This window comes from Pinus tabuliformis, chromosome 5_1 (genome assembly GCF_031772625.1).
Source record: "Pinus tabuliformis cultivar Carrire ecotype Pingquan chromosome 5_1, CPIR1, whole genome shotgun sequence".
Classification (NCBI taxonomy): domain Eukaryota; kingdom Viridiplantae; phylum Streptophyta; class Pinopsida; order Pinales; family Pinaceae; genus Pinus; species Pinus tabuliformis.
Genome location: NC_142305.1, coordinates 50,320,263 through 50,608,620, shown reverse-complemented (window position 1 = coordinate 50,608,620; position 288,358 = coordinate 50,320,263). Strand labels below are relative to the sequence as shown.

At 39.9% G+C, this 288,358-nt stretch overlaps 1 protein-coding gene across 3 annotated transcripts; it reads right to left on the bottom strand.

Annotated features, from left to right (window-relative positions):
* Nucleotides 1-121,112: 121,112 nt before the first annotated feature.
* LOC149163405 (transcription factor-like protein DPB) lies at nucleotides 121,113-267,063 on the bottom strand. 3 transcript variants are annotated; one of them, XM_089431693.1, is made up of 14 exons: nucleotides 266,981-267,063; nucleotides 266,816-266,886; nucleotides 266,478-266,625; nucleotides 266,040-266,266; nucleotides 264,680-264,945; nucleotides 264,409-264,488; nucleotides 264,035-264,078; nucleotides 222,438-222,500; nucleotides 222,133-222,279; nucleotides 221,887-221,955; nucleotides 221,455-221,553; nucleotides 122,384-122,454; nucleotides 122,117-122,190; nucleotides 121,113-122,002 (listed from the first exon to the last, which is right to left on the bottom strand). In XM_089431693.1, the coding sequence occupies exons 3-14, from the start codon at nucleotides 266,488-266,490 to the stop codon at nucleotides 121,911-121,913; spliced, it is 1,245 nt and encodes a 414-aa protein (XP_089287819.1). In that variant the 5' UTR covers nucleotides 266,491-266,625; nucleotides 266,816-266,886; nucleotides 266,981-267,063; the 3' UTR covers nucleotides 121,113-121,910. The 3 variants fall into 3 exon arrangements, with proteins under 3 accessions (XP_089287819.1, XP_089287817.1, XP_089287818.1); XM_089431691.1 differs by having other exon boundaries at nucleotides 121,113-122,190; nucleotides 266,981-267,061; XM_089431692.1 differs by lacking the exons at nucleotides 266,816-266,886; nucleotides 266,981-267,063 and having other exon boundaries at nucleotides 121,113-122,190; nucleotides 266,478-266,735.
* Nucleotides 267,064-288,358: the final 21,295 nt, after the last annotated feature.

Here is a 288,358-nt window from a genome sequence, read left to right as displayed (position 1 = left end):
CTACTAAAGGATCGCACTACACCAAGTCGGTGTGCGATTATGAAAGTAACGACGATTTGGACTACATCTACAAGATAACCGCATGAGATCAAGACTAGGTAAATCCCTCCGCGGATGGACGAATCTCATGGGAGTGCGAAAGCTCCTGTACTTCGAATTCGGATGAAGGGATAGAGCGATCGCAGAACTAGTTACACAAGGTAATCATGCTAAACTATAATATGATGACAAGATTGTTGCGTTGCATATCGAAAAAAGTGAGGGATCTGCCTACTTATGACGGGTTAATTGAGGTAGATACTTTCCTAGACAAGTTTGAAAGGGAGGTGTCGGAAAAGCAATGTTTCCAGGCCCTAAATTGGGTACTGCACGCTATGACCACAAGGTGATGGGGTACGCACCAAGGAAGCTTTGAGGACTAGCGCGAATGCAGGAGAATGATGCACTTTGGGAAGCCTAAAATGAGACTAACAAACAAGTATGACGAATGGGATGATCTGCGTACGCACCTGGCCAAGTGGACAAAGGTCTATGGAGAAGAGCCACAATCTGAGTGGGTGCACCTGTTCTATCATACCCTAGATGTTATACCCATGAACTGGTATATAGAGACAGAGCTCCACCATGGGATGGGTGAATGGGATATCCTGCGTGAAGGGTTCCTGTTAACCTTCACTTTTGAGGATCGCTAGTGGGACATTGTTGATGACGCGCTACAAGAGGTAAAAGAAGCTATCTTTAGGATACCACAGGAGTCGATAAAATCGATTCAGCCTGAATGGGCTACTCAGCTGAGTTGCACGCTAGAATGTTATAATGTAAATGTTGAAGAAGACGACGAGGATCCACGAAACATTGACATTCCTGAAACAGAAGGCCATCGTAAGGTTCAAGGACCACAGATTAAGGACCCTGACACAACCACGTTGGTAAAGACAAAGTAGGTGAACATTGGTACATAGGCTAACCCTAAGTATGCAACGCTCGGTGACTACTAGGATGATGCAACGGAGGATAAAGTCGTTGAGTTACTTCACGAGTACCATGACTTATTCCTGACCAAGTTCATGGATTTAAAAGGAATAATCAAAGATTTAGGAATGATGAGGATCACATTAAAGCCCCATGAAAAGCCAGTTAAGCACGAGCCCTACGGCTTAAATCTCAAATACAAGGAGAAGGTCCACGTAGAACTAAACAAAATGCTCGCAGCAAGAATTATTGAGCTGATGGAAGAATCTGATTGGGTAAGACCTATGGTGGTGCAGGAAAAAAAGCAGAAGGGCGAGATAAGAATATGCGTGGATCTCAAGAAACTAAATGACGCATGTGTGCATGATCCATTCCCAACTCCATTCACAGATGAAGTATTGGAAAATGTAGGTGGGAAGGAAGCATATTCTTTCACTGACAGGTTCTCAGGGTACCACTAGATCAAAATCACGTAGGAAGATGTTGTGGCCACCAACAACCCCCCTATTTGTCTAGTATTAGCGATAACACCAAGCAAATGGGGACCCTTAATAAAAAATCCAAAAAACATTTTATCAAAATTTTTGTATTTCAACTCCCTAAAACTGTATCGCATCATGAGAAGAGAGTGAAACGTTTTCATATGCGCATAATAAGCTGCGAAGAAGCAACGCGAAATTCATCGCATCGCATACATTATGAAGCACTCTTAAATGAAAAAACTTAAGGAATCTCCGACGGCCGATATGCGACGTCGCATATCGCAACATCGCGTAAGCAGCACACAATGATTGGATGACTAAGCGCGATCTGCGATTTGCGATCTGCGATTTTCGATCTGCGATGTTGCGATCTGCGATGAATGCGATTTGCGATAAATGCGATCATCAATTTCTGCGATGACACATCTTGACGACGCGATCCTCGATGCTGCGATGCGAGTCACAGAAATCGCCCATCGCAAAATTTCCTCGGCGCAGTATTCAAGGAAAGTTGTCTGTAGACCAAAATTGGGCGCGCGCCTTAAAAGAAATTAATGATTGTACGCCAAAGTATTCAAGAAGGATAGTGTTGTGTTTTTCGAAGAGTCAGTTCGTTATGAGTGTCATGATTATGCATTCATTAGAGCTTAAAGCTTTCATGTCAATCTTTATCATCATTACTCTTTTCCTTTGCGTAAACTGTAAGACAGGAAATAACATAAAGCAATGTGCAGGAAACATCTAAGGAAAAGGGGAAAGCGTCAATGCTCGGAGAACAAAGAAGAGATGCCTTCACAAATGGATGCCGCATGCAACAGGACCACAGATTCTAGAGTATCACTCAACAGATGCTAATGTCAATAGGCCATCCAAAACTCAGAATCAAAGGCGCACAAAAGCAGCATGTTTGCAAAAGATCCTGAAGCTTATGCTCGGTAAAGCAAAAAGAAAAAAGGCGCTAAAGAAGGAAAACGCACCAGAAAAGCCCGGAACAAAGAACGAAGGCAGTTTTCAATACAGAAAATTGTTCAGAGAGCAAAGTCCCTAACTTATTCAGTCATTTGCAAGGCCGGAAACCGAAATAGCAAAAGCAGAATCAGTTTGAGAGGAATTTGGGTTATTACCAAGTATACACGCAGTGAATACACCCAGCCAGAGGAAGATTCTCGAAAATATCTTCTAGTTTACCAGAAAGTGGTGCCAGCGCTTGTTATTCCTATTTTCGTAGCTCAAACGAAAGGAGAAGACGACCAGCCGACTCTTCCCAGGCAAATGTTGCATGCTTGCAGCACTAAGGAGCAAATACAGAAACGGTTAGGAATTAGATTCAATTTTTAGAAATAATTTTGCTTTAGCAGAAGGGCGGTCATTTAAAAACCGTATCCTAAATTTATGTAATTAAGTTAATTAGTTAGCAATATTTAAACCCTTCTCAGGCATTTGGAGAAGGGTCCAGAAATTTGTCAAAAACCTTGTCCTCGGAACATGCACTTTTGCACCCTCGCAGGGGGTTTTTGATGAATGGTTGGATCGAGATTTATTAATGTTTGCATTTGATATCTGCTACTGATGTTGCACTTTTGTACTCTTAGTAGATGTTAGAGCAAGGAGAGATAAATCATTGTTGCTTGAAGCTTATGAGTGGAACCAGTCATAAATGGTACTTTTATCTCTTGACCATTTCTGCTCATATTCTTAAAGTGATATACAGTTTTCAGTTGTTTATATGTTACTGTATGAATGTGTGAGTTACCATTTGGCACTTTTGTACGGTGGAGTCATTCATTTATGTTTGATATATGAATAACTTATTATGCGATATGTTGTTCACAACTGTTTTGCTTAACTTTTTATGCAAAGTGGTTTATCTTAATTGATTTCTATTCTTATGATAGTTGAATGATCTTTATTACCAGTTATTGTTTGAAATCTCTTTAGATCGCATAATAGAAGAAATGCATCCTGGGTTAGCGTAGATTAGATGTGTTGTTTCTCATTATATTACAATAGCATAGAGTTATTTTAGAATTTTGAATTAAATTAGCTTTAAGTACTCTTAGATCAGCATCATCTAACTCTACACACACACACACCCTTAAATTGGGAAACTGGTCCCATTATCCCCAGTCGGACCCGCTATACCAAACGGATAAGGAGCTGCCAACCAAGGTCCGGACCGGGTGGGTATCCCCCTTGTTGTCGACCCGATTTTCGGGGCTTCAACAAAAGATAGGAGCAAGACTACCTTCACGACTCAGTGGAGTTGCTTTCAATACACTATTATTCCATTTGGGTTGAAGAACGTGTCAGCCATCTTTTCGTGTGTGGTTGTTGCAGCATTCAAGGAATATATCCACAAGTTCTTGGAGGTTTATTTTGATGATTGGACTATATTTGGGCTGGTTAAGCACCATGTAGCGAGCTTATGCTTGATGTTGGATGCCTGCCAAAGATACCAAATTTCTTTTAAACTCAAGAAGTGTACGTTCCTCATTCCTTTTGGGAACCTGTTGGGACACGTGGTTTGCCGACAGGGACTGATGGTAGATCCCGTGAAGATTGTGATGATTCTAAATTTGGAAGTGTCGCGAAGTGTGAAACAACTGTGCACTACCCTGGGACATACAGGGTACTACAGGAAGTTCATCAAAAGCTATGCCCAGATCACCACGCCGATGGAGAAGTTGTTGAAAAAATGTCACGTTCTATTGGAACGATGACTGTAAGAAAATCCTGGATGTACTAAAAGAAAATATGGCCTCTGCGCCGATCCTAGTCTTCCCGAAATGGGACGAGGAGTTTCATGTCCATGTTGACGCATCGTGTATAGCGCTGGGAGCGGTACTAACACAGGATGGTGGAGAGGGCTTGGATCACCCTATCGTGTTCGCAAGTCGCAAATTGTCTAAAGCAGAAAAGAACTATTCCACTACTGAATGCGAGGGATTGGCTATGGTATACACACTCCAGAAATATCGGCACTATTTGCTAGGGGGACACTTCAAGATGTATACAGATCATTCCGCGCTGAAATACTTGGTCAATAAGCCTGTGTTGGGGGGGCGCATATGCAGGTGGCTTTTATTGTTCCAAGAATATGATTTTGAAGTTGTTGTGAAGCTTGGACGACTGAACGTGGGACCGGATCACCTGTTGCGCATTGAGACAAGAGAGGAACCTACTAGTCTGGAGGAAGGATTACCTGACGCACAGCTCTTTGTTGTGTGCATAGTGGATGGACACTTTGAAGATATAATCCACTTTCTCATGACTAGAACTGCGCCAAAAGAGTACTCTGTCCAGTAAAAGAAGGAACTTGAGATGCGCGTAGTAGATTTTTCTATCATTGTGGGGCACCTATATAAGATGGGTAATGATGAGATACTGCGAAGGTATGTACCTAAATTTGAATGAAGCCATATCCTCGCGGATGTGCATGGGGGTGCTGCGGGAGGACACTATGAAGGGAGAGCGACCGTGCAGAAGATTCTCTGCGCAAGGTTGTGGTGGCCAACCCTTCATCAGGATTCAAAAGCACATTGCAAGGCTTGTGATGTATGTCAAAGAACAATAAAACCATCGCGAAGGGACGAGATGCCTTTGAATCCACAAATGACATTGCAAGCCTTTGAAAAGTGGGCGATCGACTTCGTAGGACCTATCAAACCTCAAGGAAAAATGGGCATGAGATATATTATCATTGCAACAAAGTACCTGACTCATTGGGCAAAAGCACAGCTGGTAAAAGATTGCACGACTGCCACAACCATGAAGGTTCTGTTTGAACACGTATTGACGCAATTTGGATGTCCGAAGATCTTGATGAGTGATCATGGTACACATTTCCTAAATGAAATAATCAACGCACCGACAGAGGAGTTTCAGGTGTATCATCAAAAAAGTACACCGTATCACCCACAAGCCAATGGGATAGTAGAAGCATTTAACAAAATACTAGAGATTTCACTCACCAAAATATGCAATGTGCAGTGAAGTGATTGGGACCTTCGCGTACCTGCAGTATTATGGGCTTATAGGATGACATGCAAGAAACTGACGGGATAGACACCTTTTCAGTTGCTCTATGGAGTGGAAGCCATAATCCCAATGGAGTATATCGTGCCTAGTCTATGCATAGTAGTGCTCACAGGTATGATAGAGTGCAGAGCCCTGGAGGAGAGGCTCGCACAGTTGGAGGAACAGTTTTTGGCTAGATTCCATTAGCAGGTACAAAAGCAGCGCAAAAAGGCCCGGCACGATCGACATATTAAGTTGCGGACCTTCAAGGTGAACAATTTGGTGTTACTATATGATAGTAAGTTTGATAAATTCCCGGGAAAATTCAGAATGCTTTGGCTGGGACGGTATGTTATTAAGGAGGTCATAGACGAAGGCGCGGTGCAGTTGGTAAAGCTAAATGGAGAACCTTTCCCAGGCAAAGTGAATGGCAATCGGTTGAAGCCATACACGGGTGGCCCAGCTATTTGACTAGCCGACAGAAGCACATTCTTAGCACTCCAGGCAGCTGAAAGGGGGCGTGGGACTATAAACAAATGCAGGGAACGCAGGAGCAGATACAAGGAAGCAGTTCAGATACAGCGATCTCTGAATACCATGTACAGGAGATACAACAGGCAGCTTCTCAATGCATTGCCGATCTTGTAGCAGTTCAGAGGTCTCCGTGTGAAGATCTCTGCACCAAAAGAGTGACTCAAGGGCAAGTCACGATGTTTGTGTTGGGGGCCTGTTGGGCGCAAGATCCCCCAAGGCAAGTTTTAGGGATTAAAGCCTAGATTTTGACCATATCCGATGTAAAGACTCCGCGTTTTATGGGTGCGAAGCATGATGATTGTAAATGAGTCATAGGGTTGTTCGCCCTCTTTTTTATAATTTAATGTTGGCTTTAGAGATCTACCCATGATCCGGGGACCATGGGATTGTATAAATAGATAGAGGCTTTAAGTTGTAAAGAAGTTATGTAGAAGTTTACCGAAGATCTAACGATTATGAATTGAGTCTTAGTTGAAGCGTCGAGTCGTGTCTTTGGGTTGTAGAGTAGGAGAAGGCTCTGCAGCTAAGTGCACAGAGGCCTAGTAGTCTACAGCTGAGTGCGCAGACCCCTACAGCTGAGTGCGCAGGGCGGGTTGAGTCTGTAATCTTTAGAGAAGTGATAAAGAGAAGTTTTACATAATTTTTGTGTATCTTTTATTGTTTTCTGCATTTAATGTATTGGGTATAATTTCCATTTCTATTGTTTATATGATGCGCAAACTTATATGAATGTGTTGATAAAGCGAATATAAGATAAAGTATATGTTTGCGTGAAGATAACTAATTGTTATAAGAAGATAAGTAAGATTCGTGGTGTAACATGGGGAAATAGCATAGATCGCTGCTTTAGTAGCACAAAAGCACCTTAGCCCCTGGATAGGGCTACGCAAAGGCGATTATAACAAATCGCGAAGGCCTCGCAGGTCAGGAAAGTGCACAAAGTGACCTGCATGAAGGTATTCATAGTTGGACTAAACCGACCACTCGGACATCTTAAGGGTGTGAAAACTTGGTTCCAGCATCCACCCATACTACTTCGGGTGAGACCTCAATCCGCGCTTCGCGGGCTGTTGCTGAAAGGGCCAGTAGTACAGGGATTTGTTTGGCTAAATAACTCCGAACCTGGGTCAGGCCCCATCAAGCCAACAATAGGCCTAAACTATAGACCATGTCCATTCAAACATAAAATACCATGACTAAGGATAAAATTGTTCAAAAGGATGAAATTGAACCTTCAATACAAGACAAAGCCATACAAATTGAATTTAAGGATGACACTTAAGACCAAGTTTCCAAATAGAAGGTTGTGGTTGTATCTTATGAAGAAGGAATAGTATCATCTAAAGAACACCCCTAGGATATAAAAATCCTCGAAGAAATATGGGAAGAACACTGGAGTTCAATGATTCCAAATGGGACCAATGGAAAAATGGGTTAAAGAAATATGCAAAGAGGACCTCTAAATTACAAAAAACTGGAATATCTGGAATTAAAAAGGAGACAACTTAGCCTACTAATGGAATCCATCCTTAGTTGTAGGGCACCTTCATCCATATACGTAATGTTCCTATATGAGAAACACCTTTTTATTTTTTTATTTAAGGCAATTGTTGAGAAGAGATGCCACAAGATGACCTCTCCAACAACCTTTCTATAAGTTTATTATGAGTGCAATAGTGAGGATAAAAATTTCTTGTGTGAATCGTATCAACATAATATACCACTAAAACATGATCCTAAGTGTAACCCCAACCATTATGTTCAACTCAAAGCATTCACTTCTTCCCGAAACAACCATGTCTTGTGGAAAATTGCCCCATTCATCACCTTGAAGAATCAAGATTGTAACCTCCAGGTGAGAGGTGAATTTCATTAACCAAGAGCTACCCTTCAATGGCATCATCACTTGGCCATTTCCCCCTAACATGCAAATTATGTGGCCTCTACGAAAAGAGGGGTAATTGACCCATGCGCTAGGAAAACATATTTTTTGAAGGCAAAAGCCTTTAAAGGACATTAGCAAGCATGGGAGCATGTTATCGAGGATATGAGGGTAGATGCACTTAATTTTATGAACCTAAAATTATCCCTCCAGAGGGTAAATATGTTGTTGGAAATAATACTGAGGGGGGGGGGGGGGGGGGGGGGGGGGTGGGTGGGATGAATCAGTATTTACAAATCAATAACTTTTTTCCATAATCATATTTATATACGCTACTTCAGTGAAGGGAACTCGCGTGTGCACGCAACTATTCTTAAGGCAACCAACATATATCTAGTGAACTTATGATTCAGTTAATTCATCATATGTTGATCTTTAATCAATGCATCAGTACTTTATTAAACATTAAATAGTAATTGTTAGCCTTGCTGGAAAAAGGCAACACAAATGGATCCATATAGGCTCTTAAAGTCTCCAAATTTTCTTAAAATTACGCCAATGGATCCATTAATGCTCTTGAAATCTTCAATTTTTTCTTAAAGATCATCCAATGATCAAAATCAACGCAAGAGGAGAGCCTTTGGAAGGGCAGAAATACACTATCAGGAGGCAAAAACGCTTGAAAACCATGAAAAAACCCACAATCGCAGGCTTAAACAGAGGAATGAACAACAGTCATTAAATCTGGCTGATCAACGACCTAGATCTAAGCGGCTAATCGCAATCGGTCGAGCAGAAGGGACAGTTTAAAGTTGGGTGCATGACACTGCCGATCAGCGATTGCCGATGATCGGACTGACGAGTCGCATCGACGGGGAGCATATGCTATGTTATAAAGGACCCGGGGAGTGAGCGATGCGCAATTGCGATTTATCGCATCGCTAATATCGCATTGGCAATATACCATGGGCAGGGCCTATGCACATACATATGGGCGACCCAATGAGCCAGACCCAACGACATTATAGTTGGGAGTTCATAAATTTTGAAGTCCACACCCAAGCAATTTTTAATGTATTTTTCATGTATTTCGTTATATAACGAAATACAAAGGGAAATAGGGGCAGTTCGATATCGATGGAACCCGGACCCGATGGGTTTCGGGAAGCAAAATATATATGTTTTCAAGTCTGCAAAAGCCCAATTTTCAATGTTTTTCATGTATTTTCATTATATAACGAAAATACGAAGGGAGCATTGGCCAGCAGCGATTGCGATGAGTCCCAGACCCGAAAGGGTCTGAGAAGTGAAATAGATAATATCTGAAGTCTGCCAAACCCATTTTCATGCATTTTTCAGTGTTTTCGCATATTTCATAATATAAGGGAAATACACAGGAGCAGGCCTTTTGCGACTTGCGATGGTGACAAGGTCAGACCCAATAGACAATTAAACCATATTTTAGGACTTTTGAAGTCCGAAATGAATAGTGATGGGCGGGATTTATCAATGTTGCAGCATTGTCGCTATTTATAACAAAAACAATCACTGTTTGCAGTTTAAAGGGAAAAACAAAGGCCTGAAGACCCATTCCACCATATAACAGAGCCCAGGAGACAGTTTGTCGGGAAACAGAGCCCAGAAAGGGAAAGAGAAGGGCCACAACACGCTGCAGCCTGAAACAGAAAGATCAAGGAGCACAGACAGCGCAACAGCCACACCAACAAACATCATGGAGCATCTCTGGCACAGGAGAACTCCCAGACAGCGCAACAAGCTACCAAAAATATCTGAAAGCGGTTACTCTGCTGTCAGAAGCAGAAAACTCTGATCCCATGCTTGCCTAGAGGGCATCAAATCAGTTAACAATGCAGATCAGATAGATTAAGACTCTGAGCCTCTTAGAGCTCAGGAGCATTGTAAACAGGCTATAAATAGCTGAAAGTAAGATGTAATAGAGGTTCAACTTCTGGAGATTATTCCTCCTCTATTCCTTCAAGCTTCTCATCTTCATTCTAGCAATATAAGCTTCTTTTGCCATTATATGTTCAATGTCCATTCTCTTTGATGTTCTATGCTTGCACTTGAATGGTTTGTTCGTGTTTCCTTTTGTGTCTAAGGCTAGATAACTATCATCTTATCTCTGCTTTGATAAATTAGATTTGCAAGCTTCTTTTACTGCTTGTAGTTGGCCATTCATATGTGTTTATGTATGCAATCTGCTGGTACAGTCAGTGTTCTCCATCTATCTATTGAATCTATAAATTATTGAGCATTAGTGGTCTAAAGCCTTGTATTGGTGAGAGTGTTCATGCATGTCTTGAGTGAGAATAGAGTTGAAATGGTTATCTAACTTGATCCAAACCCTCATTTATTCCAATAGTTCAGAGAACAATATTGAAGATTATATGTTACCAGGCATCTCCGAGCTACAACCTAGGAGAGTTTCTTGGAGTGATAACATAATTGGTGCCATTGCCGGGGAGAGGAAACTGAAGCTCAGCTTCCCTGGAAAACGACATAGATCCAACTTTGATGATAGACAAAGTCTGGGCACTTTTTTGGTTGTAATCATCTATCTGACGACTCTACTGGAGGCCGAACCTCTTGGCGACTCCACTTCATAGTTCTGGCTCAATTTGTGAGGCATACTCGGAGAAATCCTCAGAAGCTACAAGCTGACCCAGTACCTGACCCTGAAAAAATCATCAAAGAGAGAAAGGTATTGCAGAAAGGAGCATCAAGTTCAAGTAAACCTAAACAATCTTCTATATCTCTTCAAGAAAAGCTTGTAATAGAACAAATACATGTTGAGAGTATAGCATCTAATACTAGCAGTGAAGAAAAACTCTCAGAGATTCATAAAGCTCCTTATTCTTTAGGTTCTCCTTTTGCTTTAAGCCCAAAGGAAACCTCACCTCCTATCCATCATACTCCTTTAGTCCTGTCAGTCACTCCTCAGCCCTCTATCATTCAGACTGCCAGTACTCTTTTAGCCACCACAGCTATGGCAGGTCCACAAGCACCTACCAAAATGGAAAGAATCATAGCTGCTAGGTATGGACCTCTAATACTTCCCACTCCTTTGAATTCCATGCCTACTGGAGAATATTAGAAATATAGGCCTAAGTTCACTAGGACTGAAGGTGTTACTGCTGAAGAACATCTTGAGTCATTCTATAGCTATGCTAATAATATGGACATTAGTGAAGATGATGTGTGGATGAGAGTCTTTTTCCAAAGCCTAGATGGAGAGGCTAGAAAATGGTTCAGAGAACTAACCCCAAGATCTATAGCAGATATTGAAGCTTTAGATGATGCATTCCTAAAGCATTGGGGGGATAAGAAGGATCTCCTCTACTACCACACTGAGTTTGGGAACTTAAAGAGGGAAAATGGTGAGTTGTTGTCTGATTTTAATAAGAGGTTTAACTGTATGTACATCAAGATACCAGCTGAAAAACCCACTACTACCTCTGCTAAACTCACCTATGCCAGTGCTTTTGATTTTGACTTATGCCTACTGTTGAGAGAGAGGCGATGTGCTACTTTGGCTGACATGTAGGATGCAGCCTTGGAAGTGGAATCAAACATCATGGTTGCAGAGAAGCTCAAGAGAAATGTTGATAGAAGAAGATAGAGGGGCGAGTCATCATCCTCTGATCCTAAGATAGATAAAATGACCAAAATGATCAAGTCATTAGCCTCTGAAATCTCCAAATTGAAGGTTGAGCAGCACCTAGGGAAAGGAAGATTGCCTAATACCTTTGCTCCTAGAAATCCAAATCCAAATCCATATAGAAGAACTAATGAGCAGTTGCAGATTTTGCAAAGAAACAAAGATGCAAATGAAGACCAAAGGGTGAAGGCTCCTTTTCAGAATGCAGTCATGGAAGAAGAGCAATTTGAAGAAGATGATGAGATCCATTATCTGGAAGACAAAGGCAATGCTTCCTTTTTTACCTCAGCTGCCTATGAAAAGTCATTATGCAATGACCAGATCAGCCAAGAATGGGATGGTAAAGCTATTCTACAAACTATAGATCAGCAAAGATATAATTTGAGGTCAAAGATAAATAATTCCAAGGAAACTCTTGTTCAAAGAGCTGTTGTCCCTGCAGTACAACAAGCTAATAAGCAAAAACAACTGGTGGTTGATCCCATCATCCTCTAAGCTCCAGCTCATGAGGTAAGGGGCCTTGATAAGTCTCCTTCTCCTTTCAATTTTCAATCAGAAATTCAGAAGCTAAGAATACCTATGCCTATGATTGAACTAGTGAAGAATGAGTCCTTCAAAAGATCCATCCTCAAGGCCCTTGAGCCTAAAGCCATCCAAGCCTCCAATGACCATGTAAATCTGCAAGATGACAAGCCAGCTGTTATTCTCAGCCCAATGATTGAAAATTGTGAAGACAACTCCCCATCATTTTATGTCTCTCTGACCATTCATGAAAAAATCCTTCACATCTGCCTTTTGGACACTGGAGCCAGCGATAATGTAATGCCCAAGGCTGTCATGGATGAGTTGGGTCTTGACATCACTAAGCCTTATAATGACCATTTTTCTTTTGACTCTAGAAAAATGAAATGTCTAGGATTAATCAAGGACCTAGCCAACACTTTGTCTTAGCTGCCTATGAAAATCATGATGGTGGATATTGTGGTATCTGATGTACCCCCCAAGTTTGGCATGTTACTTTCCAGAGGTTGGATCAAGAGATTAGGTGGATCATTACAAAATGATCTGTCTTATGCTACTGTCCCAGTTTTCGAAGGTGAGAGCAAGACATTATACAGAGAGGTGCAGTTGGCTTATATCATCATCGATGAGAAGAACCCTATGAATCATCCCATCTATGTTGTTAACACTGATTTTGGAGCATGTATTCTTCATATTGAAGAATCCCAGTTGGCCTCGACACAGCTTAAAAAACCAGTTTGCCAAATCATTGAGGAAGAAGGCCCACAGATTTGGGACATGTTCTTTGATGGAGCTTGCTCTAAAGAAGATGCAGGGGTAGGTGTAGTCCTTGTGTCCCCAACATAGGAATACATTCATTTATCTTTCAAATTAACCTTTTAGGTCACAAACAACATAGCAGAGTATGAAGCTTTGATTCTGGGCTTAAGCGCTGCTAAAGAAATGGGTATCAAAGGCCTAAAAGTGTTTGGAGATGCAGACCTCATCATTCAGCAGGTAAATAAAGCGTTCCAAGCAAAGCATCCAAGGCTGAAAGCATACAGAGATGAGGTATGGAGGCTCAAGGATTCTTTTAATGATTTCAGCATTTCTTATATTCCAAGAATGAAGAACCAGCTTGCCAACTCCCTTGTTGTGTCTGCTAGCACGTTTATTCCTCCTTTGCCTCCTAAATTGACATATGAAGTTTAGGTAAAATACAGACCGTCTCTGCCTAACAATGTCAAATATTGGAGAGTTTTTGAAGATGATGAGGAAATTAACAAGTTTTTACAAGTCGTTGAGGAATTTGTTGAAACACACATCAACCAAGAAAATGAAACCATGGAAGAATGTGGCCAGTCCAAGCTAAAAAGTGAGATCGGCCGAGGAAGCATCGTCCAGCTGCCTAGTAATCACATACCAAAAGGATTGGTGCCTCTAGAGAAGCTTTTCGATCATAACGACGTGCCCTATAAGCCGGCCAAAATAGAAAATGAGTCTGTTGTCTGTAAACATAATATAGGGAGCCCAACCCATCCGAAATTCATCAATCTGTCCACTCATTTGTCTTCTACCTAGAATTCTGAGTATTGCACCCTCATGAAGCAATTCACTGATATTTTTGCCTGGGAATACAGTGATCTTAAAACCTATGATACAAACATCATTCAGCACAAGATCCCACTAGAAAAGAACACTACCCCTTTTAAGCAGAAATTAAGACCTATTAGCCCTCTCTTATTGCCTTTGATTGAGAAAGAGATCAAGAAGTTATTGGATGCCAAAATTATAGTTCCCCTAAGGTATTCAAAATGGATAGCTAACCTTGTGGTAGTGAGAAAGAAAAATGGAGAAATCAAGCTTTGTGTTGACTTCAGAAATCTGAACAAGTGCTCTAAAAAAGATAACTACCCCCTGCCTAAGATGGAACACTTGCTGCAAAGAGTTTCAGGGGCCAAAGTCATGTCTTTCCTAGATGGATTTTCAGGTTACAATCAGGTTGTTGTACATCCAGAAGATTGGGAAAAGACCGCCTTCACTACTCCTTGGGGCACTTTCATGTGCTCCAAGATGCCTTTTGGACTAATGAATGTTGGGGCTACTTTTCAGAGGGCCATGGACATATCTTTTGTGGGAGAGAAGGACAAGTTTGTCCTTATTTATCTTGATGACATAACAGTCTTCTCCAGCAGCCACAAAGACCATTTACAGCATTTGAAGAAGGTCTTCCTAAAGTGCAGACAGTTTGGAATTTTAGTGAACCCAAAGAAGTCACAGTTTGCTCTAGAAGAAGGCAAACTTTTGGGACATATTGTTTCTGCTGAAGGTGTGAAGATTGATCCAACAAGGGTTCAAGCCATTCAGACATTGTCCATCCCAAGGTCAAAAAGGGACATTCAATCCTTCCTGGGTAAGATTAACGTCGTAAGGAGGTTCATTCCAAACTTTGCAGAAGTTGTAAAGAACATTACTTCCATGCTGAAGAAAGGATCAGAAATAAAATGGACAGATGCATCAAGAAGCTCTTTTGAAGCCATCAAGCAAGCCATCATGGAAGCTCCCACTCTAATCTTCCTAGATTACACTAAGGAGTTTTGTATCTTCTCTTTTGCCTCTTATGATACACTTGCACTAGTTCTGTTGTAGAAAAATGATGAAGGCATAGAGCACCCCGTGACCTTTTTCAGTAAAACTTTAAGGGATGCTGAACTAAGGTAGGACCTTATTGAAAAACAAGCTTATGCTCTCATAAAATCTTTAAAGGCATTTAGAATTTATATTTTGCTTTCCAAAGTAGTTGCATATGTACCTTCAGCCTCAGTAAAAGATGTCTTAACTCAGCAGGATATTGATGGAAAGAGAGCTAAATGGATTGAAAAATTCATAGAGTTTAACATAGAGGTGAAGCCCACTAAGCTTATCAAAGGCCAGGACTTGGCTAAACTTATGGCTGAAGAAAATTGCAACTTGTTAGACATAAATTCCATGGGTCTGAATTTAGATGATGAGCAGACAGGGAGAGCAACAGAAGAGCATAAGCAGAATCAGTCTTTGGATGAAAATCTAGCCACATGTGAATGGTATTACAGCATAGTTCATTTTTTTCAAAAGCTATAAGTCCCTCCAGGGCCTAGCTCAATTCAATCTCGTGCCATTAAACTCAGATCAGCCAAATTCTACATTAATAAAAATTTGCTTTATTGGAAAGACCCATCAGGAATCCTCTTAAGGTGTCTAGATAAAGAAAAATCTATGGAAGTCACACACCAGTTCCATTCTAGTATCTATGGAGGGCATCATTATTGGAAAACCACAGCTCACAAAATCTTGAGGGCTGGATATTATTGGCCTACTCTGTTCTCTGATGTGTTTTCTTTTGTAAAAGCTTGTGACAAGTGTCAGAGGTTTGCAAGAAGACAACAGCTAAAATCTCTACCCTTGAAGCCAATACATGTCAATGGTCCCTTCCAGTAGTGGGGCTTGGACTTTATAGGTGAGATCAACCCACATTCAAGTGGCCAACACAAATGGATCTTAGTAACCACTGACTATTTCACCAAGTGGATTGAGGCTATACCCACTAAGAATGCCAATCATCAAGTTGTCATAAAGTTCTTGAATGAGAATATTTGCACTAGATTTGGTTGCCCAACCAAACTAGTCACTAATAATGCAACAGCGTTCAAGGCAAAGGAATTGGTGGACCTGACTGAATCCATGGGCATTCAAGTGGTGCATTCTACCTCATATTATCCTCAAGGAAATGGCCTGGCAAAATCATCTAACAAGAGTCTGGTAAGGGTAATCAAAAAACTGTTAGAGGACAACAAAAAGAGCTAGGATTCCAAGTTGAAGTTTGCACTATGGGCTGACAGAGTTACCATCAAAAAGTCCATAGGGAATTCTCCATTCAAACTGGTTTATGGCGCTGATGTTGTTTTCCCCATCCAGCTGATTCTCCCTATGGCTAAGTTCTTGCAAGAAGAACAAGATGAAGAGAATGACATGGTAAGAAGAATGAATAACCTGGTTGAACTATAGCAGATCAGAGAGCAGTTGGTTGAGAAGTCAAAAGCTCATCAGAAGAAAATCAAAGAAACCTTTGACAGGAAGGCAAAAGTGGACAATTTCCAAGTTGGTGATTGGGTGCTTAAATGGGATGCATTTAAGGAAAAGAAAGGTAATCATGGCAAGTTTGTCTCCTTATGGACAAGTCCGTTTGTCCTCACTCAAATTCAACAGAACAATACATTCATTTTGCACAGTCTGGAAGGAGGAGATACTTTTTGTAACCCAATAAATGGGCAGTTCTTGAAACTTTATTTTGTTTAAGGCTTTAAAGCCTTGTCATTGTAAATATGTTTTTCCAATTTTTATTTCATTACAAAATAGACTCCATGCTCAATGGAACACTAGAAGGAAGATTTGACTTTGTTTTTTTAGGAAAGGCATTGATCTGTGATCCTTGAAACCTCACAGGGAGGATTTCATCCCCAGAAGAGCCAGTGTTAGCCTTGCTGGCAAAAGGTAACACAAATGGATCCATATAGGCTCTTAAAGTCTCCAACTTTTCTTAAAATTATGCCAATGGATCCATTAATGCTCTTGAAATCTTCAATTTTTGCTTAAATATCATCCAATGATCAAAATCAGCGCAAGAGGAGAGCCCTTGGAAGGGCGAAAATACACTATCGGGAGGCAAAAACGCTTGAAAACCATGAAAAAACCCACAATCGCAGGCTTAAACAGAGGAATGAACAGGAGTCATTAGATTTGGCCGATCAACAGCCTAGATCTAAGCAACTAATCACAATCGGCTGAGCAGAAGGGACAGTTTAAAGTTTGGTGCATGACACTATCGATCAGCAATCGTCGATGATCAGATCGGTGGGTTGCATTGGCAGGGAGCATATGCTATGTTATATAAAGGACCTAGGGAGTGAGTGACACGCGACTGTGATTTATTGCATCACTGATATTGCATTGGCAATATACCACTGGTGGGGCCTATGCACATACATATGGGCGACCCGATGAGCCGAACCTGACGGCATTATAGTTGGGAGTTCATAAATTTTGAAGTCCGCGCCCAAGCAATTTTTAATGTATTTTCCATGTATTTCATTATATAACGAAATACAAAGGGAAACAGGGGCAGTGCGATAGCGATGGAACCCGGACCTGATGGGTTTCGGGAAGCAAAATATATATGTTTTCAAGTCCACAAAAGCCCAATTTTTAATGTTTTTCATGTATTTTCGTTATATAACGAAAATACGAAGGGAGCATTGGCCAGCAGCGATTGCGATGAGTCCTGGACCCGAAAGGGTTCAGGAAGTGAAATAGATAATATCTGAAGTCTGCCAAACCCATTTTCATGCATTTTTCAGTGTTTTCGCATATTTCATAATATAAGGGAAATACACAGGAGCAGGCCTTTTGCGACTTGCGATGGCGACAAGGCCGGACCCAATAGACAATTAAACCATATTTTAGGACTTTTGAAGTCCGAAATGAACAGTGATGGGTGGGATTTATCAGTGTTGCAGTGTTTTCACTGTTTATAACAGAAACAGTCATTGTTTGCAGTTTAAAGGGAAAAACAAAGGCCCAAAGACCCATTCCACCATATAACAGAGCCCAAGAGACAGTTTGCCAGGAAACAGAGCCCAGAAAGGGAAAGAGAAGGGCCACAGCACGCTGCAGCCCAAAACAGAAAGATCAGGGAGCACAGACAGTGCAACAGCCACACCAACAAACATCATGGAGCATCTCTGGCATAGGAGAACTCCTAGATAGTGCAACAAGCTACCAAAAATATCTGAAAGCGGTTACTCTACTGTCAGAAGCAGAAAACTCTGATCCCATGCTTGCCTAGAGGGCATCAAATCAGTTAATAATGCAGATCAAAGAGATTAACACTCTAAGCCTATTATAGCTCAGGGGCATTGTAAACAGGCTACAAATAGTTGAAAGTAAGATGTAATAGAGGTTCAAATTCTGGAGATTATTCCTCCTCTGTTCCTTCAAGCTTCTCATCTTCATTCTAGCAATATAAGCTTCTTTTGCCATTATATGTTCAATGTCCATTCTCTTTGTTGTTCTATGCTTGCACTTGAACAGTTTGTTCATGTTTTCTTTTGTGTCTAAGGCCAGATAACTTTCATCTTATCTCTGCTTTGATAAATTAGATTTGCAAGCTTCTTTTACTTCCTGTAGTTGGCCATTCATATTTTTTTATGTATGCAATCTGCTGGTACAGTCAGTGTTCTCCATCTATCTATTGAATCTATAAATTATTAAGCATTAGTGGTCTAAATCCTTGTATTAGTGAGAGTGTTCATGCATGTCTTGAGTGAGAATAGAGCTGAAATGGTTATCTAACTTGATCCAAACCCTCATTTATTCCAATAGTTCAGAGAACAATATTGAAGATTATATGTTACCAGGCATCTTCGAGCTACAACCTAGGAGAGTTTCTTGGAGTGATAACAGTAACCATGTGCATTAACAACAGAATAAACCATCACACATAAGCAACACACATGAACACCAAGATTTAAGGTGGAAACCCAATGTGGGTGAAAACCACCTGCTGCTATCATCTCTGTCTTCTTTTAATAATAAGAAAATCTGTTGTACTAGTGTAGACTTATACCAGTGCGTAAGCACCCACCTACAGAAGGCTACAACCTTCTCTCATTCTCCATCTTCTTCTGGAAGGGAGATACAACCCCCTAGGTCTTGTACTAACCGATATATTTACTAGTACATAGGCTCCGCCCTATAGAAGGCTACAACCTTCACTCGTTCTCTAGCTGCTACTAGAAGGGAGCTCCAACCCCCTATTCAAATCACCATCCACTACTGGTAAGAAGCTTCGACTTCCTCACTGAAGGCTCCAACCCTCAGTCTCCTCCAGTTGTTACACAGTATTTTTTCACTGATCCCGCATCCCCTGATCCCAAGTAGAGTCGGTCCCTGAATGGCTCTATGTCATACATCAAAATATGTGTCCACATCTTCCATATCACTCCTAGAAGATTAACCATGCTCATTAATCCTGAATTTGAACCTTTTTACCTATGTTTCAAGATCGTCGCAAGACATCAGTACCTTGCCTGTGACAATGGCCCAGAGTGAGCGAGAACCTCGTGACACTGTCACAAGAGTACATCTATTCTCAGTGACGGTCAGATTTTAGGGATCCTCGCAAGTCATCAGTATCCTACCTGTGACGATAGCCTAGAATACACTAACGCCTTGCGACGTCATCTCTGAGTCTCAATCTTTGACCTACAACGACCCAGATATGGCGAATTAGTTCAAACAGAATACCTCTGGGCGGTTCTAGTGCTGGTTGTTGGGTCAAAGAAGTTCGCCTCTCCTCATTTGAGATGGTGGTTCCACCTTTTGAGTAACCTCCTTTGAAAATAAGCTTCCTCTCCCCTCATTTATGGAGGCTCCTCTTCTTATAAAAGCATCCTCCATGACTATGATCAACTAGTGCTAGTTGAGTTTTTGGTGTGCTAGTTCTTAGCTTGTTAGATTGATAACTTACAGTTTGGGTTGCCTTTCATGTTTTGGATTGAGAGTGTAAGATGGTTTTGTAAGAAGGAAGCCTTGTTGTTATTTCCTTAGTTTCATACTTGTGCTTTTGGGTGAGAGAGAGAGAGTCATCAGTCTTTCTGGGAGACCTTTGAGAGTGAATGCTTATGGAGACATACTGATCGGACCCTTCAAGGAAGCTTGCGACATCAAGGTGTGGTTGTAAGCTTTACTATTGTTTACATTAATACAATCAATGGTTATTCCTATATCATGTATGAAATGTATGTTGATAGCTTATGGTTCCTTGACTCTATAAGTAGATAGTTCGTTGTTGTGCTCTATTATGTGTTTTGTCATTTTCATATGTTGTTTCAGGTAAATCATTCATTACGGAGAAGATAGCAATAGCTAAAGTGACATGAAGAAGACTTCATCAAACACTAGTATAAGGTAGGCCTCTTCAATGATAATTATTTAAGAAATTAGCTATTGTCTTTGTCCTGTTGTGACTAGACCCACTCTAGGGCTAGAGGAGTTGTCTCTATCCGCAGAGGGAACTTTCCTACATCACAAGTTGGCGACTCCACTAGGGAGTCCTTTGTGTGTTGTCTCTTGTTTTGCTCTTGATTTCTTTTTGATTCAATTACATCATGTCTCTTTGTTTTGGGACTAAGCCATCAGTGTTTTGGATCACATGAGTAGATCTGGTAGTCCACCTCACTATCTGAGTGATAAGCCTGGTGTCTTTCAGCTGTCTTTGCCTTGTTTTGCCTTTTAATTAAGATTTTCGTTGTTTAGCTCTTAAAAATTGCGATGAATCACTCCTATCCTCTTTACCCAAGCTGTACATCGCGGATATCCTATCATACATCTGCGATGATTCCTGAAATCAGACCATAGCCGAGAATAGGTGTACCTTTGCGATGATGTTGCTCAGTTGCTACTGTCGTGCTTGTGATGATTTGTTGATCGTCTCATGTTGTTAGTCTTACCCCTGCGACGATTCCTGTAGGGTTTCTTTTTACAGCCCTGCCTCCTGAATAGGCCAGTGTAGCTTGTCCTTTACTGTCTCTTACATCTTATTAAGCTTGTTTTGACTGTGTTTGCTAAGGCATATCCTTCTTGGTTCCGTTTGTATGAGTTTTGGTTTTTTGGGCTGTGTGACCTAAGTCTTTTAGGGTTTCATCAAGAATTCACTTGTTTTGGGTTGCTTGTCCTTCCAAGATTCTAAACTACATCCACAACCATCTTGTTGGTTTGTTTGAAGCTGTTCTCTTGCTACTTGCCCATTTTCCTGGTTGATCCGTAGTGATTGGTCATCAAACTAGCTTGTTGTGTTGATTTGATTTCCATTCATTATTGAAGCATAGATTACATTTGCCTTTTGATCAGTCAAGTTGTGCATTAGCTTGTTTGTTATTTATTCCAAAAATAAAAAACAATTGCACTCATATAGTATACGAAAATGAAAGTATGTTTGCATTAGTAGATTCTTTATTATTAGGAATTGAAAAGTGAAATTTGAATCTTTCATTTTTCATCATAGTAGTTGCGAGATAAGCGTCAATTGATGCATTGTGTTTCCTATTGATTGGATTACCTGCTTGCACTGTTGTTCTTGCGTTAGCTTGTTATTGTCTTCGTTCACTTGGAAATGAACTCCTTACCCTCATTTAGGTAGTTGTTCATCGAAAGGAATGGTTTTTTGCTCATCTAGTTGCATTCTAGGAGTGTTAAAGATACATTCGATAAGGCCTTGAAATCGAGACTTAATTCAAGATTAACTGTTAAAATCTATTGAATGAACTTAAAAATGCATTGGAACCTAACACTCACATATTTAGAGGTCTAGGCTAGAGACGTGTTCCGGCATTGTTAAACCTAGTTCCTATTGTTCTCACTAAGGTTGGGTGATTCCTCCTTTTGTGATACAATAGATGCTAGTACGGATTTGTGCTCCCCATACCGTCGCATATATATTGGGAGACCCCACTAGGTTATCTTCCTATTATTCATAGGAAGCCGAGTCTACCACCTTACGAGTCATAATGCAACAAACATAGCATTCGGGAAGATTGACTGCCGTACGAAAAGTTCTTGGTCATTTCTCTTTCATTTTATTACCAAGGTGTATATGCAGTTTTACGATTTTTCTGGTAAACCTCTTGCCTAGAATTCCAGAGCAATCACTTTTGTTCCTTTTCGACTCTTTAAAAGTAAAAGGATCATATGAGCACTTGTCCTTTCAGGCTCATTAAACTTCGAAGGTGACTAGAGTCATCTTTAGTCTCTTTTCTCGACTCTTTAAACATGAAAAGGAAAAGTTTCGTTCTAGCGTCATAAATATTATTTGCCACGATAACATTTTACCTATTAATCTTGGCCACGTTGTGATTACATATTGATAGATTTTTTGTAACCATATCGATTTTCTCCTAGACCTTTTGAGCTAAGCCATCCTGGTGAACTCACTGATCCCGTCCTCTTTACCAAGCAACAGAAACTCTGCATCTCCTATATCTTCTAAGGTATCGATTGTTGGTGGTACCCTTCCCATTGTTCCAAGTGTTCAGCCTCTTGACTCTCGAGCTCCAGGAGAGGAACCTTTTGATATCGATTGGACTCCTCTCTACGAGTATTTAGATGAGGACCTCCCGTCTACTCCTCCTGGTGTTTCGATTGCAATGTCTACTTCCGACATGGATGAGACAAGTCCCATTAGCGGTGAAGAGAACCTTGTGTCAAGCAGATAAATTCCTCTTCCCCATAAGGTTTCCCTTTTAACACTCCTCTTGGTTTGTCATTACCATTGCACTACCGTGCCTTGTCTAACATCATTAGTTCCACATTTCTAAATCGGAGCTCTGTTTGGTCTCGTACTGTAACCCTAACTTTAGGGCCTTTCATGGCTTTGACTTCCACACCTAAGACTTAGGTCATATCATTCACGTCTGTTGCATCAATACCCACTGTTTGTGTGGCTTCTATAGCTCCTTCCATTAGTGCAGTTACTGCGTCTTCGGTGGTTACTACTGTTACCGGGCCCTCTTTTGGACCCGCTAACAGTGGTCCTTCATCCTTGGCGTCTGGAGTTATTCACCCTACAGGTAATATACCACTTTCTTCCGGTTCCATTCCGGCAGGATGGTCATATGAGAAATACATGTTTTCTCTTCAAAACCCGAATCATAACCCTCTGGGCTCCCAACCGCCTTCCTATCCACATAACCCATTGCACTATTATGATCCTCGAGGGGCTCATATTTATCACACTGGGTCCCTCCCTCCGGAGCCCACAATTGAAGTTTCCATTCTGCTCTCGGTTGCCTGGAATCACACCACTTATCATGGCCCGCAAGGCCAACCTTTACAAGGGCAGCCTTCTGGTTTGCAAGGGCAACCGTTTCAAGGGAAACCTTCAGGCCTACAAGGACAACCCTTTCAGGGACAACCTTTGGCCTCCATAGGTGCCTCTTTTGTTTATTTAGGGCAACCTTCTGGTCAACCAGGTCAGCCTCAATTCCAGCCAGGCCAACCTGTTTCCCAGCAAGGTCAGCCTTCTGGGCAGCTAGGTCAGCCTTTGTTTCAACCAGGCCAACCCATTGCCCAACAAGGTCAACCCTCTAGTCAAGTAGGACAGCCTCAGTTCCAGCAAGGCCAACCTGTTGTCCAGCCAGGTCAACCCTCTGGTCAAATGGGCTAGCCTCAATTTTAGCAAGGTCAACCTATCACCCAACAAGCTCAACCTTCTGGACAAATAGGTCAACCTCAGTACCAACAAGGCCAGCCTTCTAGCTAGTTGGGTCAACCTCAATACCAACAAGGCCAGCCTTCTGGCCAGTTGGGTCAGCCCCAGTTTCAATAAGGACATCATTGCGGTCAAATTAATCCACCTCTCAGTCAACCAGGAAATCAGACACTAGTTGTTTCTCAAGCCCCACCCAGTTTCCAGACTTGGGCTAGACTCCAAACTCAACCTGGTCTCCAAACTCAAGTTGGATTTCAATCCCAACATGTTTATCAAGTGCAGCCTGGGCATCAGGCACAGTTTGGATCTCAGCTGCACTATGGTCTCCAAGTACCTCAGCAACCCCAAGGACAACCTCAGGGTGCTCCGTATCAAAATTATCAGCAACCATAGGTTAATCCTTATCAAAATTTTCAGTAGCCATATGTTGCCCCTATTGGTCAAGCTGGTAACCAATGGTTTGTTTGCTGTCAAAATCTAGGACAACAACTAGGTTATGGCATTAACCCGCCTAGCTATAACCCTTATGGACAAAATCTATGGGGGAAAAAGGGCTCTGGTTGGAACCCTAATGTTGGCCCTTATCAGAGGCCTATGATGTCCTTTAACCCTCAATTACCTTTTCTTGCAACTTTGGAACTGCTCGATGTGTCCAAGCTGAGAAACGACCCTATCCTTCATAATCCTTATTGGCCACCAGTTCCAACCAAAATTCCCAGTGATTGTCCTAAATTCGACGGTAAATCTGTTGAGAACCCCCAAGTGCATTTCATGACTTATCACCTCTGGTGCTCATCTAACTCATGGCTTGATGATTCTATCTGCCTCTGTCTTTTTCAAAGGACTCTCACTGGTTCCGCTGCGAAATGGTATATTGAACTCGCTCGTGGAACTTTCCAAGACTTCAATTCGCTTGTGATGGCATTTCTTACCCATTTTCAGTTCCCGATTCGTTATGAAACGGGAACACATCTCCTTACTTCTCTGAAATAGGACATAGCTACTTACATCTTCGATCATATTCATGAATGGAGAAGGCGGCACCATTTGATTAAGTTCTGGATCCTTGATCAACTTCTAACTAACTGGTTTACAACCTCTTTTGTCAGTCTAATAGCCCGAGATATTGCTATGGGGGAATGTGTTACTAAAGAGCAAGCTATCGCGCGTGCTCAGTATCTTGATTTGGTTTATTCCCAATTTGGCACGCTGTATGATGTCTTGCCTGATGCTCCGTGACCTGGAACTTCTAAAGCTCCATCGACACCTTCCATCGACGGTGTTATTTATTTCGTTGCTGCATCTTCCCGAAAGTATTCCACAACCCTTACGAAGCAAAAACCTACCGCTCCTAGTGAAAATGCTTTTCAATCCACATCTAATACTAGCAAACCTCCGAAGTCAATGCCGTTCAGTCCACCATAGCAAATAAAACTTCAAAAGGTAAGAAGAAGGGGAAGGGTAAAAATAAGGCCTATCCACCGAAACAGGACCCTCCTAAGCCTCCGGCCGATGATGGTGCTAAATGCAAACCTAATTATCCTTGTCTTATCTGTGATGAGGATCACTACACTAAAGATTTTCCTCGATGGTCTGAAGTTAGTCATTTTCTTAAGGGGACTCCAAGAACTCCTGCTGTACTTAAAGAGCCTTTTCCCTCTTAGCAAACTCAAATGGCGGTCGATCAACCTCAATCCTCTTCCACTTTTGGCTCCCAATTTTTTATGGCTAAGACTATCCCTATTCATGTGAATACTCGAGTGAAAGAGTATCCTCCAACTACCGACAAGGAACTTGAAGCTCCTTCAAACGTTCCTTCATCCAGTTCTAGCCCTGTTCATATTGAACGACCTGGCACCAAGTTTGTCATTCGACCTCCTATTAAGGGAGTTCTCTAGAAATATTCTTATAACCCCAATGCTCCTGCCGCGCAACACTATAGTATTATTGAAGACTTAGCCCAAGCTCCTTCGGCTATGTCCACTTTGGAAGTTCTCCAGATTTGTCCCCCCCAATAGAAGTCTTTGCTATCATCCATTGGTGGCATTGACTTGGCCGATTCGGAATTAATTACATTCGATCTTGAGAACCATGTGCCGCGATTGCCTCATCAAATCGTTTTTCTCATTCAAGTCATCATTAACTCGAATAATATTCATTGTACTGTTATTGATGAGGGCGCCTCCACTTGCATCATGTCTATTACTTGTTGGAAGGGCATCGGTTCCCCATCTTTGAGTCAATCTCCTAATACTTTGGAAGCCTTTGATGGAAGAGATTCTCGTCCATTTGGTATTCTCCTGCACTTGCCTATCACCCTGGAAGGGAAGACAATTGATGTCGAATTCGAAGTTTTTGACGCTAATTTGACTTGCAACCTTTTGTTGGGGCGAAGCTGGACGTATGCTATGTGTGTCGTGGCTTCGTCGTTATTTTGTGTACTCTGTTTTCCTCATCAAGGGAAAATTGTCACGGTCAATCAGTTGTCTTTCTTCGCTTCCTCTTCCTCAGATGGCAATGTTCCATTTGTGGAGCATACCAGTATTCCCTATGAGAGTGTGGGCATTGGAATTTTTAAAGATCCTGCCCTTATGGGTGTTTTTTTCACTCCCACCTCCCAATGTTGCCTCTATTAATATGATTTCTGTCAATCGTGATCCTTGGGTGATTCCCCCCATCGATTAGGTAGATTCATGGGGTGAGGTTATGCCGTTGAGCCCTGCTGAGCTCAACTATGTTGAAATCGTTTCAGCTTCAGTTTCATCTTCTGACTCTGCTCCTTTGAGCAGATCTCTCAACACGTATGTGTAATCCCCTTAGCTTGGAGATATTGTTTCTCTAGATCCGTTACAAGAGACATTTCCTTCCAATGAAGCAATTCTTGAGACTCTATCTTTTGAGGACCCTCCTTGGTTCGATCATCATCATTGTTCCTCGTTTATCCCAAGCCATGGGACCATCACTGCCTATCTAGATAAGTTTTCCTCCCGTATTCCTTCTCAGCCGCTTCAGACACCTATCTTGATTCATGAGGTTTTTTCTGAGGGAAATATGGGTAATATTACACAAACCATACCCATTCACATCTATGTTAAACCAGGTATTGTTGAAAATATTTACATTGGAGTTACTTGTTCTCCAGAGGAGATCTAGCTTTACACTGACCTTTTCAACTAGTTCCGTGACGTGTTCGCATGGTCATATGAAGAAATTCCCAGTATTGATCCAAGTATTGTGGTACATGAGATCCCTACATACCCTGGTTCAAAGCTAGTTCAACAACGTTTACGCCCTGTGCACCCGAGAAAAGCTGCGGTCATCAAAGGAGAAGTTGAAAAACTTCTCAAGGTAGGGTTTATTTATCCTATCCCACTGACAAACTGGGTATCTAACATTGTCCCTGTGACCAAAAAGCAGGGCACTATTAGGGTTTGTGTTGATTATCGTGACATCAATCGCGCGTGTTTGAAGGATAACTATACTACTCCCTTTATTGACCAGCTTATCGACGATTGTGTTGGGAGTGAGATATTCTCTTTTATGGATGGTTTTTCTGGTTACAACCATATCAATATTTCGCTTGTCGATCAACACAAAACCACCTTTATCTGCCCATGGGGTACTTTTGCTTATAAAAATCTCCCTTTCGGCTTGAAAACTGCCAATGCCACTTTCCAGCGAGCAATGTCCTATGCTTTTCATGACATCCGTCACACTGTTCAACCGTATCTGGATGATATTTTTGTTCATTCAACTAAACGCTCTGACCATCCGAACCACCTCCTCTATATTTTTCTTCGCTGTAGACATTACCGTATTCGTCTCAATCCGCATAAGTGTGTCTTCTGCGTCGAATCTGGTAGACTCCTTGGGTTTGTCATTTCTAAAGAGGGCATTCATCTCAATCCCCTCAAGGTTGAAGCTATACTGAATCTCCCACCTCCATCTTCTTCAAGGATAATTTTAGGGGCGAATGTTCGCCCTTTGGCGAAATTAAGGGGTTTTAAATTTTTAGTGGGCGAATATTTTATATCATAGTACGTTATTACAAATCACCTCAAATAGCCCACCTTATTTTAAGGGAGAGGGTAAAAAAGGTAAATTAGCCCTTGAAATTAGGAGTTACAACCTTCCATTCGCCCATTTTCAAAAATATGTTTTATTTAAGTGAATCCATTCGCCCATTTTCAAGAATAGGTTTTATTTAAGTGAATCCGATGGGCCAAATACCATATTTATAAAAGAGGTATGGTAAATTAATAAAAATATAAATAAATGAGAGGTATGGTAAATAAATAAAACATTTTTTATATTTACTGCATAAGTCACTTGGTGTAAACAAATAAAAATATAAGTAAAGTGGAGGTATGGTAAATAAATAAAACGTCTTTTTATACTTACTCAAAAGGCATGGTAAATAAATAAAAATATAAATAAACTAGACTTATGGTAAATAAATAAAACCTCTTTTTATATTTAGTCCATAACCCTCGTTCTATTTATGAAGGCTCAAGAAAGAGGTTTTATTTAAGTGAATCCTATGGGCCAAATACCATATTTGTAACAGAGGTATGGTAAATTAATAAAAATATAAATAAACAAGAGGTATGGTAAACAAATAAAACATTTTTTTTATATTTACTCCATAAGTCACCTTATATTTACCTTATATTTACGAACACTCAAAAAATGGGTTATATTTAGGTGAAACCTATGGGCAAAATACTATGGGACAAATACCATGGACTAGATTGTTTTTAATACCATGCAAAAAACCATTATTAACCCTAATATTAGAATTAATAAAAATAAAAATGGCACATGGTATTGACCCATGGTATTCACCAAAATGGCACATGGTATTTACCCATGGTATTCACCTGGAATGTAGCCTATTTAAATGGGGGAATTAAACCAGCATAGATCCATCTCTGGATCTACTAACCCCCGAGGTATCAAATATCGTGATATGCAAACTAGCATAGAGTGAAAAAATATTTGATCCTCTTGGGGCTTGGTCAAGAGTAAAAATGGATGTTGTAATTTAATGTAGGTTAAACATTTTAGCTTGGTTAAAACAAAAAATAAAATAAAAATCAACTATTAATTTTATTAATTTTTATAAATTACTAATAGTAATTTTTAAGCTCCAGGTTTATGATAACCCATGGTATTGACCCATGGTAATACCATGGTATTCATGTGAGCATATACTATTTAAAGGGGAAATTCTATCGTCTTAGATCCATACAAAGTTTTATTATTTAGTGAAAGACTTGCCAAGATCTTACAAGATTTTATAATTGAGTAAAATATTAGCCATGCCTGGTGAGAGATTCGCCAAAAAATTATATATACATATTATATTATTGATAAAATCGCCTTCCATTTTTCCTATATACCATGGAGATTCGCCCATTTATTATATTTATAAATTTAGGGAGGTTCTTAAAATTTTCCCTGATCTTCTTTGCATCAGTTGCAAAGTTCGCAGGGAAAAGCCAATTTCCTACGTCATTTTATCCCTAACTACACCGAGATTGCTAAAGGTTACACGCGTATCCTTAAGCATGACACTCCATTCATTTTGGATGAAATCGCCCAAAGGTCATTCGAGCAACTCAATACACTTCTTGTTTTTGCTCCTTGTTGCGTCCACCCGACTATCATCGTGACTATTCGCTTTATCTAGCTGCTGCTGATAGTACTATTGGTATGGTTTTGGTTCAAGACGATGACAATGGTTCCGAGCACGTTATCTATTATCTTAGCCGCAACCTTCTCGACACTGAGACTCATTATGCTTATGTCGAGAAGCTCGCCTTGGCAGTTGTCCAAGCTGTCCAACACTTTCGTCATTATATTTTGTTGCATACGACGACCGTGATTTCTGATTGCAACCCGATGACATACATTTTGTCACGCCAATTGCTGGGGGGAAAGTACTCGAAATGGATTGTTATCCTTCAAGAGTTTGATTTGGAGTTTACTACTGCCAAGTCTAAGAAGTCACTGGTCTTCGCTGAGTTGATTTTCTCGTTACTGTCTGCTTCCGCTCCCTCTCGGATAGAGGACCGCATTCCGGATGACACACTTTTCTTGATCAGTACCCTCGATCCCTGGTATGGTGACATTATTGTCTACCTCCAGATGTCTTCCTTTCGTCCTGATTTGTCTAAGGATGCTTGGCGACGCATTCGTCACCATTCTCAGCCTTATTGTATTGTTGGAGACACTTTATACCGTCTCAGCGTTGATTCTGTTCTCCGTCGTTGTCTGACTTTCGAGGAAGCTGAAAGAGTCTTGAATGACTACCACTCTGGTGCGTGTGGCAGTCATATGTCTGGTTATGCTACTGCCCAAAAAATCCTTCGTGCTGGTTACTTTTGGCCCTCCATTTTTAAGGATTGCATTCTTGTTGTTCGTTCCTGTCATGCGTGCCAAATTTACCAACGGAAGATGCATGCGCCACCTTCCCTTTTGCATCTTGTCATTATTGTAGGCCCTTTTGCTAAATGGGGCATTGATTTTATGACTTGTAACCCTCACTCGGCCGAGGGGCATGGGTATATCATCATTGTCGTTGATTATTTTACGAAATGGGTCGAAGCGATGCCTACATTGTCTAACGACGGTAAGACAGTTATGCAATTCCTATTCAATAATGTAATTACCCAGTTCAGAGTCCCTCAGGCTATAGTCATTGATCATGGTTCCCATTTCTGTGGTTATATGATGATAGAGTTAACAACCCAGTTAGGCTTGTGTCATGATATTTTGACACCTTATTACCCTCAGGCCAATGGCCAAGTTGAAGTCGTAAACAAGGTGTTGGTTATGATGCTTCAGCGTATTATTGGAATGCACAATTCCAACTGGCATTTAATGTTGTTTTCCACCCTATGGGCCTATCGTACCTCGGTTAAATATGTGACCGAATTCACACCATTTCAACTGGTTTATAGTCTGGAAGATACACTCCTGATTGAATGCGAAATCCCTTCTCTCAAATTAGTTGTCGAATTTCTCCCAAATACTACTCCGGTGGAAGAATGCCTTCTTTATCTAGAACGGTTGGATGAGACTCGTCGCCTTGCTTCTTTAGTCATTGAAGCATAAAAGAAGAGAGTCAAGAATCACTTTTATCAGACAATCAATCCACGTTCCTTCACAAAGGGAGATTTAGTCCCGCTGTATGATCAAGATAATGACAAGCTAGGGGCAGGAAAATTCGAACCCATGTGGCATGGGCCCTATATCGTCAAACAAGTATTGCAAAAAGGGGCTTATGAGCTAATTGATTACGAAGGTAACTCTTTGGGTAAGCCCCAGAATGGGCTTTATCTTAAGAAATACTATGCATGAGTCTTTCGTGCATTGACGTGTACATAAGTGTGTTTTTCATTTTTTATATGTTTGGCTTGGCGTGTAAGCATTTGCCGCTTATTGTGTCCTTCTTACTTCTTATGCAGATGTATGTCACACCTTATATCAGTTTCGCTGATGGTGCATGTCATAGTACCCAGAATCTTTCCTCCACGGCATGGGTTATCTACGATCCTCATGGTGAGTTAGTGGATCTTTAAGGTGTTTGTCTAGGGCGTACCACAAACAATGTCACTGCATATAGCGCTGTCATCGAATCACTGGCTACGGCTATTGACCTCAATATTTGCACATTGATTGTGAATCTAGACTCCCAGCTTGTTGTTCTTCAACTTAACGGGTGTTATTCCATCAGAAATCCTCAAATTTTAAGGTTATATTTACAGGTTCACTTACTGGAAAGGAATTTTGATTATATCACATATCGGCACATTCCTAAAAGGCTAAATATGTTAACTGATGCATTGGCGAACCGAGTATTAGATAGACATTTGCGAAACATATAAAAATCATAAGCAAGCATTCAGACACAATATGTAGATATAGTAAAACATAGATAGATGTATATCGTGTGTTGCGCACCATGGTGCTCAAAATATATATATATATATATATATATATATATGTCCAAAAAATATGTGTGTTCAGTAACATCGTGAGACACATGTCTCTCAAAAATCTGCAGAAAAGAAACCTAGAATTCTAATATGAATGATGCTCTTTGTAGCAAACTATTGCCCAGACCACCCGTCTAAGCCGCCGATGCATCCTATTTGACACACTCGCGGTGTGCGCTAGTACTGTCTAGGAATCTCCTCAAATCCTCTATAGTCTGGGATCCCCTCAGTCAAGCCCTCTAGGTTACGAGCTATCTCCTCCTCAGCATCTCCACCCAGAGGTGGTAAGTCAATCTCTCTATCAGCCCTCTGGGCAGTAGGAGTGAGACCTACTGGTCTCTCAGGTCCAACATCTGCAAAGAATTGAACATAATAATTAGGGCATGTATATTTAAAATCCAAAAACAACAAAAATTACAAAAAATTTGTCAGTCAAACTGAGTATTTTACCTCTCTCGTCCCACTGTTCGCCAGGAGGAAGCAGCATGTCTGGATCACCCCTGAAGTCCATCCCAGCATATGGCCAATCCTCGACTATGACTTGTTGACGGTTCATCCACTCAACAAATTCTGGACCCCATGATATAGGCTGGCCACCACCTCCTCGCGGCATCACGAGAGCCCAATGAGTAATCCATGTCTCTCATGGTCCTGGCCATCCCACTGTTACATCCTGTCTCTGGAGGATTGGTACTCGCTCCAGCATGAGCAGTACCAAGATCGAACCATAACCAAACTGTTTCGTCTCACCCCAATGGCACTTGGTCAGTTGTCTCTTCATATTAAGAGACACGGCCTCTGCCCAGTCAAACATGGTAGGATTTAAACAGTCTAGGGCTAACCATAGTTGAGTCTTGGTCACCTCATGCTGGGCTTGGGAACCAGCTGCTCTGGTAATGGTGGACAACAATACCCATAATGACAAATCATTAACAGTGGCAATCTGTAGCTTTCCACTTGTAGATGATTTCCGTGCTCCTGGGCACACTCTTGCAATAAGTGTGTCCAAAGAGTCTCCAGTAACTCAAGTACCCACCATGCGAGGTCTCTCCCCTCTCCATGACAATCCAGTCAAAAAATTGATATCCGTGGCATCAAACTCAATTTCTTGCCCACGGATTATAAATTTGCCTTCTGTCGGATTCCATGCTCAGATCAAGTACTCTAGCAAATCCAATTGTGCTCTCAGGAGTGGTGTTAAGAAGAATTTTAGCAACCCACAGTTCCATAGGATGTTCAGGCAATGAGGATCGGTCGCTCCCATCACATCATCATTGTCATGAGTATGTTCCTACCATGAGAAAGCCATTTTTATCCCTGCATGCACAAACATCCCTTTGTTAAATGCCATCCAACCATTTTCACCTTTTAAAACTGATTATAAATGAAGATTTTTGGGTTCCGACGCTCATCGTAGTTGTTCTTAAAATAGTTGCGATGGGCCGATTTGCATAGTTCACAAAATTTTGGGTCATCGCAAGTGTACATCACTTTCCTGCAACGATCCCGTTTTTGCCCCGTGTAAATTTCTCGGTTGTCGCAACCCCGAGGGGGAAACTTGCAACGACCGAGGCAGAATTTTTGTCCAAAAAATTCCTTTAAACCCCGGTTTAAAACATGAAATTGCATCTAATTTTGGCATAAAAACAAAGGTAAGGATAGGGCATTTACCTGGAAGAAGCGCGAAAGGCAATGGACCACTGAGCCTCCTAGAATCGATCGCCAAGTTTCACGAGGTACGCAATGTTTGAAGTTTTTACCACAGTCAAAAACACAAGTAAATTGGTTTTTTACCATAGTGTCTCTTTTATAACCTTTTTTTCAAAAATTTAGGGTTTGAAATTAGGGTTTTGGCCTATATACGTGTTTTTTCGAGGCAGATCTTATGCTTGCATTTTCTTGTGTAGCGACAGGTGTTTCGAGCACTAACGATGATCAATGCATGAATTATATAGCCTAGCAATACCGAAAAAATCGTTTCCGAGTCAACTTTAAGCTCTTTTCTGACTCTTCAAACGTGAAAAGATTGTCGAGCCCTTGTCATTTCGAGCTCATTAATGGTTACGGAACATCATGTCCCCTGTAAGTTTTTTACATTTTTGGGTTGGAGGCACTATTTACGAAAAGTACTCCTTGACTGAAATGGTGAAGCAGTTCTCTCCAGTATCGTTTTCTTCCTTTTCGGGCTCGTGAGACACAAACATATGAAAAGGGCCCATATGAAGTTTTCTTTTCCGTGTCTTTTTCAAACTCTCTAAATATGAAAAAGACTTTGAGTTTTACCTATGTCGGACTCGTTAAACCCTGACGACATTGGACTCATAGCCATGATGAGACCCGAGCTTCTCCTCCCTACAACTTGTTCAAATTTCATTGGGTTGGATTTGTCAGAAGGACAAACTTATATTCCAAGCATATGCTATCCCCTTCAAGCTTGTGTTTCAAAAATAATTGGGGTACTCGCTAGCCATGGTGGGGGAAAATTTGGAAATATTCTATTGATTACCTATGGCAGCTTGTCACTCTTGAACATCGACACTTTTGCTTCTCACCGAGTTTAGGATATCCTCACTTCGTCATTGGCCTTCCGGGATTTGGGTTTTTCATTTTGCCTCATTCCATTCGATCCTTGCTATCTCCACATGACCTTCGATCCCTTAGTACCAAAATGTTGCCGCATTCCGAAGTTGTGTCATTGATATGTTCAAGAGCTTAATCCTTCTACAGTTTGCACCCTTACATCCTCCTCTAATTCTTTGTTTCATCCATCTTCATCTTGTTCCTTTGTCTCGCATCGTTGATGTGGGAAACATTATGGCCCTCCTGTGATGGATCGCTTCCTGTCGACATCAACTCATTATCCAAGAAGTTGATCTAGAGACTCCTTTCAGGTACCTTGGAGCTTCCATGCCTCAATGGCAAGTTCTTCGCACTCGACGACATGCTTGCATCATTGGTCTTCGATCGGGTGATTTCATAAGTGTTAAACTCCAAATCATTCTTCACACTTTGTGGATTGTACTAGCAGTACCTTGAGAACCATTGACATTACTGGTGGTCTCTCTCATGCTTGTTAAACGCTTACATCATTGGTCGGTAATCAAGCGATTTTCTAGTATGCTCGACTTCAACACATTTATTCGCATATTAGAAATTGTACGATGGACAGGTCGAGATTCATTGTGGACATAGCTTGTCATTGATTCCAATATGGCCATATAAGAAGAACCAAGAGGAGCTTCAAGAGGAGCCATATCGGAGGAGCGCTACTTGTAATACATGCCCAAGAAGCACCTACAGGAGCGCTGCCTGTAATATATGCCAAAACAGAGCTATCAGAGCCATACTTATAGACCATACATATATGCCAAAGAAGAGGAGAAAACGGAGCAAACAGAGCCATGGAGGATGCAAACAGAGCCATCAGAGAAATGGAGGAAGCAGACAGAGGTTTCGGGAGCAGACAGGGCATATTACACTATCGGGAGCACATATCATATATATGCCACAAACTCATGTATCGGCGGCAAAAACATATATATACGTGCATTCACACTATTGAAGGCAGAAAGACTTGTATATATATGTATTTACCCATCGGCGGCAAAAACCATACATATAAGCGTTTAACACTATCAGAGGCACAAACGGAGGCCAAAGCATATATATAGGAAAATACACTATCGGAGGCAGAAGACTTGGCTGTATGGAAAATACACTATCGGAGGCGGAAAGCAGACTTGAAAACTTTATGCACAGGAGCGTTGAGTCGTATCGGGTCCAGCACATAATATTATATTGCATCGGCACTTCGGGAGCGGGAGTTACAATGTGTCAAGTGGTCCATTGCGATCGCCAATAGTGATTAGCGATGTCGCATCGGACCTCCGCCAAGGGAAACCCCCGATTGCGATACATATACACGCAGACCCGCTGCAACATTGTGATATGGGTTAATAATGTATCGCATCCACCCATCGCAATGCTACACAGAGGGTTGTCCAACTACAAGCACCGATTGTGATTATACTGCGGACCCGATACAATATAGATGCGGGTATAAAATTTCTTGAAGTCTGCCCTTTAGCCGTTTTTGCCTGTTTTGCTCATATTTCCTGTGTAATTGAATGTTTTTCTTGCGCGGCGTTTAGAGGTAGAAATACACTACGGAATTCTCCTGATAGTTCAAGAGGCTAAACTAACGCCGATGGGATTGCGATCAGGACATGGGAGGTCTGTTAAACGAAACAATCTTTGTGTATGCCTGCTATCATGAGAAAATAGGAGCACTGTTACAGTTTTTGGAATATGTGTCCTCTGCGTATGACTCGGTCCTCGCCATTTGAATCAACGTGTCTCAGGAGTGCTGGTGAAGCACGAAGAGACAGAGGAAACCACAGAGACCAAAGAGGAAGCCACAACGACCAAGGAGAGAAGCTGAAAGATCAAGAGAGTCAGAGGAAATGACAACGACCGAGGAGGAAGCCAAAGAGGCGGTGGAAAGCGGAAACGAAGAGTCAGAGGCATCTGAAATACTTAAAAATAGAAAAGCAAGGTGAGATGGGATTGATGCATGTATAATCAGTGAGAGAGGAAGCTGAAGAATAGGCAAGAGGCAGGAGAGGCCAGAGAGGCAAGAGAACAGGAGAAAAGTAGAAGCTCAGCAAGCTTGGGAGCAGAGAACTGAATAGTTTATATCAGGTTTGGGTTGGAGCCCAAGAGGTTGGAGCCTCAAAACTGAACAGTTTTGAAATTCTTGGGAGTTAGTGCTCCTAAGTGTATAACTATTGCAAGACAGAGTTGGTGCTTTGGAGGTTGGAGCCTCACTGAAGTCCAAGTTGGAGCTTGGAAACTAATTGCAACCAATTATATATATTGTATTTATTTCATTGCACTGTTTTGTGTTAATAAAAGCATTAATTCTAGCTATCTATTTCTATGTTCCATATATATATATATATATATATAGATATAGATATATATGTGTGTGTGTGTGCTTTTGGTAACAACAAGAACAACAACAACAAAAAAGAAATATTGATTCAGCCCCCTCAGTATTTCTAACAATTGGTATCAGAGCAGGCTTCTTCATATTAGCCTAATATCTTAAAGAAGGATTCATAGCCATGATGAGGAATCACGAAGCATCAGGAAGACCTCCACTATTCGATGGCACTAATTTTGGTTTCTGGAAAAAGAGAATGACCTACTATTTGATGTCCCTTGGACCTGAAGTCTGGCATTTCGTTCAAAATGAGTACCAAATTCCTCCCACTCTTCCAACAGATCATGACGAGAGGAAAGCCTACATTGCCAAAAGCCTTGAACTCCATCGCTAGTGGAATCACTGATTCCGAGTTTACAAAAGTAATGAATTGTAACTTTGCCAAAGAAATGTGGGATAAGCTAGTTGGATTATACGATGGAGACTCAAAAGTCAAGAAGGCAATTTGAAAGTCTGAAGATGGAAGATGAAGAAGGTATTGCAGCATACCTCCTCCGAGTAGCCGAAGTGGTCAACTCCCTTAAAGGATTGGATGAAAAGATTGAAGAAAGTACCATTGTTCAAAAGATATTAAGATTTCTTCTAGACAGATTCGACTCCAAAATAAGCACCATAGAAGAAGCAAAGGATCTAGATACTCTCAAGATGGATGAACTCCATGGAATCCTCACTGCCTATAAGATGAGGAAAGGTGGCCCAAGCTTCAAATATGCAGCATTCAAAGCTTCAAAATCAAAGAAGGGGAAAGAAAGGAATGACTGTAGTGATGACTCCGATGTGGAATCTGAATTGGCTCAATTTGTACAAAAGTTGAAGAGAGGATCTAAGCTAAAAGGTAAGTACCCTCTTATCTATTTCAAATGTGGAAAAATAGGTCATTATGCTGCAAAATGTCCTCAGAAACATGATAGTGATGATGAAGGAAATTATAAAAGAATGGCACACAAAAAGAAAGGATTCAATAAGAAGAACTTCTTCTCTAAGGAAGATGAGTCTGATGAGGATGAGTTTGTATTCATCAAAAATAAATCAGATGAGGAAAGTGACCATGATGAAATCCAAGAAACATTAATCATGGCTTTCAAAAATGATGATGACTCAGGGCTAGAAGGAAACGTAGATGAACTGTTAATAAGTGCCATTGAAGAAATTGAGAAACTCCGGAATAAAATCATTTCTCTTAAGATAGAAAATGAGGAAACAAGAAGAAGAGAAGATCTCTTGGAAATAAAGCTAAAAGAAACAGAAGAAACTTGTGAAGAACGTGAAGCTGAAATCGTATCTCTGAGGAAGGAATTGGAACAAGTTAAAAAGGGTTGGAAAAGCTCTCAAATACTTGACACTATCCTGAAAAGTCAAAAACCTAAACATGACAAGTCCAGAATAGGCTTTAAAGGAGCATCTTCAAGCACTAAGAATAGTACGAAAAGCTATGTCGATGCACTTTCCAGCAACCCAAAAGAAGAAAAAGTATGTCATCAAAAGCGCATCCCAAATCCAAAGAATGAAGAGAGAATTACTCCAAAGAAGAATGTGGAGTTGAATCAGGGATACTACAGCGAATACAAACCAGTGTTCCACCAAAGCCCCATCTCAAATCCAAAGAATGAGGTGGGAGTAATTCCAAGGAAGGAAATCGACTCAAATCGTGGTTGCTACAACAGGTACAAAACTATCTTTCTTGGACATTGTTTTCACTGTAAAAACTTTGGTCATCAAGCCAGACATTGCATGGCTCGCAGAAGTGAAACACCAAAGCTAAAGGACCAAAGAATCAATTCATATGCCCCCAAAAGGCAGGGACAAATCAAAACCTTCAACTCATTTGATCCCTTGACCAAATTTGATCTGATTTGCTCATTATGCTACAATAATGGACACTTTGAACAAAATTGCCCACTCAAAGGAAGAAAAGCGAGTAGTGAGAAACCCAACATGGATAAATGTGGCCTGGCTCTATATGCTCAAATGATGAAAATCATTGGTTTGTGGATAGTGGGTGCTCCAAGCACAAGACAGGGGACAAAAGGAAGTTTGTCTCATTAAGCAAAAAGGAAGGAAATGTGTCCTTTGGAAATGGATCTGGCAGAATTGCGGGAAAAGGAACTGTTACTCTTATCAATGGAAAAGGAAAAGCTCAAGATGCTCTGCTAGTAGACGGGCTCAAACACAACCTCCTGAGTGTCAACCAAATCTGTGATCAAGGACATAAGGTTGTCTTCAGCACCAAAGACTGTGAAATAAGGAACTCTTCCTCAGGGGAACTTGTGGCAAAAGGGGTTAGAACACCAGAAAACATTTACATTCTGAACAAGATTCAAGAAAATAAATTCTACCTAAGTTAGACAGATGAGATTTTGTTGTGGCACAAGCGACTTGGACATACAAGTTTCAAAAATCTGATCAATATCAGCAAGATTAGAGCTTTATGAGACATCCCAAGGCTATTCAAACCAAATTAAGGAGTACGTGGTCCATGTCAACATGGAAACAAAACCAGAACCAGCCAGAAGACAAAGGAGATCTCTACATCAAAGCCCTTGGAGATCAGAAATGTTGTTTTGTGTGGACCAACTAAAAATCAGACACTCCAAGGAGAAAGGTACTTTGTGTTATTTGTTGATGACTATACTAGAATGATGTGGATATATTTTATAAAATATAAATCTGAAACTTTTGAGTGTTTCAAGAATCTAAAACCTCTTGTAGAAAATGAAAAAGACTCAAAAATTAAGTGCCTCAAAACAGACAAAGGGGGAGAATTCACATCAAAAGAGTTTAATGAGTTTTGTAATTTTCATGGAATTACAAGGGAATTCTCTACTGCCAGAACACCCCAGCAAAATGGGCTAGTTGAAAGAAGAAATAGGAAAGTTCAAGAAATGGCAAGAACAATGTTATTATCAGCAGACTTACAACCAAAATTCTAGAGAGAAGCAGTCGAGACAGCTGTCTATACCCTGAATCGGACTCAATTAAGACCAAATTGTGAAAGAACTCCTTATGAATTATGGAAAGGAGGACCTGCTTCAGTAAGGTACTTCAAGATCTTTGGAAGCAAGTGCTTCATAAAATTCAATGATGGCTCACCAGGAAAGTTTGATTCTCTGGTTGATGAAGGGATATTCCTTGGATACTCTACACGGAGCAAAGCCTACAAGTGCTACAATTTTCAACTAAAGAAAATAGTGGAAAGCATTAATGTAAAGATTGATGAAGACCTTCCAGAAAAAGAAATTGAAGAACGTGAAGATGATCTTCTCATTGAAGAAGAAGAACCTAAAGAAGAAGAAATAGATCAAGAAGAAGAAGAAGAGGAAAAAGAACCACCTCACACCCCTTCAAAGATGAATTTTCTCCAGGAATATCATCCAGAAGAGAAGATTATTGGCAATAGAGATGAAGGGATGCAAACCCAAAGAAGGATGATAATTACACCAAAGAGAAACAATATTTCTCTTCTATCCATGACAGAACCAGAAACATTTGCACAAGCAAGTAAGGATCCTCACTGGGTAAAAGCCATGGAAGAAGAAATGTCCCAAATTGAGAAGAACGAGGCATGGGAGTTGGTACCTTGTCCAAAGGAAAAAAACATAATAGGAAACCAAATGGGTGTTCAAAAATAAAATTAATGAAGAAGGAAAGGTTAAAGAAACAAGGCAAGGCTTGTCTGCAAATGCTATTCACAAATTGAAGGAATCGACTTTGAAGAGACATCTGCACCAGTAGCTCGTATGGAAGCTATCAGGATGTTCTTGGCATTTTCTTGCTCAAAAGGATTCAAAATCTATCAAATGGCCGTAAAATCAGCATTTCTAAATGGGGAACTCAAGGAAGAAGTCTACATGGAGCATCCAGAAGGGTTTGATCTAACAGAAGGAAAGCATTTAGTCTGTAAGTTGAAAAAGGCTTTATATGGGTTAAAACAAGCTCCTAGAGCTTGGTATGCAAGATTGGATCACTATCTACAACAACAAGGCTTCAAAAAGGGAGTCGCTGGAAGTAATATATACATAAAGACAGATGAAGGTAAGTTACTAGTTACTCTTGTTTATGTCGATGATCTAATTTTTTATTAAATGAGCCATGAATATTCTCAAAACATGTCAAAAGAGTTCGAGATGTCAATGATAGGAGAGCTATCTCACTTCCTTGGACTACAAGTATCAGAAACCAGGGCAGGATTGTGTATATCTCAAGCCAAATATCTAAAAGACATGCTCAAAAGATATGGAATGGAGGACTGTACACCCATGAGCACACCTATGACCACAAACTGCAAATTGAGCAAAGATGATGACTCCCCTCCAGTAGATGAAACTCATTACAGGTCAATAATTGGAGCCCTTCTATACTTAACAGCTACAAGACCAGACATAATGTAGGCTGTAGGAATGGTGGGAAGATTTCAATCTGCTCCCAAACAATCCCATTTATTAGTTGTAAAAAGAATTCTCAGATATCTGAAAGGAACTCCTGATTTCGGTCTTTGGTACCCTAAGAGCTCAACACTAACTGTAACTGCATACACCGATGCTGATTGGGCCGGAAGTGTAGATGATCAGAAAAGTACTAGTGGAAATGCGTTCTTCCTAGGAGACTGTTTAGTATCCTGGCTCAGCAAAAAACAGTCATCCATATCATTATCCACAGCCAAAGCCGAGTATATAGCTGCAGCAAACTGCTTTACTCAAATACTATGGATGAAGGAAGCTCTAAAAGATGTCAACATAGGTACAGATCAACCGATTACCATCTATTGTGACAACACAAGTGCTATCAGTCTCAGCAAAAATCCAGTGATGCACTCAAGGACCAAACACATACCAATCAAGTATCATTTCCTCCATGAGCAAGTGGCTGAACAAAACATCGTCCTAGAATATATCAGTACTAAGGAGCAGATAGCTGATATTTTCACAAAACCTCTTCCTCGAGAAGCATTCGAACATCTTCGACAAAAGATGGGGGTTATCTCTTTAGCATCACTCAAGATCATTAATAAAGATGCTGCAGGACAGGGGGAGCAGTTCTACAGGGGAGCAGTTTGACAGGGGGAGTCCGTATGCATTCCTTTGGCATTGATGTCAAAGGGGGAGAGCAGAAGAATATTGCCATCAATAACAAAGGGGGAGATTGTTGACATAGCTTGTCATTGATGCCAATATGGCCATATAAGAAGAACCAAGAGGAGCTGCAAGAGGAGCCATATCGGAGGAGCGTTGCTTGTAATACATGCCCAAGAAGCACCTACAGAAGCACTGCCTGTAATATATGCCAAAACAGAGCTATCAGAGCCATACTTATAGACCATACATATATGCCAAAGAAGAGGAGCAAACGAAGCAAACGGAGCAAACAAAGCCATGGAGGATGCAAACAAAGCCATCAGAATGGAGGAAGTAGACAGAGGTTTCGGGAGCAGACAGGGCATATTACATTATTAGGATCACATATCATATATATGCCATAAACTCATGTATCGGCGGCAAAAACATACATATACGTGCATTCACACTATCAAAGGCAAAAAGACTTGTATATATATGTATTTACCCATCGGCGACAAAAACCATACATATAAGTGTTTAACACTATCGGAGGCGCAAACGGAGGCCAAAGCATATATATAGGTAAATAAACTATCGGAGGTGGAAGACTTGGTTGCATGGAAAATACACTATTGGAGGTGGAAAGCAAACTTGAAAACTTTATGCACAGGAGCATTGAGTCGTATCGGGTCCGGCACACAATATTATATCGCATCGGCACTTCGGGAGCGGGAGTCACAATGTGTCAAGCGGTCCATTGCGATTGCCGATAGCGATTAGCGATGTTGCATCGGACCTCTGCCAAGGGCAACCCCTGATTGTGATACATATACATGCGGACCCGCCGCAACATTATGTTATCACATCCGCCCATCGCAATGCTACATAGAGGGTTGTTCGACTACAAGCGCCGATTGCGATTATACTGCGGACCCAATACAATATTATTAGATGCAGGTATAAATTTTCTTGAAGTCTACCCTTTAGCCGTTTTTGCCTGCTTTTCTCATATTTCCTATGTAATTGAATGTTTGGCTTGCGCGGCATTTATAGGTAGAAATACACTACGAAATTCTCCCAATAAGTTTAGGAGGCTGAACTAACGCCGATGGGATTGCGATCAGGATGTGGCGGGTCCATTTAACGAAAAAATCTCTATGTATGCATGCTATCATGAGAAAACAGGAGCGCTGTTACATTTTTTGGGATATGTGTCCTCTGTGTATGACTCGGTCCTCGCCATTTGAATCAACGTGTCTCAAGAGTGCTGGTGAAGCACAAAGAGATAGAGAAAACCACAGAGACCAAAGAGGAAGCCACATTGACCAAGGAGAGAAGCCGAAAGATCAAGAGAGTCAGAGGAAACGACAGTGATCGAGGAGGAAGCCAAAGAGGCGGTGGAAAGCAGAAACAAAGAGTCAAAGGCATCTGAAATACTTAAAAATAGAAAAGCAAGGTGAGATGGGATTGATGCATGGATAATCAGTGAGAGAGAGGAAGCCGAAGAATAGGCAAGAGGCAGGAGAGGCTAGAGAGGCAAGAGAGCAGGAGAAAAGAAGAAGCTCAGCAGGTTTGGGAGCAGAGAACTGCAGCAGAGCAGTTTATATCAGGTTTGGTTTGGAGCCCAACAGGTTCGAGCCTCAGAACTGAACAAGTTTGAAATCCTTGGGAGTTGGTGCTCCTAAGTACAGAACTATTGCAAGACAGAGTTGGTGCTCTGTAGGTTGGAGCCTCACTAAAGTCCAAGTTGGAGCTTGGAAACTAATTGCAACCAGTTATATATATTGTATTTATTTCATTGCATTGTTTTTTGTTAATAAAAGCATTAATTCCAGCTATCTATTTCTGTGTTCCATATATATGTGTGTGTGTGTGTATGCGTGCACGCACGCTTTTGGTAACAACAAGAACAAATATATATATATATATATATATAGATATATTGATTCACCCCCCCTCTCAGTATTTCCAACATGTCGGACTCGTTAAACCCTGACGACATTGGACTCGTCGCCATGATGAGACCCGAGCTTCTCCTTGCTACAGCTCGTTTAAATTTCACTGGGTTGGATTTTTCCGAAGGACAAACTTATATTGCAAGCATATGCTATCCCCTTCAAGCTTGTGTTTCAAAAACAATTGGGGTCGCCAGCCATGGTGGGGGAAATTTGGAAATATTTTGTTGATTACCTACGGCAGCTTGTCACTCTTGAACATCGACACTTTTTCTTCTCGCCGGGTTTGGGATATCCTCACTTCGTCATTGGCCTTTCGAGATTTGGGTTCTTCATTTTGCCTCATTCCATTCGATCCCTGCTGTCTCCGTATGACCTTCGATCCCTTGGTACCAAAATGCTGCCACATTCCGGAGTCGTGTCGCTGATATGTTCAAGAGCTTAATCCTTCTGCAATTTGCACCCTTACATCCTCCTCTGATTCTTTGTTTCATCCATCTTCATCTTGTTCCTTTGTCTCATGTCATTGATGTGGGAAACATTATGGCCCTCCTGCGATGGATCGCTTCCTATCAACATCAACTCATTATCTAGGAAGTTGATCTAGATTCTCATTTCAGGTACCTTGGAGCTTGCATGCCTCAATGGCAAGTTCTTCGCACTCAAAAATAGGCTTGCATCATTGGTCTTTGATCGGGTGATTTCACAAGTGTTCGACTCCAGATCATTCTTCACACTTTGTGGATTGTACTAGCAGTACCTTGAGAACCATTGACATTACTAGTGGTCTCTCTTGCGCTTGTTAACAGCTTACATCATTGGCTGGTAATCAAGTGATTTTCTAGTATGCTTGACTTCAACACATTTATTCGCATATTAGAAATTGTATGATGGACAGGTCGGGATTCAAGACCCTGGGCTCAGATTACACAAGTCCAGGTTGCGTAGATTATTTATACATGACTTTTTTGATTGGATGGTTGCGACCATACCTGAGTCTTTCTGGATGGCTACAACCATACCTGTATTGTCATATGGTCTTGTCGACTGGATGGCTACGTCCATACCACAGACTAATTCTATTTGTCTTTCGAATGGTTGCGCCCATACCTCAACTACCTGTATTCCTTCCACTATCAGAGATATCAGTTGTACTTGTGTATACAAGGTCTCCGCTATGGTGTTCTGGTTCAGTTATGGTTTTGTAAAGCATTTCACCCCTCCCACTCTCTCCGCCTTCATGCTTTAGGGGGCATCTGTTACACAGTCTTTTGTCACTGACCCCGCATCCCCTGATCCAGGTAGAGTCGGTCCCTGAATGGAATTTGCTCTGTGTCATACATAAAAATATGTGTCTACATCTTCCATATCACTCAAGAAGATTAGCCATGCTCATTAATCCTGAAGTTGACCCTTTTTACCTATGTTTCAAGATCGTCGTAGGACATCAGTATCCTACCTGTGATGATGGCCTAGAGTGAGTGAGAACCTCGCAACGCCGTCAAAAGAGTACATATGTTCTCGACGACGGTTAGATTTTAGGGATTGTTGCAGGTCATCAGTATCCTGCTTGTGACGATAGCCCAAAATGCACTAACGCCTTACGATGTCATCTCTAAGTCTCAGTGTTTTACCTGCAGGTCTCAGTGTTCAAACAAAATACTTTTGGGTGGTTCTAGAGCTGGTTGTTGGGTCAAAGAAGTTCGCCTCTCCTCATTTGAGATGGTGGTTCCGCCTTTTGAGTAACCTCCCTTGAAGATAAGCTTCCTCTCCCCTCATTTATGGGGGCTCCTCCTCTTATAAAAGCATCCTCCATGTCTATGATCAGTTAGTGCTAATTGAGTTTTTGGTGTGTTGGTTCTTAGCTTGTTGGATTGATAGCTTACAGTTTGGATTGCCTTTCATGTTGTGGATTGAGAGTGTAAGATGGTTTTGTAAGAAGGAAGCCTTGTTGTGATTGCCTTAGTTTCATACTTGTGCTTTTGGGTGAGAGAGAGAGTCATCAGTCTTTCTGGGAGACCTTTGAGAGTGAATTCTTATGGAGACATACTGATCGGACCCTTCAAGGAAGCTTGCGACATCAAGGTGTGGTTGTAAGCTTTACTGTTGTTTACATTAATACAATCAATGGTTATTTCCTATATCATGTATGAAATGTATGTTGATAGCTTATGGTTCCTTGACTCTATAAGTAGATAGTTCATTGTTGTGCTCTATTATGTGTTTTGTCATTTTCATATGTTGTTTCAGGTAAATCATTCATTAAGGAGAAGATAGCAATAGCTGAAGCGACGTGATGAAGACTTCATCAAACACTGGTATAAGGTAGGCCTCTTCAACGATAACTATTTAAGGAATTAGCTATTGTCTTTGTCTTGCTGTGACTAGACCCACTCTAGGGCTAGAGGGGTTGTCTTTGTCCACAGAGGAAACTTTTATGCATCACACCAGGGACCACATTTCATAAATTTTCACACTAGATATTCCTGGTACACAATACTACAATATGAGGGCCATGTTTCATCAAATTTTCATACTGGACCCATTAGTAACATTTAAGCTCAAAATCAGTCACCACTACAATACAACCATCAAATACATCTACATCAACCAATCACTAAAACCCAATCAATCTCTGATATAACTGAAACCCAATCATCAATTTCTGATATAACTGAAACAATCAATCACTAAAACCTCTGAACCTCTGACACAACTTAATCAAATAATTATTGAATCTTTGACACAACTGAATCAACCACTCATTCAAACATAATCAAATTCAACCAATCCACTGGAACAGACAAATCACTGTAACCAGTACATAGATATGAACCCAGAACATTGCATCAACAACCAGAACTAACTGTAACCTCAAAAGGCATGTGTCAGAATGTATACGCTCCTTTAATGAAGCAAACCTGCATGTATACACTACTTCCTTTTCCCCAACCTGCGTACACCTCTAAAGATACTGAATCATAAAACCTCTGAACCACAAACTATACCAATCAGTGACATTCTAAATATATATTGTCATATTATAGAATTCTAAACAAATAGCAACAAGGACCACCCTTCTTTCTCAATCAATTAATCAATGAGACACAAACTCTTTATGCATTCAGTTTTACTTTCAGATGTAAGAAGACTTCATTGACAAACAACAGTAAAACAACATCACTGATTTGATAGATCAGTCATCCTTGAACATCAAGATTTTCTTTTGCATACGCAACTTGGAAGAGTCGAACCAGCATGTATACACACTTTCACCAAAGCGAACTAGCGTATAGATCTGCAAATACTTACTTATAACTTCGTTGAAATTCCCGACTTCAGACATACCTAGATCGTCACATATAAAGAATAAAACATGTCTTTGCAATCAAATCTATCCCATCCATTATCAGATCACATAATGATAAGTCATTATGATCCTAATCCATCATTAGATCTCATCCATCATCAAACACTCAGATGCATACTTAGTCTAGATCAAGCAAAGCATCAGAAACCCATAACATGCATATTTTCTTTTGATCTAGCACTTCATAAGATATTCATTACTTCTGCACTTAGCCCTTTGATCTTCTCCTCCTTATATAGTTTTGGCCTTTCTCAATACCTCGGACCAAAACCACTCTTAGGATCTGTGGTATTCTTGGAAGGGATCAAATAGTCGTTACTCTGCTCAATATTGTGGGCTAATACCATGGTATTGACCCTTGGTATTATTTCACCTTAATTTCCTTAATTTTTCATCCCATACGCACTTTTTCTTCTATGAAAGTGTGTGCATACATATACACTCTTTTTGTACATTGAACCTGTGTGTACACGCTATTTTTGTAGTGTGAACCCGCTTATACAACTTAACACACCTGAAAATGTCCTTTTTCTTCAACTTCTTGATTCTGATCTGTAGTCTTTTGTTCCTTTAGCTTATTCTTTTGTACCATTACTTTGTTCCCTCTGAATAGACCTGTTATAATGTGATTTGCCATTGTACATTACTTCTGAACTGATTCCTTTGAACTGCCCTGCATTTTGTCACACATGTAAACACAATTGCCATGCATTTTGTCACATCTGATATCTCTCATGTAGATTCATATATTTACATAAATTCATCTAGTTACCATATACAAGTGAGTTTTTCTGCTACAAGTGGGTTGCCATCAAGTAAAACACATGTATCATAATGCCAACACATGTATGATTAATGTGTAAGGGTAAGCAGAAATAAGTGGATCATACTCAACTTCCATTTTCCCTTGATTTGAATTACTTCAACACAATCCCAGAGTGATTACAACATAGAAGCAAAAAGGGAGGTAATCTCTTGGAAAGGGGTTTTCACGGGGGGGTTCTACACAGAATAATATTGTGGTCATGCCAACTATAGTATTAGCAACCTCCATGCTAGGCACTCCTACTCAGTTTCATATTTGAATTGACTACTTGGTTGCTTGAGGACATGCAACAATTCCAATTGGAAGGAGATGATGGGTGCCTAAAACACCATATTTTCCACATACATTTACCGCCTTTTTTACCATTTTTACTCAACATAGTATTATCCTAGATCCTAACTTTACCAATAATGATATATTTTTCCCAAGGTATGTTTTCTCATGAACTATGTCATTTTAAGATATTATACTAGTGTGTTTAGGGAAGAAATAGTATTTTTATGCTTGCTAACAAGAAGACTTGTGAGATGATGTTGCAAATAAGCTACTACATGGACTATTATAGGCACCAAGTACTATTATAGTTTTTGAACACCCCTCCATGTTATGTTTTTACAACACCCATAAGATACACTACTATAATACTCGCTAGAGCATTGTTATAACACCTCCCAACATGATAGTCACTACAACACTTCTTAACAGTTACTGCAACACCTTTTGTCACGAATGTTGCAACATCTTGTTCTTGTAACACCTATCATCTACAACACTCATCACTATAACACTTGTTCCTACTTTTGATGTCACTATTAACACATATGAAAGCCACTACTATTACACCACCACCACACTATTGTCACTGCAAGTTCTCATTATTTTTAGACCATCGAGATGCTGCACCTAAAGTCAAATATCTAACAAGGGGATGGTACATTGTTCAAAAAGGGACAAGCTCATTAATCTAAGACAGCTTGACCACAACAATTGTCCAAAATCACTCAGAACTTATCTTGTCAATATTTTGACTTGTTGATGTGGATGCCAAATCATCAACTGTCATTACTATCTACCTTTGAAAAACTATTATAACAAGAGTGAGATAACCCAAGAATCATAGATTCTCATGGATGTCCTCAACTTCTCGTGCTAATATAAGGCTTTGAAAGAAGTGTATAAATACCCTACTTGATCCAAGCAATGTGGAAGAGTAATTGCTGATGTAACTATTTCTAATTAATAATGAAAACAGTAGGCTTGTCCTCTTTTATGTTATACAATCAATAAGAATTCAAGAAGTAACCATCTCACTTAGTGTATGAACTCTTTCACTCAACTTGACACATCAAAGGTAGTATTTATTTGAAGTGGTTCACTATTTCTCAAACGTTTGTTTGTATTTTTTATGTTACACATTGATATATCAAATCTATCACTTGTGTTTATTTAACTCCCATATTTCTTTATAATCTAAGGTTTCTAGGCATCGGTCTACTAACATGTTGGTGAAGAAATCTAGATATTGGGATACCTCCTATGTCATTGTAGGAGTTGGCTTAAAGTAAGACTATATTGTTTGAACGAGCTCACAAAAAGATCGAAAGGATAGATCAATGATTTCAAAATCAACCTCTTCGAGGGGGCAACCTTCTTTACATTACACAAATGAACAATTCTTTGATGATACAAATGACTAAACCTCCTTTCTATATATAGGAGTCTAATGGGTCACAATATAATCAAAGTCGAAATAACAATAATAATTTAAGGGCAAAACAATAACAATAGTGGTCTTCTATGGGGCACACTAATAATAATAAGGGGACAATAGGGGCACAATAATAACAATAATGGTTACAATGACAATAGTAATGGGGGAATCACTAGTATTATAGTGACCTAACATGCCCCTCTCCTTCAGAAAAGTGTTGTCCTCAACACTTGAGTAGTTCTGGAAGCCTTTGTATAAAATTCTCATCCTCCCATGTGGAATCTTCAGCGGGTAATTTCTTCCACTTGATGAAATACTCCGAAATTGATCAATTTCGTAGCTGTTGAGTTCTTGTTTCTGTGACTGCTTCAAGTTCCAATATGATTTTTCCTTCCTCGTCAAGTTCTGGAAATATCATTTGAACTGGGATCTTGTCACCTATAACCTTCTTTAAACATGAAGCATGGAAAATTGGGTGCACTCGAGAAGGAGCAGGAAGCTCCAATTTGTATGCCATAGTACTAATATTTTGCAACACCTTGTATGGACCATAATACTTTGGTGATAATTTTTTATCCTTCTTAGCTTGCTTGAGGGGCATTAGTTTATATGTTTGTAGCCGTAGGAATACCCAATCACCTACATCAAAACTTCTTTCGTTGTGATGTTGATCTACCTGTTGTTTCATTCTATTCTACGTCAAAGTGAGGTTATCCTTTAAGAGTTGGAGAACTTGTTGTTGATGCTCAATGTGATATTCCACTGCTTGAACCTTAGAATTTTCTCTTAAATATGATGTGATGGATGGTGGATGATATCCATAAAGTGCCATAAATGGGGTCATTTTTGCTGCAGTGAGGAAGGAAGTGTTATACCGCCATTCATCCAAACGCAACCATTTGACCCATTGTGTCTGTTTATCAAAGACAAAGCAATGAAGATATCCTTCCAAACATTTGTTTACTATCTCATTTTTCCCATCATATTTAGGATGATAAGATGAGCTATGAGCTAACTAAGTATCGAGACAAGACAATAATTATGTCCAAAAATTTCCAGTGAAAATGGGATCTTTGTCGCTTACAATAATCTTTGGGTTTCCATGTAGCTTTTGAATTGTTTCCATAAATGCAGTAGAAACTGTACTAGCTTTAAATGGATGAGATAATGTTCAAAAGTGTGCATACTTGGTAATTTTGTCAACTACCACCATGATGACACTCTTTCCTTAGGACTTGGGTAAACCTGTGATAAAATCCAGTGAAACCTCCTCCCAACATTGCCTTGGAATGGATAAAGGTTGTAATAGACCTGGGGTCTTAATTGTTTCAAATTTATTTTGTTGGAAAACCAAACATTCCGCCACAAACTTTTGAACATCCGATTTAAGGCCATAAATACAGTAGAAACTGTATGGGCTTTAAATTGATGAGATAATGCACAAAAGTGTGCATACTTGGTAAGTCTATCAACTACCACCATGATGACGCTCTTTTCTTTGGACTTGGGTAAACCTGTGATAAAATACATTGAAATCTCCTCCCAATGTTGGCTTGGAATGGATAAAGTTTGTAATAGACCTGGGGTCTTAATTGTTTCAACTTTATTTTGTTGGCAAACCAAAAATTCTGCCACAAACTTTTGAATATATGATTTACGGCCATCCCAAACAAAAATCATTCTTAACCCTGTGGTAAGTTTTTAAAAATCCTGAGTGCCCTCCTAAGGGAGAAGTGCACAATTCCATAAGAATCTTTTGTTTGATTTGGGAATTCTTACATAGGTATAAGTGATCTTTGTACCATAACAAATCATTTTTCCAGCTAAATGTAGTAGATGTACTGGGATCTTGTTGTAACTTTTGAATGAGTTACCACACTTCTTCTTCATTCTTCCATTCATCCCTTGCTTCGTTTATCAAATCTAATTAGATAATAGAAATGGAGCAAAGCAATGCTTCTACATCTTTATCCTTTCTTGAGAGTGCATCTGCCACAACATTTTCTTTCCCTTTTTTGTAGATGATTTCAAAGTCGTAACGCAACATCTTTGTGACCCATTTTTGTTGCTCTTCTGAAGATAATCTTTGTTTTAAAAAGTGTTTAATACTATCATGATCTGTTTTTACCTTGAAGTGTCTTTCCATTAGGTAGGGTCGCCATTTCTTAAGTGCATGTAGTATTTCCAAATTTCCTTCTCATAAATAGCTCTGTGTAAATACTTTCCTTTGATTGGACGAATTTCGAAAGCAATGGGTCTTTCTTCTTGCATTAAAACAACACCAATTCCATTTCCTAAGCCATCACATTCCACAATAAAGGTTTTTGTGAAGTCCAGTGTAGCTAAGACCGGTGCTTGGCACATTGCCTCTTTAAGATGTTCAAAGCCATTTGTTGCTTCTGGAGTCCATGAAAATGCATCTTTCTTAAACAATGTTGTTAGAGGTGCTGATATTCTCCCATTATTCTTAACAAACTTGAAATAATACCATGTCTACCTTAACACCTTCATGAGATACAATATGACCCAGATATTCCACCTCTTGTTCTCCAAGGAAACATTTGGAGCTTTTTCCATATAATTGATTCTCCTCCAATATTTTGAACACCCTATCAACATGTTGAACATGATCATTCCAAAACTTGTTGTAGATTAGAATATCATCAAAAAATACTGTTATGAAACCAACTCAAGAAAAAGATAGAAAAGATAGATCAACGCCTTAGAATTCAGCCTCTTCGAGGGGGCAACCTCCTTTACATTAAATAAATGAACAAAACTTGTTGTAGATTAGAATATCATCAAAAAATATTGTTATGAAACCAGCTCAAGAAAAAGATAGAAAAGATAGATCAACGCCTTAGAATTCAGCCTCTTCGAGGGGGCAACCTCCTTTACATTACATAAATGAACAATTCTTGGATGATTCAAATGACAAAACCTCCTTTCTATATATAGGAGTCTAAGGAGTCACAATATAACCCAGCCGACCTAACAATAATAATATAAAGCCACAAAAATAACAATAGAGGGATTCTATGGGGCACAGTAATAACAATATGGGGGCAATAGGGGCACAACAATATTAATAAGGGTACAACTACAATAGTAATGGGGTAATCACTAGTATTATAGGGACCCAACATGCCCCTCTCCTTCAAAAAAGTGTTGTCCTCAACGCTTGAGTAGTTCTGGATACTTCTGCATAAAATTCTCATCCTCCCATGTGGAATCTTCAGCGGATAAGTTCTTCCACTTGATAAGATACTCTGAAATTGATCGATTTCGTAGCTGTCGAGTTCTTGTTTCTGTGACTGCTTCTGGTTCCAATATAATTTTTCCTTCCTCGTCAAGTTCTGGCAATATTGTTTGAACTGGGAGCTTGTCGCCTATAACCTTCTTTAAACATGAAACATGGAAAACTGGGTGCAATCGAGAAGCTGCAGGAAGCTCCAATTTGTATGCCATAGTACCAATCTTTTGCAACACCTTGTATGGACCATAATACTTTGGTGATAATTTATTATCCTTCTTAGCTTGCTTGAGGGACATTTGCTTATATGGTTGTAGCCGTAGGAATACCCAATCACCTACATCAAAACTTCTTTCACTGCGATGTTGATCTGCCTGTTGTTTCATTCTATTTTGTGCCAACACGAGGTTATCCTTTAAGAGTTGGAGGACTTGTTGTTGATGTTCGATGTGATGTTCCACTGCTTGAACCTTAGAATTTTCTCTTAAATATGATGTGATGGATGGTGGCTTGATCCCATAAAGTGCCATAAATGGGGTCATTTTTGTTGTTGTATGGAAGGAAGTGTTATACCACCATTCAGCCAGAGGCAACCATTTGACCCATTGTGTCTGTTTATCAGATACAAAGCAACGAAGATATCCTTCCAAACATTTGTTTACTATCTCAGTTTTCCCATCAGATTGAGGATGATAAGATGAGCTATGAGCTAACTGAGTACCAAGACAAGAAAATAATTCTGTCCAAAAATTTCCAGTGAAAATGGGATCTCTGTCACTTACAATAATCTTTGGGTTTCCATGTAGCTTTTGAATTGTTTCCATAAATGCAGTAGAAACTGTACTGGCTTTAAATGGATGTGATAATGCACAAAAGTGTGCATACTTGGTAAGTCTACCACCATGATGACACTCTTTCCCTCAGACTTGGGTAAACCTGTGATAAAATCCATTGAAACCTCCTCCCAACGTTGGCTTGGAATGGATAAAGGTTGTAATAGACCCGGTGTCTTAATTGTTTCAACTTTATTTTGTTGGCAAACCAAACATTCCGCCACAAACTTTTGAATATCTGATTTAAGGCCATCCCAAAAAAATTCCTTCTTAACCCTGTGGTAAGTTTTTAAAAATCCTGAGTGCCCTCCTAAGGGAGAAGTGTGCAATTCCATAAGAATCTTTTGTTTTAGCTGGGAATTCTTACAGAGGTATAAGCGATCTTTGTACCATAACGAATCATTTTGCCAGCTAAATGTATCAGATGTACTGGAATCTTGTTGTAACTTTCGAATAAGTGCCCACACTTCTTCGTCATTCTTCCATTCCTCCCTTGCTTCGTTTATCCAATCTGGTTGGATAATAGAAATGGCACACAACAATGCTTCCACATCCTCATCCTTTCTTGAGAGTGCATCTGCCACCACATTTTGCTTCCCTTTTTTGTAGATGATTTCAAAGTCATAACCCAACATCTTTGTGACCCACTTTTGTTGCTCTTCAGAGGATAATCTTTGTTCTAAAAAGTATTTAAGGCTATCATGATCCGTTTTTACCTTGAAGTGTCTTCCCATTAGGTAGGGTCGCCATTTCTTAAGTGCATGGAGTATTGCCAACATTTCCTTCTCATAAATAGCTTTGTGTAAAAACTTTCCCTTGATTGGACGACTTTCAAAAGCAATGGGTCTTTCATCTTGCATTAAAACAGCACCAATTCCATTTCCTGAAGCATCACATTCCACAATAAAGGTTTTTGTGAAGTCCGGTGTAGCTAAGACCGGTGCTTGGCACATTGCCTCTTTAAGATGTTCGAAGGCCTTTGTTGCTTCTGGAGTCCATGAAAATGCATCTTTCTTCAATAATGTTGTTAGAGGTGCTGCTATTCTCCCATAATTCTTAACAAACTTGCGATAATACCCTGTCAACCCGAGAAATCCTCGCAGATGCTTTATGGATGGGGATTTTCCATTCCTTAATGGCTTTAATTTTGCTAGGGTCTACCTTAACTCCTTCATGAGATACAATATGACCCAGATATTCCACCTCTTGTACTCCAAAGAAACATTTGGATCTTTTTGCATATAATTGTTTCTCCTCCAATAGTTGTAGCACCCTGTCAACATGTTCAACATGATCCTTCCAAGACTTGTTGTAGATTAGTATATCATCAAAAAATACTAACACAAATTTTCTAAGGAATGGTTTGAAAATGGAATTCATCAAACCTTGAAATGTTGAAGGTGCATTGGTAAGGCCAAAAGGCATGACCAAAAATTCATAATGACCCTCATGAGTTCTAAATGATGTTTTCAGAATGTCTTCAGTCTTCATTCTGATTTGATGATATCCTGAACGAAGATCCAACTTGGTGAAGTAAATTGATCCATGCAATTCATCCAGTAATTCATCAATGACAGGAATGGGAAACTTATCTTTAATAGTGAGCTTGTTGAGCTCCCTATAATCCGGACACATGCGCCATGATCCATCCTTCTTGTGCACCAATACTACTGGAGCAGAGAAAGAACTTTGACTCGGTTGAATTATACCAGCCTCTAGCATTTCTGCAACCATACGTTCAATTTCACTCTTTTGGGCATAGGGATATCTGTACGGCCTGATGTTTGGAGGAACACTTCCTGGAATCAGATGAATAGCATGATCATGATCACGAATAGGTGGGAGACCTTTGGGAGTCTCAAATACCTTGGAATGATTGTCCAAGACTTTTTGGAGATCTGGAGAAATAGATGATTCCAATGTGGAAACATCTAGCGAACATAATTGTGCAATTACACCTCTTTGTTCCTTTTTTAGAAGCTTTGTCATACCATTAGAGCTGATTATCTTTCCCGGTTTCCCTGCAATACCCCTTAATTCAACTTCCTTTCCTTCCACAGAAAATTTCATGAAAAGTTCTTGAAAATTAAAAGCTATTGTACCCAAGGATTGTAGCCATTGGACTCCTAGTACAACATCAGCACCTCCCATTGGAATGGAAAGCATTGGGCTAGTCAATACATATTCTCCCATGGATAGCTTGATATTATGGCACTTTCCAGAGCAATTTATTGTTCCTCCATTTGCAACCATCACTTGACACTCTGGTGCTGGATATAAGAAGCAATTCAATTCTTTTGCTACCTTACAATGAATAAAATTGTGGGTACTTCCTGAATCAATCAACACTATTACCTTTTTCTTCTTGATTTGTCCTTCTATCTTGATGGTTTGAGGAGTGGTAATTCCCGCCAATGCATTACAAGATATGGTCGGATTCATTTCTTCTTTATCTAGGCTTTGTTCCTGGAGTATATCCTCTTCTTTTGACCTTTCTTGCTCCTTTTCTTCTTCCTCTTCACAATCTATGTAGAATAATTTCTTCTCAGCACACTTATGACCTTTAGTGTATTTGCTATCACAACTGTAACAAAGCCCTTTTGCTCTTTTTTCTTCCAATTGTTGTGGTGTCAACCTTATAGGTTGTGGAAGACTAGGGGAAACAACACTTCCATCTTTATAGTTGTGAGTGGTATGCTTCCTAGTTGCCATAATTTTGCTTTCCATTTTTCTTGCTAACCTGAATGCCTTCTCTAATGAATCAGGTTCCCAAAGGCGAACATCATGTTGGATATTATCCTTTAAAGACCCTATGAACACATCAATCCTATGCTCCTCTGGAATATTTTTTACCCTTATGTTCAATTTTTGGAACTCCTCAATGTGCTCCATTATTGAACCCTTTTGTTTGAGACTTATCAATTGGCTAAAAAAAGTGTTGCTTTTTGTATCCTCATAATGTGCTATCAATTCTTCCGTAAAAATTGCCCAAGTGATAATGTTTTTACGAGAGCAAAGCCATTGATACCATACAAACTGATTTGGTTCCAAATATAAAGTTGCAATACGTACCTTTGTGTGTTTTGCACATTATTGAGATCGAAAAATTGCTCCATCTGTAATATCCATGTTGCGGGATCCTTGCCATCAAACTTCCTCATATCGATTTTTGGAATATGGTGGGTCTTCGATCCAACATTAGAGTCTATGAAATCATGATTAACATTTCTTTTGTTCGCATCATGAGTTTCCTTTACTACCTTTTCACCATTAGTAAGTATTTCTTGTAGAAAATTTGTCAAATCTGTCTTCAAATCTACCATGTCTCTCTTCAAATCTGTCTTCAAATCATCAATCTTAGCTTCCACGCCCTTTATCTTAGATTCCACGCCATTTATCTTAGCTTCTGTTAGCTTTTGTGAGAGTGAAATTTGTTGCACTTGGTCTTGTAATTTTGATATATCATGTAGCATTTCTTCCTCTTCTTCATGAGTCATGCTAGAGCTTTCAGGTTGCTTACTAGGTGTTTGCATTTTCTTTCCTCGGGGCATCAGTTACTAATAATAATGCTCTACTATGCCCTTTGAATTCCTTCAAAATAATTTTTCAAACCAAGCTTAAGCAAAAATTTAAAAAATCTACACACCTTTTTTCACTTTGTAGGAGCTCGATATTGCCTCTGATGTATCTCTGTAATTTTGGATCATCCATTTCTGAAATTTTGATCTGTAGTAGCTCTTTGTGTCCTCTTTCCAATGCCACCAGTCTGATCCCAATTGGATTCTCCAAGGAAGATTTATGTCAATTCTCCCACAGTGACCTCATTATAGACTAGTTCAGTAGAGCAAACTTGTACGACGTGCCACATGTCCCTGTTTTGACCTTTCGCTCGGAAAAAGATATATAAGAAACTACAGTCCATCCTCTTTCTGTAGCTTCTTACGAAATTTCAATCCGATGCTCAGAGAGAAAGTTATGATGATTTTCCCCAGGTCATCTGTTTGGAATGTAATTCAGGAGTCTGCAAAAAGACCAACTTCCTCAGATCATATCTCTGCAAATATAGTGCGAAAAGATCTGAAATTCGGACCTAATATTCAACATGATTTCTTCTAAAATGGTTTTTTTTTTAGCTTCTGAAACGTTGCAGAAAAAAAGTTATAGCGAAAATTCCACGATGACCTGTTTGGAGCAGCAAAACCCTAGAATCCAAAGCTCCGATACCAAATGTTATGAAACCAGCTCAAGAAAAAGATAGAAAAGATAGATCAACGCCTTAGAATTCAGCATCATTGAGGGGGAAACCTCCTTTACATTACATAAATGAACAATTCTTGGATGATTCAAATGACAAAACCTCCTTTCTATATATAGGAATATAAAGAGTCACAATATAACCCAGCCGACCTAACAATAATAATATAAAGCCACAAAAATAACAATAGAGGGATTCTATGGGGCACAGTAATAACAATATGGGGGCAACAAGGGCACAACAATATTAATAAGGGTACAACTACGATAGTAATGGGGTAATCACTAGTATTATAGGGACCCAACAAATACTAACACAATTTTTCTAAGGAAGGGTTTGAAAATGGAATTCATCAAACCTTGAAATGTAGAAGGTGCATTGGTAAGGCCAAAAGGCATGACCAAAAACTCATAATGACCCTTATGAGTTCTAAATTTTGTTTTCAAAATGTCTTCAGTCTTCATTCGGATTTGATGATATCCTGAATGAAGATCCAACTTGGTGAAGTAAATTGATCCATGCAATTCATCCAATAATTCATCAATGACAGGAATGGGAAATTTATCTTTAATATTGAGCTTATTAGTCTCCCTATAATCTGGACACATGTGCCATGATCCATCCTTCTTGTGTACCAATACTACTGGAGTAGAGAAAGAACTTTGACTAGGTTGAATTATACCAACCTCTAGCATTTCTTCAACCATACATTAAATTTCACTCTTTTGGGCATAGGGATATCTATAAGGCCTTATGTTTGGCGGAACACTTCCTGGAATAAAATGAATATCATGATCACCAATAGGTGGGAGGCCTTTGGAAGTCTGAAATAACTTGGAATGATTGTCTAAGACTTTTTGGAGATCTAGAAAAATAGATGATTTCAATGTGGGAACCTCTAGCGAACAAAATTGTGCAATTACACCTCATTATTCTTTCTTTAGAAGCTTTGTCATTCCATTAGAGATAATTATCTTTCCTCATTTTCCTGCGATACTATGACACAGGTAAGTTCCCTCTGCGGACAGAGGCAACCCCTCTAGCCCTAGAGTGGGTCTAGTCACTGCACTGACAATATCAAAGCAAACTTCCTTAGAAAGTTGGTGTTATGAAGACCTACCTTCAATCCGACGTTCAATGAAGTTCTCGTCCTATTGCTCCAGCTCTTCGTTCTTCTATTCGTTCATACCTGAAAACAACATGTAGAGAAACACCACAAATGCAAATAGAAAACAACCAAACAATATACCTGAAGAGTTAAGGAACTTCAAGCTATCGACATATAATTTAACACACAATATAGGAAACAAGCTGTCGATTTGTATTAATATAAATCAAAGTAAACTTACAACCAGGCCTTGATGTCATAAGCCTCATTGAAGGGTCCTATCGATATGTCTCTGTAAGCATTTACTTGAGAACCGTCTCCCAAGGGAACATATGACTCTCTCTTCTGTCCAAAAGGGTTGATACTAGAAAGCTCTCAAGCCAACTCTACTGCAGCATCTCTCAAATCACAACACAAATGACGCTACTTCCACACTCCAATAACACTCTCTACCTCTACTCCTCTCTTAGAAACTTGAAACTATCAAATTACATCTAGCTATTATTTCATTACATCCAAGCTAGCTGATGTTATTCACGGAGGAGATATTTATAGGAGGGATAGGTCCCATAAGAGAAGGAAGGAAGAGCTTATCTCTTAGGGAGGTTGCACAAAAGGTGGAACAACTATCCCAGAGGAGAAAGGTGAGCTCAACTGACCCAACAACCAGCCCTAGGACCACCCATGAAGCAATTTCATCTAGAAGTTTCGACGAGTTGTTGAAAAACTTGCCAAATCTGGCTCGTCGCAGGTGCAACACAGGGACAGAGCGAAGACTTCGCTAGGGTTAGTGTTAACTTGTCAATCTTCATGAGGAGGATAAATTATGACTCGTGTCAACCCAAAAACTTAGGTAAAAGTGGTCTTATTCAGGGATAATGAAATGAGACACTCTTCCTGAGATTGCAAGGAAGGTAATGATACATAGCTGGCAACATGACACAGCACAGATGTCAGTAATATGGATTGGCAATATCTGAGATCAGGGAATGCAAATTTGGTGACAAATTACTGTGTAATAGATGCCCCCTAAAGCATGAAGGCCGAGAGAGTGGGAGGGGTGAAATGTTTTACGAATCCATAACTGAAATAGAACGTCCTTGTAGAGAACCTGTAGATGCAAGTACAACTGATATTTCTATTACATGAGTACATAATGAAAGGAAATACATATGCATTAGGCATGGGTGCAGCCATCCAGAAGATAAACATAAATATTTTGTGGTATGGACGTAGCCATCCAATCAGAAAGACCATAAAAAACGACTCAGGTATGGTCGCAGCCATCCAATCAAAAGAGTCATGTATAAATCAATCCACGCAACCTGGACTTGTGTAATCTGAGCCCAGGGTCTTGAATCCCGACCTGTCCATCGTACAATTTCTAATATGCAAATAGATGTGTTGAAGTCGAGCGCACTAGAAAATCACTTGATTATCGGCCAATGATGTGAACCGTTAACAAGCGCGAGAGAGACCACCAGTAATGTCAATGGTTCTCAAGGTACTGCTAGTACAATTCACAAAGTGTGAAAAAAAGATCCGGAGTCGAACAGTTGTGAAATCACCCGATCGAAGACCAATGATGCAAGCCTGTCATTGAGCGCGAAGAACTTGCCATTGAGGCATGCAAGCTCCAAGATACCAAAAAGGAGTCTCTAGGTCAACTTCTCGGATAATGAGCTAAAGTCGACAAGAAGTGACTGGTCGAAGGAGGGCCATAATGTTTCCCACATCATCGATGTGAGACGAAGGAACAAGACAATGGTGAATGAGACAGATAATCTGAGGGAGGTGTGTAAGGCTACAAAATGTAGAAGGATTAAGCTCTTGGACATATCGGCGACACGACTCCAGAATTTGGCAGCATTTTGGTACCAAGGGATCAAAGGTCATGATGATGCAGCAGGGATCGGATGGAATGTGGAAAAATGAATAACCCAAAAAACCTGAAAGGAAAATGATAAAATGAGGATATCCAAACCCGACACAAAGCAGAAAGAGTGTCGATGTCCAAAAGTGACAAGCTACCTAATAACTAATACGATCAAAAGAATGTTTCCAAAATTTCCCCCACCATTTCTAGGGAGTACCCCAATTAGTTTTGAAACACAAGCTTGAAGGGGATAGCATATGCTTGTAATGTAAGTTCATCCTTCGGATGAATCCGACCTAGTGAATTTTAACGAGACCTAGGAAGGAGAAGCTCGATCTCGTCATGGTGACAAGTCCAATGTCATCAGGGTTTAACGAGTCTGACATAGGTGAAACTCAGAGTCTTTTTCATGTTTAGAGAGTTTGAAGAAGACACAGAAAAGAAAACTTCAAAGGTCCCTTTTCGTAAATTTGTCCCTCGAACCCAAAAAGGTAGAAAATAATATCCAAGGGAACCTATTGACCACGAATGATCAACGTATACCTTTTTCGTAAATAATATGTCCCAACGCAAAAAAGGGGTAAACGTATACTGGGTAGATGACGCTTCACAGCCTTTAACAAGTTCAAAGTGACAAGAGCTTGGTGATCTTTTCATGTTTCGAGAGTCATAAAAGAGCTTAAAGACGACTCCAAGAGGGAATTTTTCGTGTTTTTACCGAGTCCGAAAAAGTATAAAATACAACTCGCAGAGTAGTCACCAGGGTTCGTGAAACCTGTTGCTGCACAAAAACAAGCGTAAGATCCATCTTTGATATAAAAATACGCGAAATAGTCAAAAACCCTAATTTACAAACCCTATTTTGACAAAAAAAGGCTTATAAAAGAGTCATTTGGTAAAAAACAAATTACTTTTCACCATTTTACCTCAGAGCTAAAATTTTACCCTCGTGCATTCGAAATTTCAACAGTCGAGTGGAGAAAGATCAGCAGCCTGTCAGAAAATTCGTCCGGTTCAGGTAAGCTCTAATTGTTTTCCTGCACTTTTTCATAAATAATTTGTCGATTTTGATGGTTTGAGCCACCCTTAAGAAAGATTTTAGGGCTGGCATATGCGCAGCGGTCATCGCAAGTCGCCAACTCGGGACCGCGACGACCCAAAATCTTCTATGGGGAGAAAAGGGGTCTTCGCGACTATACACGAAAAAGTCACGAAGATCCCGATTTTTCTCAACGAGTGATTTCGGGTCGGCGCACCTGTTTGCAAAATAGGCACGCCGAGCACCGATTCTTTTCAATTCTCAAAATTAAAGCCATTTCTTTGGATTTTAAATGCAAACAAAGTATTTACAATCCTTGTTGTGTATGTGTAGGAAGAAAAAATGGTGATTGAGTGGAAAGAACGAGAGCATACCGGTGATGATGAACTGGCCATGGGAGACCAATCTTGTTTGGACGTGCTCCGAAACTCTGGTCTGTTAAAATTCTTTATGGTGCCTAGCCTAAGGGCACAACCAGATTTACTCCAGTATTTGATTGGAGCGTGGAATCCAAATGAGGCTAAGTTCATTATCCGAGGGCAAGAGCTGGATATTGAGGCAGCAGATATCTATTTCTTGATAGGTTTGTCTCGGAGGGGGGAAAGCTTGTTGGCTTGTTAGGGCTTGACCCAGGTTCAGAAGTGATTTAGCCAAACAAATCCCGAAACTATCGGCCTTTCGGCAACAGTCCGCGGTGCGCAGACTGAGGTCTCACCCGAGGTAGAATGGGAGGGTACTGGAACCAGGTTTCCGCACCCTAAGGATGTCTTGATGAAATCTAGGAAGTTCGCAAACCGAACCCATGTGCTTGCATTGCTCCGCGCAGCTGTCTGTCCTTCGCAGCTTGTGCAACTGCTTTCGTGCAGCTCTGTAAAGAGCACGAAGAGGTGTTGTCTAGATCCTTTATCCTCATTGTGCTATTATTATAGATCTTAACTTAATTGTGTGGGCCCAATATTCTCATTAATCATTCAACCTTCATAACAAGTGTGCGCAATCATAAAACTGTAAAGAGATGCATAAGTATAATGGAAGCATAAACACACAATATTTCAAAATCAACTTATTTTTTATTAATTCCCTGTCCAAGTACAATCCCAACTCTGCCCTGTGCACTCAGCTGTAGGGGTCCACACACACAGTTGTGGACTCTACCAGGCCTCTATGCACTCAGCTGCAGAGCCTCTTCCTACTACTACAACCCAAGACTCGGACTTACAGACTCAAAGCTAATTCATCCCCCAAAAACAATCTATCTTACATGTTAGAGCCGCACTCTATTTATACAATCCCATGGTTCGTGAACCATGGGTAGGCCGACATTACAATATATTAATTTATATTTTCAAGGGTGGACAACCCTTTGACTTGATCAATTACTTCGCACTCCGTGTGGGGTCTTTACATTACACTTGACCAAAATTCGGGCTTTAAGCCCCAAAACCCTGCTATGGGGAGATCTGCTGCCCAACGAGCCCCCAACACAATCATCGTGACTCGTCCTGAGTCACTCTACTGGTGCGGCGATCTTTGCACGAAGCCTATCCACTTGTGCCTGTGTGGCGCGAAGGTCCACAATGCACTATGCTGTCGTTGTCTGGATCTGCTCGATTTCTGCTTCTGAATCATCTGTCTTACTTGATTCTCTACTTTGATGTCGGTTTCTAGTACCTATGTTTATAGTCCCGCACCTTTGTCCAACTTGTCGAGTCGCGAAGACTGTGCTTTGGTTTGTTAGTCAGACAACCGGCCCACCCATGTAGGGCTTCAGGCGAGTGCTATTTACTCTTCCTGGGAAGGGTTCTCCATTAAGTTTGACTACCTAGACTGTGCCTTCGTCTGTGACTTCTTTTGCCACATATGGTCCTAACCAATGCATTCTGAACTTCCTAGGAAATTTTTCGAACTTGTTTTCATACAGCAACACTAAATCGTTTACCTTGAATGTGTGCAACTTGATATGGCGATCGTGCCAAGCTTTCTCGCGTTGTTTCTGTACCTGCTGATGGAATCCCGCTAGAAACTGTTCTTCCTCGAGTTCTTCTAATTGCACAAGTCTCTCTTCCAAGGCTGCGCGTCCAACATGCCTATAATTACTGCTATCCACAAACTGGGTATGATGTATTCCATTGGCATGACTGCTTCCGTGCCATAGACTAACCTGAAAGGTGTCTGACCTGTCAATTTTTTGCACGTGGTTCTGTATGCCCATAATACGGTAGGTATGCATAGGTCCCAGTCGTTTCGTTGCACGTTACATACTTTGGTCAGCGCAGTCTCCAGAATTTTGTTGAATGCTTCTACTGTCCCATTAGCTTGCGAATGGTACGGTGTACTTCATTGATGATACACCTAGAATTCCTCAATGAGTGTGCTAATGGTTTCATTCAAGAAGTGCGTCCCGTGGTCACTCATTAAAATTTTCGGGCAACCAAACCGTGTCAACATGTTGTCGAACAAAAATTTCACAGTTGTAGCGGTCGTGCAGTCCTTAACTGGCTGTGCTTCCACCCATCAAGTCAGGTATTCTGTCGCGGTGATGATGTAGTGCACACCCGTCTTCCCCTGAGGTTTGATTGGTCCCACAAAGTCGATTGCCCATTTTTCAAATGGCTGTAGCGTCATCTGTGGATTGAGTGGCATCTCATCCCTTCGTGATGGTTTCCCAGTCCTTTGACATATGTCACAGGCCCGACAGTGTGCTTTCGAATCTTGATGTAGGGTTGGCCACCATAGCCCAGTGCGAAGAATCTTCTGTGTCGTCGCATGTCCCGCATAGTGTCCTCCTGCAGCCCCCCCCCCCCCCCCCCCATGTGCTTCCGCAAGGATCTATCCTCATTCAAATTCAAGTACATATCTTCGCAATGTCTCATAATTTCCCATTTTGTAGAGGGGCCCTGCGATGACAGAAAAGTCTGCCACGTGCACCACCAATTCCTTCTCCTACTGGACTGAATATTCCTTCGGCGCAGTCCCTATGGTTAAAAAGTGGATTATATCTTCGAAGTGGTCATCCGCGAAGTGCACTACAAAGAATTATGCATTAGGTAGTCCTTCCAAATGTGTTGGCTCCTCACCTGTCTCAATTCCTAATAAGTGATCTGGTCCTGCATTTAGGCGTCCCGGATTTACGATGACCTCAAAGTCATATTCTTGAAACAGTAACAGCCATTTGCATATGCACCCCCCCAACACAAGCTTTTTCACCAGGTATTTCAACGTGGAATGATCGGTATACATCTTGAAGTGCCTGCCAAGTAAATAGTGTCGGTATTTCTGGAGCACATATACCATTGCCAACCATTCGCAATCAGTAGTATAGTAGTTTTTTTCGGCTTTGGACATCCGTCAACTCACGAATTTGATCAAGTGATCCACGCCTTCCTGCGTAAGTACAACTCCCAGCGCAATACACGATGCATCCACATGTACATGAAATTCTATGTCCCAGTTTGGGAAGACCGGGATGGGAACGGATGCCATTTTCTCCTTGAGAACATCCAAACTTTTCCTACAGTCATCATTCCAACAATATGTAGCGTCCTTTTTCAATAGTTTTTCCATTGGCGTTTTTATTTGTGCATAGCTCTTGATAAACTTTCTATAGTAACCAGTGTACCCCAATGTAGCGTGTACTTGTTTGACACTTCGCAGTGCTTCTAGAATGAGAATAACAGCAATCTTCGCAGGATCCACCATCAAGCCTTGTTTCCAGACCACATGGCCGAGCAAGTTTCCAAAGGGGATGAGGAAGGTGCACTTTTTAAGATTCAGCACAATCTGGTGTTGTCGGCAAGTATCCAACATCAAACGTAAGCTTCCTATATGGAATCAGATAGTGAAAATCGAGGGGGAAAACACCTCCAGAGCTCCAAAAATCCCAAATTTGAATGAAATGGTAAAAATGAGAGGTAAAAACTACTTTTATGTTACTATTCACGTAGTTCAAGTAAAATATTGTTGTTTAACTCATTTTTCAAGCATGTGTCTACATTTCTAATCAATTTGATGGAGTAATTGAACAGGTAGTACGACCGTCAAAAGAACACAATGTTAATCATGAAATCAACATCTCTGACTATCATCACGAGCAGTTTTACGTGAAGTTCAATCTTGTTAAAAAATAAACCTAGCCACGAGCAATTTTACACGAAGTTCAAGCTCATTAAAAAATAAACCTAGCCACGAGCAGTTTTATGCAAAGTTCAAGCTCGTTAAAAATAAACCTAGCAATGACCAAATTTTCCCCCAGAGTTCAAGCTCATTAAAAAATGAACCCACCTACGGTAAATAACCATTGCGATCGCATAATTATCAGCTTTTGAACCTTGGCCGTGTTCTTTCCCTCACCTCCACTCTTTTTTAGCCAATCATACGCCTCCATTTGATTGTTTACCCTTTTGAGGAACAGTTGTGACGAGTGATTCCATTAGCCACCTTCTTTACACTGTCATGATTGAAAAAGTTCCAAACCTTACCTGGAACCAGTTTCTATCCAAAAACATCACTCATTCCTCAAAAAACAAGTCTCCCTTAAGCTCTTTTCATCTGACTCATAAAATATGAAAATATTGCCAAGCAATTGGCCTCTCCAGCTCGTTAAAGCAATCGGAAGTGCCATCCCTCCTCTAGATTTTAATCTTTTTTGACCTGAGGGATCATTACGCAAAAAGATCAAGCGCTTGTCTTGTTTGGCTCATTAAAACTATCGAAAAGTCATCCCTTTCATATTATTTTATACTTTTTCGGACTTAAGGGATCATATTACGAAAAAGGACTACTGGAGTTGCCTTTACGTCTCTTTTTAGACTCTCTAAAATTGAAAAGGACCGAGTTATCTTTTTCGTTAAGCTCGGTAAAACAATAGCGACAAACTTGTCCATACAGACAAGAGCAAATTTCACTGTCGCTAGACTCGTTAAAACATAGCGACAGGTTTGCCCGAGGGGAAAATTATAGAACAAGCATATGTTATCCTTCGCAAGCTTGACAAAAATAAAAAGGTACTGGTCAGCAATGACTAGGGAAAATGGAAGAAGACTTGAATAACTTCATTGGTAGCAGGTCGCTCTTGAACATGACACTTTCACTCCGTCACCATGATTGAGTCGGGTTGGGTTATTCCGTTCACTTGTCATATCACTATTGGTCCGCCGTACCATCCATTTTGGGGTTAATGCTACCAATCCATTTCAGTGTCGTCGATATGTTCAAGAGAAGTCGCTCAGAGAATTCACCAACCTATCTAATGCCTCATCCGCTGCAATACCTTCACTCTCCATTTTTCATGACCGCCACCTTGAACCTTGTATCATCAGATCGTTTTCACCTCCACAAAATCATTTGCTCCGTTCCGTGTCATAGATGTGGGATTCATTAAGGCCCTCCTACTATGGGTCACTTCTTGTCGACATCATCTCATTATCCAAGAAGTTGACTCAGGAACAACCCTTCCAGTACTTTGAAGCTTGCATGCCTCAATGGTAAGTTTCTCACTTCTGGCAATAGGTTTACATCAATGACCTTCGACCGAAAGATTTTGCGTAGTGTTCGACATCAACTCATGTATTCACACCACGCGAATTGCACTATAGTACCTTGAGGGTCATCATCATTATCGGTGATTCCTCTCGCGCCTGTTAATAGCTTACATCATTGGCTGGTAATCAGGCGATGTCTTTCCATGTTCGACATCAGAACATCTTTTCACATGGATCGACTTGTACTTCGGGAAAAGATTGAATGAATTTGAAGAACCCAGATCTAGTTTCATCCATCCGGGCTGTGATATATTCACGAAAATAAAGACATCAAATGTACATCATAGCTGCACAGATAATCACCCAAACTAAGGGATGATGGCTCTACTAGAATCATCAGTCTGCCACACAGACGACTGTCTGTCTTATGTACAAGAAAATGAATTTATAAAGCTGAGCATGGGAATGCCCACCTCAGCTAGATCATGAAAATATTACGAAGATAATGTATTGTATTGTATCTTATTACAGGTCACCTTCCAGTTCAAAAAACCTTGGATCCTCATTATAAAGCATTTCACCCGACATCAGAAGATTTACGACCTCATGCTTTAGGGGGCAACTGTTATAGACATATTTGGGCACTGCAACCCCAATCACATATGTCCATAAACCAAGGGCTTCTAAACCCCTAAAAGTATTTTTTCATACCCTAAAGGAACAAGGTCAGCTGATTACATCATTTCCCAAAAGTTCTCCCTGAAAAACTGCTCAGAACTAGTCAAAACTGGACCATACAGACTGCTCCATGCTGAGGGTGCGATGCATCTCACCTGTTACACATGGGGGGTGTGATGCATACTGAAAAGCCCTTCTGTAGGTGCGATGAGCGAGAGCAGACAAATGGCAGAAGCAGTTTGCTAGGTGGAAACTCAAAGAATCTTCTAGAAACTGCTCGTATGACACTTGTCTCTCTGAATTCACCCAGGGATGAGTAAGAGATCATGAAATCTCCAAGTGGAACCAAGAACTATCAGTGAAATGATACTAATTAAAATCCCAGAAGCTGACTCACTCTCCTGAAAACATCTATATATGGATCCTCATCCCAGAGATCCAGAGGCTGGAATTTTGTAATTTGCAAGGAAGTGTTGTTGGTTTCTCTTTGAATACATTGTTGGGTGATCTTGCTTTGTACGAGGTGAATAGGGCTTTCATGCTAGGAGGATGATGCTGGATCAAACAACTTGGTTGTAATCCTCTCTTCTACTACTTCTATCAATAAATCTATTTGAGTTTTCCTCCATATGCTTGTATATCTTTGAATCTTGTATTTGTATATGCATCTATATGGTTAATGTACATCTGATCCTACATTGTTTATGGTTATAGATCACTATCATTTGATGGTATTTTGCTACCTTGACTCTACAGGTGTTCTTTGAAGCGGGACAAGTGAGAAAGGAGTGGCGAAAGCTCTATCAAGGGAGAGAGGAAACAAGCAAGGAGACTAGCGAAAGACTGAGGTTGGTACTCTTTGCTTCTCTCTCATCTAGCTCTCATAAAGGAAAACACAAGTAACTTCAGTTTGTTTGTTTCTAAGATAGCTACCTGTCTTAGTGGGACTAGCAGCTCTGAATGGACACTAGTTTTCCCGATAACAAAATGGCGACTCTGCTAGGGAGCGAATAGTTTGTGTTGTGGAGGTAAATCCTCTCTGCGGACAGAGACGATACCTACTAGCCCAGACCGGGTCTAGCAACAATCACACAATGCTATCACGCAAGTTCCTAATTGCAGATAAAAGTGGATGGTGAGAACCTACTTGGATTCCAATGCTAGTGTTCGTAGAAGAGATGTCGCCCTCGTTCCTTTGCCTTGGCCGGTCACGATCCCCACAATCTCCGTGATTGGACACCTGCACATGCAAAGAACAACACGAATACAAGCATAAAATCTAGTAGATGCAATTATATATCAGTCAGAAAGGATATAACTCAACATCAATCATAGGACAATGAGAGTGGAACCATAATGATAGTCATCTATTATTAATAAATAACAAAGAAGAATACAACCATTGTTCTGACGTCAAATCCTCCTTTGGCTGGGTAGTCAGCTACACAAGTCTTGCAAAGCTTGTTGGGATGAGGAACAAGCCTCTCTCTCTTTGGGTGACAAGAATCTCCTTACTTAGATTTGGCCTTATGGGTGCAAAGAAGGCTCTTGCAGCTTCAAACTATTGCACTCCTAGAACTACTGACTATTATGACTGTAACTATTGTCACTCTAACTAGCTTGCTCAAGGCATAGAGGCAAGCTTTTATAGATAGAGAGGAAAGAGATAGGATCAACCACATTATTCATGGGATTGGCTTTATCACTTGGAAACTTCCATGAAAGGTGGCAAACCACTTTCCCTTCTATGGAGATTCGAAGCCAAACCATCCTAGCTCAACATAGATTCAGTTGGTGAATGGGTTGAGGAGAACCTTCAGGAGTTTGGTGGTTGAAAACTTTACTCAATTCGGTTGGCGCGAGTGTGACTCTGAGACAGAGCGCCAATGGCGCGCCCTTTTTAGAGGATTTCCCTCATTGGCGCGGGCAGTGAACTGTGGACCCGCGCTAATGCAAAAAGAGCTGTTTTCATGAGTATTTTGCAGGAGATGTCTTCAGGGCAAATGAAGCTCATACTCAGAGGAATATAATGCAAGTGGTTTCAGGTCATGTCACTTCTCACAGGTCTCGGAAAGAGTCCTCCAGTGTGCGGGTAAGGGGTAACAGGGACGGTGACAAACGGTGACAAATTGCTGTGTAACAGATGCCCCCTAAAGCATGAGGCCCGAGAGAGAGAGGGGCGAAATGCTTTACAAGAACATGCGTAACTGAAAACACTGCCGCCGGAGAACCTGCGTAAATAAGTACAACTGATATCTCAAGTACATGATATATGTGGTATGGGCGCAACCATCCATAACAGAGCACATAATAATCTAGATCCAAGGTATGGACGCAGCCATCCAGTGAGGATCGATAAATAGACTCAGGCATGGTCGCAGCCATCCAGTGAATGAGTCATGTAATGATCATAATAAGCCACAAATCGCAGCCTGGATTCCAACAAACAAAATCCAGGGTCTTGTGCTCCATCTCGACCCGAACAGAGTACAAGTTCAAGCATGTGAATACATGAGTTGGAGTCGAACATGCATGAACATCATCTGATTACCAGTCAATAATGAAAACTGTTAACAGACGCGAGAGGTACCACCAATAATGACAATGGCCCTCAAGGTACTATAGGTACAATCTACGGCGTGTGAATCAATGAGCTGGCATCGAACACCCGTAGAATCATTCGATCGGAGGCCAATGATGAAAACCTCTCGTCGAACACAAAGAACCTGCCATTGAGGCATGCAGGCTCCAAGGCATCGGAAGGGAGTCTCTAGATCAGCTTCCTGGATAATGAGCTGAAGTCGACAGGAAGTGACCTTGATCAAAGGTGGGCCATAGTGTTTCCCACATCAGTGACATGAGACAGAGGAAGAATGTTGTGGTGAATCAAAATTATGTGAGGTATCAGAGGAGGTTGTACTGCTGCAGAGGTCAACTTCTCTTGAACATATCGGTGGCACGACAGTGGACTTGGCAGTATTTGACATCAAATGAGCAGAGGTCATGGTGACAAGGTAGTGAGCAGATGAGAGGTCAAATAGGATAACCCAAACCCACGGAGGCTAGTGTAAAACAAGATGAGATGTTCCCACCCAGACACGAATGCAGACAAGTGCCATGTTCAAGAGCGACATACTGCCGACACGACAATAATTATGGGTCTGTTTTCCCCACCATTTCTGGCGAGTACCCCAGTTATTTTTAACAAGCTTGACGAGGATAGCATATGCTTGTGAGGCGTCGTTGCGACGGAACCCGATGTCATTAAGTTTTAACGAGTCTGACAAAGGAAGAACTCAGCGTCTTTTCCTGTTTAGAGAGTCTGAAAAGACGGTAGAAAAGAAAACTCCAGGGGGGTCCTTTTTCGTAAAGTTGTGTCTCCCGAGCCCGAAAAAGTATAAAACAATGCTCGAAAGAACTGCCCGACCATTACGATCGAGGAGTACTTTTCATTTATAGTGACATCGATCTGAAAAAATAAAAAAGCGATCAACATCACGTCGTTTTGTAACCGTTAACGAACCTAAAATGACAAGGGTCCGACGATCTTTTTGTTTTTACATGGTCGGAAAAGGGTTTAAAGACGACCGCCTCTTATTTACGTTTAACGAGTCAAGAGGGAAAACTCGGCAATCTTTTCGTCTTTAAACGGTCGGAAAAGAGCTGAAAGTAGACCTCCATTTTTATTCTCTTTAACGAGTCAAAAAGGGAAAATACTCGACAATCTTTTCATATTTTATGAGTCAGAAAAGAGCTTAAAGGTGACTCATCCTAGAGGAACGAGTGGTATAAAGGGTAGCAACTGGTTCCGACAATGGTGGAACTACTCAAAACATGTAATGGTCAAGAGGCTAGCTAAGAAAACCACTCATTTCTGCGGTTCCTCGGGAAAGGAAAAACAACCAAGTGAAAGCATATGATCGGCCAAAGAGATGGTGGCAATGGAATGAAACAACCAAGGCTCATTTAGCAGAATTCAGCGGATAAAAATGGCAATCACGATATGTAAATCGGGTATGGGTTCATTTTTACACAAGCTTGAACCATGGAGAACTTTGCTTGGATTCTGTTTCATGTTTACACAAGCTTGAAACGAAAAACTATGTTTGTTATAAGTTCGCATGCCCCCAGCATAATGACGCAAAACGAGGTACATGCCCCCCAAGCTTCATTGCATTCAACACAGTGGATGGAATGAAGGTTCACTTTCAAGATCTTGGAAAGACTCGACTTGGATTTTAGGAGATCTTAATCAAAGACGCGATTGGGAAAAGGGGTTGTTTCATTTTTTAATGAGGTTGACACAGTAAAAGAACTATCCTCATAACCCTTGTTTAATTTTTTAACGAGCTTGACACAAGATCAGGAACTATGCTCCGACCAAGCCTAGTTTCATTTTTTAAGGAGCTTGACATAGGAAAGGAACTATGCTCCGCCCGAACTTCATCATAATGAATAGAAAGTTGGGGCTTCCAAGATTGCCACTCTCGGTGGAAGGGAAACATCTTGGAAGTCAGGGCCCAATGCCCCCAAGACACTATGCACGATGGCAGCATCACTGGATCTAGGCATGGGATAGGTGGCCACGTAGTTGATCTGTGGTGGGGTAGATGCAACTGGTGGATGAAAACTAGGAGGGGACGACAACGGCGCAGGAGGCATTGGGGGACTAATGAATGACACTTGATCGAGAGTCACAATTCGTCCATCGTGCGGAAAGCAAACCACACGGAAAAGTGAAGAAACGAGGGCCCCCATGGCGTAAACATAGTCGCGACCAAGGAGAAGATTAAAGTCTAAAACACCTTGGGTAACCAAGATGTCTATATAGACGGTTTTACCTCCCAAAGTAATAGGGAACTTCGGGAGAACTCCTAGAGATGGACAGGCTCCTCCGTCGAAGGCCAACAGATTCTGAGTGACTGGCCCAAGCTGTGGGGAACCTAAAGCTTGCCAAGTAGTGTACGACATAAGACTGACAGATGCCCCTTCATCCAAAACAGTGCCAGGTACTGCCTTAGCACAGGCATGTACTGTGATCTGGAAAGGCATATGGGATGGAAGGCGACCGGTGATCAGGCGATTCCAATCAAAGGAAGCGACCAGACTACTTGGTGGGGGAATCGTATGATTGCCCCCATGTGCTAAAGGAACCGAAGGAGAACCTTCGGGAGCAGCTGGGTTAGGAGAGTCATTTCGGGACTCAAGAGAATCTGAAGAGACGAGAAGAACATGGGCGTGATTCTCTTCTGAAACAGAGTGAGCGAGCGGCGGACTCGAGTCAACACTCTTTCCGACCAATGGTTGGTCTGGAACAGGCTGGGGACAGCCGGGTTCGGGAAGAGGGGCCTGGACAAGAGAAGAATTTGAAGCAATCTCTTTGTCAGCAGGGGGACGATCTGTAGCTGCAGAGAGACGTTGATAACCAACGGGAAGTTGGGGTGAAGGAGCTGTAAGACTTTCCAAGACAACGGAGGCTTTATCCATGAGTGAACAAAGGTGAAGGGGATGATTGCCTTCACAAAGTCTACAGGGGATTCGAATCTTCCCTTTCTCCTCACCTTTGTGAGTCGATAGAGGAACATCGCCGTGAGCCTCAGTGGACGATGAGGGGCGGGCCGGATCACGAGACCATACTTCTAGTACCCTAGGAATGCCAGGACAATCGCTAAGAAGATGGTCCTCCTTGCATAATCGACAAGGAAACTTGACCTTCCGTGGAGGAGCGGAAGGGGGCCCGACTTCAGGTATACTTGAGGGGGTAGCTGCACTTGTAACCTCTCCCTTAGGAGCCTTCTTCTTCTTCGTCTTCTTCTTCTTCCTCTTAGCCACCTGGTTACTCGAATCGAGACTTTCACCAGGTGAAGTGGAAGATGAGGATGTAGAAGTGGGCGTAGAAGGGGAGAGATCCACCTTAGAATCAACATGATGTTGTTCAGGTGGAGGGACGGATTGACTAGACGGTGAGACGGCAGGGACCAAAGAGGTTGAGAACAACCAAACCGGCAACCCAACAGTTAAACCTGGGAGGGACAACGTTGCCATATAAGGAGCACCAACATTTCCAAAAGGAGCGAAATGACCAGGGTTCCCGTCAGAGGGGATCCCTAGGTTGGTGAACCCCGGAAAAGTTGCCATCGAGAACGAAAAGAAGCCTACTCAAGCTAACACAAATAAGATCTAACCGGGTAAATGTGAATGCGGCCGAATAAATTTTAAGACAAAGGAACTGAACTTGACCTTTTCATGTTTTAAGAGTCGAGAAAAGGACAAAAAGATGACTCTAGTCTCCTTCAAATGTTTAGTGAGCCCGAAGTGACAAATGCTCAGATGAGCCTTTTCGTTTAAGGAGTCTGAAAAGGATCAAAAGTGACTACTCTGGAGAGCTAGGCAAAAAGGTTTACCAAACAAATCCGTAAAACTGCATATACACCTTGGCAGTCATATGAAAGCCAAGGACTTCCCGTATGGCAGTCAATCTTCCCGAATGCTGTGTTCGGTGCGTTACGGCTTGTAAGGCGGAAGACACGGCTTCCTGTGGATAAAGGATGATAACCTATTGGAGTCTCCCCTATATACGCGACGGTACGTGGGAGCTCAAGTCCGTGCTAGACCACTATCGAGTCACAAAAGGAGGAATCACCCAACCGTAGTGTGAAACAACAGTGACTAGGTTTAACGACGCCGGAGCACGTCTCTAGCCTAGACCTCTAATTAGTGAGCGTTATGTTCCAATGCGTTTTTAAGTTCATTCAGTTCATTTTATGGTTGATCTTTAGTTAATGTTTCAATTTCCAGGTCCTACCGTATGTAATCTCTCACAATTCCCTAAATGCAAGCTATATGCCAAAGAATATCATTTCGTTCGATGAATACTAACTACGAGAGAGTTGAGGATTTTTCAAACAAAATGACCACAAACAATCAAGAAGCACTCTAATGCAGCTAATGACAAATAAACGAAACTTTTCTTTGTTTTAAATCACTTAATCAATGAAAAGCTTCTAATTTCAATTAACTAATGCAATGCAAAAGAGATTATTCGTTTTTCTTTTCAATGGCAAAGCGCACTAAACAAATTTTGAGAGACAGTAACACCGAGCAAAAGATCAATTTCACTCAATGAGAACACAATCGAATCCCCAAAACACCAAAACAGTCCTTCAAACCAAGAAGAAAGTACAAAGACCTCTATGAGCTATGTGATCCAAGCCCAAACGAAGCCAAGTGAAACCCAAGCGAAAAAGAAGCAAATCACTTGAATAACAAGAAAAAAACTTTGACAACTACTGAGCGAATGCAAAAGGATAATCACAATGTTGACCGGATGATCAAAGAACACAAAACACCTACAGGAGGCTCGACGCACAAAGCCACTAGATGCCCTAGGGCTAAAATGTGAAATCGATAGAAAAAGGCAGACACCCGAAAGATGAAGGTCTAAAACCAGTCAAACCAGGATCAAACACACTCCAGTAATTGAAAAAGACACAGCAAGACACAAATCCAAGCTCAGAGGGCTTAAGGACAAGCAAACTGAAAAGTTGACAGGCCTGGCGCGACTATCAGGCTGCAACTCGCGCTTTTATAGGATTGGCGCGGGTTGTCTTTGAGCAACTTGCGCCAATAGCGCGACTGTAAGGCTAAAAAACGCGCTAATCAAGTTTGCTAAATCAAAAACAAAAGCAAGCAACTCAGGGCTTGAGAACAGTATCTAGGCAAACCAAAAAGCAAGAAACAGCAAGAAATCCAACCCAGAAAGCTATCTAAGCAATCAAAGCAAGAAAAACCAAAGAGACAAGACAAACTCCAAGTTGTTTAGTCCGTAAACCAAACCGGAGATTGACTGAAGTGGCGTTGATCTACTTCGCTAATGCAAAGCAATAGTGTTTCGAAGGCTACCTGGCCGTACTTCAGGCTCCGTCTAAAGTTTACAAATCAAACAACAAGATGTCCCTAGTGGAGTCGCCAAATTGTTGTGGAGGTAAATCCTCTCTGCGGACAGAGACGATCCCTACTAGCCCAGACCGGGTCTAGCAACAATCACACAATGCTATCACGCAAGTTCCTAATTGCAAATAAAAGTGGATGGTGAGAACCTACTTGGATTCCAACGCTAGTGTTCATAGAAGAGATGTCGCCCTCGTTCCTTTGCCTTGGCCAGTCATGATCCCCACGATCTCCGTGATTAGACACCTGCACATGCAAAGAACAACACGAATACAAGCATAAAATCTAGTAGATGCAATTATATATCAGTCAGAAAGGATATAACTCAACATCAATCATAGGACAATGAGAGTGGAACCATAATGATAGTCATCTATTATTAATAAATAACAAAGAAGAATACAACCATTGTTCTGACGTCAAATCCTCCTTTGGCTGGGTAGTCAACTACACAAGTCTTGCAAAGCTTGTTGGGATGAGGAACAAGCCTCTCTCTCTTTGGGTGACAAGAATCTCCTTACTTAGATTTGGCCTTATGGGTGCAAAGAAGGCTCTTGCAGCTTCAAACTATTGCACTCCTGGAACTACTGACTATTATGACTGTAACTATTGTCACTCTAACTAGCTTGCTCAAGGCATAGAGGCAAGCTTTTATAGATAAAGAGGAAAGAGATGGGATCAACCACATTATTCATGGAATTGGCTTTATCACTTGGAAACTTCCATGAAAGGTGGCAAACCACTTTCCCTTCTATGGAGATTCGAAGCCAAACCATCCTAGCTCAACATAGATTCAGTTGGTGAATGGGTTGAGGAGAACCTTTGGGAGTTTGGTGGTTGAAAACTTTACTCAATTCGGTTGGCGCGAGTGCGACTCTGAGACAGAGCGCCAATGGCATGCCCTTTTTAGAGGATTTCCCTCATTGGCACGGGCAGTGAACTGTGGACCCGCACTAATGCAAAAAGAGCTATTTTCATGAGTATTTTGTAGGAGATGTCTTCAGGGAAAATGAAGCTCATACTTAGAGGAATATAATGCAAGTGGTTTCAGGTCATGTCACTTCTCACAGGTCTCGGAAAGAGTCCTCCAGTGTGCGGGTAAGGGGTAACAGGGACGGTGAAAAACGATGACAAATTGCTGTCTAACAGTTTGTTTTTTTTGTTACTGTTGTTTTCTTTATAAACCACAGACGGAGCCTGAAGTTAAGCCAGCTAGCCTTCGAACTGCTTTTGCTATGCAATTGCAAAGTAGATCAATGTTGTGTCAGTCAATCTCTGGGTTGGTTTATGAACTAAACATCTGACTTGCAAACATCCTAAGTGCCCTGGTGGTAGCTCAAATAACCTCATTAAATCAGCCCCTATACTTTGTGTTTACTGAAAATCATTAGCTCAGCCTAAATCCCTGAACTTAGCTGCAAACTGTGAGTGAAAACCAAGCTCAGTCTCGTCCTTGGACCATCACACTATCTCTTCTTGGAAATCTGGATGCATCGCACCTCCCGTGTGTTGCAGGTGAGATGCATCCCTCTTTCCCTGTGTTACAAGTGCGATGATTGACTAAGACTGTTTCTGCCTCCAAATTTTGGTTTTTTCTTCATTCTCTTTAGCTTTACTCAGTAGTTTTGTTGTCTATGATCAGTATACCACTGTTGAAACCATCTTCCTTTGCATTATTTCAGCCTCCATCAGAAGGAATTGTGAATGTTTTTTATGTATTTTTAATCATTTACAGTTCTACTTTGCAAATAGTAGCTTAATCGAACTGTCGTATTTTGATTTGAAAGTGTCGCAAGTGTCGTTTTCAGTCAAGAAAAACAGTGTCATAAAGCATTCCTCTTTTAGATAGTCGATTACACTTTTGCCATCATATTTGATTTGAATTAATAGTATTTCAAGTGTCGAAAACAGTTTTAAATTCGAAATCACAAAGAGTCGTCTTAGCCTTCCATTTGTTTTTTGAAGAGAAAATTGTTGGTACTATCGCTTTAAAAGAAGATAATTCAGATCTATACTTAGTTTTATTTTTGACATTCTCACATTAAGGAAACTGAAAAACAATACATGCATGTGCATTCGCATTTAGACTGCATGCTGAAATTGGTTTAGGAAAAGTGCATCTAGTGTGTGCTCTATGCTCTATGTTGAAAGAATTTCATTTCTCTTTCCTTAGTAGCTAGGATTTTCATTGCAAAAAGGAAGCAAACGATTGTTTATCATCTTAGATTGCACATTTAGGAATTGTATATCTACATCACGTGGTGAACCTTAAAGGCAAACTTCTTAAGAAAGATCAACTATAAAATAAATGAACATAAAAATGCTTTGGAACCTAACGCACAACATTTAGTAGTCTAGGCTAGAGACGTATTCCGACATCGTAAAGCCTGGTAATTATCGCTTTCATCGTAGGTTGGGTGATTCCTCCTCTTTGAGACGACAAGTGCCAGTACGAACTTGTGCTCCCATGTACTGTCGAGTATATATTGGGAGACCACAATAGGCTACATCGTTTATCCGTAGGAAGTCGTGTCTGTCGCCCTATTGATCGCAATGTACTGAACACAGCATTTAGGAAGATTGATTGTCATACCATAAAAAGTATTTTGCAGTTTTGCGATTGGTTTGGTAATCCCTCTGTCTAGATTTCTAGAGTAGTCACTTTCATTCCTTTTTAGACTCCTTAAAAGAAAAGGTCCATCTGAGCACTTGTCACTTCAGGCTCATTAAAAATCGAAGGCGACTAGAGTCATCTTTAGCTTTTTCTCGACTCTTAAAAATTGAAAAAGCAAGTTGTGTCAAAGCGTCATAAAATTCATTTAATTTGGAATAACATTTTCCCCTTTTTATTTTGAGTTGATCAAGTAATCCGCAATCGTGGAAGAAAGTCAATCAAAACCCCGTCATTCGCGGAGACTAATGAGTCAACCATCTTTGACTCCAGAAACAAAACCATTCCGGGCCAAGTGATCTCGTTTAACTGGGTCAAAGTCCCCTGGTTTGTTTGAAACTTGTGTTTCAACATCCTCAAAGACTCCAGTTACTCCAACTATTTCTGGTATCCCTGCCTCTACAGAAGAAGTTCCACAGTTACAAGAGGCCACTATAACTGATCCTAGTGTAACAGTAAACACTTATATTGTTGAACTAGCTCCATCTAGGACTGATTCGAAAGATGTCACCCCTCCAACATCTGTCGCTGCAGAGTGTGTACCTTATTCGGCACCAAAAATATTTTACGGCCCTGATGGTCTGTCTCTTCCACCTGGACTGATTGTGATATAAGAGATTGTGGAGGATCTTCCATCCAGTACCCCATTGCATTTTGGAACTAGGATCCCCCTATATCATTCTAATTCAGAAGTTTGTCACCCTTCATCGCAAGTTCCTATAGAATCGCCAAGAAGTCTTTTGGATAGACTCAATATGTCTGAACAGCCATCGACATCTAGGACTGTGTCATCCAATACAGCAGCAGCAAAACCTCCTGCCACTACTCCGACAATGTTCGCTAGTATACCATCTATCCCAACTAGCTCTCAACCGCTAGATGAATTCCACCCAAGGACTGTTTCGACAGTATGGTCTGTTCCCATTTTTTCGTCCGGAATAATATCTGGAATTTCTTATGTTGAGTCTCAGCAAATTGATCCTTCACAACAGTATCAATTTGGGCAACCCAGTCTACAAAGACCAATTTTCCCTTTGAACACTGGATTGCCGCCATATGGGGGGCAGTATGCCTTTTCATTGTTCCCTCCAGGAGAACAACCATATGAGAGTTCACAATAGAATTCAGGTCAAGCTGGAATTACATCCAGTGGTTGGGTGCCAATACTGCCTCAACAGCCAAGAGTTGTATATTCAATGCAACCAAATCTACCTGTGTCGAATATTCCCACTACACCAGCTATTCAAGTACAAACGATGTCTGTTGTATGTCAACCTCAAGTCTCTCAGGTCATAATACAACAGCCTCTTGTCTCCACGACACAACCACAATCGTTGATTAGTGGCTCCTTAACTGAAGCGACTCAGGCTCAAACGGGTACTATCACCCCTCATCTTGGTCAAACATCTAGTATTGGACAACAACAAATGGCTTCACAACCATGGCTGGTGAAATATCAACAATTGCAATTCCAACAAGCTTATCGAGGACCTGAGCAACAAAGATTTGTGATTAATGGGCAGCCATATATTCAAAATGGTCACCATTAATCATATCATAATGGTTATGCCCATCAACCTTATCAAAGTTATCAGCATCAAATACATTATGCTGGTATGCAAAGACCCACTGCTCAGGCGATCCCATCTTATCCTGGGTATGCTTCGCCAAACCTGAATCAACAGTTTCCTTTCGTCGCAACGTTGGAATTACCAGATCTGAATCGGCTAACAAATGATCCAATTGCTTACGCCCCTTGGTGGCCGGCAATTCCTCATAAACTTCCGTCAGATATTCCTAAATTCAATGGAAATCCGGGTGAATATCCGTCGAATCATGTGATGACCTTTCATCTGTGGTGTTCGTCCAACACTCTCAATGATGATTCGATTAGGCTTCGCCTTTTTCAGCAAACGTTAACTGGTCCGGCAGTAAAATGGTACATCGAATTGCCTAGAGCTTCATTCGATAACTTCATAGCCCTTGCCACCACCTTTTTAACCCATTTTCAGTTACCAATAAGGTACGAAACAGGAATGGAACTTCTTACCAATTTGAAGCAGATGTTGAAAATGAAACAAGATGATGGAGCTTAGTGAAAAGAAGTCGCCTTCACTAAGTGGGCCCGCAGGCTATTTTTTGCGCAAAGTCTATTTTTAGACATATGGATCATGGTCTATGAGTTGCAGGATGCTATTTATGGATGATTGGTCATGTTGGTAAAAATAGATGGACTTCTATTTTTAGACATATGGGTGGAGTCTATTTTTAGACTGCCAGTCTAAAAATAGAATAGTCGAATATTGTTAGCTCTTAATAATATTTGGACTATAAACATTATCTTATCCTCTTGCAGCACTTCAGTTCGAGCTACGGATGTGGCACATGCAACTGTCAGAAGGAAATACACTTTTCTTATGGGTTAGTTGAGCTATTGCATGATGGACTTCAGTTAGAACTCAAGTGATTGAGTTTGGTGGAGTTGATTGAGGAGTTGATGGAGTTGTGTTCATTTTGACTTAGTTGAACTAGTTGTATTTAGTCTAACTACCAAATACACTAGTGATGAGTGATGTGAATTAATTATTAATTAATTCACTAATTATTAACTCATAAATCAACTAAAGAATACATCAGTTAACTCAGTGCATGGACAGTTCAGTGGAGACAGGTGTTAGAGGTGGAGATTACTATTAGTTGTGACTATAGCTGTGCATGAGATTTTCACAATCAATGATTGAGATTTCCAATGAGGATTGCGTAGTACAAGATAAGGAAAAAATGTGCTTGGATCATTCCTATTCTCACATTGGATTGCGCAGTAGAGGCAGGCAAACAGTGGAGGAGATTCGCACCTGTGACTTGATTCAGATCTGAGCTAGTTTGTGTGTAGCAAGTGGAGATAGTACTAAGTACTTGTGAGGAGTATTGTACTATGTATTGTTACATGTTCTCTATCATTATAATATACAGATAGTTCGGGGTTTTTAGCTGTATGCTTTCCCCATTACATATTGTGTTAATGTTCGCATGCGATTGATGTTTCATTGTTTTTAATTCCGCAAAATTGATGATCAATGTAGAGGAGGTTATGTATTATGCATGAATTCCGCAAACAGTGTATAATCAAGATAATCTCTATGAATAAGTGTTATATTATTCAAAATTTCTATAGCAGATGACAGCCACTCACATATCTGATCACATTCATGAGTGGCAATGTCGTCGACGAATGGTAAAAACATATGTTCCTGATCAGCTGCTAGCTGAATGGTTTATTAAGTCATTATTACCTTCTATTACAGAAGATGTGGCTAAGGGGGGGGGGTTGTCACTGAAGAGCAAGTCATTTCTCGTGAAAAATATCTAGACTTGATCTATACTAAATCAGGCATGCTCTATGAAAAAATTCCTGATGCTCCTAGACCATAGTTTTCCGTTCCTCCTCCTCCTAAATCAAACAAAGACTCTCATTCTGGCAATGGCGTGATAGGTACAACCAACACGAAAACCGCAAAGGCTACATCTAAGAAAGCTCGTACGGTTTCTGGCCAAAATGCAAATGAAGAACTTCTTGCCTCGGAGGTTAATGTTGTGTCAACCGACAAAGGCAAAGAACTAAAACAACCAAGGGGCAAGAAGAAAGGGAAAAGAAAAAAGCAGAAACAGGATGATTCGTCTCCTGAAAAATCTTCTGCAAACCCTTCTGGGCAAAAGAAACCTAATAAGCCATGTCTCATATGCGATGAAGACCATTGGATGAGAGATTGTCCATATAAAGTTGAGGTTAAGAAGTTTTTCAAAAGTTCAAAAACCTCAGCAGTATTGACTAATCCGTTTCCAAACCTAGAAACCAATCTAGTTGCTAGCAACAATGCTTCCCCATCCCAAGTGCTTATGTTGTCCATTTCAAAATAGAAAAATGATGCTTTGATATCGACAATGAATAAAGATTACGGGAATCCACAGCTGTCAAACAACAAGGCTGCAGATCAACCTAGTAGTTCGACAACAACTTCAACTGAAGTTGTGCCACCCATCGTTCCTGAGCTAACGATAAAGCCACCAAAGGGAGTAGTACACAAATTGACATTTAATACTCATCCCGAGCAGCACAGAATTATAATACAGTAGAGGATCTGGCCCAACCATCGTCCGCTATGTCGACACTTGAAGTACTGCAAAATTGCCCCTCCCAAAAGCAGGCTCTATTATCAGCAATAGGTGGGATTGACCCAGCAGATTCCGATCTTGTGGCCTTTAATCATAAAGGATATGAACCTCAGTTACCAGCTCAACTCACTATCCTCATACAAGTGAAATCCCTCAACAAAACTGTTCATTGAACAATTATTTATGAGGGGGGCATCGACCTGCATTATGTCAATGAGTTACTAGAAAACATTAGGCTCACCACCCTTGTCAAGATCATCAATGACATTAAAAGCATTCGATGGATGAACATACACCCCATATGGGATTTTAAGTAACTTGCAAGTTGAAATAGGGGGCAAGACAGTAGAAATTGATGTCAAAGTTATCGATGGAAACCTCGATTACAATATCCTACTAGGAAGGCCCTGGATTTATGCTATGGTTGTTGTTGTATCAACTTACTTTAGAAAGATTGCATTTCCTTTTCAAGGAGGAATTACAATCGTTGATCAACAAACCTTTCTCCCCAACAGTTCACAAGTTACAAGAAGCATTCTAATGATCCATGGAAGCTCTCATTCGCTTCAAAATGTCAGAGTAGGCCTACTAAAAGACCCTGCCTTAATGGGTACTTTTGCCCTACCGCCTCCAAGTAATCTGGCGGAAGTGGCCACTGTAGAAACCTGCAATATGATATCTTCCATTCAGAAGATTTCCGAACATTTTATTAGCATGGATCATCAACAGGTATTGCCTCCAAGCCCAATAGAAATTTTGTAGCAATCAATTTTCTTAGCCTGGGTGGCAAACCCAAATCAACGCTCATCGAGTGTTTGGGTAGATAGGTCAAAGGAATATGGCACCTCTTCAGATCCTTGGTCACATGTACATTCTACAGATGAAGGAATTATTCAGTCGATGATGATAGGAGAGGCACCATGGGAAGATTACCACCATCATTCCCATCTTCCGGATTACAATGAAGATTATTCCAATGACCTTGATCATCCTTCAGTTTTTTATTTTCTATCAAATACTGTAAATACAGTGGATTCTGAGTGAAATCTGTCCAATATTGAAGAAACTATCGCCATAAATATCTCGACCAAACTTGATGTTGTAGAGAATATTCATGTCGGCAAATCTTGTTCTTCTTCAGAACTAGAAATATATTACGCTCTCTTTCGCGAATTCAGAGATGTCTTTGCATGGTCATATGAAGAAATTCCAGGCATTGACTCGAGCATAGTTGAACATGAAATCAAGATGTATCCAGATGTCAAACCAGTACGACAAAGGCTTCGGCAGTGCACCCAAAGAAAGTCGTTGCCATCAAGGCAGAAGTTTGAAAAACTTTTACATGCTAGTTTCATTTACCTGGTTCCTCTAACTGATTGGGTATCGAATATTGTTCCTGTGATGAAAAAGCAAGGAACGATTAGAGTGTGCATTGACTACAGGGATGTAAATCAAGCTTGTCCAAAGGAAAAATATCCTACACCCTTCATCGACCAGATAATTGATGAATGCGCCAGATGTGAAATCTTTTCATTTATGGATGGATTTTCTGGGTATAATCAAATAAATATCCGCCCATAGGACCAGTCAAAGACTGCATTTATATGTCTGTGGAGCACATTCACGTACCGCAAATTACCTTTCTGTTTAAAGAACGTAGGGGCAACCTTTCAGAGGGCTATGAATTATGCCTTCCATGACATCAAGAACATTGTTCAACCATATCTCGATGATCTTCCGGCTCATTCACGAAAGCGGACTGATCATCCGCAGCATTTAAGAGCTATATTTCTACGTTGCTGACACTACAAGATACAACTCAATCCGCACAAGTGTGTGTTTTGTGTCAGTTCTAGTCGTTTACATGGCTTCGTGGTTTCTAAGGACGGAATTCGACTCAACCCATGTAAGGTTTAGGCAATCATCGATATTCCTCCACCTTCAAATTTGCTTCAGATTCAGAAACTCCAAGGGAAAGTGAACTTTCTAAGGAGGTTCATTCCAAATTATGCCGAACTTGCTAAAGGTTATACACGTCTTTTGAAAAAAGAAGTACCCTTCAACTGGGATCAGGTTGTGCAAGCTTCCTTTGATGCTCTAAAGGAATCCCTAATAAAAGCATCATTAATGTACGCTCTTGATTATCAAAAGGACTTTAACATGTATCTAGCTACAGCAGATACAACCATCGCAATGGTTTTAGTTCAAGAAGAAAATGGAATCGAACATCTTGTTTATTATTTAAGTCGAAACCTAAATGATACAGAAAGAAAGTATTCCTATGTTGAAAAGATGGCTCTTGCAGCTGTTCAAGAAGTACAGAGATTTCGACACTATATCCTCTTTCGCAAAACTACCATTTTGTCAGATTGCAACCCTATGACTTACATTCTATCACGTCAGTTACTTGGGGGCAAATATTCGAAATGGATAGCTATTTTGCAAGAGTTTGATCTGGAATTCGTAAAATCCAAATAAAAGAAATTTTGGTTTTCACAAAGTTACTATGCGACTTCCCATTGTCCTCCAATGATTCAACATCCAAAGCATCAATCATGGATGAATCTTTGTTTCTGATATCATCGAGCAATCCGTGGTATGGAGATATAATCATCTATCTCCAAACCCAAACATATAGGCCTAATACCTCTCGCTCAGAACAACGACGTACTCGATACCAAGCAAAAGACTACATGATCGTCGGTGATACACTTTACCGTCGCGGTATAGATACAGTTATACGAAGGTGCCTCACCCATGAGGAGGCCAAAAAAGTCCTGAATGATTGCCATTCAGGCACGTGTGGGGGGCATAAATCTGGTTACGCTATGGCACAAAAGATTTTAAGAGCAGGTTACTTCTGGCCAACAATGTTCAAAGATTTCATAACCGCAGTCAGAAGTTGTGATGCTTGTCAAATCTTCGACCGCAAAACCAGAATACCACCCGCACCTCTGCATCCAGTAGTTGTTGTTGGTCCATTCGCCAAATGGGGCATAGATTTCATGACACGTAACCCCACCTTCGTCGTGGGGCATGGTTATATCATAGTCGTGGTTAACTATTTTAGGAAATGGGCCGAGGCAATGCCTACATTAAACAACAACGGCAAAACGGCTGCTCTTTTTTTTCAATCATGTAGTCTCTAGGTTCGGTGTTCCACAAGCTATAGTCACAAATCATGGATCGCACTTCCGCAATCACATGATGGTCGAATTGGCTGTCAAATTAGGATTGTCCCACAACAGTTCTACTCTATATTATCTGCAAGCTAATAGAGAAGTTGAGGCCATCAACAAAGTCCTGAAGTGCATGTTTCAAAGGATGATTGGAGTCCACAAACGGAGTTGGCACCTAATATTGTACTCAGCCTCGTGGGCATATAGAACCTCGGTAAGGAATGCGACCGGGTTTACACCCTTTCAGCCTATGTATGGCCTGGAAACTGTATTACCAATTCAGTGTGAGATTTCATCTCTCAAGCTCGCAATCGACCTTCTCCCCGGAACTTCAGAGGAAGAGACTCGTTTCTTGGAACTAATCCAATTGGATGAAACCCGTTGTGATGCCGCCTTGGCTAACGAAGCTCATAAGAAACGAGTTAAGGTGCAATTTGACAAAAATGTCAAACCCCGTGTCTTCTCAGAAGGTGACCTGGTCTTGCTTTACGATCAGGAATCCGATAAATTGGGAGCAGGTAAGTTCCAATATTTATGGATGGGTCCCTACATTGTTAAACGAGTGTTAGCAAAAGGAGCCTATGAGCTAGTAGATTATGATGGGATTCCACTGGCGCAACCTCGAAATGGGTTGTACCTTAAGTTTTACTATGCTTGACTAAGTGTAGTAATCTCTTCATATGCTTTTGTTACATTTTTTGTTTTCATCAAGAGTGATCATTTTGGTTAGGTAATCCACTTTTGCATTTGTTGCAGATGTCAAACCTATTGGAATCATTTGTTGGATATGCCGACGGAGCTAGTCATAGTATGCAGAACCTATCTTCTACGGCCTGGGCCATTTTTTATCCAAGCAACGAGTTAGTGAGTTTCAGAGGAGTATGTGTTGATCGGTCAACGAACAACATCGCTGAGTATAGCGCGTTGATATAACTTCTTTCTGATGCCATCGCACATGGCATACGCCAACTTATTTTCAGGCTAGACTCACAACTTGTCATCCTACAGCTTACTGGCATCTATTTTGTTCGGAATCCAGCTATCTATCGTATGTTCCTAAGGGTCAGGATTTTGGAAAGAGAGTTTGATTTTATTCAATATCAACACATTTCTAGAAACTTAAACACATTAACTGATTCATTAGCAAATTATGTGTTAGATAGACATTTGCAGCATTTATAAAAGAAAGCATTTCAATCAACATTTGCATCAGGATCATATAACTTAACCAAAATAAAGCTCCGAAAATCAAAAATATATATAACTGTTTATAGTTTGTCAAAATGTTCTGTGTCCAAGACAAAATCGGTCACATGACCCAAAAACTCAAAAATGCAGGGAAGCACCCTAGACTAATGGTGCTGGTGATAACAAGTCACCGCCTATGCGATCATACGTAAGAGCCTAGTCCATCGACTCAGCACGCTGGTAGTATGGCACTGTAATCTTAGAGGTAACTTGTCGGTCCTCACATCCTGAATACCAAGGGTGAGACCCTCGATATGATCCTGCAATACTGCAAGGGTCTCGGCTACGTCCAGATCGCGAAGAACAGCCCTCCCTACAGCCTCTCCTGCTGGAACGGCAGCTGCTACCCTCAGGCGCGCTGCTGGTCGCACTGGTCCAATATCTGCACAAATATATGGGTTTGATTAAGCCTTGATAACATTTAAAAGACATAAGAACATTATAAAAACAATAAACAGAGATATGGTCAGATCTTTTACCTATGACACCCCACTGCTCGCCAGCCGACAGCACCAAATCTGGGTCACCCCAGAAATCCATCCCAGCATATGGATACTCAGCAAAGACCATCTCCTAATGGTCGAACCACTCAAAGAAGGCATCAGAAAATGAAATCTGTGACTGACCAACATGTCTGGCCATAAGATCGACCCATCTCTACATCCGTGGTTCCGTCGATACTGACGGTCCGAGTGAAATGTATTGTAGCTGCATTAGTGGGATCCTCTCCAAGGCGAAAGCGGTCAAAATAGAACCATAACCAAATTTCTTGGATCTTCCATTCTTCACCTTGGTAAGATGTTCTTTTATAACCAAAAATACTGCATCACACCAGTTAAATACCTTTGGTTCAAGGCATTCCAAAGCATACTGCATATAGGACCTGTTGGCCAAATGAAGGGCCGTGCTACCAGCCAGTCTAGCAAAGGTGAATAAAATAGTCCTCAAGGACTGATCAGTGACATCTCGGATACTGATCTTGCCGTCCCTGCTCAGCTGAGATCCATCTCTATAGAATCGGCAAATATAATCCCTCACAGATTCACCCCCATGGGCGGACCCTGATAGTGAGAGAGAGGCACCACGCCTCGATAAACTGGTCAAGAAGTAGATATCCTCAACTGTCAAAGGGATGGATTTACCTCGAATCTGGAACACTTGGTTGGTTGGATCCCATGCATCGAGAAAATATTGCAACAAATTTATTTGTTGCCTCATGCTGGATATGCGAAAGAATTTGAGCAAACCACAATTCCGCAATGCAGTCACCGTACCCGGATCATGTAAAGTAACCATGTCCTCTTCTTCATGCTCGCGTTCACGCCATGTAACGACCATCTTGGTCTGATGAATCTCTGAAAAACAAACAAGAGAAGAATTAGGATCCTAATTCAGGCAAAAACAGGCAAAATTTCCATGAAAAAACAGTGCATAAACTTTCCTTTTTGCGCCCATCGCACCCCAGTTGTGTACTAGGTGGGATGCATCCTGACTGGCCAATGGCTAGCTCAGTATGCATTGCACCTTTCGATGTATACTGGGGAGAGAACGAATTGTTCAAACCCCAGAGGCCCAGAAGAACAGGAAAACATGTGCAGAATCAGAAAAGGAAAGAATGCAATTGAAGAGCTCAGGGTTAGCTCCTACCTGGTCCAGACGGCACCAAAAATAGTCCACAGAATCTCCTGGAATCAGCTGGTGAAAATCGAGAGGGAAAACACCTCTAGAGCTCCAAAAATCCCAAATTTGAATGAAATGGTAAAAATGAGAGGTAAAAACTACTTTTATGTTACTATTCACGTAGTTCAAGTAAAATATTGTTGTTTAACTCATTTTTCAAGCATGTATCTACATTTCTAATCAATTTGATGGAGTAATTGAATAGGTAGTACGACCGTCAAAAGAACATAGTGTTAATGGTGAAATCAACATCTCTGACTATCATCACGAGCAGTTTTACACGAAGTTCAAGCTTGTTAAAAAATAAACCTAGCCACGAGCAGTTTTACACGAAGTTCAATCTCGTTAAAAAATAAACCTAGCCACGAGCAGTTTTACGCAAAGTTCAAGCTCGTTAAAAAATAAACCTAGCAATGACCAAATGTTCCCCCAGAGTTTAAGCTCATTAAAAAATGAACTCACCTACGGTAAATAACCATTGTGATCGCATAATTATCAGCTTTTGAACCTTGGTCGTGTTCTTTCCATCACCTCCACTCTTTTTTAGCCGATCATACACCTCCATTTGATTGTTTACCCTTTTCAGGAACAGCTGCGATGAGTGATTCCATTAGCCACCTTCTTTACACTGTCGTGATTGAAAAAGTTCCAAACCTTACCTGGAATGAGTTGCTATCCAAAAACATCACTCGTTCCTCAAAAAATGAGTCTCCTTTAAGCTCTTTTCATCTGACTCTTAAAATATGAAAATATTGTCGAGCAATTGGCCTCTCCAACTCGTTAAAGTGATCAGAAGTGCCATCCCTCCTCTATATTTTAATCTTTTTGGACCTGAGGGATCATTACACAAAAATATCGAGCGCTTGTCTTGTTCGGCTCGTTAAAACTATCAAAAATTCATCCCTTTCGTATTATTTTATACTTTTTCGGACTTAAGGGATCATATTATGAAAAAGGACTACTGGAGTTGCCTTTACGTCTCTTTTTAGACTCTCTAAAATTGAAAAGGATCGAGTTATCTTTGTCGTTAAGCTCGTTAAAACAATAGCGACAAACTTGTCCATACAGACAAGAGCGAGTTTCACTGTCGTTAGGCTCATTAAAACATAGCAACAGGTTTTCCTGAAGGGAAAATTATAGAACAAGCATATGTTATCCTCCTCAAGCTTGACAAAAATAAATAGGTACTGGTCAGCAATGACTGGGGAAAAATGGAAGAAGACTTGAATAACTTTATTGGTAGCATGTCGCTCTTGAACATGACACTTTCACTCCGTCACCATGATTGAGTCGGGTTGGGTTATTCCGTTCACTAGTCATATCACCATTGGTCCACCGTACCATCCATTTTGGGGTTAACGCTACCAATCCATTTCAGTGTCGTCGATATGTTCAAGAGAAGTCACTCAGAGAATTCACCAACCTAGCTAACGCCTCATCCGCTGCAATACCTTCACTCTCCATTTTTCATGACCGCCACCCTGAACCTTGTATCATCAGATCGTTTTCACCTCCACAAAATCATTTGCTCCATTCTGTGTCGTAGATGTGGGATTCATTAAGGCCCTCCTACGATGGGTCACTTCTTGTCAACATCATCTCATTATCCAAGAAGTTGACTTAGGAACAACCCTTTCAGTACTTTAAAGCTTGCATGCCTCAATGGCAAGTTTCTCACTTCCGGCGATAGGTTTACATCAATGACCTTCGATCGAAATATTTTCCGTGGTGTTTGACATCAACTCATGTATTCACACCACGCGAATTGTACTGCAGTACCTTGAGGGTCATCATCATTATCGGTGATTCCTCTTGCGCCTGTTAACAGCTTACATCATTGGCTGGTAATCAGGCGATGTCTTTCCATGTTCGACATAAGAACATCTTTTCACATGGATCGACTTGTACTTCGGGCGAAAATTGAATGAGTTTGAAGACCCCGTATCTAGTTTCATCCATCCGGGCTGCGATATATTCAGGAAAATAAAGACATCAAATGTACATCACAGCTGCACAGATAATCACCCAAACTAAGGGATGATGGCTCTACCAGAATCATCAGTCTGCCACACAGACGATTTTCTGTCTTATGTACATGAAAATGAATTTATAAAGCTGAGCATGGGAATGCCCGCCTCAGCTAGATCATGAAAATATTATGAAGATAATGTATTGTATTGTATCTTATTACAGGTCACCTTCCAGTTCGAAAAACCTCGGATCCTCATTATAAAGCATTTCACCTGACATCAAAAGATTTACGACCTCATGCTTTAGGGGACAACTATTATAGACATATTTGGGAACTGCAACCCCAATCACATATGTCCATAAACCAAGGGCTTCTAAACCCCTAAAAGTGTTGTTTCATACCCTAAAGGAACAAGGTCAGCTGATTACATCTTTTCCCAGAAGTTCTCCCTAAAAAACTGTTCAGAACTGGTCAAAACTGGACCATATAGACTGCTCCATGCTGACCCGGGGGTGTGATGCATACTGAAAAGCCCTTCTGGAGGGTGCGATGAGTGAGAGCAGACAAATGGCAGAAGCAGTTTGCTAGATGGAAAGTCAAAGAATCTTCTAGAAACTGCTCGTATGACACTTGCCTCTCTGAGTTCGCCCAGGGATGAGTAAGAGATCATGAAATCTCCAAGTGGAACCAAGAACTATCAGTGAAATGACACTAATCAAAATCCCAGAAACTGACTCACTCGCCTGCAAACATCTATATATGGATCCCTCATCCCAGAGGCTAGAATTTTCTAATTTGCAGGGAAGTGTTGTTGGTTTCTCTTTGAAGACATCGTTGGGTGATCTTGCTTTGTATGAGGTGAAGAGGGCTTTCATGCTGGGAGGATGATGGTAGATCAGACAGCTTGGTTTTAATCCTCTCTTCTACTACTTCTATCAATAAAGCTATTTGAGTTTTCCTCCATATGCTTGTATATCTTTGAATCTTGTATTTGTATATGCGTCTATATGGTTAATGTACATCTGATCCTACATTGTTTATGGTTATAGATCTCTATGCTTTGATTGTATTTTGCTGCCTTGACTCTACAGGTGTTCTTTGAAGCGGGACAAGTGAGAAAAGGAGTGGCGAAAGCTCTATCAAGGGAGAGAGGAAACGAGCAAGGAGACTAGCAAAAGACTGAGGTTGGTACTCTTTGCTTCTCTCTCATCTATCTCTCATAAATGAAAACACAAGTAACTTCAGTTTGTTTGTTTCTAAGATAGCTACCCGTATTAGTGGGACTAGCAGCTCTGATTAGACACTAGTTTTCCCGATAACAGTGCACCATCCCCGCAGTTGGGTTGAGGATTGGTGTTTCTGTCTGCATCCGATATGCTGGGGTCTGATCCATCATTAGCTCGTAGCTACAACAAGAATGGTCATCGTGGCCTACTAACCTGCAAAAATTACAAAACAACTGTTGGGGAGTCTATGTATACTTCTACAACAAATGATAATTATCCGTCGTGTGTTTTCCTCCTATCTGACAGATCAGGCGCCATAACGCGGGTGTCGCACTCGGCCCTACCTGTGCCTCCGATCTCAACAGCATTGGCCCCCCTCCTGCCAAGTAGTTCGCGAATACTGGACAGTGGTCTTTGTCATGGCCCTGGCCTTTGCATTTTACGCACCATACTTCCTCACGTACCTCTGGCCACGGTGCCCTATCCTGCTTTAAGCTCTGCATTTCCAAGAAAAGATTCTGTGGTTGCGCGTGGATCTGTTGAACTCCCAGCCCCGAATCCTATATCAGTGTTTCATGCAACCTCATCGCCATTTCCAACGCTTCAGCCTAGGTAGAAAGTTTCTGTTGTGATAGCGCCATCCTTAGGTGCAGTGTCAGAGATGCTACAAACCATGCGCGATGTTGTGCATCTGTGAGTGTCATATTAGCCTCGCGGATCGTACTCTTCAATCGTTGATCCAAATCCCAGGGGGTCTCGCCTGGAAGCATCGCGATCTCTTTGAACCCAATGATTGATTGTGTCTCTGATTTTGGCCAGCTAAATTCTCTGTTCAGCGCATTCTGGATCTCTGCTATTCCTGCATTTGGGTGGTCATTAGAGTGCTTGATATACCATGTCAACGCGCGATCCTGCAGCGCGCTCACCAATGTAGCCTTCTTAATGTTGTCATCCGTGACCCCTTGCACTTCCCACACCGCTCTTACCATGAACCAGAACTGGTTCAGATCCTCATTCCCTACTCCTTTGAATACGGGTAGCTTAATCACACTCGCCATTCTAAACTACAGGGTTGGTGGAGGTGGAGTGGTTGGAGATGGAGGTGAAGGAGGTGAAGCGGGTGGTGACGTGGGTGGAGGTGGTAACTGCGGAATGCACTGCCTTATCAAACTGACCACAATTCTCAGAAAGGCTCGAGCGAGATCTTCCTAGCTCTCTCACGAAAGTGAAATTAAGGGACTGTTTCCTACTTCCTCGCTACCTTTGTAGATCTTTCCACTCCTCGTCATTCCAAACATTAATGTATTCGCATAACCCGCTTTTCACATAACAGCATCTTAATCCAGGTATTCAAATATTTAATGTACTTACCTAACGGTCCCTTAAGAAAATGTCATTCTGCTTTGTTGTAGCTCACAGTCGTGTTTATCACAAACTCAGTGATAAATCCCCCTATTATCCGGTCGAGCCCATGGTCCACAGCTCACGCAATCTTATCATTTGATGCCTCTAGTATGCACACTAATTCTGGTGTCCACACTATCGGTTGGTCGAGCTTATACCTTCCCTGGCTATCAGCTAACCTCGCGATCCACTCATACAGTTCAAAAGGAAAGGACGTGAAGAAGATCTCATGGATTTCTGTATACACGTAGCGATCCAGCCACCTTTTCTCGGATACCTGCGGAGTTCTATTTTCTTGTGTCATGAACTCGTGAATCTTCTTGTCCAACCACTCTTTAATTTCCTTCTTTGTTGGGTTCCAATGGCACGACATCAGACATCCCTTAGGTAGATCCTAGTCCCAGCAACGGAACTATTTGTTGGCTTGTTGGGGCCTGACCCAAGTTCAGAAGTGATTTAGCCAAACAAATCCCGAAACTACTGGCCCTTTCAGCAACAGTCTGTGGTGCGTGGACTGAGGTCTCACCCAAGGTAGTATGGGAGGGTGCTAGAACCAGGTTTCCGCACCCTAGGGATGTCTTGATGAAATCTAGGAAGTTCGCGAACCGAACCTGCGCGCTTGTGCTGCTCCGCGCAGCCGTCTGTCCTTCGCAGCTTGTGCAACTGCTTCCGCACAGCTCTGTAAAGAGCGCGAAGAGGTGCTGTCTAGATCCTTTATCCTTATTGTGCTATTATTATAGATCTTAACTTAATTATGTGGGCCCAATATTCTCATTAATCATTCAACCTTCATAATAAGTGCACGTAATCATAAAACTGTAAAGAGATGCATAAGTATAACAGAAGCATAGACACACAATATTTTAGAATCAACTTATCTTTTATTAATTCCTTGTCCAAGTACAATCCCAACTCCACCCTGTGCACTCAGCTGTAGGGGTCTGCGCACACAGCTATGGACTCTACCAGGCCTCTGCGCACTCAGGTACAGAGCCTCTTCCTACTACTACAACCCAAGACTCGGACTTACAGACTCAGAGCTAATTCATCCCCCAAAAACTATCTATCTTACATCTTAGAGCCGCGCTCTATTTATACAATCCCATGGTCCGCGGACCATGGGTAGGCCGACATTACAATATATTAATTTATATTTTCAAGGGTGGACAACCCTTTGACTTGACCATTTACTTCGCACTCCATGCCCGCATTTCACGGGGTCTTTACATTACACTTGACCAAAATTCGGGCTTCAAGCCCCAAAAACCTGCTATGGGGGGATCCACTGCCCAACAAAGGCCCTACATGACTGGGACTCAGATCACTGGAGAAACTATGGACATGATGATGGGAAGGATGTGTCCAAAGGCAGAGAAGTCAGACAAGAGCAGAAAGCTCAAGATTGCTACTGTTGGAATCTTGTCTCTTTGTGTCCTTCTCTCGACCATTACTAGAGCGGCTGGATCACAAGCCCCTCACGAGGCCACCAAAACCCAACTGCAGCTGGCCACCAACTGCATGGATCCCACTATCTTCAATTGGGCCGAGGCTGTGGCTGATAACATGAAGTGGAAATTAACAAAGTGCCACCGAGGGGATGTAAAATAATTCGGGTATGGGTCCATCCTGGTATCATTTATCCTTGAGCGCCTTCCTATCTTTCAGAGACAGGAAGCAGTTGTAGCATGGTCAACTCCGTGGGAGCCGAGGATGACTCGATGGGCACTACTGATGCCTAGAGGAGGCGGGGGTCAGCATATGTCCTAGAGACCCGAATTTTTCCAATGGTTGGACCACCAGCTTGTCGTTGTCGAGGACTGGGCATACGCTGGGCTAGATTTCAGAGGTGATCCGGAGTTAGTACTTCCCCCTGGGGAACACTGGGACCACAGAGGTAACAAATTTTGATTTTAATGATTTTATCATTTTTTATCATTTTTTATATATGTTCTGATCACTATGTTTCAATCTGGCAGATGTTGGGCCGAAAAGGCCTGCAGGCTTGTCCTCGATTGCTTAGACAGGCGAGCGGGAGTTTGAGATTCCTCCTCCTGGTGGAGACGTAGAGGATGAGATTGCTCGAGACCTGGAGGGATTGACGGAGGGAATCCCTAACTATGCGAGATTCGAGGATGTCCCTCGACAGTACCAGCAACACACAGCAAGTTTGTTGGGCAGGATCCACCGACTTCTGAGACGTGTGGTCTGAGCAATCGTGTGCTACAAAGAGCACCACGCAAATTAGACTCCTAGGTTTAATTTCTGCCATTTTTGAAAGACATGATGTCTTGTGATGTAACCAAACACATATTTTTTGAGCACTGTGATGTGCAACACTGATATATATATGTGTGTGTGTGTGTGAGTGTGTGTGTGTGTTTTTGTTTTTCTATATGACTTATTATGTCTTTAATGGTTTACTTTCATAAATGCCACAAATGTCTATCTAATACATGATTTTCCAATGCATCAGTTAATGTATTTAGTCTTCTAGGAATGTGTCGATATGTAATATAATCAAAATTCCTTTCCAGTAAACGAACACGTAAATACAACCTTAAAATTTGAGGATTTTTGATGGAATGATGCCCCTTGAGTTGAAGAACAACAAGCTAGGAGTCCAGATTCACAATTAATGCGTGAATATTGAGGACAATAGCCTCACCCATTAATTCAATGACGGCACTATATTCAGTGACATTGTTTGTGGTACATCCTAGACAAATGCCTTGAAAATCCACTAACTCACCGTGAGGATCATAGATAACCCATGCAGCGGAGGAAAGATTATGGGTACTGCGACAAGAACCATCAGTGAAAATGATATAAGGTGCGAGAGACATCTGCATAAGAAGCAAAAAGGACACAATAAGCGGCAAACGCTTACACACCAAGCCAAACATATACAAAATGAAAAACACACTTATGTACACAGCAATGCACGAAAGACTCATGCATAGTATTTCTTAAGATAAAGCCCATTTTGGGGCTTATCTAAAGCATTACCTTCGTAATCAATTAGCTCATAAGCCCCTTTTTGTAACACATGTTTGACGATATAGGGCCCATGCCACATGGGTTCGAATTTTCCTGCCCCCAACTTGTCACTAGCTTGATCATACAACAGGACTAAATCTCCCTCCGTGAAGGAACGTGGGTTGACTATCTGATCAAAGTTAGTTTTGACTCTCTTCTTTTGTGCTTCAATAACTAAAGAAGCAAGTCAACGATTCTCGTCAAGTCGTTCTAGATAAATAAGGCATACTTCCACCAGAGTAGTATTCGGGAGCAATTCGACAGCTAATTTGAGAGAAGCGATTTCCCATTCAATCGGGAGGGTAGCTTCCAGACCATAAACAAGTTGAAACGGTGTGAATTCGGTTGCATCCTTAATCGAGGTATAGTAGGCCCATAGGGTAGAAAACAACATTAAATTCCAGTTGGACTTGTGCATTCAAATGGTACGCTGAAGCATAGTAACCAACACTTTGTTTACTACTTCGACTTGGCCATTGGCTTGAGGGTAATAAGGTGTCGAACTATCGTGACGCAAGCCTAACTGGGTTGTCAACTCAGTCATCATATAACCACGGAAATGGGAACCATGATCAGTGACTATAGCCTGAGGGACTTCGAATCGGGTAATCACATGATTGAATAGGAATTGCGCAACTGTCTTACCGTCGTTAGACAATGTAGGCATTGCTTCGGCCCATTTCGTAAAATAATCAACGGCAATGATGATATACCCATGCCCCCTCACCAAGCGAGGGTTACAGGTCATAAAATCAATGCCCCATTTAGCAAAAGGGCCTACGGTAATGACAGGATGCAAAAGGGAAGGTAGCGCATGCATCTTTCGCTAGTAAATTTGACACGCGTGGCAGGAACGGACAGTTAGAATGCAATCCTTGAAAATGGAGGGCCAAAAGTAACCAGCACGAAGAATTTTTTAGGCAGTAGCATAACCAAACATATGACCGCCACAAGCGCCAGAGTGGTAGTCATTCAAGACTCTTTCAGCTTCCTCAAAAGTCAGACAACGACGGAGAACTGAATCAACGTTGAGACAGCATAAAGTGTCTCCAACAATACAATAGGGATGAGAATGGTGGCGAATGTTTCGCTGAGCATCCTTATACAAATCAGGGTGGAAGGAAGACGTCTGGAGGTAAACAATAATATCACCGTACCAAGGATCGAGGGTACTGATCAGGAAAAGTGTGTCATCCGGAATGCAGTCCTCTATCCAAGAGGGAGCGGAAGCAGATGGTAACAAGCAAATCAACTCAACGAAGACCAGTGACTTCTTAGACTTGGCAATGGTAAATTCCAAATCGAACTCTTGAAGGATAACAATCCATTTTGAATACTTGCCCCCCAGCAATTGACATGACAAAATGAATGTCATCGGGTTGCAATCTGAAATCACGGTCGTCGTACGCAACAAAATATAATGACGAAAGCGTTGGATAGCTTGAACAGCTGCCAAGGCGAGCTTCTCGACATAAGCATAACGAGTCTCGGTGTCAAGAAGGTTGTGGCTAAGATAATAGATAACGTGCTCGGAATCATCGTCATCGTCTTGAACCAAAACCATACCAATAGCACTATCAGTGGTAGCTAGATAAAGTGAATAATCACGATGATAGTCAGGTGGACACAACAAAGGAGTAGAAACCAGAAGTGTCTTGAGTTGCTCGAATGACCGTTGGGCGATGTCATCCCAAATAAATGTAGTGTCACGCTTAAGGAGGCGTGTGTAACCTTTAGCAATCTCAGCATAGTTACGGATAAAATGACATAGGAAATTGGCCTTTCCCTGCAAACTCTCCAACTGATGCAAAGAAGTAGGAGGCGGAAGATTCAGAATAGCTTCGACCTTGAGGGGATCGAGACGAATGCCCTCTTTAGAAATGAAAAACCCAAGAAGTCCGTCGGATTCGACGCAAAACACACACTTATGCGGATTGAGACGAATACGGTAATGTCGACAGCAAAGGAAAATCTGTCGGAGGTGGTTCGGATGGTCAGTGCGTTTAGCTGAATGAGCCGGAATATCATCTAGATACGGCTGAAAAATGTGACAGATGTCATGAAAAGCATAGGACATTGCTCGTTGGAAAGTGGCACCGGCATTTTTCAGGCCGAAAGGGAGCTTTTTGTAAGAAAAAGTACCCCACAGACAGATGAAGGCGGTTTTGTGCTGATCGACAGGCGAAATATTGATCTGGTTGTAACCAGAAAAGCCATCCATAAAAGAGAATATCTCACTCCCAGCACAATCGTCGATAAGTTGGTCAATAAAGGGAGTAGGATAGTTATCTTTTGGACATGCGTGATTGATGTCACGATAATCAACACAAACCCTAATAGTGCCCTACTTTTTGGTCACAGGGACAATGTTAGATACCCAGTTTGTCAGTGGGATAGGATAAATAAACCCTGCCTTGAGAAGTTTTTCAACTTCTCCTTTGATGGCTGCAGCTTTTCTTGGGTGCACGGGGCGTAAACGTTGTCGAACTAGCTTTGCACCAGGGTACGTAGGTATCTCGTGTACCATAATACTTGGATCAATACCAGGCATTTCTTCATATGACCAGGCGAACACATCGCGAAACTCTCTAAAAAGGTCAGTGTAATGATGGATCTCCTCAAGAAAACAAGTAACTCCAATGTGAATATTTTCAACAATCCCTGGTTTAACAGAGATGTCAATGGGCATGGTTTGTGTAATATTCCCCATATTTCCCTCAAAAAAAACCTCATGAGTCAGGATAGGCATCTAAAGCGGCTGAGAAGGAATACAGGAATCAAACTTACCTAGACAGACAGTCATGGCCCCATGGCTTGGGAGAAACGAGGAACAATGGTGATGATCGAGCCAAGGAGGATCCTCAAAAGACATAGTCTCAAGAATTGCCTCATCGGAAGGAAATGTCTCTTGTAACGGATCTGGAGAAATAATGTCTCCAAGCCAAGGGGATTACACATACGTGTCAAGAGATCTGCTGAAAGGAGTAGAATCGGAAGATGAAACCAAAGCTGAAACGATTTCAACATAGTTGAGCTCGGCAGGGCTCAACAGCATAACCTCACCCCATGAATCTACCTGATCAATGGGGGGAATCACCCAAGGATCAGGATTGATAGAAATCATATTAACAGAGGCAACATTAGGAGGTGGGAGTGAAAAAACACCCATAAGGGTAGGATCTTTAAAGAGTCCAGCACCCACACTCTCATAGGGAATACTGGTATGCTCCACAAACGGAACATTTCCATCCGAGGAAGAGGAAGCAAAGAAAGACAACTGATTGACCGTGACGATTTTCCCTTGATGAGGAAAACAGAGTACACAAAATAACGACGAAGCCACGACACACATAGCATACGTCCAGCTTCGCCCCAACAAAAGGTTGTAAGTCAAATTAGCATCAACAACTTCGACTTCGACATCAATTGTCTTCCCTTCCAGGGTGATAGGCAAGCGTGGGAGAATACCAAATGGACGAGAATCTCTTCCATCAAAGGCTTCCAAAGTATTAGGAGATTGACTCAAAGACGGGGAACCGATGGCCTTCCAACAAGCAATAGACATGATGCAAGTGGAGGCGCCCTCATCAATAACAGTACGATGAATATTCTTCGAGTTAATGATGACTTGAATGAGAAAAGCGATTTGATGAGGCAATCGCGGCACATGGTTCTCAAGATCGAATGTAATTAATTCCGAATCGGCCAAGTCAATGCCACCAATGGATGATAGCAAAGACTTCCGTTGGGGGGGGCAAATCTGGAGAACTTCCAAAGTGGACATAGCCGAAAGAGCTTGGGCTAAGTCTTCAACAATACTATAGTGCTGCGCGGCACGAGCATTGGGGTTATAAGAAGATTTCTAGAGAACTCCCTTAATAGGAGGTCGAATGACAAACTTGGTGCCGGGCCGTTCAATATGAACAGGGCCAGAACTGGATGAAGGAACGTTTGAAGGAGCTTCAGGTTCCTTACCGGCAGTTGGAGGATACTCTTTCACTCGAATATTCACATGAATAGGGATAGTCTTAGCCATAAAAAATTGGGAGCCAAAAGTGGAAGAGGATTGAGGTTGATCGACCGCCATTTGAGTTTGCTAAGAGGGAAAAGGCTCTTTAAGTACAGCAGGAGTTCCTGGAGTCCCCTTAAGCAAATGACTAACTTCAGACCATCAAGGAAAATCTTTAGTGTAGTGATCCTCATCACAGATAAGACAAGGATAATTAGGTTTGCATTTAGCACCATCATCGGCCGAAGGCTTAGGAGGGTCCTGTTTCGGTGGATAGGCCTTATTTTTACCCTTCCCCTTCTTCTTACCTTTTGAAGTTTTATTTGCTACAGTGGACTGAACGGCATTGACTTCGGAGGTTTTGCCAGTATTAGATGTGGATTGAAAAGCATTTTCACTAGGAGCGGTAGGTTTTTGCTTCGTAGGGGTTGTGGAATACTTTCGGGAAGATTGAACAACAAAACCAATAACACCGTCGATGGAAGGCGTCGACGAAGCTTTAGAAGTTCTAGGTCGCGGAGCATCAGGAAAGACATCATAAAGCGTGCCAGATTGGGAATAAACCAAATCAAGATACTGAGCATGCGCGATAGCTTGCTCTTCAGTAACACATGCCCCCATAGCAATATCTCGGGCTATCGGACCGACAAAAGAGGTAGTAAACCAGTCAGTCAGAAGTTGATCAGGGATCTAGAACTTAATCAAATGGCGTCGCCTTCTCCATTCATGAATATGATCAGAGATGTGAGTAGTTGTGTCCTGTTTCAGAGAAGTAAGGAGATGTGTTCCCATTTCATAACGAATCGGTAACTGAAAATGGGTAAGAAATGCCATCGCAAGCGAATTGAAGTCTTGGAAAGTTCCACAAGTAAGCTCAATATACCATTTCGCAGCAGAACCAGTAAGAGTCCTTTGAAAAAGATGGAGATGGAGCCACTATTTTCTCTACTCCATAATGTCATAACATGCACTTGGGGATCCTCTCCAGATTTACTATCGAATTTAGGACAATCACCAGGAATCTTGGTCGAAACTGGTGGCTAATATGGATTATGAAGGATAGGGTCGTTCGTCAACTTGGACACATCGGGCAGTTCCAAAGTTGCAAGAAAAGGTAATTGAGGGTTAAAGGACATCATAGGCCTCTGATAAGGGCTAGCATTAGGGTTCCAACCAGAGCCTTGTTGCCCCCATGGATTTTTTCCATAAGGATTTTGTCCATAAGGGTTATAGTTGGGTGGGTTAATGCCATAACCTGGTTGTTGACCCAGATTTTGACCGCCAGCAAACCATTGGTTACTAGCTTGACCAATAGGGGCAACATATGGCTGTTGAAAATTCTGATAAGGATTAACCTGTGGTTGCTGATAATTTTGATACGGAGCACCCTGAGGTTGCCCTTGGGGTTGCTGAGGTACTTGGAGACCGTATTGCGGCTGAGGTCCAAACTGTGCCTAAGGCCCAAGCTACATTTGATAAACAGGTTGGGCTTGAAATCCAACTTGAGTTTGGGGACTGGGTTGAGCTTGGAGTCCAGCCTGAGTCTGGAAACCAGGTGGGGCTTGGGAACCAGCTAGTGTCTGAACGCCCAGTTGACTAAGAGGTGGATTGATTTGACCGGACTGATGTCCTTGTTGGAACTGGGGCTGACCCAACTGGCCAGAAGGTTGGCCTTGTTGGAACTGAGGTTGACCTACTTGTCTAGAAGGTTGAGCTTGTTGGGTGATAGGTTGACCTTGCTGAAACTGAGGCTGTCCCACTTGACCAGAGGGTTGACCTTGCTAGGAAACAAGTTGGCCTTGCTGAAACTGAGGTTGACCTAGCTGCCTAGAAGGTTGACCTTGCTGGGCAACAGGTTGGCCTGGCTGGAATTGAGGCTGACCTGGCTGACCAGAAGGTTGCCCTAAATAAACAAAAGAGGAACCTATGGAGGCCGAAGGTTGTCCCTGAAAGGGTTGTCCTTGTAGGCCTAAAGGTTGCCCTTGAACTATTGCCCTTGCAAACCCGAAGGTTTCCCTTGTAAAGGTTGTCCTTGCGGGCCATGATAGGTAGTATGATTCCAGGCAACCGAAAGCAGAACATAATTCTCAACTGGGACCCCCAGAGGAAGCAACCCAGTGTAATAAATATGAGCTCCACGGTGATCATAGTAATGCGGAGGGTTATGCGGAACGGACAGCGGTTGAGAACCCAAAGGATTATGGGTCGGATTTTGGAGAGAATACAGGTATTTCTCATATGACAATCCCGCCGAAATGGAATTCGAAGGGATTGGTACACTACCCGTAGGTTGACCGACTCCAGAAACCGAAGGTGAAGGACCACCACTAGTAGGTCCGGACGATATCCCAGTAACAATAGTAATTACCGAAGATTCGTAACCGCACTAACAGAAGGAGCGGTGAATGCCACACACACGGTGGGCATTGATGGAACGGACGTGACGGACGTAACCTGCATCTGAGGTATGGAAGCCAGGGCCGACTAAGCAGACATAAAAGGTCCGGAAGATGGAATGGTAGTACAAGACCACATAGAGCTCTGATGCAGAGAAGTAGAACCAAGTATGTCAGCCAGAGCGCGATAGCGAAGTGGCAACGACACATTTGGGGCAGTGTGGAAAGGAAAACCTTCCGGGGGAAACTGATGTTCCCTGGTTGACCCAAGGCTTTCTTGACTGCTAATAGGACTTGACTCATCCATGTCGGAAGTGGCCATCGGAATCGAAGCACCAGGAGGAGTAGACGGGAGATCCGTGTCTAAAAAGTCCCAAACGTTGGGAGGAGTCCAATCAAAAGGATCCTCACCTGGAGCTCGAGAATCAAGAGGCTGAACACTTGGGACAATGGGAAGAGTACCAGTAACAGATGATACCTCAAAAGAGACAGGAGAAAGTGGCTCTCCGTCACTTGGCAAGGACGATGGATTCGGTGAGTCCGCCAGGATGGCCTAGCTCAAAAGTCTGGGAGAAAAGATATAATCAATAGGGTTGCAAAAAATCTATCAAGATGTGATCACAATGCAGCCAAGATTAATAGGTAAAATGTTATCGCAGACAAATAAATTTTATGACACTGGAACGAAACATTGCCTTTTCATGTTTAAAGAGTCGAGAAAAAGGGCTAAAGATGACTCTAGTCACCTTCGAAGTTTAATGAGCCTAAAAGGACAAGTGCTCAGATGATCCTTTTACTTTTAAAGAGTCGAAAAGGAATGAAAGTGACTGCTTTGGAATTCTAGGCAAGAGGTTTACCAGAAAAAACGTAAAACTGCATATACACCTTGGTAATAAAATGAAAGAGAAATGACCAAGGACTTTCCGTACAGCATTCAATATTCCCAAATGTTGTGTTCGGTGCGTTTCGACTCGTAAGGCGGTAGATTCAGCTTCCTATGGATAATAGGATGATAACCTAGTGGGGTCTCCCAATATATACTCGACGGTACGAGGAGCACAAGTCCGTACTAACATCTATTACATCACAAAAGGAGGAATCACCCAACCTTAGTGAGAACAATAGGAACTAGCTTTAACGACGCCGGAACACGTCTCTAGCCTAGACCTCTAGGTATGTGAGCGTTAGGTTCCAATGCCAATGCGTTTTTAAGTTCATTCTATAAATTTTAACATTTAATCTTGAATTAAGTCTCGATTTCAAGGCCCTATCGAATGTATCTTTAACACTCCTAAAATGCAACTAGATGAGCAAAAAGACCATTTTTGTTGGATGAATAACTAGCTAAGGAAGAGTAAGAGGTTCAATGCATAACAGCTGAATGGAAAACAAGCAAACCAATCAAAGAAAAAGGAACACTTCTACCATCTACTCAAACTTGCAAGCAATCCAAGAAAGAATGAGAAACACACTTTTTGCTTTTCAATATCTTAATCGCAAGAATCTACTAATGCAAAAATTCATTTTTCAAACCTTAATACAAGATGAATGCACTTTTTGATTTTCTTGAATAAATGATAAGCAACTACATGCACAAATGAATCAAAGACTCAAAACTAAAGAAATAATCCTTTTTCACAAAACTGGAAAACTATCTCATTGACTGGGAAGCAAAGCGATTTATGCCAAGCGAAAGAAGGAGACCGAACGAACAAGACAAGGAAGTTCGATGACCAAACACATACACCAACCAAGAGGATGACAAACAGCAAAAAGAAGAAGCCTAAAACTACGAGAGAGATTCTACCAAGTAGAGTCTAAAGATCTCAATGAAGGAGTGACCCAAGCAAACCAAACAGTGGAGAAACCCTAGGGCATTTAGGTCACACAGTTCAAGAGAGAGGATTTGAAAAGACTTGAAAAATAAAATCAAAAATCTTAACAACCAACACTTTTGACACAACAAAGAGAAGCAAAACAAGCTTTTAGGACCAAACACACTGGCCGATCAACCAAACAAACCTCAAAATTTTAAACTCACAGGAATTGTCGCAACTAAAACACTAGCAACATGCACCGACAGCAAATCGTCGCACTTCCCTAACTAAGCACTTTGCGAAGTCATCATGAAAGTACATCAGTTAGCTGCGCCGAGCCAATTTCAGGCCTCAGCGTGACTATTAGACAATTTATCCGTGCCATACAGTAAAAGTTGCAACCCAGCAATCAACACAGACATGACTACTTCACGACTGTTAGGAAATAAACAGCGACGACCTAGAATCAAAAGCAAAAAATGAAAGTTTGACTAGAGCAGGGCCAGATCTATCACTTAGAAGGTTGGGAAGGCTATAGAAGTAGTCTAACAGCTTCCAGAATGAAGTATGCTACCCAAACAGTAAGGAAGACAATAAACCAACAAAGCCAATCAACACAAAAGACAAAAGACAAGTCCCCAGTATGGTCGCCAACTTGTGACACAGGTAAGTTCCCTCTGTGGACAGAGGCAACCCCTCTAGCCCTAGAGTGGGTCTAGTCACTGCACAAACAATATCAAAGAAAACTTCCTTATAAAGTTGGTGCTTTGAAGACCTACCTTCAATTCGATGTTCAATGAAGTCCTTGTTGTGTTGCTCCAGCTCTTCGTTCTTCTAGTCGTTCATACCTGAAAACAACATGTAGAGAAACACCACAAACGCAAATACAAAACAACCAAACAATCTACGAGAAATACCACAAATTCAAATAGAAAAAAACCAAACAATCTACTTGAAGAGTCAAGGAAATTCAAGCTATCGACATATAATTTAACGCACAATATAGGAAACAAGCTGTTGATTTGTATTAATATAAATCAAAATAAACTTACAACTGGGCCTTGACATTGTAAGCCTCCTTGAAGGGTCCTGTCGGTATGTCTCCGTAAGCATTTACTTGTGAACCGTCTCCCAAGGGAACATATGACTCTCTCTTCTATCCAAAAGGGTTGATACTAGAAAGCTCTCAAGCCAACTCTACTCAAGCATCTCTCAAATCACAACACAAATGAGGCTACTTCCACACTCCAATAACACTCTCTACCTCTACTCCTCTCTTAGAAACTTGAAACTATCAAATTACATCTAGTTATCATTCCATTACATCCAAGCTAGCTGATGTTATTCATGGAGGAGATATTTATAGGAGGGAGAGGTCCCATAAGAGAAGGAAGGAGGAGCTTATCTCTTAGGGAGGTTTCACAAAATGTGGAACAACTATCCCAAAGGAGAAAGGCGAGCTCAACTGACCCAACAACCAGCCCTAGGACCGCCCATGAAGCAATTTCATCTAGAAGTTTCAACGAGTTGTTGAAAAACTTGCCAAATCTGGCTCATCGCGGGTGCAACATAGGGACAAAGCGAAGACTTCGCTAGGGCTAGTGTTAACTTGTCAATCTTCGCGAGGAGGATAAATTCTGACTCACACCGACCCAAAAACTTAGGTAAAAAGGGTCTTCTTCAGGGATAATGAAATGAGACAGTCTTCCTGAGATTGCAAGGTAATGATACATAGTTGGAAACATGACACAGCATAGATGTCAGTAATATGGACTGGAAATATCCGGGATCAGGGAATGCAAAGTCAGTGACAAATTACGGTGTAACAGATGCCCCTTAATTCAACTTTCTTTCCTTCTGAAAAAAAAAAAAAAAAAAAAAAAAAAAAAAAAAAAATTCATGAAAAGTTCTTGAAAATTAAAAGCTATTGTAGCCATTGGACTCCTAGTACAACATCAGCACCACACATTGGAATGGAAAGCATTGGGCTATTCAATACATATTCTCCCATGGATAGCTTGATATTATGGCATTTTCCAGAGCAATTTATGGTTCCTCCATTTGCAACCATCACTTGACACTCTGGTGCTAGATATAGGAAGCAATTCAATTCCTTGGCTATCTCACAATGAATAAAATTATGGATACTGCCCAAATCAATCAACACTATTACCTTTTTCTTCTTGAAATGTCCTTCCATCTTGATAGTTTGAGTGATAATTCTAGCCAATGCATTACAAGATATGGTCGGATTCATTTCTTCTTTCTCTAGAGTTTGTTCCTGGTGTATATCCTCTTCTTTTGACGTTTCTTGTTCATTTTCTTCATCCTCTTCACAATCTATGTAAAATGATTTCTTCTCGACACACTTATGACCTTTAGTGTATTTGCTATCAAAACTATAACAAAGCCCTTTTGCTCTTTTTTCTTCCAATTGTTGTGGTGTCAATCTTGTAGGTTGTGGAAGGCTATGAGCAAGAACACTTCCATTTTTATAGTTGTGAGTGGTAGGCTTCCTGGTTCTCATAATTTTGCTTGCCACTTTTCTTGCCAACCTGAATGCCCTCTCCAATGAATCAGGTTCTCAAAGGTGAACCTCATGTTGGATGTTATCCTTTAAAGTCCCTATGAACATATCCATCCTATGCTCCTCTGGAATATATTTTATCCTTATATTCAATTTTTGGAAGTCCTCAATGTGCTCCATCATTGAACCCCTTTGTTTGAGATTTATCAATTGGCTAAAAAAAGTGTTTCTTTGTGTATCCTCATAATGTGTTATCATTTCTTCCGTAAAAATTGCCTAAGTAACAATTTGTTTACGAGAGAGAAGCCATCGATACCATACAAACTGATTTGGTTCCAAATATAAAGTTGCAATGCGTACCTTTTGTATGTTTTGCACATTATGGAGATCGAAATATTGCTCCAACGATAGTATCCATGTTACAAGATCCTTGCCATCAAAATTCCTCATATCAATCTTTGGAACATGGTGGGTCTTCAATCCAATGTTAAAGTCTATGAAATCATTATTAACATTTCTTTTGTTCTCATCATGAGTTTCATTTACTACTTGTTAGTGTCAACCAGTTTTTCCTTCCACCAATGCTCAAATGTTCTTTTTCAGAATGTCCATTAGGGTTTAAGGTCAAGTTTTTGTCATTTCACTAGGTCTTCCATGCAAAAACTTTGGTCACTGGTTACTGTGTCTAGAATTATTTCCACTCCTTCAAGATTTCCATGTCTGGTCACTGCCATCACTCTGTTGGATGTGCTATCATTGAACATATCATCATTGTCACTTCAGTCAGGTCACCATGGTCTTCATTCCGCTCAGTACCTCCATTAGGTCATTAGGGTTTCACAATCACCAAACTCTCATTCCATGCATAAAAATCCGGCAAAGGAGTGGTAATAAGCAAGTTTCTTTAATAAATTTGATATCAAGTGTAATTTTATGTTTTCATATGTAATAACTACTTCAAGGTTCTAAGTTTCAAAGGTTGCAGTTCAAACTTCCAAAAAGGTTCAATGTCTCAAAAAGGCCATAAAGTGACCAAGTTTCAAATATCAGATATCATAAAGTGTCAAGGGTCCCAATTTGAGTTTAAAAGGATAAGAGGAGTTACTTTCTAACTCATTTGCACTTTCAAATTTCCAAGCATATCTCAGTTATTATCGTGCAGGAGGAAAACTTGGTGAAAATTGAGGGTTTTTGCTAGATTCTACGATTAGAAATGGGGCACTAAAGGCTTCTTGTCAATCAACAAGGACCTCTCCCACTCCAAAGCTTATATATTCTCAAGATCTATGCTTATGATTGATAAATTGCGAAATTAAAAGTGCTTGAAAGAGGTGTATGTTTGTGTTTGTTTTTAAGCTGTTCAAGTGCTTATGTATATTTGCTTATGTTGATATTTAAACACACATAACAGTAAATAAAGCAACAAATCAGCAAACACATAACACAACAATATAATTAGGAGTTCACCCAAACCTCTTGGGCTACGTCTACGTGAGCTCTAGTCAACTCCACGAGCCTCTATGGGATTATGGTAATCTTTTTTTTATAAGTTCCACACTCAACTCCATTGGTTTACAACTGAACCTATGGGTTTAGAATACCATCTTATCCCTGGTTGTCCATACTCTACAGACAAATCTAGGCTTCTCTGGACTAGACTCCTTCAATCAGCACTCTGAGCTATCTTGAGCTCTAGCTTGCACCAACTCCCTCAGAATTCTTTCACTATCTCTGGAACTCCTTCTTCTGTCTTCAGCACACTTTACACATCAGCGATAGCTTGATCATTTGATCTCTTTTTTGTTTTGAAACTTCAATGCAGCTTCATGGCTCTTTAGAAGTCCATTTGAGCTCTCTGGCTCTGCAGCTTTGCCTCCAACCTCTGGTGGCTTCTACCTCTGCTCTCGGCCCTGGCTCTTGGCTCTGGCTCTTGGCTCTCTGGCTCTTGGCTCTTGGCTCTGGCTCTTGGCTCTGGCTCTTGGCTCTGGCTCTCACGAGCTTTTGGTTTCGCTTGACCTCCAAGTGACTCCAAAACTCCCTCTGTCAATCGTGCTCTATGGATTTTGTGACACATCGGTTACAGTCCTTCGGGCTCTACGACTTCATGTCTGTTTCTGTGTGTAATCATTCCTCTGTCTCTTCGACTGGCCCTCTGGCTCTCTGGCTCTTTGGCTCTATGACTGGCCATATGGCTTCTGTGGCTCTGAGGCTCTCTGCGTATAACGCATTCCTGTTACAGCAACGCCCGCTTATAGTGTGGTATAGGTGAATGGGAGCCGTTACAAAGAAAATACACAGGCAGACTTTTTCCATAACAAAATCTACCAAATAATGCATTCTTGGTTCCTAACGGAAATACACAAAAACGCATGGAAATCCCGACAAAATGCTTTATGTCAGATCTCAAATTTTATCCAATCGCATCCATAATCCCATCGAGTCTGCCTTTGGTCACAATATCGCAATCGCACAGGCGAGAGGTCAAAATCTCAATACACGGGAAATACATAGAAAATCCTCAAATCCGGATTTCAAAATTTATGAAATCATGCTTATAAACCTATTGGGTCCGCACCTTGATCGCAAATCGCAATCGCATATGTCAACGGCCCTTTATATGTGGTTGCGTTCACCAATCATCGATCGTCGATATCGGCGCATCGCATATCGCAATCGCAACAACCCTTTGTACCGGGGATTCACCGATCGCCGATCGCAATCGCATATCGCTCTGCCCAGGGTTCCGATATCGCATGGAAGCTTTCCTCCGATGCGATATATCGGAGATCGCTCTTAGGGAGTCCTTCTACCTTTGATTAAGTCCTCCCTTTGAACATTTCCGATGCGATCTTTGCATATAAAGTCTTAAGCCACTTTTAATAAGGATTTGCCTCCTTTTCTAAGGATAATGGGCAATCTTTTTTTTGCAATAACTTCTTCATCCGAAATCCATTTTAGCCCATTCAAATTGCGTTAGATTCAGAATGAAGAGATCTCTGCAATGAGACTATTTCCAAGAGCATCCCTTGACTTTCATTTTCCTCTATGAGGAAGATTTTTAGACTTAGAAGTCTATGTTAGATCCATTTTGAATCACACCTTCCCACTAAAAAACTTTTGGACTCCAAAACACTGACATATTGATCTGAACAGTAAATGAGAGTACCTCACCCTCTTCTTTTAGCCTCCATACACTTGCCTTGCATAGTGCCTCTGAACAAAAGCCTTTGAACACTTTCCTTCCTGGATGTGCTTGTCCTCCCGGGAAGAACTGTTTTCCTCCTTGACTCCCTGCAGAACTCCTGCTGAGAAGGTCACAGAAGGTAGTTTGAACTTCTCTGCCTTGATCATTGATCCAAGGTGGCTCCAACCAATGTGAAGTTACGTCTGCTTCACAAAATTTTCATTTGTACCTATTCGACATACTGTCAACAACAACTGTTAACAACAACAGGATTACAGACAACAACTAGATGGCCTAAACTCCTGCTTCAACAAAAGAAACAGATTTCACATCTTGTGAACACCTCCATGTCTTTACATCTGCATACAAATGATTGACTCGATAACAAACCAATAAAACATGCCTTTAAACAATTGACCCTTCAAGTCAAGCATGTAGAAAAAGAAACAATTGGCCCTAAAGTTCTTTTTCAAAGATGAAACACTTCATCATTATCTCCATCTTGGAGACCAAATCAACTTTTCCCAAGTCAATGTTGCATTACATGCATATTTAAAAACAAAGAAATCAACCCTTCAAGTTAATCACACATACATGTTCAAATACAAGGAAATCATCAACATCCCTATGTTCATGCATATCATGCTTATGCATGCATTTCATCCTTCAACTTTTGCTTAAGCACACTACACTTTCGAAGCTGAAATGAATATAATGTTGCAGCAATAAAGTGAGTCTCCTGCTCAACTTTTCTATTCACCTTCTTGGTAGAATCCTGCAACTTGCATCTCATTAACAAGAAATGCAAATAGATGCATTATATCAATAGACATGCAATCTTAATTGGATAAGAACTCTAACCATTTCTTACTAATCCATTTCAAAGGTTCTTCCTTTGTCTACACATCAGCATCAACATGTGAATCATCCTGAAACACATCATTTATTGAATCTTTCTTTCGATTCTTGCCATTCTCTCTTTCCACCTTTTTCAAGTTTCATGGAAGCATTGTTGGATTTAGAGTCCATTTTGCAGCAATATGTCCTTGCTTATGGCAGTAAGTGCAACACATGTGCATCCTCTTGACAACATGATTTGCTTTGTCCAGTGGACCTTTGGCTTCTTTCTTCCTTTCCTTCCAAAGTTTCCTGCATGTGGTCACCCTCTTTCAATAGCTATAAACATTATGGTTAACCAAACCACAAAAGGAACATGCAATTCTTTTCCCATACTTATATGGAAATTTACCATGTTGAACATAATCAAAAGGAATATGATTAGAACCCTTTGGAACACCATCAACCTCTTCAATGGTTTCAGAGTTTCCACAACTCTTTGGTTCAAGTGTATGCTTATGAACACCTGCATCTTGCAAATGATGTTTCAAGCTATTGCATTCTCCATGAATACAATCTTCACACTCTTGAGGTAGAAGACCTGCAATGAAACTCCTTCTTGGAACTGTTTCAATGGCCTTCATGGCAACTATGGACCTTCCTCCATAAGAATGTCCATAGCCAAGACCCAAATACTTAGGCCTTTCATCAACCATTATTGGCTCAACAATACCCTGTGCATGTTTGCCCAAGCCTTTGCCTTCATAGCCCATCTTGGACATTAACTTGGAACCTAGGCCTTTGGTATGTTTCTCAAACGAACTAATATAAACATTCTTAGAGGAAATTGAAGACAAACTCGAATTATTTACCTCCTCTTCAAGCTAATACTTGACTAAGGCTTCTTTGGCAACAAAGAGTTGTGTCTCCAACTCATGCATCCTTTGCAGGTTCATATTTGCAATATGAAGTTGTCTCTCCCTTTCTTGCAATTTGTCAGAAAGCAACTACTTATCTTTCTTCATGGAATTCAACTGCTCTCTAAGTATGATGCTCTTCCTTCCATCGCCATGCATTTCTCTCACCATATCCATCATGATGAACAAGTCCTGCTTCATGTCTTCATCAAAGAATCTTATGAAGAAATAAGAATTTGAGGACTCACTTGTAGAAGTTGTCATTATCAAAATGATCAAAATAACTTCAAACAAGATTAACAAAGATCTTATTCAAGTACAAACCTCTTGTGCTTCAAGGATTGCTTTGAGGTCCTTTGGGATAAAAAGAATGCCTTCAGCCCTTCTTCCTTCTTGTTCTCTCCTAGAATTAGCTATCAATAGCTTTCCCTAAACCTTTGCAAACTTAAACAACAGTCAGTTTACAAACAATCAAACAATCAATCCTTCACTGTTTAAACACCTTTCAAGTTAAGAAAGCAAATAGATTGCCCTGTCAATCAAGCATCCTGATCTGATATCACCTGCATCATGATATACCCTGCTCTGGTATAACTTAAATCTGATATCGCCTTCTTTGAAGGTAGGCTTAATCAACCTGATGCTCTGATATAGCCAGTTCGAATATAACTTGCTCCGATACCACCTGATCTAAAATGGGGTAGTAAAGGCTTCTTTTCAATCAACAAGGACCTCTCCCACTACAAAGCTTATATATTCTCAAGATCTATGCTTATGATTGATAATTGTGGAATTAAAAGTGCTTGAAAGAGGTGTATGTTTGTGTTTGTTTTTAAACTATTCAAGTGCTTATGTATATTTGCTTACGCTGATTTTTAAACACACATAACAGTAAATAAAGCAGCAAATTAGCAAACACATAAGACAACAATATAATTAGGAGTTCACCCAAACCTCTTGGGCTACGTCTCCGTGAGCTCTAGTCAACTCGACTAGACTCTCTGGGATTATGGTAATCTTTCTTTTACAAGTTCCACGCTCAACTCCATTGGTTTACAATTGAACCTATGGGTTTAGAATACCATCTTATCCGTGGTTGTCCATACTCTACAAACAGATCTAGGCTTCTCTAGACTAGACTCCTTCAATCAGCGCTCTAAGCTATCTTGAGCTCTAGCTTGCACCAACTCCCTCAGAATTCTTTCACTGTCTCTGGAACTCCTCCTTCTGTCTTCAACACACTTTGGACATCAGCAATAGCTTGATCATTTGATCTCTCTGCTATTTTGAAACTTCATTGCAGCTTCATGGCTCTTTAAAAGTCCATTTGAGCTCTCTAGCTCTGCAGCTTTGCCTCCAACCTCTGGTGGCTTCTGCCTCTGCTCTCGGCTTTGGCTCTCAGCTCTGGCTCTCACGAGCTTCTGGTTTCGCTTAACATCCAAGCGACTCCAAAACTCCCTCTGTCAATCGTGCTCTCTGGCTTTTGTGACACATCGGTTACAGTCCTTCCGGCTCTACGACTTCTTGTCCATTTCTCTGTGTGTAATCATTCCTCTGTCTCTTCGACTGGCCCTCTGGCTCTCTAGCTCTCTGGCTCTGCGACTAGCCATCTGGCTTCTATGGCTCTGTGGCTCTCTGCGTATAACGCATTCCTGTTACAGCAATGCCCGCTTATAGCGTGGTATAGGTGAATGGGAGCCATTACAAAGAAAATACACAGGCGGCCTTTTTCCAGAACAAAATCTGCCAAATAACGCATTCTTGGTTCCTAACAGAAATACACAGAAACGCATGGAAATCCCGACAAAACACTTTATGTTGGAACTCAAATTTTATCCAATCGCGTCCATAATCCCATCGGGTCCACCTTTGGTCACAATATAGCAATCGCACAGACAGGAGGTCAAAACCTCAATACACGGGAAATACATAGAAAATCTACAAATACGGATTTCAAAATTTATGAAATCGCGCTTATAACCTATCGGGTCTATGCCCTAATCGCAAATCGCAATCGCATATGTCAACGGCCCTTTGTATGTGGTTGCGATCGTCGATCGCCGATATTGACGCATTGCATATTGCAATCGCAACGGCCCTTTGTACCGGGGATCCGCCGATCGCAATCACATATCGCTCTGCCCAGGGTTCCGATATCGCATGAAGGCTTTCCTCCGATACGATATATCGGAGATCGCTATCAGGGAGTCCTTCCACCTTTGGTTAAGTCCTCCCTTTGAACCTTTCCGATGCGATCTTTGCATATAAAGCCTTAAGCCCCTTTTAATAAGGATTTGCCTCATTTTCTAAGGATAATGGGCAGTGTTCTTTTTGCAATAACTTCTTCATCCGAAGTCCATTTTAGCCCATTCAAATTGTGTTAGATTCATAATGAAGAGATCTCTACAATGAGACTATTTCCCAGAGCATCCTTTGACTTTCATTTTCCTCTATGAGGAATATTTTTAGACGTAGAAGTCTATGATAGATCCATTTTGGATCATTCCTAGTGAAATGCGACCCTTCTGTGCAAAGATGTGGCCCTTTTGTCAAAATTGCGACCCTTCCGAAGTGAATTGCAACCCTTTTGTGGAGCAGCATGACCTTTCTGTGCAGATTGCGACCTTTCTGAGTGGAGCGCAACCCATCTGTCCAGAATTGCGACCCATCTGTCCAGAAGTGCGACTCTTTTAAGGAAGTGCAACCTTTCTAAGCCAGATCGACCCACAGGGGTTTTCTTCTTGTTTTTAAGGAGATTTTCGACTTCTTCAGACCTCCAAAGATCATTCAAAGACTCTTAAAGCTTCTGCAAACAGTAAGTGGGCATCTACACCATCCTTTCAAAGATTTTTCTCAATGTGAATTGATTGTTTCTCAAGGTTTCTCTCCAGCAAATTCTTGGTGAATAAACCTAGCTTCTATTGATCACCACTGTCATCTATCACCCAGAAAACCCTAAATTTAAAATCTCCTATCATTCCACCACTCATTTTCCATTGAATTCATCAAACCCTAGCCTCCCACTACATTTTCACCTTGAGAAAAACTTCCACTTCAGTTTTATCAACATCATCTGGCTAGTGTTTTACCATTCAACAAATTTAATGGAGAGTGAACAAGAGAGTGAAAAGAAAGTGCACAAGGGAGGACATCATTCAAGGTTTGAGCCATCCAACCTGAGAGAAATCAATGCTTCTCCATTTGCCCAGAAATGTTGGTTGTATGAAGTTTTGTGAGCAAGTTGCAAAGTTTGGTTCCCATGTCCCTTTGACAAGCATCTTTGCCCAAAATTTCAACATAGATAAAGTTGTCATAGCAGGTATTGAGTTCAGTGTCTTAGCAGGTATTATTTCTTCAGCCACAGGTATTCCAAATCATGGTGACACCTAGTTCAAAGGCATGGAATTGTCCCTTGATGATTATAAGATGTTCCTAAAACCTAATGTCAGAGAGACCTTTGAACATGTTTTTCCTTTTAGACATCTGCTTAACAAGTATGCCCCTCTAATGAAGTATTTTACATGTGAAGGCAGATTCTCTAGATTATACAGGTATCATGTTAGGTTACTTATGCATTTCACCTCTACAAGAACACTTAATTTGTGCAATTTTCTGTCTAAGAGTGTAGTGAAGATGACTGAAAAAATTCACACCAAGGGACAGCCTCATATCACAAATTTGTTTTATCGTAGCCTGATCAAGATTGTGGTTATGCATAAGCTCTCATTCATGCAAATCACTTGGGAAACCTTTTTGGATAAATTAATGACTGCTCATGTCATTAGTCCCACTGTTTCTCCTAGAAAAAGAACATCATCAGGGCCTAGGTTCACGAGGTCTATGAAGCATGGTTCAACAAGCACACAGGAAAAGGCTTCAGAGGCACTTAGACCTAAGGTAACCAAGACATATTAGAGGGAACAGGCTTATGTTTGCTCCACAAATTGTGGAAGGGGTCAAGCCTTCTTCATCAGCACAACAGAGATCACATTTGCAGGGTGAGGAGGCTATCCATCATGACATACAGATAGTGGACTTGGAGTCCCAAGATGATCAGCAAAACCTGGAACTAGTTTTCAGAGAGAAGGATTATCATATCATTGAGCTTTTGAACAATGTGGCAAGAGCCAAATTCGCCATTTCCTTCCTTGAGCAAGAAAATGAGTAGTTGAAGGCAAAGCAGCTACTTCTAGAAAAAGATTTGTTTAAAACTAATATGCAAGGGTCAAAAGGTAAAGTAGTGTTGGGGCATGATGAGCAAGATGAAAAAGAGAGGCAGGTTGGGAGAAAGAGGCCTAGGACAAAGGGTCTCAAAGGAAAATTGCAGAAGGAAAAAGACCAAAACCTATTGAATGAGGATTTGAGTCTTGAAGACAGAATAGCTATGGAGATCAGTGAAGATAGGGAATATTGGCTCAGCAAAGTAAATGACCATCTGAAGAAGCTTCTTGACCGAGCTAACAGGGACAATCAGATGTTGAGGCACATGGCCCATCACTATCAAACAAGGAACCACATTGCACAAATCAGAATCAAGAGACTGAAAGCAAAACTAAAAGAGGTCCAAGACAAGCAAAGGGAATCAAGAAAAAGGGGTAAGAGAGTGAAATTGGTGGCTAAAACATCCAAGAATGTTTAGCCTATCTTCCATAACAGCCAAGGAACAAATTTTGAAAGTTTTGGAGAAAGTTGGAATTTTTTGAAATTTTGTAAGAAAAGGCACATAGAAGCGTCGCGCTGAGGCGCGACCCTTTTTCCCTAGACACCCAAATGAGGTTTTTTCTACATGGATGGATGCATTATGATGAGTACATGCCAAATCTAATCCTAATTTTGCATGAAGGATTCCAATTTTGATCAAAAACTCAAAAAACCTCACATTTTTCACCTCTCTGCCACTAAATCTGGACTGGCGTGGCGCTTCTGAGTCAAGTTGGGAGAATCAATTTTTGGAGGCCTTCCCAAGGGTTATTTTCCAAACTTCAAGATGATCTGGAAACTAGACAAAAAAATCTAGTTTACCGTTCTTTTAGATTTCCATTTTAACATGGGGAAGATACCTAAAAATGCCTTCAAACAGGAACAACCCTTCTACAAAATTTCCTGTTTTGGTGCACGCTGGTGCAACCTTTTTGCTGACTGGCGCAACCCTTCTGGTTCTAGTGCAACCCATCTGGTTTGGTAACCTCTTAAGTACTGAATGATGGCTAATTTGAGATTTTATGATCTATTAATGTTACTTTAGGTTTCTTAGTTGGTTTTTGTCTCACTTTATGAGGAAAATTGTAATTAATGAAGAGACATGCTCTCCTAAACTTTAGCCTAAATTGTGGAAACTGTCTCAACTATCCTAGTTTTTAGTGAGGACTCATCAAAGCCAGTTATGATGAGCTTTGAATACAATTTTTGACCTGATGAAATTCCATATGTTGTATTTTCCTATATAAGATGAAAGGGAATCATTTTCCAGGGGTTGGACATTTGAGGAGAGAACCATTGTAGCCTATATTTGACATTTTGAAAATCAAAAGACAAAGCTTGTAGCTATTGTAGTGGGATTCCTGTGGTATGTGTTTTAGCAGTGTTTTTTCTTCTATGATCATATGTTTGAATGTATTGTATCTTTCATTTCCATTTCCATGTTTCATGTGCTTGTTTCCTAAGATAATAAACAAAATTCATTCATGTAATGCTCTGTTTTGGAGAAGCTTTCACATTATTGTTCAGTTTTCTTCTGATATAAATGAATTCATGAAATCCATGCTCGTTTAGAAACCCTACCTATCTCCCATATACACATCGACAAACCCTAAAGTGTTAAAGTGTGTGCCTACCTCGCTCCATTACATCTCTGCAAATCTGATTCTCAAAGCCTAGACCTAGCTCCCTCTGACCTAGCTACCTGGTTTTTCTCCCTTATCCAGCAACAAAACCCTAAATCTTTCAAAACCTACCTGAGCTTAGCTATCTAGCCTAAAACCCTTTATCATCCAGTCATCTCTTCGTTGTGATTCCATCGAGAGAGTCGTCATCAACCTTGGACATTGTGGGGGACAACACTACCCTTTCACCATTAGTAAACATTTCTTGTAGCAACTTTGTCAAATATGTCTTCAAATCTTTCATTTTGTCTTCCATCTTAGCTTCCACATCTTTCTTTAAACCATCCATCTTAGTTTCCACGTCATTCATCTTAGCTTCCATGCATTTTTTAAACATCCATCTTATCTTCCACACCATCCATCTTAGCTTACACGTCTTTCTTTAAACCATTCATCTTAGTTTCTGTTATTTTTTGTGAGTGAATTTTGTTGCAGTTGGTCTCGTAATTTTGATATATCATGTTGCATTTCTTTCTCTTCTTCATGAGTCATGCTAGACCTTTCAGGTTGTTTACTAGGTGTTTCGATTTTCTTTCTTCGGGGCATCAATTAATGATAATTATGTTTCACTATGTCCTTTGAATTACTTCAAACTAATTTTTCAAACAAAATTTATGCAACAAAAAATTAAAAAAACTACACATTTTTTTCACTTTGTAAGAGTTCTATATTGAATCTGATGTATCTCTGAAATTTTGGATCTTTAAGGTCTGAAATTGTGAATTGTGATAGCCCTCTAAGTCCTCTTTCCAACGCCACTAATCTGATCGAAATTGAATTCTCCAAAAAAGAGTTATGCCCAATCTCCCAAGATGACCTGATTATACATTTTTTCAGTCCAGCGAACTTGTACAGAGTGTCATGTGTCATTGTTTCAACCTTCAAACCTAAAAACGATGCACAGAAAACTACAGTCCGTCTCTTTTCTATAACCTCTTACGAAATTTCAATATGATACTTAGAGAGAGTTATGACGATTTTCCCAAGGTCACATGTTTGGGATGTAATTCGAGAATATAACGAGACAAGATTTGAAATTCGGACTCCAGGATCTTTGAAATTTCGGCCCAGATGGGTTTTTTTTAGTTTCTGAAACGTCGCAGAAAAAACTTGGAACAGCGAAACCCTACAATCCAAAGCTCTGATACCAAATGTTATGAATCAGCTCACAAAAAAATAGAAAAAATAAATCGACGACTTCAAAATTAGTCTCTTCAAGGGGGCAGCCTCTTTTACATTACACAAATGAACAATTCTTCAATAATACACGTCCAAACCTCATTTCTATATATAGGAGTCTAAGGAGTCACAATATAATCAAAGCCGACATAACAATAATAATATAAAGGCACAACAATAACAATAGTGGGCTTCTATGGAGCACACTAATAACAATATGGAGACAATAAAGGCACAATAATAACAATAAAAGCTACAATGACAATAGTAATGGGGCAATCACTAGCATTGTAGGGACCTAACATATATTGTGATGAGATGATAGTGGTTACATCTCCTACGTGCTCACCAATTAGCACCTTGACCAAACCTTCTTGATACCACTAATCAAGGTAGTAACAAGAAGCATAGCCAAGATTGTGTTTAATTCCTTTTCAAGAAAAATTTCACTAGCAAGTTACCTTGTCTAGCAAATGTGGCTATATGGTTCAATCCTCTTTAATTGGAATTTGACAATGCCCAGGAATTTTTGCTCAATTTACCCTTTGAAATATCTAGTATAAGTTTGTTTTTTAGCATGAGGTCACAACTTTGCCTACATTTTGTGCCGCATGATGAGATGAAGTATGTCATCAATTGCTAGCCATAGGTTTCTTGTAGATAAAACACATAAATTCTTCAAATGTAATAGCCTACTCTAATTTTATTTTGCATTCATAGTCTCACTAAAGACGATATAAGAGAGTATATACCCTTCTACAATTTTGATTCATCAACTCTAAGCACTTTCAAGTAAAAATATGTCCAACCTTTCCCCAAAAAAATCATGTTAATATTGATAAATGTGTAGATTTTATTATTAGAATTAGAATCGGATATCCTTTCCCACCACATCTTGCTTGCTTTTAAACTAATGCAACGAGTCCAAACACAAGATCTTGTTAATGGGCAACTTGGTCAATGACTATCATCATGAAATTTTCAATTTTCAAATATATAGGATGGAACTTTAGACTCACATCCAATCACTTTTAAAACCACAAACTAAATGCAATGAATCCAAACATAAGATCTTATTAATGGGTGACTTGGACATTGACTACCATCACTTAAAAATTTAAAGTATAAAGGATAGAACTTTAGACAGCCAATTACTTTTAAAACTACATGTTTACATGCGAAGATCAAATCTTAAATCACATCGCTTACTTACAAGTCCAAAAATCAATGAGTTTTACAGAGGATTGCATCTGCATATCATCATTGCAAACTAGTTATATCAAAAGTAAGTCGAGATTCACTTTATTGCAATATCTCTGGCGTACATACAAAATTAATTATCAAATAAGTTAGGATTTATTTTTATTGCATCATCTCTCACGTTCACACATTTAAATATCAAACAGTTAATGTTTATTGCAACGAAAGAAAATAATAGCAGCATTATCTACTGAGTAAAACCGCCTGATCAATGAATCGATATTGTAGATTATAAAGTATATTCATACTCGTACAGTTAAATTCGATGACTTTCATTAGCGGATAAAGAAGTTTGTCGACTAATAGGTTAGTGGTAAATCTCATGTCTGAACCAAGCACGTGGGTTGCAAGAAAATAAGATATCAACAATGTCGCAAATCCTACTTTGAATAGAAAATGCATATCAATAAGATATAGAATAAACCCACGCCAAATAAATGATACTGATATTTTATAACCAAGCAGATTCAAGATAACAATAGTGTTTAGCAGATACAATTTTCAAGTAAGATCATGATAACAGAACATTCCATTAATAAAAATTAATATATGTTTGCTTTCAATTTGTACTTTTTAATATTTTTATTTAATTCAGCTTTAACATCCGTTTACATGGACACCCAAGTGTAGTGGATTTAAATAAGCCAGCAAAATTGTAGTGAGAAGCTTACACCTGAACTCAAATATATTAACTCCTTGTAAATCCCCTTAAAATTATATTTAAGGAATTAAATTGCCAAAGTCTGTAAATATAAACCAGACGAATAAAAAAAAGAATAGAACAGAGTTTTACCCTTCTCTAAACTTCTGATTACAACAGATACAACCTGCATGAAGTAACTTTTAGTATCCTCGCCTTCAAGCATTTTTACACCAGATCTATTCAATTCAAGATCTCTTTCTTGTTAGATCTAAAGGCACGTTTTCTCAACCCGAAGTTCTCTCTTTTAAAAAATAGCCACTCTAAAAATGTCTTTCATAAGATGAACTAAAGTTCTCAGCAATCCATCGAGAGAAAGCAGAGTAAGCTGCTATAGAGCAAATGCACTTTACAATTACACTTCAAAAGTTACTGAAACATGGGCAACGCCCCCAAGACCCCTTAAACATTTGCATCTCATCTCGACTGGAAATGGCTGAATAAAAGGAAGCATCAAGATGGTACATGAATGGACTGCCACACATATTTCAGTTGCTTGATAAAATGAAACGTCCACTCTCAGATTAATATCTCGAGAGGGGAAAATACGTCATGTCAAGTTGACTCAATGCTTCAATCTCTTCAGCTTTTGCGAAAGAGGCATGCTGTATTATGCAGACCTGACTTTCCATTATACAACAGTACTGTACATTTCTTTCAAACCAAACAGATATGGTTTTCCCACGGGGGACTGACAAAGGTTGCTTAAAAATCTAAAAATATATCATAATAAATAAAATAATCATAGGATACATGACTAGAAAGAAAATATACCCCAAGAAAAAGGGCTCTTACTAATACAGATTTGCTTTGGAGGGAATGCCATGGATGAACATATTGCGTTTTCATTATTCATGCTTAACACGTGCTTTTAATATTCCTGGAACAGGTGGGGAAGTGCAGTTTTTGCCAGTGGCAGAGGGCATGGAAAAAGAACCACCTGTTGTTCTCAAATGAGATGGCAAAGAGTGCCGGTACATGTTAGTTATAGTCATGTTATTTTCGCCGAATCCAGTTCCATTTGCAAAACTATCATGGCCAGTAACATCCATACCATCAGTAAATGGCTTTTCACAAAATCCCATTGCTTTGAGCACATATGCATCATCATGGAGCTCAAAAGGTGTGCTGCAAATACATCAGTGCAAACAAATCCATGAAGCTAATGACGAATAAAATATAACAAAAGTGCACAATAGCCCATACTGATATTTCAACTGCTAAAAACAATAGAATAAGAGAAGGCATTCACGTGTGTGACCTGAATGTCATACATAGAGGCTTCTATAAGGTAATTGTCCCAAGAATGAGAATGAGGTACCTGTTGAAGTCAAAGTGAACTAACTGCATGTCTTCAGAGATTTCAATTTCAACCGTTGCTTGTGGACGGGTCTAATATGCAAAAAACAGTTTAGGAAATACCATCAGCAGGAAAGTGTGAAAAGAGATCGGATAACAAACCCTAATACATCATAGTTCATACATTATGAACTCATGATTTTAATTTATTATAAGGAAAAATGAGAAACCCAGATAATGATACATAGTAAGTGTCTGACATATATGCTTGCAAATCAGCCCTGTACTTGTTTACCAAAACACGCACTTTCAGATATTATTTATGACATAAAACTCATTCATTAAACACAGATACGTACTGGCCAACTAAGTCCAAGGACCAAAAATCCATACTTCCAACATTTTGGATAAATGGTTGGATCTAACTCTAACATACATATCAGGAAATGCCATGAATGAATAATAAATAACTTAAAATCTACGACAACATTATCTCAAATAATCTCGAGATTACATCCTAATAGAATGGGACACTCTTCATCCTACCATTTATCAAGTCTTAATCCCTTTCTTGAACCGCTTTTATACAGTTTAATATAAATATGCATATCCTAACAAACAAAAATATCATACCATGCAATGCTCTCGTAAAATGGAACCCCAACTTTTTGCCCATGCATAAAACATTCAAACGGATCAAAATGCCACTCAAAGATTTCTTCGGGTACAAGAACATCTGCATATATTTTAATTTTTCTGCCAACCTATCCTACCATTTTGAACAACTCCCTTCTAAAGTGATTTTTTTACCCTTGTGCAATTTCTAGAGTTTCTCTCATGTTTCTCAAGGAGACCACCATCGAGAAATATTCTAATGGTTAAAGAAAAATTTCCCAACATATATAAATTACGTACCTGCCATCTCTAAACTTTCTTAAACTCTCTGAACGAACATAAATAACGTCCCTCTTCAGAGTTCTCCATCTAAAGTGCAGTTTTTTCTGTTTCTATGTGCTGCTCATTTTTTGTGAACGTTCAACAAATATCAGAGCCTCTGATTGAGCCTTGAACCCAACAGCCAAGAAAAAACATGAAATGTGATAAATAACATCTTTCACCTGTGTGTTTGTACTCTTACACTGACAGGAAATCACTTCAAAATGTGTTCTCTTCACATATCAATTTCTTCAGTTTTAAGTACAGTTGAGATTAGACAGTAGTTTAGCAGCTAGCTCATATACCAGGTGGCTAAGTGTTTAAATGTTTGGAAATCCCTTCAAGTTGTGTTCTCTTCACATATTATTTTCTTCAGCTTTAAGTACGGTTGAGATTAGACAGTAGTTTAGCAGCTAGCTCATATACCAGGTGGCCAAGTATTTAGATGCATGAAACCAAAGAACTTCACTTAAGAATACATATATATATATATATATATATATCGCATCACCACTAAGAAGGCCCAAGTTCAAACCTCAACGGACTTAGAGAACAAAACAGAGCCTAAGTTTGACAGGTTTAATACCGTGTTGATCTGGCCTTCAAGTTAATGAGGACAAGCTTCATGGCTCCATGTAAATAAAGTGTTTCTCCCAACAAAAATATATATATATACCTCCAAAATTCGGTTGAACCATTCACCTAAGGCATGTACTTGACAAGGAGGCTATGAGTCACAACTTCAAATCCAATCGGGTCCCTCAAGGTTATCAGCAACTATTGTGGTTGGCAATTGAGCCAGCCTCCATCTGGATATTTGGGGGAAGAGGGGGGAACCCGCAAGGTGTTTCTTGAACAATATATATAGATAAACAGACAGATACATATAACCTCAAAAGCACTAGCCTATTCCCAAACTTTTAAAGCTTTTTTGGCTGCCATTAAAAAGAAAACCCTCATAGTGATGTCCTTTCCTACTCCACTAAAAATAAAAAACCCTCATAGTGACTTTGTCCTTTCTTGCTCCATAGAATACTAAATGGACACGTGACCTCTAGAAGAAAACTTTTTCTCACATTTTATCCAACTTCCCAGCCAGCAGCCCTATGAGATCTACAAATAGCTAGCCTCAAAGGGCCTCCATCTAAGCTCCAGTCTGTGCTTTGTGACATCTAGCTTACCTTTCAGATGAAGGTGGGCCATACATTATAAGGTACATTAAGAATTTCTGTAATCAAGTTCTTTCATTTATGTTTAACAGCACATTGGTATAGATCATGTTGAACATATGTTGTCATTGATGTTGTGTTGTCAAAAGTATTGTCATTAATGCATGCTTAAATAGCTTGTCCTATATGTGGCACTTCTTTGAACTCCATAGGAATGAGAAGATGACTGCTTCAAAACAGTGCTTATGCCTAAAAGATGCAAAAGAAATCTGGATGTAAAAGAATCCAAATCGAGGCGGATATCCGGATGAAAATTGAAAATCATATCCAAGCCTCTCGAGTGTATTTGGGCATCCAGGTATCCAGTGGTGCACCAAAGTAACACCTTAACCAAAGACCAAAGACCCAAATCCGGATTTTCATCTTGGCTAGTAGGTGGACCCCATGTACAATGTGGCAGTATAGGAGGCATGTCAGCTGACGCCAGGTGGCAAAGCGGGTGACATGGCAACATGAAGAGTTGACATGTGGCATTTTGGATGGCCAATTGGATAGGTGGCAGTTGACACGTGGCAAGTCCCTAGACATGTGGCAGTAGCAGGGAAAACCACATGGCAGTGGGCTAATTTTGCAGAGGACGTTGGTATGACAAGGCATAGATGACTTGGCAAGAGGACCACATGGCAGTTCTTGATTCATGCACAGAGTATTAACATGGCAGTGTAGTCTCAATATTTGCATCAGGGTAGTGTTTTGGCGAAGGTTTCGTGTGTATTATGGTTTGGCCAAAATGGCAACCAACATAGCATTTGCACCAAAGACAGTGGACCAACCCCAATGGGACCCTTACCAGGCTATCTAGCCATCTAGGAGTGCACAGACATCCAATCATATGGTGATCCGGATGAGAACCACAGCATGGTCATTATCAAATGACCCAAAATCCAGGATTAGATGGATTTAAAATTAGGCAATGGAGTTGGTCAGGGTTCCAGTTTATCAAGGTTTTGTGCAAAAGAAATAGAGTTATCGGAGCTTCCGAGTGTCTATGTAGTTTGGTCGTTTGATGAAGACTTAAATACCAAATGCAAGTGGAGCAAAAGGAAATAATCAGTGTTCTGGCAGTCAAGGTGTCGTGATCTATGGCAATTTTCCTTTCTAGGGATTCTTATTTTGCTTCGTTTTTCCTCATACAACAAGGGTTTTGCAACAAATTTCCCTTTTCATTCAACAATGGAACAAACCGTAAACGACTCATAATACAAGAATTGTCAATATCGTTCCAACAATACATAGCTCAATTAATAACGTGTAATACAGTAGTCATCAACACAGTACTGTAAACCACCTAGTAAATTAATCAGAACAGATTTCAGAACCAAATGATGAGCAGCGATGCTTGTCTATCAATGACCTGGCACTATTATGTAATCTAAAGCAATATACAACTTATCACTTAGCAAGTCTGGAATACCAACTGTTGGATGACCTAGGATTCTGGGCAAGTCAGGTTCCTGGAAATGCAAACTACTACTGAAAATTGAACCTTTTTTCAACGCCTATCTCAAACCCACCCTCCGGATACCTCTTAGAAACTTCTCTGCAACTGTATCTGTGTAGACTGGTGCTGCTACAAGACTCAACAAACCCTTTGACCTGTCTGTGTAATCTTCTATTCATGCCCAGCATTCTCAACTTTGCTTAAACAGATTATCACGAGCCTAATTCAATGTAATACGTGTTCAGCCCAAAAGATGTTATGTTCTGCCTTCAGTGTAGTTGGCATCAGATGTTCCCAGTCACTTCAAGAATTTCGGCCTGCAGGCCTACAGTTACCTCAGAATGGGACTCGTATGGATACCAGCTTCTTCAAGATTATCCCTTTGTCCTACCTCAGTCAAGACATCTTAGGTTCAAGAGAAAATTGGCCTCAGGCCCTTCGATCTCTCCAGAACTCAGTTACAGAAAGAGAGGTCCAGCCCTAGATGAATAATTTGCCTTGCCACAGAATGTTTTTCCAAAGGAGTCTTCAACCTGGTCAGAGATTAGTCACAAAGAGAATTTCGTCCACCACCTTCTAGGAGTCTTGAAATGCCTTGCTACCAAAACTTCATTGCTCCTTAGATAGAAGATACTTGTGTCAAAACAAGTAGAAAATAGGAAAATAAAAGAGAAAATAAGTTTATCAACTAGGGTGGAATCTTTCACTACCAAAATTGATAGGAGAAAAAGAGTCTTAAAACCCTCAGAGCCTTAGGCTCAAAGAAAAATAGAAATAATGATTCAAATCAATGATGATACAAATGAATTCAACCCTCTTATATTTATAGATTTCGTTGAGGGATTCTCTCCTTTGATTAATTGGGTAAAAATTAAAATTCATACCAAGCCCCTACTTTGGGTTTCTTTGCCCAGTTGGTATTTTGGGGGTTTTCCCCTTTATCAAGGACTATAGCCTACAGGGATCGATAGGCTACTTCGTCAGTTTGGCAATTAATTTCATGGGAACATTACAATCCCCCCTTCCCAACATTTCTTGTCCTCAAGAATGACAAGTTCATTGTGGCTTCTTCCATTCCTTCCTTTAGAGCATGTTCCATGGCTTTTTTTGCTCCCTCTATTTCTTCATCAACAAACTCCATATTTTCTTCAAACAAGGACAATGTTGTCTTCTTCGCTAGTTCATCGGCTTCTACCTCCTCTCGTAATTTAGGAATAGAACTATCTTGAATTGTCTCTTTTCCAGTGACATGATCCATTTTAATCCTTGAGCCTTGGCCTGGACAAGCCAATTTCCGACATCTATTTAAAAGGATTGTTTTCACTAAATGGATTTCTACCAGAAGTGCCCTCAAAAGATTCCCATCCTACCCAATCAGGGGGCTTGACAGAAAATATATTAATACTTCTTTCAACATATCGAGGGAAGGTCAAATTATTGGATATATCAATCTTCTCCAGCTCTGAAGACTAGTCAGATATTAAGGTGCTTTCTGGCTTGGTTTCTATATCTACACCATTTGAAATGCCTTTTGGAGAAATGGTTGTATCTACCAACTTCTCGTCATCCCTTAATACAATTTCATCATTATTGTTGTTGTGATCACCACTATTAGTTGATGTTATTATGTTGTTACTGCCAACAAAATCCTGCGCCATTCCCATAATTGTGCTGGCAAGACTCTGCTCATCATGGTGGTAAGCAGAATGCTCTGAGGCATAACTTGAGAATTCAGCAATCCTTGCTGGTGTGACAAGATTTCTCTTGAAAGAACCAAACAGAATTTTCCTTTGCCCCGGTTTCAATCCATCGACCATGGATGGGATGGGTCAACAGAGAAAACAGTTGACCTGCAAGTCAACCATGGAGAATAGGATCATTTCCTTGTTTACACAGTCACTATACTTGATAAGTAGCTCCATCTGGGCCAGATATGTTCCCGACTCAAATTGTCTTAGCCAGTGTTTTTTATGCTTGACCAAATTTTTGAAATACTCCTTGCCCTCTTTCGAAGTACTTGTATCAGAGATTCTCTCCATGATCCATACTCAAGCTGTTGACCTAGATTGTCATTGATGTCAATATGGCAATATTCTGGATGAGTAAACAATGATGTGAAGCCAAGCAGAGCGGATCCATGAAGAAACAGGAGCAAGAAGCCAAGGAGCAAAGCCATCAAAAGACGAACACATCAGAGGAGTATTGCGGAATATCAAAGCAAGAATATCGGAAGTCACAGGAGCTATCAAGAGAAGCATATTGGAAGAGTTCATCGAAAACAGGTTATCGAAATCCATCATGAAGCCAAAGCATAAGAGGAAGAGGTCATTGGAAGCAAAGAAGTCATTAGCTGTTGTGTGCAGGCAGAATTCGGCGAAACACGGAGATGAGAAGAAGAGACAGAGGAATCATAATGGTCTTTGAATCTGGTTGAAGAATCAGAGTGAAGCTCAGAGAGAATTAGCAATGTATGAATTTGTAGAAGGCAGGCTCAGAAAGAGTTGAGCAGCGGAAAAGTGAAAGGCCGAAACCCTGAAGAAAACCCGAAACGACAGAAAAAACACTGAAGAAATGAATCAAAGTCAAAGTGAGGAGACAGATGAAGATTGAATGCACATGAACCGTTGGATCTTGGAGATCAACGAACGAGATTGTTTGTAATGAGCAGCCAAGATTAAGTCGCGCAACGTAAAGTCAAAGAAATGAATGACGGAGATTAATTTAAGTATTAGCGGATGAGGAAATTGGAGGAGCCGTTGCAGCCGTCGATGGTAGAAGAACTACAGTCATCGGGCACTAAATAGCTTGGGCATTAGTCAAAGAGAAAGGCTAGTTTATAAGCAGAAATGGTTTATCGGGTTGAGAATAAGCAATAAGTGGTAATATGAGGAAGTCACCCGATTCCATTAAGCAATTGACACGTTTCACGTCGGAGGAGAGAGGAAACCGCTTTATCGAGCGGGTAATCCTCGTGCATGTAGCTCACCCGATATCATTGTTGAGCGTTGGATCAAATGCGGTGTTGATCGACGGCGAAGGATCAACGGACGGCTTTTGGGTTGATCGGGTTAAGTCGGGACCATTAGATCTGGAGAAAAGAGATCTACGGTGCAGCAAGCTTCCGATGCATTGTGTTGATCGAACCGAGTGGTGATCGTCGGATCTAATACAGAAGAAATCAATGGTGCGAAACGAGGCGTTGATTAAAAAGAGAAAATTCAATGTGGGACCTCTCTGTTGACAGAGGAAGCCATGGACCGGGAAGCCGAAGAATCAAGTGAGCATAGATGGACGAGCGAGCGCAGAGGAAGCTAAAGCGACCGGAGGAGGGAAGCCAAAAGGTCGAGCGAGCGTTGAGGAAGCCGAAGCTCAAGCGAGCAAGGAGGAAGCTAAAGGTCAAGCGTATCAGGCATATAAAACAGAGAACAAGGAAAGTTTAGTGTTGCTGGCGAACTGTAAGAAAAAAAAGGAAGCTGAAGTTCTGGCAGAAGTGGAAGGAACAGGAGGACAGAAGTAAGTCATAGGTCCAGCAGGGTTGGGAGCAGAGAATTACAACCAAACAGATCCAGACAATTTACAGCAGAGGGTTGGAGCCCTTGAGGTTGGTGCCTCAAAACTGAAAGGATTGGTGTCCTGGGAGTTGGTGCTCCTAAATTCAAGGTTGGTGCCTTGACAAGACAGAGTTGGTGCTCTAGAAGTTGGAGCCTCACAAAGAGTCCAAGTTGGTGCTTGGCAACTGATTGAAACCATATCCATATATATATATATATATATATATTGGTGCTTGGCAATTGTTGGAAATACTAGCGGGGGGGGGTGAATCAGTATTTCTTTCAATTATCATTTTTATCAATTAAAAACATTTATATTTGGAACACAGAAATAAATAACAGGAATAGATGCTTTTATTAATATGATCTCTGCAATAAATCAAGTACAATATATGTATATACATATATATATGTATATTTATATATATATGTAATACATACATATATATATAAATAAATAACAGGAATAGATGCTTTTATTAATATGATCTCTGCAATAAATCAAGTACAATATATGTATATACATATATATATGTATATTTATATATATATGTATATACATACATATATATATATATATATATATATGTATGTATATACATATATATATAAATATACATATATATATGTATATACATATATGTACTTGATTTATTGCAGAGATCATATTAATAAAAGCATCTATTCTGTTATTTATTTCTGTGTTCAAATATAAATGTTTTTAATTGATAAAAATGATAATTGAAAAGAAATACTGATTCACCCCCCCCCCCCCCCCGCTAGTATTTCCAACAATTGGTATCAGAGCGGGATATATATATATTATGTATATACATATATATATAAATATACATATATATATGTATATACATATATTGTACTTGATTTATTGCAGAGATCATATTAATAAAAGCATCTATTCCTGTTATTTATTTCTGTGTTCCAAATATAAATGTTTTTAATTGATAAAAATGATAATTGAAAAGAAATACTGATTCACCCCCCCCCCCCCGCTAGTATTTCCAACAATTGGTATCAGAGCGGGCTTCTTCATATCAGCCTAACAGCTTGAAGAAGGATTCTTAGTCATGATGAGAAATCAAGAAGTGTCAAGAAGACCTCCTCTGTTCGATGGCACAAATTTTGGTTTCTGGAAAAAGAGAATGTCCTACTACTTAATGACCCTTGGACCTGAAGTTTGGCATTCAGTCTTAAATAAGTACATAGCTCCTTCCACTCTTCCAACAGATCAAGACAAGAGGAAAGTCTACGTTGCAAAAGCAAAAGCCTTAAACTCCATCACTAGTGGAATCACTGATTCTGAATTTACAAAAGTCATGAATTGTAACTCTGCCAAAGAAGTATGGGATAAGCTAATTGACGACGGGGACTCCAAAGTCAAGAAAACAAAGCTTCAAACTCATAAAAGGCAATTTGAAAGTCTGAAAATGGATGATGAAGAAGATATTGCATCATACTTTCTCCGAGTAGCTGAAGTGGTCAACTCTCTTAAAGGATTGGAAGAAAATAGTGAAGAAAGCACCATTGTTCAAAAGGACTTAAGATCTCTCCCAGACAGATTTGACTCCAAAGTAAGTGCCATAGAAGAAATGAAGGATCTAGATACTCTCAAGATGGATGAACTCCATGGAATCCTCATTGCCTATGAGATGAGAAAAGGTTGCCCAAGTTCCAAAGATGCAGCGTTCAAGGCCTCAAAATCAAAAAAGGGGAAATAAAGGTATGTCAGTAGTGATGACTCCGATGTTGAATCCAAATTGGCGCAATTTGTACGAAGGCTGAAGAAATGATCTAAGCTAAAAGGTAGATACGCTCTTATTTGTTTCAAATGTGGAAAAATAGGTCATTATGCTGCAAAACGTCCTCATAAGCATGATAGTGATGACGAAGAAAATTCTAAAAGGATGGTATATAAAAAGAAAGGGTTCAATAAGAAGAACTTCCTCTCTAAGCAGGATGAGTCTGATGAAGATGAATTTGTAGTCATTAAAAAGAAATCAACTAACTAGTTCCCTCATCGCAAAGGAGGTAATGAAGAATCAAATGAAGAAAATGACCATGCTGGAAGCCAAGAAGTATTATTCATGGCATTCACAAATGATGATAACTCAGGGCTAGATGGAAATGTAGATGAATTGTTAATAAGTGTCATTGAAGAAAATGAGAAATTACGGAATAAAATCATTTCTCTCAAGGTAGAAAACGAGGAAACAAAAAGAAGGGAAGATCTCTTGAAAAATAAGCTAAAAGAAAAAGAAGAAGCTTGCGAAGAACGTGAAGCCGAAATAGTATCTCTGAGAAAGGAATTGGAGCAAGTTAAAAAGGGTTGGAAAAGCTCTCAAATACTTCACACTATCATAAATAATCAAAAACCTCAACATGACAAATCTGGAATAGGTTTTAAAGGAGAATCATCAAGTACTAAGAATAATGCGAAAAGCTATGTCGACATACTTTCCAGCAACCCAAAAGAAGAAAGATCATTTCATCAAAGGCTCATCCCAGATCCAAAGAATGAAGAGAGGGTAACTCCAAGGAAGAATGTTGATTCGAATCATGGATGTTATTCATGGAGGAGATATTTATAGGAGGGAGAGGTCCCATAGTAACTCCAAGGAAGAATGTTGATTCAAATCATGGCTATTACAACAGGTACAAAACTGTCTTTTTTGGGCATTGTTTCCATTGTAAAAATTTTGGTCATCAAGTTAGACATTGCATGGCTCGTAAGAATGACACACCAAAACTGAAGGATCAAATAAACAAACCATATGGCCCCAAAGGGCAAGGACAAATCAAGACCTACAATTCTTTTGATCCCTTGGCCAAATTTGATCTGATTTGCTCATTATGTAATAATAATGGACACAATGAACAAAATTGCCCACTCAAGAGAGGAAAAGCAAGAAGTGAGAATCCCAACACGGATAAATGTGGCCTAGCTCTATGTGCTCAAAATAATGAAAATCATTGGTTTGTGGATAGTGGGTGCTCCAGACACATGATAGGGGACAAAAGGAAGTTTGTCTCATTGAACAAAAAGGAAGGAAATGTATCCTTTGGAAGTGGATCTGCCAAAATTGCTGGAAAAGGAACTGTTACTCTTATTAATGGAAAAGGAAAAGCTCAAAATGCTTTGCTAGTAAACGAGCTCAAACACAACCTCCTGAGTGTTAGCCAAATCTGTGATCAAGGACATAATGTTGTCTTTAGCACCAAAGACTGTGAAATAAGGAACTCTTCCTCAGGGGAACTTGTGGCGAAAGGGGTTAGAACACCAGACAACATCTACATTCTGAACAAGATTCAAGAAGATAAATGCTACTTAAGTCAAACAGATGAAAGTTGGTTGTGGCACAAGCGACTTGGACATACAAGCTTCGATAACTTGATCAATATCAGCAAGATTAAAGCAGTACGAGACATTCCAAAGTTATTCAAACCAAATCAAGGAATATGTGGTCCATGTCAACATGGAAAGCAAACCAGAACCAGCCACAAGACCAAGGAGTTTTCTACATCAAAGCCTTTGGAGATCATCCATGCTGATTTATGTGGACCAACTAGAACTCCGACACTCCAAGGAGAAAGGTACTTTGCTTTATTTGTTGATGACTATACTAGAATGATGTGGATATATTTTATAAAATATAAATCCAAAGCATTTGAGTGTTTTAAGAATCTTAAAGCTCTTGTAGAAAATGAAAAGGACTCAAAGATTAAGTGCCTCAGAACAGATAGAGGGGGAGAATTCACATCAAAAGAATTTAATGAATTCTGTAAAATACATGGAATTAAAAGAGAACTCTCTGCTGCCAGAACACCCAAGCAAAATGGGGTAGTTGAAAGAAGAAACCGAATAGTTCAAGAAATGGCAAGAACAATGTTAATAGCAGCTAACTTGCAGCCAAAATTCTGGAGAGAAGCAGTCAAGACAGTTGTCCATACCTTGAATCGAACTCAATTATGACCAAATAATGAAAAGACTCCTTATGAATTATGGAAAGGAAGACCTGATTCAGTAAAATACTTAAAGATTTTTGGAAGCAAGTGCTTCATAAAAATTAATGATGGCTCACCAGGAAAATTTGATTCACGGGTTGACGAAGGGATCTTTCTTGGATATTCTATAAGAAGCAAAGCCTACAAGTGCTACAATAACCGACTACGGAAAATAGTGGAAAGCATCGATGTAAAAATTGATGAAGACCTTCCAAAGAAAGAAATTGAAGAACATGAAGTTGATCCTCTCATTGAAGAAGAAGAACCTGAAAAGGAAGAAAAAGACCAAGAAAAAACCAAGGAAAAAGAACCATCTCAAACCCCTTCAAAGCTGAAATTTCTCCAAAAATATCACCCAAAAGAGCAGATTATTGGCAATATGGATGAAGGGATGCAAACTCAAAGAAGGATGACTAGTACACCAAAGAAAAATGATGTTGCTCTTTTATCCATGATACTACTCAAGCAAGTAAGGATCTTCATTGGGTAAAAGCCATGGAAGAAGAAATGTCTCAAATTGAGAAGAATGAGACATGGGAGCTGGTATCTCATCCAAAGGACAAAAACATAATAGGAACCAAATGGGTATTCAAAAACAAAATGAATGAAGATGGACAAATCATCAGAAACAAGGCAAGGCTTGTTTGTAAAGGCTATTCACAAATTGAAGGAATTGACTTTGAAGAAACATTTGCACCAGTAGCTCGTGTGGAAGCTATCAGGATGTTCTTGGCATTTGCTTGCTCAAAAGGATTAAAAATCTATCAAATGGACGTAAAATCAGCATTTCTAAATGGGGAACTCAAGGAATAAGTCTACATGGAGCAACCAGAAGGGTTTAATCTAACAGAAGGAAAAGACTGTGTTTGTAAGTTGAAAAAGGCATTATACAAGTTGAAACAAGCTCCTAGAGCTTAGTACGCAAGAATGGATCACTATCTACAACAACAAGGCTTCAAGAAGGGGGTGCCAAGAAGTAGTCTCTGCATAAAGACGGATGAGGATAAGTTACTAGTCACACTTGTTTATGTTGATGATCTGATTTTTGCTAGTAATAATGATGAGATGAGCCATGAGTTTTCTCAAAATATGTCAAAAAAGTTAGAGATGTCAATGATAGGAGAGTTATCTCACTTCCTTGGACTACAAGTATCTCAAACCACGGCAGGCATGTTTATATCTCAAGCCAAATATCTTAAAGACATGCTTAAAAAGTTAAAAGATATGGAATGGAAGACTGTGCACCCATGAGCACACCTATGACCACAAGTTGCAAATTGAGCAAAAATGATGACTCCCCTCCGGTAGATGCAACTCATTACAGGTCAATAATTGGAGCCCTTCTGTACTTAACTGCTACGAGACCCGACATTATGCAAGCAGTAGGAATGGTGGGAAGATTTCAATCAGCTCCTAAACAATCCCATTTGTTGGTTGTAAAAAGAATTCTCAAATACTTGAAAGGAACTCCTGATTTCGGTCTCTGGTACCCTAAGAGCTCAACTCTTACTTTGACTGCATACACCGATGCTGATTGGGCTGGAAGTGTCGATGATCAGAAAAGTACTAGTGGAAATGCATTCTTCCTGGGAGACTGTTTAGTATCTTGGCTCAGCAAAAAACAGACATCCATATCACTATCTACAGCTGAAGCCGAGTATATAGCTGCCGCAGATTGTTGTACTCAAATACTATGGATGAAGGAAGCTCTAAAAGATGTCAACATAGGTACAAATCAACCAATTACCATCTATTGTGATAACACAAGTGCGATCAGCCTCAGCAAAAATCCAGTGATGCACTCAAAGACCAAACATATACCAATCAAGTATCATTTCCTTCGTGAACAAGTAGTTGAACAAAACATCATCTTGGAATATATCAATACTAAGGAGCAGATAGCTGATATTTTCACAAAACCTCTTCCTCGAGAAGCATTTGAACATCTTCGTCAAAAGATGGGAGTTATCTCTTTAGCATCACTTAAGTTGATTCATAAAGATGTTGCAGGACAAGGGGAGCAGTTCAACAGGGGGAGTCCTTGTGCACTCCTTTGCCACTGATGTCAAAGGGGGAGAGAAGAAGAATATTGCCATCAATGACAAAGGGGGAGATTGTTGACCTAGATTGTCATTGATGTCAATATGGCAATATTTTGGATGAGTAAACAATGATGTGAAGCCAAGCAGAGCAGATCCATGAAGAAACAGGAGCAAGAAGCCAAGGAGCAAAGCCATCAGAAGAGGAACACATCAAAGGAGTATTACAGAATATCAAAACAGAGAATATCGAAAGTCACAAGAGCTATCAAGAGAAGCATATCGGAAGAGTTCATCGGAAACAGGTTATTGGAAGCCATCATGAAGCCAAAGCGTAAGAGGAAGAGGTCATTGGAAGCAAAGAGGTCATTAGTTGTTGTGTGCAGGCAGAATTCGGCGAAACACAGAGAGGAGAAGAAGAGACAGAGGAATCATAATGGGTCTTTGAATCTAGTTGAAGAATCAGAGTGAAGCTCAGAGAGAATCAGCGATGTATGAATTCGCAGAAGGCAGGCTCAGAGAGAGTTGAGCAGCGGAAAAGTGAAAGGCCGAAACCCTGAAGAAAACCCGAAACCACAGGAAAAACACTGAAGAAATGAATCAAAGTCAAAGTGAGGAGACAGATGAAGATTGAACGCACAGGAACCGTTGGATCTTGGAGATCAATAGACGAGATTGTTTGTAATGAGCGGCCAGGATTAAGTCGTGCAACGTAAAGTCAAAGAAATGAACGATGGAGATTAATTTAAGTATTAGCGGATGAGGAAATCGGAGGAGCCGTCGCAGCCGTCAATGGTAGAAGATCTACAGTCATCGAGCGCTAAATAGGTCGGGCGTTAGTCAAAGAGAAAGGCTGGTTTATCAGCGGAAATGAATTATCGGGTTGAGAATAAGCGGTAAGTGGTAATAGGAGGGAGTCACCCGATTCCATTAAGCAATTGACACATCGCACGTCAAAGGAGAGATGAAACTGCTTTATCGGGCGGGTAATCCTCGTGCATGTAGCTCACCTGATATCGTTGTCGAGCGTTGGATCAAATGCGGTGTTGATCGACGGCGAAGGATCAACAGACGGTTTTTGGGTTGATCGGGTTAAGTCGGGACCATTAGATCTGGAGAGAAGAGATCTACGATGCAACAAGCTTCCGATGGATTGTGTTGATCGGACCGAGTGGTGATCGTCGGATCTAATACAGAAGAAATCGACGGTGCGGAACGAGGCGCTGATTAAAAAGCGAAAAGTCAATGTGGGACCTCTCTGTTGACAAAGGAAGCCATGGACCGGGACGCTAAAGAATCGAGCGAGCGTAGAGGAAGCTAAAGCAACCGGAGGAGGGAAGCCAAAAGGTCGAGTGAGCATTGAGGAAGTCGAAGGTCGAGCGATTGTTGATGAAGCCAAAGCTCAAGCGAGCAAGGAAGAAGCCAAAGGTTAGGCGTATCAGGCATATAAAACAGAGAACAAGGAAAGTTTAGTGTTGCTGGCGAACTGTAAGAAAAAAAGGAAGCCGAAGTTCTGGCAGAAGTGGAAGGAACAGGAGGACAGAAGTAAGTCATAGGTCCAACAGGGTTGGGAGCAGAGAATTACAACCAAACAAATCCAGACAGTTTACAGCAGAGGGTTGGAGCCCTTGAGGTTGGTGCCTCAGAACTGAAAGGATTGGTGTCCTAGGAGTTGGTGCTCCTAAATTCAAGGTTGGTGCCTTGACAAAACAGAGTTGGTGCTCCTAAATTCATGGTTGGTGCCTTGACAAGACAGAGTTGGTGCTCCAGAGGTTGGAGCCTCACAGAGAGTCCAAGTTGGTGCTTGGCAACTGATTGAAACCATATATATATATATATATAGATATTGTACTTGATTTATTGCAGAGATCATATTAATAAAAGCATCTATTCCTGTTATTTATTTCTGTGTTCCAAATATGAATGTTTTTAACTGATAAAAATGATAATTGAAAAGAAATACTGACTCACAGACTCTGCTCATCATGGTGGTAAGCAGAATGCTCTGAGGCATAACTTGAGAATTCAGCAATCCTTGCTGGTGTGACAAGATTTCTCTTGAAAGAACCACACAGAATTTTCCTTTGCCCCGGTTTCAATCCATCGACCATGGATGAGATGGTTCTCTGCAAGTCAACCATGGAAAATAGGATCATTTCCTTGTTTTTACAGTCATAATACTCGATAAATAGCTCCATCTGGTCCAGATATGTTCCCGACTCAAATTGTCTTAGCCAGTCTGCTTGACCAAATTTTTGAAATACTCCTTGCCCTCTTTCGAAGTACTTGTACCAAGACCTTTATAATACTTTGTGGTCCATCCTGATGCTGATCCACTCAGAGATTCTCTCCATGATCCATACTCAGGCATGGTGTAAAAGGATAATGTCCTTCCATCCTCATCAGTTGCCTTGACAATAGAATTGATGAATTTAACGAGAAGTGAAGGAATCTTAAGTAGCGATGGCCAGAAAGAGTGTATGAAGTTGATCAGCGATCCTTTGATGTGAGAACCATCATGATCCTGATCTGTCATAATCATTAGATGGCTAAACCGCAGAGATTTGACACTGTCATATTTCTTTCCATGTGGCAGACCAAAGATTTGCTTGATATTTTGAATCTCAACATTTTCCATGATATGTTTATGGCTAGCTTCCCTTACATTCAGCAACTTTCCTTTGAGAGGGAACACACCGTAGTGGTTTCGATCAGCAACAGCTAACCCTGCCATAGCAAGGCCTTAACTGAATCTCCCTCTGTTAAAATTAGAGTACATTTCTCAGAATTCTTGCCATTTGCATCATTTGTATCATCAAGCTTGGTGATACTAGTCAACCTTCGTCTCTTGGTTCCATAAGTTTTCTTTAGATTCTTGCTTTGTTTGAAGTCTGTCCATGACAATACGTTCTCAAACACTCCACATTTTGCCACTTTCTTCAATGATTCTTGAGTTTACACTTCGAACCACAGTTGTTTTGGCGAGTTGCCAGTGTCTCCTTCGTTTGGGAGTCAAGAGCAGGATTGTCAATTAAAGAATTGATAAAGATCCATAAATGGTTCTTGATCATATGTGCTTTCATTGTAGCATTCTTGTTCTTCTTCTTTACAATGTTCATCTCATGGGTTGTAATCTAGTTTGCTACTAAATCTACGTGAGAACTACGTTTAATGGTATCTATTCCATTAACAAAGCTGACCTGTTGAAACTGTGCAGCACTTAAGCTCACACAAATCTCCCATCTGCCACTTTCTTTTTCATAGATTCTTGGAAGAGGTTATGGCTTCGATTTGGAGTTGCTTGCAAGTATAAACCAATATAGTCTTGAAAAGTCTTGGCAGGCAATCATTGTCCTTTCAGCTCAACCTTAATTGTCTTCCCACGCCACCCAATTATATCCACAACTCTCTTCTTCCTCATCAAGAAAACAACAACATCTTCCATATGGGTCATATTAAATTTAATCAAATCGGGCTTAAATGTGACCTTGGTCCAATTCTCTCCTGTCTTGCACTTGGTAATAACCAGGTTTGACATAATGCCCATATTGCTCCTGAAAACCTTATTCTTGTCATCAACACCACCAACTGTTGAAATTGTAACTAGGTTTGGTCTTCATAATGTGTGATGTTGTAAAAAGATCAAAAAGACTTTATTTCAGTCAGAAAGAAAATTATTTTTGTCATGTCCCATTTGGACATTCAAAAGAAAGAAAAATTGAATTCTAAAAGTATGTTTTTTTATGTGTCCAAGTAGACCAAGTCGGCCCTCCAGAAGACAAGTCAACTTGCCCAACAATCGTGTCCCTTCGCACACTAAAACAACTATAAATAGAGCCAATCCATTTCAGTCAAACACACACTTCAATGATCGGATATGAGGCAAGGAGGATGAGATTCCTGAGGCAGAAGTGCATGATTCTTTGAAGCATACATACAAATTTTTTGAAGCAACATTTCTCTATTATGATGCAAGTTCCTGAGGCACCTTTCTCTATGATGATGCCAGTTCCTATGGCATCGCACCTTTTCCTGTGACACGCAAGCTACCTATGGCACTGTACTTATGTCCTATCCAGTTTTTTTGTAGCACTACACTCGTGATATCGGAGCTATCTGTGACACTTCATTTCTGAAGTTACGTGAAGTTTCTGAGGCTTTCTATATTTGTGACGAGGATTCTAAAGATAGGAATGTATACAAGAACATGGCAGAGTTTGGAGGGCTGACTTGACACCTGGATCACTGACTTGGAATTCTCTTGATGACATAGATTCTATATGGAAAGGGTTGATGGATTTTCCCCTTGTGGGTTTTTCCCTGGCCTCAAGCCGAATTTCTGGTGTCTCTTGTCTCTTGTGCATCATGATCTCTATTTGAATGGCTAGATTGTTAATGTGTAATTGCTTAATGACATAATTAAATGAAGTAAATGCTAAGAGAAAATTTATATATCAGTCACAAGTAATTATCATGTTCATAAATTCTAGTTTACAAATGAATTTCAACATGGTATCAGAGTTAAGGTCTAAGAGCAGTCTTGAAGAAGCTTATGAGAGATCAAAGTTTAGAAGCAGATCGAAGGTGAAGAATTTCTCCTTGAAATAGAAAATCATCTGCAAGTCAACCATGGAAAATAGGATCAGTTCCCTGTTTTCACAGTCACTATACTTGATAAGCGGCTCCATCTGGTCCAGATATGTTCCCAACTCAAATTGTCTTAGCCAGTTTTTTTATGCTTGACCAAAATTTTGAAATACTCTTTGCCTCTTTCGAAGTACTTGTACCAAGACCTTTATAATACTTTATGGTCCAGCCTGATGCCGATCCACCCAGAGATTCTCTCCATGATTCATACTCAGGCATGGTGTAAAAGGATAATGTCCTTCCATCCTTATCGGTTGCCTTGACAATAAGAGTGATCAATTTGACGAAAAATGAAGGAACCTTAAGTAGAGATGGCCAGAAAGAGTGTATGAAGTTGATCAGCGATCCTTTGATGTGAGAACCATCATGATCCTGATCTGTCATAATCATTAGATGGCTATCTCAGAGATTAGACACTGTCATATTTCTTTCCATGCGGCAGACCAAGGATTTGCTTGATATTTTGAATCTCAACATTTTCCATGCTTTGTTTATGGCTAGCTTCCCTTACATTCAGCAACTTTTCTTTGAGAGGGAACTCACCATAGTGGTTTCGATCAACAAAAGCTAACCCTACTATAGCAAGGGCCTTAGCTGAATCTCCCTCTGTTTAAATTAGAGTACATTTCTCAAAATTCCTGTCATTTGTATCATTTGCATCATCAAGCTTGGTGATACCAGTCAACCTTTGTCTCTTGGTTCCATCAGTTTTCTTGAGATCCTTGATTTGTTTGAAGTCTGCCTATGACAATATGTTCTCAACCACTCCACATTTTGCCACTTTCTTCAATAATGCTTGAGAGAGTTTACACTTTGAACCACGGTTGCTTTGGCGAGTTGTGAATGTCTCCTTTGTTTGGGAGTCAAGAGCAGGATTGTCAATTAAAGAATTGACAAAGATCCATAAATGGTTTTTGATCATATGTGCTCTCTGTAGGAATTTACAGGGTAAGTTCCACAGAAAGAATACCAAAAAGACACCGCTCACAACCAGATCTCAAATCAATAAACCAGTATTTTTGACGTGGTTAAAACCCTCAGAGTGCAAGGAGGGAAACAGTCCACGGCCTGTCCCAACGTGGGTACTACAGGCAATTTATTAATCAAAGAATGAAAATTTACATAAGCTTCTCTCATGCACGGATTACCCGAACAATGACCCTCCATGCGCTTTAAATAGAACTCATGGACCAATCGGGTGTCAAGCCACGGATCAAGTGTCGGTAATACCGAGGTGAGAGTGAACCGTCGGATCACTACATATCGTGACCGTCGGATTGTAAGTTACAAAATGTACAACGGTAAAGAAACACACTTTACCTAACTCTAACCTAACTCTATACTAGACCAAGTTGAACTTAACTATATCCTATGTGTCGGAATATCCTAACATCCCCCCTTAAGAACAACTTGGGATAGGATTGAAGGATTTACAAATATGACACAATAGGAGAAGGAAGGAGGCACTAGAGCCTATCCCCCCTTAGTGACAACTTCCTGAACTCCAAGCATATATCGAAGTTTAGTGAACTTCGCCTCTGTGAGAGCCTTTGTGAAGATGTCTGCAACCTGATCATCTGTTGGACAATATTGCACTTCAAGAACATGGTCATGAATGAGCTTTCTGATGAAGTGCATGTGTAGTTCAATGTGTTTGCTGCGCTGATGCTGGACTGGATCTTTGCATAGCTGAATGGCACTTTGATTATCACACCAAAGTGTGGTTGGATGCTGCTGCTCAAAGCCAAACTCTGATAGGATCTGACGAAGCCACAAGGCTTCCTTACTAGCTTCCACGGCACCACGATACTCTGCTTCTGCTGACGAAAGAGAAATGGCAGCCTGTTTCTTACAAGCCCATGTAATAGGTCCTGAACCAAGAGTGAAGACATAACCGGCAGTAGACTTCCGATCATCAGGGTCACCAGCCCAATCAGAATCAGTGAAACCAACTAACAGAGGAGCTGCTTTGGCACTGTAATGAATCCCAAACTGTACTGTACCTCGAACATAACGAAGTATTCTTTTAGCTGCTTTCCAATGACTTTCACGGGGGTTTTGCATAAAACGAGCAACAAGGCCAACAGCAAAGGAAAGATCAGGACGAGTATGGGTTAAATACAAGAGTTTTCCGACAAGTTGACGGTATAAGGTAGCATCAACTTCAGGAGAAGTACAAGAGACTGAAAGTTTGACTCCAGACTGAAAGGGAGAAGGGGCTGGCTTACAGTCTTCCATGTGAAAATGACGAAGAATATCACAAGCATACTTGGACTGGGAAAGGGAAATACCCTCCTTGGATTGCAAGACTTGAAGACCGAGAAAATAGTGTAAGTGTCCTAAGTCTGTCATTTCAAATTTCCTTTTAAGGATAGACTTCACATGGTTTATAAGGTTGGGATCACTACCAGTAAGGATAAGATCATCAACATAAAGAACAAGGATGATAAGAGAGTTGCCCACTTTCTTGGTGTAGACAGTATTGTCAGAATGACACCTAGAAAAGCCAGATTCTAAAAGAAAGCTATCCATTTTGGCATACCAAGCCCGAGGAGCTTGCTTGAGACCATAAAGGGATTTCTTAAGTCGACACACAAGGCTGGAGTCTGTTTGTATGAAGCCAATGGGTTGTTCCATATAGATTTCTTCCTGCAAGTCCCCATGCAAGAAGGCAGATTTAACATCCATTTGATGGACTTCCCATTTTAAAGAGGCAGCAAGGGAAAGAACAAGGCGGATAGAGTTCATTTTGGCAACAGGGGAGAAGGTTTCAGTGTAGTCAATGCCTTCAACCTGTGAAAAGCCCTTAGCAACAAGACGAGCTTTATGTTTATCAACTTTCCCATCTGGTCCATACTTGGTTCTGTAAACCCATTTACATCTTACAAGTTTTCGTCCCTTTGGTAGAGGAACAAGATCCCATGTATCATTTGTCATCAATGAATGATATTCTTCATTCATAGCTGCTTCCCAATGTGGATGGCCTGAAGCTTCTGCAAAAGTGTCAGGATCATGATTTACTGGAGCTTGAGCCAGTAAAGAAGAGGCTCTTTCAAACTGAGAACGTGTACGTCGCTGATCTGTAGGATCACCGGCAAGATCACCTGCTGCATCCCGAGTAGCACGGACCCATCTTGGAAGTTGAGGATCCTGAGAAGGTGGGGGAGGATTATCATCCTCGCTTTCATCATCTGAAGAAGAAATGTTTTCAAAAGTAGAAGAGATAGGAAGAGGTGGCACATCCGCCGGACTAGGCTCGCAGGCCGATTTATTTTCATCAAATTTTACATCTCTTCTAATGATAACATTTTTGGACTTAAATGGAATAAGTCTATAACCTTTTACATCTTCAGAATATCCAACAAAAGTACATTTCTCACTCTTAGGTTCTAAAGCTTTATGCTTTTCATCTGGAATATGGGCCCATGCTTCACTTCCAAACACACGAAAGTGACTTACATCTGGTTTAATGGAACTCCAAGCTTCTTCTGGAGTGATATTCTCTAGAACCTTAGTAGGAGTGCGATTGATTATATAATTTGCACAATTAATTGCTTCGGCCCAAAAACTAAGACTGAGTCCTTTAGATTGCAGCATACAATTAGCCATTTCCTTTAAGGTGCGATTTTTCCTTTCAGCTACACCATTTTGTTGTGGAGTGTATGGAACAGTATGTTGCATTTGAATTCCATTTTCGGTGCAAAAGTTGATGAATGTGTTTTTAACATATTCTCCACCATTATCAGTTCTTAGCTTAAGAATTTGATGTCCAGATTGTTTTTCAACAAAGGCTTTGAAGGCCAAAAATGTGTTAAATACTTCGCTCTTGAGTTTTAAGAAGTATACCCAAGTGCGTCTGGAGAAATCATCAATGAAAGTTAAGAAGTACTTGCAGCCAGAGAATGAAGCAACAGGAAGAGGACCACATAAATCACTGTGCACAAGCTGTAAAGGGGCTGAGGCGTGCCAAGAGGCACGTTTGTCAAAACTGTCCCGATGATGTTTTCCGAGTACACATCCGGAACAAACACCATCTCTGCAAGATACCATAGGAAGACCTGTCACCATATTTTCTTTACATAGATGCTGAAGGGAGCGATAGTTTAAGTGACCAAATCGCTCATGCCAAAGTTTGCTCACTTCATCATTATGAGCAACAAATACTGAGGGAAGATGTGATGACCCAAAGTTGTGAAACTTATACAACCTTGTGGAATCATCAGCAAGACCAGTAGCTAGAATCTGTTTAGGATCTTTTAGATCCTTGATTACAACATCATGAGGTGAAAATTCAACAATTTTACCTTCACCTGAATGAGTTATCTGATAGACAGATAGAAGGTTGCAGGATAAGGTTGGAACACATAATACATCATTAAACTGACCATTGTCTAGATGAACAGTTCCAGTCCCTACAACATTAAGAGATCTATCATCACCAACATATATATTTTTGGTGTTACAATCATTTAAAGAAGAAAACATGGCTTGGTTTTTGGCCATGTGATAAGAGGCTCCAGAATCAATGAGCCACTCATGAGAATGAGAAGAAGAAGAAGATACATTTAATGCATAACCAGACTGAGATGATTGACAACGACATGCAGAAAGTGCCATTCCGGAAGTTGAAGTTGAAGTAGGCTCCACATGGATGTTATGTTTCTTCATTGCGGCTTCCAAGGCTTCCATCTTCTTAAAGCATTTAGATTCTAAGTGGCCATCTCGATTACAAAAGTTACAATGTCTATCAGTCTTCTTCCATTTGTTTTTATTGGTCTTATCATTTTGCTGAAATGATCTTTCATTTTGAGGCTGAGATGGTTTAGGACCATTCTTTTGAGGATATGACTTCTTAGGATTCTTTGAATTTGGTTGCTGTTGGGCGGCTAACGCTTTCGTGGAAGAGTTTCCAAGATTAAGAAGACCAAGGTGTAAGAGTTTTTCTTGTTCTCTTATTAAGGAATCACAAAAGGAGTCAAAGGAAGGGGCCTTGTAGTCTTGTCCTTGACAAATGAAAGCTTCCCTTGTAGAATGGAAAGTGGAAACAAATACAGAGTAGGCTGGTCCCAACTTAGTAAGGATGGAATAAATAAGGTTACCATCTTCTTTCTTAACTTTAACACCTTCCAAGAGATATCTAAGGGTCTTGAATTTGGACAAGAAATCTTCAATGCAAGAAAAATTATTAGGATCCAAAGTAAGCAGCTCATTTTCAAGTTGATGGGCTCTAATTTCATTTTTAATCCCAAAAACTTTAGCAAGTTTTTCTAATGCTTCATGAGGAGTCTCAAGTCCTGCAATGTGGAATCTAAGATCAGGAGAAATAGACATCCCTATAAAATCTCGTGCTTGATCTTGTCTATTTTCCCATTTTGCAGCCTTGTCTTCATCTTTTGGTTTCTTCTCTTGGTCTGTGGCTATTCTGAAGAGACCTTTACTTCTAAGTAAATATTCCATGTAGTCTACCCATTGGAAGTAGTTAGTGCTGTCAAGAATGACTTGGCATGGACTTTCCATTTTTTTAAAAAAAACTGAAGCTGAAGATGCTGAAAGTAAGTGTTCCAATGGATAGATCTCGAAAAAATAGGCGGTTTTAAAAAAACGGCTCTGAAAAAGGCTTCCGGATGAAGAAATTATGGCTTTTTGAAAAAAAATTGTTTGACGTTGCCGGCAAAGTGCGCGAATGTGCGGAATGAAAAAATCCGCCCCCACAAAATGGAGACTTGAACCCAAGACCTCTACTCTCTTAAAATAGCTTTGAACCAATTGATCTATACAAAAAATTTGAGAGAGAGAGAGAGAGAGGGGGGGGGGGGCCTTGGTTTGCGTGCTTGCCTTGAGAAAGCTCTTTTTCCCTACAAAACACAAAACACAAAACCCAACACGAACATGCAAAGAAAAACGAACCTTGCGGCTCGAAGTTAGCTTTAGCCAAAAAAATAGAAATTTTAAAAAAAAATCTCAAAGTTAGCTTTAGCCGAAAAACTAAATATTTTTCTCAATGTTTCTGATTTTCCGAGATCACACTAAGGTGCAGGGAAAAGAGCATACGCATGAGAAAAATCCTTCCTTTCTGTTTCTGATTTGCCCAGATCGCACAGAGTCGCAGGGCAAAGAGCATACGCAGAAATGAAAGGTATAGATCCGGTTAAAAAAAAAGGCTAAATAAACTGAGACCGAAATAAGCAGAGAGAAAATAACAGTAAACTGCAAAAAAAACACTGTATACCTCCCGATCTGAAAAATGACGCAACTAGGGCTACCGGAAACCTTTTCGCGTGAAACGAAAGGGGTTCCTCACTGGAACAGATGCTCCGAACGCAACAGAGCAGTCCTCTCGGCCCGAAAGCAGTCAGAAACAGCAGATCTAGGAAACGACAGCCGCATGCAGTTCTATCGGCTTCAGATTTGGATCACCAACGGACGCGGCCCTCAAATAGCTCCGATACCATGTAGGAATTTACAGGGTAAGTTCCACAGAAAGAATACCAAAAGGACACCGCTCACAACCAGATCTCAAATCAATAAACCAGTATTTTTGACGTGGTTAAAACCCTCAGAGTGCAAGGAGGGAAACAGTCCACGGCCTGTCCCAACGTGGGTACTACAGGCAATTTATTAATCAAAGAATGAAAATTTACATAAGCTTCTCTCATGCACGGATTACCCGAACAATGACCCTTCATGCGCTTTAAATAGAACTCATGGACTAATCGGGTGTCAAGCCACGGATCAAGTGTCGGTAATACCGAGGTGAGAGTGAACCGTCGAATCACTACATATCGTGACCGTCGGATTGTAAGTTACAAAATGTACAACGGTAAAGAAACACACTTTACCTAACTCTAACCTAACTCTATACTAGACCAAGTTGAACTTAACTATATCCTATGTGTCGGAATATCCTAACACTCTCACTACATCATTCTCGTTCTTCTTATTTATAATGTTCGTCTCATGGGTCGTAATCTAGTTTGCTACTAAATCTACATGAGAACCACCTTTAATGGTAGCTATTCCATTAACAAAGTTGACTTATTGAAACTGTCCAGCACTTAAGCTCACACAAATCTCCCATCTATTACTCACCTTTTCATAGATTCTTGGAAGAGGATCTGGCTTCGATTTGGAAGCTGCTTGCAAGTATAGACCAATATAGTCTTGAAAAGTCTTGACAGGCAATCATTGTCCTTACAGCTCAACCTTAACTGTCTTCCCATGGCACCGAGGTATATCCACAACTCTCTTCCTCATCAAGAGAACAACATCATCTTCCAAATGGGTCATATTAAATTTAATCAAATCGAGCTTAAATGTGACCTTCGTCCAATTCTCTCCCATCTTGCACATGGTAATAACCAGGTCCGACGTAAAGCCCATATTGCTCCTGAAAACCTTATTCTTGTCATCAACACCACCAACTGTTGAAATTGTAACTAGGTTCGGTCTTCATAATGTATGATCTTGTAAAAAGATCAAAAGAAATTTATTTTTGGCATGTCCCATTTGGACATTTAAAAGAAGAAAAATTGAACTCTAAAAGTATAATTTTTTTATGTGTCCAAGTAGACCAAGTCGGTTGGTACGAACAAAGTTTGTTCTTCAAGTTAAATACTTCAGAAGACTTGGAATATGTAGATCTCCATTTAAGATACAAGAATATATATTAAAATGTATGAATGAGAATATGATACAAATGAAAGTGAGCCCTACTTATATACCCCCAGCAAGTACCTCTTCATGTAAGGTCATTTCCCGTTTAGACATGCCTCTTCAGTACTAATTACTAATAAACTAATCATTATTACAATTATCATCATTATTTATATTTATATTATATATATATATATATATATAACATTACCTTCCTCCTCAAAAAGCTGTCCTCAAAGCTTGCTGATGAAAAAGCTTGATCTCTTTTTATGTTTTGAATATCTTCTCGTCTCAGAATTGTCATTTTCGTTGATACAAATTGATATGATCCTTGGAGTGATATATAAATTGTCGCACAGAGAAAGGATCTGACCATCATAAATTAATCTTCTGTGGAATCTTTCGATTACTAGAAACTTGTGATGAATTGTTATCATTGGACTGCGTTGATCGATCTTCAATATTCTTCGGAACATCAAATTGTTGTTTATGTTCTGAATGGTACAGATACGTAACTTGATTGAGTTGTCTACTCTCGTGATTCGGATGTCAATAGGGAATTCTTTTGGTTTGACTTTCCCTTATTAGGTGTGTGGCAATTTTTTTATTTTCTTTTGGTACCGCAATTGTTGAGTTAGGTACATATCTTTGTTTGGAATTTTCATCATCTAAATTGCTACATGTGAGTGTATTTTTCCTTCAATTGAGTTATCCTCTTCTTGAGTTGTGGTATTAACTGGTTCGGTATTTGTTCCTTTATCTTCAATTGGAGTTATTACAACTGGCGACTTCGATACTTCCTCTTGAATATAATGTTCTAACTTGTCTTTTAACGATTTCTTGTCCTTTTTAAGCTTCTTAATTTGCGTCAGCAGTTTTTCACTGGGGTCTTCAAGCCGAGAAACTTCTTCATTTTTTTCAGCAGTGATCTTGTCAACTTCTCTTTGCATATCTTGTAGTACTTTTTTACTTTCTTCAAAAATTACTTTTGAGATATCTAGTATGTCTTTTAGTATTACTGAATCCGGCTTCACTGTAACATCTTGTAGCGTTATTTTTTTTCTTTTTGTAAGAAAATGTCAAAAGCTTCTTCTTCGTATTCAGAATGAAGGAACCTAGGGGTGCCATCCAGGGTGAACCTAAAATAATGTCACCTTGATCGCTCCATAGGTTTTGAACTAAAAATTGTGACATGAATGTATAATCTCCAATGTTTAATTCTAAATTGGTTATTTCCTATTTTTGTTGTTATAACAGTCTAATTTTTCGATTATATTTCACTCGAGCATCACTAATTCGTTTGCGATTTTAGGTTTTATGTAATTTTTATCTTCGACTGGCAAGATAGCGATAGTAACATTTTTCCAGCAATAGACCCTTTAATTCTAAATAGCACTGAGGCATAGTTATATGAAATTTCTGGAAATCTTCCTTACTTTATTTCTGATTTAAACTCCATTCCTTTTTTCCTTTTGTCACTTAGCTAGTACTTTTATGTGAGCCTAAAGACCTTGTCTTTTAATATCCTTTGGCACGATTTTCACTTTTGAAGGTCCTTTAAAATATTTATATATTTATTTTTCAAAATACTTTATTTTATTTTTTTAATATAATAAACTCCTTAAATTTTATAACTAGGCACTTGGATATACATTGACTACTCAATAAATGTTGATAATATATATTACCACCTTTTTAACAAAGTTGTTTTTAAAGTATTTTCTTTTTCAACTTAAAAAGTACCTTTTCCATTTTTTTTACTTTATGAAAATATGGATGGCACTTTTTGTTTGTTTTAATTTCAAAGTAGCTTAATACGGGCCTTCGACTGAGACCAGAGGTGGGGTTCCATGGATCTATAGTTTCAACAGTTTTGTCAGCGACTAAGCCAATGGCAGATACTACCAACTGGTGACAATAGATTTCGGGTAAGTGCGCACTGGTGAGGGTGTAGTATCCACTGAGAGAGTGTGCTTCCGAATATAAGTCGATTTTTAGAGCTAAAGCAAAGGACTTTCTTCGCCTTCGATCTGCTTCTAAACTTTGATCTCTCATAAACTTCTTCAAGACTGCTCTTAGACCTTAGCTCTAATACCATGTTGAAATTCATTTGTAAACTAGAATACATGATGATTACTTGTGACTGGTATATAAATTTTCTATTAGCATTTACTTCATTTGGTTATGTCATCAAGCAATTACAGATTAACAATTTAGCCATTCAAATAGAGATCATAGTCACAAGAGACAATAGACAAGAGACACCAGAAATTAGGCTAGAGACTAGGGAAAAACCCATAAGGGGAAAACCCCTTCAATCCTTTCCTCATAGAATCTCTATCATTAAGAGAAATCCACGTCACTAATCCAAGTGCCAAGTCGCCCTCCAAACTCTGCCATGTTTTGTCAACCAATCTCTTTATGCATGCCTGTCTTTAGAAACCACGTCATAGAGATAAAAAGCCTTGGAAACTTCACATAACTTCATAAATGTAATGCCACAGTAGGTCGGATATCACATGAGTGTAGTGCTACAAAAAGCTCGGATAGGACAGAAGTACAGTGCCATCGGTAGCTCGCATGTCACAAGAAAAGGTGCCACGGCAACTCACATCATCACAAAGAAAGGTGCCACACGAACTCACATCATCACAGAGAAAGGTGCCTCAGGAACTTGCATCATAATAAAGAACTATAGCCTCAGAAAATTCGTATGTATGCTTCAGAGAATCTTGCATTTCTGCCTCAAGAATCTCGTCCTCCTTGCCTCATATCAGAGCATCAAAGAGTGTGTTTGATGGAGACGATTTGGCTCTATTTATTGTTGTTTGTTCATGCGAAGGGGCATGACTATTGGGCAAGCCGACTTGTCTTCGGGAGGGACTAAGACCATTCTTGACTGCAAGCTAAAGCAAAGGACCAATACTTGTATGTCCAGTAATCCAAGCTTATTTCTATGGCACAAATCCATGAAAGTTGCATGATACAAAATAGTAGAACAAAATATATATTACGGTAAGTCGACCTATATCAACGAGAAGGGTCGAGTTCCTGTCGTAGACCAATAATATATAGCTGACATCTAAAGTTCATTGTACAGTGGTGACCAAGTCTGTAAAGACAATAGACATTACAAGGAGTTGACCCATTATCTTTTTAAAGCAACCCATACTCGAAGGAAGGATTGAAGGATGAAGTAAAACAAGTTATAGTTTGAAGCATTTAGACCATTATATCTACCTCACTCTAGTATTCTCTTGAAGTCTAAAGTTTGCATCTCTGAAGCAAAGAGAAGTATGGTTGAAGGACTAATCTGAAGCAAATTATCTTGTTCTTGTTCTTGTTCTTGATAAATGAGGACCAAAGGCCTATACCTATTGCTCACGCAAAGATATTGTGAAGATCTGTATCACTTGCTTATGTAGAGGTTTGTACCCTTGGGTCATGCAAAGGATTGTGACACTTACGGGAAGGTTGATGTGCGGACCTCTTGGAGACCATACAAAAACATAGTCGCAGATTTCTTATGGATAGAATTGCAGAGTTGACTTAAGCTACCATGATGAGAAGTTGGAAGCAACCCAAGGAAGTTATATTATGGTACCATGCTCAAAGGAAAAAATGGAGAACAAGTAAGGTTGGACAGTTAAGGTTGAAGAGGTATGTATAATCTCTTGTTTTCATATCTCAAGAACTAGGCATAGATTTAGATTGTAAATCCATTCCAAGTTCTCTTGCAATTAATGACTCTTAAGTTCATCTAAAGAATGGTCACAAAGATCTAAAATCTTATGTCTATTTTCCATGGATTTATGCTACAATGCGTGTGTCTTGTCTTGACTACAGAGACATAATCAATATGTTACATGTTCTATCCTCTCCTTGCATATGTAGGCTAAAGTTTTGTGCTACAATTAGAGTAAGACAATCAAAACATTGATGAGCTCCATCTCAAATATAGAAGGCATATAAATGGCATTTCTAGAATTTGTAGCTAACACATTAGTATACATGTAGAACTTGCAATTTGGAAGATGACAGGTCTTGAGGATTTTAGATATTGAAGCATCTAGGGTTTGTAAACCTTAGCAAAGTTTGAACTAAGAAAACCCTAGGGACTAAACCCTAGGACTAATCATTTCCGCTGAAAGAAGAAGCCCTAGCTCTTGAGAATGACAGAAATGACATCATGCTGATGTGAGGACTAGGATGATTACAAGAAGTACAAGATTAAGAGGGAGTTGATTCTCTTCTCAAAAGATAAGTACTCTACATCTCCTTTCTTCGATTACTATTATTGCTATTGTCTTTATCTTTGGATAGTCTTTTGTCTATACACTTTGCTTAATTATATTTGTTCTTCCATAGCCTCCTAATAAAGTTTGTAGGTCAATGATAAGAGATGCCTAAGCTTTGACAACAAAAGAAAGAAATGGAAGAACGTAGCAAAGCACGAGAACTTTCCTGAGTCATGGAAGAACTTGAATGCAGAAAGAAGGGAGCAATTTGAAGTATGCATTAGAGAAGTCAAAATCTAGCATGCACCAAATGACAACATGGAAGCAAGAAGGTTCTCCTAGTAAGAGGGAGAGGATCATGTTAAGACGATTGCCTCAGTTAGAAGAGTTATCCCATATTTTGAAGGAGCCTCATGATTAAAGAAGACCTCGTATTTTGGGAAAGAAGGACACATGAATCAAAGCAAGAAATATTGACTTCAAAGGGAGCTAGAAGCAAAATTTGACATGAAGGATCTTACACTACAGCTTGGGACTTGAGGATACATTGATTGGGTTAGCAATGTTGATGATGGTTGGGATCTGGTATGTTTTATTGGAAGAGCATGAAGCAAGATTATGTTGCACTGCAGAGGCAGAAGATATGGCAATTTGTACAATTAGTTGTGAAGCAGTTTGACTCTGTGAAACATTTGATGGACAATTTGACAATGTGTTGGATTCGATCGTAATACCCTATAAAGATTGTCAAAGAACCTAGCTTTTCCTAGAAGGTCGAAGTGCTTTATGATTCAAGAATATGGTGCATATAGGAGCTGAGTAGCTACAACAAATCTCCACAGATGAACAGGGAGTTGATGTAAGGGAAGTATGAATACTTCCAAGACAAGCTTGGGCTTGTGGATTACTCCTCCCAAGTTGAGAGGGGGTGAGGATGGACACCTAGTTCTCCATATGTCATGTACTGTGGCCAACACTAACAGTTGTAAGTCAAGTACATGAACACAGATACAGAGAATGGTGGATTGGATAATCATCCTGGACAGATATTCTTGAGTCATGTATTGTGACCGATTAGGATTCACACCCTAAGTCAAGTACATGGAATTGGTTAAAGAATGCTTTGGTGGACTGACATTTCCCTGTGATTAGGAGAGAATGGTATTGTGGAGGACATACTTTGGTGAACCTAGGTGGAGTATGTGCCTCAGAGAGGTGGTGTGGTGTCCTATTTAATGCCTCGCACCATTGTGCTCTGATCTAGTGGACAGATAGAGCTTACTTGTCAAGACCTTGGTATTTTGACAAATGATGTTATCATCAATGATGTTTATCAACATAAATCCTTTCTTATAGAAGCCTTCAACTTGAGAATATCCTGATGAGTCATTATGAATACCTGCCTAGTTAAGAGGGAGTATTGAAATTGTAACTAAGTTTTGTCTTCATAATGTATGATGTTGTAAGAAGATCAAAAAGAAATTATTTTAGTCAAAAAAAAACATTTTTGTCATGACCCATTTGGACATTTAAAAGAAAGAAAAATTGTATTCTAAAAGTATATTTTTCCAGGAGACAAGTTGGCTTGCCCAATAGTCGTATCCCTTCGCATGAACAAACAACTATAAATAGAGCTAATTTGTCTCCATCAAACACACACTTTGATGATCTAATATGAGGCAAGAAGGATGAGAATCCTGAGGCAGAAGTGCAAGATTCTCTGAAGCATACATACGAATTTTTGAGCCCATATTTCTCTATTATGATGCAAGTTCTTGAGGCACCTTCCTCTGTGATGATGTGAGTTCCTGTGGCACCTTTCTCTATCATGATGCAAGTTCATGTGGCACCTTTTCCTATGACATGCGAGCTACATATGGCATTGTACTTCTGTCCTATTCGAGTTCTTTGCAGCACTACACTCCTGTGATATCCGAGCTAACTATGGCATTTGCATTTTTGAAGTTATGTGAAGTTTTTCTCGCTTTCGATCTCTGTGATGTGGCTTCTAAAGACGGCGATGTATAAATAGGTTGGTTGACAAAAACACGACAAAGCTTGGAGGGTTGACTCATGTTAAATTTGGCAGCTAGGGCCGAAAATCACTTTGGACAGCTCTTATGAGGCAACTGATATTTTTCTTGGATTCCTCTTTCCGAGAGGTGTAGGATTGATCTAAAGATCTTCCCATTCTGACATGTACAAATGAAGTTATGAATTTATTTTGATTATGGACAAATTGTCAAGGTCGGCCAGCGATCAAATCAGCCTCCTCCAGACTTCAACGTTACATATAAATACAAGGTGCCTCCTCCTCATTTTGACATCTCATCTCATTCATCTTTCTCTCTCTCATCTTGATTGGGTACGAATTTCTAGGCCTCTCTCTCTCCACACGTGCGAAAGGAAGACTATATTTTCTAGTTGGCGTGTTGACGTGATTTGACCAAAATTTCAGGAGGTCGAAATTTCAGAAGACCGAAATTACAAGAGGCAAAATTTCAGGGGGCTGACTTTGACCAGCGTTGACCTTGTTTGGCTTCGGTTTTGTGAGGGAGACTTCTGTTTGGGCAGGTTGTTGTTCTAGGCACAAAAATTGAGGCAGTTTTCCCCTGCGTTGACTGCCCTAATTCAGGTTGTTGCATTGACTTTTGTTGACCAAATTTGACTGGTTATTTTCGGACTTCTTTGGGCTACATTATCTTGTTGTTGGAGGCCGAGTTGAACAAGGTTGACTGAGCTATTTTGGAGGTCAATTTCAGCCCTGTTGACCAGCATTGACTTTTTGATTAGGCCTTTCTATTTCTGTTGTTTTGACTTATTAATTTGGGCAAGTGAATATTCTAAATTGTACTCTCTCTCGCCTAAAATTTTGAAGAATTATAAGAAGAATTGCTCAAGGGTTTGTCCCTGGCTGGTGCCATGTCTTGTGTCCTCTTGTGTTGATTTTTCTTCTACTATTATTGTTTATGTTTTATCTACATTTTACTTTCATGTTGATGTGATTTCTATATTGGATATGATATTGCGCTAATAAAGAAAATTGAAGTAAAAATGCTCTAAGCATAGAATATACCATTGTTATACTAAAATTAACAACTCTGCATATGCATCACTGACATATTTCTCTTGATGACAAAGATTCTACAAAGAAAGGATTGATAGGTTTTCCCCTTGTGGGTTTTGCCTTGGCCTCTTGCCTAATTTCTGGTGTCTTTTGTCTCTTGTGCACTATGATCCAAGGCTACTTGGTAGCGAGAACAGGAGTGGGTAGTGACATTTTATAAAACTCCCTGATCGAGAGCACCTTTTATATAATATATATTTTTATAAATTTCGATGCATATATGTCAGCAAAAGCATGTAGAATGATGAATTAGTGATAAAAAACATTACTGTTGGAAACACTGAGAGGGGGGGTGAATCAATATTCCTTTTCAATTGTTATTTTTACCAGTTAGATCACTTATATTTAGAACACAAAATGAACAATAAGAATAAATGTGTGTATTAATTTCTTCTTTATAATAAATCAAGTACAATATATGTAGGGCTCCAACCCTAGATGAAGAAACCGATCTTCAATTCCCCAGACTCCAACTTGTAATGTGCCAAGCACCGACTTGGACTTACCAAGGCACCAACCTCAAGGGCTCCAACCCTATATGTAGTTCAGGCTCCGACCTGAATTTTTGAGGACTTCGATCCTATAGGGCTCCAACCATATTCTCCAAGGCACCAACCTTGTCTTTTCGAGGCTCCAACCTCTTGGGCTCTAACTCTTGCTTTACTTTATCAAGATATGTTTAGTCATACTTCACAGCTCCCAATGTCTTCTTCACCGAGCCCTGTCAATCTTCAACAATGCCTTCACTTCGTCTCCACATCACGTCACCAATGAAAACCTTGATCTTCACATGAAGGTGTCTCTATTGTTCTTCATGGTACCCAAGTCTCAAACAATTTCTTCAAGTAACCTCATGATGACTTCAATACATCATGGTCACCAAGGGTGTCTCCAAGATTAGCTTCAATACGCCCACAAAGTAAGCCCACAAGTCAACTCAATCAAGCCCAACAAAACTGCCTCAAATGAGCTCAACAATTTTTTCAATCAAGAATGTCTTCAAATACTTATGCACTGCCAATCATGTGCTTCCAAAGTTTGCAATAAACTACCAACTCAAGGTCTGCAATAGATCTGTATCAAGCTCCAATTTGTCCACTGAATGTTCTTCAAAAGTTTCACTTGTCCAAAGTAATGTTCCGAGTGTCCTCTATCCAAGGTTTCCAAATATTTCCAATATGTGATTGTCCTTGGCTACTAATGCTTGACTATAGCAACAATCTTCCACAAGACTGCTCCACGATTTCAAAAAAGCTTTATCTTCAAAAAACACTTCATAGCCCAATGGTCTAACTATCCAAGACTTCTTAGGCACTAATCAAGCTTAATTGTCTGATATAGTTAAGGTCCAAGCGAGCTTCACTGTTTGACTTACTAACCATAGAAAGTACCCCCGTCCGAAGCATCAATTGTTGAGAGTTCTTTGATGATCTATACCTTCAATCCGAGATTGTTACTGTGCTTCAAAATTGACTGCACATGTCAAGCCCTCACATGCCACTGTTTGAGGTCTGTCTAAAAGAATGTAATCCTGAGCTTGAAACTGAGATTGCACCGAGCTCTCCTCAAGGTAGCTGCCCACAGATCGAGGTCTTCAAGTTTATTCACAACAAGAGTAAGCTACAGGATGTAGGTTCGATGTTTGGTGGATGCTCACCACAGACAAGTCTTGTTTCTTATCCAAGACTGCAATCTGGAAACTAGTCGAGGTGCTGACAGAGCTTTTTGGCATTGGTTCAAGCTTCAAGTATCATCCACTAAACTATCTAGTTGTCCATCACGAGTTTTGTGGTAGGCAAATGATTTGTCACAAGTTTGAAGTCCTGTCCTCAACAGATCCGCATGTCAGCGTTTTAAATTACCACAGAAATCGAACTCCACAAATTTGGAAAATATATTCTCTACAGATTTGATATTTTCTAAAGCTAGGGCCGAGCTTTTAAGTTTCTCCAAGTCGTGTTTTTTTCTTCCACCCACAGGTCCGCAGAAGTATAATCTTTATATTTTTTTGTGTTCACCAAATTCTGAACTGTATGCACTGGTCAAATGTTGAGGCGTTATTGCCAATATATATGAATTCATTGCATCTAGAAATGTTACGTTTTGGAGAGCTGACATGCCAGAAGAATGGCCGACATCAAATATTTAATACGCTTTAATGTTTAGAGTTTATTGCATAAAAGTTTAATACATGCCAAGAGAATGGCATTGACCAAAGTCCAACATCAAATTTTTAATATGGTTTAATGTTATAAAGCTTATTGCATGTCGTGGAGGAGCATTATAAATGCTTTATTAATGTATAAAATTATTATGGTAGAACATGGAAGAATGGAATGTTTTGAGGTCCCTTTTTTATGAATGGCTTTTTAGAGTTTTAGGATTCTATATTATAAAGGTAGGTTTCATTATGTTAGGGAATTAATATTTAGGGTTTCTAGGATAAGGTCTAGGTTTTAGACATCATGCTAGGGTTTTTATAATAGAGTTAGGGTTTCTAGACTTAGGGTTAGGGTTTCGCCTTATGGTTCTTTAACAAGCAAAGGAGGAATTCAACATTAGATTAACATAGACCTGGGGTTTTTTACTTAGGGTTATAATTTCACACCTTAGGGTTAATGTCTTGCACCTAGGGTTTTCATGAGGTTCATGTATCACAAGAATATTTGCCATCTCCAATAATGCCATATTGACATCAATGACAACCTTGATTAACAATCTCCCCCTTTGTCATTGATGGCAATATTCCTGCCCTTCAATATTCTCTCCCCCTTTGACATCAATGGCAAACGGGGTGCCCCAATACTCCCCTTGTCAATTTTCTTCTTTTCTTCATCAATTGTAGTTCTTCATAGGTATGGTACTCCCCCTATCATGGTGCTCTTCCTTCTGGCAATGTGGTCCATGATAGACGTGTTTGAATTTCTTCATGTGATGAACCAACTCCCCCTGCCTTTATAAACTCCTTTAGCTCAAGAAAGATTGCTTGCTTTGTGATCAAATGGAAGAGATCGTCAACAATAATCCATTGGATGAGTAAGGAATCATGCTCTTCAATGGAGTTTCTCCTGAGAGATGATTTATGAAAGGCTGGAGGTCCATTTGTGACTCATCAATGATTTCATAGGGCCCTTTCACGGATAGCTTCTACAAGAATGTTTAAGAATCATAAGCCCCCTCTAACTGTAAGCATGGTCTCTTTTTGGCAGAGCCTCACCATCAAATATTTGAAAATATCAAGGATGACTCCATCAAATAAACAATAAACAACATGTGTTGTTGGCTGGAGTGTTCAAGAGACTTCCAGATACAATTTGCTTCCTTCTCCATACTTGTGTAACTTTCTTCTCTAACAGGGTTCTAACTTGTCTAGGGGCCCAAGTCAAGTTACAATCATGTGCCATATGACCAATGTTATGGCAATGAGAAATCATGAATTCTTCTAGCAAAATTGTTTCTCGGAGATTGACAGGGACCATTATACATGTCTTTGTGATATGCCCTACAATCTTTTGCCATGTGCCCAAAGTTTGTAAGGGAATAGCAATAACCAAGAAATATAATATGGTACCTGGGAGATGAAGATGTCCTTGATGTACTTCTGAAGTCTTTTTGGCTTGGGATTCTTTGAAGATATTCATCGCCTTTTATATCCTTTACACTATCTGCAAGTCTTCTTGGAGTAGGATTTCTTCCATAGTTGTCTTGACTCTTCTCCTTGCCTTTGCTGGAACTAGGAGCATCAACATTTCTTTTTGGCTTCCTCACATCCTTGTTGTTTGAAGCATTATCATTCTTGCTTGAGGATTCACCTACATAGCCAAGACCTCATTTATCAAGGGGGGGACCTTTGATGACTTAGGATGTCATCTAGGGTTTGAGAGCTTTTCAAGTTCTTATTCAGCAAGTCAACTTCCTTTTCAAGAAAGACAATTTATCCTTTCAACTTTTCACAATCTTCATCTTTCATAAGTTACAATCATGTGCCATATGACCAATGTTATGGCAATAAGAAATCATGACTTCTTCTAGCAAAATTGTTTCTAGGAGATTGACAGGGACCATTATACATGTCTTTGTGATATGCCCTACAATCTTTTGCCATGTGCCCAAAGTTTGTACAAGAATAGCAATAACCAAGAAATATAATATGGTACCTGGGAGATGAAGATGTCCTTGACGTACTTCTGAAGTCTTTTTGGCTTGGGATTCTTTGATGATATTCATTGCCTTTTATATTCTTGACACTATCTGCAAGTCTTCTTGGAGTAGGATTTCTTCCATAGTTGTCTTGACTCTTCTCCTTGCCTTTGCTGGAACTAGGAGCATCAACATTTCTTTTTGGCTTCCTCACATCCTTGTTGTTTGAAGCATTATCATTCTTGCTTGAGGATTCACCTACATAACCAAGATCTCATTTATCAAGGGGGGGACCTTTGATGACTTAGGATGTCATCTAGGGTTAAAGAGCTTTTCAAGTTCTTATTCGGCAAGTCAACTTCCTTTTCAAGAAAGACAATTTCTCCTTTCAACTTTTCACAATCTTCATCTTTCATAAGTAGTTGCTTCTTCATTTCTTTCTTCATCCTTGTTACTTCATGTATTTCGATTTTTAGAGAGATGACACTTGATATTAGTAGGAAAATCTCTTCATCCTTTTCTTTTAGTTGACATGTCATAGTATTTCTTTCCTTTTCTGCTTCATCAACTTGTCCCTCTATGAATGCCAAAGCTTCCATTTCCTTCTCAACTCCTTGTGCTTGTTTCCTTACTTCTTCTAGTTGAGACCTAAGGGAGGAGAGCTCTTCCTTGTATTTACCGATCTCTGCTTCAAGTTTGTTCAAGCTCTTGAGTCTTTGTTCAAGGTGGCTTGACAAAGTTTCTTCCCTTTTCTTTGCCTTATCCAATTGATTTGTCATGGATATGACTTCTTCATGATGTTTTCTTTTGTTTTGATGAAGTTCCTCCTTCAGTTTGGTGAGCTCCTTATCTCTTTCTTGTACTTGAAGCTTGAAAAGGTTAACTTCCTTGCTTGTCTTGTCCTGGTCACTATCTTGTGCTTTCTTCTTAAGTTGCTCATTTTCCTTTTTCAAACTGTTAATCTCTTCCATGGTAGTTATAAGTTTAGTCAGGAGATCTTCTTCAAAGTCTTCTTTGCTTTCTTCTTCTTCTAGGTCTTCTTTGGCCTTGATGTCATCATTCTTATTTTCAACTTCCTTGATGGGTTCTAGATTTCCTTCTTGCTTTCCATGATCTTCTTGACTAGTGGTCATGGTCAATGCTCCTTTTGAGTGAAGGTCATGGAGTTTGTCCCATATACCCTTTGCTGACGAACCCAAATTAGCCTTTATAAAATAGGGTAGCCCATTCAAGATTGCCTTCATTGCTTTTGCATTATACTCCTTGGATTCTATGTTCATCATGTTATCAGTGATCATTGATTCCGATACTCCAACGCCTTGAGCCATTAGGAAATTTCTCATTCTTACTTTCCATACATCAAAGTTTCCATTGAACACTGGAAATTTATCAATTTGATTGTCTTCAGTTTTCATGGTTGAGGAAGAGACATCTTTAGGAGGATTGGAGGCTTTCTTCCTTGGCTTTGTCATTTGTGCTCTAAGGATCAACCTTCAAGCTGCTAGGCTTTGAGTGAAGGTACCGGCTCTGATACCAATGGAAATACTAAGAGGGGGGTGAATCAGTATTCCTTTTCGATTGTTATTTTTACCAGTTAGATCACTTATATTTAGAACACAAAATGAACAATAAGAATAAATGCTTGTAATAATTTCTTATTTATAATAAATCAAGTACAATATATGTAGGGCTCCAACCCTAGATGAAGACACCAATCTTTCCCCAGGTTCCAACCTGTAATGTGCCAAGAACTGACTTGGACTTACCAAGGCACCAACCTTGTCAATTTTGGGGCACCAACCTCATGGGCTCCAACTCTATATCTGGTTCAGACTACGACCTGGATTCTTAGGACTTCGATCCTGTAGGGCTCCAACCATATTCTCCAAGGCACCAACCTTGTCTTTTCGGGGCTCCAACCTCTTGGGCTCCAACCATTGCTTTATTTTATCAAGATATCAATATGTTTAGTTGTACTTCATGGCTCCCAATGTCTTCTTCACCGAGCCCTGTCAATCTTCAACAATGCCTTCACTTAGTCTCCATGTCACGTCATCAATGAAAACCTTGATCTTCACATGAAGGTGTCTCTGTTGTTCTTCATGGTACCCAAGTCCCAAACAATTTCTTCAAGTCACCTCATGATGACATCAATACATCATGGTCACCAAGGGTGTCTCCAAGATTAGCTTCAATACGCCCACAAAGTAAGCCCACAAGTCAACTCAATCAAGCCCAACAAAACTGCCTCAAATAAGCTCAACAATTTTTCCAATCAAGAATGTCTTCAAACACTTATGAACTGCCAATCCTGTGCTTCCAAAGTTTGCAATAAACTACCAACTCAAGGTCTGCAATAGATTTGTATCAAGCTCCAATTTGTCCACTGAATGTTCTTCAAAAGTTTCACTTGTCCAAAGTAATGTTCCAAGTGTCCTTTGTCCAAGGTTTCTAGATGTTTCCAATATGTGACTGTCCTTGGCTACCAATGCTTGACTGTAGCTACAATCTTCCACAAGACTGCTCCACGATTTCAAAAATGCTTTATCTTCAAAAACCACTTCACAGCCCAATGGTCTAACTGTCCAAGACTTCTTAGGCACTAATCAAGCTTAATTGTCTGATATAGTTAAGGTCCAAGCTAGCTTCACTGTTTGACTTACTAACCATAGAAAGTACCCAGGTCTGAAGCATCAATTGTTGAGAGTTCTTTGATGATCTGTACCTTCAATCCGGGTTTGTTACTGTGCTTCAAAAGTGACTGCACATGTCAAGCCCTCACATGCCACTGTTTGAGGTCTGTCTAAAAGAATATAATCTTGAGCTTGAAACTGAGGTTGCACCGAGCTCTCCTCAAGGTAGTTCCCATAGATCGAGGTCTTCAAGTTTATTCACAGCAAGAGTAAGCTACAGGATGTAGGTCCGATATTTGGTGGATGCTCACCACAGACAAGTCTTGTTGCTTATCCAAGACTGCAATCTGGAAACCAACCGAGGTGCTGACAGAGCTTTTTGGCACTGGTTCAAGCTTCATGTATCATCCACTGAACTATCTAGCTGTCCATCACAAGTTCTGTGGTAGGCAAATGATTTGTCACAAGTCTAAAGTCCAACATCAAATTTTTAATATAGTTTAATATTATAAATTTTATTGCATGTCATGGAGTAGCAATATAAATGCTTTATTAATGTATAATTATTATGGTAGAAAATTGAAGAATGGAATGTTTTGAGGTCCCTTTTTTTATGAAGGCCTTTTTAGGGTTTTAGGATTCTATATTATAAAGGTAGGTTTCATTATTTTTCAACTTAGTTACCGGAGAATCCATAGTAAAAACCATTTTCTGTCAACGTTTCAAATCCCAACCGAGATCCATCATCAAGACTTCTTGAATGTTAATAGTAGAAGAGATTAATTGAGGGATTTAAACAGTTATGAGGAGAGTAGATTTAAGGAAGAGATGAATGTTGGCTTGTTTAATAATATTAATTGTAGATTTTGAATAATTTTTTGATTAATTACTGATGACTCGATGAGTTAATTTATTAATTTAAGTTATTATTATAATCCTTAATCTTAATATCACTAAACCTTAATAATAATCTTAATAATTAATATTAATAATTAAGGTAGTAATCATTATTATAAATATTAGTAATTATGGAATTAATACTTAGGGTTTCTAGGATAAGGTCTAGGTTCTAGACATAATGCTAGGGTTTAGAGTTAGGGTTTCTAGACTTAGGGTTAGGATTTTGCCTTATGGTTCTCTAACAAGCAAAGGAGGAATTCAACATTAGATTAACATAGACCTGGGGTTTTTTACTTAGGGTTATAATTTCACACCTTAGTGTTAATGTTTTTCACCTAGGGTTTTCATGAGGTTCATGTATCACAAAAATATTTGCCATCTCCAATAATGCCATATTGACATCAATGACAACCTTGATTAACAATCTATTTGTCAACAAAAGCATATATATTTCGATGCATATATGTCAACAAAAGCATGTAGAATGGTGAATTAGTGATAAAAAAAACATTACAACAGGGATTAAACAATATAACATCATTCATCGAGTAGTTAATAAGTTATACATCATCAACCACAAGTCCACAAGTGTTGAGAAATCAAGGGCAAATACATTAGGGTGATTTCTCTTATCTTTGATAACTGCTTGTGATAATTCTTTTACATTTCTTTGTTATCAACTTCTTCTTCTTGGTTATTATGTTGTTCTTATCATCAAATAGCTACCAAACTATGAAAATCAATAGTACACAAGGACATAAGATGTACGCTGCTAGCCAAAGCCAAAACCTCTCCTAGAGAGGAAAATCCACAAGAATTCTTCTCTTTTTATAGAATCTTCAAATGACGAATTCCAAGACCTTTAGACCCAAAACAAAGACCCCTACAAGACCCAGCCAACCTTCCTTCTTGATGAGATTTCCTTGCAAAGCTTCCAGCAACAAACTTTGACCTACCAACAACTTCGACCCCTAGCAATAATTTTGGCCTTTACTGTAGGTCTGCAATTTTCGGCCCCTTGCAGTGGTTGCAATTTCGCACGTGTGGGATGGAGAGGTTCTTTTAGGCCTCCTTTCTCCTTCGCTTGGATTGATTGTTCTTTCCTTGACAAATAGATGAATTGTCTTGCCTTTATATCATAAATTTCGGCCTTCCTTAGAGATCTAGAATTTTGTCCTTGGTGTTGTAGAAATCCTAGCTTCCCTTTCGCACTTGTGAGAGAGATTGACCCAAACACTTCGACTTCTGTTGTCTTCTAGTCTTTGACTTGCTCTTCGCCTCTTTTTTTCTTGGTCTTCTCCTTATGATCGAATTTGCTTGGATGAATTCCTCAAATGAGGTCATGTTCCTTCTTATATAGGCTTCTTGTGAGGCTCGAATAGCCCTAATGAGGCTGACTTCATCTCTATAGGCCGACTTGTCTTCTTGCAGGCCGACTTGGTCTTGGAGGGAGATCTTTGACACTTTTGACCTAAAATAAATTCTTTCAATTTATACAAAAGGCCCAAATAGGGTCTAACACATATGACAATGACTTCTTTCACTTCTTTGACTTTATGACAAATCCTAGAAGCGTACAATGGGTGCTAGACCTAAAACAAATTGACCTTGAGCATGAAACCCATGCTATAAAAATAACGATAATAATTTTCTTTTTCTCTTTACATCAAATACATAAAATCAATAGTACACAAAATATTATGAAGACCGAACCTAGTTACAAATTTCAACACTCCCTGTTAACTAGAGAAGTATTCACAATACATACATGGTACATGGACATTCTCATACTGAAGAATTCTCATAAGAAGAGTTAGATTGGTAACCTGTCTCATAAGCTATCTTTTAAGCTTATATTTATGCATCTCATCATATCAACCAACATTGTCATATAGCAAGGCCTTGACTAACAGCTCTAACTCTCCACTAGATTACAGCACAATACTGGGGAGACAATTGATTTATAGACACCCCCATCATTGTCTCTCAAGGCACATACCCCATCCGAATGTTCACAAGGTATGTCCCTTTAGGACCCTTCCTGTCTTGGATTGACACATCCTCAATGAATTTCCTCTTCAACTACTCTTGCTTACTGGATGCCCTAACTCATCCTCAAATAGTATCGATATCGATATCAGACGCTTACCAAATCCTCCATTCTTTCTTCATAATGTGAAGTCAAGAATGATGTGTCTATATCTCCCTATCAACTAGGGAGGATGTACTCATTCCTTTGCACATGAAAGGAATATATCCAAGCTCCCTCTTGACTAGGGACTTGTTTCCAACAAAAGTTATCTGCTCTTCGGTGGAGATCATGGCACTATCAGTTGCTTGTAGGGCTCCTGCTTTCTGCATCATCATGTCATGAATAAACTTCAACTTCTTCATTATGGAGCCATCTTCTTCATAGGGCTTCAACCATCTTCTGCATCACTTTCCCTTTCCTCTTCATAGTCTTGAACCTAGTAATGGTAGTCCTGACATCTTCTTTTTGTTGGAAAGTGACCTTCTTCATCATCATCTAGCTATCCTTCATACTACTACCTCTTCCAAGTCATGTTTCTTCCAAATTTATCCATCCAATATTACTTAGTTATAGGTTAATTTCTACAACCCTCTTTTGGTAGCACTGTTGCAGCCCAACCATATGCTTGCTTTCAAAAATCAAAAGTAACATTCAAAAATATAATTACCTCTTCATGATGGCCATTCGTCATAATTTTAGCTTCTGAAACATTAACATCCTGTATACTATTTGAATCCATCTCCAAGACATTTACTACCAAGGTTCTCTTTCTGCTTCATACTTATCAGGGTATTCATAACTTCATGGAGATGTCATAGCTAATCCTTCTAGATGTTGATGAATCTTTTAAGTGGCTATAGATACATCTTTACTAACTCTGCTTTTAACTTCTTCATATATTGCTTCCTTGGGATCTCAATACATAGTTCCTTTAGCATAGGAACGATTATTGCCAACCACCTCATATTTTATGAGGTCATGTAATGTTGATTCTATCTTGTCATTATATAGAAGAGTTCAAGGCACATTGTATTTATGCCTTCATGTATCATTCATAAGGAAGAGTCCCTTCTTTTTTAATCATGCTCCTTCTAACCATTCTATCTGCAATTAAGTTTTGACATGGCTTTATCCATCTATCAAAGTTGACAAATATATGCATACCTCTTCCTTCATGTGATCATCTAGGCTTCCTTCAGTGGCTTCACTTTCCTTGCTTGAAGATGGAAAAATACTTCAACTAACTCGTTATGCTACATTCCTCTTGTACCATACCTTCATCCTTCTAAACTGTGGATTCCACACTAGGTGAAATGTGACAGTTGTTTCTTCTAAGTAGAGGTGAACCTTTGAACAAAGATTCCAAAGGAGGATCTTGATGATCCTTATTCTGCAACATGCTTCTTCCTAATGATGATGAAGTGTGATGATTCGCTTTCTATCTTGTAAGATGACTTGCTTTAACCATTCAAACTGCTATTTCGACTATCCTTTCAAGCTTTTGTGATGTCACTTCAATGCTGCTATAATGCATCTTATCATGACTATAATGCTTCCTACCATGACTTGCTAACTTCTATATACTAAAAAATAAACTAAATGTATGTGAGGGGCATTTTAATAGTAGAGTTCTTTTGCTTCTTCTTTGACTTCTTCTCTTCCGGTTCTTCTACTTCTTCGGTTACATGGGTTTGAAGTGCCCATATTCATTACATTCATAGCACTGAATTTTAGACATGTTAATTCTCTTTTGAAATTTCTTTTGAGGCTCAAACTTTACAAATTTCTTATTCTTCCTTGTAATAGCTGCATATGCTTGTGTTTGTTCATTTGATCCAATGTCATTCTTTGCCTTTAATCTAGTATCTTCAATCTTACATAATGACCACACATCACTAAATGGAGTGGCTTCCTTCTTTCCATAGATGCAAAGTTGCCCCATTCATCTAGTAGTGCATTGAGTATAAGAGTGGTCATATCTAGATCTGACATTATTTCGCCTAGATCTCTTATTTGAGATACCTTCATGAGGTATTTCCCTTGATACTTTCATCTTGTATAATTCAGTTCTTAAAGATATTATTTTTCCTATTGTACTTACAGAGAACAATTCCACCAAATTATCATAGATTTCTCTTGATGTCTTCAACTTTGCTACAGAGGGGAGAGAACCCATGATGAATTGAATGAGGATTCTTTGAGCCCTTATTTCTCCTTTCATATACTTTGATAGTGCTTGAGATTGCTCTTGTGGAGGTTTGGAGATTGAGCCCTTGACATATTCAATAACTTCATTTTCTATGAGGATCAAATCTATTCTCTTTTTCCATGCAAGGTAGTTATAAGTCCCAACAAGTTTATTATTCTCCTTGCAAAAAGTAGTCATTTGGTTTGTAGATGGAGACATGAAATATAAAGCACGCACTTCTCAAATGAAGATGCCTCCTTGAAGGTGATGTCTTCCACTGGATACTTCCTTGATGGTCTTCTTTCTTCAAAAATACAATGCTTCTTTTTCAAGATAAGAACCGATGTTCTTCTTCCTTCAAAGATGTTTGAGATATGTTTTCTCCTTCAATATGAGGGAGATCACTTTGATTTCTTTGATGATGATGAAGTGCTCTTCTTGCTTCTTTTGGTTGATAATGTATAATGAGGGGGCTTCCAAGAATACTTCAAGTTTGTAGAGCCCTTCTTTCTTTGAGTGGAGGTAGGGTCCTTGAGGCCTTCTTCTTCTTCCAAGAGTTCTTCCTTTAAGATGATAGAGTCTTTTTGATGTGTTGACTAGTCCTCCTTGATGCTCTGCTTCTTGTATTTGGCCCGTATATATCCGTCTTCAATTGAGTGATCTTCAAACTGCCTCTTCATGTCACCTTAGCTCTGATACCATGTTGACAAATCAAGAGCAAATAGATTAGGGTGATTTCTCTTATCTTTGATAACTGCTACCAAACTATGAAGATCAATAGTACACAAAGACACAAGATGTAAGCTACTAGCTAGGGCCAAAGCCTCTCCTATAGAGGAAAACCCACAAGAATTTTTCTCTCCTTATAGAATCTTCAAATGACAAATTCCAAGACCTTTACACCCAAACCAAAGACCCCTCCAAGACCAAGTCAACCTTCCTTCTTGATGAGCTTTCTTTGCATAGCTTCCAGCAATAACCTTTGACCATCCAGCAACTTCGACCCCCAAATATAATTTCGGCCTTCACTGCAGGTCTGCAATTTTCAGCCCCTCCTGCGATCGCTGCAACTTTGCATGTGTGGGATGAAGAGGCTCTTTTAGGCCTCCTTTCTCCTTTGATTTGATTGATTCTTCGTTCCTTGACAAATAAATGAAGTGTCTTGCCTTCTGATCATAGATTTTGGCCTTCCATCGAGATCTAAAATTTTGTCCTTGATGTTGCAGAAACCCTAGCTTCCCTTTCACACATGTGAGAGAGATTGACACAAACGTCGATTTTTGTTGTCCTATAGTCTTTGACTTGCTCTTCGCCTCTTTTTTTCTTATTCTTCTCCTTACAATCGAACTTGCTTGGATGAATTCCTCAAATGAGATCGAATTCCTTCTTATATATAGGATTCTTGTGAGGCTTGAATAGCCCTAATGAGGCCGACATCATCTCTGTAGGCCGACTTGTCTTCTTACAGGCTGACTTGGTCATGGAGGGAGATCTTGGACACTTTTGACATAAAATAAATTCTTTGACTTGATACAAAATGCCCGAATAGGGTCTAATACATGTGACAGTGACTTCTTTGACTTTATGACAAATCTTAGAAGCACACAATGGGTGCTAGACCTTAAGCAAATTGACCTTGAGCATGAAACCCATCCTATAAAAATAACAATAATAATTTTCTTTTTCTCTTTACATCAAATACATAAAATCAATAGTACATAGAATATTATGAAGACCGTACCTAATTACAAATTTCAATACTCCCTTTTAACTAGGTAAGTATTCATAATACATAAATAGTACATGGACATTCTCATACTACAGAATTCTCACAAGAAGAGTTGGATTGGTAAGCCATCTCATAAGCTATTTTTCATCTTATAACTATGCATCTCATCATATCAACCAACATTGTCATATAGCAAGGCCTTGACTAACAGCACTATCTCTCCACTAGATAAGAGCACAATGTTGCGGAAACAAATGATTTATAGACACCTTCATCATTGTCTCTCGAGGCACATACCCCATCCGGATGTTCACAAGGTATGTCCATTTAGGACCATTCTTGTCTTGGATTTACACATCCTCAAGGAATTTCCTCTTCAACTACTCTTGCGTATTGGATGCCCTACCTCTTCCTCAAAGAGTATCGGTATTGATCTCAGATTCTTACCCAATCCTCCATTCTTTCTTCATAATGTGAAGACAAGAATCATGTGTCTATCTCTCCCTCTAAACTAGGGAGGATTTACTCATTCCTTTACACATGAAAGGAATATAACCAAGTTGTGTCTTAACTAGGGACTTGTTTCCAACAATTATCTACTCTTCGGTGGAGATTATGGTACTATAAGTTGCTTGTAAGGCTCCGCCTTTTTGCATCATCATGTCATGAATAGACTTCAACTTCTTCATCATGGAGCCATCTTCTTCGTAGGTCTTCAGCCATCTTCTTCATTACTTTCCCTTTCCTCTTCATAGTCTACAACAAGGTAATGCTAGTCATGCCAACTTCTTTTCATCAGAAAGTGACCTTCTTCGTTATCACCTGGTTATCCTTCATACTGCTACCTCTTCAAAGTCATGTTTCTTCCAAACTTATCCATCCAATATTACTTAGTTGTAGGTGAATTTCTACAACCCTCTTTCAGTAGCCCTGTTCCACCCAAACTAGATGCTTGCTTTCAAAAATCAATAGTGAACTTCAAAAATATAATTACCTCTTCATGATGGCCATTCGTCATAATTTCAGTTTTTGCAACATTAACATCCTGCATACTATTTGAATCCATCTCCAAGACATTTACTACCATGGTTTTCTTTCTGCACATACTTATCAAGGTCTTCATAACTTCTTCATGGAGATATCATAGTTAATCCTTCTATATGTTGATAAATCTTTTAAGTGGCTATAGATACATCTTTACAAACTCTCCCTAACTTCTTCACACACTGTATCCTCAGAATCTCAATACATAATTCCTTGGAACAATGGTTGCCAACCACCTCATATTCTTTATGAGGTCATGTATTGTTGATTCTATCTTGTCATTATGTAGAAGAATTCAGGGCACATTGTATTTATGCGTTCATGTATCATTCATAAGGAAGAGACCCTTCTTTAACCATGCTCCCTCTAACCATTCTATCTACAATTAAGTGATGACATGGCTTTATCCATCGATCAAAATTAACAAATATATGCATAACTCTTCCTTCATGTGGTCATCTAGGCTTCCTTCAGCGTCTTCACTTTCCTTGCTTGATGATCGAGAAATACTTCAACTAACTTGTTATGTTGTACTTCTCTTGTACCATACCTTTATCCTTCTAAAATGTGGATTCCACACTAGGTGAAATGTGACACTTGTTGCTTCTAAGTACAAGCGATCCAAAGGAGGATCTTGATGATCCTTAGTCTACAACATGCTTCTTTCTAATGATGATGAAGTGTGATGATTCTCTTTCTATCTTGTAAGATGACTTGCTTTAACCTTTGAAACTATGATTTTGACTATCCTTTCAAGCTTCTATGATGTCATCTCAATACTGCTATAATGCATCTTATCATGACTATAATGCTTCCTACCATGACTTGCTAACTTCTATATACTAAAAAATAAAGTAAATGTATGTGAGGGACCTTTTAATAGTAGAGTTCTTTTATTTCTTCCATCTTTGACTTCTTCTCTTCTAGTTCTTCTACTTCTTCGGTTACATGAGCCTAATTATTTTTGTGTTCCCTTTCTTGAGTTTAGGACAATTCCTTTAGAAGTGCCCATATTCATTACATTCATAGCACTAAATTTTAGACATGTCAACTTTCTTTTGAAATTTCTTTTCTAGGCTCAAACTTACAAAATTTCTCATTCCTCCTTCTCATAGCTGCATATACTTGTGTTTGTTCATTTGACCCGACATCATTCTTTGTCTTTAATCTGGTTTCTTCAATCTTACATAATGACCACAGATCACTTAATGGAGTGGCTTCCTTCATTCCATAGATGCTTGATACAAAGTTGCCCCATGTTGAAAAGTGTAACTAAGTTCAATCTTCATAATGACATGTAATTATGATTTTATGTAATGAGATGTAAAGAAGAAAAATAAAATTATTATGTTGCTTCATGAGTTCCATGAGCAAGAGATTTTGTTTTTAAATTTTAAGTCAAGTCTCCCATTGAGAGTCTTTAAAAAATATTTGTCATCTAGTCATAAAATGATAGAGTCATTGTCATGTAATGAAGTCATGTTATGCTTTGTATAGAGTCAAAATTGTCTATGTAACTTATCCTCCAAGACCTTGTCACTTATCCTCTTCAAGTCAGCATGCATCGATGAAAGAACACGCTAGATGAAGTCGGCCTAACCTCTAGGGATCATGTCGGCCTAGAGGACATGTGTGGAGATGTATATATAGCCACACTCGGCCTCACTTAGAGGCAAGCAACTTGACAAGCATTCGTTGAAGAAGTGCGAAGAAGAAGCTATCAAGTGAAGTGCGAAAAGCTATGAAACTGGATTCGTCCCCCAGGCCCTACATGTCCCGAATATGGCGAATCAAACACGATTCGGGCGGGTTTGTGTCCGATCAGGACACTTCAAATCCAGAACGTGTCCCGATCAGGACACTTCGATTTGAACATTCACTTGTTTAGCTTGTTGTGGGTTTGCTATGGGTGTTTGGGAGCAAGGAGCAAAGGTTGTGGGAGCATTTTCAAGGAGATTCAAGCAACAGGTAAGTGCTAGAGCTTGTCAGATTTGATGATAGTGATACTATAGAGGGGTCATCCTCCACACCAGCAGATGCAGAGATGACTTTGGGTACAGAGGAGGAAGATGCAGCAAAGGAGAGCAGTGGTGACCATGATGATGAAAATAGTGATGTTGATTTTGATGATGACTATGAGGATTGATGACTCAAGAATCATGAGCTACCTACTGCATTGAGGCTTGTAGAGTTGTTTTGTATTTGCTATTTCTATTTGCCATTGGCATTGCACTACCTATGTAAACAGTAACACATTTTGATTTTGCTGACTTAATGAGAAAAATACAATATCTTTATCTTACTATCTTGTCTTTCTCCTATTGGATCATTGATGAATTGAATATGTATTATAAATTTATAATTTATCATTTATCATTTATGTCACAATTGTATTTGTAATTTTGTACGCATAATGTTACTCTGTAAAACTTACAACTAGAAGAAGATCTATGTTTGAATCAATGAATTTGTATCATGAATGAGAATTTGTGTAAGAAATGTCTAATTTTCAAATATATATATATATATATATATATATATATATATATATATATATATATATATATATATATATAACATATCCGAACGTGTCTGTATCTGACACTCGAATCCCCATATCCATCGAAGAATCCTGAATCCCCATGTCAGGTGACTTAGGATGAGGATGATCATGAGAGGAGAGCAGAACTCGAGGGAGAGAGAGTTTAAAGGACATGTAATTTGAGGTTTTGGGTTTTCCTTTTCTCACAAATTAGAAGTGAACAAAAGATTCACACCAACACAAAGATGACCCATCATTGATAAATGCAAGGACATACATTCATTGATCATTGCGTTAACACCTCTTCTAAAGTCAACCCTTAAAACAAATTTAAATAAATGTTGAATCTTAAGCATAGGTTGGCTCCAAAAATGACAAGTCGGCCTTGTTTTGGAGGAGCTCGACCAGTATAATTAAGGGTCACTTTGACCCTACATTGATCTAAACTAGTCCAAGAAGAAAGAAGATAAGCTCAGTTCTGTTGAAGAAGAAATAGGTTCATATCTCATGAACCTTAAGGTGAATTGAAACTTGGAGAAAAAAATTCGACCTCATTATATCTTATTTTCTACCTACAATCAAGAGCAATCTCGGCCACTAAAAGTTAACTTGGCCTGTGGGACTGTGGACGGTTTCAAACTTTGAAAGGAGCAAGTTTTGAACTGTGGATGGAGATTTCGGTCTGCGCAAGGGACAGTACTCCGCCCTGCAACTAGGGCATCCTTATAATAGAACGTGACCCTTCTGAGTGGATTCAGACCTGTTCTCTTGCCTCGGACTTTGGTCTATTTAAGCTACTTAGTGCAAGCCTAGCCCAGACTCCTAAGTGTTCTTAAGAGCAGATTTTGGAGCTTGTTTGACGAACTTTAAGCAGCCTCTTGGAGTAGACTTGGAGAGTTTTTGAGGATATCCCTTGAGCCTTCTTGAAGACCTTTATGAAGCAACTTTTGGAGCATTCTTGAAGCCTTGTTGGAGTAGACTTTTGGAGCAAATTTGAACCAAACTTTGAAGAATTCTTTGGAGTATCTTGGAGACCATTTATAGCAGCCCTAGAAGCCTTTGTTGAAGTAGATTTGAAGCATCGTTGGAGCAGACTTGGAGAAGATCTTGAAGACCTTTTTAAGCAACATTTGAAGTGTATTTGGACCAGACTTTGGAAAGTTTTTGGAGACATCTTGGAGAAGTTGATTTGAAGTATTTGGACCTTGGTAATCTTTGAAGTAGACTTGGAGAGACATTGTTGAAGCATGCTTTTTGGATGACATCATGAAGCAGTGTTGGGGTTCTGAAGTATATTGGAAGTATTTGTTTAGGTTGGAGCCTAAGAGGATTAGTGTCGTCTTTGATACCGGGTTCATGCCTAGATTTGTGGTTGAGGATTGGAGTCCTCATTCAAGGTTGGAACCTTGAAGAAGTTAGAGATTTTGTTGTACAGGTTGGAGCTTGAATTTTTGTAAAAGAGGATTGGAGTCCTCACTATCTTCATTAATAAAATTATTTTCTTGTTCTACTTCTTGTGTTTTGGTTTAACTTGTGATAAAATCTTAACTGGCATAATATAACAATTGAAAGAAATATTGATTCACCCCACCACTCTCAATATTTCCAACAGGGAGGAGGGGAATTAAACTAGTTTCAAAGACATATCAAGTGAATTTGAGCCACAATGAGAACCAAAGCCTAGAGCTGGAGTCAGAGTTGTATCCAAAGACAAACCCATGTTCCATGAGTAGCACTAGGTATGTGGTCCTCCTTAAACCACTACTCAATATAAGACTTACAATTTTTGCTAGACATCAGTTTGCGATCATCTTCAAAATGACATCAATTTGCAGTCGTCTTCAAATCACTATTTGCGAGCAATCAAATTAACAGAAGACATCAACTTCCAGCTGAATCAGATAACATTCTAGCAACTGTTGAGCCTTAAAGCCAAGTTGCATCAATTTGTGGTAATCTTAAAATCACCATTTGTAAGCACTACCAATTAGTAAAAGACATCAACTTCTAGCCAAAGTTGGAAAAATTTTGGGAGTTGTTGAGCTTTAAAGTTTAGAGTTGAGTTCTAGAGTTGGTGGTCAACCTTAAACCATCATTCAATGGAAGACTTCAGCTTCAGATACACATTTGGTTTGTGGTCTTTCCTTAAAACACCAAATTCAGAGAGCACGTTCAGCCATTAGCAATTGTCCTCATCACTCTGCTTGGACTCGCATACACCCCTTCAGCTTAAGGGGGGCATGTTAGATAACTAATCCGTTAGATTTGGTGTGAAGGAATACGAACTGTCACGGGGAGTCCAAGTATTAAATTTGGCAACTAGGGCCAAACTTCACCATAGACAGCTCATATGAGGCAGCTGATATTTTTATTGGATTCCTCTCGCCGAGAGGTGTAGGATTGATCTAAAGATCATCCCATTCTGACATGTCAAGGTCGGTCAGCTATCTAATTTGCACCCTCAAACTGTTATAGATCTGACCTGCAAATATATGAGAATACAAATATACCCAGAAATAATAAGATAGAAATATATAGTAATGCTTCTTTATTAATCAAAACCCTTAAGATAGGGCAACACCGTACAATCACTCACTAAGGAAGGAGAACACTCCACAAGCCATATGCTTGTCCATACAATATTTCTTGACATCTCTCAATGGGGAGTCTCTAGCCTCTATATAGGCCTCATACATACAATACCATGGGTCATTACCATGGTTTCCTCAATACCATTTATCTAATACAATGGGCTTATTACATTATTCTTAACTACTTATAGTCCCTTACATGAAATGGAATAACCACTTTATTTATTACTATGGCCCATCCCATTATTACATTATTCCCTTGGGTACGTCCCTCTGTACCCCATACTATCCCCCCTAGGTATACTACATTCCACCCCCTTAAACATGTTTTGTCCCCGAAACATAAGAAGAACACAAATAATAACATTTACTCAAAAGAGTAGTCCACTGGTACCATGCACGTGCATCTAGCCATCCAAGAGAAAGGTGAACTCTCGATCTAGTTGGTGCCTCGCTCGCTTGAGATGGAAGTTGATCCTAGCAGCTCTTCTGTGTTGATGTGTAGCAGGTGGATTGTCACCCCTCTATATTTGTCATGCGGGGGTTGTTGTCCTTGTGGCTAATTTGTTGCCATCGTGTTGGTTGTTTTCTTGCGGGGTGATGTGGGTGGTAATATGCTGAAGTTTTAACCAACACTGTATCTTTCTTTAATTCACCACCTAATGGAGCCTTATTGGTATCTGGTACATGTTGTGGCGTCTGTTGTTGTTTATCTTCCAATATTACTTCAACCACGGATTCCTCTTCTAATGTATCCATACCTGTAACATTTTATGCTTCAGTGTCCATGGACTCTACCTATTTTTCTAATACCTAGTTTGATGTTTGTGTTTGGTTGTCGACCATCAAGGGCTCATCATCTTATGTGTCAGTCCCTGGAACATCTTCTGCTTCAGCCTCCTTGGACTCTACCTGTTCATTGATGGAAATATCCTGCAATGTAATTTTCTTCTTTTTATACCAGAGCTTCAGGAATTTCTTCTGCACATTAATATTGATAGTACCCACATATTCCATCCAAGGATATTCCAAAACAACATCCATGTTATCCATATCTGAAGTATTAAAATCACAATGCAACATATACTTATCCATCATTATCAACCTATGTGTTTTCAATGTGTTTTGCTGGAACTTGCAATTTTTTTGTCAAATTAACATTGATAAAATTATGCTTGCAACTAGGATTTATAGACACAATGATCTTCTCCTTCTGAATACATCCATGAACCTGCAATAAGGAGATACCAGTAGAAAATAACCCCTTACATGTCTCATTCTCATGTTTTCTAGCATGAGACCATTTGTCTAAAAAAAAAATTTCAAATTATTCATCTGAAAGGTTGTACAACTTCTTGCTGTCAAGTGATCTAAACCATTTGGCAGCCTCATCTTTCATACTAAGCCATACTAAACCTTTCAACTGTTTTGCCCATAATGACTTTTGTTTTTCAATGAATTCTTCAATCGTAGGACCATTATCTTTTCCTGTAAAAATAAGAACCTTGCTAGAAGCCATAAAAAGAGTTTTGAAAAAAAATCACTTGAAATTGCCACAATTCAGTCAATATTGCTCAGAATCCCTATTATACCCTGTTTTCGAAAATGGAACAACCATTTTGCATCTTCCATGTAATAGAAATCCCGATCTAAGCACTGGAATTTCAGATTCGCGCTCCAATTGTCCCGCCGTCACAAAAATTTCTGAAAAAACATTGATTTTAAATCAGCGTATCTCCCTCATCCGGACTCTGATTCGACTGATTCTTTTTTTGAAATTGGGTATTTTTTCGCAAAGAACCCAAATCTGCAATTAGATTCTGCAAATTTTGCACCCGAACATACAGATTTGATCTGCAAACTCCCCCCCCCCCCCCCGCGCGGCGAAAAATATTTGCAACACAGCTGATTTTTAAATCAGCAATATCTCCTTCATTTGGACTCCGATTCGACCAATTTTTTTTCCAAACTGGGTATTTTTTTGCAAAGAACCCAGATCTGCAATTAGATTCTGCAAATTTTGCACCAGAACTTACAGATCTAATCTGCAAACTTGTCGCCCCAAAAAATTCCTGCAAAAATTAAAAAAAAAAAAAACAAATTCTCCGTTTTGCCCAAGAAAGTGCTCTGATACCACTTGTTATAGATCTAACCTGCAAATATATGAGAATACAAATATAACCAGAAATAATAAAATAGAAATAGAGAGAAATGCTTCTTAATTAATCAAAACCCTTAAGGTAGGGCAACACCGTAATCTCTCCTTAAGAAAGAAGAACACTCCACAAGCCATATGCTTGTTCATACAATATTCCTTGACATCTCTCAATGGGGAGTCTCTAGCCTCTATATAAGCCTCATACATACAATACCATGGGTCATTACCATGGTTCCCTCAATACAATCTATCTAATACAATGGACTTATTACATTATTGCTAACTACTTGTGGTCCCTTACATGATACGGAATAACCACTTTATTTATTACTATGGTCCATCCCATTATTACATTATTCTCTTGGGTACCTCCCTCTGTACCCCATACTATCCCCGCTAGGTATACAGCCATTAGCAGTTGTCCTCATCGCTCTGCTTGGACTCACATACACCCCTTCGGCCTAAGGGGGGTATGTTAGATAACTAATCTGTTACGGTTGGTGTGAAGGAATACAAACTGTCACGAGGAGTCCAAGTGTTAAATTTGGCAACTAGTGCCAAACTTCACCATAAGCAGCTCATATGAGGCAGTTGATATTTTTATTGGATTCCTCTCTCCGAGAGGTGTAGGATTGATCTAAAGATCATCCCATTCTAATATGTACAAATGGAATTATGAATTTATTTTGATTATGGACAAATTGTCAAGGTCGGTCAGCCATCTAATCTGCACCCTCAAGCCCACAACGTTGCATATAAATACAAGGAACCTCCTCATTTTGGCATCTGACTCACACTCATTCTTCTTGTTGATTTTTAATGTACCTTGGACAAGTGGTTTCCCATGGGTTAGTCTCAACCTAGGGAAAAGTGTCCAAAATAATTATTTTCCTAAGTGTGACTTTATAAAGTTAAAGTGAACTTATAAGTGGTAAAGTCAATGTTAAATTATAAAGTGAAAAGTGACTTTAGACATAAAGTACAATGTGGGTACTTTATTCATTGGGTGAGTTAAAAAATAGAAAGTGATAATTAAATGCACATTTATTCTCATCCCTTGATCTAAATGAATCTGAGCCATTAGATCTTAGGGTTGCCCAAAAGTCATTTAGGGAAACAAAAGGGCGAAAAGAAAAGAGACACTACATTCATTCTTCATGAGCAGATTGGAAAAAGGAGGTTGAGTGTTGGAGAAAAGTTCTGAAGGAGAAATTTGTTGCAGCAAGCTGAAGGAGTGATTTCTAGGCAAAGTTGGGCATGGAAATCAAGACAGCATAAGGTACAGTACGAACAACATTGAATGTTGTGTGTTGCATGCCGTTCGAAAGAAGTTTTTGAAAAAAAACCGTACAATGGTATCTTACAATATATATTTTCAGCGTCAAGTAGGCACAAAAATCGAGGCAAAGTGGGCACGGTTTTCAAGGAGTTTTGGGCTGAAAAGATAAGTTGTATTTTGTTGTTTCGTTTTGCCTACAAATGTATTTTTCCTAAACTTGAAAGATAAATAAATTTGAAGAGCTCTCTAACAAGTTTTCCCCGGAGAAGATTGAAGGGGTTTTGCCTGGATCTAAGTTGACCAAAAATTTATGTGTATTTTTATGTGTTGCTGGTCTGGTTATGTCCATATTTATTTTTAGCATGTGTTGACATTCCCATGTGTTTTAATCTGAAAATTTCATTTCCAAAATTCTCTATGTTGAATGTATGTTTATGGGAAAGAGTATTTAAGTGGGAGTGATGAGATGAAATTAAAACCAGGTTGGAATAGTTGGAAACTATTTTTTAATCATCAAATTTCAACATGGTAATAGAGGTATAGGCTGAAAATTGCAGTTTGAACAACAGAAAGTTGTTTGGGACAGCAAACAGTGGTTTGGACAACAAACTGAATTTTTGGACAGCAAACTGATATTTGGGACAACAAGGTGAAATTTCACACACACTGAACTTTTGGGACAGCAAGGTGTGTTGGAAAGTTCATTTCTCCATTTTCTTGGTTTTATAAATTTTGGACCGCAGTCATGGCCATGTTCTTAAGGATAGATGACAAATTGGATGGGATATCCAACTATGATGTTTGGAAGGACAGAATTCAGACAATGTTTGAGGAGGTAGCAGTTTCAGACATAGTGCGGTAAGTGGTTGTACCTCCTACTGCTGCAGATGAACTTGTTGAATTGACAAAAAATAATGCAAAGGCAAAAAGGATTTTGATGCACAGTCTGAAGGATCATGTGGTTACTCAGGTGAGAGGAAACACATATGCATATCAGATGTGGACAGCACAAAGAACAATTGAAGAACATCAGGATGACAAAGGATGACAAGTACATGATGATTTGACTGCTATTGGTGAGACAGTTGCACCCACAGAGTTAGTCAGGATAGGTGTAGCGGGACTTCCTAAGTCTTGGGAGGTCTTTGGAGATGACGTTACCTCTAGGGAGAATCTTCCCGATTGGGACAGATTCTGGGATGATTGTTGATCTGTAATTGATCTAAGACAAAGAATAAGGTATTACAGACTCATGTGCATGGATGTGCCTATGTTATTTTGTGCAACAGATCGATAAGATTGCGAAATACACAGGAAATGAAGCAGTTAAAGAAAACATAACAGGCAACACATATAAACACAACAAGTTTAATAAGGAGTTCACCCAATACTCCTGGGCTACGTCTCCTGGTCCAGCCTTCAGTGGTGGCCTCTCTATTATGTTTTCAAGCAGAGTTTTTACAATAGTGAGCTCAATTTGAGTCTCACACAACAAATATAAATCAACAAGACTGTACTTGGATCCCCCAAGTCTCTGGAGTACACAGACTCTCCTTACTGAATCTTGACCTCTATTGGTCACAATGGTACGAGTCCAATCTGAGATTCAATACATGACAGGCATATACAGAGGAGTTCGCTTGAACCTCTCAAGCCTTCTCTGGAGTACACAGACTCTCTGGCTCTGTCTTAAGTCTAGCTCGATGTTGCCTTTGTTTCTGCAGGTTAGCTCGGCTTCTTCTTTCTGTTCTCTGCTCTCAGCTTTCTTAACTTGCCTGCTTCTCTCTTTGTCAGTTTGTGGCTTTAAGCCAATCTGCTTTCTGACTGTTCATTTCTGCTTCCCGGCTTTCCGGTTCCCCTGCCTCTGTCCATTTGAATCCCTTTGTTCTGCGTAATCATCACTGTATAACGACACACAGGGAGGTGGCCACCTATTTCATAATGAACTGAGTGTCAGTTCCCTTGGACATACTCGAAACGACCGTTTATTCCGTTAACTCCAAGAATGCCTGCGAAACACGACCTTCCACCAACGCATCGTCCACATCAGACGTCAAATCCTATACAACTTTGCCTATTAACCTCGTCAAATCCGGTCATCTATTGGATTACGTCTCCACCGTTGATCTAGAACCTCCAAATCCTACGATCATCGTCCATATCGGGCAAGTAAGTAACACGATGTTTACCCATCCGATGTGAGTGGTTTTCTCTCTCTTCCGCCGGACGCGTGGCACCCATTGTGTGGCATCGGGCGGGACTCGGTTGAAACCACTTACCGCTCGAAGCCCTTCCGATATTCTGCCAGTTTTTTGTGGGACCCCGCTTCTGATGGAATCGGGACGATATCCATTACATTTTATGATTTTTCAGGTCCAGGGCTTGTGGCCCTTCCTTCTTTGAGGGGTTTGCCCTGCGATATGTGATTATCATTTCTCGAAATGGCCTCTACCTTTGCTAATTTGCAACAGCACGCGTTACCATGGGCCAACAGTCTGCGCGCTTGACCGACGGCCCTCATTGCTCCGCGCTGATCACAAATTGCAACTGTTACGAGGATATCTCCAATAAGCTTAATCTTTGTAAGACTTTTAATCCTGGACATGATATTTAAATAGCTCATGAAAACTTAGAGAGTGTTCTAGGATCCAATTTGGATCATGACCTTCCCACTGAAAAAGCTTTTGGACCACCAAAAGTTGGTTTTTAAGCATCAATCAAGTGAGGATATAGATTCCTCGCTCGCCCAATTTCTATCCATCTTGCACTGCTTGGTTTTGAACCCTTGAGTCCAATTCTGAGGTACTCAACATCCCCTCTGCGCATAGTTCTCACCTTCTTGTCCAGAATTGTGTCTCGCTGCAACTCATTGAGATATTCAGGCAACAGATCATCAACAGAAGGCAATTGGCTCTGCTCTTCGGGATCTTCAACCAATGAAGGTTCAAACAGTCTCAAGCTTTCTGCATTAACCACTGAATAGATGCGCATGTACGCTGGCAAATCAAGGCGAAAAGGATTTTCACCAATTTTCTCAAGTATCTTGAAAGGTCCATACCTTATTGGCTTCAGCGTCTTACCTTCACCTTGCATTCTGTCTTTGCTGACTTGATCACCAACTTGGAAACTATGCTCAGTCTGATGCTTATCATGCCTTGCCTTGTACTTGGCTTGGCTCTTTTCCAGCTGTTCCTGTACTGCCTGGTGAATCTCTTGGATTTGTTCAATGAACTTGGTTGCCTTCTCCACATCACTGTGTCCATCAACCGCTATGTCTTTACCAAAAACAAAATCCAAGGGAGACCTTGGTATGAAACCAAAGCAGGTCTCAAAAGGAGATCTTTGTATAGAAGAATGTTTAGCCCAGTTGTAAGCATGTTGCACATAACACAAATGTTCATCCCAAAGCTTGGGATGCTTGCTGCAATATCCTCTGAGCAACTGGATCACTGTCCTGTTGACCACCTCTGTTTGGCCATCTGTTTGTGGATGAAAGGTTGTGCTCTTCTTTAGTCTGGTGTGCATCAATTCCCACAGATTTGACCAATATTTCCTGATCCAAATTGGATCCATGAAGAATAATCAAAACACCATGACTGTATCAAATCAGGACAAAACTTCGAATTCAAGAGCACAGAGCGATCAGGAAGACCTCTGAACAGTGGCAATTGGCAGCCAGCGAGGAACGATGAGGCGCTCGGTCAAAGCGCGCTAACCGAAGCCCATGGAGACCGCGCAGGAGGCGAAACTAGCACCTAGGAAGCCTGGATCGGGAAAAGGAGGCAGTTTTTGATGCGCGATTAGTAATCACGCATCGCTGAGAAAACCCCTTGAGAAGGAAAGCCCCAAAGCGCTCGGTCGCATGAAAGCCGGGAAAACCGTGGGGAAAGCACTAAAGGCTAAAGGTGGGACCCGCGCTCCAAAACCGACGATATTTATCGGAGGCACCCTTGGGCGGTAAGCGGAATTGAAGAAAGGTGAGCGATTCCATTCAGCGCCCGACGCGTGGCAGGCAAAGGAGAGAGAAAACGGCCGCTCATCGCGCGCTAACGGTCGAGCAAGTCAACCACACGAAATGAGCGAATGGCATCGAATCTAGGGGCTCCAGATCTAATGGCTGAGATCACGCCCGATGGGGGAACCAAATTTAACAAGGGATCAAGCCACGATGTATAAGGATTTGAGGTCCGATTTGACCGCTGAGATGGCGGATGACTCATTCTACAGTGTAACTGGAAAACCGAACCGACAAGGAAGAGTTGGCACAGTTCGCAAGAGGACAAGTGGCCACTCCCTGTGAGCCGTTGATGATGACGCAGAGGACAGGGAATTCCAAGTGAACAGCAACAGGCGATCGGACGGAGGAAGGGAGCGAATCGAGCAGTCGTGAGATCATTTGGCCTTAAAGCCATGAACAGACAGAACAGAACACAAAGAGAGGAAGACAGAGAACGAAGACAGAGAAAAGAAGAGACAGTGAAGCAAAGAGCAGAAAGACAGAGAGCCGAGCTGACCTGCAGCATAAGGCAGCATCGAGCCATCCCTGAGAGGATCTGTCGGGGAACTGAGCACCACATTGGGCTCCTCCCATTAAAGACCAGAGAGGTCAAGAGCTGGTAAGGCAAAGAGTCTGTGCACTCTAGTGGCTTGGGGAATCCAAGAACCACCCTGCCAAGCAATTCTGTTTCAGGAGACTCAGTTGAGCTCCTCATTGTAATTCTCTGCTTTAAAGACACAATAAAAGAAGGCCACCATTGAAAGCTGGACCGGAGACGTAGCCCTGGAGGATAGGGTGAACTCCTTATTAATTTGTTGTGTTCTTGTATTTTCTTACTATGTTTCTCTGTTGTTTTCCATTTTCCAAATGTCTGTGTATTTTGCAATCTGATCGATCCGTTGCCTAAAATGACATAGACACACACCAGCACGAGTCTGTAATACCTTCATTCAATAATTAATTAACTGAGGTCACTCAAGAGTGATTTTTAGATCATTTCCCAACAAATCGGAAATCTCGATCAGATACAATGGAAGTGGGTAATCCAAAATGAACCCATACATGTTGAAAGAACAACTTTGTTGTTTGTTTAACTGTAATCTGTTTGTTACAAGGTATTAAAATACACATTTTGCTAAACCTATCTACAATAACATATAAATAGTCATGACCTTTTCTGGATTTAGGCAATCCCCCAACAAAGTCCATGGAAACACTTTCCCAAGGATGAGAAGGAACTAGTAGTGGAGTGTACAAGCCTAGTTTTCTATTGTTAGGCTTGCTTTTAGCACACATGGTACACTCTCTTACATATCTAGAAATTGTTTCATCCATTTTTGGCCAATAACAAAATCTTTGCAGCTATGCAACTGTTTTACTTACACCAAAGTGACCTGATATTAGAGAAGTGTGCGCTTCTCGAATTATCTTTACTCTTTTGGTTTGAGGAATGCATACCTTTCCAAAATGATACAAGAGTTGGTCCTTAACATGATAATCCAATTCTTCTACTTGTTTGCCATGACTTAAAGTTGCATATACATCTTTAAAGTCTATATCTTGAGCATATTGTTCAATGTAGCTTTCATGCAATATTGAGTTATACTTAAGTATAGTAGATGCATTTATGATTGGTCTGGACAACATGTCTGCAACTTTATTGTGTATGCCCTTTTTATATCTGATGACAAGATGAAACTGTTGTAGATCCACCTTTAGTGTCTTGATCGCTACAACTTAGTTTGTGAGTGTAAATATTTAAGTGGTTGATGATCAGTATGTATAACTGTCTCTTTGCCCATTAGATAATGTTTCCACTTTTTCACACTCTATACTAATGCATATAATTCCTTATCATATGTGGGATAATTAACCACTGCAGAATTAAATGTCTCAGAATGATAACATATGGGTTTACCATGCTGCATCAACACTGCTCCCATGGCCTAGTCACTAGCATCGGTTTCAATCTCAAATAGCCTTTGAAGATCAGGCAATGCTAGTACTGGTGTTGTACTAATCTTTTCTTTTAAGGTGTCGAAGTCTTTCTGCTGTTTGCCTCCCCACTGAAACGCCCTATTCAATCCTGTTAAAGCATGTAAGGGAGCTGCAATCAAGGAAAAGTTAGCAATAAACTTTCTCCAATATTGTGTTGCTCCTAGGAAGCTTCTAACTTCTGTAGCAAATTTGGGTTTAGGCCAGTTTATAATGACTGCAACCTTAGACGGATCTATCTTCAATTCACCACCCCCTACAATATGACCCAAATAATTCAAAGATATTCTGCCAAATTCACATTTTGATAGCTTAACATAGAGATTTTCTCTTTTCAAAACATCTAGAGTCTGCTTTACATGCTTCAAATGTTCTTCCCATGTTTTACTAAATATAAGAATGTCATCTAGATATACAATGACAAAATCATCAATAAAAGACCTGAGTACATCATTCATTACTCTCATGAAAGTAGCAGGAGCATTAGTTAAGCCAAAAGGCATAACTAACCACTCATACAGTCCCTGCTTTGTTTTGAAAGCAGTCTTCCATGCATCTTGCTCTGCAACTCTGACCTGATGGTAGCCACTATGCAAGTCCAACTTGGAAAAGTAAACAGCGTCTTTCAACTGATCTAACAGATCATCTATGCGAAGAAGGGGATAACGGTTTTTGATCGTTATCTTATTCAGGGGTCGATAATCAATGCACATTCTCCATGAGCCATCTTTCTTTCTCACCAAAACAATTGGAGACCCGCATGGTGATGTGCTAGGTCTTATGAACCCTTTCTCGAGCAGCTCCTGTAACTGCTTCTTGATTCCTTCATTGTCTAAAGCGGATAACCTGTACATTCCGATGTTAGGCAATGGAGCATCTTGCTGCAAATTAATATCATGTACTATTTCCTTTTTGGGTGGCAGACTTTTAGGTTCTTGAAATAGTATATCATATTTTGAAACAACTTTTTCTAAATCAGCTTGTTATTTAGCACCACAACCTTCAAATACATTGGTTTTATCAGGTTTCTTTTCCTTTACAACCATCAGTAAAAATTGTTTGCATGAATTTACAATTCCTTTTATCTGCCCTGAGTTTATGAGAGTATAATTATTCTTGAATTTATGAGCTCTTACAATATATTCAAGTCCACCTTTAACGAGTTGATACTTATTTTTAGCGCTATAGAAAATTGCTTTTCTATCATACAAGTAAGGACTTCCCAAAACAATTACACATATATCCAAGGGAATTACATATAACTCAGCCTCATCTACAAATGATGAACCAATGGCAAACCTAATTCTACATTGTCTAGTCACTTGTAGCTTTGTTTTATCACATAACCAACCTAATGGATATGGCTTCTTGTGAGGTGTGGTTAGTAATCCCGGTTTCTTTACAATTGCTTCAGAAATTAAGTTTACTTGTGAACCACTATCAAATAAAGTATCAATCTTTTGATGCTTGGAAATAACTCTAATATGAAAAAGCTCATGTCTTCTTCTCTCATTTTCTTCACTATCAATAGTTTGTGCAGAATTACTAGTAGATGCTTCAAAATTTTTACCTTTTATACCTATGGCTGTGATTGTTGTTTCATCCCCTGACTCTGACCCCAAATCCTTCTGAATAGCTGCAGCAGTCTTCTTCTTTTTGCCATCGTACTTTTTGGGTTTCAGCTCTGGATGCAGAATCCAGTAGTGTTCATCATCATGTCCATCCTTCTTGCAGTCAGTGCATGCAGGTTTGGTCTTTTGTACAGCATTTGCCTTCCTCCCTTTCCATTTCTGCTTTCTCTTTTCCTTGTTCTTGCTTGCAGTGGGTTTTGATGATCCCCAACTTCCGAGTTCACATTCTTGCCCCTAGCCTCTAGATGTGTAGCCTGAACAGATACCTCATCTATGCTAGTAGAATTAATCATAAGAATGGTATGTCTCAAATAACTATGTAGACCACCTATATACTTCCGCAGAGTTTCAGGTGAGTCTAAAGAAATGCCTAGAATCAAAGCTCTTTTTCTAAATTCTTCGGTGTAACTTTGTACACTTTGCCCTTTCAATTGGCGAAAAGTTTGCCAACTCATGATAGCTTGCTGCATCTAAGCTAGTGGATAGAATTGTTTTTTAATTGCAGAAACAAATTCACTCTAGACAAAAAGGATTTTACCATGCTTCTTCATGTCAGCTTGTGTCCTGCCTTCCCACCATACCAAGGTAGTGCCTCCAAGGCGTAGGCTGGCCAGCTGAATCTTACTTCTGTCTGAATCAATGCTCTGCACCCTGCAATACACATCAATCTGTCTAATCCAATTATCCAGCTTCTCTGCATTCAACTCTCCATCATATATCAGCAAATCAAATTTAACATCTAATTTAATCAAAGATGTCTTCTTTTTATTTTCAGGGCTATTAGGAGGTGTGGGAAGCTTTTCTTCTTTCCCTTTGCCTTTAGAATGGTCATTGAGGAGAGATTCTTCTGCTCCTTTATCTTGTTTGGAGTTTGATGAATCTTCATCTCTACCTTTCTTAAATTCTCTATACATTTCCTCTACCATGGCTCTCATGGTCAAGAAACTATCCATGAACTGAGGGTCTGATTCCAAGGGAATTTCTTCTGACATTTTCCCCCTAGTATAGACTCTACCAATTTCTGGATTAAATGCGGCCAATTCTCCTCCTCTTAGTTTAAGCTTTGATCTAGTTAGCATTCAACAAAAGAATCCAGCACAAGCTTGTCTAACCTCAGCAACCTAGAGCTCTGATACCACTTGATCTGTAATTGATCTAAGACAAAGAATAAGGTATTACAGACTCATGTGCATGGATGTGCCTATGTTATTTTGTGCAACGGATCGATAAGATTGCGAAATACACAGGCAATGAAGCAGTTAAAGAAAACATAACAGGCAACACATATAAACACAACAAGTTTAATAAGGAGTTCACCCAATACTCCTGGGCTACGTCTCCTGGTCCAGCCTTCAGTGGTGGCCTCTCTATTATGTTTTCAAGGAGAGTTTTTACAATAGTGAGCTCAATTTGAGTCTCACACAATAGATATAAATCAGCAAGACTGTACTTGGATCCCCCAAGTCTCTGGAGTACACAGACTCTCCTTACTGAATCTTGACCTCTATTGGTCACAATGGTACGAGTCCAATCTGAGACTCAATACATGACAGGCATATATAGAGGAGTTCGCTTGAACCTCTCAAGCCTTCTCTGGAGTACACAGACTCTCTGGCTCTCTCTAGCTCTGTCTTAACTCTAGCTCGATGTTGCCTTTGCTTCTGCAGGTCAGCTCAGCTTCTTCTTTCTGCTCTCTGCTCTTAGCTTTCTTAACTTGCCTCCTTCTCTCTCTGTCAGTTCGTGGCTTTAAAGCCAATCTGCTTTCTAACTATTCGTTTCCGCTTCCCGGCTTTCCAGTTCCCCTGCCTCTGTCCGTTTGAATCCCTTTGTTCTGCGTAATCATCATTGTATAATGCCTCACAGGGAGGTGGCCACCTATTTCATAACGAACTGAGTGTCAGTTCTCTTGGACATACTCGAAACGACCGTTTATTCCGTTAACTCCAAGAATGCCCGCGAAACACGACCTTCCGCCAATGCATCGTCCACGTCAGACTTCAAATCCTATACAACTCTGCATGTTAACCTCGTCAAATCTGGTCATCTATCGAATTGCATCTACGCCGTTGATCTGGAGATTCCAAATCCTACGGTCATCGTCCATATCGGGCGGGTAAGTAACATGATGTTTACCAGTGCGATGTGAGTGGTTTTCTCTCTCTTCCGCCGGACGCGTGGCACCCATTGTGTGGCATCAGGCGGGAGTCGGTTGAAACCGCTTACCGCTCAAAGCCCTTCCGATATTCTGTTGGTTTTTTGTTGGCCCCCGCTTCTGACGGAATCGAGACGATATCCATTACATTTTATGATTTTTCGGGTCCGAGGCTTGCGGCCCTTCCTTCTTTGAGGGGTTTGCCCTGCGATATGCAATTAACGACTTGTCGCTAATCGCATATCAGAAACTACCCCTGTTTTTCGAAATGGCTTCTACCTTTGCTAATTTGCCACAGCGCACATTACCATGGGCCGACGGTCTGCACACTTGACCAACGATCCTCGTTGCTCCGCGCTGATCACAAATTGCAACTGTTACGAGGATATCTCCGATAAGCTTGATCTTTGTAAGACTTTTAATCCTGGACATGATTTTTAAAGAGCTCATGAAAACTTAGAGAGTGTTCTAGGATCCAATTTGGATCAATTGTGTGCAGCATGAGATACGGAAGATTGGCAGTGGTGGGGTGAAGATAGCATATGAGGAGGATGTAACCTTGACAACCAGGGGGAAGAACAAATGGAAGGCCAAGAAAGGGACCTCATCAGATGGGGCTAAGGAAAAGGAGAAGAAGAAGAAGAAAGATACGGATATGTCCAAAGTCAAATGTTGGGCATGTCAGAAGATGGGACACAACGCTGCTATGTGTCCTGAGAGGAAGAACAAGCAGAAGAAGGGTACTGCAACTTCAATAGACGTGGAGCAGTTTGCTTCACAGTTTGACCAGAACTTTGCATTTATTACTTCTACATCTAGTAGGAGTACATCATCCAATGTGTGGTACATAGACAACAGGGCTTCCCGCCATATGACAGGTGCACATGAATTCTTTTCAGAGCTTGCAGAGAGGGCACTTGATATTGAGATTATACTAGGAGATGACCGCACTGTGAGAGCTATTGGTATGGGGACTGTGACCTTTGAAGATCATGGATGTTTTGTATATTCCGGGGATGAAGAAGAACTTGATTTCAGTGTCTGCTATCGAGGAGAAGGGGTTTGACGTCACTTTCTCAGGAGGGCAGGGATTGATGCATCCCAGGGGATCTTCCATCACTTCAGCCAAAGTGATTGGAGTTCGCTCTGGGAAACTATACAGGTTCAGTTTTCAGTCGGCAGGAGCATTGGTGAGTAGCACATCTGGTAGCACTCACACTAGTACCACCAACAGTAGAGACTTGTGTGAATTATGTCACCGGAGTATGGCGCATATGCATCATGGAGCTTTGAGAGTACTGAGGGAGATCACTATTGGAGTTCCTGATTTCAATGTCGAGCATTATGAGGTCTGCAGAGGGTGTGCTTTGGGCAAGTACACCAAGTTACCATTCCCAGCGAGTGACAACAGATCTACAGGTATACTAGACTTGATTCATATTGATGTTAGTGGTCGTATGTCTCATGTGTCTTTGGGTGGTTATGAGTATTATGTTATATTCATTGATGACTACTCTAGGAGGACTTGGATATATTTCCTAAAGACCAAGGGTGAGGTCTTCAGTCACTTTAAAGAGTTCAAAGCTCTTGTGGAAAAGCAGACAGGTAGGAAGATTCGGGTCTTGAGGTCAGACAATGGTGGTGAGTACACCGATGGTGGGTTTTCTGACTTCTATGCACAGGAGGGCATTAGGAGAGAGTTCACGGTTCCTTACAAACCCCAGCAGAATGGGGTGTCTGAAAGGAAGAAGAGAGCTATTGTTGGGGTTGTTAGAGCGATGATTCATGATCAGGGGTTGCCTTTGTTTTTGTGGGCTGAGGCCTGCAATATTGTTGTTTATCTTCAAAACAAGAGTCCTCACAAAGTATTGGGGAATATGACTCCGGAGGAGGCTTTCACTAGAGAGAAGCCTCGTGTGGCACATCTTCGTATCTTTGGATGTTTCACATATTCTTATATCCCCAAGGAGCAGAGGACGAAGCTGGAACCCATGGCAGAGAAGGGTATCTTTATGGGTTACAACGAGACTTCGAAGGCCTATTGGATCTTCATTCCTTCTAAACAGAGAGTGGTGATTAGGAGGGATGTTATGTTCGAAGAGGACAGGGCCTATCAGAGATCATGCGAGTATGATGAGAGAGAGTCACAGACTTCTCCTCAGCAGGGAGGTCAGGTACAGGGAGCAGGACCTCAAGGTTCTGGATCGACTAGTACAGGAGGTACTTCAGTGTCAATGACATCTAGGGCACCAGTGGCGAGTTCACCGAGCACTTCTTTAAGGAGTCCACTGGTACAGAGTTCACATGGCACTTCAACTGACATAGGTGCCAGTACCAACGTTGTAGTAATCGTTATCGGGATATTATCAGCGAGCGAAAAAAATCGGAAAAAAAATCGTAAAAATTGGAAAAAAATCGGTAAAAATCGGGAAAAAATCGTAACATACAAAAATATTCATTTTTTTCCATTTTTTAATATCTAAAGCATCTACAACATAAAATAAATACATTGACACATAAATATGATAAAAGAACTAATATATAAGATGTGTAATATCATTTCTAGTGCTACATCACACATAACAGTGAATCATGCCCTGAATAGTAAGTCCTGACTCCTGAGTCCCAACTCAGCCTCAAAATATCAACCAAAGATATAATAATGTATCTCATACCATGGTCATAATGTCATATACAATGAAATGAACCAAATAACTAAAGTCTAATACTACTGATTTCCTCTGCCCCTCTAGATGTAGATGCCGGTGGAGTTGGCAGTGGACTCCGTTGTGCTCTAGAAGCTGAAAAACCAGGACCTACAGGAGGTAGACCACGTCCTCCACTGGTGACAGGGGTAGCCTGGGTAGGTTGTCACCTCCTCCCCCTTTTGCTCCTTCTCCTCATCAAACAATCGGAGAAAAAAAAAATCCAAAGGTTTTTCCCCAAAAAATCGCGATTTTTTCAAGTTATTGCGTTTTTTTGTGAACAAAAAAAAAAATTAGCATAAAAATCTGGTGATAATATCGCCAAACTCAAAAAATCGAGAATTTCCGATATTATCGCGATTTTCGCAACACTGGACAATACAGGTTCTTCGAGGACAGGTGCTAATACAGGCACACCAGGGTCAGTTGGCAGACCTTCAGGTTCACCAGACTGGGGGGCAGAGGATGAGGTTCCCTATGGGGAAGCTTCTTCAAGGAAGAGGAGGCTAAAGTGGCTTCAAGGCACCTTGAAGGAAGCAGAGTTCGTTGGTCCTCCGAAGAGAGGGTGAACAGGGAGAGTGTGCCACCTGAGCGATTTTGCAGTTATGTAGCCAAGGCTACCAGCGTTGTTGACTCTGAGCCTACTCGCTATGAGGAGGCTACCAGCCAGGAGGTATGGTGAGAGGCTATGGTGGAGGAGTATGCCTCTATCATTAAGAACAATGTCTAGGAAGTGGTGCCTAGGCCTGAGGGCAAGTCAGTTGTGACTTTCAGGTGGCTCCACAAGATCAAGCATGTTGCGGACGGCAACATTGAGAAGTTCAAGGCAACATTTGTGGCTAGAGGGTTCTCACAAATAGAGGGAGTTGACTATGATTAGACCTTCGCTCACGTAGCTCGGTACACTTCTATCCGATCCCTTATTTCTATTGGCTACGGAAATGGGTTGGCAGATCCATCAGATGGATGTGAAGGCTGCATTTCCAAATGGAGTTATAGAGGAGGAGGTGTATGTTGAGCAGCCATAGGGCTTTGAGGTACTTGGGCGGGAGACCCATGTATGCCGGTTGAGGCGAGCACTCTACGGACTTAAGCAAGCTTCGAGAGCTTGGTATTCAAGGATTGGTTCTTACTTGCAGCAGATGGCTTTCACGAAGAGTGATGCAAATCCGAACCTATACTACATTGTTGTAGGGGATGATCCGCTCATTCTTGTGTTGTATGTTGGTGACTTGTTCATTACTTGGGCAAAGAGACTGATAGAGGATCTTGCTATGGAGTTTGAGATGAAGAACATTAGGCTGATGCATTACTTTTTGGGGCTTGAGGTGTGGCAGGAGGAGGGGAATATCTTTCTGGGGCAAGGGCAGTATGTTGTGGATGTGTTGAGCAAATTTCACATGGCAGACTGTAGACCCATGTCTACACCTATGATCACCAACTGGAAGAAGCTTCATGCTTTAGATTCTAATTTGGTGGATCCCACATTGTATAGGCAGCTTATTGGGTCATTGATGTATCTGGTCAACACTAGGCCAGATATATGCTTTGCAGTGAACACACTTAGCCAGTTCATGGTTGAGCCCAGGAAGGTGCACTGGGTAGCTACAATGCACATTCTTCACTACATGCAAGGGACTGTTGATTATGGTTTGGACCAATATCACATGGTTCGGGTTCGAATTCGAGTTTGACAATGATTAAGTTCGATTCGAATTCGAATTTTCTGATACAATTCGAATGAGGTTCGCCATTAAATTCGAATATATATATATAATTTTATAAATAATGTTTCTATATAATTTTTATGTAGATGGATCATATTAATATGATATTTTAAAGATTCCACGACAGTCTACATACCAGACACGCCAACACAATTAAATATCAGTGATTTTTTATTGATGCATTATGTGACAAGGCCAAGCCTTGCGTATAGCGAGGCTATCAATATACATCCAAGTCCGCTTATCAAAACCATGAGTTTGAGATATTCATGAATGACGTCAAACCCTAAAACTACTTTATATAAAACGCGGTATTCCCAAACGACGGCCAACGTTCTATTATATGGTTTTAAACCGTGAATTTGAAGTAACAATGAATGACGTCAAACCCTAGAAATAGTGAAACAAGATTTTCCAAAACGACGGCCAGCCTTTTCTTATATGTCGGGCAAACCCTGTAACACGAAGAGATTGGAACTCCAAAGTTGAAATACGACGAACCCTGCAACGCAAAACAAGGCAAGCAAAAAATCGAACATGCACATAAATTTATCGAACTTAACACGTAAAATAAGGCACGCAAAAAAATCGAACATGAACCGGAATTTATCGAACTTAACCCGAACCTGAAATTTCTTTTGAGGTTCGCCGAATTTCGAACCTCAAGGTTCAAGTTCGGCGAACCCTATGACACTGGTCTAGACTATAGGCGGGGAGATGGCGTGACATTGGAAGGTTACACAGATTCAGATTGGGCAGACTGTGCTTCTGACAGGAAAAGAACTTTAAGATGTTGCTTCAGATTGGGTTCAGCAGTTGTGTCGTGGTTCAGTCGAAAGCAAAAGTCAGTTGCTTTAAGCTCTTCTGAGGCTAAGTATATGGCTGCTAGCTAGTCTAGTTGTGAGGCCATTTGGCTTCGCAAGTTTTTGTATGGCCTATTTGATCAAGAGTTGAGACCGACAGTTATTCACTATGATAATCAGAGTTGCATTAAACTCACGGAGAATCCAGTGTTTCATGACAAGTCAAAACACATTGACATCAGATATAATTTCATCAGGGACTGTTCAAAAGGGGGCAGTGAAGCTGGAGTATATATCAACAGATGAGCAAGTGGTCGATGTTCTCACGAAGTCCTTGCCAAGAGGAAAGCATGACCATTTCAGGGACAAAATGGGTGTGGTGAATAACACTTTCCTCGATAAGAAGGAGTGTTGATTTTTAATGTATCTTGGACAAGTGGTTTCCCATGGGTTAGTCTCTACCTAGAGAAAAGTTTCCAAAATAATTATTTTCATAAGTGTGACTTTATAAAGTGAAAGTGATTTTATAAGTGGTAAAGTCAATGTTAAATTATAAAGTGAAAAGTGGCTTTAGACATAAAGTACAATGTGGGTACTTTATTTAATGAGTGAGTTAAAAAATAGAAAGTGAGAATTAAATTCACATTTATTCTCATCCCTTGATCTAAATGAATTTGAGCCATTAGATCTTAAGGTTACCCAAAAGTCATATAGGGAAACAAAACGGGGAAAAGGAAAGAGAGACTACATTCATTATTCATGGGTAGATTGGAGAAAGGAGGTTAAGAGTTGGAGAAAAGTTCTGAAGGAGAAATTTGTTGCAGCAAGCTGAAGGAGTGATTTCTGGGCAAAGTTGGGCATGGAAATCAAGGTTTAAAAGACAGCAAAAGGTACAATAAGAACAACGTTGAATGTTGTGTGTTGCTGGCCGTTCGAGAGAAGTTCTTGAAAAAAATATGTACAGCAGTACGGAAGTCCATACAGTTGTATTCGTACAATACATATTTTCAACTTCAAGTGGGCACGGAAATCGAGGCAAAGTGGGCACGATTTTCAAGGAGTTTTGGGCTGAAGAGATAAGTTGTATTTTGCCATTTTGTTTTGTCTGCAAATGTATTTTTCCTGAACTTGAAAGATAAATAAAGCTCTCTAACAAGTTTTCCCTGGAGAAGATTGAAGGGGTTTTGCCTAGGTCTAAGTTGACCAAAAATCTGTGTGTATTTTTATGTGTGTTGCTGGTTTGGTTATGTCCATATTTATTTTCAGCATGTGTTAACAGTCCCATGTGTTTTAATCTGAAAATTTCATTTCCAGGAATTCTATATGTTGAATGTATGTTTATGCGAAAGGGAATTTCACTGAATGGGAGTGATAAGGTGAAATTAAAATCGGGTTGGGGTTGTTGGAAACTTCTTTTTAGTCATCAAATTTCAACACTTCTCTCTCTCCTTCGTTGATTGGGTACGAATTTTAGAGGCAGCTCTCCACACGTGCGAAGGACTGTACTTTTCTGTTCTAGTTGTTGACCAGCGTTGACCTGTTTTGACTATGGTTTTGTGTGGAGGATCTTTGTTTGGGCAGGTCACATTTCTAGGCATAGAAATTGAGGTTGTTCGACCACTTTTGACCAGCGTTGACTACAAAAAGGTACGTTGCAGCATTGACTTTCGTTGACCAAATTTGACTAGAATTTTTCGGATTGTTTTTGCCCTAATTTAACTCGTTGTTGGAGGCCGAGTTGACCGAGTTTGACCAAGATGTTTTGTAGATCAAAATCTGCCATGTTGACCAGCATTGACTTTCTGGTTAGGGCTTTCTGTTACTGTTGTTTGACTGGTCAGATTTCAATTTGATTGGGCAAGTGAAAATTGTATATCGTACTTTCTCTCTCTCTATTGAACTTTTGAGGAATTATAAGAAGAATTGATCAAGGGTTCCCCACATTGGGGTTTGTCCCTGGCTGGCACCATATCTTGTGTCCTCTTGTCTTGGCTTGTCTTCTACTGTTATTGTTTATGTTCTATCTGCATTTTACTATCATGTTGATGTGATTGCTAAACTGGATATTGATATTGGGCTAGTAAGAAAATTGAAATAAAATTGTTGTTAAGCATAGAATATACCATTGTTATCTAAAATTAACATGGTATCAGGTGTACGAATTTACAGGGTAAGTTCCTCAAACAGAACACCAAAGGACGCCGCTCACAAACAGAGCACAGATCAATACACCAGTATTTTGACGTGGTTAAAACCCTCAAAGAGGGAAATAGTCCACGGCCTGAGCCAACGCGGCCACTTCAGGCAATTTATTAATAAAAGAATGAAAATTTACAAATGCTTCTCTCATAGACGGATTACCCTACAAATGACCCTCCATGCGCTTTAAATAGAAATCATGGACCAATCGGGTGTTAAGCCATGGATCAAGTGTCGGTAATACCGAGGAGAGAATGAACCGTCAGATCACTACATATTGTGACCGTCGGATTGTAAGTTACAAAATGTACATAGTAAAGAAACACACTTTACCTAACTCTATACTAGACCAAGTTGTACTTAACTATTTCCTATGTGTTCGAATATCCTAACATCCCCCCTTAAGAACAACTTGGGATAGGATTGAAGGATTTACAAATATGACACAATAGGAGAAGGAAGGAGGCACTAGAGCCTATCCCCCCTTAGTGACAACTTCCTGAACTCCAACCATAAATCGAAGTTTAGTGAACTTTGCCTTTGTGAGAGCCTTTGTAAAGATGTCTGCAACTTGATCATCTGTTGAACAATATTGCACTTCAAGAACATGGTCGTGAATGAGCTTTCTGATGAAGTGCATGTGCAGTTCAATTTGTTTGCTGCGCTGATGTTGGACTGGATCTTTGCATAGCTGAATGGCACTTTGATTATCACACCAAAGTGTAGTCGGATGCTGCTGCTGAAAGCCAAACTCTGACAGGATCTGACGAAGCCACAAGGCTTCCTTACTAGCTTCTACGGCACCACGATACTCTGCTTCTGCTGAAGAAAGAGAAATGGCACCTTGTTTCTTGCAAGCCCATGTAATAGGTCCTGAACCAAGAGTGAACACATAACCTGCAATAGACTTCCGATCATCAGGGTCACCAGCCCAATCGGAATCAGTGAAACCAACCAATAGAGGAGATGCTTCGGCACTGTAGTGAATCCCAAACTGAATTGTACCTCGAACATAACGAAGTATTCTTTTAGCTGCTTTCCAATGACTTTCACGTGGATTTTGCATAAACCGAGCAACAAGGCCAACGGCAAAGGAAAGGTCAAGACGAGTATGGGTTAGATACAAAAGTTTTCCTACAAGTTGACGGTATAAGGTAGCATCAACTTCACGAGAAGTACAAGTGACTGAAAGTTTGACTCCAGACTGAAAGGGAGAAGGGGCTGGCTTACAGTCTTCCATGTGAAAAATGGCGTAGAATATCACAGGCATACTTGGACTGAGAAAGGGAAATACCTTCCTTGGATTGCAAGACTTGAAGACCGAGAAAATAATGTAAGTGTCCTAAATCTGTCATTTCAAACTTCCTTTTAAGGCTAGACTTCACATGGTTTATAAGGTTGAGATCACTACCAGTCAGGATAAGATCATCAACATAAAGAACAAGAATGATAATAGACTTGCCCACTTTCTTGGTGTAGACAGTATTGTCAGAATGACACCTAGAGAAGCCAGATTCTAAAAGAAAGTTATCCATTTTGGCATACCAAGCTCGAGGAGCTTGCTTGAGACCATAAAGGGATTTCTTAAGCCGACATACAAGGCTGGAGTCTGTTTGTATAAAGCCAATAGGTTGTTCCATATAGATTTCTTCATGCAAGAAGGCAGATTTAACATCCATCTGATGGACTTCCCATTTGAAAGAAGCAGCAAGGGAAAGAACAAGGCGGATAGAATTCATTTTGGCAACAAGGGAGAAGGTTTCAGTGTAGTCAATGCCTTCAACTTGTGAAAAACCCTTAGCAACAAGACGAGCTTTATGTTTATCAACTTTCCCATCTGGTCCATACTTGGTTCTGTAAACCCATTTGCATCTAACAAGTTTTCGTCCCTTTGGTAGAGGAACAAGATCCCATGTATCATTTGCCAATAATGAATGATATTCTTCATTCATAGCTGCTTCCCAATCTGGATGGCCTGAAGTTTTTGCAAAGGTGTCAGGATCATAATTCATTGAAGCTTGAGCCAGTAAAGAAGAGGCTCTCTCGAACTGAGAACAGGTATGTCACTGATCTGTAGGATCCCCGGCAAGATCACCTGCTGCATCCCGAGTAGCACGGACCCATTTTGGAAGCTGAGGAGCTGAAGGAGGATCCTGAGAAGGCGGGGGAGGATTTTCATCCTCGCTTTCATCATCTGAAGAAGAAATATTTTCAAAAATAGAAGAGATAGGGAGACGTGGCACATCCGCCGAACTAGGCTCGCAGGCCAATATATTTTCAGCAAACTTTACATCTCTTCTAATGATAACATTTTTGGACTTAAGTGGAATAAGTCTATATCCTTTGACATCTTCAGAATATCCAACAAAAATACATTTTTCACTCTTAGGTTCTAAAGCTTTATGTTTCTCATCTGGAATATGCGCCCATGCTTCACTTCCAAAAACACGAAAGTGACTTACATCTGGTTTGATTGAGCTCCATGCTGTTAGGATATTCCGACACATAGGATATATTAAGTTCAACTTGGTCTAGTATAGAGTTAGGTATAGAGTTAGGTAAAGTGTCTTTCTTTACCGTTGTACATTTTGTAACTTACAATCCGACGGTCACGATATGTAGTGATCCGACGGTTCACTCTCACCTCGGTATTACCGACACTTGATCCGTGGCTTGACACCCGATTGGTCCATGAGTTCTATTTAAAGCGCATGGAGGGTCATTGTTCGGGTAATCCGTGCATGAGAGAAGCTTATGTAAATTTTCATTCTTTGATTAATAAATTGCCTGTAGTACCCACGTTGGGACAGGCCGTGGACTGTTTCCCTCTTTGAGGGTTTTAACCACGTCAAAAATACTGGTGTATTGATCTGTGATCTGGTTGTGAGCGGTGTCCTTTTGGTATTCTTTCTGAGGAACTTACCCTGTAAATTCCTACATGGTATCAGAGCTATTTGAGGGCCGCGTCCGTTGGTGATCCAAATCTGAAGCCGGTAGAACTGCATGCGGCTGTCGTTTCCTAGATCTGCTGTTTCTGACTGCTTTCGGGCCGAGAGGACTGCTCTGTTGCGTTCGGAGCATCTGTTCCAGTGAGGAACCCCTTTCGTTTCACGCGAAAAGGTTTCCGGTAGCCCTAGCTGCGTCATTTTTCAGATCGGGAGGTATACAGTGTTTTTTGCAGTTTACTGTTATTTTCTCTCTGCTTATTTCGGTTTCGGTTTATTTAGCTTTTTTTTTAACCGGATCTATACCTTTCATTTCTGCGTATGCTCTTTGCCCTGCGACTCTGTGCGATCTGGGCAAATCAGAAACAGAAAGGAAAGATTTTTCTCATGCGTATGCTCTTTTCCCTGCACCTTAGTGTGATCTCGGAAAATCAGAAACATTGAGAAAAATATTTAGTTTTTCGGCTAAAGCTAACTTTGAGATTTTTTTTAAAAAAATTCTAGTTTTTTGGCTAAAGCTAACTTCGAGCCGCAAGGTTCGTTTTTCTTTGCATATTCGTGTTGGGTTTTGTGTTTTGTGTTTTGTAGGGAAAAAGAGCTTTCTCAAGGCAAGCACGCAAACCAAGGCCCCCCCCCTCTCTCTCTCTCTCTCTCTCTCTCAAATTTTTTGTATAGATCAATTGGTTCAAAGCTATTTTAAGAGAGTAGAGGTCTTGGGTTCAAGTCTCCATTTTGTGGGGGCGGATTTTTTCATTCCCGCACATTCGCGCACTTTGCCGGCAACGTCAACAATTTTTTTTCAAAAAGCCATAACTTCTTCATCCGGAAGCTTTTTTCAGAGCCGTTTTTTTTAAAACCGCCTATTTTTTCGAGATCTATCCATTGGAACACTTACTTTCAGCATCTTCAGCTTCAGTTTTTTTTTAAAAAATGGAAAGTCCATGCCAAGTCATTCTTGACAGCACTAACTACTTCCAATGGGTAGCCTACATGGAAGATTTACTTAGAAGTAAAGTCTCTTCAGAATAGCCACAGACCAAGAGAAGAAACCAAAAAATGAAGACAAGGCTGCAAAATGGGAAAATGACAAGATCAAGCACGTGGTTTGATAGGGATGTCTATTTCTCCTGATCTTAGATTCCACATTGCAGAACTTGAGACTCCTCATGAAGCATTAGAAAAACTCGCTAAAGTTTTTGGGATTAAAAATGAAATTAGAGCCCATCAACTTGAAAATGAGTTGCTTACTTTGGATCCTAATAATTTTTCTTGCATTGAAGATTTCTTGTCCAAATTCAAGACCCTTAGATATCTCTTGGAAGGTGTTAAAGTTAAGAAAGAAGATGGTAACCTTATTTATTCCATCCTTACTAAGTTGGGACCAGCCTACTCTGTATTTGTTTCCACTTTCCATTCTACAAGGGAAGCTTTCATTTGTCAAGGAAAAGACTACAAGGCCCCTTCCTTTGACTCCTTTTGTGATTCCTTAATAAGAGAACAAGAAAAACTCTTACACCTTGGTCTTCTTAATCTTGGAAACTCTTCCACGAAAGCGTTAGCCGCCCAGCAGCAACCAAATTCAAAGAATCCTAAGAAGTCATATCCTCAAAAGAATGGTCCTAAACCAACTCAGCCTCAAAATGAAAGATCATTTCAGCAAAATGATAAGACCAATAAAAACAAATGGAAGAAGACTGATAGACATTGTAACTTTTGTAATCGAGATGGCCACTTAGAATCTAAATGCTTTAAGAAGATGGAAGCCTTGGAAGCCGCAATGAAGAAACATAACATCCATGTGGAGCCTACTTCAACTTCAACTTCCGGAATGGCACTTTCTGCATGTCGTTGTCAATCATCTCAGTCTGGTTATGCATTAAATGTATCTTCTTCTTTTTCTCATTCTCATGAGTGGCTCATTGATTCTGGAGCCTCTTATCACATGGCCAAAAACCAAGCCATGTTTTCTTCTTTAAATGATTGTAACACCAAAAATATATATGTTGGTGATGATAGATCTCTTAATGTTGTAGGGACTGGAACTGTTCATCTAGACAATGGTCAGTTTAATGATGTATTATGTGTTCCAACCTTATCCTGCAACCTTCTATCTGTCTATCAGATAACTCATTCAGGTGAAGGTAAAATTGTTGAATTTTCACCTCATGATGTTGTAATCAAGGATCTAAAAGATCCTAAACAGATTCTAGCTACTGGTCTTGCTGATGATTCCACAAGGTTGTATAAGTTTCACAACTTTGGGTCATCCAATCTTCCCTCAGTATTTGTTGCTCATAATGATGAAGTGAGCAAACTTTGGCATGAGCGATTTGGTCACTTAAACTATCGCTCCCTTCAGCATCTATGTAAAGAAAATATGGTGACAGGTCTTCCTATGGTATCTTGCAGAGATGGTGTTTGTTCCGGATGTGTACTCGGAAAACATCATCGGGACAGTTTTGACAAACGTGCCTCTTGGCACGCCTCAGCCCCTTTACAGCTTGTGCACAGTGATTTATGTGGTCCTCTTCCTGTTGCTTCATTCTCTGGCTGCAAGTACTTCTTAACTTTCATTGATGATTTCTCCAGACGCACTTGGGTATACTTCTTAAAACTCAAGAGCGAAGTATTTAACACATTTTTGGCCTTCAAAGCCTTTGTTGAAAAACAATCTGGACATCAAATTCTTAAGCTAAGAACTGATAATGGTGGAGAATATGTTAAAAACACATTCATCAACTTTTGCACCGAAAATGGAATTCAAATGCAACATACTGTTCCATACACTCCACAACAAAATGGTGTAGCTGAAAGGAAAAATCGCACCTTAAAGGAAATGGCTAATTGTATGCTGCAATCTAAAGGACTCAGTCTTAGTTTTTGGGCCGAAGCAATTAATTGTGCAAATTATATAATCAATCGCACTCCTACTAAGGTTCTAGAGAATATCACTCCAGAAGAAGCTTGGAGTTCCATTAAACCAGATGTAAGTCACTTTCGTGTGTTTGGAAGTGAAGCATGGGCCCATATTCCAGATGAAAAGCATAAAGCTTTAGAACCTAAGAGTGAGAAATGTACTTTTGTTGGATATTCTGAAGATGTAAAAGGTTATAGACTTATTCCATTTAAGTCCAAAAATGTTATCATTAGAAGAGATGTAAAATTTGATGAAAATAAATCGGCCTGCGAGCCTAGTCCGGCGGATGTGCCACCTCTTCCTATCTCTTCTACTTTTGAAAACATTTCTTCTTCAGATGATGAAAGCGAGGATGATAATCCTCCCCCACCTTCTCAGGATCCTCAACTTCCAAGATGGGTCCGTGCTACTCGGGATGCAGCAGGTGATCTTGCCGGTGATCCTACAGATCAGCGACGTACACGTTCTCAGTTTGAAAGAGCCTCTTCTTTACTGGCTCAAGCTCCAGTAAATCATGATCCTGACACTTTTGCAGAAGCTTCAGGCCATCCACATTGGGAAGCAGCTATGAATGAAGAATATCATTCATTGATGACAAATGATACATGGGATCTTGTTCCTCTACCAAAGGGACGCAAACTTGTTAGATGTAAATGGGTTTACAGAACCAAGTATGGACCAGATGGGAAAGTTGATAAACATAAAGCTCGTCTCGTTGCTAAGGGCTTTTCACAGGTTGAAGGCATTGACTACACTGAAACCTTCTCCCCTGTTGCCAAAATGAACTCTATCCGCCTTGTTCTTTCCCTTGCTGCCTCTTTAAAATGGGAAGTCCATCAGATGGATGTTAAATCTGCCTTCTTGCATGGGGACTTGCAGGAAGAAATCTATATGGAACAACCCATTGGCTTCATACAAACAGACTCCAGCCTTGTTTGTCGACTTAAGAAATCCCTTTATGGTCTCAAGCAAGCTCCTCGGGCTTGGTATGCCAAAATGGATAGCTTTCTTTTAGAATCTGGCTTTTCTAGGTGTCATTCTGACAATACTGTCTACACCAAGAAAGTGGGCAACTCTCTTATCATCCTTGTTCTTTATGTTGATGATCTTATTCTTACTGGTAGTGATCCCAACCTTATAAACCATGTGAAGTCTAGCCTTAAAAAGAAATTTGAAATGACAGACTTAGGACACTTACACTATTTTCTCGGTCTTCAAGTCTTGCAATCCAAGGAGGGTATTTCCCTTTCCCAGTCCAAGTATGCTTGTGATATTCTTCGTCATTTTCACATGGAAGACTGTAAGCCAGCCCCTTCTCCCTTTCAGTCTGGAGTCAAACTTTCAGTCTCTTGTACTTCTCCTGAAGTTGATGCTACCTTATACCGTCAACTTGTAGGAAAACTCTTGTATTTAACCCATACTCGTCCTGATCTTTCCTTTGCTGTTGGCCTTGTTGCTCGTTTTATGCAAAACCCCCGTGAAAGTCATTGGAAAGCAGCTAAAAGAATACTTCGTTATGTTCGAGGTACAGTACAGTTTGGGATTCATTACAGTGCCAAAGCAGCTCCTCTATTAGTTGGTTTCACTGATTCTGATTGGGCTGGTGACCCTGATGATCGGAAGTCTACTGCCGGTTATGTCTTCACTCTTGGTTCAGGACCTATTACATGGGCTTGTAAGAAACAGGCTGCCATTTCTCTTTCGTCAGCAGAAGCAGAGTATCGTGGTGCCGTGGAAGCTAGTAAGGAAGCCTTGTGGCTTCGTCAGATCCTATCAGAGTTTGGCTTTGAGCAGCAGCATCCAACCACACTTTGGTGTGATAATCAAAGTGCCATTCAGCTATGCAAAGATCCAGTCCAGCATCAGCGCAGCAAACACATTGAACTACACATGCACTTCATCAGAAAGCTCATTCATGACCATGTTCTTGAAGTGCAATATTGTTCAACAGATGATCAGGTTGCAGACATCTTCACAAAGGCTCTCACAGAGGCGAAGTTCACTAAACTTCGATATATGCTTGGAGTTCAGGAAGTTGTCACTAAGGGGGGATAGGCTCTAGTGCCTCCTTCCTTCTCCTATTGTGTCATATTTGTAAATCCTTCAATCCTATCCCAAGTTGTTCTTAAGGGGGGATGTTAGGATATTCCGACACATAGGATATAGTTAAGTTCAACTTGGTCTAGTATAGAGTTAGGTAAAGTGTCTTTCTTTACCGTTGTACATTTTGTAACTTACAATCCGACGGTCACGATATGTAGTGATCCGACGGTTCACTCTCACCTCGGTATTACCGACACTTGATCCGTGGCTTGACACCCGATTGGTCCATGAGTTCTATTTAAAGCGCATGGAGGGTCATTGTTCGGGTAATCCGTGCATGAGAGAAGCTTATGTAAATTTTCATTCTTTGATTAATAAATTGCCTGTAGTACCCACGTTGGGACAGGCCGTGGACTGTTTCCCTCTTTGAGGGTTTTAACCACGTCAAAAATACTGGTGTATTGATCTGTGATCTGGTTGTGAGCGGTGTCCTTTTGGTATTCTTTCTGAGGAACGTACCCTGTAAATTCCTACACATGCTTCTTCTGGAGTGATATTATTTAAAACCTTAGTAGGAGTGCGATTTATTATGTAATTTGCACAGTTAATTGCTTCTGCCCAATAATTAAGACTAAGTCCTTTAGATTGAAGCATACAATTAGCCATTTCCTTTAAGGTGCGATTCTTCCTTTCAGCTACACCATTTTGTTGTGGAGTATATGGAACAGTATGTTGCATTTGAATTCCATTCTCAATGCAAAAGTTAATGAATGTGTTTTTAACATATTCTCCGCCATTATCAGATCTTAGCTTAAGAATTTGATGTCCAGATTGTTTTTCAACAAAGGCCTTAAAGGCCAAGAACATGTTAAATACTTCACTCTTGAGTTTTAAGAAGTATACCCAAGTGCGTCTGGAGAAATCATCAATGAAAGTTAAGAAATACTTGTAGCCAGAGAATGAAGCAACTGGAAGTGGACCACATAAATCGCTATGCACGAGCTGTAAAGGGGCTGAGGCATGCCAAGAGGCACGTTTTTCAAAACTGTCCCGATGATGTTTTCCGAGTACACATCCGAAACAAACACCATCTCTACAAGATACCATTGGAACACCTGTCACCATATTTTCTTTACATAGATTCTGAAGAGAGCGATAGTTTAAGTGACCAAATCGCTCATGCCAAAGTTTGCTCACTTCATCATTATGAGCAACAAATACTGAGGGAAGATTTGATGACCCAAAGTTGTGAAACTTATACAACCTTGTAGAATCATCAGCAATGCCAGTAGCTAAAATCTGTCTAGGATCTCTTAGGTCCTTAATTACAACATCGTGAGGTGAAAATTCAACGATTTTACCTTCACCTGAATGGGTTATCTGATGTATAGATAGAAGGTTGCCGGATAAGGTTGGAACACATAATACATCATTAAACTGACCATTGTCTAGATGAACAGTTCCAGTCCCTACAACACTAAGAGATCTATCATCACCAACATATATATTTTTGGTGTTACAATCGTTTAAAGAAGAAAACATGGCTTTGTTTTTGGCCATGTGATAAGAAGCTCCAGAATCAATGAGCCACTCATGAGAATGAGAAGAAGAAGATACATTTAGTGCATAGCCAGACCGAGATGTTTGACAACCACATGCAGAAAGTGCCATTCCTGAAGATGAAGTTGAAGTTGAAGATTGCTCCAAATGGATGTTATGCTTCTTCATTGCTGCTTCCAAGGCTTCCATCTTCTTAAAGCATTTGGATTCTAAGTGGCCATCTCGATTACAAAAGTTGCAATGTCTATCAGTCTTCTTCCCTTTGTTTTTATTTGTCTTATCATTTTGTTGAAATGATTTTTCATTTTAAGGTTGAAATTGCTTAGGACCCTTGTTTGGTTTAGGACCATTCTTTTTAGGCTACAACTTCTTAGGATTCTTTGGATTTGGTTGTTGCTGGGCGGCTAACGCTTTCTTAGAAGAGTTTCCAAGATAAAGAAGACCAAGGTGTAAGAGTTTTTCTTGTTCTCTTATTAAAGAATCACAAAAGGAATCAAAGGAAGAGGACTTGTAGGTTTGTCCTTGAGAAATGAAGGCTTCTCTTGTAGAATGGAAGGTGGAAACAAACACAGAATAGGCTGGTCCCAACTTAGTAAGAATGGAGTAGATAAGGCTACTATCTTCTTTCTTAACCTTAACACCTTCCAAGAGAAGTCTAAGGGTCTTGAACTTGGACAAAAAATCTTCAATGCAAGAAAAATTATTGGCGTCCAATGTAAGCAATTCATTTTCAAGTTGATGGGCTTTAAGTTCATTTTTAATTCCAAAGACTTTAGTAATTTGTTGTAGTGCTTCATCAGGAGTATCAAGTTCTGCAATATGGAATCTAAGATCTGTAGAAATAGACATCCCTATCAACCCACGTGCTTGGTCTTGCCTATTTTCCCATTTAGCTGCCTTATCTTCATCTTTCGGTTTGATCTCTTGGCTTGTGGCTATTCTGTAAAGACCTTTACTTCTAAGTAAATCCACAATGTAGGACCACCATTGGAAGTAGTTAGTGCTATCAAGAATGACTTGGCATGTACTTTCCATTTTTAACAGAAACTGAAGCTGTAGATGCTGAAACTAAGTGTACCAACGGAAAGATCTCGAAAAATTAGGCCGTTTCAAAAAAAACGGTTCTGAAAACGACTTCCGGATGAAGAAGTTATGGCTTTTTGAAAAAAAATTGATGAAGTCGCTGACGAAGTGCAGGAATGTGCGGAAATGAAAAAGTCTGCCCCCACAAAATGGAGACTTGAACCCAAGACCTCTACTCTCATAAATTAGCTTTGCACCAAGTGAGCTATACAAAAAGTTTGAGAGAGAGAGAGAGGGGGGGTTGATGCTTTGGGTTGCATGCTTGCTTTGAGAAAGCTCTTTTTCCCTACAAAACAAAAAACACAAAACCCAACACGGAAATACAAAAAAAACGAACCTTACGGCTCGAAGTTAGCTTTAGCCGGAAACTAAATATTTTCAAAAACGAACCTTGCGGCTCGAAGTTAGCTTTAGCCGGAAACTAAATATTTTCCTCAATGTTTCTGATTTTCCGAGATCACACTAAGGTGCAGCGGAAAAGAGCATACGCATGAGAAAAATCCTTCCTTTCTGTTTCTGATTTGCCCAGATCGCACAGAGTCGCAGGGCAAAGAGCATACGCAGAAATGAAAGGTATAGATCCGGTAATAAAAAAAGCTAAATAAACCGAAACCGAAATAAACAGAAAGAACATAACTGTAAACTACAAATAAACATTGTATACCTCCAGATCTTAAAAATAACGCAGCTAGGGCTACTGGAAACCTTTTCGCGTGAAACGAAAGGGGTTCCTCACTGGAACAGATGCTCCCAACACAACAGAGCAGTCCTCTCGGCCTGAAAGCAGTCAGAAACAGTAGATCTAGGAAACGACAGTCGGATGCAGTTCTACCGGCTTCAGATTTGGATCACCAACGGACGCGGCCCTCAAATAGCTCTGATACCATGTAGGAATTTACAGGGTAAGTTCCTCAAACAGAACACCAAAGGACACCGCTCACAAACAGATCACAGATCAATACACCAGTATTTTGACGTGGTTAAAACCCTCAAAGAGGGAAACAGTCCACGGCCTGAGCCAACGCAGCCACTTCAGGCAATTTATTAATAAAAGAATGAAAATTTACATATGCTTCTTTCATAGACGGATTACCCTACAAATGACCCTCCATGCGCTTTAAATAGAAATCATGGACCAATCGGGTGTTAAACCACGGATCAAGTGTCGGTAATACCGATGAGAGAATGAACTGTCGGATCACTACATATCGTGACCGTCGGATTGTAAGTTACAAAATGTACATAGTAAAGAAACACACTTTGCCTAACTCTATACCTAACTCTATACTAGACCAAGTTGTACTTAACTATTTCCTATGTGTCGGAATATCCTAACATCAGGAGCTGAGGTGAAGACAAAACCCAAGCAAGAGTGAGAAGAGCAATCACTAGGAGGAGCAATCACTAATCAAGGACAAAATTCAATGGCGTCCACATCCTACTTCAAGTCTAATGATAATCTTAATGATAAGTCTAATTATCATGCATGGAAGATGTCTCTTGATTTGACTTTAGAAGAGCAAGATGTTATGGATTATGCGCAGGGAAATATTTCGGAACCTCCTTCAAATGCATCGGTTGCTGCTAAGATAAAGTACAAGAAGGGTGAAGTCAAAGCAAAGAAGATCATTAGGGATTCTATTCATAAGCATTTAGTTGCTTACATCTTCTATTTGAACACATCAAAGGAGATATATGACAAGTTGGTTGGCATGTTCAAATCTAGCAATGCAAACCAAGTTCTTTTCCTCAAGAACAAGCTGAAGGATATGAAGAAGAGAAGAAATGAAAACATTCAATCCTACTTCATGAGGATTACTGAGATCAAAAATGATCTTTTGATTGGAGAAGTTATTGTTGATAGGGAGCTTACTCTCATTGCCCTTGGAGGACTCCCTCGTGAATGGCATGTGTTCAACACTACTATTCTTAACAACGACAGGATTCCAGGTTTTGAAGAATTGTTGACTAGATGTTCTCAAGAAGAAACAAGGATGATGGAACTAGATATGCCTTCAAATAGGAATGATCCTATTGCATTCTCCGCTCATGCTAAAAAGAAGAATAATGCAGGTTCAAAGAAGCAATGTCAAGGAAGGCCGAATTTCAAAAATGCAAGGAACGGAAGATGCTTCATTTGCAACAAGTTTGGCCACTATGCTAGGGAGTGTCCTAATAAAAGGGATACACCTCATGATGATGACAACAACAATTTCAAAGGCAACAACAATCAAAGGAACCGCAGATTCAACAACTGAGGAAAAAGGAATGCTCCCGCTCCTCATCAAGGAAATGGTCGCCCTCCCAAGAGATCAAGAAACACCAGGTATGATGAATCTAATGTTGTTGATAACAAGCAAAAAGAATTATATTATATATCTGCCCTCTCCACTGCATTCTCCTCCGGACACTTTGGGAAATTGGTTGATTGATAGTGGTGCCTCAAGGTACTTCACTAGGTATAAAGAAGCTCTTTCAAATCTGATTGAAAGTGATACAAATTTGGAAATTATCCTTGGAGACAATGCCACCTATCCGATGAAGGGAGTCGGGAATGTTACTCTTCAATTGAATCAAGGTAATACCATTCATGTACAAGAAGTACTATATGTACCCGATCTAAAGAAGACTCTAATATCTATCTCGGTGATGGAGGACAAAGGATTCAAGGCAGCATTCATCGATGGGAAGGTACGTGTGTGGGATAAAAAATTCAAAGATGCATTTACACTTCGATTTAGGGTTGATAGCCTATATCAAGTTGGAGGAAGTCCATTGGGAGCTATGTCTTGCAACACATCATTTCAATCCGAATTATGGCACCAGAGATTTGCTCATCTACATTATAAGGCTCTACTCGATGTGAGGAAGAAGGGGACAGGTATGCCCGAATTTAAAGTAGAACATTAAGGTGTTTGTCAGGGGCATGCCGAAGGAAAGCATACAAGGGGACCATTCCCCTCAAGTGATAGCAAGACTACCGACAAATTGCAATTGATTCATTCTGATCTATCTGGTATGCTACCCGTGAACTCATTGGGAGGATATTTATATTATGTTATCTTTATGGATGATTTCTCTCGCAAGGCTTGGATATATTTCTTAAAGAAGGATGAAGTATTCTCATGGTTCCGTTCTTTCAAAGCTTTGGTCAAAAATCAAACTAGGAAGAAGATCAAAATATTAAGGATCGATAATGGAACGAATATGAATCAAATGAGTTCAATAATTATTGTAGAGAAGTTGGCATTATGAGGGAGACTACTACCGCATATACTCCTAAGCAAAATGGTGTTATTGAAAGGAAAAATCATTCTATCGTTGAGGCCACCAGCGCCATGCTTCATGATCAAAGCCTTTTGAAGTTCTTATGGGCCGAAGCTACAAACACCATTGTGTATGTTCAAAATAGATGCCCTCATCAAGCATTGGACTCCAAAACTCTCGAAGAAGTTTTCACCAGTAAAAAACCTAATGTTTCACTTTAGAATTTTTGGTAGTCCCATATATTTTCATGTGCCAAAAGAAAAGAGAAGCAAATTGGATGCTTCTGGGAAGAAAGGAACATTTGTGGTCCGCAGTGAAACTTCTAAGGCATATAGAATCTATGTGCCTGGCCACAGAGAAGTGGAGATAAGTCATGGTGTCACCTTCGATGAGGATGTTGCCCTTGGGAAGATTAGTAACCTTCCTCTTCGAAGGAAGGACAAAGAAGTAGGGAGAACCGCAAGATGAGCCGATGCCCGATGCTGAAGGACCAATGGATCCCATTGATCCACTCCCTCGTGAGCCCTCCTCAAAAAGGAGACCCTCATGGCTTAGGGAGACTCTCGAAGATGTCGAGGGATATGTTGCACCTAAGGGGAGATTTCGTGAAAGCAAGAAGCCGAATAGGTACTAGGGGTACTTAAATGCAATGAACACCATTGTTCAATCTGAACCTTGTGCATTTGAAGAAGCAGTAAAGCACCAAGTTTGGAAGGATGCTATGAACGAAGAGTATGAGTCGATTATGAAGAATGATGTCTGGGATGTGGTCCCTACACCCAAGGACAAATCTATTGTCACCTCGAAATGGCTCTACAAGATCAAGCATGGAGCTGATGGAAGTGCTGAAAAGTTCAAGGCTAGATTTGTTGCTCGAGGCTTCTCTCAAAAGGAAGGTGTGGACTACGATGAGATATTTGTACCTGTTGCCCGATATACCACCATCCATTCGATTATAGCCCTTGTTGCCTCGCAAGGATGCAATCTACACCAGATGGATGTCAAGACTACCTTCTTGCATGATTCACTTAATGAGGAAGTCTATGTAGAACAACCTAAGGCATTTGAAGTTCAAGATCGTCTGACACATGTATGCAGGTTGAAGAAAGCCCTCTATGGGTTGAAGTAAGCACCCCAGGCTTGGTATGAGAGGATTGATAGCTATCTGATAAAGCTGGGATTTACAAGAAGTGAAGTTGATCCGAACCTTTATTTTAAGGTTGAGAATGACAGACCTCTCATCTTGGTACTCTATGTGGACGATCTCTTTCTGACAGGTGCATACCCTCTTATTCATCAATGTATGAGGGAGTTGGCTTCTGATTTCAAAATGAAGGACCTAGGACTGATGCATTACTTCTTACGGTTGGAGGTCTGGCAAAAGCCAAGTGAGATTTTCCTTTCTCAAGGAAAATATATTGCGAAGATACTTAAAAGATTTGGGATGGTGGACTGCAAGTCCGTGACTACTCCAATGGAACTTAACTTCAAGAAGGTATGCGGAAGTGCTGTTGGGCCCAATTTGGGAAATCCTTCTAAGTATCGTCAACTCGTGGGGGCCCTGATGTTCTTGGTGAACTCCCGTCCAAACATATGTTTTGTAGTGAATACATTGAATCAGTTTATGGTCGAACCTCATCACATACATTAGATTGCTGCCAAGAATCTCTTGAGATATCCCCAGTGCACAATCACTTATGGACTGATATACACTGCTGGGAATGTGAGGCTCCATGGTTACTCCGATGCAGACTGAGCTAGCAACGTGGTGGATCGCAAAAGCACATTTGGATGTTGCTTCTGTCTAGGTTCTGCTTCGATATCATGGATGAGCAAGAAGCCGAAGTCGGTTGCCTTGAGCACCAATGAGGTCGAATACATTGCTGCTAGTATGGCCTCCTATGAAGTTGTTTGGTTGAGGAAGCTCTTTAGTGAGTTGTTTGGACATGTGCTGGATACCACCATGATCTATTGCGACAACCAAATTGGGATTCGTCTTTCTAAGAATCCTATGCTTCATGACCATTCGAAGCATATGGATATCAGGTACCACTTTATCTGAAATATGGTACAACGGGGAGCAATAAAGCTCCAACACATTGGGATTGATGATTAGGTCATTGATATTCTTAAGAACCCCTGGCGAAGGTCAAATTCTTAACCTTACGTGAATGACTTGGAGTCGTGGAGAGACCCTCTTATGAGGGTCCCGTATGAGATGGATGTTGAGCTCTCGAAGCTCCAGGGGTCTTGGGTTACTTCTTAGATCAATGAGCGCCCATAGGGTGAGTGGTTCACCTTCCCCTAATGGTGCATGATGTACAGGGTGAGTGGTTCACCTCCCCTACGATACCCCATCTTGAGATATGCATAGGATGAGTGTTTCACCTTCTCCGGTCGGCACATCCTACCTATGCAGTCTAGGACTCATGGGAAGTACCTCTCATTTGGCCAATGAGTAGGGAAATGAGGATAGGGACCATAGTACTACCAATGGACGCATCGTGTACTACCATACCCCCTATGCTAAGATGTTGATATTGATCTGGGATCAATAGAAACTGACTTCGAGTCAGTTAAGAGTGGTATGACACACTCTATTATTGGAGACTGACTTCGGATCAATGAAGAATGGTCTGATACATTCTCAATCATTTCTTCTTTCTTCATGGTTCAACAGAGCACAGACAGGGATGGTTTTGATTATCAGACAGTTTGGCAAGTGAAGTTCTCCCTAGTTGAGAGCGAGTGTTAAATTTGGCAACTAAGGCCAAACTTCACCTTGGACAACTCATATGAGGCAGCTGATATTTTTATTGGATTCCTCTCTCTGAGAGGTGTAGGAATGATCTAAAGACCATCCCATTCTGACACGTACAAATGGAATTATGAATTTATTTTGATTATGGACAAATTGTCAAGGTCGGCCAGCCATCTAATTTGCACCCTCAAGCCCACAACGTTGCATATAAATACAAGGAGCCTCCTCATTTTGGCATCTCACTCACACTCATTCTTCTCTCTCTCCTTCGTTGATTGGGTACGAATTTCAAAGGCAGCTCTCCACACATGCGAAGAAGGACTGTACTTTTTTGTTCCAGTTGTTGACCACTGTTGACCAAAATTGCAAGTGGTTGTTTTGACTTGCATTGACCAACGTTGACCGGTTTTGACTATGGTTTTGTGTGGAGGATCTCTATTTGGGTAGGCCATATTTCTGGGCATAGAAATCGAGGTTGTTTGACCATTGTTTGACCAGCGTTGACTGCAGAAGGTTTTGTTGCAACATCGACTTTCGTTGATCAAATTTGACTGGACTTTTTTGGACTGTTTTTGGGCTAATTTGACTAGCTGTTGGAGGCCGAGTTGCCCAAGTTTGACCGAGATGTTTGGAGGTCAAAATCTGCCTATTGACCAACATTGACTTTCTGGTTAGGGCTTTCTATTACTGCTCTTTGACTAGTTAGATTTAACTTTGATTGGGCAAGCGAAAATTCTATATTATACTCTCTCTCTGTTGAACTTTTGAGGAATTATAAGAAGAATTGATCAAGGGTTTCCCCATATTGGGGTTTGTCCTTGGCTGGCGCCATATCTTGTGTCCTCTTGTCTTGGCTTGTCTTTTATTGTTATTGTTTATGTTCTATCTGCATTTTACTATCATGTTGATGTGATTGCTAAACCAGATATTGATATTGGGCTCATAAGAAAATTGAATTAAACTTGTTGTTAAGCATAGAACATACCATTGTTATCTAAAATTAACACCAAGAGACCTTGGAAGTTGAATCCAACTACCATGAACATTGTACTTATATGTCTATCCTCTTAATGAAAATGTAATTCCACGTTGTGCGCAGTCCAACATATAGAAATAACTAGCACTAAATATCTCTCTGCGAAAATATGATCTGGTAATATTGGCTAACAAATTTTCTTGGAGTAGACTAAAAGAATCTGAAACCACCAAACCGGATTATAGTCAAAGTGAACTCTGAACTTTGATGCTGAGAGAGAAACATTACAATTCAAGTTCTCCCGTAATCATATATCCGCAAGAACGACCATAGTGCATGGTGAAATTTCTTTCACCAGACAACTATCTAAACTAACTTCATTGCAGACAAAATGGATTAGACAAAATAGAATCGATTTATTATGGGAGACAAACTTTATAAGGGAATATTGTTTACTTGAGAAATGAAGCAAAATAAAAGTAAACATTGCCAATACTAGAATAAATGTGATCTACAGTATAGATAACAAAGCCAAACTGGCAAGCAGAATCATGAAAGATTATGACAGTAGTGATCAAACAAAGGGGACAAAAGAGAAGCAGATACTCTAAACCACAACAATATGGAAAGGAGAATTTTGACTTAAAACTACTCAAGAGCAATAAAACCACAAAGCATGTAATCAGAATGTATTTGTGGTAAAGCAAGCTGTCAATTTTTGGTCTGTTCTATGCTTAAGAGCAATTTACTTCAATTTCCTTATTAGACCAATATCAATATCCAGATTAGCAATCACATTAGCATGATAGTAAAATGCAAATAGAACATAAGCACAAACAGTAGAAGACAAGCCAACACAAGAGGACACAAGATGTGGCAACAGCCAAGGACAAACCCCAATGTGGGGAAACCCTTGATCAATACTTCTTATATTCTTCAATAGTTCAGCAGAGAGAGAGATAGTACAAACATACAAAACTGATATTTTATGACAGCAGCAGTAAAGCTCACCACTGGTCAAACATGGCAGAATTCTACCTCTAGGTAGCTTGATCAAACCTAGGCAGCTTTGGCTTGCAACTATAAATACAATCAGCCCAAACATTGCTCATAAATCTGATTTCATTCTGCAGTAGATAGTTGTTCTTATTAGGGTACTTGCAACAGCCCTAAGCTTCCTTGACGGAATTGATTTGTTGATCTGGTTAGGGCACTTGAATAAGTCCTTCCATGAAATTGTGGCACATCCTTGACTGCCCTTAGCAACCCTCACTATGGTGTTATGGCCTGCGGCCTAGGACATAGTAACCGTCTCCAATCTAGTGTCTAACCACCCTTAATGCGGCAGCATTTAGTCCATAAGAATACCAACACTTTAACTTGCTACAATGTTGCAATTCTGAGATTGGTTAGGACACTAACCACAGTCCCTAACACCCCATCAAACTGGCCCAGAATTGCTCCTATTGACTGTGGTTGTCCTCCAATGGGATGTTGCCCTCCACGCTGCTCCTTTGGGGCAGTTTCAAACCCAACGCATAGACCATTTCTCTAACACATTTGCGGCACCCAAACAGCCTCTCTTTCCCATGTTATACCTATAGCATCCACGTTGATTGTAGGGCTTCTTTTGCTCTATCTTATGACTTCTCTTAGCTATGGATTAGGGCTCCTTCTAGCTGTGTATAAGAGCCTTCTTTTGTTGTAGCTTAGGGTCTCTCCTTAGTTGCATACTAGGCCTCTTCTTGAACTACAGATTAGGGCCTCCCTCTAGATACGAATTAGGGCCTCCCTTGTTGTGGATAGGCCTCTTCTTGACAGCGTCTATGGCTAGATGACCTTAGATGACTGCGGCTAGATCTTGCTTTTGCTTCAAATAGGAGCCTCTCTTGATTGCGGCTAGGGCACATCTAATCTGCAGCGAGGACTCTCTTTGATGACTCTTTCCACAATGTCTTCCTTGAGAGAAGACAAACCCAAAACATGTGGAGAGAGAGATCATGAGATTAATGTGTGCCTCAAATGACTTGAGGTCTCCTTTATTTAAATGCAACGTTGAAGTTGAGCTGAGGGTAATTTGCTTGTTGGTCGATCTTGACAATTTGTCAAATAATATAAATAAATTCATATCTCCATAAATACGTGTTGGAATCAAATGATCTTTAGATCAATCCTGCACCTCTCGGAGAGAGGAATCTAAGAAAAATATCAGATGTCATAAATAATATGACCAACATGGAGTTTGGCCCTACTTTCCAATTGTAACACTCCCTCTCAACTAGGGAGAACTCCATCTGTTAATCCATCTGCCAGTGTGTACTATCTTTGTCATCAATGCAGTGCCCTGCACTGCTCTTCTCTGCTCTGCTGAACTATGAAGAAGAAGAAGTGATCGAGAATGTATCATACCATTCTCTATTGACCCGAAGTCAGTCCCATATAAAGAGAGTGTCTCATACCACTCATACTATTCTAAAATCAGTTCCAAATAAAGAGAGTGTCTCGTACCACTGTTACTGACCCGATGTCAGTTCCATTGATCCCAGATCAATATAGGTCATCCGAGAATAGGGTGTATGGTAGCCGTACACGATCTGTCCATCGGTAGTACTATGGTCCTTATCCTCATTTCCCTACTCATTGGCCAGATGAGATGTACTTCCCACGAGTCCCAAACTGCATGGGTAGGATGTCTCAGTAGGAGAAGGATGAACCACTCATCCTACCTACATGTCGCCAGGAGTATCGCAGGGGAAGGCTGAACCACTCACCCTGTACATAACAAATCACTAAGGGAAGGCTGGGCAACTCACCCTATGATTGTGTCTCAGGAGGAGAAGGATGAACCACTCATCCTGCCTACATAGCAGACCACTAGGGGAAGGTTGAACCACTCACCCTATGATTGCTCATCGCTCCGAGAAGTACCCCCAAGCCCCCCGGAGCTCCCAAAGCTCAATATCCACATCATACAGGACCCTCATAAGAGGGTCTCTCCATAGCTCCTAGTCGTTCTCAGAAAGTCAAGAATTTAAACTTTCCCGTGGCCTTTGTCAGAATATCGACGACCTTCTCATTAGTGCCAATGTGTTGGAGCCTTATTGCTCCTCGTTGTACCATAACCCAGATAAAGTGGTACCTAATGTCTATATGCTTGGAGCGATCATGAAACATGGGATTCTCTGATAATCGGATCCCACTCTGGTTGTCGCATAGGATCATCGTGGTATCCAGCACATGTCCAAACAGCTCAATGAAGAGCTTCCTCAACCAGACAGCTTCACAGGAGGCCACTTGCAGCTATGTATTCGGCCTCAGCGGTGCTCAAAGCAACCAACTTCTGCTTCCTGCTCATCCAGGATATCGAAGCAAAACCCAAAGAGAAACAGCACCCAAGAGTGCTCTTGGATCCATCACACTGCCTATCCAATCAACATCAAAATAAACATGCAACCTCACATCTTCGGCAGTGTTTCTTAGTCCATCAGTGATTGTGCCCCGAAGATATCTCAGAAGATTCTTGGCACCAATCCAATGTGAGTGATGAGGCTCAACCATGTATTGGCTCAACGTGTTAACTGCAAAACATATATTCGGACTGGAGTTCACCAAGAACATCAATGCTCCTATGAGTTGACGATACTCAGAGGCATCTCCTAATTCAGGTCTGGCAGCTCCATCAGGGTAGTCACATGCTTGCAGTTCACCATCCTAAATTCGAAATCCGACTCCCTCTTACGTTTGTAAATAAGAGGGTTTGCACCTGTCAGAAAGAGGTCGTCCACATAAAGTACTAGTATGAGAGGTCTATCATCCACAACCTTAAAGCAAAGGTTTGGATCAGCTTCACTCCTAGTGAATCTCAGCTTCATCAGATAGCTGTCAATCCTCTCACACCAAGCCCGAGGTGCTTGCTTCGAACCATAGAGAGCTTTCTTCAACCTATATACATGAGATTCCTGGTCATGAACCTCAAAACCCTTGGGTTGTTCCACATCTATGGTCTTGCTATAACTAGAGGGGAATGGTCCCCTTGTAAGTTTTCCCTTGGTACATCCCAGACATATACCTTCATGCTCTTCTTTGAATTCAGGCATCCCTATCACCATCTGTCTCACATCGGGTGGGGCCTTATAATGAAGATGGGCAAACCTCCGGTGCCATAGTTCAGATTGTAGAGATGTGTCGCAAGACATGGCCCCCAATGGACTTCCTGCAACTTGATACAACGTGCCAACCCTGAACCCAAGAGTAAAAGCATCTTTAAAATTTCTTTTCCAAACACATACCTTTCCATCGATGAATGCCACCTTGTAACATTTGTCTTCCATTGCCGAAATGGACACCAAGTTCTTCTTGAGATCAAGTACATAAAGAACTTCTTGTAAATGAATCATGTTACCCTGATTCAATTGAAGAGTAACATTCCCTACCCCCTTTACGGGATAGGTGGCATCGTCTCCAAGAATAATCTCCAAGTTTGTTTCCTTCTCTATTAGATTAGAGAGCACTTCCTTGTATCCGGTGAAGTGCCTTAAAGCACCACTATCAATAATCCAATTTCCCAAAGCGTCCGGAGGAGAAGTAGTGGAGAGGGCCGATATAAGATGATACTACTTTTGCTTATTGTTAACAACATTCAATTCTTCATACCTAGAGTTCCTTGCTTTCTTAGAGGATCGACCATTTCCTTGATGTTCCGCATTCTTTTTTCCTTTGCCATTGTACGTGTCATTCCTTCGATCATTGTTGTCGAAGTTGCCCCTAGAATGGTTGTGATCATCATCATGTGATGTGTCCCTTCTATTTGGACACTCCCTTGCATAGTGGCCAAACTTATTGCAAGCAAAGCATCTGCCTTTCCTTCCACCCTTATATTCGGGCTTTCCATTAAAATGACCTTTAGACCCTGCATTATTTCTCCTTTTGGCATGAACAGAGAAAGCAAGGGGGTTGCCTCTATTAGAAGGCATTTCTTGCTCCACCATTCTTGTTTCTTCTTGAATGCATCTTGACATCAATTCTTCAAATCCCAGAATTCGATCATTATTGAGAATAGTGGTTCTAAATATATACCACTCGGGTGGGAGCCCTCCAAGGGTAGTGATAGTAAGTTCCCTGTCATGAATGACTTCTCCAATCGATAGAAGATCATTCTTGATCTCAGTGATCCTTAAGAAGTAGGATTGAATATCCTCGTCCTTTCCCTTCTTAATATCCTTCAGCTTATTTTTGAGAAATAAAATTTGATTTGCATCACTAACCTTGAACATGCTTACCAATCTGTCATAGATCTCCTTGGAGGTGTTCAAATCAGAGATGTAGGCCACCAGATGCTTGTCAATGGAATCTCTGATAATCTTCTTTGCTTTGGCTTCACCCTTGGTGTAATTGTTCTTTGTAGCAGCCGGTGCATTTGATGGAGGCTCAAGGATTTTACCCTTTACATAGTCCAACACTTCTTGTTCCTCCAATGTCAGATCAAGAGACATCTTCCATTCATGATAGTCTGACTTTTCACGAGCTTGTCTTCAGCCGGGAAGTGGGATGAGGAACCCATTGAACCTTTTGTCCTTTCCAACTGTCTTCGGTGATTGCTCTTTCACTCTTTCTTGGGCTTTGTCTTCACCTCAACTCCAATACCATGTTAATTTTTGGTATGTTCTATGCTTAAGAGCAATTTACTTCAATTTTCTTATTAGCCCAATATCAATATCCAGATTAGCAATCACATCAGCATGATAGTAAAATGCAAATAGAACATAAACATAAACAGTAGAAGACAAGCCAAGACAAGAGGACACAAGATGTGGCACCAGCCAGGGACAAACCCCAATGTGGGGAAACCCTTGATCAATTCTTCTTATATTCTTCAATAGTTCAGCAGAGAGAGAGATAGTACAAATATACAAAACTGATATTTTATGACAGCAGCAGTAAAGCTCACCGCTGGTCAAACATGGCAGAATTCTACCTCTAGGTAGCTTGATCAAACCTAGGCAACTTTGGCTTGCAACTGTAAATACAATCAGCCCAAACACTGCTCATAAATCTGATTTCATTCTGCAGTAGATAGCTGTTCTGATTAGGGTACTTGCAGCAGCCCTAAGCTTCCTTGACAGTATTGATTTGCTGATCTGGTTAGGGCACTTGAATAAGTCCTTCCATGAAACTGTGGCACATCCTTGACTGCCCTTAGCAGCCCTCACTATGGTGCTATGGCCTGCGGCCTAGCACATAGTAACCATCTCCAAACTAGTGTCCAACCACCCTTAACGCAGCAGCATTTAGTCTATAAGAATGCCAACACTTTAACTTGCTGCAATGCTGCAATTCTGGGACTAGTTAGGGCACTAACCACAGTCCCTAACAGCCCATCAAACTGGCCCAGAATTGCTCCTATTGATTGCAGCTGTCCTCCAATGGGATGCTGCCCTCCATGCTGCTCCTTTGGGGCAGTCTCAAACGCAACACATAGACGTATCTCTCTAACACAGCTGCGGCACCCAAACAGTCACCCAAACAGCCTCTCTTTCCCACGCTGTACCTATAGCATCCACGTTGCTTCTAGGGCTTCTTTTGCTCTGTCTTATGACTTCTCTTAGCTGTGGATTAGGGCTCCTTCTAGCTGTGTATAAGAGCCTTCTTTTGCTTCGGCTTAGGGTCTTTCCTTAGCTGCGTATTAGGCCTCTTCTTGAACTGCGGATTAGGGCCTCCCTCTAGCTACGGATTAGTGCCTCCTTTGCTGTGGATAGGCCTCGTCTTGACAGCATCTAAATCTCTCTTGACTGCTGCTAGATGACCTTAGATGACTGCGGCTAGGTCTTGCTTTTGCTGCGGATAGGAGCCTCTCTTGACTGCGGCTAGGGCACATCTGATCTGCGGCTAGGACTCTCTTTGATGACTCTTTCCACAACGTCTTCCTTGAGAGAAGACAAACCCAAAACATGTGGAGAGAGAGATCATGAGATTAATGTGTGCCTCAAATGACTTGAGGTCTCCTCTATTTAAATGCAACGTTGAGGTTGAGCTCGGGGTAATTTGCTTGCTGGCCAACCTTGACAATTTATCAAATAATATAAATAAATTCATATCTCCATAAATACATGTCGGAATCGGATGATCTTTAGATCAATCCTACACCTCTCGGAGAGAGGAATCCAAGAAAAATATCAGCTGCTATAAATAAGATGACCCACATGGAGTTTGGCCCTAGTTGCCAATTTTAACACAAGCAGATGCAATAGAGATTTGAGTGACAAAAGGTGTAAATTTTATGCCTCACTGAGAGTCGAGACCAGATGTTTAAACGTTACAAACATAGAAGGGTTCAAAACAAATTGACTTATGCATTCAACATTAGAAGGTACATTAAAACACAAACTTTGTCATGTGAAATGGCAAATCAGTGTTACTAAATTTCCATTTAATTAATAAACTTTTGTGCCTGATAAGACGCTGAATTAGATAGGACAGTCATGTAAATTAAGAATATTTCTATCTTTAAATTCCAAGGAGCGTATTTCTGCTCCCCAATGCATTCCAAAAAGTATATTTCTGCTTACGAAGATAGAAGGGCTCAAAACAAATTAACTTATGTTAGAAATCGGCTGAAACACAAGAGTTTCTAATGTGCAATGGCAAATCAGTATTACTTGAGTTCCATTAAATTACTTAATTTTGCACCTGATAAGAAGTTGAATCAGATAGGACAGCCAGAATATTTCTATCTGTTCATTCCAAAGAGCACATTTCTGCTTCCCCATGAAAGAAAGAACTAGAAGTACGAAGAGTCTACATATGATAACACAGTTTATTGCACTTGCCTCATTGTTGAGGACAAAGCTGCACTATGCCTATAATACTACCATTCACGAATTAGTTCTGCCCAAGACAGTAGTTTCAGATTCATGTATTGAAATTTCAAATGAAAATATGTAATTTGTCTTTCATATATTCACTGGTTTACAAAATTATCAATTCCACCAACATTTTTGAGTGCAATTCAAACCCAACATCGAATTAATTGTATTTATAAACCAAGACATAGAATCACAGGAATAATAAAAGAAATGTCAGAAGCATACATAGAAAACCTAGCAAAATTAAGTTTTAACTTTAAAAAGACTAAAGTAATAAAGTTGTGAGAAAATACAGGAGCCAACCAAAAACTACTTTCATTAACCAGGTCAGTATGCATAGATAAGTTTACCTGAACCAAGATAAATGGTAAAGCTACTCCTCCAGAAGGGGTATTTCCAGATCCATATAGGCGTTCATTCCGTTTCACAAGATTTTGAAGGCCTATTATCTATGATAACATTCAACAGAAATACAATCAGAGACAGTTTGTGAGCCTCCAGATCCAAAAAACGAAAATTTCATCAACTATTCAAATTAAATCCCTGATTTTAGAAATAACTTGAAGTCTAGCCAGCAAGTAATAAAGACAAAAACAACGATGTAAAATAAGCTAAATGACTGTCTCTCTACACTTTACATGTTCTTCTGCTTGTGCCTTTAAGACAACTCACAGCCTTACAAATGTAGATACTAAATCATACAACAATTGTTATAAAGGGAAGAAAATATTTAGCATACATCCATCAATATACACCATAAACACTAAATTAAGGTACTGTACCTGATCTTCAAGTTCCTGTAAATAGCCCATTTTTTTCTCAATCCTACCCCGCAATCCCATGCGCTTTGCCTGATAACAACATTAAATGATTAATAACTGCATTGCATAGCTTCTTCATAATAAAAAAAAGTATAAATGGAGATGAACCTCCTCTTGCTCCAAGTCATTTAGGCTTGTTGTCAAAAAAGTATTATTTGATTTGCTTTTTGTTATTCAACATTATGTCCAAGGTGTTATAAGACAAACCTTCAAGTCTTCAAGGTCATTAGGACTTGTGCTAGGTAACCCCTTCCACTGAATTTCCTTCTTGTCCTTTGATATGATGTCCATTGCCATCAGTACATTCAATGCATCATACACCCTCCGCCTTATGTTTTTCTCATCATATTGTTGCTGTAACACCCACAACAGTTTTTTAACAAAACTTCCATTCATATTTCTATAACCAAAGACACATTTCTAACTTGTAAATTCGTTAAGATGCTTGCATCTGTGAAAAATTAAAAAATCATCAACAAATTAAATCTACCCACTGACTGATAGAAGCAAACCTGATCAGGAGAAATGAGCGCACTGTTAGGATTTGCATATTCTGCAACTAATTCATCTGCAACCTGCAAAAGAAAAACAGATGACCCAATTTGAAAGAGAAAAGAAGACTACCCTGGGATAACATAGTGACACAAACTGTTGACTGAACAGACCAAAACCAGCTTCTGCTACTAAATCAAAGCAAGTTCCAAAATCATCTATAGAAAATCCATGAAATTCTGATCTGCTAATATGAGCAATCTGAAATAAAATTTCTTCTCACATAAACACAGAATTTCTCTACTAGATGCAACAGAATAGGAACAGAAATAAATACAATTCACCCAATTCAAGGCACAGAATTTTTTTAGGGAACCCAATTGGGAAAACCCTCTGCTTGTTTATTGATAGAAACTGAGCAATTGATCTCTTACAAATACAACTGTTTCACTTGGAGAATACACCCTTCTCCCTGCTTATCCTAAGCATGAAACCCTTGCAAGAATGCTGATCATGCTGCCCTCTTCCCTTGCTCCTCCTCTGCTCCGAATTCCTAGCACAAACCCAAGGAACCAAGTCCCTAATTCCTTGTGCAAGAGCTGATCCTTTAGCTCCTAAATTCTAGCGCATGAGCCAAGGGAAAACTGCCTTCTACCAACTTGCACAAGCCTTCTTCTTGTCACACTCACTTACAAGATTACACACAAAACTAATGCATACAAGAGTGAATAAAATTGTGCCTTCATTGCTTCTTTATAGCAATAAAATTAGTGAGTTTTCTAATTAAGGAATGATTTTGTGATTGATCGAGTTAGCATGAGTTAACTGCTCATGCAACTCGCCCTATTTCAAGTAAACCACTTGAAACTCAATCATTTGTGTTTTTCATCAATCAACTCACACTAGAAAATCAAGAACTCGACTTTCAATTTTAACACATTAGTTAACTGCATCCTAAATCGTCCTACCTTTTACGGACACTCCTAAATTTTAGGAACTCGAGCATGCACAAGGAACTCGAATTTGACACCTTGAATCAAGGCACAAATCTTTAATCAAGGAATCAATTTCTCGCTACTATTTTCAACACTCCTTTCCTAAGAACCTCGTCCACCTAGATCTATTCCCAAAACTACCAAGTTCTCCGCTGCTGCAGCTACTCCCTCTGAACTAGAAGACTTACCTGCTTTCTTCTGCAGAACCTGATCTGAAGACCTATTCTTTTCCACCATGCTCTGTGAGTCCACTTCTTTAGTCATAAGTGCCATGTACCCTTAAACCTGTTCCAAGAGCTCTAATACCATGTAGAAAATCCATGAAATTCTGATCTGCTAATATGAGCAATCTGAAATAAACTTTCTTCTCACATAAACACAGAATTTCTCTACTATATGCAATGGAATAGGAACAGAAATAAATACAATTCAAGACAGAATTTTTATAAGGAACCCAACTGGGAAAACCCTTTGCTTGTTTACTGATAGAAACTGTGCAATTGATCTCTTGCAAATACAATTGTTTCACTTAGAGAATACACCCTCTCCATGCTTATCCTAAGCATGAAACTCTTGCAAGAATGCTGATCACACTGCCCTCCTCTGCTCTAAATTCGCAAACCCAAGGAACTGAGTCCCTAATTCCGTGCGCAAGCGCTGATCCTTTAGCTCCAAAATTCTAGCGCATGAACCAAGGGAAAAATACTTTCTACCAACCCACCCAAGCCCTCTTGTCACGCTCACTTACAAGCTTACACACAAAACTGGTGCATACAAGAGTGAATACAATTGTGCCTTCATTCCTTCTTTATAGCAATTCAGACTAAGTTACCAGGATTCGGATATGGATATGGATACAGATACGGATCCGGATCAGGATTCGCTATCTTTTTGAAAATCCAAGATCCACATATGGCAAGGATACGTAAAGTACAAAAAAATTATAATAATATTTTAAAATTTTAATATACACAAATATGTGAAGTTCTCATATATATATATATATATATATATATATAAGGGTGCATATAACCAAAATAGCATCAAGTGCAATCCATCTCTAAACCAAAATACATCAACAAAGAGGCTCTAGATGGCCTTTAGATTCCAAAAAAAATCATGCTACAACAAATATCTACATATCATCAAAATCATTGCCTATATTGGGATCCTCGTCATTAGTATCGCCCTCTAAGCATTAAAATAAGATAGAAAAAACTTAACATGTCAAATTGAGATTTTGTTTGTGATCGGTACATTTTTACTAGGATCATGACAGAGGAATTCAACAATCAATGCCACCCACGTTAAAGTACATAGACGACTTGGTGCTTTTGATTAAAGTCTAGCTCCATACACTCATACACAATAGAATCCAATGGAAACGTTACAAACCCCCCCCCCCCCCCCCCCAATCCTGAAAAATATTAAGCTTGTTGGATTTCGACTAGGATCTAAAATTTTAATTTCTCCATATGAAATCCAATGAGGTTGGAACCACTCTCAAACATCCTAATTATTTAATGAAAATGTTAAAATTTTAAGTAAAAGGATGAAAATGAAAGATAAAGGACAAGCATTACCACTAATTACATAGCATTAGTAGGGCCCTACTACTAAATATTAGATTGGCCCACTCATAAATTTTATATAGATAGATTTCTTTTATTTATTTATTTTCCTTTTTTGTGTTCCAAGGGTCCTTAGTTGCATTGTACGAAACTAGCAAGTTCGATACCAAACTGACCTTTTCAATTCGAGGCAACCAATCGAACTGATTTTGCCTCCAAAACGATCACACCGTCCAGCTCCACCAATTCCAATCCAGCTTTGATAACACTAGTGCATAGTTCCAAGAATCTTTGATAACACTAGTGCATAGTTCCAAGAATCTTCTCAAGAACTTGCATACTTGCTCTCTTATGTTCTCTAATTTGCAAGGATTTACATTGTTGGTATTCAGATTGCAGTCAAAGCAAACTTGCAGACATAAAGCTTGGACTTAATCAACATTTGCCAATTTCCTCCAAGCCCTGCGAATCCATATCCATGAATTTTGTTAATGGTCCACCTACCACCCAACGCCAACATGATTGTATCTATAATCATATATAGATTCTCAATGATGATAGTTTTTGCACGTTGCTCCAAAAATTGTCAAACTCTTCTCTCAACATGTATGGAGCCATTCTGTCTTACCATTGACCATCATTTTTTATTACGACTCTAAATTTCTCAATCATGTTTGGAAAATTCATTGTAGAAGACCACTAGACAAATGGTCAGACCAAAGAAGTTGATCATGCCTTAAATTATGCTCTCTATATTTGTTGTTAGTTTTTGTAGCATCAGATGGTGTTCTAGTCTCGACTTTGGTCAGAGAAGCCAAGAAACACTAAGACTCCAAAACCCAAAAATCGTTTCTAGAAAATCCACCTAGAAGTAATTCAAGTAAGTTAATTAATCAATAATTAATTTTTTCCTAAGTCTAACTTATGGAAAATGATTAATTAACAGCAATTAATCGAGAAAGGTGATATTTCTCTAGAAACTCACACGGATCAACTCAAATATGATCTCAGTCGTCGATAAGGACTTAATCGTGGTCATTGGTGATCCAACTAGAGATTACAAGAGGAGGTCGATGGGGTTGAGGAAGAACACACTTGAGGTCAAGTTCCTAAGAAGAAATCAAGCTTCCCAGTTGCAGTGATTCAACAAAGGAAAGTTTGAGCCAGAGAAGGGACGCAGAGACAGTGAGGGGTCTTATTAGTGAGTCTGGAGTAAGATTCCAGTTCCGGAGGGGCAGCGAGAGGAGGTCGAGTTATTTCTCCAAGAGGCTGCACAAGGACTACGTAGTGGCCTCAAGGAGGCAATTCGATTTGGCTAGAGTGGGAGTCATTTCAGATTCCAGAGGCCGAGAAAATTTCCCTGAGGGCAAGAGAGACACTTCCTGAGTCAGCAACAGGCAGAACAACTTGAGCAGCAAAAGATCCAGGTAGTACAAGTTACAAGTTGCGCAAGGCAACGCAAAAGCCTGCGCAAGGGGCTTGGATCGTTGAGCTCAAGTTGTCAGATTGGGCTGAGATTGCTTGTGGAGGGTAATATTCCCTCAGTTGATTTTGCCAGTATTTCTCTCAGATTGGATTGTCAGTTTGGGCATCCATAGATTTTACTTAGAATTTCATTGCTGCATAATAATAAAACCCTCAGCTACTACACCAGTTTTACCACAATGGGCTTTTCTAAGGACAAATGTCCAAAAATAACTGTGTCAAATTTTATTGTGTGTGCATATTATTTCTCAATTTCCAGTTTATTTTCGCAACATTTTATTTGTGAAGAAATCACAGTGTGAATTGTTCGTTATTTTGTCGTAGCAAAATAAACTACATACTAATTTTATCAGTTAGAAGAATAATTTCCAGTTGTTGCATTTCAAGCAAATTTTCACATTTGTCAACAACAAAACAAGCATTGGGATTGTTACCGCTCATTTCAACAAGGATACCTATAGCCATTTTTTTGGGTAGCACAATTGCATGTCCAAAGAATGCAATTCAAAGCCCTGTAGGCCATGTGATTTAATGTATGTTATTGTCGACCACACTCGATCCTCTTACACTTCACTCCCTTTTGTCCTGTATAGGAATAGAGGGCTTAGTATGGACCTACTTGGACACATGGTTTAGAGGAACCATTATTTTTGTAGGGATGATCACACTTTGTAGGGCTAGTCCAACTCGTGTCTCGAAAGCACCTATGTCTTATCCACATGGCCATGTGTCATAGAGTCTGTATGCATTATCTAGCCTTGGTCTATCGAAAATTGTCCATTTCTCAACGTGGCAGTCTCACAAGATCCCTAGGGTCAAAAGTCAACAAAGGCTCAAATTGGCCAACATAATGTATATTTGCCATGCCACATGGAAATTTTGTCAAAATGTGAAGGCATCAAGGAGATATTCCTAGTCAAAGGTGATTGTCCCTCTTTTATGGCAAGTGTGGGTTTATTTGGGCATATTAGGGTTCATATTTGACCAAATGGGACATGTTTTACATCAAAAGACATATAAAAACTTATTCCATGCAGATCAATGTGCCAAAATTCCCAAATTGTGCATCTAGCATTTGGTTCATTAAATTGAGAGGACAACCCACACATGTGAGCTCTATTAAGGTTATTCAAAGGGTCAAATCTAGTCATTGGACTAAGTCAAGGTTGAGAGCTTAGTATTAGAGGGTTTAGTATGGACCTACACAGACACATGGTTTAGAGGAGCCATTAGGGTTGTAGGGATGATTGCACTTTGTAATGCTAATTTAGCCCATGTCTTGAAAGCACCTATGTCTTATCCACATGGGTCATGCGTCATAGAGTCTGTATGCATTCTTTGGCCTTGGCATATCGTACATTTCCCAGTTCTCAACATGGCAGTCACATAGTTCACAGCATTTCATGTTTCCCAAAGAAGTTCACAAATCCCAATACACATGATCTGAGGGTCAAAAGTCAACAAAGGCTCAAATTGGCCAACATAATGTGTATTTGCCATGCCACATGGAAATTTGTCAAAATGTGAAGGGAATAAGGAGATATTCCTAGTCAAAGGTGATCATCCCTCTTTTGTGGCAAGTGTGGGCTTATTTTGGGGATATTAGGATTCATACTTGACCAAATGGGACATGTTTTACATCAAAAACCATCTAAAAACTTATTCCAATCAAATCCATGTGCCCAGATTCCCAAATTATGCATGGCATTGGAGGTATAACATTCAGTTCATTAAATTGAGAGCACAACCCACACATGTGAGCTCTATTAGTCTATTCGAAGGGTCAAATCTAGTTGTTGAGCTAAGTCAAGGTTGAAAAAGTCAATTACTCAAATCAAATCTAGTTTCCAAGAAAATCATTGGAAAGGCATTGCAATCAAAGGCAAATGGACCAAGTCGACCTCCTTAAGGTAGCCATTTTACCTCTCTAAGGGAAGATGGAGGTGTAAAGGTCACTCCAAATGAATGTTAGAACCTTGATGTAGAAAGTATAGCCGTTGGAAGGTGAGGGAGTCTCTCTTCAAGCAAAGTGAGCCTCCTTTCAAGCAAATCAAGTCAAATGAAGCCAAATCGAGCCTCCTTCAAGCAAGTTTATCCCTCCTAGGGTAGTCGTTTTCTCCATGAAGCAAGTTGACCCCCCCCCCTTAAGGGTTATTTCTTGTGTAAAAAAATATTTTCCATTGTAAATACCTAGTCTTCAAGTTGTGGATCACAAGTCTAACCTCATGAAGCACAATTTCTACATAGCTAAGAAGAAAGAGAATAGAGGTATCAATCCACAAGACAAGTGTTTGTGCCAAAAAAAGTTCTTATTGTGGCATGTTGCTCTCACAATTCACAACACACATATGGGAAGAGGGACTACATAGTCATGTGCAAAAGAAAGGCTAGGTCGTTAGTCCTCATTTTCTCTTTCTTGGATTAGTGCTATCAAAATCTAATTGTTGGACTAACCCTTATTAGAGGTTTATTCTTTAAGGACAATGTTAGTTTTAAAACCCAGCAACTACTTTAATGAAATTTTTGAAAATGAAAGAATTGAACTTGAACTTTCAAAAAACATTCATCAAATATATTGAGTTTCCTAATTGAATATTGCAATGGAAAAAACAAACTTGAAGACACACACACCCCAGAAATTTACTCAAGAAATCCCAACTTGGGAAAACCTGCCAACTTGTGTGTTCTTATTATGCTCAGCGAAATATTCACTACTCAGCCTATCTGCCTGCACATTGTATGGAACCGTACAAGCTCGTATGGCCCCTCTGCACAGTTAAATGCAGCCTAGTTAAAGATATACACTGACTAGATAAATTATAAGGTTGTTTGACCTCTATTTCTTCCCTAAATACGTTGATCTAAAAACCCTTTCCACTATTGAGCTAAACACACAAGTTGTTTAATATATAATAATCCTAGTCTACGCCATTTTCCTCCTTTGAAGTCAACCTGGGCCCACCATCTCCGTGAACGGTTGAGATTAGATCTCAATGGATGGATGAGATCACTTTAATTTTTTACTATAGGAAAATTAAAAAAATTCCTAAGTCAAAACAATGAGATAAACTGTAAGTTGCGTCGTTGGCCCAACTGTGAGTCCCCAGGCTAAATTTAGTTGAACCCTTCCTCCTCTAACTCTATTCAACACTCCCTCTTAGAGAGGAAGATGTTATGTACTACACTCAGTTTATCTCGGAAGTAGACAAATTTTCCCCTTGCCAATGCCTTGGTCAAAATATCAGTTGTCTACTCGTCTGTAGACATGTAATAAAGTTTGACTTTACCCTTCTAAACATAATCTCTGATATGGTTGTACCAAATCTCGATGTGCTTGGAGCAGTCATGAAACATTGGAAACTCAGAGAGCTTGATGCAGCTCTAATTTTCACAGTGTATGACTATGGGCTCCAACTTCTGACTGAATAACCCAACAAGTAGTTTCCTCAGCCATATGGCCTAGCAAGCTACCATGCTGGCAACCATGCACTTGGCCTCAGCTAAGCTCGATGCCACTAATCTCTACTTCCTGTTGAACAAGGAAACAGTTGTTGCCCCAACACTGAAAGTACAACCTAAAGTGCTCTTCGTGTCTATTGAACCCCCTGCCCAATCTGCATCTGTGAAGCATTGAAGGCTCACACCATCGATCTTCCTATACAACAACCCATAATTTGTTGTGTCCCTAAGATACCTCAACACGTGCTTGGAAGCAACTCAATGCACTCTACTCGGCTCAACCATAAACTGGCTCAACTAGTAAACTACAAAGCAAATGTCGATTCGTGTGTTCACTAGATACATCAACAACCCAATAAGATGCTTGTAAAGTGTGGCATCAACTTGCTCTACTCTAGTAGCGTCCACCTTCCTCCAAATTGTGACTAGAGACGTGGTCATGGGCCTGCACTATGTGGAACCTCTTGAGAATCTCTTACATGTACCTACCTTGCCCCAAGAAGATCTCCCCATCACCCTACCATACCTCCAGCCCAAGGATATAGTGCATTAGCCCTATATCCTTCATCTCCAACTTCTTTGCAAGATCTCTCTTGCAATCACTAATGAGCTTCTCGTCCCCTGTCAGTATCAAATCGTCAACATATAACACAAGAATGTGAAGTCGCCCCACATTCACAATATAATACAAGTTAGGGTAAGTTTCATTCTTGGTGAAGCCCAATCCTAGAAGGTAGTTGTCTATCCAGGCATACCATGCCCTTGGTGCCTACTTGAGGCCATAAAGGGCTCTCTTCAACCTACAAACATGTGTCTCTGTTGAAAGTCTCAAACCCTTTAGGTTGCTCACCATAAATCTCTTCCTCAACAACTCCATTAAGAAAGGCAGTCTTCACATCCATTTGGTGGATATTCCACCCCATCTGCATTGCAATCACAATATGGTCATAATGGTCAAGTACGAATCTCCACATTCCCATCAACTGCATGCTTAATCTTATACACCCATCGTGAACCAACCATTGATTTGCCGACTGGTCTTGGCACTATCTCCCAGACATCATTCATCATGACAGAGGAATAAACCAACATGGCATCTCGCCATACCTACTGAGAGGTTGCCTCCTTATAGTAAGAAGGCTCTAAGCCTATCAACTCAGTCATCAGCGTCATGTACCCCATTTATCTCTGTGGCTATTTACTTTGTGTGAATGTAGAATTGGGAGCTCCAACTCTCTCCTGAGCCTCCATGATCAACTAATCTACCCACTTGGCTCGTCCTCTCACTGTATTGGGAATCACTAGCTGAGTGGACACCACTAGCTTTACTCTCTCCTGTTCTTGCACTTTCTCCTCATCTGCATTTTGCTCAGCCTACCCAATAACTAACTGTGATGAAGTTTAAGGAGTTGGTTGAGCTCCTACTTAAAAGCCTACTGTTCCTCCTCTTGTGCTATGCATTGCTCACGCTCCAAGGACTTCTTGAGAGCCTTTTCCTCCTTGAACTTCACATCACGCTTAATCATTGTCTTTCTGGGTGTTGGGACATACACCTTGTATGCCTTAGATGTCTCATTGTAGCCCACGAAAATGTCCTTCTCTGTTGTGGGCTCTAGCTTCATTCAGTGATCTGAAAACACATGGCAGTAAACAAGACTGCCAAATATCTGGAAGTGATACACGTTATGTTTCTTGCCTGTGAAAACTTCCTCTGGTGTGACTCTGCCTAGCACCCTGTGTGGGCTCCTGTTCTGCAAAAATACTGCAGTGTTGCATGAATTTGCCTAAAGAAACATTGGCAACCCCTAGTCATGCAGCATGGCCCTAGTTTCTCCAATAATGCTCTAGTTCTTGCGCTCATCCACCCCATTCTACTGAGGGTTATAACGTGCGGTGAGTTGTGTCCTAATGCCCTCCTTGGCATACAAATTCCTAAAGGCATTGGAGATGTACCCCCCACCTTTGTCTAACCTCAGTGCCTTGATCTTTTTACCTGTCTAGCTCTCCACCAATGCTTTAAACTCCACGAACTTCAAGAAGACTTCATCTTTCTTCTTCATGAAGAAGAGCCAAGTCTTTCTCAAGTGGTCATCAATGAAGGTGAGATAATATCTTGATCCAATAAGGGATGGAGAGGAGAACGGTCCACAGACATCCAAATGCACCAACTCCAAGATGATCTTGGCCCTATTATCTCTATTGGGGAAGGATGTCTTGGCATAATTGCCAAGTGTGAAAAACTTGCACATGTCATGTTGGTCAACACAGCATTGTGGCAATCTCTCTAAGAATCTTCAATGCTCCATGGTGTAAGTGACCCATGCGCCTATGCCAAAGCTCCCCAAGGTCACGGCTCTGGTCACTAATTACTCTATTGTTCAAAGCGGCAGTTGTCTCATACTGGAGCATGTAGAGGTTCTTCACCCTAACTCCAATCTACTTAGCTGCTCTGGAGTTGAAAGGCTTGATAAAGGCCTTTCCTTTGCTGAAGATAACCTCATAACCCTTGTTCTCCAAGGTTGAGACTGAAACAAGGTTTTTCTTCAAACCTGGGATGTAGAGGACATCTTTGAGGTAGAGAGGATTCCCAGACTCCCTCTCAAACTTGACAGTACCCACGCCCTTGGCTAGGTACCTGCCATCATCTCCCAACTCTATGTGAAACTGCATGTCCTTTTCAGTCAACTTATTGAAATACTCCTTATTCCCAGTCATGTGACAAGAAGCTCCACTATCAACATACCACACGCTGCTAGCCAATGAGCTTGCCATGCAAGCTATGAGTGAGAACTCCCTCTCAAAGTGAGAAGTGAACTCCTCCACCTCTACTGATGCTGCCACTTGGTCCTTCTTGGACCCTTTCTTCCTATTTGGACACTTGGTAGAATAGTGTCCAAACTGATGGCAAGAGAAGCATTTTATCTTGCTCAGATCTTTCTTCTTCTTCTCTCCTATAGCGCTGGACTCAGCCCCTCCTGTGCCTTTCTTGCCCGCAAAGTTCTCCTCTTCCTCAGTCTTGAGGTGAGACCCAACTTTAACCTGCTTCTAGATCTCATGGATGCAATCACTCCACAGCCTCTCCCATCCTGGTAGGTTTTCTCTGCCACTTATAGCATCAGTAAAGTTTTCCCATGACTTGAGAAAACCTAACAACGCCAAATTGACTAGATCTCTATCCAACACGATCTCCCCAAATCCAGCTATCTCGTCCCTTAGGATAAGAGACCACGGACTCAGACTTCGCCATCCTAATGTTTCTAAGTTTGTCTCTGAATACCAACTTCATGGCCTCACTCAAGCCCTGGTATAGTCCTATGATGACTGTCCACATAGCCTTGGTTGTCTTCTTCCCAGATAGGTGAGGTATGATGTGATCCTTGACTCCTTCAAGGATAATTCTCCTGGCCTTTGCATCTTTCTTATTGTGTTGAGCCAACTGCTGAGTGTCTGTTGGTTGGGCCAGTGGACTGTCCACAAACTCCCAAACTCCTTGCTCCTCCAGCACTACACCAATTTTTTCCCTCCAAGAACAAAAGTTTGAGGCCCCATCAAGGCGATTCTCAAATATCAGCCCCAAAAACGCCATATTGTAGTTCCATCTGCTCATAAACCTTTGTGCAGAACAACTTCAATAAAACCCTAGCATATGTCAACTTCTGGAAAACCCTAGGTCACGTTGCCAAAAACCCTGGTGCAACACCTGAACTGAATTACACCCTTCTTTGTGCCTTTTACCCTGCTCTTGAACAAATAAACACGCTTACTCGTCTTCAATCAAAGGCTAAGCTTTGGTACCATGTTAGTTTTAAAACCCAACAACTAATTTAATGAAATTTTTAAAATGAAAGAGTTGAACTTGAACTTTCAAAAAACATTCATCAAATATACTAAGTTTCCTAACTGAATATTGCAGCGAAAAAAACTTGAAGACACAAGCACATCATAAAAACAACACACCAGAAATTTACCCAAGAAGCCCCAACTAGGGAAAACCTACCAACTTGTGTGTTCTTATCATGCTCAATGAAATATTCTGAAAATATTACAAAGAGGAGGGAAGACTTCCCTTCTCTCAAAAAATCCCTCAACACAATTGATCTATGCCCTTCTCTTCTACTCGGCCTGCCTGCATGCACACTATACAGAATCGTAAAGGCCCGTACGGCCCCTCCACACAGTTGAATGCGGCCTAGCTAAAGATATACGCTAGCTAGAAAAATTCTAAGATTGTTCGACCTCTCTTTCTGCCCCAGATGCACTGATCTGAAAACCCTAGGCACTAAACTAAACACCCTTTCCTCTGCTAAGTTGAACACACAAGTTGTCTAGTGCATAATAGCCCTAGTCTGCACCATTTTCCTCCTTTGAAGTCAACCTGGGCCCACCATCTCCACGATTGGTTGAGATCACTTCAATTTTTTACTATAGGAAAATTAAAAAAAATCGTAAGTCAAAACAATGAGATAAAGTGTAAATAGTGCCTTTGGCCCACTTATGGGTCCCCTTGCTAAATTTAGTGCACCTCTAAATTTAGTTGAACCCTTCCTTCTCTAACTCCATTTAACAGACAATATCTCTCTTCACACCATAGTTGATCCATCAACTAAAGGTATTTCAAGAGGAAATTGCTCCTAGTTAAATTCAAGCACCGGTACATCATCTAAGACTAGAGTGAGAGCGACTAGTCTTTTGACTCAAAACTCACATCTTAGTCTAAAAATACAAGGTTGATCTAGAAGGCATTGTGATCACAATCCGACACTGGAAAAGGTAATTTGCAAGGCTAATATAAGGCTGATCTCACTAACCAATATTTAAAAATCCAAAAAAAAATCCAAATTTTTGTTTTATAAAAATATAAAAATTCAAAAAATCTAAAACTACCAAACACATTTCACTAGCTTCAGCTAAATTTCTATTTTTCAGCCAGCTTTATCACTTGAGTTATGCTTGAATCTTACCCATTTGACCCAATAAAGGCATAGTTTGCTTGTCTTCAAAAGAAAAAGTTAATCTGAAGCAAATTCAAGGGGCTGACCAAGCGTTTTATAGGTCTACAATACAATTTATGACAGCAGATTTGAGTGGTAAGTGAAATCCTCAAAACTTTGTCATATTTTCCACTTCCATGCCCTAATTCATCATTATTTGAAGTGAATAATCATTTTCTAGCCTCCTAGAAAATAATTTTTTGGATAAAATAAAAATTTGGGTTTTAACCCCTTTAGTGAGTGACATTTTCTAGATTGTTATATCTTTCAAATTACTTACTTATGTTGAGTGTTGGAATTTTTTATTGATATATATTTCATTGATCTATCATTTCCACCCTCAAATCTAACTTTTAAGAGTATTACAAGCTGGTGGGTAGCCCAAAATGGGAGTTTAGTATGATGTTTTCAGCAGTTTTACAGGTCTAAAGTTGCAAAATAGCAAAATAATTGTTCATCTTCAACCATTTACCAAGGTCCACTTGTTGGAAATACTGCGGGGGGGGTGAATCAATATTTCATTACTCTTAACTTTTAGCTTTTTAAACCATTAGATGCTAATAAATCAAGAGACACAAATCTTTATATAAGAAACACTTATACAATTTTTCTTTGTAAATATTTTTCAAACTTCCTTGTACAAAGTAAGCACCAACTTACAACTTTTGTAGGCACCAACCTACAAGAGACTCCAATCCCCTAGATGAGCACCAACTCAACAAATTCATAGGCACCAACCTAAAGCTTTGTCACACACAAAACCTCGTTGCTTATCATCATCCCTTGGGAACTAGATCTTGATGTATCTTGGTTCTAATATCTACCATCAACTGTTTCAACAGATTTCACAACATCAATTTCAAATCTATAACAAACAAATGCAAACCCTCGAGAAACTTCGGCACAGTTCCGAATTTCCAGGAACCATCTTTACCAGCCTGATCCACGGTTTCGAATTTCCAAACCACATATTTGTACGGAACATGGTTCTCGGTTTGGATCCTTTGGGGCGGGGTATTTCATGCAACATTGATATAACCCCTTCACGTCTACTTTGGTTTATCCTTGGATAGAGCTCAGGTCTGGTCACCCTTCGGTGCACTTTTTGAGGCTGGTTCGACCTTTCACACAACAAAGATATTCACCTCTGATATAACCTATTAAACACACACAAGGCAGCGACAGAATATTAAAGATAAGCAGGAGAGTATATCTATTATTTGACAATGATATACATTTATAATACATTCATGTGACCGTTGGGTTCCACATCCCAAGGTCTCTTGGACTCTCATGGCTGTTCACATTCTACACCAACCCATAGAGGATTAGGTGTCCAACATTCCCCCCTTAATCCGAAGGGGTATGTATGAGTCCAAGAAGAGAGTTGTAATACAAAATGTGCAAAAATGCATGGCAACACTAGGCTGAATGTGCTCTCTAAAATGTTGGTATAAAGGGCAATGGTTTAAAGATGACCACCAACACTGGAACGCTTAGTGCAGTTCCCGAAACTCTTCCAAGTCTGGCATGAAGCTCAAGCTCAAGTCTTCTGCTAGAGGAAGTGCTCCTGATGTTTTGAAGAGGGAAACCTTCAACCATGAAAGGGAGGTCTCACCCCGCATAAAAGGGAGAACCTCAACCTGAAAAGGGAGGTCTCAACCTGTGATGGTTTAAGGATTACCACCAACTCTGGAATGCTTAATGCAATTCCTGGAACTCTTCCAAAACTGGCAAGAAGATGAAGTCTTCTGCTAGAGGAAGTGTCCCCAATTCTTTGAAGAGGTATCACCGACTGAAGGCATGCTCAGGGGCATCTTTGTCTCTGGCTACAACTCTGAATCTAGTATGGCAGGTTGTGGCTCAGGCTCGCTTGATGTGGCTTTGAAGCTTGTAGATGACCATCATTTTCCCCCCTGTCAGATACAAGGTGAGAAGATGAAGAAATCTCAACTGCAAGATTGTTCAATACTCTAGAACAAGTTCTGACATATGACTGGAATATCTTCTTGGCTATTGATGCCCATTGCCAAGAAGCGATCCATCCAAGATGAATCTTTGTTCTTGCAGGAGGTTTGTTTCTGAAGCATCTGTTTGAAGAATGACTGGTTTTATGACAGTGCTTACATGGATGAAGATCAAAACAATGATCTTTCATATGGCCAACTCGGTCATAGTGTTGGCATTTCACAATCTGTTGTTGTTGTTGTTGCTGTGGAGGAGGGGCAGAATCTGGAACAGCTGAAGGTGAACTGTCATGAAGTAATCCAGCACTCTGAAACTAGATGGGCTTTGAGTAATCTAGAATATGAAAGGACACGTCCTTGTCATATCCAAGACCAGTTCTGTGCTTGTTGTGGACAAGCTCTTCCCAAGGTCTAATGATGGGCTTGGGAAGTGCAAACTGAACTTCTGCATCTGCATGTAACTTTGCTGCTTATGGGAGTCTGTTTCATTGTTCTGAACAGAAACAGGTTCAGAATGATGACTCCATTGTTGTAATTCTGCTCGTTGTAGCTGAGATTCAAGCTGCAAAAAGTCAATTTTCTCTTGTGCAATTTGTAGACAGACCTGAATGTCTGTGAGAGAAACTTTGTTGACTTTTAATGTATCACGAGTAGTAGACAATATCAGAGTTTTGAGGAACTCTAATACTTCATTGATTCTGGCCATTTTCATTGAAAAAATAAGGTGAATTTCACAAATATATATTCTTGATCTCAAGCCATATATAAATACGCCAAGTCGTAAAGATATATAATCAATTCAAAATCACAATTGAATATGATTGAACATATGAAATATGCAAGCCTTCAACGTATTTAAAGCAGCATACAGTAGTTCCAGGTCGTGGAATTTCAACTGCCCCCATTCAATTTTGAACAATACAATGCCAAAGAGATTGCCTTATTCAATGCTCAACGCTCAACATTCAAATGTTGATGCTAATGCACCAATACCCAACGGAATACAACTTTCTCAAAGTGACTTGAAAGCTCAGATTCTAGTCGCTTCAAGAGATCCTCTTCATATAGTTCGAAAATAACTTTGCCAGATAAATTTGTGTTGTGTTGCAGTTCTATGTCCTAATATTTGTATGATTGACTTCTCATTCGTGCCTCGCCATTTGAAAAATTAACCACATCGATCAGCATAATGAAACATCTTCAACAGCTTTCCTCAGGCGTTCAGAGTCTTCAGTTGATGTTAGTGTTGGCACTAGAAATTAACAAAACAGTGGTTGGTTGTCCTTGTTCAGAAAACTAGAAATTCCCTATGCAAAGAGCAGTTGCGAGCTGTGGTAGTTACTTCTCCAGGAAACAATAAAGTTGGCTACTAGTTTTAGTGACCAGAACTATGGCGGAAAATTGCAGATGCAAAACAACCAAAATCAACTTAAATCATTCAACTTTGGACTTCATTTCAATCAACGACGCTAGCACATATGCACTTTTAACGTTGGGAGCCTCTGGAATGCAACAGGCACTGAAATAGAGAAAAAATATGGAACAAAGGAATTCAGTGCTCACATAATTTTCAAAACTCAAAACCCATCAAAACTCCTAAAGGATGCGCGCACAGTTCACTTGAGGAGATCTTCCACAACGATGGTATGGCTTTTGAAAGTGGCAAGGCTTGCTGCGATTGAATATTACTTTGAGTCTGAGCTCAGTAGTATTTGTGATGGCATTCTACATCTTCTAGATACACATCTTATCCCGTCATCCACATCTGGTGAGTCCAAGGTATTTTATCTTAAGATGAAGGGTGATTACAATTGATATCTTGCAGAATTTAAACACTTACGAGGAACACAACAATTATCCTGGAATCGTTGTTCATAGCTCTTCCCATCGAAAGAGAAGCTCAGATAGCATTGCAGAGAAGGATGTGGGCAAACGCAATCACGTTGCTTTTGCAGCTCTCAGATGTCGAAGATGTACTAGGCACAAGGCCCGCAATCTGGTGAACAGCGTATTAACAACACGTTCAAACAGAATCCAGTTCTCTATAACGCTATTGATTGAAAGAGAAAATAACCTACCACTGTCAGCGACCAAGAGTAGCCTTGTTCGTCACAGTAGCTCCCCTGCAGGAGTTTTGTCTCGAATGAATTCTGATGGAAAACAAATTCAGAGAATAGTTCATGTGTTTGACAGATTGACAAAACCATCTTTTAGAGATACCGATAGCCCAAGAGTGCCTGTCGAATGAAGTGACAAATGCCTTGAAGTTTGAAATCCAACAAGAGAACGTTGTCCTACACTAGCAACAACTTCTGGTGTCAAACACTACTCTGGTTACTTCAAATGAGGATTATCCTTATCATCAACGGACATCTGTGGGCTCGGTAGACAATCTATCTCCCACCAATGATTTGCCAGTTGCCACCAAGAGGCGTTTTGGAAGTCGCCAAGATAAGATCTGACATACTAACAGAGAACAGTCTTCAACCACTACACAGCAAAAAGAGTATGTTGATTTTGAAGAGAAGTTGAAACACACGATTTATCTTGCCAGCCTTTCACCATTGGTCACAATACCAATCCTAAAGACAGCACTTGGATTATCTGGATCCAAAGAACGCTTGTTGTGAGTGCCTTGGTGGAAATGCAAAATGAGCGACAGGCTCAGGAAACAGTGAGAGAGATCAATTACAACGCATTCATGATTGTAGGTATGCCGAGACCAGTTAGGGCCACAGCAGCAGTAGCTGAGATGTTTCCTGACCGTCCAGCACCCCCTAGGAGAAGAATACAGTGTAACCGGATAGCAGTCGAGCAGAGAAACATTAAGTGTCAGCATTCTGACAAGGTAGCAGTCGAGCAGAGAAAACCGTAATGGGAATAATGCTTGGCTGAGAGAGGTTTCAGTGTGCAAAAGATGCACAATAGAGGGACAAATCTGATAGGAGTTACAGCACAGAAAATTAATTTGAGACCTGCGCACCTGGGTATGAGGGAAAGATGTCAATTTTTCTATATCAGGAAAATGGGCAAAGCTGCAGGACAAGCATGCACAGAAGGGCCACAAAAACAAGTGTCTCATAGTTGAGCAGGGCAGGAGATTGCCCACTCTGATACCATGTTAAACACACACATGGCAGAGATAGAATATTAAAGATAAGCAAGAGAGTATATCTATTATTTGACAATGATATACATTTATCGTACATTCATGTGACCGTTGGGTTCCACATCCCAAGGTCTCTTGGACTCTCATGGTTGTTCACATTCTACACCAACCCATAGAGGATTAGGTGTCCAACATAACCTCTATTGAATCAACCGTAGAAAATGAAATGCTTCTACCAGCTGAGGTTTTCATAGTTCTGAAATAATTTAAGTAACATATACAACCTTGTCAACATATTTATGTTGCCTAGATGTCCAAGTTACTCTGTGAAAGGCAAACCTATTGTTTGATTAAGAAGTATTTAGTCCTCCTTAAGATTGGTCGCAATCCTTGTAGTATATTCTCATTAGAAGCAAATAATCCTTACCCAATAGTTTGAATATGAAGATGATAGTGAACAAATCTAGTTAATTGAGAAGCTATCTGAGCACTACTCTCAATATGCTAGTTTGGTTTCAACTGCTGCACAAGGAATGATCTTCTGGTCTCTGTATTGCAAAAGAGAACCTTGTTTCTATCCATGCCACCAACTGAAAATACTCTAACCACGTCCAATGCTGAAATAACCTTTTCCTCACCATGCACTCTCCAATAGAACATCCACAACAGTGGGCCTTACAGTAAGAAGCTTTAGCAGCTCTTTGAAATAGACTCCTCAACTCGTCCCTCTTCTAAAAATTCCGTTGCATTTTCCACCTTAACCACGACTCGACCTCCTCTAGAATTTCAAGCCTACAAGCAACACTCATAAATTGGTCTGAAAAAACTATCCCCAGACTGTGCCAGAAAGCCACCTACAGTTCAAGTAGGGGCAACGCTTCCTCTACTCTTCTTAGACTTCTCTTTTACTCTTCTTGGATTTATTTCCCTCTTACTTCACTCTGATCTCAAGACATGACCAAATTGATGGCTTAGCTAAAGATGGGGCCGACTTTAGGGCAGACTTTTGCAAATGACAATATATATATATATGCATTCAAAAATTAATTTTTCCTCAACCATGAGTTAGAAGGAGTGCCATCTATCACTAGAAAGGTTTTTAAATGGGCCATCTATTTATGAAGTTTACCCTTCCACCTGGATTGCCTTTTGTAATATCCCTAGGGGATTTTTACCCTTAAGGTTATATAACATATGGCAAATTGTACCAATATTACTGTATCTATTCCAATCTTAGACAGCAATCATTATTAAATGCACAATAATGCAGGCAAACAATAGCTTTCATCATCACACCAATAGCTCATAACAACTACAAACTCACATTCTTGTTCTTAGTGTTTGTGCACCAACAGTCCTGGTTGTAAAACACTTATCAATTCATAAACAGTGACAGTTTCTTTATTGCACACTACAACACTTTATACCAATATATAAGCACAGTCAAAACACACCAACAACCAACTTACAAGTTCATAATTTCCTGGCTACCTCAAGAAATGCCTTACAGATTCTTTATTGCTCAACGTCCTCCTTTGACCAATCTGCTACCCTAGAACAAGCTTTTGACTACCAATGTGAAGGTCTCGTTGTCCTAAGATTGCCTAGACTCTTGTGTCAAATATTTCCTTGAAATAGCCTTTACATTGCAATAAGGGCTACTTGTGGTCCAAAGTAAGGTTACCACTGCCTCAACAATGTTATCGAGTTGCTCCTTGAGTCAATCCACCACGGAAACCCTTCTTCACTGCCACAGAAGTAATTCGGAAGGCTTGTGATGTCAAAAGAAGGGCTCTACTTTCCTAAACAATCTTTCAATACCACACAATAACCTCTTTGTAACTCTGTTAAAGGTTTTGTCACCCCAGAGACGACATAGAGTGACCTAGGTTGCCTTCAGTACAGTTCTATGAGGAATCCTTTGAACCAACTACCACGCGGCCCTAGACAAGAGTTTCAATATGCCTCATTGTCTTCGACAGAGGCCTCAGGGTGCTTCACTACCTTGGACAAAAGTCTAAATCTGTCTTGTTGCTTGTTGACCACACATGTATCAACTACCCCAAGATGCAAAGCACATGGAAAAACAGATGAATTTTTTCAAAGTCATCATCATCATGCAGCTTCCAAATTTTTGTTGTAATCCTAATTTTGCAGCCCTATGGGCCATTGTACTTAAAATGATTCTAGTATGTTTATGAAGCCATGCAAAACATCTAGGTAAGCCTACGATTCTTAGCAAAGAGTTTCACTCTAGGGAGTTTGTTTTCCTCTGCTAATTATTTGTGTTTTTCTACAAATAATTAGTAGAGTTTTTCTCCCACAAATACCCCAAAGCTAGAGTGGGGCTCAATGTTATCGAGTCTATGTAATTGTCATACTAGATCATTTGTCAAGTGTCGCAGAATTTGGTTATGGTTAAAGGTTATTTTTAATGTGTCAAATTTCCCCTTTTGATGGGGTGTCTATGTAATAAGGTGGTCTATAGAAGTTATAGGGCATATGAGTGTACTTGATTTCATACCTCAACTCCTAAACTTTCTATCTAGACACACTTTGAGGGTGGAAAAATATGTTTAATCCCCTCTAGACTCATTTATCTATTTTCTGACAAAAAATGACAAAATAATTAGCCAAAAATTGGTCAAAAATTAAAATGAGAGAAAATTAAATTCTCTCCAAGTGGAAAAATTATGGAAAATCATTAGAAATTGATAACGACCTTTCCCAAAAGGGAATCAAGTCAAAAGATGAGAAAGGTCGCACTTCCAAGGCAGGAAAAGTCCCACAAAAAATTCGATGGGCCAAAAAGAATTATTTCCTCAAGAGAAATCGAATTTTTGGTCCAGGTGGTTATTTTGAAGAGGGAATTTCAAGAATTCTATTTTTTGAAGATTCTCCACTGGTCCAAAACTACCCAGAAGTCAAAGCTTGGTCCATCTAGCTCAATAATCAAGGAGTTCAATTTTTCTAGAGATTTGTGCAATGGTAATCAAGGGATCGAATTATTTTGACAAGGATCAAGCCATGGACCAAGGGAACTAGTCGTTTTTCCACTTGGAGGGGCCTCAAGCTCTCATTTTTTCGATATAAGGAAGTTATTTGCTCCTCATTGTATAATAATGAAATGATCAAAAGATCATTTGTATGGAGCTTTAAGTCAAGCTCTGCTGCTGTAATACTTTTCTGGAAATAATTAAAAAGTCTTTGGGGTTTATTCATGGTGATGTTCCTCTTCTGCTTCTTGTGGGTAATATTTTTCTGAATCATGTTCTAAATGCTCTACTGAATTAAATTTTATAAGTTGTTATTTCATTAGCCAATTGTTCGAATAATTATTTGCACAGGTTTCTTGCATTAGTTATTGGGTTTAAAGAAGCATTCTAATTCAATTAATCTAGTAGGTATCTCTAGATCTTGAGATTTATTGTGTTACTAACCACTATCGATTTAATAACTTATTTTAAGTGTGTAGAGATCTTTTATATTCAAATATTGGGCATGAGGGAAGTCTTTCCAAGACATGAAAGCTTAAGAGCCCATTTTGTTAAATTTCAAAGACTTACCTAACGATTTGTTTTGCAGAGATCTTTGATCCACACTTATGCAAGAACGCAACAAAATACAGATATACATGTAAACATAGAGATGCAGCAAAAATAGAACTTCATTTCATTAATATCAAAGAACTGAAATATGCTTACATACATAAATGGAAATAAACTAGCACAGGCAATGGTAGCTTATCTCTGAGAAGAGATGTGGCGGCTACATGCCACTGAACTATGTTACAATGAGGCTTAAAGGCCTCTTTATTATTAACAAACAAAGGAAAATCCTAAACATCCAAAAACCTAACCCTAGGCGATGAGGCGGCAAAACTGTGGGCCCCATTTGGGTAAATTGGTACATCAACTTCCCAAGGTCGTAAATTTGGTATACGATCTTTGTTTGGCTATCATAACACCTCGTTTCAAAGATCTCGAAGAGGAGGCCGAAAGAAAATTGGTAAACTGGTTAGGGACTTTTCCGGTCTCTTCGTTTTCCCTAAAAACATCTTTTAGTCCCTCAAAATGGCTCCAAAAGTTTAAGACCCAAAAAACTGCCAAAATAGTAAGTTGTGCTACAATTAAGGAAACTGAAAAGAAACAACAGTGGGGGTCCAAGTGGAATAGGCGGGTGGCCGCCAATATCCACCTGGATCAGTCCTCCCCCTTAGGAAGCAATTGTCCCCATTGCGTTGAGTGCCTCCATGAGATGGGGAAACTTTTGAACTTGGTCCCTAGTGAGCTACTTGCCTTGGTTCAGGGGTTGGCCAGCCTTGATAACCCAATATAGTTGGATCTTCTGCTGGCGAGTGTTCTTGATCTCCGTGTCCATGATTCAATCAATTGCGGCATGTTCCATGTAGTATGAGTTTAACTCTGTTGGGTATGCAATGTCTAATGTGTCCAATAATGGTGGAAAGTATGGTCGAAGGCGGTCCACATTGAACACTGGGTGCAGGCCAAGGAATGGTGGAATGTTGAGCTCGAAAGCATTGTCCCCTACAGCCTTAGTGATGGTGTAAGGCCCATATCAAAGTGGGCGAAGTTTGCGGTGGAGCCTAGCGAGGCGCTCCTTCTGCAAATGTAACCAAACTTTGTCGCCCACCTGGGACTTGTGTGGCACCTGATGTTGATCATGATGTTGCTTGTACTTAACATTAGCTTTGTCCAATATGTCATGGACCTGTTGGCGAATGTGTTGAATGCACTCAATGAAGTTGTTAGCCCTGTCAACTTCAAACTGGACATGAGTCGAACCTGCCTGAGTGGTTGCAAATTGTATGGCCACATCAATGGGACACATTGGCTAGAATCCCAACCGCACCTGAAAGGGGCTGTGGCCAATTGAGCTATGGAGAGTTCTGTTGTAGTTGTGTTGGACATAGGGGAGGCTATCATCCCATGTGTGTGGATGCTTCGAGTTGTACATACGCAGAATGTGTACAATCATCCTGTTGACGACCTCTGTTTGGCCATCAATTTGGGGGTGGAAAGTCGTGGACTTAGTGAGCTTGGTATCCAACATCAACCAGAGACTTGACCAAAATATACTTAGGAACCTGTTGTCTCGATCTGAGATAACGCATTGTGGGATCCCAAAGTGTACCCGCACTCATTGAAAGAAGAGCTTAGTAGTGGCTTTTGCTGTGATACTCTCCTTGCAGGCCGCCAGCATGGCCATCTTAGAGAATATGTCGATGACCATGAAAACGCAGTCGTTGCCATGCTTAGTAGAAGGAAGGCCTGATATGTAATCCATGGAGATGGATTCTCAAGGTCACCTAGGAGTAGGCAGACGAGTGTATAGGACTCGCTTCTTGATGGTGGGTTTGGCAGTGGCCCAGGCAGTGTAGGATCTGATGTACTCCCAACATCATGTCAAAGGTTCGGCCAATAAAAATACTTCTGCAGCACTACCACTGTTTTCTCTACCCCGAAATGTCCAACGACCCGACTATAGTGCGCCTCCCAAATCATCTTAGCACGCTCACTTGAAGGAACACAGAGGTGTCCCAGGTGGCATAACAATGCATCTTGGAGGTGAAAATTTGGAACTTGCTTGCCTTCCAGGAGCGTCTGGTATGTGTTGTCGAATTTTGGATCGCTCTTATAAAGATGTGGCCTCCCTGCACTCTCATGCCCACAAGAGTCGAGCACAATGGTCAGTGCCATGACTGGCGGTCGGCTGAGGCAGTCTACAACATTGTTGGTGCTTTCCTTATTGTACTTAATGTTCAAATGAAATTGTTGCAGGTATGTGGACCATTTCTGATGGCCATCATTCTGCAACATCCCCTGTGTCTGTATGAACTGCAGGGGTCGGTGGTCTGTGTGGATGATCGTTTCCTTTCCCATAATGTAATTCTTCCATTGTCAGCAGGCCTGCACAATGGAATACATCCCTTTGTCATAGGTGGGATACTTTCAAACTGTGTCTGAAAGTGTCTCACTGCGATATGCCATGGGATGCCCCTGCTGAGTAAGAACTACACCAATAGCATAATCGGAGGCATCTGTCTCGATCTCAAATGGTTGTTGCAGGTCTGGTAATGTAAGCATCGGTGCAGAGCAGAGGCGATGTTTCAACTCGACAAACGCCTTTTTTGGGGATTCAATCCAAAAGAACTATGTTTTCGCTCCTCCCTTGGTGACTTGACTCAAAGGCCAAGTGATATGAGAGAACCCCAACACGAACCTACGGTAGAATTTGGCAAGACCCAGAAAGTTGCAAATATCTGTCAGAGTAGTTGGGGCTAGACAATCCCAAATGACTTGTATATTGGTTGGGTCCACATGCACACCCCACTCATCAATCATGTACCCCAGATATTGAACCTGAGTCACACCAAAAGTGCATTTCTCCAAATTGGCACACAACTTGTGTTGCCGCAGAGTTTGGAGGACTTGTCGAATATGGTGAAGGTGCTTTTCCCAAACCTGGTTGAAGATCAGAATGTCATCCATATACACCACCACGAATGAGTTAGTGAAGGGTCGCAAAATGTCATCCATCAGCCTCATGAAGGTTGCGGGAACATTCTTCAACCCGAAAGACATGACTAGACATTTGAAAAGGCCCTACTTGGATTTGAAGGCAGTGTTCCACACATCGTAGGGTTTGATCGGTACCTGGTGATAACCAGACTTCGAGTCAATCTTGCTGAAATATTTGGCCCCCTTGAGTTGGTCCAGAAAGTCATCAATCTGTGGGATTGAATACCTATTCCAGACAGTGATCTTGTCCAGCACCTGATAGTCAATACAAAGTCTCCATGTCCCGTCCTTCTGTACAAACACGATTGGGCTCTCACGGGGTGATGAACTTGGCCTGATGTACCCTTTTTGCAACAACTCCTAAATTTGCCTCTTCATTTCATCATTCTCCAGAACAGAGTGTCGATAGATCGGTCCATTGGGTAGAGGCGCGCCCAGGGTCAAATCGATGGAGTGTTTGACCTGACAGTGTAGATGCTACCCCTGTGGGTGAGGTGAAGATGTCCCTGTACTCCTCCACAACCTTGTCCATCTGTTGTTGTCGTGCGGAGGAGCCCTTCCTGAAGGTCGTGGCCACAATCTTCTTCTTGCCCTAAGGGTGAATCATAAGGAACACAAATTTCCCGATCTAAGAAATGATCTTATTACATTGCTTCGCAGTGATCAAAGAAACGGCGGTAGGCGGTGCTATCTTCGATATCCTGTGCAACTTATTACCCAAAGTAATAATAACAGTGTGAGGCCTAGACTCATACACAGCGTATCGCTTCCACAAGTATGGTTGACCTAATACTCCATCACAAACTTCAAGAGGAGCAACATCACATAGTACCTCATTTGTGAAGGCCTTGATGTTATAGGGAAGGCAGCACTGTTGGCTGACACAAAGATCTCACCCTTGGTGAAGCCACTCGATGTTGTACGACTGCGGGTGTGGTGTGGTCGGTAGGCCAAACCGCTTCAAGACCTCTGCTGAAATGAGGTTCTTTTGGCTCCCGCTATCGACAATGAACTGCAGCGGAGAACCCTTCACCCACATTTGTGAGTGGAGGAGTCACTCCCCCTCCTCTGGGTCTTTAGGCTCATCCTTCTGGATCTTGGTGGTGGCAACGGTGGCACTAGGCTCTGCATCGATAATTTGCTTCCCTTTGTCATTCCCCTGGTTGGTTTTTGACTCAAAGTCGGAAGCCTTCAACTAGGCCACCAATGACTATTTCGCTCGGCACTTACTTGTGTTGTGAGTGGGGCTCCTATGGAACTCACACCATTTCCCTATGTCTTTCTTTGTCTTCGTGGTGTTGTTCTTTGCTAATGGCTTCGGCAGGTTGTCCTGGGTCCCCCACCTTGGCTTTGTCCTTTGTTCTACGGCTTGGGGGCATCTTTCCCTTGCTTCAGATTCGCAAATCCAAAGTCTCGCTTCTTTTGTTTACATTTCTGCTCGATCTTGATAGCGTATCAATAGGCGACGCCAAGCGAGGAGATATCCAGGAACTCCATCTCATCCTGGATGTACTTGTGTAGGCAGTCGTGGTACTTGAGTACCAAATGCCACTCATAATCCTTGATACCCAGCTTTGTGTGAAGGGTATGGAAAACATTTGTGAACTTTGGCACATCTTGGTCCCTTCCCTGTCGCAGCGTGGTCCACTTTATGTATTTATCTTCATAGCTCCCGATAGGGTAATATTGTTCCTTGATGGCGTCTCGAAAAGAATTCCAAGTGGGTGCAGCTGAAAACAGTGAGGATTCCCTCTCGTCCTTTTGTTCACAGTAGGTTTCCCACCAGTCCTTGACATGTGGGGCGACTTTGAGGAGTGCAAAAGTAATATTTTCCCGATTGGAAAAGTCATGAACTGAAAAATATCCTTCCAACAGATTTAACCATCTATCTATGATGTCTGCATCTATCTGACCTTCAAATATGGGAATGTCAAAGTTAACTTGTACCTTAAAAGGAGTGGCACCTCTAGAGTGGCTGCTGGATGAAGATGCTTTGCCTGTGGATAGCCACCGAAAGATCTGGGAAAAGTTATCCATCATCGCGTTCTTTTGTCGCTCGAGGTCTTCCTCGAGCAATATTTTGAAAGGATCTCCTGCCCCCTCGTCTTTCTTTTCTTGTGCCATGGGAGGTCATCGAGGTTTGCGAGGCTGGTCTTGCAAAGGTTCAACCAGTTCGAGCACTAACTCCTTATACCCTAACCTTGTTGGGGACATGCAAAGAAAAACAGAGAAAGAGCAGACTGCTCTGATACCACTGATCCGAACTTATGCAAGAAGGCAACAAAATACAGATATACAAGTAAACACAGAGATGCAGTAGAAATAAAACTTCATTTCATTAATATCAAAGAACTGAAATATGATTACATACAAAAATGGAAAAAAACTAGCTCAAGTGATGGTAGCTTATCTCTGAGAAGAGATGTGGCGGCTACATGTCTCTGAACTGTGTTACAATGAGACTCAAAGGCCTATTTATTATTGAGAAACAATGGAAAACCCTAAACATCCAAAAACCTAACCCTAGGAGATGAACCGCCAAAACTATGGGCCATGTTGTCCCCCGGATTATACAGGCACTGCGACAACGCTTAGGACGGGGGTTGTCACTCTTATCCCCGCCCACTCCATTCCAATTGTCGCCCAACGGCAGGCTATGGAGGGTAGTCCATATGGAATGAAGTGACGAAAAGCAAGTTGAAAATCAATTTACTTGGGAGACACAGATGAGTGGCCTAGCCACTTGGTTGAATTTAAGCAAGATTATTGATTAAATTAGATTTTCTATTATGAGACCAGTGCCTTAATGGAGTCACAAACTCTTGCTTCTCATGAATTGGAACCAAATGATGGGACAGACACCCGTTGCTTGAATGATTGACTAAGCTATATGATATGCAAGTCCTAGGACCTATGTAAGATGCAGTGATCTTGGTAAATTTTAGTGAATAAAAGGGCCTATAAGGAGGAAACTGTTGCGAAATGAGTAGATATCGGAAGCTTGTATGGAGGAAACCGCAGAACAATGAGGAGCGTATGGACAGTCTTTGGTGGTAATAATTGTGCGCATAGGTGGTTTAATACGACAGAAGGGACAGCATTAATAAATGCTGGAAATCGGACTGTGTAGTGGAATGTTTGATGGAGGGTGGGGCAACGGAGAGCCACGGAGGGTGGTTTTGTAGCGTTAAAAGAAACAATGCATTGATGGGCAACGTTGTTATACAGCAGTGGCAGCGTTAAAAGAAACAATGCAATGTACTTTGATACCTCACGTGATGCGCACCAGTACTCTGCTCATTAATGCAATGTACTGTGATCCCATTCTTGACACCATGGTTCTGTTGTGTAGCTCTCAACACCATGGTCTTCACACTCAACACGATTTTACCAACATTATGGCCAACATTACAGAACTTATGCAGCAAATAAGTCACGATTTTAACAATCAATTCAGATAGGACAGAACTCGGAGAATGATAACAGGCAGAGAAATTGACAGAAATGACAGATTCTGGAGCTGCCAAAAAATTGGCATAAGGGAGTTACAAGAGCAGAAAACTAAAAATAGACACTGGTTCTAATACCATGTCAGGCAGGAGGTAACTCCTCAAATGAGAATATGTTTATTCATTTGGGTTGTTCATAGTTATATACATGAGGGAGTGACTCTTGAGGTTCATCTCCCGATGACTCTTCATTTTCCCTTATTTATTATTTACACTATTTATAATTGTTCTCCCAATCTCGATTATTAGGTGTCAACATTCCCCCCTTAATCTAAAGGGATGTTGGTGAGTCCAAGCATCATTCTGAATCTTTCAAGCTTTTCTCTTCCAAGCGCTTTGATGAAGATGTCTACAATCTGCTCATTAGTGGAACAACGGCGAAGATGGATTGTTTTGGCCTCAACATGAGGTCGAATCAGATGATATTTTGTATTGATGTGCTTCGTTCGATCATGGAACTTTGGGTTCTTGGCCAACTTTATTACAGAGGTGTTGTCAATAATGAGTGGAGTCGAATATACTTGTTTTCCCTGCAAATCTTCCAGAATTTTCCTGAGCCACACAATTTCTTTTGTCGCCTCAGCTGCTGCCACATATTCTGCCTCTGTTGTGGAATCTGCTGGAACTGATTGTTTGCGTGATCTCCAGGAGACAGCGCCTGATCCAAGACTCATAAGATAACTAGAAGTAGATACCCCAGTTTCTTTGTCTCCATCGAAGTCTGAATCAGAGTATCTAATCAAGCTGAAGTCGCCCACCTGTGTATACTTGAGTCCAAAGTCTTGAGTTCCCTTCAAGTACTTTAGAACTCTTTTTGCAGCAAACCAATGTCCCTCACAAGGCTTTTGCATAAACCTGAAGAGGATTCCAACAACAAACGAAATGTCTGGTTTGGTAGTAGTCAAGTAGTTGAGACTTCCTACAAGTTATCTATACTTTGTTGCATCCTCAAATTATTTTCCTTCAATGGATGTGAGCTTTAAGTTTTGTTCCATTGGAGTGGTTAGAGGATTGCATTCAGCCATGCCAAACCTGTTCAACAGATCTCCAATGTACTTCTTTTGAGAAAGGAATATGGACTTCGAATGTTGAGTTACTTCAATACCAAGATAGTAATGAACATAGCCCAAATCAGTGATTTCAAAACCTTTCCTCAATTCCTTCTTTATGGATGCAATGTAGCTCTCATTGCTCCTTGTCATCAAAAGATCATCTACATATACCACAAGAAATACAATTGTTTTGCCAACTTTCTTGACAAACAAAGTTGCATCATCAAGATCATAATGTTTGAAATTGAGTTTCAAAAGATGCTCAGTTGATTTTTCATACCAGGCTCGCGGTGCTTGTTTGAGGCCATACAAGGATTTCACAAGTTTGCATACTTTATGTTCATGTCCTTTCACAACAAATCCTTCGGGCTAGGACATAAAAACATTCTCTTTTAGATCTCCATTCAAGAAAGTAGTTTTTACATCCATTTGATGGACTTTCCAACCGTTCTGAGCTGCTAGGGCAAAAAGTGTCTAGATGGTAGCCCATTTTGTTGTGGGGGCAAAAGTCTCCTGATAATAAACCCCTTCCACAAGCCTGGCTTTGTGCTTTTCAAGTGAGCCATCAGCTTTCTACTTGTTCTTGTAGACCCACTTGCAACCAATTGGTTTGGTTCTCAATGGAGGATCAACCAGCTTCCAAGTGCCATTCTTTATCAAGGCATCATACTCCTTTTGCATCGCTTCTTTCCATTCATCATGAGAAGCAGCTTCTTTGAAGGAAGTTGGTTCAAAATCTATAGACAAATTCAATTCACAATCATAAGAAACATCCATATCAACAGGTGAATCAGAGTCATCTACATCACCTCCATTTTGTCGGGTTGAATTTCTTGTTCCTGTCTTCCCAACCTCATCAGGATGAACACTTTCAAGTGTCTTTGTCAACCACTTTGGGGGACCTTTCTCAGATGCTCCAAGTTGCTAAGTTGATTGAGTTGGGACTGAATCAAGATTGAGTCTCCCAGTTCTGTCAATCACATCACTCAAAGTATCATCAGTGGTTGGAGTTTCATGCGGGGGAGAGAGTGCTTCAGAAGAAGATTCCACAGGTTGATCCAGTATAGGAATCCCCCCTTCAAGATGTGGAATCTGATTATCAAATTCTTGAAATGATTTTGCATTTGCGAATCTATCCAAGCGATCAAGTTGCCGCTCAACAACATTGTTAGCTTTGAAAGATTGAAGAAAGGTTACATCTCTAGATACAACAAACTTTTTATTAACTTCATCATAGAGACGGTATGCTTTGGAGGTGTTTGAATACCCCAAGAAGATACACTTACGACTCCTTGCACCAAGTTTGTTTCTATGTACCTTTGGTATCAGGGCATAACAAGTGGAACAAAAGACCCTAAGATGCTTTACCGAAGGAATGTGCCCATACCACATTTCATAAGAAGTCTTGTTTCTAATAGCATTAGATGGACATCTATTCTTTAAATATACAACACATAGAACTGCATTAGCCCAAAACATCAATTTTACATTCTTGAAAACATCATGGAGCGCACCATATTTAAGATTGTCCTATTCATTCTTTTAGCTCCTCCGTTCTGTTGGGGATTATAAGGCACAGTTGTTTGATGTTTGATCCCATGTTGGCAAAGATAGTTTTCAAATTCATTTGAAGTGTATTCTTTCCATTATCCGTGTGAATAGAGCCAATATGAGATTGTGCATCATTTTCAATCCATGTATGAAAGTTCTTGAATATTTGAAAAGCATCAAATTTGTTCTTCAATAAATAAACCCAACACATTTTGGTGTAGTCATCAATAAATGTCATCATATATTTATTTCCATTTGTAGAAGGAACATGCATTGGACCACATAAATCTAAATGAATGAGTTCAAGTTTTCTATGTGCTCTGGAATGTGAATCATGAAAAGACTATTTACTACGCTTTCCTAGAATGCAAGCATCACATTGCTTAAGTTTCCTAGGAATTGTAGGCAAACCAGTAACACCATTTTGCTTCAACAAGCAGAGGCTGTCATAGTTCAAGTGTCCAAATCTAGCATGCCATAATAAACTTGATGGAAATGTACCTTCATCATAATGAGAATTGTATGAGAAATTTTGTGCACGAGCAAAGGTACCTTGCAGCTTGAGAAGCCTTTCTTCTTCTATCCCCGTCATGACAAGTGAGTGATCTAATGCTTTTCTCACCTCAACCTTGGCATCAAAATATGAATGGAGTGTCCTTGTTGGCAGATGTGGACTAGGGACGGCAAGTTTCTCCTCAGCTGTGGGAAATATAAAACATCATGCAGAAGAAAGTCTGGAAGACCAGGCAATTTAAGCTTGATTGTGCCAAGCCCTGATGGCTTGAGTTTTGATTTGTCTGCAAAGTATGCTGCTCCATCAACATTGTCAGTAAATTCTTCAAAAAAGTCTCTTCTAAAAGTCATGTGGCAAGTTGCTCCTGAATCAAGCAACTAATCATTTTTCCAAGAAGCAAGTGAAGCATTAAATAAGTCTTCATTTACTCCAATATTACAGTGTGCCACAACATAGTGAGCGGATTCAGGTGCTTGACCTTTCTCTTTGTCATTAGTTTTACCTTTAGGTTGATTTCTTTCTTGCTCAATTTTGTCCCAAGACAACTTGCATGTGGATGCATCATGTGATTCGTCTCTATTGCAACATATGCTATGCAAATCTGACTTTTCTCCTTGAGAGTGTCTGCCCCCTCTTCCTCTTCCTCTTTAGGTTGATTTCTTCCTCTTCCTCTTCGACCACCTCTTCCTCTAGAAGAATCTTGAGCAAGATTCTTCTCTCTATGTGCAAGACACAAAGCCTCTTCAGAAGACTAAGGAGTGTCTTTTTCCCCAAAAGCTCTCTCTTTCAGCAAATTTATTCACAAGGGAGTCAAAAATAATTCCTTTAAGGTTTCCATTTGCTTGCAATGACTCAAGATAATTTGAGTAAGTGCGATAAAGTGCCTTGACAAAAGCTATCAGAGGAATGTCCAGTTCAACATTAATGACTTTGATATCATGCATAATAGATTTTACTTCTGATGCAAGAGCAAGAGGAACATCATTTTGTAATTCAAGGCTGAACAATTTAATCATGAGTTAAACAACTTCAAGTGCAGAGTGTGAGTCATAGAGTTCCTTCAGTTTTTGTAAGGCTTCGAAAGCATTTGAAAGTGGCGAAATATGGCAACTCACTTCTTCATTTACTGATGCTGCAATCAAGGCATAAGTCTTGTTGTTCTTATTTTCCCAAATGATTCAGCTTCAAAGTGTCGATCTCGCCATGGTATGAATTGATATTGACTTTTTCTTCCACTTTAAACAGGGATTGGTTCACGGCACTCGAACTGGGTTGATCTTTTCCAGGTTCTTTCTTCGGCTGGTTATCTGCATCTTCTCGATCTCTCGATCCCCCTTCTGATTTTTCCTCTGCATTTGAACCCCCTTCTTCTCCAAATATCCCCAGCTTATTGCTTAGGGCCGCCATGAGGAGGTTGGCATTGCAATTTATATCCGTGACTTGTTTTTCGAGCCGCGAAAACCTCACTTCTGCAGGATCACGAGGTTCATTTACAAATTCGTCGCCATGATTAGGGTCCTACGATCTTCGGCCTCGTCGATCTAGATCCCTGCAATCTCCACAAAATACCCAAAGAAACCTGCTCTGATACCAAATGATCCGTAAACTGTTGTGGATATTCCACTGGGCCATTCGTCACAACAGATCTGATAATATTATATTGAAAATTTGAGATTCTACACTATTACAATTTTATTTAATTTCTAGATCTGCACATTTTACTGTAATTAGTGCATGCATGCGAATATAAATTATGCAGAAAAGTAGAGAACGAATAAAACAAGCTCACACACACATAAGACACAAGATATGCTCTCTGGAAAACCCTTTCAGGAGAAAACGCTTCGCTCTCTTTCACTGTCTAGAAATATGGCTGCAGATACAAAGAAGTAATGTTTGTGGCCCATGGGATGCTACAGTGCACAGATCCTCTCTGTGCGCTCTACCTCCTATCTCTCTTGGCTATTTTTGCTCAACTATGGAATAAAATGCTCTCGAAAGAATGGAATGCCTCTTCCCCCTAGTGGCCTGGTTATAACACAGCCCAATAAGCTACTAGTGGTTAAGTTTGACTACATCAACTCTTAACTAGAATTACAAAATAGACTCTTCTAGAGTCTTCTACATCAAAAACACGTGGCTAGCCCCTTTTCCATGAATAATGGGGGCTGACACAGCATCCTCCTGAACTATAGGTGTGAAAACAGGAAGGTCAACTTCTGAGTGGCATAACTTTTGCATACGGACTCCAATTGACCCGATTCTTGTGTTGTTAGAAAGCTTTCTGTGTGTAGAATAGCATGTAAGATGTGGCGCTTTAGCAGCAAAGTTTTACCCCCAAAAAACGTCGATTGATGCCTCAAAAAGCTCTTGGAAGGTTTTAAACCCTGTTTTTCCAAACTAGGTCCCGCTCGTAAAAACGGTCCCGTGAGTTGATGCCTCCAAATGCATCGAGATGGATGACAAACAATATAATGATCCAATTAGAAACACTTATACAATTTTTCTTTGTAAATATTTTGTAAACTTCCTTGTACAAAGTACCAACTTACAACTTTCAGAGGCACCAACCTATAGGAGATTCCAATCCCCTAATTGAGCACCAACCCAACAAATTCATGGGCAACAACCTTCAAGAGACTCCAATCCCCTAGTTGAGCCCCAACTCAGCAAATTCATAGGCACCAACCTACAACTCTGTCACAAGCATAACCTCATTACTTATCATCATCCCTTTGGAACTAGACCCTGATGTATCTTGGTTCTAATATCATACCATCAAGAATTTCAACAACTTTCACAACATCACTTTCATATCTATAGCGAACAAATGCAAAACTTCTAGAAACTCCATTTGTCCTATCTCGTAAATATATCATGTTCATGTATGGTTCATCATCTAGTCATCCATGGATAGAGATCAATTATGCTCACCCTGTGGTACCCATGAATAGTCTTTACTAATCTTGGCTGTCAAAATCCCCAACCCAAATTGATATGAGTGGAGGATTGCTATCGAACTTATCCTTCCTTCAATACAACCCCTTCCCATCTACTTTGGTTTGTCCTTGGATAGGGCTCAGGTCTAGTCTCCATTTGGCACACTTCCTGAGGCTGGTTCGACCTTTCACACAACAAAGATATTCACCTCTGATATAACCTCTATTGAATCAGCAACATAAAATGAAATGATTCTACCAATTGAGGTTTTCATAGTTTTGCAATAATTCAATTAACATGTACAGCCTTGTCAACAGATTTATGCCACCCAAAAGTCCAAGTTGCTCTATGGAAGATAGCCCTGTTGTTTCCTTAAGAAGTATTTGGTCCTCCTTAGGATTGGTTTGCAATCCTTGCAGTATATTCTCATTTGAAGCAATTTATCATGGCCCGATAGTTTGAATATGAAGTTGATAGTGACCAAATCTAGTAAATTGAGAAGTTATCTCAGCACTAGTCTCGATATGCTAATTTGGTTCCAGTTGTTGCACAAGGGATGGATGTTCTCCTGGTCTCTGTATTGCAAAAGAGAACCTTGTTTCTATTCATGCCGCCAACTACAAATACTCCAACCATATCCAATGTTGAAATAACATTTTCCTCGCCATGCACTCTCTAATAGAACATCCACAACCATGGGCCTTACAACAAGAAGCTTCAGTAACTATTTCAAAGTAGACTCCTCAACTCAACCCTCTTCTAAAGATTCGGTTGCCTTGTCCACCTCAACCAGGACTCAACCTCCTCAAGAATTTTGAACCTGCTCCAAGGTCTGCGACCAGCACTCAAAAATTGGTCTGAAAAATTGTCCCCAAACTGTGCCAAGGAGCCACCTACAGCTTGGGTATGGACAATGTTTCCTCTCCTCCACTTCAACTTCTCTTTTCCTCTTCTCGAATCCACTACCCACTTACTTCACTCTAATCTCCAAGACCGGACTAAATTGATGGCCTAGCTAATGGCACAAACCTCCTCCATTTATATGTGTTTTGGATGCTAAGATGGGGTCGACTTTTGCAAATGACAAGATACACACACACACAGAGCCACGAGGGTTAGCTCAGTTGGTCGAGTCCCCATCGTTAAAGCACCTTTCCTATTGAGAGCTCACTGGTTCAATTCTCTCAACACTCTCAAGGTCAGGCTTTGTGGTTGAGCCAGCAGGAAGTGATCCATTCGGGTAGATCTGCCTATTACAAATATTTCATGGATGTAGCAATCACCAATCTTCAAGGACCGTGAACCAAATTGAAAAAAAATGTATATATATATAATCTTGTCATTTGCAAAAGTCATATATATATGAATGCATTCAAAATTTCATTTCTCCTCAACTGTGGGGAGTTAGAAGGCGTGCCACCTATCACTAGAAAGGTCTTTAAAAGGGCCATCTATTTATAAAGTTTATCCTTCCATCTAGACTACCTATGACATAAATAGTTAAAGTGTTGTTTCTCTTGCTAATCTACATTTTCTATAGCCAAATTTTCAACTTGGATCAACAAGATTTTTGAAATTGACTCTTAGACTCCATCACCCAAATCATATGAGGGTATCTAGTGTAGGGAATCCCTCCCCTAGTTTGTAGGAGTTGGCCTAAAGAGTGGGGAGATGTGCCGAGGTGACAATGGGCACTTGTCCTATGTGGTTCCATCTTAGCATCTCGTGAGGACCTTAACAAGACTTGCTTATTTGGGCAATAACAGGGGTCAATACCTCCATGTATTGTGATACAACTACAACAACATTGCCCATATTTCTATTAGGCACTTCCCCTCAGAGGTTTGTTTTAGCTTTCAAGGTATTTCCCCTTAAGAGATTCCCATTGCCTCTTCCATATCCACCCACATCCCACCAACGAAAGCAACAAAATAAAGCTTCTTCTCTTGCGCGTATTTTGGCCAAACTCCACTATAAGGTTCCAAACATCCTCCAACAAACACATGCCAAGTATATTTATCAACATTGACTTGCTCCAAATTTTTAGGCTAGTGACCAAGTTTGGCTACATTTGGATAAGTAGCACTTCAAAAACTAGCAACATAACAAGCTCAATCCAATTAAATACGGTCCTTACAACATCATACAATAAACAGATCCCAATGCCTTTAAGTTGCAGCTCCCACCTGTTGGCATCCATGATGTAGTGAATGTTAATGAAGTGAATTTGTATGAGCCACCTCATATAAAGGAATTTTTTCAATCACACATATGATGGTGCCATCCAATTACCACCCATTTGGTCAGCCACAAAGGCACTTTACCCACTCAACCAAGTGGTTGTCCCAGTCAACATTTAAGCAGCACTTTCCCCATCTTCAAAAAAAACGAGGATGATTACCTCTCAGCGAGGAGGAATTAATGACACTAAATCTAGTGAACATGTTTCAACATGTACTATATTTAAGTTACCTATATTCAAATACAGATTCGGATCCAGATTTGCTAGATTTTTTAAAATCCAAGATCCAGATACGGCAAGGATACGTCAAGTACAAAAAATATAATAATATCAAATCCATTTATAAATCACAACATTTAGAACTGAAACCATTAGATATATTATAAATATGAACATTGAAATGATGCATCCTCCCTCATACAAAAAGGATAATATCATAAATGATAATAGTAAGTACAAAAATGAGTGTCTCATCCATAATCACTCTACTAATATCATAATGTGCAGTAGGTTTAACTACATATCCTCAAATGGATCTACATTCTCTTCTGCATATTGCAACTCTACATCATGAATAGATGATGGGGGTCCTGGAATGTAGGAAGTTCCATCAGTAGGCTGGACTGGTGGTGGAATGATATCCTTAAGTAAGTTGAGGTGAGTCATGGCATTCAATGTCAGGTTCAAGTCAAAGATCTTAGGCTCCACATCCCACATCCCGCTTGGACCTTTTTTATACTCTAGTTCAGCATGTGATAGAAGACAGAGGTTGAAATGACCACACACAAGATCCTTGGTCTTTGTCGCTCCCAACCTGTTTCGCTTCACTGAATGGATGAAGCCATATGTATTCCAACTCCTCTCTACTGATGAGGAACTAACAACCTGTGATAACAACCTAGTGGCTAGAGGCGAGAGATGAATACTATCCCCACCATGGAAGCCCCACCAAGTAATAAGATCAAGATTTCCTCGATGATCCATAGCTACTAGATCTGAAAATCTACCAATAGATTGTACAAATCCTCCAAATTATTGACATACTTCCATTGCAACTCCCACATCTCTATACATTTTCCTCAAAGTTGTCTTGTATTCTTGTACCACTTCGGAATCCTTGTTTGGCGTTTTTCTACCATGTAAAGACAAAATTTTGGAATGATAATATTGGGGTGCAATGCATACACCAAAAGTTGTAACGATGCGATCATCTTGTTCCACTTTTGGTAACTATGTCCTTCACTAAATAATAAAATGTTTCAAAAGGGTTATTTTCACTTGCCTTCATAATTTCCCTTATCGTCTCCAGCTTATTATCATTTTTTTCATAAACAAGTGGAAGTCCATGATACCCAAAGAGGACCAATGACCATTGTTTGTAATGTGTGTCTCACCTCTAGAAGCCTCTTTATGACAACAGTGTGAGAGGCAAAACAAGTTTCAACAACCTACAAGTTTCAAAGAGTCAAATCTCAAATGAAAAATCATATATAAATTTGTAATTAAAATTAAGAATTTTTGGTACAAATAATATTGATTAAAACAAGAGTACCTTCAGTAGCTCCAACTTTGCAAAACCTCGATATATGACCTGGGACATTGAATGATTGGTTATGAACATTTGATTTTTTTTGTTGCTACATATATTCATTAATCCATTCAATCTCACCAATCTTGGTAAGCATAAGGCTCAATGAATGTACTACACATGGAGTCCAAAAGATGTGATCATATCGACCCTCCACAATCAAACGTGCAGCTCTACAAACCTATGTGTTGTCCGTAATGACTTGAACAACATTATGTGGCCCCACACTTTCTATTACATCAATAAGAATTGTGGATATGAAAATGCATCTTTCTCTATTCCACTACAATCAACAGCCTTCAAAAACATTGTCCCTTGGGGCATATTGTAATATAGAATTAATTAATGGGCGATTTCTTTAGTCTCTCCATCCATCAGAAATGATGGACACCCCTGTTTCTGCCCATGTATCACAGATTGACTGTAGTTGTCTATCCACGTATTGTCTCTCTGATTCCAACAAAGTAGTGTGAACCCTTTTGGCACTTCATTAACCACCTTACTCATTTGTTGCCAATAAGGGGAACGCATTAAATTGAATGCTGGCCCATTTGCATAGATGCAACAAGCTACATGTTTATTGGTTGTGTCTCTACCCTAGGTACTGAAAGCTGCTTCAAGAGGGCCTAGAGTGGGCCTTTTATTAGTTGTGGCAATAAGCCTAGATGGCAATGGAGGCTAGTTTTACTACTTTGCACGAGGTGTTTTACCTTAGCAAGCTTCCTATCAGCGACATCTTACAAAGATGCATAAAATTTAATTTTTGCAGGACTCAAACCTTGGCCAAGTTTGCCATTTGCATCTTTTGGCCTAGTGCATACTCGCACCCCTGTGTTAGTTTGTCCATTCAAATGGGCCTTCACTCTGGTATATGAACCATTTTTGATATCTTGGCTTTCATTGCACTTCCATTTATATGAACCAACTCTGAGATTTTTTCCAATAATCTCCACATACAACCATAAAGGAGATTTTAGGTTTGTTTTGATGTTTTCCCTTTCACTTTGTTGTGATGGTTCTATTTCTATAAGTTGTAGGCTATAGTGTGTAGGCATATATGAGAATCCAAAATTCAAATTATTATGAATACACAAAATTAAAAATTAAAATACATAAAAATTAAAATTTAAAGTACATAAAATTAATTTAATTAAAATACACAACATTTCATTAATAATTTAATCTGCATGCTTTGATTGCATTTTCATTTATTTAATTAAAACAAAATAAAAAATTAATAATTACACAACACAACATTAATTTACATTTAAGTTACAAGGACTGAGGGATGATACTTATAATGAATGTTACTTAAATTAACATATAAATTAATTGAATGATAATTACATTAATTAATTTAATTGATAATTTAAGTTAAGCTACATTAATTAAATTAAGCTTAATGTTGATTAATTAATGTAGCTTAACATTAAGCTTAATTTAATTAATCTAGCTTAACTTAAATTATCAATTAAATTAATTAATGTAATTATCAATTAATAGTAATTTATATGTTAATTTAAGTAACATTCATTATAAGTATCATCCCTCAGTCCTTGTAATTTAATTATTTTTTTCAACGCCCTGTGATTTAATTTCTAAAATTTTAATTGATTATACAACGAAGAGAAGTGTGGCTGATTCCACAAACAGAGGGCCAAAAAATGGAAAGATGGATGGACGCATGGAGATTAAAAAAAAACATTCAATATGGCTTGGCGAATGGATGGACTCATGGAGATTAAAAAAAAAGCATTCAATATGGCTTGGCGGATGGACGGACGCATGAACCATATACATAAGAGGTTGCTAAATAAAATACCCACCTAACAGAAGGAATCGTTTATATAATCTTTTAAGTTTGACACAGTTCCTAAGAGAGAGTTAGTTGTTCGTTTAATCTCAATGGATAGTGATTCATCAACTATAGACCGACGTTAAGCTTCTTGTTCAGTCGCACGCAAATGCAGTGAAGAAAATCAATCATATGGCACTGTAACAAGGGTTGTGCAAATATAGGTAATGAATGCATGTTCAATCAATTCTAAAAAGTACCAAAACTTTTAAATTAAACTATCGAATTCCAAACCTAAGTGCTCAGTGGGGCCGTTGCCTGGAGAACGTTGAATCCTTGTTTGTTGTTGCTATCTGAAATTGAGCAGGTGCGGTCGACAAACTCATGGAACAAGACAAAAGGGACCACTTCATCAAATTAAACACCAAAAGAAACCTAAGATTAAAAATTGCACTACAATTAATTTGAAATCCGATCGTTTTTTACAAAGGATTTGTTTCCTAAATTAGGGATTTGTTTCCTAAATTCAGGATTTGTTTCCAACAAATAGGGATCCACCACATCGACGTTTCTTGGACAGATCAAGGCGGGTCCGGATCAAATTCATGGATCCTAGACCCCCATGTGTAGGATTCAATAACTTAGATTATATTTGCACTATTTTATTTTGTAATTTATACCTTATCTCTTCTGGGTGACTTAATCGAAATTAATCACTTACCCACTTTATTGTATTTTATTGAAGACATGGTCAACTTCGATCACTCTCCCCACAATAGTAATACAAATGATTTTACAACATGTTACAATTTCGCCAAGCACAATGGGCTAGCTCGAGTAATTGAGTGCTTTGAGCTTCATACGAGAGGTCTTAAGGTCAATTCCCCATGTTAACTATCTATGTTGCATGCCTCACTCGATGTTCCCACAGAGTCGAAGCACCATAATCATAACCGATGGGTATACACTATGTACCATCCGTCAAATGCAAGTGGTTGGGAATTTCCCTCCAAGATTTTCCTTGGGAGAAAATTGCACAAATGCAATATACTTACACTCATACATTCTCTTGTGTGCGTATTCATAATGTTGGTACTATGCTCATAACAACAAGGTTGGTCAAAGGTGAAAGGAGAACTCTCAAAAATGAAACCATATTGACATCTTCAACTCCAAAGAAAAAGATGGTATAATCAAAAGCATTTATGGTACTAGAAGTCAAGGATTAATTACATGATAAGATACAATCAAGGACCAACAACTACAGAAAAATGCCAAAGCTACCACAATGCAAGGAATCAAAGGAAAAGAAACTATGCCACATCAGAATTATCGAGAATCAAGACTAACAAGAATCAATTATGAATGGATGGATAATAATCAATAGCAACAAGAGAACATCTTATGCAATAGTTACATGGTTTCATCCTATGTAATAGTAAAAATTTGAACTACAAAGCTTCAAGGACAAAGAATTTCAAAGGAGGGTAATATGTAATGTATGTAATGACCCTAATGTGGGTATAAGGCAATAAAGCATCAAATGTATAGATAAATAGTAAGTCTAGTAATCGATCTACAAGGAAAATGGGTGAGAAAAAGTATATATAATAGATCAATAGAATCATTAATACACAATTGGCTTTTAATTATTGTATTGCAATGTATTTGGTGTATCTTGGAGCTCTATCTGAGTTATTGTCTAACTCATTATAATAACCATAATAATACTCTTCAGAGCTCTGCCCCACATTAATGTTTATTTTACAATGTGTGTATACAGATTTATCATGCTTTATTATGTATTATGTTCATTACAAGTTCATTTCATATAATAAAATTCTTTGTGAAGAATGTGAAAAGTCAATTAGGATTTCAATTCGATATACAGAATCAATTAAACACAATAAGTGAAATCGATAATTAAAACTAGGTAAATGCATTATCTAGTCAACAATTAAATATATCACAGAGTTTGTGTTGGGACAGTCAACAAGTAAATATATCGCATAGCTTGTGTTGGGGACTTGTATAAAAAAAGAGACAATTGTCATCTAAAATTTGGAACCCCACATTGTCTGCCTATACAAACACAGCAAAAATGAGACTACATACCAGGCTTTGATTCATCTTCAGTGGGACATAAACAGAACCTAATATTAGAATTGTCAAATAAGGAGGATACCTACCAATTTTATATAACGTAATCCCTGAATTTGAATGACAGGAATAAGATGAAATAAAAAATCAAAGACTAAAAGTGATTCCAAGATGAGCAAAGCAGCAAGTCCAGGATAATGCCCTCACCTCATTATACGTGGTCCGACCCTTGCTCTCGACCTTTTGACATACTGGATTGCATGGAAAGCAAAACAAAGTGAGAGAGAAAAGCTGCAGAACCAGATTATTCTAGTAGTTGGAATCAAACAAAATGCGTAACTTCACTTTTGCAATTAATACCATTTCAAATAATGACAATTTCACTTAACTTTAACCTCCCCAAAAAGTAGCTAATAGCCGTCTGCTGACACCATGCATGATGCCACTGGGCATAGAATACATAGTGACAACGTAAATATAATCAAGTGCTGCTAAATGACACAAAGCACTGAAGCCTCGTGTGGGAGTTGAGAAGAATAAGGTTCAGATAATGAGATGGATATGAATTTATTTAACTATACCTTTCATGCTGAACTGGCGAAGTCCCCTCCCACCTTTCTCCCCTCCAATGGCTCGTGGGCCTCTTTTCTTCTTCCTTGTGCTATACATGCACAGAATATGAAAATAACCAGAAAAAATCATTCATGGTGTCACCACTGTTAATGTATTTATTGGCAATAAATCATCATAATTCATCTAATATCAAGGACCCTTAAGTATCTGCTAACAGAAACAAGCAGAACCCATTTTATTGAATTGTCCAAGCATAGAATACAACAAATAAAGGCTCACCCCACTGTGTCAGGGGATTCAAAGTCCTCTCCTTGTCCATCCAAGTGATGTAGTCTTGCAATGGCACTACTTGGTCCAGGGGTGGCCATCACTACATCACTACCCCTTGATGGAGAGCAATTGCTTCCACTGTCCATGGAAACTGATTGCCCTGGCAAAGATGTTAGGTTTCCTGAATACCCACCAACCATTCCGTTTGAAGTAGTTGAAGGATACTCCCCTTCTTCTTTTGCTGCATCTGGATTATATTCAACAATTTCCATCCCGGCAAAAAAAATAAGGGAACAAATTTTTAATTCCTGGCACAGATATCGAATAAAAATTACTAAGAATGTGACATGTACATTTCTGAAAAAGCCTTCAATCATTTATTCAGTAGATAAAATTTATTCTTCAATGAGGTTAAAAACGAAGCTTACCTTATGATATGTGATATGTAGTTTTGAACTGTTCAAAAATGGATGTGAAAATATCTGACAGCTACGCTTAAAATTTCTGTGTGAGTGATTACGAAGTTAGGTAAGTAAGCTGGCCTGATGATTCATCTATATTTAAAACGTTTGGCGGTGATATTGCATGATGACAAGCATAGTTACCAGGTTCAAAAGGTTCAGTAAGTTGAGGGGAATTGGAAAAGTTCGGGAATTTGAAAAAAAAATCGAAAGATTTAAAATTATGGAACATGGAAAATTGTACTGAAAACCATACATATTACTCAAAAATTCAAGTAACCAGAGAAAAAATACAGAAAGATAAACGAAAATAGCAATTAGAAAATTGTTTTAGATTATAATTAGTAACTCCCAACCGCTTGTTGAATTGAGATAAATTTATCTGATCCATCCTCTGCTTAGCACTGGATTCTATCCAACAAACTTATCAAGCTAAGCCAAACTAAATTTGACAAAACCGCATAATTTTTCCTTTTCTCGGAGTAATGGATGAAAATTTAGCATTTCGCATGATTGCCGTAATTTAATAAGTTGAATGATAGTTAATGCAATTTATTTAGATTCTGGAAATATAAGTCCGTATGAAGCAACCCTTGCAATTCTCAAGAATTAAGGTACCGTGAAGCCTTAAACAAAAACATTCAATCTCTGAAAACCCGTAACAGAGATCACTGGTGAAGATACTTTGATCTAATTGAAAAAAAATTGTGGGCATAATCACAGAGTTAAGGAAGATAGTTGTTATTTGCGCATGAAATAAACGGAGATAGATTAAATCACATGACATGAGTTGGTGATCTTGAGCAAAATAAATAGTGGGTTTAAAAGAGTCATCTGGGGCGGTATTGCTGAACATTACTTTGACATAACCTATGAGCTCCAGGTCATGAAGAGCTAAAAACGTTACCAATGGGAGTAGCTATTGCTCCATTCTGTACAATGCCTAGGCCCTCAGCATAGCCATGTGTTCCGGCTTCATGAATAGGGTCATTCTGCACACCGTTGCTGTTGCTGATGCTGCTGTAGCTGCGGTTGTTATTAGGGTTATTAGCCACATGAGACTGATTTAATGTTATCTTTCTGTTTCTGACTCCACTTCTGGGCCCCGTAGTGCTGCTCCCCCTCCTGCTAGGGCCTGACAAATCCCAACCAAACCCACATTTTTTCAGGTTAGATCTCCAAAACCCAAATATCAAGATCCTAACTTCTTTCATCTACCTTGATTTCCAGCACGCACATTCGTTAACCCCTAACGCATTTTACCGCTGATTTCAGTCATCCAGTAGCTGCCCACGTACTAAATTATCCCTCAATGCAAGTATGGAAATTTCGGTAAGAAGACTTACCTCGGGGCAACATGGGTGCTGAGGAGCTCCCTACGCCATATGCAGAGAAGATTTCCTAGCACCCGCAAAAAAATTATTCACGATCTGCAAATGGATTCGTCGCACACGTTTTCGGAAATTTAGAAGTATTCGAATACCAGGCAGGCAGCTGGAGCACAGGGGACGATATCAGACAAAAACAATAGGCTCAGATAGCTTTCAGAGACTAAACAATATGTTATTAATGTTAAACTAAATTTCTCACGTCAGTGTGGTTGCAAGAATTGAACCACCTTGTCTATATATATAATAATAACTGTGAAGATTTATTTGCATCGTTTCGAGTTGAAGTGCAGTACCATATTTTGTTGAAAACCACGCTGAACGTTGACGATGATAATTTGATTTCCAGCTTCAAAAGTTTTAGGGCCTAAATAAAATTGTCTCTTTGTTAGGCATATGGTCGTTGTTTATGGTTTTTTTTTTCACAAATGTTAAAAACCCAAATAAAATTAAAAACTTACCAGAAAACCAAAGGCCACGGATTCTCAGGTGGGTTTAAAACCAGGTTAGGTAACGCTGAGAGTAAAAAGAGAAATAACACCATGGAAATTGAAACCTCCTTTATATCATGACTCTCCCACTTCCACGAAAGTAAACGTTAATTTTGTCTTACTTCGACTTTTCAACGCAGTTTTCAATAAAGTAATTTTGGGAGGGGGGAATATCCGTTTAGATTAAAAAATATAAAATTAGCTCCTACTCTTTTAAATTAGCTCAAAATCTTTTTTTTTTTAATTATCTCCGACTTTTTAATAGGTAAAACATATAAAAAAAAAGTTTCAACCAGTCATTTTTAATGAGGTTTTTTGGAATTTTTTTGTGTGGGTTTTTGGGTTTTGCAGGGAGTTGAATAACACAAATCAAGATTTTACCTCAAATTTTTGTGCGGGATTCTAAAAAGTCGCACTAAAGACAACTCCAAGTTTCCATAGCTAGTTAAGAGATGCTCCTAAATGAATCTAGATATTGTAATTTTGTAGACCTTTTCTCACATGGTGGGTGAATACACAAAACCCACATCACCATCACCTTAATGTCGTTGTTTGTTTTGATCTCTCTTTTAAGTCTAAAAAGTCGCACTTAAGACAACTCCAAGTTTCCATATGTAGTTAAGAGATGCTCCTAAATGAATCTAGATATTGTAATTTTGTAGACCTTTTCCCACGTGGTGGGTGAATACACAAAACCCACATCACCATCACCTCAATGTAGTTGTTTGTTTTGATCTCTCTTTCTAATGGTCAAACATTTCATGCTTCTCTTTCTAATGGTCTATGATATCTTTATCACTGGTATACAATGATAAGGGGTGATGGTTTTCAGTTTGCATTTGAGCTAGTTCAATTGCTATTTTTGTTTTTTATTAGTCAGTATTTCAAACCAATTTTTCTAGATGGTTCAAATATGATAATCATGAATATAACCACTAGGCTCATTGGTTATAAGAACCTTGGCTTTTCAGCTTGTCACTCCAATTTCTTTCTATTCTGGGTAAGTATACTACTTTGGCCTTGCCTGATGCATCTTTTTGTTTATAGCTTTTGTGTGGGGGCTTCTTTGGTTACAAGGTTAGGGCAATCCCCTCTCTATCCATGTTGGTTTGCTTTCTTTAGTTACTCTCCCCCTTAGCCAATCATTCCTTCTCCCCTTTTAATGTCTTTGTTCATTACCTCTAGTCTTATGGGCAACCCTAATGGTTTTGCGGCATGTCCTTCTCGGCTACCACCACCACCTTTCTTGTCTTCTTGATTTGTCATTCAACATGTTGCACCCTGGCACCAACTCTAGTCATGGTCAAGGTCCCATGGTCATGGTCGTTGTGAACAGCCCTCGTTGAGGGCTCACGTAAATGCAATGTCCCTTGTTGCTCTTTATTGGTAGAATATGCATATGGCTAAATTAGACAGAATTAATACTATTGAGGCAGAGGTTGAAGTGAAGAGGAGTTACCTCCATGATGATGAGATCAGCAAGGATGTGGGGCACTAGGTTCCAAACATAGGAAACTCACATACTTACGCCACTAAATACTTCCAAATGGTTGAGCTTTATCAGTAAGTCGAGACTATAATGGGAAATTTCCCTGTGGAACACAGTAAGGCTCAGTAGGAAATCATGCTCCGCATTGAGGCCCTGTAGCACCAAGTTAAAATGTTGGACATCAAAGTCACTCTCCCAGTAAAGAAGATAGCGAGTCTAGACTTTCCACCTTTAGATGAAAAGAATTGCAATCTAGAAGCCATCTATGTTGACTCGCTCACTCTTTCATTATGTTCAGCTTTAATTTTTTGTTTATCGGTATCTAAGCAACATCTCTACTCCTCGGTCTAGGCATGGTAGTAGACAAATTACTAGTTTTTTCAAACAATATCATAGTTATTATGCTTTATTTGTTAGAAATACTGAGAAAGGGGGGTGAATCAATGTTTCGTTACTTTTGACTACTTTTCACTTAGTTAATATTTAAACTCAATTCACATCACATAATCAATCATCCACAATATATGACACACATAGATTAAAGTGCAAATCAAAATCCGACGAAGAAATACTTGAAAACTATCTTTCATTTATTACAATCTCTTGTGAGGACACTAATCCTCTGCAAGCACCAACTTACAAAAACTCTAGGCTCCAACCTGTCAAGAAGATAAGGAGACCAATCCTTAGTAAGCACTAACTTACAATAATTGCAGGCTCAAACCTAAACTTAGATACCCCAGAACATGGACTTTTTATCAAGCCTAAACTAGATCTTCAAATAGCATAACTCAACCCTAAAACTTGGCCTTCAAATAGCGAAACTCATCCCCTCAAACTCAGCCTTCAAACAGTAGAACTAGTCCCCTTAAATTTGGCCTTCAAAACACCAATTTCAACAGATGACATACCAAAAACCCTTCCTAGGAACAATGTCAAAAACCCTTCAAAAGATGTGCCAAAACCCTCCCACATAAAGTTGCTTCAACTTAGTTTTGCTTCACTTCTTTTTAGCTCATGAGGTATGAACTTCAGACCTGCTCCCTCACTCTCTTAAACAGAGAACCGAATTCTTAAGTCAAGTTGTTAGAAATACTCCTTCTCAGGCCTATCCATAGTGCATTTGAACATTGGGTTAGGGCTAACTTGTCTATTGGCTAGGCCAAATGGTGCAACTAATAACAAGTATAGTGAATATTAAAATATCCATTTCTCCTCACCCGTGAGGAGTTAGAAGGCATGCCATATATCGTTGGAAAGGGTATCAAAATAAGCTTTCTAACAGTTATCACTTGGAAAAAAAACTATATTGTAAAGGGAAAAAACTAAGGTAACCTCTAAACACTTTTGATTGAAAGTTGGCCCTTCAACCTGGAGAGGGATCTTTCTTTAAAACTCTACTTCTCATTGTCACTGAGCAGCAAGCAATTTAGCTCATTTGGCCAGATTTAGTAGGTAACATAGGAAACTGTGTTTGGAAGGAAAATAGATAGGGACCATTGGGTAATGGAGTCTTTTGACATAAAACTACTAGTTACAGACTGTATGAACAAATTTAGCAAAGGCACGATAGCTTTAAGCTTTTTAGACAAGTCATAATTTAGTTACGAAGGAAGGTAGTAGGAATAAATATCAAAACAAAGCAACTTGTTGATTTATGTCCATGATATTTAACTTGAAAACATATAAGCGATAAATCTGAGCTTTACAGACAAAGTTCAAATTTAATCACTTAATTCCAAATGCAAAAGACTTATGAATTAGATTGTGACTTAGAGGAAAAAGAATGCACTAGAAAAACCGACAGGAAACTTATCACACATGAATCTCTATAAATTTGCACAAGTAACATTAATAATAGCAACTTCTATTAATGTCAAAAGCATACACAATATGTAATGTTTCTACAAAAGATTCCAACCCTCGTTATATTGCATAATCTTACTTAAATAATAAAAATAATATCCCTGACTATTTCTATCTTTCTGGAAACAAAATTAAATAATAAATTAAAATTAAACTAAATCTAGAATTAGTTGCAAAAAAGTCTCAAATGTTGGAGTTGATCCTTCACCAAAATTCTGCATTTGAATACTAAGGTGTTGTCTAAGTATGTGGATCTGATTTTCATCTGTTGATTTAATGCTCAAGTCGAATTTGATGAGGTGGGTCTCCAGCTGTAAGTAGATTATGCGTTTTTCTAAATATAGAAAAAATTAATTCTCCCAAATTCTTGAAAAATAGGCTCCAAATATTCCTTCGTATCTCTCAAACCATGACATTTGTGTAAAATATGAGAGAGGTTTTTGTTAATGGGTCTATTTAGAAAATTATTTTTCAACTTCTCGAAAATTGTGCTCAAAGTTGATGACTAAAACAGGGAATTATTTAATATTTAAATCTAAAATTGGGATGCAAATATTCCTTCAAATCTTCCAAAACCATGACACTTGTGTAAAAACTGAGAGAGACTATTTTAAATGGTTTCGTTCCCAACAAAAACCTCTTTTGGTTTTCAAAAAATTATTTCTAGTTGTTCGGAAACCGTGCCCAAAGTTACTGTCATTTATAGGAAAAACAAAGTAAAGCAGAGTGTTGTCATTTGATTTCTCAGCGCCACATGTCGTTTGAAGATAAGTTGTGTTAACAATTTAACTGTCAGCGCTCGCTTGATCAAGTACACACTCCTTTGCTGATGTGTGATTTGTCAACACTTTTATTTTGACATAATAAAAAATTACAATTGTCACTACTACTCCAGCTATCAGTGTTTTTTATTCAACAAATTTAAAAATTGGTGCGAATAATCCATATGTCAATGCCTTTATTCAACATTTTACAATTGGCGCTGACAACCCAACTGTGAGTGCCCTAAAAATTTTCAAATAATAAAAAATTATATTGTTGATTTTAAAACTATGAAGCAAAACTAAGATAACACCAACCATATATCTTATGCTCCCATTTGAGATAGGTAATTGGAGTAAAAATTCCCTCAAAGATAGTGTATCCAAATGGGGCATACTTGTACTTTAATTGGGTTATGCTGACATAATATTTCATATCTCCTCACTCCTACGGAATTAGTGGGAGTGCCATATATCGTTGGAAAGGTCTCATATATGTTGTTTGACCATGTAATTTCCTCTTTCATTTGGACAACCTTTAACATCGATAACAACCATTTTCAACGTTATTATGGTGCTTTGAAACTCATATTATAATTTGCACAAAAACTTTATGTTTGTGCTATTGGTCTAGTTTCCTCGGTGGCAAGCCAATAACCACAAATATGTATGTGTTTTTTTGTGATTATTAATAGAAAATCTCCACCTAAATTACAAAAGAAAAAGTACAACTTTAGTTATGTAAGTATCTATTTTGAATAGGGCTTCCAAAATTTAATTTAATTATCAACTAGCTTAACCATATAAATTAGATGGTTGGCAAACAATGATAGGCATCAACCCATAATAAGCATCAATATACTTATCTCATGCTACAACTCACTTTGCTAAAATAAATGCCTATAAGCATAAAAAAAAATCATCATACATTTCAAGTTGCTATTTTTTTTTTTAGTTGTCAAGTTATATGTGATCCTTCATGTTTGACCTGTGGCTTGTGGAGCTACAAACTAGGAGCATCTAAGTTGTCAAAGTCACTCGGGATCGCACCCGACCTGGGCCACACCAACCCTTAGTTGATTGCCACAACCCAGGGGCATCTAAGTTGTCAAAGTCACCTGGAGATCACACCTGACGTGGGCCACACCAACCCTTAGTTGATTGGATTTTTTAGCATGTCTCCTTCCCCTAGCATAGGACACAACCACCCCCTGTGAGGTTTGATCCTGGGTCGCCTTGCTAACAAGGTCCATGCTCAACCAGTTGTGCTAGTGGGGCTTGATTTCAAGTTGCTAAAATTAATTAAATTATAATTTTATTTGAAATAATTATTATTATTATTATTAATGATAGAAAGAATTAATGTATAAGTTAAACATATATATATTGAGAAAATGTGTAACAAAATTCATAACTGTATAGATTCACCTTCACTTTATCACAAATTTTCTTAATATGTAAATAGGCTTTGTTACAATATCATGGCTTATCCATACCACATGCCCAACAAATCATAATTTGTGTCATATGACACATGTTCTTATGACATTTTTTGCAAAAATGCATAATTACTTTGCACATAAATCTCAGTCCTTGATTTGTGTATACCACTATGAATATTCTATGGAAAATAATCCCTACCATCCACCTAATAATTATTAATAAATAAATAAATAATTTGAAAAATCTATTCCAAAATATACATGTTTATCATATTATTATTATTATTACTATTGTAGAATTTAGACTTATGTGATCCATATTAATTGTAACAGCATTTTCGGTAAAAATCACATAAAATAAAATCCCGATATTACTATTTTTGGTAATAATTATTACTATTATTATATAAGTTAAACATATATACATTTAAAAAAATATGAAACAAGATTCTTACTTATGGAAATTTATCTCCATTTTACCATGGAGCTTATTAATCTGTAAATAGAATTTGTTACAATACCATGCCTTATCAATACCACGTGCCCAAAAACCCATAACCCGCTCCGTATGACATTTGTTCACATGACATTTTTTTAATTAATCAATTAATTAAAAGGGTAAAAATAACATAACTACTTTGGAGATAAATCTCAACCATTGATTTATACATACTACTATGAATATTCTAGAATATTTCATGGAGGTTAATTGCCTGCCATCTACCTAATAATTATTGATAGTTAAATAAAAATTATGGGAGTCCTATTCAAAATTAGACACTCGTATATGCATAATAATTATTAGGTGGATGGTAAAAATGTAATTTCCACGGAGTTTTTTAGAATATTTTTAGTAGTATTCACAAATCAAAAGTTGGTACTTATCTCCAAAGTAGTTTTTGTCCTATTAATTAAATTAAAAAAATTGTGATATGACTAGAGTCATATGAAATGATTTATAGTTTTTTTGGAATGTGGTATTGATAATCAATGGTATTGGCCCATGGTATTTTAACAAAGTCTATTTCTTCTCCATAGTTATTTTTAAAAAGTATATATGTTTAGCTTATATATTAATTAACTTTATAACTAATAATAATAATAATAATGCCAATAAGCATGTCTATTTTGGAAAAGGGCTTCTAGAATTTTCATTTAGTTATTAATAATTATTAGGTGGATTGTAGGAATTTAACCTCCACGCAATATTCTTAGTAATATACATAAATCAAAGGCTATTATTTGTAAAGTAATTATGTTTTTTTTGTGGCTTACCTTTCTAATTGAGATTTTTAATTAAACAAAAAGGGTCATATGAAATGAGTTATGGTTTGTTGGGACATGTGGTATTGATCAACCATGACATTGTATCAAGGCCTAATTACTGCATAAGAATATACATGGTAAAGTAGGGGTAAATATCCATGCTTAACTCACTTCACAAGACACTTGATCAGTGTGATATTTTTTTAACCAACTTAGATCCATCTTAACTCTAGATGTACTAGCTCCGAGAGGGATCTCTTTTCACTTTAAAATAGGTTTGCACCTCAAGGGATTTTATTACTCACTTGTCTTAGATCTGGAGTTAAAAGGGATCTAAGTTGGTCTAATTATTAATTTTACTTTTTATTTTTTATGTAATGTGATCGAGTGAAATAAGTTTTAATTAATAATTATAATTAATAATTTATTTATTTATTTTTGTGTATATGTAATTTGACCGAGTCAAAATGTTTACATAACATAATATAACAACTCTCAGTGCAATTAACCAGTTTAACTAAAATGGAAAAAAGGGCGTAACAACTTTACTAAAATGGCAACTTTTAGTTATTAATTATAATTATTATATATATATATATATATATATATATATATTTGTGTAATTTGACCAAGTCAAAATGTTTACTTAAGACATGACGACATCTCTTTCATACTGGGTTGGAGAGCACCCCCTGACCCAACCAATTTAACTAAAATGGCAAAAATGGTGATAAATCTCCATTTGTGTATACTACTAAGAATATTCTAGAATATTCCATGGAGGTTAAATCCCTACCATCCACCTAATAGTCATTGATGATTAAATTTAAATTGTTGAAGTCCTAGACACTCGAGGGCAATTTTTTATTATTATTAACAATAATTATTATTATTTTCAGGTCAGGATAGTGACTCTTTGAATTAACTTGTTTATTGCATTACTCACTTCATGAATATACATGAGTGGAAAGACTCTTGGGATTCCAATTCCAAGGTCTCTTGGTTTTCTCTAATGCATAACTACAACTATTTACAATATTCTCAATCCTTTCGGATTAGGTGTCAACATTTCCCCCCTTAATCTGAAGGGATGTATGTGAGTCCAAACATCATTCTGAATCTTTCAGACTTTTCCCTTCCAAGCACTTTGGTGAAGATGTTTGCAATCTACTCATTTGTGGAACAATGTCGTAGGTGGATTGTCTTGGCCTTAACATGATGTTGAATCAGATGGTATTTTGTATTGATATGCTTCGTTCGATCATGGAACTTTGGGTTTTTGCCCAGGTTTATTGCATAAGTGTTGTCAATCAAAAGAGGAGTTGAATGTACTCATTTCTCCTACAAATCTTCCAAAATTTTCCAAAGCCACACAATTTCCCTTGTTGCTTCAGCTGCTGCCACATATTTTGCCTTAGTTGTGGAATATGCTGGAATTGATTGTTTGTGTAACCTCCAGGATCCAAGACAGCTCCTGATCCAAGACTCGTAACATAACCTAAAGTAAATACTCTGGTTTATTTATCTTCATCGAAATCTGAATCAGAGTATCCAATCAAGCTAAAGTCACCCACTTGTGTATGCTTGAGTTCCCTTTAAGTACTGTAGAACTCTTTTTGTAGTAGACCAATGACACTCACGAGGCTTTTGCATAAACTTGGAGAGGATTCCAACAACAAATGAAATGTTTGGTCTGGTAGTAGTCAGGTAGTTGAGACATCCTACGAGTTGTGTATACTTCGTTGCATCCTCAAAGTCTTTTCCTTCAGTGGATGTGAGATTTAAGTTCTATTTCACTGGAGTGGTCAAAGGATTGCACTCAGTCATGCCAAACCTGTTCAACAGATCTCTAATGTACTTCTTTTGAGATAAGAATATAAACTTTGGATGTTGGGTTACTTCAATACCAAGGTAGTAGTGAACATATCCCAAATTTGTCATTTCAAAACATTTCCTCGGTTCTTTCTTTATGGATGAAATGTAGCTCTCATTGTTCCCTGTCATCAGAAGATAATCTACATACACCACAAGATATACAATTGTTTTGCCAACTTTCTTGACAAACAAAGTCGTGTCATCAAGATCATAATGTTTGAAATGAGATTCAAAAGATGCTCAGTTAACTTCTCGTACCGGGCTTGCGGCGCTTGCTTGAGGCCATTCAAGGATTTTACAAGCTTGCATACTTTATGTTCTTGACCCTTAACAACAAATCCTTCTAGTTGGGACATTAAAACATTCTCTTTCAAATCTCCATTCAAGAAATCAATTTTTACATCCATTTGATGGACTTTCCAACTGTTATGAGCTGCCAAGGCAAAAAGTGTCCAGATGGTAGCCCATTTTGTTGTGGGGTCAAAACTCTCCTCATAGTCGACCCCTTCTTTCAGTGCAAAACCTTTTTCCACAAGCCTAACTTTGTGCTTGTCAAATGAGTCATTTGCTTTATACTTTTTATTGAAGACCCACTTGCAGCCAATTGTTTTGGTTCCCAGTGGAGGATCAATCAGCGTCCAAGTGCCATTCTTTATCAAGGCATCATATTCTTTATGCATCGATTCTTTCCATTCATCATGGTAAATGGATTCTTTGAAGGAAGTTGGTTCGAAATATATAGACAAATTCAATTCATAATCATAAGAAACATCCATATCAATAGGTGAATCATAATATTCTACATTGCCTCCATTTTGTCTAGTTGAGCTTCTTGTTCCTGTATTTCCAACCTCATGAGGATGAACACTTTCAATTGTCTTTGTCATCCATTTTGGAGGACCTTTTTGAGATGGCCCAGGCTGCTCAGTTGACTGAGTTGGGGTTGAATCAAGATTTAGTCTCCCAATTTTGTCAATCACATCACTCAAAGTATCATCAATGGTTGGAGTTTCATGCGAGGGAGAGAGTGCTTCAAAATAAGATTCCATAGATTGATCTAGTATAGGAATCCCCCCTTCAAGATGTGGAATCTCATTATCAAACTCTTGAAAATAATTTACATGTCTGAATCTATCCAAGTGATCAAGTTGTCACTCAACAACATTGTCAATCTTGGAAGATTCAAGAAAGATCACATCTCTAGATATTATAAACTTCTTGTTCACTTCATCATAGAGACGATATGCTTTGGAGGTATTTGAGTACCCCAAGAAGATACATTTATGACTCCTTGCACCGAGTTTGTTTCTCTGTTCCTTAGGTATCAATGCATAACAGGTGGAACCAAAAACCTTGAGATGCCTCACCGAAGGAATGTGGCCATACCACATTTCGTATGGAGTCTTGCTTTTTATAGCATTAGATGGACATCTATTCTTTATATACACAACACATAGAAATGCATCAACCCAAAACATCAGTTTAACATTCTTGAAAAACATCATGGAATGTACCATATTTAAGATTGTCTTGTTCATTCTTTCAGCTACTCCGTTATGTTGGGGATTATAAGGCATGGTTGTTTGATGTTTGATCCCATGTTGGCGAAGATAGTTTTCAAATTTGTTTGATGTATATTATTTTCCATTATCAGTACGAATAGACCCAATATGAGATTGTGCATCATTTTCAATACATGCATCAAATTTCTTGAAGGTTTCAAAAGCTTTAGATTTGTTCTTCAATAAATAAACCCAACACATTCTGGTGTAGTCATCAATAAATGTCATCATATATTTATTTCCATTTGCAGAAGGATCAGGCATTGGGCCACACAAATCAGAATGAATGAGTTCAAGTTTTCTATGTGCTCTGGAATGAGAATAATGAAAATATTGTTTGTTGTGATTTCCTAGAATACAAGCATCACATTGCTTAAGTTTCCTAGGAATTGTAGGTAAACTAGTACCACCATTTTTCTTCAACAACCAAAGGCTATCATAGTTCAAGTGTCCAAATATAGCATGCCATAAAAGAATTGAAATTGATGGAAATGTACCTTCATCATAGTGAGAACTATATGAAAAGTTATGTGCACGAACAAAAGTTCCTTGCAGCTTCATGAGTATTTCTTCTTTTATCCCAGTCATGACAAGTGTGTGATCTAATGCTTTTCTGACATCAACCTTGCCATCAAATATGTGAATAGAGTGTCCTTGCTTGTGGATGTGGACCAAAGCCAACAAGTTTATCCTCAGCTCCGAGAGGTATAGAACATCATGTAGAAGAAATTCTGGAAGACCAAGCAACTTAAGCCTAATGGTGCCAAGCTCTGATGGCTTGAGTTTTGACTTGTCTGCAAAGTATACTGCTCCATGAACATTATCTATGAATTCTTCAAAGAAATCTCTCTTGAAAGTCATGTGGAAAGTTTCTCCGGAATCAAGCAACCAATCATCTTTCCATAAAGCAAGTGAAACATTGAATAAGTCTTTATTTACTCTAATGTTGCAAGGTGCCACAACATAATGGGCAGACTCAGGTGCTTTTTCTTTTCTTTGTCAAGTGTTTTACCTTTTCCTTCGTTCATTTCTTGCTCAATTCTATCCCAAGGCAGCTCGTGGAAGCATCATGTCCATCTTTATTGCATCGTATGTAATGAATGTCAAACATTTCTCTTTGGAAATGTCTGCCCCCCTACCTCTAAAATTCTTCCTTCCTCTTGCTCTTCGACCACCTCTTCCTCTAGAAGGATCTTGTCCCAGATTCTCTCTTTCAATGCAAGGCACACAACTTCTTCAGTAGACTGATGAGGTGTCTTCTTCCCAATTTCTTCTCAAGGGAGTCAAAGGTAATCTCCTTAAGGTTGCCACTTGCTTGCAATGACTCAAGAGAATGTGAATAGGTGGGACATAGTGCCTTGCCATAAGTTATGAGAAGAATATCTATTTCAACACCAGTGGCTTTTATGTCATGCATAATGGATCTTACTTCTGATGCTAAGGCAAGAGGGGCATCATTTTTTAACTCAAGATTGAACAACTTAATAATCAATTGAACAACTTCAAGTTCAGAGTGTGAGTCATACAATTCCTTCAACTTCCTTAAGGCTTCAAAAGAATTTGAAAATGGAGAAATATGGCAACTCACCTCTTCATTTACTGTCGTTGTAATCAAGGCACAAGCCTTGTTGTTCTTGCTTTCCCAAATGGCAAGATCCTTGTTTGAATTGGGTTTTTTCTGGTGCATTGTCTCCTTCTCCTTCACAAATTCCTTTCCACAACTCATTGAAAATCAAGGTGTGTTTTATCTTCTAGGACCACTTTTTGGTGGCTAGATTTGCATACTTTTACTCACCCTTTTACCCTGTTCTTTTTATCCATTTCACGCCAATAGTGGTTAATCGATATCTTAAAATGCACATGTATACCTCTTGTCATGTCTTTATGGATTATTGGTCAATGAAGCATAGTCGTAGGGGATTATTACCTAAGAGGCTTGCTAATTCAGTTATTTCTACAGATTTGAAGGGAGAATGACTAGGATCATGATTCAATGGATGATACCGTCAAAGCTGGCAATGTTATCCTTGAACATTGGCTGCAACGGTGAATCAATCTTTTGATTGACACGCTGCTATCTTTTACATTCTGTTTCGTTCTGAAAACCACCATGTAATTAAAGGTAGATAGTGTCGTAATTTTAGGAGTTGTATTATTGACAAAATGTATAAAGTAGAGTTGCAGGTTGTGAAAGTTATCGTTATTAAGAGTCGTTAAGGTTACAGGAGAAATACTCTAACTCTAAGTTTGTAAAAACATACTTGTAATATTTCTTTAATTAATGGCAGTTTTATCTTCTAGGAATATCGTGATTCGTTAATCTTGCCACAGCCCTGATCAGGGAGTTCGGCCCACTCTCCTGACCAGATGCTGCTAGATTAGATGTGTTTTTAGGTTTATTTCCATGAGTTTATTGTTGTTGTGAATGTTTATCAGTATGTTGTTGTGAGTCCTAATTGTTGTTACACTTATTACTTGTTGTTACAGTATTGCTTGTTGCTACACATTGATGAATTTATAATTAATGCTCAATGTTGGGTAGGGAAACTGTGGCATGCACATACAATGCACGATAGCCTTGAAATAACTTGTAGAACCCCGTGTTGACAATTAAATGTGGATTGGGTGAATTGCATGATTCATACTTGGACACCAACATTTTGGCGTCATTGTTGAGGAGGCTATAAAAGGCATGAAGGTATGACAGATATTGACCATAGGACTGATATCTTGTCCTGGGGAAGGAAGCTTACACCTTGCTCCAAGTCCTGAGTATTAGATCGTTTGGTTGTTTGGTTTCTGTTTTTCTTGTTTGTTTACGATTATTCTCTCATCTTGGGGAAGGAAGTTTTTATCACCTTGCTCCAGGTTTAGAGCTTTAGATTGCTTTGTTCTACTTTCATAAGTATTGCTCTCTCATCCTGGGAAGGGAAGTTTTATTTTTCGCCCTGTTTCAGGTCCAAAGCTTGATTTTTGTGATTTGTTTATTTTCTTTCTCTTGTTTTCTTTAGGGGCCACTCTCTCATCCTAGGGAGGGAAGTTCTTATCCTGCTCTAGGTCTTGATATTTTTAGTTTGATTGAATGTTTCCCTTTTATTTTTTGATTGTATGAACAGAGACACCAATAAAAGGGGCAGAGGGAGAGACCCAAAGAGACAAGGGGCTGATTTAGGCAAAAAAAATTACATCCAAGAGATCATCTCAAGGACTGAGTCTGGAGCATTGTCACGAGCTATTGCTAGGGTAAGATCTCATACGAGATTTGGAGGACAATCAGTTTCATAACTAGAACCTCCTCCAATAGCAGAAGTGTAATTCGAGGAAGAAGAAGTAGCAAGCAGAGGATCTGAGGAACTGCATATTGAAAGTTCAGAGGAAGAAGATTTGAGGAAATTCTATAGAAATTTTGAATAATATAACAATTATTCACAGAGATTATCATGATTATACACTATTTTCGGAATGCATACATAATACATAACCTCCTCTACGTTGATCATCAATTTGCGGAATAAAAAACAGTCACATGCGCACATTGAAACATCAATCACACATATCAACACAATATGTAATGGGGAAAGCATGCAGCTGAAAACCCCCAACTATCTGTATATTATAATGATAGAGAACATGTAACAATACATAGTACAATACTCCTCACAAGTACTCAGTACTATCTCCACGTGCTACACACAAACTAGCTCAGATCTGAACAAGTCACAGGTTCAAATCTCCTCCACTATTTGCCTGCCTCTACTGTGCAATCCAAGTTGAGAATAGGAATGATCCAAGTTCGAATTCCTTTTGCTTGTACTGCGCAATCCTCATTGGCAATCTCAATCAATGATTGTGCAAATCTCATGCACAACTATAGTCATAATTGATAGTAGACTCACCCTTTCACCCACCTCTAACACTTATCTCCACTGAATTGTCCATGCATTGAGTTAACTGATGTATTCTTTAGTTTATTTATGAGTTAATAATTAGTGAATTAATTAATAATTAATTCACATCACTCATCACTAGTGTATTTGGCAGTTAGACTAAATACAACTAGTTCAACTAAGTCAAACTGAACACAACTCCATTAACTCCTCAATCAACTCCACCAAACTCAATCACTTGAGTTCTAACTGAAGTCCATCATGCAATAGCTCAACTAACCCATAGGAAAAGCGTATTTCCTTCTGGAAGTTGCATGTGCCACATCCGTATCTTGAATTGAAGTGTTGCAAGAGGATAAGATAATGTTTATAGTCCAAATATTATTAAGAGCTAATAATATTCGACTGTTCTATTTTTAGATTGGTAGTCTAAAAATAGACTCCGCCCATATGTCTAAAAATAGAGGTCCATCTATTTTTACCAACATGACCAATCATCCATAAATAGCATCCTGCAACTCATAGACCATGATCCATATGTCTAAAAATAGACTTTGCACCAAAAATAGCCTGCGGGCCCACTTAGTGAAGGTGACTTCTTTTCACTAAGCTCCATCATCTTGTTGCATTTTCAACACTCCCTCTCAACAAGATATGGATTATCTGCAACCCCTATCCTGCCTCTGTGGTATTCGAATTTTCTCCTGGTGAGCGCCTTCGTCAAGATATCAGCATCCTGATCCTCCGTGGGAATGTATGAAAGTAACATGATTCTCCGATGCACACAATCTCTAATATGATGGTACCTGATGTCGATGTGCTTGGATCTATCATGAAATACTATATTAGCCGAGAGTTTAATGCAACTCTGTTTATCACAATAAATCACAGTAGACTCCAAGTGTGACCCGAACAACCCGACTAGGATCTTTCTCATCCATATAGCCTCGCATGCAGCCAAACTTGCTGCCATATACTTGGCCTCTGCTGAACTGATGCCATGGATATTTGCTTCCTACTGTACCAAGAAACTGCTGTCAATCTGATACTGAAGATCCCTCCAGATGTGCTCTTTCTGTCCGTTGGGCTCCTTGCCCAATCTGCATCCGTGAAGCCACATAACTTCACCTCATCCTCCTGTCTGTACCACAATCCATATCCTGATGTGCCTCTGAGATAACGCAATACATGCTTGCCTGCCTTCCAGAAGAGCTTGGTTGGCTTAACCATAGCTTGTGAAAGCTGGTTAACAACATAGCATATATCGGGTCGTGTATTGACCAGATACATAAGCAACCCCACCAACTATCGATAAATAGTGGCATCCACTACCTCTGCTGAAGTAGCATCCTCCTTCCTCCAACCTCCAGGAAGAGGAGTATCAACAGGCTTACAACCATGCATGTTGAACTTCTCCAGTATCTCCCGGGCATACTTACCCTAAGAAACAAATAGTCCATCACTGCGCTGCCAAATTTCCAATCCCAGGAAATAATGAAGGAGGCCCAAGTCCTTCATCTCAAACTCTCTAGCAAGATCCTCCTTGCATGAAAGTATCAACAGCTCATCTCCCGTCAAAATCAAATCATCTACATAAAGTACAATGATCAGCAACTTACCCTCCACCACAATCTGGTATAGGTTAGGATCCACCTCACTCTTGGAGAATCCAAGTCCGGTGAAATAACTGTCTATCCATGTGTACCAAGCACGAGGTGCTTGTTTCAACCCATACAGCGCTCTCTTGAGCCTGCACACATGCGACTCGCTGCTGAAGATCTCGAAACCTTTGGGCTGCTCTATGTACACCTCCTCCTCAATGACTCTGTTGAGGAATGCAGTCTTCACATCCATTTGATGGATGTACCACCCCATCTATGCTGAGAGAGCAAGAATCGTCCGTATGGAAGAATACCTTGCGACAGGTGCAAAGGTCTCCTCATAATCGATCCCCTCTATCTATGAGAAGCCTCAGGCAACAAATCTTGCCTTGTACTTCTCCACACTCCCGTCAGTTGCTTGCTTCACTTTGTAGATCCATCTCGAACCCACCACTGATTTCCCCTCCGGTGTTGGGACAATCTCCGATGCATTGTTTCTGACAATCGAATCATACTCTTCCACCATGGCATCTACCCATGCGGGATCCTCCACAGCTTCCTCGAAAGAGGATGGCTCAGTCACGACACATTTTCTCACAAGAGCCATGTATCCAGTGTACCGATCAGGTGACTGTCTCTGTCTGTGTTGCGCTGTAGGTAGTCCTACAACCTTCTCTGCATCTTGAGCCAATCGCTCAGCTTCTGTAATGCGCTTTCACCCTGTGATGGTTGGCGCTGCATGAGTGGTCTCTTCCACTCCATGAACTTCATCTTGTGGCTGATCCACGTCCTAAAGCTCATCCTTAGGAACTAATAGCTCCTCATCTGCATGCAAGTGTGGCTCCCTCTCAAGCGAACACTTCATGGTTTTCTCCTCCTGAAATTTGATATCTCGTCGCACAACAGTCTTGTGACTGTCTGGCAAATACACACGATAGTTGTGGGGCATATCAGTGTACCCCACAAATATCCCAACCTCTGTGGTCGGCTCCAGCTTCTTCCTGGCATCCTTTGTCACATGCATGTAAACAGGAGAACCAAAAATCCTCCAATGGGAAATATCAGGCCTCTTACCATAATAAGCCTCCTCGAGTGTACTCATGCCAAGTATCTTGTGAGGACAACGGTTCTGCACATATACTGGAGTATTGCATGCCTCCGCCCATAAGTGAAGAGGTAGGCCCTGATCATGCAACATCGCTCGTGCAGCACCCACGATCATTCTGTTCTTCCGCTCAGCAACCTCGTTCTGCTGTGGGTTATGGGGAGCTATGAGCTCTCTTCGAATTCCTTCTGCGCTGCAGAAGTCCTTGAACTTGCCAAAGATGAATTCACCACCATTGTCACTCCTAAGAGCCTTCACCTTCTTCCCCGATTCCTTCTCGACCAGTGCTTTGAACTCACAGAACTTTGAGTATGTATCGCTCTTCTTCTGCATGAAGAAGATCTAGCATTTTCGAGAGAAATCATTAACAAAGATCACATAGTACTTGTGCTTTGCTGTCGAAGCTACTGAGAAAGGTCCACACACGTCTGTGTGAATTCTCTCAAGGATCGTCGTGGCACGACTATCCTTCTCGTGAAAGGTGGCTTTCACAAATTTTCCCAAAGTACACCCCTTGCACTGATCTGACTACGCAAGAGTGCCTTTAGGAAGCCCAGTAGAAATCTGTTGCAGTATCTTCAAGGCTCCATGGTGAAGGTGGCCCAATCTCCGGTGCCACAGCTCGCCATCATCCCGGCTCACCACTCCTTCTGCCTTGCATGCCATTGTTGCGCAGCCATCTACATGCAATTGATAAAGGTTCTTGACTCGAACCCCTATCTTCCGGGTTTCTCCAGTTGTCTTACTGCGCAAGAAAGCCTTTCCCACTTTGAAGACAACATCATATCCCTTGTCTTCTAACATCGCCACAGACATAAGATTCTCCTTCAATCCTAGAACATGCATCACTTCCTTCAATATGAAGGGTTTACCAGACTCCCTCTCAAAGGAAATGGTACCGATACTGATCACATTGTATCTACCATCATCGCCCATCTCAATGTGCACTCCAAGATCTTTCTCGTCCAGATCAGAAAAAAAAATCTCGATCTCTTGTCATGTGAAAATACGCACCACTGTCCAAGAACCATACTGATCCCATCACACTTGATACCAAGCATGCGATCAATGAAAAATCCAGCTCAAACTGCGAGGCTAAGGCCTCTCCCGCTACAGATCCAGCAACTTGCTTATTTTTCTTCTTCTGTGGACAATTTGTAGCATAATGTCCGTGCTGGTGACAGTGAAAGCACTTCACTTTGGACATGTCCTGCTTCTTGCCTTTCGCACCGGAATGAGAAGCTTTCTTGTTCTTCCCCTTCTTTGCTTTGGCAGCCAAAGCGCAATTTTCTTCATCAGATGCCTTTGATGAAGATCCGTCCCTGTTATTTCGCCTGATCTCCTCTTGCACAAGATCCGACCAAAGTCTCTCCCATCCTGGCAATTTCTCCCAACCATTGACAGAGTCCTGATAGGAATGCCAACTCTTCGAAAGACCAAGGAGAGCCAAGCTCACCAAGTCCTCATCATCGACAGTCACCCCCACACTTCCCAGCTCATCCCGACATTGGGTGAACTTCGTGAGATACTTGGGCATACTGTCTCCTTTCTCACACTTAATGTTTCTAAGTTTATCCTTGAGCGCCAACTTCCTCTGGTCACTCTTTCTTTGGAATAAATCTGTCAACGCTTTCCACATCAAGTATGGAGAAGCCTTTCCATGCAGGCTGGATACAATGTGATCCTTCACGCCCTCCAATAGATTCCTTCGACACTTTGTTGTTTTCTTTTGCCAAGCCTCAACGTGAGCAGCATCAATAGGCTTTGGGACCTCAGCCTCTATGAACTCCTTCAACCCATTGTCATCTAACACGCCTCCATCCTGTCTTTCCATGCAATATAATTCGAGCTCCCTTCAAGAGCATACTCCAATCGCAATCCGTTGAAAGACATTTCAACTTTGACACCAAGAAAACATTGTTGCAAATTCGAATTCCACCAGCTCAAAACTCAACCGCTTCTGATCTAAAATTTGTGAGAACAAAGTATTTCTCGTACAGAGATTGACTGTATGGGCATTTACCGGATATCTCACCTTCCAAAATAAGGATGAATCCAGAGGCTACCTGGCCCGATTACAGACTCTGCCTGAAGAAATAAAATGTAATCACTTTCTGAATAATAGATCTGATGATCAACTTCGCTCTGATACCATGTAGAAATTTTGAATAATATAACACTTATTCACAGAGATTATCCTGATTATACACTATTTGCGGAATGCATGCATAATACATAACCTCCTCTACGTTGATCATCAATTTGCGGAATCAAAAACAATCGCATGCACACATTGAAACATCAATCACACATATCAACACAGTATGTAATGGGGAAAGCATGCAGCTGAAAACCCCCAACTATCTGTATATTATAATGATAGAGAACATGTAACAATACATAGTACAATACTCCTCACAAGTACTCAGTACTATCTCCACCTGCTACACACAAACTAGCTCAGATCTGAACAAGTCACAGGTTCAAATCTCCTCCACTGTTTGCCTGCCTCTACTGCGCAATCCAAGTTGAGAATAAGAATGATCCAAGTTTGAATTCCTTTTGCTTGTACTACGCAATCCTCATTGGCAATCTCAATCAATGATTGTGCAAATCTCATACACAGCTATAGTCACAACTGATAGTAGACTCACCCTTTCACCCACCTCTAACACTTATCTCCACTGAACTGTCCATGCACTGAGTTAACTGATGTATTCTTTAGTTTATTTATGAGTTAATAATTAGTGAATTAATTAATAATTAATTCACATCACTCATCACTAGTTTATTTGGCAGTTAGACTAAATACAACTAGTTCAACTAAGTCAAACTGAACACAACTCCATCAACTCCTCAATCAACTCCACCAAACTCAATCACTTGAGTTCTAACTGAAGTCCATCATGCAATAGCTCAACTAACCCATAGGAAAAGCGTATTTCCTTCTGGCAGTTGCATGTGCCACATCCGTAGCTCGAACTGAAGTGCTGCAAGAGGATAAGATAATGTTTATAGTCCAAATATTATTAAGAGCTAATAATATTCGACTGTTCTATTTTTAGACTGGCAGTCTAAAAATAGACTCCGCCCATATGTCTAAAAATAGAGGTCCATATATTTTTACCAACATGACCAATCATCCATAAATAGCATCCTGCAACTCATAGACCATGATCCATATGTCTAAAAATAGACATAGTCTAAAAATAGACTTTGCGCCAAAAATAGCCTGCGGCCCCACTTAGTGAAGGCGAATTCTTTTCACTAAGCTCCATCATCTTGTTGCATTTTCAATAAATTCTTGGCACCATTTGATCAAGGGAGTGTTGTTAAACAACTTCCATCACCTGTTATAGAATAGCCAGAGCCAGAACTTGTTGAAATTCTAAGTGGGTATTGGCAGATATTCATGGCTCCTACAATTTCTTCAACTAAATTTCCAATTGGAGATATTAGAGGTGATTTACCTATGAAGCATATTCCTTTGACAACACTGCCTAATTTCCATGGTCTTACTTCCGAGGATCGGGGCATATTCCTTTTTGAATTTAATGTTGTTTGTCGGGGGTATGATTATATTTTTGATGCTTAGAAATTGAAGATATTCCCCGCTACTTTGAAGGGCACAACTTTGAGATGGTTTATGGGTTTAGGGGGGGAATCTATAGCTACATGGGATGATATGAAGACAATTTTCCTCGAGAAATATTAATACTACCACAAATCCTGTGATGTAAAGGAAGAAATTTTTAAGATTATGCAGAAAGAGGATTAGAATATGGAAGGTTTTGTGTCTTGTTTTCAATATAGTTTGCAGAGATGAGGCCACAATGACCTGGATAAGAATATCTTGAAGATCAGCTTTCCCAAAGCATTGAGGGAGGAATCTTAGGAGCTATTGAACGTAGTATGGAAAGGAGATATATCAAAGGAAGAATTTGATACCATCTATGAATTATGCATCAAGTGTTCATGAGGGGCTGCGAGACAGAGGCAGGGAATCCGAACTCTCAAAACATCCAGTGGTGGACTTACAAATGCTAAAATTGGGAATCTGTTGGACAACTTGAGAACCGATATCTTGAGCACATTATCATCGCAACTAAACATGTTGCAGGCGAAGCAGAAGCATATGGAAGCAGAGAAGGACATGTCTATTTTCTGCCCTCAATGCAGGAAGAAGCATCCGTTGAAGGAATTTCCATTAAATTCCATGGAGACTTGTGTGATATGTGAACATAGTCATTCCACTAACACTTGTTTGTCTCTTCCTGGATTGAAGGTAGTCTTTCAGGGAACAAATGAAGAAGCAGATCAACTTTATTTTATGGGATCAAGGAAACCATGGCAACCATGACCATCGAACATGAATCAAGGTATGCCTCAAGACCTGTCTTAGTATTTTAATAATATGAATTTTTGTTAGCAGTATGTACCTTTTTCACCTTCTTGGTGGTAGTATTACCAATATCCAATGCCCTGGCACCCTCA

Excerpts from the sequence above, each read along its gene's own strand:
- LOC149163405 (XM_089431691.1), bottom strand. Across the intron at positions 264,489-264,679 it reads GAATCCCCTGACACAGTGGG|CACAAGGAAGAAGAAAAGAG; the intron begins GTGAGCCTTTAT and ends GTGCATGTATAG. Across the intron at positions 221,956-222,132 it reads ATGACCTTGAAGACTTGAAG|GCAAAGCGCATGGGATTGCG; the intron begins GTTTGTCTTATA and ends TGTTGTTATCAG.